The sequence below is a fragment of the Furipterus horrens genome, unplaced genomic scaffold (assembly GCF_987537825.1).
Source record: "Furipterus horrens unplaced genomic scaffold, mFurHor1.1.pri manual_scaffold_2, whole genome shotgun sequence".
NCBI lineage: Eukaryota > Metazoa > Chordata > Mammalia > Chiroptera > Furipteridae > Furipterus > Furipterus horrens.
Window position 1 is genome coordinate 133,893,652 of NW_028327172.1, and position 288,358 is coordinate 134,182,009.

The 288,358-nt window shown below is 39.3% G+C and overlaps 1 long non-coding RNA gene and 1 pseudogene across 1 annotated transcript; both read left to right on the top strand.

Moving 5' to 3' along the window:
* The first annotated feature begins 62,917 nt into the window (after positions 1–62,917).
* LOC150019539 (uncharacterized) lies at positions 62,918–70,775 on the top strand. The gene is made up of 3 exons (XR_016509260.1): positions 62,918–63,139; positions 63,575–63,707; positions 70,691–70,775. It is a non-coding gene; the product is annotated as an uncharacterized LOC150019539 (long non-coding RNA).
* A 126,628-nt stretch (positions 70,776–197,403) lies between these two features.
* Positions 197,404–198,152, top strand: LOC150019540 (small ribosomal subunit protein eS6 pseudogene; annotated as a pseudogene).
* Positions 198,153–288,358: the final 90,206 nt, after the last annotated feature.

Consider the following 288,358-nt stretch of genomic DNA (forward strand, 5'->3'; position numbering starts at 1 on the left):
TCACCTTAGGTAACCAAAATATGTGTTCCTTCTTAGTCTCAAAACAAAGTTAGGATTAAAGCTGGTGTGTTTATTCTCCTAACAGGTGAAATCTCTCCAGATCTCAGACTTTAGGACTCAAGAGTAGTCTGTTAAAGGATGCTATGTTAATTTGGTGAGGTACATTCAAACTTTCAAAATAATGCATGTCCTTTAGCTCCACTCCACAAATCTAGTTCAAGCTATTTAACCAATGGGAATAATTTTGGGTGTGTACAAAGACTTGGCCAGTGGTGTTCTACAGAAGGATTTATTAGTTGTAGAGAATAGAAGTCCATAGACACTAATTCAGATTTAAAAAGTGGTTAGCATAAAGCAGAGTTTCTCACTTGAGCACTGTTGATATTATGAACTGGCTAATATTTTCTTGTGGGGATTATCCTGTACATTGTAGGATGCATAGTAGCATACCTGCCCTCTATTTGCTAGAATATAATAGCATCCCCTCACTAGTTATGACAGCCAAAAATGTCTTCAGACATTGCTAAGTGTCCTCTGGGGCACAAAAATCACCCCAGAATTACTAGTGTTGGGTATAAGGATAGCTCATGGAAATCAAGGAAAACCTGAGTAACCAAGAGCTTGGGCATCTTTAGGGCAACCAATTCTCTTTAGTCCCATCTCTCCCTCCCCTGACCTCCTATTTGTACTGTAGATCTGCCCCATCCTCTCTCAGAGTCTCTTCTCCTTCATAACAACAACATGTATGTAGGGCAATAACAGACATCTCACACCCAACTTTGTGTGACTTTTCAGCTCAATTATCCACCATTGACTGGTAACCTATTTCTGTTTCTTAGTTTAAGTTAAGAAAAGAAGTAGTTGATTGTTCAAATTATTGTGAAATGTCAGGCCAAAGATGCCTTGGGTCACTGGCTCTTGAAGTATGGTCAGGTGTCCACCTCTGACCCACTCATTTGTGACTGGAAGAATATAGGGATCTTCAAAATTGCAATGATAATGTCATTCATTGAAGCATGTTTTTCCTGCTTCTTCATATGTCTGGCAATTTTTGATAATATGCTAGACATTGTGATTTACATGGATTACAGATATCTTTATAGTCCTATTACTACCTTAAGCTTTTTTCTGGGTTGCAGTCAAGTTAATTGAAAACAAGTTGATGCTTTAGCTCTAGACTAGAAACTACTCTAGTCCAATCTAGCAATTAGCCCTAGTCTGGAGATAATTGTTCTCCACTGCTGAGACAAGACCCAGTTCCCAATGAATTATAATTTTTCCATTCTGACTAGAAGGAACAGATACTATTTTTCACCTTGTGTGAGCTCCAGAGACTGTTTCTTCTAATTCTTTCATGTGGCTCTTTCTCTGGCCTTGGGTGGTTTCCTCCTATGTATGCTCTGATTAACACTCTGCTGAGTACTTGAGGAGGGCTCTGCATATCTCTAGAGTCATCTGTCTGTGCAGCTCTCTCCTTTCCAGTTCTCTGCCCTGAGTACTGCAGCCACTTTGGTCTCTCTGAACCTCAACTCTTGTCAACTCTGGGAGTCTGCTGGGATCTGTCCAGCTTCTTTAAATCCTTCTACTTCGGACATGAAATCCTCTTAAACTTTCCTTCTCTGCCTGATGTCCAATGTCTTAAAAATAATCATTTCACATATTTTGTCTGGTTTTTAATTGTTTTAGGAAGAGGGTAACCCAGGTCCCTGTTATTTTACCTTGTCTAGAAGCAAAATCCCACAATGTGTTTTTTATAATGAAAAACTGGAAACAATCATATTATTCTATCAAAATGGATTATGTATATATATATAGGATATTGTTAAAAATGAAATTTCATTCAGTCATTATCAAAGATCCTATAAGTGAATATTTATTGATATATAAATATGTCATAATCTTCTGTTAGGTGGAAAAATAAGAAACAAGTGTATGCCTCATTTAATTATACACACACACACACACAGCCATAGAGATATTATACATTATAGATACCTACATATATCCATATGAAATAATAGATTGGCATTTACCTTTATATATAGGTTTCTATATATGTATATTATAGACCATAATGCTCTCTAGAGTTAATATAGGTTTCTATATATGTATATTATAGACCATAATGCTCTCTAGAGTTAATATTATTTTGCTAATCTTTATTTTCCAGTTTTCTACAATAAATGGTGTTATTTTATAATAAAATAAATACACATTATTTTACACTTGCTGTTAGTGGATATTTAGTTAAACTATATTAGTATATATGTTTAATAAGAATCAAGAATAAAATTCTAATTTTTAGCTTTATGCTTACTTGATGTTTTGAATATACTTACTGTCTTTCTAAAATAAAACATTCAAAAGTTAAATTAAATACTCTAATAATTATAAAGCTTTGATAAACTACTATTATGTTTCTAATATTTTGAAAACAATATTTCCTTTCTGCATGATTATGTATTTTAGCTATTCATCACCATTTACTTGTTTAACATTTGCTATCAAATTGCTTGTTGACTTTCTTCTACATGCTTTCATTGAAACCAAATACGTGAATGAAAAACAAATGTAAAGGAAAATACGATGTTAATATTTAGGTTCAGGCTGTCTAAGTCAGCAATTACGAAAGGGAAGACTGAGATACAAAGTAGGCTGGAAGAATAGGGGAGCATGGCCATTCTGAGCACTTTACAGAAACTATTAGAACTCTTAGTGGATAAGCCCTCTGATCCTCAGTCTTCAACATCCAGAGCTGATATATTACCATTGAAGCACTAAACAAATCACTCATTTATTGCTATTATTAGTTACAGCAATTCTGTCTCTTTGTCACTCCTTTTGGAACTGCAGAAAGATGTGCACAAACACACACCACATGTACACACACCTCATAACATCCCATGACTAGAAGCCCCTATCTGGTTTGTGACAATGAACATATCAGGGCTTCATATATCACATGAAGAGAATATCATCAGAATGGTTATTTTTACACATGCATCCAGAATAACACACTCCAGTTGGGCAAAGGGGAATAACACTTAGAATACATACATGAAGCAGATTTCAGCAGGTCTGGTCTCTGAACTGCGAAGGAAATGATATGCAACAAAAATTCTGAGTGAACATGTTATACAGTAGACTCTGGGTATGTGGCTCCAGAAGCAACAGACTGGAAATTGTGATCTGAGCTTTGATTTGGAACAGTTTATCTAATCCTTTTGTGTCTTTGTTTCCTCTTTCTACAAAATTAACTATTTCCAAAGTCAGTGGCCAAGACTGCCTAAAGCCATGATCACAAAATACATACTTATTCAGTATATCTAGATTTCCAAAATTATACTTTTTCCTAGGGAAAATGATAGAAATATAAGAAATTGTGTCACTTAATAAGGAGATAAACCTGGTTCACTAGAAACAAATGGGAATATTAAAATAGGCAAGCCGATTGATGGCACTGTGCGAAACACTTACGTTTGCACATGGGCACGTGTACAAACAGTTCAAAAAAGAGTGAAAGGAGATAGAGTTCTCAAGAAACAGGGAAGACTTGAGTAGATCATAACGTACATTTTTAAGTCTCATTTTTTTGAAAATATAATCACATAACAGAAAACTAGTTCAGTAAAAAATATCACTTTACTCGAACAGTCATTTCCTATACTAATTGCAGTAATGCAGTTGTATTTATAATAGGGAAAAGGAAAGCAGTCCAAATGTCCATCCACAGGAAAAGGAATAAGCAAATTAATGGTATATTCACACAATGGCACACTAACTCCTTAGCACTAAAAAAGGAGGAGCTGCTGATACTTGCAACCACAGGCATTAGCCTCAAATGCAGGATGCTGAATGAAAGAAACCAAGCACAAAAGTATGCATATGTGTAAAGTCCAAGAGCAGGAAAAACTAATACGGGAGGAATCAAATTAATAGTTGCTGCTGATCAAGGAGGGCCATTGACTAGAAAGGGACATGGAAGAACTTTCTAGAGTTGCTGTTTTATATCTTGATTAGGACATATGGGTACATAAGTACATATATTTGTCAAAACTCATACAACTATGAGCTGAGCATTTATAAGCTGGGCACTTTATAGTATGTAATTAGACCATAAACATTTTTTTCAGCCTACTTCTCTAAACCTGTATTATCCAGTCTTTCTAGTGCTTCCTTCAATATATATAATTATATGTATAATTAATTTTTTCTGACTATATTTGAATATTGACAATTTCAACCTATAGTGTGGACCTATGAGAGCCAAAGGCAGGTGCAAGCTTGGACCTTGTTGTCATGTTTCCTGAACCAATTTGAGGCCTCTTATGATTCACCCCATTCTTTTGTACAAGGGTGGTAGAAGAGTTATAGCTGGAGAGAAATATTCAAGTTTGCATAACTGTACAGAGCTCCTGAAGAAACAGTATGAGATGAGGCAAGAGGAATGGGGTCAATAATCCAATAGGTTTATTAATTTTTTCAGTAAGTATAGAGACTGCTCTTGCTAAGAATGACTCCAACTCTTATTTCTTTTTTATCCAGGAATAAAGTGCACCAACTATACTTATGACTAAACAAAGTCAGTCTATTGGCTAACATTTACTTACTTGGCACTCTGAGCCAAGTGCTTACTTACCATGTATTAATCACTGAATCCTCACCACAACTCTATGAAGCAGGCAACAGTGCTATTTCTTTTCAGAGCACAGAAAGGTTAAGTAACTTGCCTAAGGTCACACAGATAGAGAAGCCAGATCAAGACATTAATTAGAATGAGGACGAGGAAATGAGAAGGGAGTGTGGAGGGGAGTGGACAGATAGATAAGAAAAGAATTAAAGACTTTATGGGGGTGGAGAGGTAAGTCAAAGAGACATTGGGCATTATCCAGTGAACCCTCATTAACAGGTAATGAAACTGAGGTCCAGGAAAGTTATGTGACTTCCTAAAGTCACTCATCTCATTAGGGGAGGGCTGGGACAAGAAGCCATATTTTAAAAATCCCAGCTCAGGGCTTTTCTAGTACATCAAAAAAAAAAAAATTAATTGAATTTTTTTACATCATGTCCAAGTTTTAAATTTATCCCTGAGGGGATTGTTGGTTAGATTTTCATAGCATTATAAAATTCAAATATTGAAAACAGCCTGGAGAGGTCCTACAGCCTTAGGCCCCAAATTTAAGCAGCATCACACTTCAACCATCCATCCAGATGAGAATCTTTCCAGTTTTTAAAGCCTTCCAGATGTATCTCAACTGGATTTCTTCATTTATTTATCAGAGCAAAAGAGCAGAATTTGGAAAATAGCCTGATATGCATAAGCCATTAATGACATCCCAGGAGACAGCCGAGCCCAAACCCTGAACGTCTAAAGCATTTTAATTCAGGACGCAGTGCACCGAAGCCCTGGGGATTGTCTTCATCAGAGTCGACTCTATGAATATGAATTATTTGTCATGCTGGCCTTTTTTTTACTGAGAAGGAAATCTTACACAAGATTGAACATGGAAACAAGTAGCAGGATTTAGGAAAATATAAAAGGGCACTGCAATAAAGGTGAAAAACAAATATTTCCAAAAACAACAACAACAAAAATACCCCAAAACAAAAAGGCCAGTAAGTCTTTCATATCTCCCCCCTTTCTTTTCTTTGCCATCCTCACCAAAAATTGCCCAGTCCACAATCTGATGTCCTTTGCGAACCCCTCCAAATTAAGTCTCAGATGAGTGATCACTGCTGGGCCTCCAATGGGTTTTTTTATTCAGTTGTGTTTGCAGTGATGAGAAGATGCCTGTTGTAGCTGGGACATCTGAGGGACTTGTGAGTGAAGAAGCAATTGCTGTGCATTGTCCAGCAATCACACCTTGGATCCTTCTCCACTCTTGTAGAAGGCACTGAACATTCATAGCAGAGTTAACACATCCTAAGAAAAACCACATTACCAGTTACGCAGGGACTCAACTGATGATTAAAAAGACTTGCCAAATATAAGCAGAGAGTTATGATACTAGATGGAGTGAAATATTGCTACTGGAGTGTAGCCCCAACAGGCAAGAGCAGTTTAAAGCCAGATAACCTGTCTGCTTTGAAGAGAAATGTGCCAGCCATTTGTATATGCTTCAACAAAGAATTGTCGTCTTCTACTTGGAAAGGATGTTCAAGACTAGAAATCATGTATGTAGAATTTTTAGAGAGGAATCATGCCTGCCTATCAGATCGGGAAAATTACTTCTAGCAATAATGCAGGGACAGATTACCCTCATATCCACTTTGAATCAATCTCCGAATGCCAGTTCCCAAGCTCAGATGGCTTGTCTATGGTACAGAACAGGCAGGGAACTTTTTCATGAAGCCAGCACAGTAGGTAATTTCCAGGGCAATGAGCTGGCTTCATCAGCCAATTATCCCTGTGTGACTTGAACAGACTGAGGAAATGGTGAAGAGAGCATTTCAGGGCAGGTAATGCTTGGTTCTCACAAGGACTCTGATAAACGCCAGTTTCCTAGTCTGCTCTCTCCCTTCAGATGTACTCAAATGTTAACATGTTCGTTCAACTGGTCCTTTATTTCTGCAGTTCTGGGAATAATCTTTGAGTTGCTTTTTAGACAGAGACTACAGAAGACCTCCAGTATTTGCTTTATGTCTGATATTCTGTCTCCTAAGGCTGAGTTGCAAGAGAAATTTGAGAGTATTTATTAAAAACTTATCATGGGACTTTTGCTTCTGAGTCAGATGGAGACATTTGGGGAAGACCACCTTCCCCTATGAACAACTAGGCAAGCCAGATGCAATCCAAAAGTCACCTGTTTTAAAGGCACTGAAGAGTTGCTTAAACAATGCCAAGCACAGTGGTTAAGATTTGGGAGAGAAAGACTACAGAAGTGTTGTTTCCTGGGGCCTTGTGGGTTCTGGGTGAGGGCAAGGTTACTCATTCTGAGCTGTTTCTGGAAGAGGTGCAGAACTACCAGAGCCTGCAACACAGGACTGTTTCTCTGGAAGATATTTGCTGAATTCCGAAACCACACACAGGAGGAAATGGAGAAGCTAAGCTGAAAACATCTAAAAAGCTGAGAGGAGTTTTCTGCGGTCTGGAGATGTTATGGAGACAAAGGTTGGAGTTCAGCCTCACCAGAGGCAGGATCTTGGGCACACCAGGTTCTCAGTGGGGGCCTGGAGGTCTATATCCTAAGAAGAGGGGCAGACCAGAGGAGACTTACACAAGTGAAAATTAAAGAAGAAATAAACAGCTTTCCCCTTAGAGGGGTGGAAAAAAGTAAGGGTGCCTGCTCTCACCTCTATCCCACATTGTCCTAGAAGTCCAAGCCAATTGCGGTAATGCAAGAATACACATGGAAGGCAAAATAATAGGAAAGGAAGGGATAAAAACAGTCATTATACATAGATGAATTGATAATGTATGGAAAAATCCGAAGAAATCTACAAAGAACAAATTTAATAAACCTACTTAATATAGTCTCTGGATTTAAGGTCAGTATAGAAAATCAACTCTATTTCTATAGACCTGCAGCAAAAAGACAATAAAATCTTAGTCACGTCATTCGTAATAGCATCTAGAAACATTACTTAGAAATAAATTTTTAAATATTATTTTTATTGTATTTTTTCATTACCATTTATCCCCCTTATACCTTCTCATACCTCCACCCCCACTCCTCCCCCCACGCCCTGCAATCACCACACTGTTTTCCATGAGTCCTTTTTCTGTTTTGCTCCATACTTCTATCCCCAACCCCTGCCCCCAGACCTGTCATCCTGCTCTCTATCTATGAGTCTTTCTGTATTTTGCTTGTTAGTTCAGTTTGTTCATTAGGTTCCACATATGAGTGAAATCACATGGTATTTGTTTTTCTCTGACTGGCTTAATTCACTTAGCATAATGCTCTCCAGGTCCATCCATGCTGTTGCAAAGGGTAAAATTTTCTTTTCTTTTATAGCCAAGTAGTATTTCATTGTGTAAATGTCCTATGGTTGTGTTATCCACTCATCTACCAATGGGCACTTGGGCTGCTTCCAATCTTTGCTATTGTAAATAACACTGCAATGGACATAAGGGTGCTCATTTTCTTTCAAATTAGTGTTTTGGGTTTCTTCAGATAAATTCCCAGAACTGGAATCACTGGTTCTGATATACCTCCCCAGGCAAGGAAAACAAAAGTAAAAATAAACAAATGGGACTGCATCAAATTAAAATGTTTTGCACAGCAGAGGAAACCATCAACAAAATAAAAAGACAACCCACTGAGTAGGAGAACATATTTGCCAATACATCTGATAAGGGGTTAAAATTTATAAAGAACTTGTAAAACTCAACACCAAAAACAAAAAGCAAAAAACAAATAACCCAATTAAAAAAATGAGCAAAGGATCTGAATAGGCACTTCTCCAAAGATAACATACAAATGGCCAATAGACATATGAAAAGATGCTCAACATCACTAATCATCAGGGAGGTGCAAACTAAAACCACAATGAGATATCACCTCACACCTGTCAGATTGCCATTATTAATAAATCAACAAACAAGAGGTGGCAAGGATGTGGAGGGCTTTTACACTGTTGGTGGGAATGCAGATTGGTTCAGGCAATACAGAAAGCAGTATGGAGTTACCTCAAAACATTAAAAAGAATAATTTTTAAAAAATATGTGAGATTTGTATACTGAAACTACAAAGCATTTTTGAGAGAAATAAAAAGACCTAAATAAGTGGAAGAACATACGACATTCATAAATTGGAAGTCTCACATTGTAAAAAGGGAAACTCTCCCTAAATTCATCTATATAATAATTCATGCAATGCCAGATTACGTATGTGTGTATTTATAAATTGATTAACTGATTATAAAATATATGTGAAAATGCCAAAGGCCAAGGAAATCTTGGGAAGAAGTATGGAGTTCAGGGGATGCTTTATGGAGAGATTTTTGAGCTAAATCTTTTGGGGAGGAGGTGATAAGTGGAATTAACCACATGTACTTTGTTGGGATAATCTTAATGCCTATCATAATGTCTGCCTGATACATAGCAAATACTCAATAAATATTTGTTAAATATACATATGAATGAATGGATGGATGCTTGAGATAAGAGCTTTGCAGGCAAGGCCTGACTGGTGTTGGACATCAACCTGCAGATCAAAAGTTTGCTGGTTTGGTTCCCAGTCGGGGCACATGCCTGGGTTATGGGCCAGATTCCCAGTTGAGGGTGTGTGAGAGGCAACCTATGTTTCTCTTCCATATCCATGTTTCTCCCCCTCCTTTTTCCTCTCTCTAAAAGTAAATAAATAAAATCTTTAAGAAGAAAAAAGCCGTGCAGTTTAAAAAGACAGTAGAAGCAAAGGCACAGAAACATGAACATACATTACAGCGAGTAGTCAAGCATGTCTTAAGCCTGTGTGTGAGATATCAAGAATGGAGGCTTGAAATTAAAAATTGAACAATATTGTGTCTGAATGCTAGGCTTATAGGGTTTAGGCTTTATTCTTTAGACATCTGACACTTTTGAAGAAGGTAATATTGTTGACAGGTTGGAAGATGAACTGGGCCGGTGATAAGCTATCAGGATACAATAATTTAGACTCCAAAAATTTTAGAGAAAGTAGAGAGCATATAGTCTGAGGGTTTGCAAATATATATACTTAAAAGAAAAAAACCCTAAAGGGAAACATAAATAATGTAAATGAAGCCATCCTGGGTAGAGCTGAGTCATCTCTCCCCAAGTCATTTCCTGAAGGTCCTCCTTAGAGCACACTTGAAAGGCATACATCTAGTTGAAGCACATCTATCTATAAAAGAATTGATACCCATATACCCAAATGGGTCACATGCCTTTTCGAAGATCACAAGAGCATAACTCAGTCTCCTTCTACCAAAAAATTTTACCCCCTCACATTAAACTACATGTAAATTGTGCATTTAGAAGCAACAGTTTTCGTTACAAGTAACTTCCACACTCAATTTCAAAAGTCCTGAAATTTTGCATTGTAATATATTGTTTACAGCTTTATGATTTGTATCTTTCTTAGGTTTTGATCATTTACAAAATAAGGAATTTTAATTTCAGTATAAAAATTAACTTTTTCCACTTCAATCTGATGCAACATCCCTCTTATAGAAGTAAATGATTGAGAGAAGCCTCTTTTTTTAAGAGACTTTATCTATTTATTTTTAGAGAGCGAGGAAGGGAGGGAGAAAGAGAGGGAGAAAAACATCAGTTGAGTGCCTCTAGCATGTCCCCAACCAGGAACCTGGCCCACAACACAGGCATGTGTTCTGATCAGAAACTGAACTGGAGCCCTTTTGCAGGCTGGCATCAATCCACTGAGGCACACCAGCCAGTGTGAGAGAAGTCTTCATGATTCAACTTCTGTAATTTTTAAAAATATATTCAACTTTTAAAAGATTGACCAATTCAAAGATACATTACTGGAATGTAGTTGATAAAAAACGACAGGGAAAAAAAATAAAGAAAGAAAGTGAGGGATAATCTACAAAATAGCTGGCCTGTAATTTTTAAAAATCTTGAAAATTAAGCAAAGACTGACGAACTGTTCCAGAATGAAGGAGATTAATGAGACATAATATCTAAATGAAATGCGTGACTCCAAACTGGATCCATTTCTCATAAAGGATATTGTTAAGTCAATTAGTACATGTTGAATTGGGTTGGAGAATTAGATAGTGGTAATGTGTCAAAGTTAACATCTTAGTTTTGATAATTGTATTTTGCTTATATAAGAGAATATCTTTATTTGTACCAAATATACACCTAAGTATTTGGTGGTGATGGGATCAGATCAGCTACTCACTTTGAAATGATTCAGGGAACAAAATGTTCTTCATTCTGTACTTGCAACTCTTACACATGTTTGAAATTCTCTCAAAATAAAATTATATTTTACATTGCTAAAATAAAAATAAATAAAAGTAAAATATTGACCAATAATTCTGAAGACAGAATCAGAGATGTGCAAATAGTCTTTCCAGAATAGAGTTCTGATAATGTAGACTCACTTTACATGCTATTAGAGTCTTAAATCAGGCTAAATTCTTTGGGAAATTCCTTTTAAGGCTTATAATTTACTGTATCCCACCCAAAGTGGAGGAGTTGCATATTTAATCAATAGAGTTATACAAATTGAGTAATTTAGGAACAAAGTGGATGAGAATAGAAGTGTGGCAAAGGAGGCTTGATTATTTGCTTTAGCAGGCTAGGTTGATAAATCAACAAAATCATTGTCTGTTCTCCCTTTACTTCTGAATGCAAAGAAACAGGCCTAGGTTCTTTCCACTTTGAAAAATCTATCATCTCCCAATGGGACCATCAGAACCAGGATGGGCTGACGAGTATTGCTTCTTCATAGACCATCATGAGGACTGTTTCATTGATTCAAGAAATTAATCATCCTTCTGGCTTCAACTACAATTTTCATGCTATATCTTCTGAGTTTTTGCACCCAGCTCAGCTTCCTCCTTTGAGCTCTGAAATTTCCAACTTCCTGTTGCATTTCTCTTCCTAGATGTCCATCTACCACCACCTCAAACTTAACCTATTCCAAAATGAACACCACTCCCAATTTCCTGATTTCTCTTAATGGGACTAATATTTTTCCAGTCGCCCAAACTAAAAATCCTGGCGTCTTCTTTGATTACTTCACCCCTCTAGTTTCTACATTCAGTGAACTACTGTGTTCTATTAGAAGACAACACATTAATCTTTTCTTTTCCATAGCCACTGTCATCATATCAACTTGGGTTGTAACCTTTTAGCTGGACAAGAAGTAAAGGAGGGGTAAATGAGCTGTATGAATGTAGACAGTTATATTTTTTATTTCTCAGTGAAAAATTAAAACTGCATGGATAAATTTACCCAAACCATGCCCCAGTTGTATTTTCCTTGCTACCTACCTATACATTTTAGTTAAGTTATGCTAAATTATGCCTACCATCTGAACTACTTCAGTCATATCCCAATTCTTCTCTCTGACTTTAGTTTCTTCATAATGCACTTACCCACTGCTGCAAGATTCATCTGCTTCAATACGGAGCTCTAATACCTCAAATATCCACTCTAAAATAGACTCATCCTAGCCAACAGGCTTTTCAGATGACCCCTATCTATTTTTTTAAATTATAAGAGGTTGTACAGATATGTGTCAGTGTTGCCATTATCATTATCATAGTCCTCCTTCACCTTTGATCAGGTAGTCCAGGCAAAACTCAGGACTGTTTTCCAAATGTTTCTTTTTCTGTAATGCCCACTGCTGCTTCTGCCTCAGTAGCTCAAGAACCTGTTGTTCCCCCTATAGACTAACAGTTCCTGATACATTTTCTGTCTTTTATATCACCACCCTTCAACTCACTTTACATTACTTCCAGGTTCCTTTTTTTTTTTTTCCCCAAGAGCAGCTCTGATTATGTCACTGCCTTGCTCAAAAACAATGGTTCCGCCTTATCTAATTAAGGACAAATTTTCTTTCCCTTCATTCTTCTCTTTAATTTTATGTATTCTGCACTCCAACCAAAGTTCCAGAATGTACTCCTCAGTTTATGTTTCCACTCCTCTGGAATTTTTCCACTCATCCTATGTTATTAGAGTCCATCTCCCCAACTATAGCACCCCATTAAAAACTCATGTAGCACTTTTTTGATGTTCACTTGTTTAGTCATTTATTCACTGAGCACCTCAATTCCTGTCTATGGGTTTGTTTTCAGAGAGGAAGTTTAAAAAGTACTTTCACCTACATGGTCCAATGGGCTAAGTGGCCTTATTATCCCCTTACATCATTGAAGAAACAAAGAGAATTACGTAGAATTCAAATCCAGTTCTCTAATAGTCAATTACTTTTTTCTATTATCTTATTGTAAGTTGTTTTTGTATTTATTTCTGACTTTTCCAAGTTATTCCTTATAATATTAAATATTAGAGCCACCCCTACACAGTGTATTTACTAAGCAAATGTTTGTTGCATTGAATTGAGTTGTAATGATTTGATTTCAATTCTGGAGACTACCCATTTTTGATAATATGTTTCTAAGCTAGTCATGATGTCCTTCTTTGATCTTCTGTTGTTTGTATACTTGCCAGAAATATTTCCACTAAATAACCTTACCCCCTGCTGTGGATTGTCCAAATGTCTTTATTTGGTAGTTTGCTTGGCATCTCTGACTAGACTTACTCTTTGAGACTTGTTTTCTCTCTAAATAGAATGTTTTTTGTGCTTAATTACTTTGTCACCCATCAATGTTGTATCCTTATGGAAACACTCACTAAGCAAATTCTAATATTGTATATGATGTAAATAACAGCAAGAAAACTACTGTCACACTTCTAGGATTAGAGATAAGATTGTTTGTAAAACCAGAAGACTGTTTCTTTTGGAGCAAATTTATAATATAAGAGATTCTAGTTTGGGCTCAAGAAAAGAACATATTTGAGATACACATCTATTAATATAAATAGTTGTTAATTTATCCCATGATTCCTAATTGATCCAGCTTCAGATAGACTCAGATTTATGGTCTCCAAAGAATATATACTAACTCAAATCTACTTAATTTCATTAATATTATCAGCGATCATAACATCTAAAATCCTCCTGAACTGACCTTACTTCAAGGGCAGCAACTGAGGGTGTGAGTGAGAGGTCACTTGGCTAGATAGTTCCGGAGTCTGGATATACAGGGCCTTATGGAGAATATGTCTGACTTCCAGCCTTGTGTCTTACTCTACACCAGCTTTTTGAAGTTCACTTAAAATATGTGATTTGTGTTAACAAGTCAGCAGCCAACACAATTTCAGACAAACTAAACATACTTCCTATGGAAGATGAAAATTGTGATATTGTGAGTATATGTTGTATAGTGAACAGATGTGGTGAGAAAACTTTGATGGTTTGTGTGCTTGGGTGGGAGGGGGAAATCTAATGTCAACAGTAGTAGCTTCTGACAGAAAAGGCTAAAGAGAGAAGCAACTTGAAAGGGAGAATTGTTTGTTCTATGCGTCTATATTATAATCCCAAACAGAAAATATTCCTACTGAAATGAATGGGAAATGTGACCAATTAGAGAGTGTGGAATTTAGCCTTTGATTTATTTTTCCCTTTGATATATAATCATCATTGCCCATAGCAGGTATGAATTTTATTAACTTAATTTGCTATTAGTTCAAGAAGTCATACATTTCCTCAAAATAAACTCATTAAAAAAACTGTAAGAGCATTTCAAGCCTTAAAAATGCAAATATGTCATAGTTTGGCTGCATTCAGCAAATTCCTAGAATCAATCAGCCAAGAACAAAGTAATTCTGTTACTGAAGAGGGAATGGAAAGCGTACAAATGAAACCAGGATAGAAAGTAAAATGTAAAAGAAGGCTTACAATATCTACAGAAGCATCTTACTTGTCGTCGGCAGCCGTCTGTCTCGAGAGACGATGGTGTAGCTTCTTAAGAGTCTATCTGCACCGCCGAGAATGGCTGTGCAGTCCGACTCGGGAGTGACACGGTATCTGTCTCCTCCCGTCTTGAATCGACATCTTGCGATGACGCTGGAGTGTTCTGTCCAGTGAAGCTGAAGCTACAGAGCCTGGGCAGGGTGATATGGAGGGTCTGCTGTTGCCCATGCAGCAGACCCCCCCTCTCTTCACAGCTGAAGGGTCCAAGGGAAAGACGGAGTCAATACAGCTTGGCTTCAGGTGCGCCGCAGGAGTTGCCGGTGTTGACTACAACGTCAAACCGCCTTAGGGACTCCGGCTCCGGATTTTCTGTCGGGGTTTACTCCCTTAGCCTTTCCCCTGAAGAGGTATGCCGCAAGGCAGCGGAGGTTTTTTGGAGTCAGAGTTTTCCTTCTCTGATGTACCCTGACTGGAAGATCGAACCAGCGACACTTAGCTCGCAGGCCGACGCTCAATCCACTGAGCCAAACCAGCCAGGACACATCTTACTTGTATAATTATGATATTTTGATAAGTTCATTTAAATAAAAGACAAGTAATATTCATATGTAATATAATACAATTTTTCCTTGATATGCCATAAGACATTTAAACTACTGTAGAGATGAACTCAATTTATTAAGCAAATCATATCATGGGTCTGGTTAAGTCATTATAATAATAATTTTCATGCCATAACATGTTGTCTCATTTTACAAAATGCCTTTACAGATCTTGTCTCATTTTTTACACATGCATGCACATGCCCCTAAGATGTAAGTGGCACAGATTCATTATTCTCCTTTTATAGGTAAGGAAATGAAGATCCCAAATTGAATAGCCAATGAGAGGCACCTAGAGAACTCAGGCTGCTCTTGGCACCACACTTGCCCCAGCAACCTGCAGAAGACAAAACATGATATTCTGTGTAGGATTCAGATGCTTGTCTGGATTTAAGGCCTTGGCTTCAGTTATTGATTATAGTGGTTAAGAATTTGGGCCCTAAAGTTGGAACAGCATGGTTTCCACTCTTTGCTCTGCCATTTCTTAGCTTGCACTTGGGCAAATGACTTAACTTCTTTGAGCCTCATCTTTTCATCTGGGAAACAGGGATCATTGGACATCAAGTGAAATGATGCAGCTAAAGCATGGAGCACAGAGTTCAACAGCCAACAATTGTTAGTTATTAGGACTACTTCATGCTTTGGAAATTATGGGACAGGTCAGTGTCATATTATCTTTGTGGGAAATTGGGTGTTCTTGGATATACAGTGGAACATTTCATAATATGCATTTGTCCATGTACAGAGCTCTGTGGGCTGACAGCACTTGCAGGTTCCCATGAGAGCTGCATTAGTGTGGGAAGCTCCAAGGCAGCCTGGTGCCTGCAGTCTGCATCATCTGTGCTTTGAGAAAACTGCAGGTGACTTTGAGGAACTAGAGAAGATAAATAGGTTGCAGAATGAAATACAAAACCAAGCACTAAAACCAAAAGCAGAGAGTGTCAAGGGCCCATGCAGAAGTTGCTGAATCATGGAAGACCCTATGAAGGAGACAACATAAGAAACTGAAGCAGGGCTTCCAAGATGCACCTTTATGGTGTGACTATGTTTCCAGCAGGTGCCACAGGAGATTCAGACTTCAGTGAATATGATTCCCCATATTGACAAAATGCTTGGTAAGCCCCTCCCACTTCCCCACCCCTACCACCACAGGTAGCTATAATCAGTAATGTTGTTTATGCCAAATTTCCCTGATTTTATAAGTAGCATAATCTTCCAATAGTGTATATATGGTCTTACGATTACCATTTTAAAAGCCCTTTCATGCAAACAAACAGGATTGCATTTAAAGGGTGATTAAAATGGAATGGGGTATGTGGTACTTGTCTAAATGTAATCTAACTATGCTATTCATTTACTGAGGAGTCTAATTACTAGCTCTATAATTACACTACTTAAGAAAATTGTTTTAGTGATGGTTTTATTAAACTAACTTGAGACAATTTTTGTGCCAACATGAGCAGAACAAATGGAATTTAATTTCAAAACAGGGGCAAAGAAAGATTACCCTGCAGAAGAAAACCTCATGAGCTGGACTGTGTGGGTTTTAAAATTGGTGCAGAGCAGAGTACAGTTGGAAAAAGGACAGGCTTCCATTGCAACAGGAGAGATTTAGGTAGCCATTAAGCAAACTTCCTGACTCAGATTTTCAAGAAAGACTGCAAGGGACACTTCTTAGGCTCCAACGCTCAGCTTTAAGTGGATTTGCGATGATTATTTCTTGCTCATTCTACATGAAACCTAAGTCAAAGTATGGTCTCCAGACCAGCAGCATCATCAGCATAACCTGGGAACTTCTTAGAAATTTAGAATCTCAGGCTTAATCAGGATCTGCATTTTAAACAAGCTCTCCAGGTGAACATATGCACATGACAATTTGAGAAGCACTGGTACAAATGACCAGCTTGTGGTTGCGAACTGCAATTTTAATTTTTGTCTGTTTTTAAATGCAACATATGCTCAGTATTGAAAAAAACACATGCGCATAATACTATTAGGTAAGAATGTAATCTTACCACTCCAAGAGGACACCTGTTAAAATTCTGGTGATTTCTCTTCCAGGCTGTTATTATGCCTTTTATTTTACATTGTAAGCTCAGCCCATAAATACAGTTTTACTTTGTTTTTTCATTTAATGTTATAAATATTTTCTGTGTTTTAACAAAGTGTTGACATTTGTCTGCATCTTACCATATGAGTGCACCAATTCATTGTTAAAAATTTATAGACCTTTTTAATGAAAATGTTTGTATTTAAACTTTTTTATTATTTCATGAGCATAAACTCCTAGGATATAAATATATATAAAACTTTGGTAGTATTATCTCTTCTAATAATATTCCTTGAAATAAAGTTAATTGTTTTTTTTGAAAAAAAAAGCCAAAACACTTTAATTTTTAAAACAACTGTAAGCACCTCAAACAATGGATTGTTATTACAACACTTGTTATCTTTTCACAATCTAGTTATTGCAAAGGTATATGGGTAAATTGTTAGTAGACAAAAGTCAAGAAAAAGGAGACACCTTAATAAATGTAAAATTTAAAAAGGACAACTGGCAGTCAATCTACTGACTTCTAAAAGAGGGTAAATATCCCTCCATCTGTTACATTCTAAAATTGAATTTCCTACTATGGTTTATTTTAAGGAAACAAATAAACAAAACTGTGTGCAACCTGAAAAGGGAAATCATTTTTTCAACTTCAGTGCATGGGAGGACAATCAAAAAGCTAATATAATTGGCTGTCGTAACACACAAAAATGCCTACGGAATGAATACGATCTCTGTTACCTTTGAGGTGCTAGTATTCTGCCCATTGTGCACTGCAAATTGCATAAACCAAACCTTGGTTCTGGACAAACACAAACAAGATTTTCATTGGATTTTAAACAAAGTGACTCTGGTTTATGTCATTCCCTATATGGCATGTTAAAGAATGAAAAAACTACTTCCCATTCTTTTATTTAATATGCAAATATTACTTCATTGTATAATTTTACATTCTTTGATTTTATCAATGGGGTCGAACTATGTGATTTTCTTTTTTTCTTTTTTTTTAAAGTATATTTTATTGATAATGTTGTTACAATAGTTCTAATTTTTCCCCTTTGCTCACCTCTGCCTAGGACACCCCTTCCCCCAGAAACCCCACCCCCTTAGTTCATGTCCATGGATTGTGCATATAAGTTCCTTGGTTTCACCCTTTCCTATATTAATTTTTTAAGATTAATTAATTAATTTTTATTACAATAAAAAATAACAATTCCCCCCTCTCAGACTTAAGACCCTTTATAATCTTATAAAGGACAATGGGAGAAGGTCTTGAGCTCCTCTAGTTGCTTCAAGCTGGACATGATCATCGTCCTACCTACCTTTGGGTCCAGAAATCCCTAATAAGAGTGGGGGTGTAGCAGGGAGGGTGGCCTTCCCACATGGGGAAGGATCTTGCAGACTCCAGGTCACTTGGCTGTCCCCGGACAATGGCTTGCTTGGTTTAACATACTGGCATTCTTGTAGTATTAGACAATCACTCAGGTAATGAGACCATAGGCTTATGCCCTCTGGTTCAATTTTGCTCATTTGTTTGTGTTGTTCATTAGTCTCCAGTAATAGGTGATATCATATGGTATTTTTCTTTCATTGCCTGGCTTATTTCACTGAGCATAATTCTCTATTTCCATCCATGTTGTTGCAAATGGTAGAAGTTCCTTCTTTCTTTCTGCTACATAGTACTCCATGGTGTAAATGTACCACAGTTTTTTGATCCACTCATCTACAGATGGGCACTAGGTTGTTTCCAGCCTTTGGCTATTGTAAATAGTGCTGCTTGGAACATAGGGGCGCAGAGGTTCTTTTGAATTGGTGTTTCAGGATTCTTCAGATATAATCTTAGCAATGGAATTGCTGGTTCAAACAGCAGTTCTATTTTTATTTTTTTTGAGGAAATTCCATAGCATGTTCCATAGTGGCTGCACCATTCTGCATTTCCACCAAGACTGCATCAGGGTTCCCTTTTTTCCGCATCCTTGCCAGCTCTTGTTGGCTGTTGATTTGTTGACGATAGCCATTCTGACTGGTGTGAGGTGATATCTCATTGTGGTTTTTATTTGCATCTCTCTGATGGCTAGTGATGTTGAGCATTTTTTCATATGCCTTTAGACCCTTTGTATGTCCTCTTTGGAGAAGCATTTGTTCAGGTCCTTTGTTCATTTTTTAATTGGGCTGTCTGTCTTCTTGGTGTTGAGTCGTGTAAGTTCTTTGTATATTTTGGAGATCAATTCCTTGTCTGAGGTACCATTGGCAAATATATTTTCCCATATGGTTGGTTCCCTTTTCATCTTGCTGATGTTTTCTTTTCCTGAGCAAAAACTCTTTAGGTTGATGTAGTCCCATTTGTTTATTCTTTCCTTTATTTCCCTTGCCTTAGGAGACATATCAGTGAAAATATTGCTACGTTGGATATCTGAAATTTTACTGCCTTTATTTTCCTCTAGGACTTTTATGGTGTCACGGCTTACATTTAAGTCTTTGATATATCCTGAGTTTATTCTGGTGTATGGTGTAAGTTGGTGGTCTAGTTTCATTTTTTTCCCCACATATCCTTGCACAGTTCTCCCAACACCATTTGTTGAAGAGGCTCTTTTCACTCCGTCTTATGTTCCTTCCCCCTTTGTCAAATATTAGTTAACCATATAGACCAGGGTTTATTTCTGGGCTCTCTAATCTGTTCCATTGATCTATATGTCTGTTCTTATGCCAGTACCAGAATGTTTTGATTACCCTGGCCTTGTAGTATATAGTTTTGTATCAGGAATTGTGATTCCTCCTACTGTGTTCTTCTTCCTCAAGATTGCTGTGGCTATTCGGGCTCTTTTTTGGTTCCATATAAATTTTTGAAGTATTTGTTCTAGGTCTGTGAAATATATCGTTGGTATTTTAATAGGAATTGCATTAAATCTATAAACTGGTTTGGGTAGTATGGACATTTCAATGATGTTGATTCTTCCCATCCATGAACATGGTATATGCTTCCATTTATTTGTATCTCCCTTAATTTCTTTCTTCAGTGTTACGTAGTTTTCTGAGTACAGTTCTTTTACCAACTTGCTTAAGTTTATTCCTAGGTACTTTATTTTTCTTGTTGCTATAGTAAATGGGATTTTTTTCTAGTTTCTCTCTCTGATATTTTATTGTTGATGTCATAAATGCCTTCGATTTCTGAATGTTGACTTTGTACCCGGCTATTTTGCCAAATTCACTAATTAGGTTGAGTAGTTTTTTCGTGGATTTATAGGATTTTCTATGTACACTATCATGCCGTCTTCAGATAATTACAGTTTTACTTCCTCTTTTCTAATTTGGATGCCTTTTATTTCTCTTTCTTGTCTGATTGCTGTGGCAAGAACTTCCAAGACTATGTTGAATAGGAGTGAGGAGAGTGGACATCCTTGTCTTGTTCCTGACCTCAGGGGGAAAGCTTTCAGTTTTGGCCCATTGAGTATGATGTTGGCTTCACGTTTTTCATATATGGCCTTTATTATGTTGAGGAATGTTCCCTCTATTCCTATTTTGTTGAGCATTTTCATAATAAATGGGTGTTGTACTTTATCAAATGCTTTTTCAGCATCTATTGATATGATCATGTGGTTTTTGTCTTTCATTTTGTTGATGTGATGTATTACGTTTACTGATTTGCAAATATTAAACCATCCTTGCATCCTCGAGATGAATCACACTTGATCGTGGTGTATGATCTTTCTAATGTGCTGCTGGATCCGGTTTGCCAATATTTTGTTGAGGGTTTTAGCATGTATGTTCATCAGCGATATTGGCCCATAGTTTTCTTTCTTTATTGTGTCTTGACCTGGTTTTGGAATTAGGGTAATAGTAGCTTCATAGAAAAAGTTTAGGAGTTTTCCCTCTTCTTGGGTTTTTGGAATAGTCTGAGGATAGAAGTTAGTTCTTTCCTAAATGTTTTGTAAAATTCACCTGTGAAGTCATTCGGTCTAGGGCTTTTGTATGCCAGGAGTTTTTTGATTACTGCTTCAATTTCACTAGCTGTTATTGGTCTGTTCAGGCTTTCTGCTGTTTCTTGATTCAGTTTAGGAAGTTTATGTTTCCAGAAATTTGTCCATTTTATCTAGTTTGTCAAATTCCTTGTGATACAGATGTTCATAATAATTTCTTACAATCCTTTGTATTTCTGTGGTATCGGTTGTGATTTCTTTTTTTTCATTTCTGATTTTATTTATTTGGGTCCACTCTCTTTCTTTCTTAATGAGCCTGGCTAAAGGCTTGTCAACTTTGTTTATCTTTCCAAAGAACCAGCTCTTGGTTTTATTGATCTTTTGAATTGTTTGTTTAGTCTCTGTGTCATTTAATTCTGCTCTGATCTTGATGATTTCCTTCCTTCTACTCACACTGGGCTTTGTTTGTTGTTGTTCCTCCAGTTCTTGTAGTTGTAGAGTTAGATTTTTTATTAGAGATTCTTCTATCCTTTTTATGTAGGACTGTATTGTTATGAACTTTCCTCTCAGGACTGCTTTCACTGTATCTCACAGGTTTTGGGTTGTTCTGTGTTCATTATCATTTATTTCCAGGAACTTTTTGATTTCTTCCTTGATGTCATTGTTAACCCATTCATTATTTAATAGCATGTTATTTATTCTCCATGAGTTTGAATATTTTTGATTTTTTTACTTGAGGTTGATTTCTAGTTTGAAGCCATTGTGATCTGAGAAGATGCTTGATATATTTTCAATGTTATTGAATTTGTTGAGGCTTGTTTTTTGTCCTACCATGTGGTCTATTTTTGAAAATGTTTTATGTGCACTTGAAAGAATGTATATACGTTTTGCTTCTTTGGGTGAAAAGTTTTATATGTATCAACTAAGTCTATTTGGTCTAGAGTGTTGTTCAATGCCTCAATATCCTTGGTGTTTCTTTGCCTCAAAGATGTGTCCATTGTTGACAGTGGGGTGTTAAGGTCCCCTACTATGAGTGTGTTGCTGTCTATATCCTTCCTGAAGTCTTTCAAAATTTTCCTTACATATTTGGGTGCTCCTATATTGGGTCCATATATGTTTACAAGGGTTATATCTTCTTGATGGATTTTTCCCTTAAGTATTATGAAATGTCCTTCTTTGTCTCTTTTTATGGCCTTTGCTGTGAAATCTGTTTGGTCTGATATAAATATTGCTACCCCAGCTTTTTTTTCATGTCCATTTGCTTGAAATACTTTTTTCCATCCCTTTACCCTCAGACTGTGTAGATCTTTTGTTCTAAGGTGTGTCTCTGTAGACAGTATATATGTGGGTCATGCTTTCTAATTTGTTCAGCTACCTTATGTCTTTTGATTGGTGCATTTAATCCACTTACATTTAATGTTATTATTGATAAGTACTTATTCATTGTCATTATTCCCCTTTGTACTTGTGTTCCTCTCTGTCTCTCTCTGTTTCTTCATCTTGTTGAAGCAGATCCTTTAGCATCACTTGCAATGCTGTTTTGGCAGAGATGTATTCTTTTAGTCTCTTTTTGTCTGGGAAACTCCTTATTTCACCTTCCATTTTGAATGAGAGCCTTGCTGGATAGAGTATTCTTGGTTGTAGGCCTTTGTTTTTCATTGCTTGGAATATTTTTTTGCCATTCCCTTCTTGTTTGTAGTGTTTCTGTTGAGAAATCTGATGCTAGCCTTATTGGAGCTCCCTTGTATGTTATTAGCTGTTTCTCTCTTGCTGCTTTTAGGATTCTCTCTTTGTCTTTCAGTGTTGCCATTTTAATTATGATGTGTCTTGAAGTGGGCCTGTTTGAGTTCATCTTCATTGGGATCCTCTGTGCTTCCTGGACTTGCACGACTTTTTTTCTCATCATGTGAGGGAAGTTTTCTGTTATTAGTTTTTCTAACAGGTTTTCTATCCCTGGCTCCTCTTTTTCTCTTTCTGGTATTCCTATGATATGGATATTATTATGTATTATGTTGTCCTGCAGCTCTCCTAAAACCTCTTCATTTTTTTTCAGCCTTTTTTTGTTTTGTTGCACAGTCAGGGAATTTTTTCCTACCTTGTCCTCCAGCTCGCTGATCCGATTTTCTGCTTCTTCTAGCCTGCTCTTAATTCCTTCTACTGTGTTCTTCAATTCAGAAATTGTATTCTTCATTTACTCCTGGCTCTTATTGATAGCTTCTATTTCCTTTTTCATGCTGGTGTGATTCTCAGTAAGTTCCTTGTAGTTTCCCTGTAGTTTCTTGTAGTTTCCCAGGAGTTCTTTGTAGTTTTCTTTGAGCTCGTTGATCTTATTGAGCTTCTCTATAATCTATGTTTTGAATTCCAGGTCTGATAGTTTGTTTTCCTCTATTTTATTTAGCACTCTTTCCAGGGATTCCTTTTTTCCTTTCGATGGGTGGGTTGTTTCCCCATCTCCCTATTTTTGTGACTCTTCTTGTTTGTTGCTTCCTCTTAGATTGATCTGCACTTCCTGGATCTGCCCCTGGTGGGGCAGTAGATCGTGTACCAGTCCTGGATTAGGCAGCCTGTTGGAGACTGCCAGAGATCTACTGCCTTTGTCTGTCTCCTTTAGTTGTTAATCTATCCAATGTGTGATCAATCGTCAGGCTTAAGCACTGGGGGTGGGCAGGTTACTTCCTGCGGGTGGGGCTTTTGCTTCCCCTCAGGCTGATGCCACTTGTAGGGGAATGGTCAGCACTGGGACCTGGTCAGCTGATCCCTCAGTTCTCTCCTTAAAGCCACCACCCCAAATTCTACCTAAGCGTCTTTAGTCCTCTCTGTTCTCCCTCTGCTTGAGGCCAGGGTAAGTGGGTGCCAAAATATTTTTGTATGTGATTTGCTTAAGAGCTCTCTTTTTCCAGCTGTTTCTTTCAGGTAAGCAAAAACACTGTGGCTTTTCACTTTTCACAGCTGAATGCTATTTTACTTTCAGCTCTGTTGCTGTAGGCTGGGAATTCCAGCTGGGGGTTTAGACCCTGCCTTTCTCAGTGGGAACCCCTGGCTACTGAGCTCTTTCTCAGTCCCTTCAGCTGCTACTGCTGGGAGCCCAATATGCCCTTTTGTGTCTTCATACTTTCTACTGGTCATGTTGTGATGAAGCAGCCTTTTCTCTCTCTCCGTGGTTATAAGACTTCTCTCCAGCTAGTGTTCAGTTGGTTATTCCAAATAATTTCTCCACAATTAAGTTGTAATTCCAGATTGGTCCTGGGAGGAGGTTAGTGTAGTTTTCACTTACTCCTCTGCCATCTTGGATCCATACTTCTCATTCTAAAGTACATATTATAGTTTAGAATTTCCTTTCCTGTTTTTGAGTATTTTAGAAATACTTTTAAGGAAAAACAGTAATTGCCCTTTAAAAATGCCATGGCCCAGTATCACGTGGTGTTGCCTCTTCCAAACACTATAAGTTAAAGTCTACATAGATTAAACTCAACAAGACAGATATATGTTCAATGTGTGTAATGAAAAAAATATATGTATTTTTTTGAACTAAAGAAAAATTTTGAAGAAGCATTTTAACTTTTAATTTCCTGGATTTGGGGAGGAGGCTGGAAGGGGATGCTAATTTGTTTAATTATTGAGGTTCCTGACAGAATACATTTTCATCAAAGATGATCAGTGGTCTAAACCTCAGACCACTGTTTTTTCTAACATTTCCAGGCTAGTGGAACAGAAGATACCTATGTGTTAAATTACTGCTGCTGAATTTGTAAATAACCACTCAATCCTTACAGTGTGAGTCTGTTAAATCAATAAGATGATCAGGTTAGGTATATGGAAAGACAATTAACCTTGGGTCCAGGTTTAAGTTCTGCCTCTATCCTGAGGTTGTGTGACATTTCATAAGTTATTACCCTTTTTGGGCAATAATCATCTCATTTATAAAATTGCAGTAATAATGTCTCTTTTACTGAATTAATGATTACCTCATATAAGAGCTATTAAAGCCACAAGAACAGAGCGTAGGATCTGCCACAGAAAACAGTTTGATAAATGGTAGCTGTTATTTGTTTTCTTTTTCACTTATGAGTGAGTTGACCCATATCAGACATTTGATGTTAGGAGACTGATTTTTACAGAAACTGGAATTAGCTCTCAAAACCATGTCTTTAAAAACATGGTGAACTTCACTTAGAGAAATTCACCTTAGGCTCATTTTCTTCAATTAATACAAGACACTTCCATCAGTAAGAGTGTAGATAACTCAACCTTGAATTTTGCCCCTCAGTTGATGGGATAAGCCTCTTTCAGTCAGACTAGAATGGTCAAATTGGTATAGGCAGAAGGAACAGGGACTTTTTTACATGGACTGGTGGCCTCAGCAAGCAGGAATGATTGGCACTCTCAGTCATGGGGTTCTTATTGGCCTCCTGCAGAAAATGAGAATCACTTGGTGATGTGAGTTAAGTTTTCTCTAACTTCTTCTAGTCGTGTGTTCCTGACTTATTGACATGATTATATTTCAAAAATTTATATCTCCTATTTGAAATGAATTAAAAATTAAAGTCTGGGTGATTTTCATATATAAATATTTGTAACTAATAGAAAAAGTTACTGGGTGCGCGGCTCTTGTCCCAAGAGAAGCGGGCAACGGAAACGCACTTCGGGTTTGAGACTGTGTCGGAGGAAGAGAAGGAGGGCAAAGTCTATCAGAGTCTAACGGGCGGTGGCTAACGGTCCAGGGAGGCGGCAGAAGCGGCAGGAACCGCTAGGCGGAGAGAGACCAGGACCTACTGCTGTGCATGAAGGTGGTGTGAGAAAAGGTATAATCTTGGACGGAAAATGAAAACTCGGGCAGAGGAAATGGCGGCAGGCGCCCTGCCTGAAAAATCCGGACAAAAGGCGCGGACCTCCGTCCCCGCAGGTCGGCCACCGGGGTCCTGGCACTGCCGCCCTAATCTGTGCCCTGCCCTGGCATCCCTACTACGCTTATCCCTTTCCCATGCCTTCTTGCAGTTACGCAGATTATGAAGAAAGGAAGGCAGAAGCCACAGATAAATAGGAATATGATTTGGATAAGGCAGGCAAGGAAAGTGGGAAGGGAACTCTGTGCACTTTGGAATCACCTATGCCCTCTGGGGCCAGGAGACCTCATACAACCACCACCTTGACTCCTGAGAGATGATCAAGCCCAAGCCTTCCACCCATCCCCCTCTGATCAGAATCAGGGAATCAGGTCCTGGAAGGGGCAGGTGGCTCAGACACGAAGTGGGCCATCTCTACTCCTGTAAAGGAGGAAAGAGGAAGGACATCTCTAAAATCAGAGAAGGAAAACTCTGACTCCAAAAAACCTCCGCTGCCTTGCAGCATACCTCTTCAGGGGAAAGGCTAAGGGAGTAAACCCCGACAGAAAATCCGGAGCCGGAGTCCCTAAGGCGGTTTGACATTGTAGTCAACACCGGCAACTCCTGCGGCGCACCTGAAGCCAAGCTGTATTGACTTTGTCTTTCCCTTGGACCCTTCAGCTGCGAAGAGAGGTGGGGTCTGCTGCATGGGCAACAGCATACCCTCCATATCACCCTGCCCAGGCTCTGTAGCTTCAGTTTCACTGGAGAGGACACTCCAGCGTCATCGCAAGATGTCGACTCAACACGGGAGGAGACAGATACCGGTTATAAGCTCATCCGATTGGCGAAGGAAACGAGCGCCAGGGGTCTCCTCTGACGGTGGGAGAGGTCATCGCACCTCACTGGACAGCTACCGCCCGCCTCAAGCTGGGCAGCCCCAGCCAATTAGGTGCCGTCTCGCCATGGCTCGCCTGCCCCACTGGGTGCGTGGGGATCAGAGAGGCGCCTCTCGAAAAGTGGGCCACAAAACACCCGCACCAGTTAATTCCAAGCAAACAACAAGAAAGAAGCCTCCGGCTCTTCGCCTCGCTAGCTGGAACATCAGGACCATGTGCCCCGGACTTACTGCAGACCTTCCGTGGATCAAGGGTGCCAGGAAAACCACTGTCATCGATAGAGAACTGGCACGACTAAACATTGACATTGCGGCTCTACAGGAGACCCGGTTGGCCGACAACGGAACTATCAGAGAAACCAACTACACCTTCTACTGGCAAGGGAAGTCTCCGGACCAACCAAGACAGCACGGTGTTGGGTTCGCTGTGAAGAACACGCTTGTTAACTCCATAGAGCCACCCACAGGAGGCACAGAGAGATTACTTACCCTCCGATTATCAACAACTTTCGGCCCAGTCAGCATTCTTAGCGCGTACGCCCCAACCCTCTGCGCCACCACCGAAGAGAAAGAACAGTTCTACCATGCACTGGACGAAGCGTTATCCAAGATCCCCAGAAGTAACGCTCTCTATCTCCTTGGAGACTTCAACGCAAGAGTAGGAGCCGACCACATGGCCTGGCCCACCTGCCTTGGAAACTTTGGGAGAGGAAAGATCAATGAGAATGGTCAGCGACTGCTTGAGCTTTCGTGTCACCACGGCCTGTGCGTGACAAACACATTCTTCAAGTGCAAAGAGATCCACCAGGTGTCATGGAGGCACCCCCGCTCCCGCCATTGGCACCAGCTTGACCTCGTCATCACCAGAAGAACGGATATTGGCAGCACCCTCCTCACCCGCAGCTACCACAGTGCAGACTGCGACACGGACCATGCCCTCGTGGTAAGCAAGGTGCGCATAATGCCGAAGAGGTTGCACCACTCCAAGATGAAGGGTCGCCCATGCATCAACACCAGTTGTGCCAGCAACCCAGTTAAGACCCAGCAATTCATCAACAAGATGGAAGATGCACTCGGCGAGGGAGTGGCGGCAGATGACATTATCGAATCCAATTGGCCACGTCTCCGCGACGCCATATACAACTCCGCCATTATTGCTTACGGGAAGAAAGAGCGGAAGAACGCTGACTGGTACGAGGCTCACTGGGAAGAAATGGAACCCGTGATCGAGGCTAAGAGGAAGGCCCTACTGGCTTACAAGGTCACGCCCACTCCCAGTACACTTCAAGCTCTACGGGCTGCCAGGAACAAAGTCCAGAAGACCGCCCACCACTGTGCCAACACCTATTGGCTAAACCTGTGCAGAAGCATTCAGGAAGCCGCCGATATAGGCAACACACGAGGAATGTATGAGGGTATCAAGAAGGCAACAGGCCCAATCCCCTCCAAGATCGCCCCCCTTAAGTCCAAGACAGGTGAGGTCATCACTGACCAGGAACAGCAAATGCGGCGGTGGACCGAGCACTACCTCAAGCTGTATGCAATGAGGAACACCGTAACAGACACTGCTCTTAACGCCATCCCAGACCTACCAGTCATGGAGGAGCTAGACACCCCACCTTCTGCGGCAGAGCTCGGCAAAGCCATCGACCGCCTCGCTTGCAGGAAAGCACCAGGAAGCGACGGAATCCCTCCAGAAATCCTAAAGAGCGGGAAACCAGTCCTGCTACAGCCGTTCCACCATCTACTCTGTCTCTGCTGGAAGGAGGGTTACATCCCCCAGGATATGAGAGATGCCAACATTATCACCATGTACAAGAACAAAGGAGACCACAGTGACTGCAACAACTACCGGGGCATCTCTCTCCTCAGCGTCGTCGGCAAAGTATTCGCCCGGGTCGCTCTTGCCCGCCTGCAGACCCTTGCTTCCCGCGTCTACCCAGAGTCCCAGTGTGGCTTCAGAGCTGGCCGATCAACAGTGGACATGATCTTCTCCCTACGCCAGCTGCAGGAGAAGTGTCACGAGCAGCATAAACCACTCTACCTAGCCTTTATCGACCTTACGAAGGCGTTTGATCTGGTCAGTCGAAGCGGTCTCTTCAGCTTGCTACGGAAGATTGGCTGTCCACCACATCTGCTTGCTGTGGTCATGTCCTTTCACGACAACATGCACAGCACGGTGTCCTACAACGGCGCAACCTCTGAGGCCTTCCCAGTCAGCAGCGGAGTAAAGCAGGGCTGCGTCCTTGCGCCTACGCTGTTCGGAATCTTCTTCTCCATGCTCCTCCAATACGCCTTTAAGGACTGCAGCGAGGGTGTCTTCATTCACACCAGATCCGATGGCAAGCTCTACAACCAGGCCCGTCTACGAGCCAAGAACAAAGTCAAAGAGGTGCTCATCCGTGAGATGCTCTTCGCCGACGACGCAGCTTTGACATCACACTCCGAAGAGGGACTCCAGCAGCTAGTCACTTGCCTTTCCCACGCATGCAAGGAGTTCGGACTAGCCATCAGCCTGACGAAGACGAATGTTATGGCTCAAGGCACGGGGACTCCCCCATGCATCACCATCGACGGGTACACCCTGGAGGTTGTCAACGACTTCACTTACCTCGGGTCCACCATCTCGAGCTCTCTGTCAGTCGACTTGGAGGTCAACCGGAGAATCGCCAGGGCAGCCACAGTTATGGCCAGACTGAACCGGCGAGCGTGGAACAATTCCAGCCTCACTGAGAAAACCAGACTGCGCATCTACCAAGCCTGCGTACTCAGCACTCTCCTCTATGGCAGCGAGACGTGGACCACCTACGCAAGGCACGAAAGGAAACTCAACAGCTTCCACATGAGGTGCCTGCGACGCGTCCTGCATGTCGCCTGGCAGGATAAGGTCCCCAACACCGACGTGCTGAAGCGAGCCAATATGAGCAGTTTGCATGCAGTTCTTAGCGAGAGACGCCTCAGGTGGCTCGGCCATGTCAAAAGAATGGATGCAGGCCGTATCCCCAAAGACCTCCTCTACGGCGAGCTAGCAGAAAGCAAGAGGATGACAGGGCGCCCAAAACTGCGGTTCAAAGACATCTGCAAAAAGGACATGACACAATGCTCCATCAATCTCAACACATGGGAAGTTCAAGCAGACGACCGCCTAGCCTGGAGGCTCGCGGTCAGGCAAGGTAGGTTATGCGCAGAGGCTGCGCGCAATGAGGAGGCGGTCCAGAAAAGATCGAGGCGGAAGCAGTGTCAACAGCAGCAACAACGGCCATCTGCCTTCACCTGTACCAAGTGTGGCAGGGATTGTCACTCCCGAGTTGGACTGCACAGCCATTCTCGGCGGTGCAGATAGACTCTCAAGGAGCTACGCCATCGTCTCTCGAGACGGACGGCTGCCGACGACGACGACGACGACGACGACGACGACGAATAGAAAAAGTTCATGATATGTGTGTTAATTAAAAAAATCATAGATATACATATATATGTATATATACATATAGTGAATTCATCAGGACATTTGGAAGATAGGTAATTTAGTAGTAGTAGTGTTTTTCATTTTTCTAAAATTAGTATGTATTACATGTATAGTTGAAACATTATAAAGAAGACGTGAAAGTTAACTTTTGTGGCTAAGGGAAACCCAGGTAGCTTAGTGAAACATTATTTCTGAGTATGTCCTTGAGGGTGTTTTCAGAAGAGATTAGCGTTTGACTGGTGAACAGAGTGAGGCAGATGGCCTTCCCCAAGGTATTATGTAATCCACAGAGAGCTCAACTCAAACAAAAAGGCAGAGAAAGGACGTGTTTCGTCTCTGCATGAATTGGGACATCCATCTCCTGCCCTTGAACATTAGCACTCCTGGTTCTGGAGCTTTCAGACTCAGATTGGAACTTACACCCAATTCTCTGGCCTTTAACTATACTACCACCCTTTCTGGGTCTCCAGCTTGTAGGAAGCAGATGTGGGACTTCTCAGTCTCCATAACCACATGAGCCAATTCCTGTAATAAATCTCCTTTTAAGTATCTCTCTATGTATTCTATTGGTTCTTTTTCTCGAAAGAACCCTGACTAATACACAAGGCAAGGGATTTAACTTAAATTTAAAAAAATAATCCTTTATAACAGAATTGTGAGGAGAAGTTCTATTAATTTGTTAATGAGTCTTCCACTGATATTTTTTATCTGTAGCCAACAGGCATACTACTGAATCATCAGAAAAGATGTTTCAGCTCCTAAAATCTCTGTCATGTTTGCTTATGCTAAGCCCCGGATTCAAAGGCTGGGGCAGCAGCAGGTCCCCCGTTATACTGAAAGACAGGCAGATGGAAATCATCTAAATCACAAAGATAACATTTTTATTGAATTACATCTCATATATGCATAGAAGCTGAAGGAAACCAGCATCACCTGCCAATAGGTATTTCTCTAACAAATGAGTTTTGAGGTACACAGCACCTGTGCACTGACAATCCTTCTGTCCTGGGAATTCCTGCACTTACTCTCTAGAAACTTTTATGCCACCATAGAACAAACACCAGTGTTGCAGCCCAGGTGTGACGCTTCTTCAGAAAAGACTGAGAAGCTCCCAGAATTCTTCCTCTGGCATTTGAAGCACACTTATTTCATCTAGAGCGACAGTTATTAGAGGTGGAGAACAAGGGACCAAAATGAAACAGACCTCTGTCAGGAGTCTGGCTGAACTAGAGAGATCTGAGCTGCCAGGTATTGGAACAGTCCATTAGAAACAAGCCCAGATGAAAGAGTTCAGGTTTTAATCATTTACTGTAATAATATAAGCAAGAGCTGGAAACAGGAAGAGGTGCTGACTCCTCCGGCTCCTTCTTGTTCCATTTCCACATCCCCTCCCCGACAGAATAGGCTGCCTATGAAGAGCCAGGGCAGCAGACATGGGGATCTTCTCACTGTAGTGGAACCCTGAACGAAAGGCTCAGTAGTTTTATGGGCCCTGATGCCAGGGAAAGAAAAGAATGAGGGCTTGGAGTGGCACAGAAGTGCTTATGAAAGACCTTGGGCAAAGGACCTAGAAAAAAAGACCTGGGAATGAAGTCATCTGGGCTAGGAATGCAAGTAAGCATGAGAGCACGGCTGGCCTTGCTGCAGCTCCCCTTAGAGCCTGTAATGCACTGTTGTGCAGTCTGGTGTGGCAAGGGCAGCTTTCCCAGGTAAAGCCTTTGAAATTGCCTGTGGTTGGGCTTAAAAACTCACATAGGATTTTGGCCTAGATTTGGACTCCTCAACCTCATTTGGAAGCTGTGTGATTTGGGCAAGTCCTCATTCTTTAAACTATGGATAATATGTGTTACTTTATATGTTGTTGTGAATATTAAATAAGTTAATTCATGGAAAGTGCTTTTACAAATGTTCTTAGGGATCGTACAATATAGTTTGACCATTAGCAGTGGTCGTCTTAGTGATGTTATAATATTAACATGGGCATTTTCTTTCCTCTGAGTTTTCTTCATTTCTTTTTAGATTTAATGAGAAAACAGAGTTTGGGGCCTGTTCACTTATTTTTTTTTGTTTTTCCTTCTGTTGTGTCTATTCTCTAGTCTTACTCCTGCCTACTTCCCAACTTCTGGATCTTGCTAATCTGATGGCAAGAGTTCCTCTACTCATGTTTCAAATACACACTGAAAGTCTATTACATGCTATAATCTCAAATAGCTGGTTCTTTTGAGCAAACACAAACATTTATTGACCTGCTGAAGGAGCGTATGATAATTCCTCTGTGCTTCTATATGTTTATCTGAGACCAAACACAATAGCCACATGATGTTTCCTGGATAAACACTTAAATTTTTCTTTTACTTTTCAAAGGAATACAAATAAATTTTAAAAATATATCTGGGAGATTCTGAGTCTGTTATAAGATCTCTCTCAAACTGTCTCCATGGGTATCTTGAGAGAGTAAATACTTTCAAATAGAATTTATTTTTGAATGTTATGGATTTCCTCCCTCAAGCCAGTTTGGTTTTTCTTTTAACATGAGGCCTATTTTATCTCAGGTGAACCCTGCCTTGAGATTAACAGTGGGTTCACAGTAATAATAACAGAAAGTATTTTGCTTTTATTTACCATCCTCCTGCCAATGTGCAGGAGGCCTGGTCTCAGTTCTGTCCCTCTGCTTTCCCGGGGTAGTGCCCTCTGCGCTCTTGGACGTTGACTCTGTGGCTGCTCTGCCACATGTTTCTCCCCTACACTCCCAGCGGTGCTTCCATCATTGCTGCCCAGAAGACCCTGGAGCTTCTATGTGGTCATTTGGTTCTGCACATGTATCTGTAGTCAGTACCCACTGCATAATTTTCAGGGCCAAATGCAGAATTAAAATGTAGACATCTTGTTTAAAAGAAAAAAAAAAAAAACTAATAAGACTTTCAAGATGCAACTGCAGAGCATTAACTAAGGGCAATGCCTTTCAAAGTTTTTGGTGCTTGGTGTCTGCCCCTGATGCCACTCAGTCTGAGTTTCTCTCTCATTCTGGAGTACAGGCCACATTGATCTCCAGGCCATGGGTAGGATGTTCTCTGCCCCTTCCACCGACTTAGATGGTCACTGCATTGAAGTGTGAGAATTGTGCTCTACCGCTACTTGTACTGCTTACAAGCATGAGGCCACAAAGTAATGTTACTTTGTGCCTTTAGTTTCTTATAATTTAACTGTCTTGGAACCAACGCGTATTCATTGGCTGCTGTGGAAGTTGAGTGAGCAGCTCATACTGTGCTACCTGAAAGTCTCCGTACCCTTCTTCTTTTTAAAAAAATTATTTATTTATTTGTTTGTTTATTTATTTTTAGAGAGAGGGGAGAAGAGAAAGAGAGGGAGAGAAACATCACTGTGTGGTTGTCTCTCACTTGTGCCTCCAACTGGGGACCTGACGTGCAACCTAGTCATGTGCCCTGACTGGGAATTGAACCAGTGACAATTAGCTAGCAGGCCAATGCTCAATCAACTGAGCCACAGCAGCCAGGTCTGTACCCTTCTTAATGGCTCCCTCTAAAGCAGGCTCTGAAGCATTCTGATTCTTGTCAAGAGTTGCCAACACCTGAGGCTCTTTCCTCCCAATTTAGTTGTTTCTGTGAGGAAAGCAAGAGAAATTATGAAAGAAATGGGAAATATGAACATTAGTATAAAATAAATAAAAGATATATTTGGAAAATCTAGTATTTCCACACAATGCTAGGTACTGTGATATATACAAAAAAAATTTAAGACAGAATCTGTGTCTACATGGATCTCATGAGACTTTTTAATGAAAATAGACATCAAATAAAGGAAAGGGAATGTAATTAACTTTTTGGTTTTGTAGTATAGAGCATTAGGTTAAGGGAATTACTAGAAGGTGAAGTTCATTATTGGGGCAGTGATGAATGGGAAGAGTCATGAAATGATTCACAAAAAGTTAGGGTTTGAAGTGAGTCATGAAGAATGCAGGAAAATTAGGTTGCAAAATGTAAATTCAATTTCAGCTCCAAAATATGATGGCACTGAGAGCAGTGTTATAAGGAAGAGTGCTACCAAATGAGCAGAGTTCAGCACACAATAAGTTGAGAACAGAAAGAAAAAGAGGCCTGACTGTTTTTAGGGGACTGGTGCTGAAGATTAATAGAAGGTTATGAATTCTAGGGTGAAGAGCTTAACACTCAATCCCATATTTTGTAGGGAACACTTGCAGGTTGTTGAGTAAGGTAGTAACACCAATGTGGTGCTGGGAGGATAATGACTAGGAGGAAAGAGAAACCTGAACCAGGGAAGCCAATATAATGACATTGCAAGTAATCCAGGAGAATATTATCAGGGTAGCTTGGACCAAGTTAATAAAAAGGCCCAAATACAGAAAGAAAGAAGGAACTCCTGCCATTTGCAACAAAATGGATGGAACTAGAGAGAATTATGCTTAGTGAAATAAGCCAGGCAAAGAAAGAAAAATACCATATGATATCACCTAATACAGGAAACTAAAGAACAACACAAACAAAGGAACTAAATAGAACAAAGAGCAGAATAGCAGTCAATAGGGGAGAGGGGAGTGGGAGAGAAGGGGGATAAGTAAGGGAAGGGTTTAGTCAAAGAACCTGTATAAAAGACTCATGGACATGGACAACGGGGAGGAATATGATTGTGGGAGAGGGGGTGGGTTGGGTGGGGGAGAGAAATTAGGGGAAAGGGGGACAACTGTAATTGAAAAACCAAAATTAAAAAAAAAAAAAAAAAAGGAGAGTATAAGAAGACTCTGGAACATCATCAAAAATGCCAACATCCGAATCTTAGGGATGGCAGAAGGAGAAGAGGAAAAGCAAGAAATTGAAAACTTACCTGAAAAAATAATGAAATAAAACTTTCATAATTTGGTGAAGGAAATAGACATACAAGTCCAGGAAGCACAGAGTCCCAAACAAGCTAAACCCAAAGAGGACCACACCAAGACACATCATAATTAAAATGCCAAAGGTTAAAGATAAAGAGAGAATCTTAGAAGCAGCAAGAGAAAAGCAGAGAGTTACTACAAAGGGGTTCTCATAAGACTATCAACTGATTTCTCAAAAGAAACTTTGTGGGCAAGAAGGGACTGGCAAGAATTATCCAAAGTGATGAAATGCAAGGACCTACAACCAAGATTACTCTATCCAGCAAAGCTATCATTTGGAATGGAATGGCAGATAAAGTGCTTCCCAGCCAAGGTAAAGCTAGAGGAGTTCATCATCACCAATCCATTATTACATGAAATGTTAAAGGGACTTAATTGAGCAAAAAAAGAAGATCAAAATTATGAACATTAAAATTATGACAAGCTCACAACTATCAACAATGGAACCTAAAAACAAAAACAAACAAGCAACCAGAACAGGAAGAAATCATAGGTGTGGAGATCATTTGGAGGGTTATCAGCTGGGAAGGGGAAGGGAGAGTAATGGGGAAATGGTGCAGGAATTAAGAAGCATAATTGGTAGGAACAAAATAGACCGGAGGAAGTAAAGAATAGTATAGGAAAGGCTGAAGTCAAAGAACTCACACACATGACCCATGGACATGAGCTAAGGGGGTGGGGAATTGCTGAAAGGATGAGGGGGGACCCGGTGGATGGGACAGAGTAGAAAAAATTGGGACAACTGTAATAGCATAATCAATAAAATATACTTAAAAATAAAACTCACAGATCTTACTGTGAAAAAAAAAAAAAAAGGCCCAAATATTAGATTCCTTCCCAAGCCAGCCTTAAGCCTTCATGACTTTTTGCTTTCAGGGAAAGGTCAAGGGAGACTGGCAAACCCGAGATGTAGACAAAACTTATTTTTGGTATTATAGTCTTGAAAAATCCTTTAAAAAAGTAGGCCTTATAAACTGGTCAAAACTTTCATTTAATGGATGGGAAACTGAGGCCCAGAGAATTAAACCTTATCATTAGTCACTTATTGCTGCCCAGTACCCTTTTAAAATCTTCATGCTATTACTTATTAAAATATGCACCTCGTAATTTGTCATGTTGAAAATAATCTGAGCTACTAAATCATAATCTCATATTAATAATTTAAAACAGGAATATTTTTCATTAAAAAAATAAAGCTCTAATGGTACTTCTTCAGGCATCATCAATAGGCCAAAAAAAGATGGTAGCTGGTGGAATATATGCCAGGGGCCTTGGCAATTCCACAGAATCACAGTGTGCTGACAATGCTTTCCAGCCTTTTTCTCATTATGGTGTCCATTGAAAATGAAAATATTTGTCAAGCACCATGGCATAAATAAGAGAATTCTCACTGAGGAGACAACTGTCTTGGGACTGAGACTACCCCAAGAACCACCTGGCTGCTTCTCAGTGGATACACCCTTCTAGTCACAGCACAACATCTGGAAGCAATAAGTAGACCACTACCCAGCTTACCTGCCCATCAGGCCAGCTTTGTTGGCTTAGCCCACTGTGGTGGACTAAGGAAACCCTACTTGTGGCTGTAACTACTGGTAGTATGAGACCCTTTGCTATTTATCTGGAGCTAAATATTAATAGTTAGGGATTGGGAAATAATCCAATCAAAGCCATAGCCTGCCTGCCTGACCTCCCTGTAGGACTGTTCTCAGAGATCATGGGTATTCATTTCTGAGTCAATTCTCTTCCAAGGGTGGTATGATTATTTGAAACAAGATTTACAAAGCATAGAAATTCTAGGCTAACTAGGTCAGCTCCCTGTGTATAGTGCAGAATTATTTGCTACCACGTTTCTCTCAGCTTTATACCTAGTTCAATTTTTCATTACTCAAGAGATAGTGAAATGAATTTGTCATCACCGAGTTGCATATTTATCCATGCAACCACGTAGCAGAGTTGTTTGACTTGTCTACTTGGAAAGCAAATGAACAAAAGACAGGGTGTAAGTACTAACAGAAGAGATTCCTGGAAAGATGGCAGTGAGTCAGTGCTCATGAGGTAATAAAAGACAACTTAATAGACTTGGACTGCAAAGAAACAGAATTGTGTTCATTAATTTAGCTTGTACTCAAGACTCACTAGGAAGTAATAGTCTCAAAAACTCAATCAGTAAGTACTTATAGAACTTGGGGTTTGTTGTTGTTGTTTGTTTTTTTGTTTTTTACCTGTGTGTTTTGAACTTGCTAGTGTATTTGTTGTTTTTCAGGACAGATTAGGTCCCTGAGTGAAACTATTATGCTTTTTTAAAAAAAAATCTAGTTTTGGTATTTATTTACCCATAGTCTTTAAGGGCAAATAATGTAACCTTCCCCCCTGCTACCCCCGAGAAATAGCCCCATGTCCTTAGCATTGTTCCCTTTCTCTGCTATTAGCTCACCAATGTGCGTGTATCTCCCTGTAGCACCAGGCAATGAACTCCTGTGGACAGCAAGGATGATGCTTTATTCACCTCTGGATCCTCAGAAACTTGCATGTACTTGCCCATAAGAACCCTCAAATATTGGCTGAATAAATTAAGAATAGAATAAATGCTCCAAAGAACTGTCTTTAAAAAATGCATATATTTTTGTAATTGTAAAAGAATCATCAGAGAAATGTTTTATGCCTTATTTAAATCACAGAACTTCAGGAACTGATAGGATCACATCAAATTTCCCTCCATAAGCAAAATCACATTTACAAGAAATGAAATAGCAATGTTTGGCTCTCCCCTTTTAAATGGTTAGTAGCTGTCAAATAAAAGTGTAAAATAAAAATTACATTTGGGAAAGCTGAGGTATATATGTGAGGATATATATATCTATACATATATATATAATTATTTTTATATACAAGTCAAAAATTAAAAGAATATTGTTGTTCTCTTAAAGGTGCTTTTTAAGCATATGTAGAAAAAGGGCTTACATATAGGTATTTTTGAGAGTTTTTTTTGCAGTGTAACTCAGCATAGCATAAATGAAAAAAACTTGAGTTAAAGTCAGGAAATCAGTTCTCACTGTTATTTTACCTTGTTCTGTGTTTTTATTTGTGTGGTGTGATTTGCTAACATTTTACAGATACTTATTAAAAGCAAACTGTGCAAATATTGTGCAGAACATTGTGTTTAGCAGGTCATTTAACCTTTACATACCTTAGTTTTCTTATCTCTGTAAAGGGTATAATATCACATGTTCAGCTCATCTCATAAGAATGTTTTAGATGATATAGAAACATCTAAAAATCAAATTGTTAGCATCTATATGTAAAGCACCATTCTTCTTATTAAATTGTCTTATTTCAAACTGGTATCTTTGAACTTGAACTTAACTGAATCACCTGATTACTTGGGGAGCTGGGGGAACATTTTGGTGCCAGTACAGCTGGTTTTCTCCTGCAGTGATCTTGTTTTCTTCAGGAGTGCCTCTGAAATTTTATATTAACTATAGTGACTCAGATGGGTTGACAGTCTCTCTGATTGGGAAGCTCATTTTTCCTACCCACTGGATTTACTCTGATCCTGTGAATTCACTCTAGTCATGTAGGACCAACCATATGGTAAGAGAATTGGAGAAGAGCTACTCTATCTATCCAAAATTGCAATTAATTAGTGGGTCATGAAATGTATTTAATTTAGAAAACACAGACCTGTTCAGAAAACATTAGACTCTATTCCACATAGTAGGGTTAATAAGCACTGTTTTATTCAGTTACATGTGGGTATCACACTGTGAAATGAGTTTCTGTCAAAAATTTTTGGAAAACACTGATAGTTGGTCTGTTTCTACATCTGATAAGTGAAAATAATAAAGCCCAGGAAAATCAAGGTTTAGTTCATCTATTTATTTATATTTCTACCCCTCCCCATCCTAATGGTGGCCTATCCACATGTGACTTTTGAGCATTTAAAATGTGCTCAAAAGATTTATTGCAAGTAAAGAACTGAATTTTAAATTTAAGTAACACAATTTAAATAAAAATTTGTAACTACTGTATTGAATAGTGCATCTCCGTGGATATAAATATGACACATATAAATGAAACACATGTACTGTGTTTTATTACCATGTGATCTCCTTCAATGGCCCTACCATATTGTCTCACTTCCATCAGTGTTAAAAAATGCAGCTCCTTTCACTCAGCATCTACCCGTTCTTCCTAAACTTCCAAGACAGTTATATCCAATATCCAACCAAGGTAAGATTTTGATTTTAGTAGAAAAAAGAAACAGAGAGAGAGAGAGAGAGAGAGAGAGAGAGAGAGAGAGAGAGAGAGAGAGAGAGAGAGAGAACTACAGACTAATATGTCTCAAAAATATACATAAAAATCCTTAACAAAATTATAGCAAATAGAATTCAGCAATATATAAAATAATTATACACCATGACCAAGTGGAGTTTATTCCAGAGTTGTAAAGGTAATACACCCTTTTGATTATTTCGATGTCTAGAGAATCTCTAGTGACATCCCTTGTTTCATGCCTCATATTGGTAATTTGTGTTAGGTCTTTTTTCTTTTTCTCAGTCTTGCTAGAGGTTTGGATATTTTCTTTCTTTTACTTTAAGTAATTTTTTATTTTCTTAATTACAGTTGACATACAATATTATATTAGTTTCAGGCATACAACCCAGTAATTAGACATCTAATGTACTAAGTGATCACCCCAATAAATCTAGCACACATCTGACACCATACATAGTTATTACAATATTATTTACTATATCCCTATTCTGTACATTACATCCTTGAGACTGTTCTATAACTACCAATTTGTACTTCATCCCTTCATATTTTTTGTCCATTCCCTTAACTCCCTTCCTGTCTGGCAAACATCAAAATGTTTTATCTATTTGTTTCTGCTTTGCTTGTTCATTTGTTTTGGCCTTTAGAATTTACATATTGGGGGTATAAGTGAAATTGTATATCATTTGCCTTCCCCTGACTGACTTATTTTACTCAGCACAATACCCTGTAGATTCATCTATGTTGTTGCAAATGGCAAGATTTTATTCTTTTCTTATGGCTGAGTCATTTTCCATTGCATATGTGCACCACTTTTTCTATAGCCATTCGTCTATTATTGGACAGTTAGATTGCTTCCACACCTTGGCTATTGTAAATGTTGCTGCAATTAACATATGGATGTATATGCCTTTTTGGTTGAGTGCTTTGGGTTTCCTCTGATAAATACCCAGACACGAAATATCTTTTTCCATCCCTTTACTTTCAGTCTGTGTGTATCTTTTGATCTGAACTGAGTCTCTTTGTAGATAGCATATGTAAGGGTCTTGTTTTTTTATCCATATGTCTTTTAATTGGAGCATTTAATAGATTTGCATCTAGAGTAACTGTTGATAGATATATATTTATTGCCATTTTATTATTCATATTTTTTATCTTTTTTATTTCTTCTTTTTAAAGAACACCCTTTAACATTTCTTATAATACTGGTTTAGTGGTGATGAACTCCTTTAGCTTTTTCTTGTTTGGGAAGCTTCTTATCTTTAGGTTTTTGCTTTTCATCACTTTGAATATTTAATACTAATCACTCTAGCCTGCAGAGTTTTTGTTGAGAAATTATCTAACAGTCTTATGGGAGCTCCCTTGTAGGTAACTAACTGTCTTTCTCTTGTTGCTTTTAAGATTCCCTCTTTGTCTATAACCATTCACATTTTAATTATAATGTGTCTTAGTGTGGGCTTCTACATGATCATCTTGTTTGGGACTCTCTGAGCTTTCTGGACTTGTACAATATGTCTATTTCATCAGCCAGGTTAGGATAATTTTCTGCTGTTATTTTTTCACATAGGTTTTCAATTCCTTGTGCTCTCTCTTCTCCTTCTGGCACCTCATGATGTTGTCTCAGAGGCTTCTTACATTACCCTAATTTTTTTTGGATTCTCTTTTTTTTTTTTTATGCTATGATTGGTTGTTTTCTGCTTTCTTGTCTTCCAAATCTCTGATTTGATCTTCTGGTTCATCTACTCCACTATTGATTTTCTTTAATGTATTTTTCATTTCAATTAATGTATTGTTTATTTCTGACTGGGTCTTTTTGTTGGTTTGTTTGTTTTCTATCTCTGATTTCATATTTACTATCTCATTGTTGAAGGTCATACTAAGTTCATCCACTCTTCCCCTAAGTTCATTGAGCATCCTTATAACCAGTGTTTTGAACTCTGAATCTGATAGATTGCATGTCCTCATTTTGTTTTGTTCTTTTTCTGGAGTTCTGTTCTGTTCTTTTATTTGGGATGTTTCTTTATCTTCTCGTTTTGGCGGCCTCCATGTGTTTGTTTCTATGTATTAGGTAGAGCTATTATTTATCCCAGCGTTTTGTTGTAGGTGTTCTGTTGGCTCTAGGGCACAGCCTCCCCTGTCAGTTGAGCTGGGCACTCCCGGTGTGCCCACTCTCCACCTCTTGTGTGGGCTGTGTAACACCCTCTTGTTGTAGTTGAGCTTTAATTTATGTTGATATCTCAATTGGAGGGACTTACCTCTGGGTCATTTGTCTGCAAGCACTGGCTGTAACCATCATAGAGGATCAGTTGTGTAGAGGCTGATTCCAGGGAACAGGACTTACTTCAGCAGGGCCCTGGTACCACTGAGCACACCCCTCAAGTGTGTCACTTCTATTGTGGTTGGGTGGTGTTTCTATGTGGTCTAAAGCTATCCACCAGGTTCGCTGGCTCTGGGTCCTCCCAGGAGGTGTAGGCCAAGGTCAGCTGCCATCAGTGCCCTTCTTGACCTACAAAGTGATCTGCAGGTGGTTGCTACTTGTGCTGGGCTTGGAAGTGTCCAGGGGAGGCCAAGCTACAAACCAAAGCCAGATGCTGCTGGTGCTGAGCCTAGAGTCACTTAGCAAAAGGTATGCTGCTTGTTTGAGAGATTTTAGGAAGGTCCAAAGTAGGAGCCGAGCCAGGCCATTATTCTGGAAAAGCCACTGGAAATAGTTTGGGCGGGCGTGCAAATTGAGTGGGGCAGAGTCTCAGCGAATCACCAGGGCAGGGCAAACAGTGTTGGCCAGGTTGATGGAGACTTAGATATGGTGCCCAGCTGCCAGCTCTGTGTTGGAGAAGGGCTCAGAAAAGGAAAAATGGCCTCTGTCAGCATTTCTATCTGGGATAAAGTTGCCCCTCCAGTTCTTGTCCTGATGCCAGACAATTCAGTTCCTTCCTATATGTCCCTGGTGCCTTTTGAGCTGCTGCCCCAGCACTAGAGCTCCCAATCAAGTGAGTCTGAGTAAGTTCATGCTCAAGCCTTTTAAGAGAAATGCTTGGGACTCCAGAAGTCCCCTGTCTTACTCAGCCACAGTCCCTGCTTGTTTTAAAGCCAGAAGTTATGGGGGCTTCACTTCCTGGCACTGGAACCCTGGACTCGGGGGCCTGGTGTGGAACTGGGACCCTTGTTCTTTAGGGGGTATCTCTGCATTAAGATATTCTTCCTGATTATTATCCAGCACATGTGGATTTTGGGCCAACCTATTCCACATAAACGTCCCTCCTACCACCCTCTCTATGTGGGTTCTCTATGTCTTTAATTGTAGAACTTCTGTTCAACTAGATTTTAGGTGGTTCTGAATGATGGTTGTTCTGTAGTTTAGTTGTAAATTTGATGTAGTTGGGGCAGAATTCAAGTACCACATTTACCTATGGCACCATCCTGATTAGAGGTCATCTATTTGGAGATGTCTAGGACAACAATTATAATGTCCAAAATTCCATTTTAGTTATTTTTCTATTTTCAAGTTCTGGCATGGTACAATGGAAACAACAGTGAAAGACACAAGTTCATTTCTGGTGTTTAAAAATGATGTAACTTTGTGCAAATTGCTTACATGTTGTTCCTGGCCTTAACTACCCACTATGGACTTCAGTGGTGCTCACTTATCCAATTTTGATGTTTCCTTTCTTTGTGTGGCCCATTTAAGAACTCTTTCTCTATCCTATATTGTAAACATTTTTTATCGTATTTTTCTTTTATAATTTTGCCTTTATTCCAACTGGAATTTATTTTTGTGAATGATAGGTACCCGTATGATAGATTTAACTTTTGTTTTTTTGAACAGATGGTTTAATATTATTTAAGAATAAGCCATCCTTTCTCCAAATGTCACCTTTTTCATTGCCTAATTTCTCTTACACAAAGAAGTCTGTTTATGAACTTCCAGTTCTGTTCCATTGATCTAATGTTCTATGGTTACAACACAGCTTTATGGCTTTATCGTAGTTCTGATATCTGGTAAAACAATTTTACCTTCTTTGTGTGGCACATTTATTTCAGTTAGTCAAGTTCCCCCCAAATTGGGATTTTGAATAAGATTGCACTGAATTTATAGACTGACTTAGAGCAAGTTTGACACCTTCATAATATTGAGTTTTTCCTCCTGTGAATGATTCAGATATTTGAAAATAGCTACACCACCCTCAGTCACAGTATTCTCTTTATTTTGTTCATCCACTTCCTATTATTTTACATTATTGTGTTATTAGTTGGTGTACTTGTTTATTGTCTTCATCTCTGTCTAGAAGAAATGCAGAATGTCCTGGCTCTGTAACAGAATACAGAACATATTAGTTTAACTGTTGAATGAAATAACCTTGGATTTCCAAAGACTTGTAGACCTCAGTTTAAGAAATTGAATTTATTTAATGTCTTATTTGTTATTTGGTTCTTTTTTATTGAATTTATTGGTTAATAAAATTATATGTTTCAGGTCTACAATTCTATAATACATCATCTGTATATTGTATTGTGTGTTCAAAACCCCAAGTCAAGTCTCCTTCCATCACCATTTATCCCTGTAATATGCTCTTCCACCTTCCTGACCCCTTTACCCCAATGGCTATCCATCCCAATGCTTTATGATCCTCAGCAAACAAAGAACCTCGGATCCTATTTCATTTGGCTCTTGACATTGGTTTCCCATTCTCCTCCCAGATTTTCCCCAATGCCACCCCTGCTGTTTTACCTACTGCCTTCCACAGCATTCTTTCAGTCCTTTTGAAAGCTGTTCTTCTACCAGCCCTGAAGTGCTGCTTCCTGGGGAGAAGTTCATTCTCTGCTCTTTTCCTTTTCTGTTTCTTGCCCAAAGTAGTTTATCTAGACTCCCAAATCTATTTTCCTGGACTAAATTTCTTTCTTTTTTCTTTCTTTCTTTCTTTCTTTCTTTCTTTCTTTCTTTCTTTCTTTCTTTCTTTCTTTCTTTCTTTCTCTCTCTCTTTCTTTCTTTCTTTCTTCTTCCCTTCCCTCCTTCCTTCCCTTTTCTTTCTTTCTTTCATTCTTTCTTTTTTCTTTCTTCCTTTCTTCCTTTCCTTCTTCTTCTCCTCCTCCTCCTCCTCTCCTCCTTCTTCCTTTTCCCCTTCTTCCTCTTCCTCTTCTTCTTCTCCTCCTCTCCTCCTTCTTTCTCTTCCCTTTCCTCTTCTTCTCCTCCTCCTTCTTCCTCTTCCCATCCCCCTTCTTCTTCTTCTTCTTCTTCTTCTTCTTCTTCTTCTTCTTCTTCTTCTTCTTCTTCTTCTTCTTCTTCTTCTTCTCCTCCTCCTCCTCCTCCTTCTTCTTCTCCTCCTCCTCCTCTCCTCCTTCTTCCTCTCCTTCTTCTTCTTCCTCTTCCTCTTCTTCTCCTCCTCCTCCTCCTTCTTCCTCTTCCCATTACCCTTCCTCTTTTTCTTCCTCTTCCTCTTCCTCTTCTTCTTCTCCTCCTCCTCCTCCTTCTTCCTCTTCCCACTACCCTTCCTCTTTTTCTTCCTCTTCCTCTTCTTCTTCTCCTCCTCCTTCTCCCTCTTCCCATTCCCCTTCCTCCTCTTCTTCTTCTTCTTCTTCTCCTCCTTCTTCTTCTCCTCCTCTCCTCCTTCTTCCTCTTCCCCTTCTTCTTCTTCTTCCTCTTCCTCTTCTTCTTCTCCTCCTCCTCCTTCTTCCTCTTCCCATTACCCTTCCTCTTTTTCTTCCTCTTCCTCTTCTTCTTCTCCTCCTCCTTCTCCCTCTTCCCATTCCCCTTCCTCCTCCTCCTCCTCCTCCTCCTCCTCCTCCTCCTCCTCTTCTTCTTCTTCTTCTTCTTCTTCTTCTTCTTCTTCTTCTTCTTCTTCTTCTTCTTCTTCTTCTTCTTCTTCCTTTATTCCTAGACACCCAGATATGCTGACTTGCTGGACATTTGAATGTAGAAATGTGAAAGAAGTCTTAATAAGTTGTCTGGACAAGTCAGACTAAACCCTACTCCTGAGACCATATCCTCCTCCTCCCACCCTCTTCCTTTCCCATTAGTCTCTCCCCTTATGAAGCTACTTCTCAATATCTGGCCTTCAATGCCAGGAAGCTGGAAATGGTCCAGAATCTGCTTTCATCCTTAGTCCATTTCTCATTAGCCAGCCTCTCCCAAGGAGTCCTTAGTTTTTCTCAAATATATACCCCTTCCCAATCCACACAGCTACTATAATGATTTCTGATTCCTTGTCCAGATTTCCTCCATAATCCTCTGTTTCCTTTCATCTTACATAGCTTCCTCTAACCTTCCAAATATTACCATGTCCTCCTTTCATTGAAATCCTGGCTGCCTGTGACCTTTGGTCACATTTCTCAAGTGTGTTCTGTGCTGGTCCTAACATATTAACATTCATCTTAAGTCTACTTCATATATAGTTTTTTTATTCTTTTAAAGCTGGTACACCTTAGTCATAACTTGGAAACTTACTAGGGACACACAGTGATGACTTGCAGTTGAGCTGCCTGCTGTGTTTCACAGCCATCTGGCTTACTGCCTACTTGTAAATCACTTTATTCATGTTTATCTCATTTGCAGTGCGGGATTAATTCCAATTAGGAGTTTAATAATGAACTAACTAATGATTTAGATAAGTTTATAAGATTAACACTGAACTGATGATTTGAAGTAAGTCTAAATATATACCCCCCCCCCCCAAATTATAAATCTACATTGCTTACTAAGGAGAGTACTAAAAATAACATTGAGGAAGGCAGCTTTGTGAAAGGGGTAGGAACCAGGAGGCCTTGTTTCAAGGAAGTGTCTCAACTCTTCCCTGTCCCTTAGTAGGATGTTAAATCACCTTTGTTCCCCTTGTCTCATTTTGCCTAGGCATCCACTAATGACAGCAAAGCTTACCTGTAACTACACAATAATATATAAAAAGGGACATTAAATCTAAATTTGTTGAGTTCTTTGGAATTAATTAGATTTAATCAACTTTCACCAAAACATTGCTATGTTGGAAAATAAAGGAAGGTCTAATAAAAAAGCCAATTCTGTTTTATTTGGAGGTGTATTATTATGTTATTTCTTTTCCAGAATCTAACTTATCTTCCTACTTATGGTGTCTTTTGGGTTATTGTAAAATTAGTGAACATTTTTTGAATAGACACTCACTGATGAGAAAATTATAAGGCCAGAAGTTATGTTTGATCACAGAAGATGAGAAGTCTTACATGAGAAAAGTCCATAGGTCGATAATTGATTATTGGTGTTACAGAGTAATAATGAATGTTAAAGTATATATACATATATTTATTTTATTGATTTGAAAGAGAAAAGAGAAACATTGATTTGTTGTTCCACTTATTTATACATTCATTTATTGCTTCTTATATGTGCCTTGACTGGAGATTGAACCTGAAACCTTGGTGTATTGGGACAACACACTAACCAGCTGAACTACCTGGCCAGGGTGAATTTTTAAAAAATTTAAATGAGAGCAGAAGTATATTCACATCGTGGAAGGAGTTTAAAACTTCTGGAATGATGAGTTGTTGCCCCAAGTCTTGACAATATCTTGCTTTCTGGAAGAGGAACAGTTTGTCATCAGCCAAGATACACACTCTATATTTCCTACCATTACATCTGCTTTGCATATGATGGAACCCAGAGCAAATCAATCATAAGACTGGAGGTAATCCAATAGACTTCCCTTCAGCTGCTGGAAATCAGGCCTCACATCTGGGAAGATAGTACTAGTTATAAAAAATGAGATCACAAATTTGACCATTTTATTAGAAGTCTTCTTCTAATGTTTAGGTGAAAAGGGAAGTTAAGTTGAAATTAAATGGAATCCTCCCTTCCTCTGTACTGATTGCCATATCTGATAATGCCTCCAACTTTCTTGGTGCAGAGCAATTGCCTGGTACTGAGTCCAACTTCAAGAGATGATAACTGGTATAATTCTAGAGGAGACTGAATGGCAGGAAAATAAATGAGGTTAACAGTATTTGACTTGAGTGCACACACATCAATTTCATTCCAGCCATTGACCAGGTTCTAGGAACCAGGCTTAAATGCCATATTTATTTCTACCAGTGAGAGTGGGCAGTGTCATGACAGCACCACACTCTGAATCTGCAGATTGTCTCAATATAAATCAAGTAGATGTATAACTTAGGAGAAGCTACACCATCGTCTCTCGAGACGGACGGCTGCCGACGACGAATAATAATTATCATTAACTGAAACTGCCCATGCATAAACATTACATTTGTGTCATACTATCCTCTAAAACTACAGACTTTTATTGTCTATGTTTTGCAGATAAGGAAATTGAAGGTCAGTAAGATTAAATCAATTTCTCTAAGTCACCTAGCTAGTCAGTGAAGGAACTTATAATTGACACAAGCCAACTTGATTCCAGTGAGATGCTTTACACCATGTTGTATAGAGAGGTTTTTAAGAAGATAATATATTTATAGTTCCCATTTTTCCTGAGCTATGTCATGACCACCATAATAAATCCAACCCATCTCTCAAAGGAACAACAATTAAAAGCCAAAGATTTTATATCTCTAGATGCAAGAACCAACTCAATTGTTTACCCAGGACTTGTGCATTCCAGGAAACATGGATCTTCTAAACTCATGATTTTCAACTGTAATACCTGACTATTTAGTTAAGGACACTGACTTCTTTTCTCTTATATTGTAAAAAATAAATAAAATAAAATAACAGTCAACACAAGAATAGCCATCGGGTGTGAACAAAATTATACTTTTTTTTTTTTGTCAGATCGGCAACAAAAATACTTTTTTGGTGTGCTACAGAATTTTAGTTATTAGTTTATATGTGTTCCATGAGATGAAAAAGGTTGAAAATTGCTGTTCTAAACAAATATGACCAGGCCAAGACTGACCTTGTCAGGTGGAGGCAGCGGAGTTCAGAGGATTATTATTCAGAGCTGGACAGCTGCAGTTGGGGCAACTTCTAAGCAATAGGCTGGCAAAAATGCGATGGGAATCCAGGCACAGGAAGTTGATTATCAGCTTCAGTCTTCATCTAAAACGAGGTTTGAGACTTGAAACAAAGTCAGTGAAAGGCTATTCAGCCAGGAATGATAAGGAAGAGGATCAGGAAGAACAAGAGGAATTGGAGTACATGTGAATCAAATGGATATTAACTCACAGACAGGTTATCATACCCCAAAGATGGACCAGGCGGGTGATCACTCTGGAGTGGAGTTTGAGTTGCACATCATGCAATTATTTTCATCAATGAGAAGTGTTTTAAGTAGGTAACTTTTTGTATATTCATATTAACTTTAACATATATTTTTTAATCAAGAAAGAACTCATGCAAGGCTCTAGCAAGAAAGTAGCTATAATCTTTCACATGAATTATTATCCAAGGTCATAGGGGTGGCAAACTCATCCAGTCCAATAGCATATTATAAGGCAAATGACTCATTCTAATTAAAGTCCAAATTTCCATTAGCACTTCCAGGGGAGTACTTTCTGTCTGGTGAGGGAAAATACTAAGGAACACTCTGGAAAACCATCGTAACTGTCTCCTGCTCACTTGCCCTCTGTGCTTGGTTCAGTAGAGAGACAGAGAAGAGGAAATGCTTCTAGAAAACAAGAAATCACAGAGGTAGAAAGGATTCCAGATATTACCTAACTCAATCTTTGTGCTTTAAAAATGTGGGAATAGGAGAAAAGATGTTTCTTGCCATTAATTCATCACCATGCCAGGACTAGAACACTAATCTTTTGTCTTCCTGTCAAGGTCATCACTCCTTGTATCAGGAAACATCCAATTGTAGGAAGGACAGCATAGAGGGAGGACAATCAGTGAAGAAGGCTTTCACTAATTTTCTAGGAAACATAACAGGACAAGGATTGAAACTGATTAAGTTTTTAGATGTATCAACTATAGGTAAAATACACACACACAAAAGGAGAATTTTGGAGTTTAAGCCACTTAGATAGGAAAGATCATTTTAGTTTAACAAAAAAATTTGATAACACAAACATGAGACTAAGATAGAGCAATGTAAAATGTATTTTTTATTAAAAAATAACAATCAAAAACCTAATACAAGATACAGAGAACAACTATAAATCAGTCAAGGAAATGTACGACTGAGGAGAAATTCACCAGCCTGAAGCTATAAAAAGTGTTGGGAGCATTTGGTTGAGGATAAGTGGAAAGAGAAGCATAACTGATGTAGTTACTGATACAGTTTTAGAAATGAGGTTATGGATCATGCTTTCTTTCCTAGTGCACAGAACCCAAATCTCAACCTGACAGAGAGAAAAAAAAGATTTAGTAATAGAGAGGAATTCCAACTCTCTGGATGTGGGCTCCAAGTCTCATTCTGCTGAAAACAGAGCATCTAATAAAGTTATTGCTTACCTTTTTTTAATATGTTTTATTGATTATGATGTTATAGTTGTTCCAACTTCTTTTCCTTCATTTCACTTAGTATAGCCTTCATTGCTTCCCTGTCATGCTTAACCTTTTCTGTCAAGTCTGTGAGCATCTTTATCACCAGTGCTTTAAACTGTGCAGCTATTAAGTTGGCTCTCTCCTCTTCTGTTAGGTCGGCTATCTCCTCATCACTCACTTCTTCCACTGGAACCTTGATCTTGCCCCCACCCCTTTTGGGCTGTACTTCTCTGTCTCCTCCTCATGACAGCTTTCTGTGTTCCTCTGTGACGTACATAGAGCTGTTGCACCTATTACATTGTAAGGGGTGGAGCCTTAGGTATTTGTCAGTGCTGGTGACCTGTTTCACCATGTTGTGGGGCTGTATGTGGGGGAGGGGCCTGAGAGGAAACATTACCCTGCATTTGTCCATTTTTCAGACACTTCTCTCCTTCCCATACTAAATAAGCTGCCTCTGTTGAGAGACCAGCAGTGTCTTCTCTGCCTCTGTCCCCCACCAGTTTTCATAGTCAGAAGCAATGTGGCTCCATTTTTCCAAGCACTAGAACCCTGAGCTGTGCGGTCTGGTCTGGGGCTGGGATCAGTCTGGTTTGGGGCTGGGATCACTTCCCAGGTTTAAAATACATGAGTATGCTTTTTGCAGTGGCTAGAGTTCCTGTGCCACTGATGCTGCCACCAGCTTCCACAGCTAAGCACCACTCCTGCAGCCACTGTTAGCTCCGCCCCTCCTACCTTTCTGGCTGAATATGTCTTCTTTATTTATATGAACTTTTCTGGATCTTCTGGATTTATTTTAGTTCTGAAGTGGTTGTAAATTCCTTCTTAATTGTGAGGAAGACACAGCGGGTCTACCTATATCTCCATCGTGGCTGGAAGTCCTGATCATTGTTTGTCTTATTGACTGTTTAATATTTCAGAAGATTGAGGTAGCAATGAGGTAATATTCAAGTCTTGAACTAATACAGGAGTTATACAGAACTTATTTTATGGTAGTGTTTCTTAAAGTGTGATCCATGGGCTACTGGAAATTCACAAAGTCAAAACTGCTTTTCAATAATGCTAAAACATTATTTGGCATTTTTACTGCTCTGACATTTGCATTGATGGTGCAAAAACGATGGTGGGTAAAACTGCTGACCCCTGCATATACCAGGAAGAGGCTCCAAACTACCTGGTCATTGTTTCATTCTTTACACCCCCATACACAAATGAGTGAATACATAGACAAAAGGCTACAATATCATTTTTAAATGTTCTAATGAAGTAGTAACATTTATTTTGTTAAATATTGACCCTTGAGGACATATCTTTTATATATTTTGTATGAAAAAATGGGAAGTGAAGCATTCTACTGCATAGCAACTATGGTGATACCTCAGGGAAAACCAGTTGTACATTGTTTGAGTTGCAAGTTCCACTAGCTACTTTTTGCATGAACAACATTTTTATTTGAAAGAACTACTAACGAATTATGTTTACTCAGACTTGAGCATTTGGCAAACTTTTATTGAAATAACTGAAGTGAGCATGTCATGTCAAGGAAAAATACTATTTGTGATTAATAGTGAAATTCAAATTTTGGAAAACTTAAACTTCACTACCATGCACTTGATGGCTTCCAAATACTTGAGCACTTCTCTGTTGAGATTGGTGGTAATATTAAAGAATGTGATTTTTTGGTACTGTATAATTAAATGTGTGAATTCAGACCAAATGCACAATGTTACAAAATCATATACAGTTAAAAAGTCCATTCAAAGTGCAAAATCGACAATTAGGTTTTAATACAAAAAAAGTATGCAAAATTCATTGATAACTTTTCAGATTCCTATTGCAGCTAACCTTTAAGAAAATACCACTGGTTAAGTTTTGTTTCTGTTAGTATCAAAGAATATCCACAATTAAGTAAAAATTTGGTAAAATACTCTCTATTTCAATTACATATCTGTTTGGGTTTATCTGAGTTTGAGTTCTTCATTTACTTCAACCAAAAAAGTGACATATTAGAACAGATTGAATGCAGAATCAGATATGAGAAGTCAGATATCAAAAAGACTTGAAAAAAGTATAAGACAGTGACAATTTTTTCATCAATTTTTAAAAGGGAGCTTTAAAAATAGACTTCCGGCCAAGATGGAAACATAGATAGACATGTTGTGTCTCCCTCCACAACTAAGAAGGAATACAACTGCCTCAAAACTAGAGACAACCAGAAGTTTCAGAAAATTTAATGGCATGGAAGTCCAGCAAACAAAGATATAAAGAAGAAATACTCATCCAGACACGGAGGAGGGGCAGAACCAGGGCAGAGAGGACATGGTGTGGTGGCGGCAGCAAATGTGGCAGGGGTAGTGGCAGGCTGGCAGAAAACATAGCCACATGTTTTGAAAAGTCAAGAGGAACACCTGAGGAGTGCCCCCAACACCAGACCAGACAGAACAGCTCAGTCCCAGTGCTGGGAAAAATCAAGCCTCATTGCTTCTGACTGTGCAAACAGGAATGGAGGAAGAAACTGCTGGTCTCTCAACAGAGTCTGCTTGTTAAAAGGGCCCCCATGGTCCTAGAATGTCCACAGACCCACCCACTCTGGAAACAACAGCCAGGACAATAGCTAGAGAGGTGCTAGTCCCATACAGAGGTAGGAGAATGCCTAGAAAAGGGGCGAGTGTTGAGCAAGCGGCATTGTTCCTTCTCAGACCCCTCCCCCACACACAGCACCACAACATGGTGAAACGGGTTGTGCTGTACTGATGAATATCTAAGGCTTCGCCCCTTACAACATAACAGGAGTGACAGTTTACCTAAGACACAGAGGCAACAAAACACAAGAGCCTGTCAAGATGAGGAGACAGAGAGTATGGCCCAAAAGAGGGAATGGATCAAGGTTCCAGTGGGAGAACAAAGCGACAAGGAGATAGCCAACTTAACAGACAAGGAGATAGATTACCTAACTGATGCAGAATTCAAAACACCAGTGATAAAGATGCTCATAGGCTTGAGTATGGCAGATGCATAAGGGATAAAGTGAAGGCTATGCTAAATGAAAGAAAGAAAAATCTGCACAAAACCAATGGTGAAGGGAGGGAAACTGGGGTTCAAATCAATGAATTGGAATAAAAGGAAGAAATAAAGAGTCAATCAGTACAGAAGGAAGAAACAAGAATTGAAAAAAATGAGAAAAGGCTTAGAAACCTCTGGGATAGCTTTAAATGTGACAACATCTGAATCATAGGGGTGCCAGAAGGAGAAGAGGAAGAGCAAGAAATTAAAAAACGATGTGAAAAAATAATGAAGGAGAACTTTCCTAAATCAGGTAAGGAAATAGACATACAGGTCCAGGAAGCACAGAGTCCCAAACAAGCTAGACGCAAAGAGGACCACACCAAGATACATCATAATTAAAATGCCAAAGGTGAAAGATAAAGAGAGAACCTTAAAAGCCTCAAGACAAAAGCAGAGAGTTACCTACAAAAGGGTGCTTATAAGACTATCAGCTGATTTCTCAAAAGAAACTTTGCAGGCAAGAAGGGACTGGCAAGAAGTATTCAATGTGATGAAAAGCAACTACCCACAACCAACGTTACTCTATCCAGCAAAACTATCATTTAGAATGGAAGGGAAAATGAAGTGCTTCCCAGACAAGGTAAAGCTAAAGGAGATCATCATCACCAAGCCATTATTATATGAAATGTTAAAGGAACGTCTTTAAGAAAAACAATATCAAAACCATGAACACTAAAATGACAACAAACTCACAACTATCAACAACTGAATCTAAAAAAGAAAAGCAAAATCCAATTAAGCAGACAACTACAGTGGGAACAGAATCATAGGTATGGGGAGCATATGCAAGGGTGTCAGGGGGGAGGGGGAAGGGTATAGAGGGAGGGAAATGGTGCTGGGATTAATAAGCATAGTAGGAGGGTGCAGAATAGACAGGGGGGAGTTAAGAATAATATAGGAAAGGGTGAAGCCAAAGAACTTATATGCATGACCCATGAATATGAATTAAGGGGGATGCGATTGCTGGAGGGAAGGGGGTACTGGATAGAGGGGAGCAAAGGGGAAAAAAGTGGGACTACTGTAACAACATAATAAAATATACTTATAAAATAAAATATGTTGGATAAAATTTAATGGTTTATTATTGTATTTTAAATGAATTAATAAATATTTAAAATATTTTGTGATACATGTCAATAACTCCCATAACCAAGAGCTCTTTGGGAACCCTACCCCCACAATTTATAAGGGTGAAGAGGAGTTCTGAGAGAAAAATGTTGGATAACCGGTTTTATAAAACCACCCTGCCTTACACTTATCTCTCACCTCACAGGGATTTCTGGCCAGCAGGACAGGACCACCAGGGATCACTTTTTTCTCAATCTTTTTAATCATATATGCATACACATTACTGCATAAAGGGAAAACTATTTTTGAAGACTTAATTGTGTTTAAAATATGCCTATGAAACAAAAAATGAAAGATGAGAGAAAAATTGACCTGATAAAAATGAAAATTTTTGATGAAGTTTTAGGTGCTTTTGATGGAAATGCTTTGAGATGAAAAGCAGGGATTTTTTTTTTCAAGTATTTAGAGTAAAAATACAATAACAGCTAAAATCTGCTCTGGAATCAGTAAAGTGTAGAACAAAAGCATAAATTTCTTCTAGGGTTGGAGAGAACAGACTGGCTACTTTCAAACAATACAAAGGAAAGGAGAAGAGATGAACAATGAGAAAATACAATAGCCACATAAGGTAGAGAATAAGGCTACATTTGCACCTAAGCATTGTTTCTGCCTTAGAATAATTGGAGCAGCAATAAAATTATTCATTCAATAAATACGTAGTATGTTCCATAAAAAAATATTCCCCCAAATTAGACACAGCTATAAAACTTAGTTTGAAATTCTGAAGAGCTCTATGGTTTAGAAATATAAAATAAGTTTTTTCTTAGAGAGAGCGTGACAGAATTTTTACATTTTGAAGATTAAGAAAAAAATCCTGCAATCATACAGGCAGAAAAAAGTCTAGTGGAAGCAACTCTGAATCTTTTCACTTGCCAAGCTTCCTTCTAAAAAACTCCAGTTCAGCTCTTTTTCAGCCCTCACTCCTCTAGCTCCTACTTTTAGAATACACTAATACTCTTCTGACTCTTTCTGTCTCTTGTATTTCCTTTTCCCCTCCCCTTTCTTTCTGCCTTTCCTCCCTCCCTTTTCATCTCTCTTTCCTACCTTCCCTTCTCATCACAAAAAATCTGGGAGCAAGCCTGACAAAAATCACTCACCTATTGGAGAAACTGAAGCAACTAAAAATAGAATCGTCTTTAGAGACTGGCGAGAGAGGAGGGATGGAAAAAAGAATAAAATGCTCTGAAGACTAACATATCATTGAATTTTTCCCCGTCACACTTACCAATTCAATTCCACAAACATTTGAATGCTAATTATATAAATACAACTAAATCCATCATTATTTCAACAGGAATTTTTAACGATGTTTTTATATGTCAAGCCCACTGAAGATATATTAGGAAAAAAAGCCAGATAAGACCATTGACCTCAGAGTCATACTAAAGAGACATGATTGTAGTGTAAATGGAAGAGCAGACTTAATTCTTTATTAAGTAAGCGATCACTGATTATCTACCAGAAAGACCCTTTTACCTTGAAACAAGCTGGATCTTTAGAACAGTTGTACTTGGTCCAGAAAAGGAAGCCTATAAGGAAGTCTATTTTATAGGTTTGCATAAAGTAAGTAGGAGTTAGAATGTACCAAAGACAGAAAGATCAGCTAGAAAGGTACTTAGAGGACTTCCTCATTGTAACCTGTGGCTAAAAGGCATCCCTGCCTTTCCTGGTACTCAATCAATACTCAACTCTGAGATGTGGGGAATTAGGGTCTCCCAGAGAGAAGCTGTGTACTTAGAGATTAGCATTTTTAGCACCTGGAAAACATTCTCTATGAAAGACAGTAAAAAAAAAAAATTAACTAAACTTTACTGAGTTTTTCTGGGCTTCTAATGGAGATTTTATTGTTTTTTTAAATATTTTATTTTGAAATGATTATGGATTCACAGTGATTTGCAAAATAGTACAGGGGTCCCAGGCACCCTTCACTCAGTTTTTTCCCAGCACTTATATCTTACATAACTACAGCACAATATCAGAAGCAAGAAATTGACATTGGTATAATCCACAGATCTTTTTCAAATTTTACTAAGATTGAATGTTCTCATGTGTATGTGTAGATCCATGAAATCTGATCATATGAGTAGATTCTTGTAACCACCACCACAATCAAGATACAGAATTGTTCCATCACCACAAACATCCCCACACTCCCTTACCCCCACCATCTCTAACCCTTGGCCACCACTAATGTGTTCTCCATCTCTATAATTTTGTCATTTTGAGGATATCATATAATGCAGTCATAAAATCTGTAACCCTTTGAGACTGGCTTTTAGACTCAGCATAATTCCCTTGAGATCCATCAAGTGTTGTTTATATTGAGTGGTTTTTAAAGTGTATATTAAATGCCAAAGTAATATCATATCAGTACACACTGTTAAAGACTTTTCTATAACTAGGTATGATCATGTGGGCTAGATCATTTGATTCCCATTCGAGCAAGCTAATTGAAATTTACAGGTAACCAATACCATCTGTTTTTTTGAGACAGAAGTATTTTTTTCCAGAACTGTTAACAGGTGGGCAAACATTTGATTTAAAGGGCATGTTGTCCTTTTAAATGTCCAGACCAAAAAAAAGTTATTCCCAAGCTTCTTGGTGCAGAACTTTGGAGACTCAACAGAGTACATTTCCAGGCTTTGGGGCCAAGTTAAAAAAAAAAATGTTGGCTCTGACACAAGCTTCCTTTCAAGCTCACTGCTTGATGGAGATAGAGCAGAACCTTTGGAAGCTCTTAGATTTCACAGCATCATGTTGACACTGCTTTTTGACCATCTAAGATCTAGCATATGTTGATAACCTTTTCTCTAAGATCAAATTTGTTTTTTGACAATAACCTGAGTATTAAAGCTCAGAATGCCACATAACTCACGTCAAAAATTCAGGTGAGATAAATGGTTTTTGCGAGAGAGTCTAAAAAACAAGTTCAATATCCTCATTATATACTATACATGTGCCAAGCAGGTCATTGGAATAAAAACTTTTTGATGGTAGTAATTTAGCCTCCTATAAATGATTTCCCTGAACTTAGATTTGTGACCACACTTCCAGATTTCACCAAGAGTTAGTATAAAAAAGATGCCTTCACAAATATTGTTAAATAAAGTTTATCTTTTCCTTATATAAGTAAATCATAGTCATTGTGGACTATTTGGAAAGTGCAGTAAAGTAAAAAGAAATATATAACACATAGTCTCATTTTCCAAACAGTGTGGTTTATTCCTATTGTCTTCCTTTGTTCTATAATATTATTTTTACAATGTTATGACAAAATAATAAACATAGTTTGCAAAGTATATATTTTCTAGAAAAAGTTCTGAGGACATTGTTTATGTTATTATATGTCCTTAATATGAGTCTACAAAATTTCTTCACAGAATATAAAATCAGGAAAAATAGTCTCTCGACAAGTCAATATGGTTTCTTTTATCAGAGAAGAAACCATGTACAGTATCACCTTATTTCTTTTTTACTTAGTTACAAGAAACAGAAATTTTTCAGCTCATTCTTAGTAATTCTTCCCTAAGTACTTGTTTCTTCTTCTCCCTGTCTGTCCATATAATTGTTGATCTCTCATTTATCTTTATTTTAACTACACAGAGCATGAACTATATAAATCAACTCATTTTTTTGTAAAAATTATCTACTAACTCCTTTTTGAAGAAAGCAAGATGCCATTAAATAGATTGAAAAACAGGTAAAAACGTAAGAACTCTTTTACTTCTACTTTTGTGAAAATACAAAGAATAAAGCCCAATAATAGCTAGAGAAGAGGGGACAAACAAAAAAAGTTAAAAAGAAAAAAAATATATATATATATATTGTGTGTGTGTGTATGTAGTGTCTACAACCTACACAATTAACCCTATAGCATTAAGCTTTGAGTAGGTACAAAAAAAGTATGCAAAAATATAAAGTATTTTTAAAGAGGAAATATAAATAAGCAACATAACAATCACTGAGATAAATTTACTTCCTAAACATGTTATGTTCTGGTAAGCAAGGGATCAAGAACCTATTTAAAGAAATAATGACCAAAAACTCCCCTAAACTGATGAAGGAAAAAGAAACAGAAGTCCAGAAAGTTCAGAGACTCCCAAAAGAGATGAATCCAAAGAGTCTCACTCCAAGACATATCATAATTAAAATGGAAAAGCTTAAAGACAATGAGGAAATCTCAAAAGTTGCGAGAGAAAAGCAGTTTTATACTACCAGGGACCTCTCATTAAATGTCATCTGATTTCTCCACAGAAACATTTCAGGCCAGAGGGATTAGCATGTAATACTCAAGGTGATAAAAATCAAGGACCTACAACCAAGACTACTTTACCCAGCAAGGCTGTCATCTAAAATCAAAGGAGAAATAAAAAGCTTCCCAGTCAAGAAAAAGCTAAAGCAGTTTGTTACTACCAAACCAGTAGTGCAACAAATGGTAAAAGATTAGGAAGAAGAAGAAGAAGAAGGAGAACAAGAAGGAGGAGGAAGAGGAGGAGGAAATAAAATGGCAATAAATATTATTCATATCTATCAATAATCACTTTAAATATAAATGACTTAAATGTTTCAGTCAAGAGACATAGGGTAGCTGAATGGATAAGAAAGTGATACCCATATAAAAAGTGTCTCCAAGGGACCCACCCCAGAATGAAAGACACAGAGACTAAGAGTAAAGACATGGAAAAAGATATTTCATGCAAAAAGAAAGGAAAGAAATGGGGCAGAAATACTTATATCTGATAAAATAGACTTTAAAACCAAGGCTATGGTAAGAGACAAAGAAGGAAACTACATAACAATAAAGGGAAAAACACAACAAGAGGATATAATCCTAGTAAACATTCATGCACCCAACTAAGAACACCTGAATATGTAAAGCAAACCTTGATGAACATAAAGGGAGAGACTGACAGAAAACAGTTATATAGGGGATTTTTAATACCCCATTGACCTCAATGGATAGATCTTCAGACAGAAAATTCACAAGGGAACAGTAGCCTTAAATGACACACTAGATCAAATGGATTTATTGAAAACTTCACAGCATTCCACCCCAAAGCAGCAGAATACACATTCTTTTCAAGTGCACATGGAATGTTTTCTAGGATAGATCACATGTAAAGATGCACAACAAGTCTCAATAAATTTTAGAAGATTGAAATCATATCAAGCATCTTCTTTAAAAATAATGCCATGAAACTAGAAATCAATCACAAGAAGAACACTGACAAATACACAAAGACATGGAAACTAAATAACATGAAATTAAACAATAAATGGGTCAACAATGAGATCAAGGAAGAAATCTAAAGACACCCTGAAACAATAAAAAATGAGAACACAGCAACCCAAAATTTGTGGGACAAGGGAAAGCATTCCTAAGAGAGAAATTCACAGGATTACAGGGTTATCTCAAAACAAGAAAAAGCTCAAATAAACAATTTAACTTTACACTTAAATGAACTTAAAAAAGAACAACAAACAAAGCCCGAAATAAGTAGAAGGAAGAAAATAATAAGATAAGAGCAGAAATAAATGAAATACAGTTTAAGAAAGCAATGCAAAAGATCAATGAATCCAAGAGCTAGTTCTTTGGAAAGATTAAAATATTGACAAACTTTTACCCAGACTCATAGAGAAAAAAAGAGAGAGGACCCAAATAAATAAAATCAGAGATGAAAGAGGAGAAATAACAATTGACACCAAAGAAATACAAAGGATTGTAAGAAAATATTACAAACAACTATATGCCAAGAAATTGGACTACCTGAACAAAATGGATAAATTCATAGAAACACACAGTGATCAAAAACTAAATCAGGAAGAATCAGAGAATCTGAATAGGTAGATTACACCTAGTGAAATTGAAACAGTAATCAAAAAACAGTCAACAAACAAAAGCTCTGGACTAAATGGCTTCACAGGTGAGTTTTATCAAACATTCCAAAAACCAACATCTATCATTCTTGCCACTGCAGTATGGAGATACCTCAAAAAATTAAAAATGAAACTGCCTTATTACCCAGCGATTCCACTTCTGGAAATTTATCTGAAGAAACCCAAAACACTTATTTGAAAGAATATAAGCACTTTTATGTTCATCACAGTGTTATTTACAATCGCCATGATTTGGAAGCACCCCAAGTGTCCATCAATAGATAAGTGAATAAAGCAACTAAGGTACATTTACTTAATTGAATGCTACTTGGCCGTAGAAAAAGAAGAAAATTTTATCCTTTGTAGCAGTACAGATGGACCTGGAGAACATTATGCTAAGTGAAATAAGCCAGTTAGAGAAAGACAAATATACATGTATTTCACGCATATGTGGAATCTAATGAAAAAACTGAACTAACAAGCAAAATATAGACAGACTCACAGATAGAGAGGAGGCTGACAGCTCTGGGTGGAGATTAAGGGGTGGAAGGATTGAGCAAAAACACGAAAAGGCTCATGGACATGGACAATAGTACAATGATTGTGGGGGTGAGGAGGGAGGAGAGTGGATGGAGGTGAAAAAACAAATAAAAATAAATAAATAAATAAGATCTTGTTTCAATGCAAGGAAAACTTTCTTTAAAGTACAGTAGTCCCTCTCTATATCATGGTTCACTTATCACAGCCTCACTGTATCGCGCAATTTTAAAAAATATTATATTTAATTATTTATCGCGGATTTCTTGCTATATCGTGGGATTTTGTGGATATATATGTATTTTATGCATGTATATGTATTTACATGCATAGTATTTATGATTTTAATAATTTTTTCCAAAAAATTTTCAAAAAGTCTATTTAAAAATATAATAAATGATTCTAACATTACAAGAATATTATATCGAAATAAAATGCTGCACACTGTTTACAGTATGTATTTTTTTTGCAGACGAACACAAACATCACACTGAAAACGAGATATACACTTGAGCTCGTTTGCCTATGTGAGCTTGTACATGGCACATGATTAGCTGACTGATGGAAGGCGACCAACCAGAGCATTGTCTTGTGTATCCTGGGTGCTGATTGGCTCAGTAACTGTAGCATCAGTCTGTCTGCTATCCTACACTATGCACATACATTCAGCATCTCACCTTGTCCACTTCAGTCCTACCTCTGATCACTGTGCGGTTTGCTCTGCAGTGTTGTGTTTTGTGAAATTTTCCTTAAAGACTGAATTTATTGCAAGCCCTATGATGCCACCCAAACATTTTGCATCTTCAAAGGATTCTGGCAGGAACCCAAGCACCAGAGGAAGATGCTTACCATAAAAGAGAAAGTGGAACTTCTTGACATGTTGAAGGAAGGGAGAAGCTATCCATCTGTTGGTCGCCATTACGGGATCAATGAGTCTACAGTTTGCTATACAAAGAGGGACAAGAAGAATATCAGGTCTATGGCATCAGTGATCTTCAACACAACAGCAAAGAGGGTAGTTACTTCCCACAATAAGGTCATTGTGAAGACAGAGTCTGCATGAGCTGTGAGGAAAGATTATTGCAGAAAAAAGAATATCTCGCTGCATACAAACACCATCCGAACGAAGACCAAGCAACTGTATGATCATTTAGCAGCAAAAAGGGATGATCACGATGGTGATGAAGATGAAGAAGAGGACGATGACGAAGATGACAACACTGAAGCAGGACCTTCAAGTGCTTCTCCAACTAGACCAACCCCATTCAGTACCAGCAAGGGCTGGTTTGACAAATTTCGGAAATGCTTTGGACTCAAGAGCGTTTCTCTGCATGGAGAGGCTGCCTCTGCGGATAAAGCCAGAGCTGAGGAGTATGTGCACAACACGTTCAAAGACATCACTGAGGAAGGAGGCTATAAGTCTGAACAAGTTTTCAACATGGATGAAACTGGCTTATTCTGGAAACGGACGCCGTCTCGCAATTTCATTATGAAGAAAGAAGCAAAAGGCCCTGGTTTCAAGGCCCAAAAAGATAGGGTGACTTTAATCATGTGTGGGAATGCTGCAGGCTTTATGATAAAGCCAGGGCTTATTTATAAGCCCAAGAACCCAAGGGCCCTAAAAAGTAAAAAATAAGAATATGTTGCCTGTGTACTGGATGCACAACCCTAAGGTTTGGATCATGAAACTTCTCATGACTGATTGGTTTCATCAATGTTTTATCCTGGAGATTAAGGTTTATCTGGCAGAGAAAGGCCTTGATTTCAAAGTGCTTCTGATAATGGGCAATGCTGGAGGCCATGCCGTCGACCTGACGTATGATGGCGTCCAGATAGACTTCTTGCTGCTAAACACCACATCGCTCATTCAGCCAATGGATCAAGGTGTTATTCGCACTTTTTAGGCACTTTACACCCAAAACGCCCTGCAAAACCGTGTTGATGTTATGGACTCAGATGAAGACTTCTCGCTAAAGGCGTACTGACATGAGTACACAATTGCATCGTGTCTCCAAAATATTCAAAAGGCCATAAAGGAAATGAAGAGTGAGATTTTGAATGCCAGCTGGAAAAAATTGTGGCCAGAAGTGGTCCATGATTACAAGGGATTCTCTCCTGTTGAAATCTATCACTCTGCAGTGGATAGGCCATGAAGCTGGCAAAAATACTGGGAGGAGAGGGCTTCAGTGGCATGACTACTGAAGATGTAAATACCCTGATCGATGTGCACTCTCAACCGTTGATGGATGAAGACCTGGAGGAGCTGACGAAGTCAGCAAGTGAAGAAGAGGATGAGAGACAAGACAAACAAAGGGTTGAAGAAGAGGAGGAGGTTGGCCTAACACTTGATCGTCTTGCAGCCATGGTCAGAATGGCCAAAGAACTTCAATGAGTGGCTGAAGAATGGGACCCCCATATGGTTCATTTGTTGCAGTTTGCAAATTCAACCGACAGTGCCATGTCAGTTTACAAAAACATTCTCAACAGAAGAAGCAGCAGCACCAGAAACTCCCCATAACTATGTTCATCACTCCAACGAAGAGGTCAGTTATGCCTATGCCTTTAGTGGAAGTAGAAGTTATGGATGAGGTCGAAGATACTACTGCACCACCTGAAGAAGCGCCTGATGAAGTGGCGCCTTTAGAAGAGCTGTAATGCTCTTCTTTGCTGTGCAGTACATTCATCTCATCTCATCATCTTCATCGTCATCAGTACTGCACAGCTAATTTATCATTTTCATCATTCAAGTTGTAGTATACTTCACCGGTGAGTACCCATATAAAATTTTTTAGTACTGTATACGTAGGTTGTTAAAGTTACATAGGTTTAATAGTATATAATATGTTTAAGAACATAAGTAGTGTTTATGAAAGTGTAGAAAAGGTTAATAAGGGAGTGGGAAAGGTTAATAAGGGACTGGGAACAGTTTATAAGTGTGTGAGAAGGGTTTATAAAGCCTTAAAATATATATAAATACTAAAGTAAATGTATGGTTCCTACTTCATGGATTTTCACCTTTCATGGAGGGGTCTAGAATGTAATACCTGCGATAAGTGAGGGAATACTATATTCCTATTCAAATAAGGGAACAATCCAGGCCTGAGTAACCAAGACTTAATTAAGCAAGACGTGCAGCCTGTTTCTCTTCTCGTTGCTGGTGTGAGCAATGGATGAATTGTGCTTTTTTTTTTTTTTTTACAGGAGAATACCCAGGAAGAAGTAGAATGTTAAAAACAAGCCAACAGCTGACTAGGAAATCTTCTATTAGAGCTTCCCTGGGTCACACTTTGCCACAGAAACTAAAGACAAATGGAATTGCTTAATGGCTGCAATGGTAAAAGTTACTTTCCAACTACCAGAGGGAAGGTGAAGTGATGTAAAAATTGATATCAGTTAAATATGTAGATTGTCTTATATAAAATGAACCAATGAGCATCACATTTATTCTTTTTCTCCAGGGAATCAATTTAAATTTGCTACTTCTCAGATGAGTTTAAATCATGGACTTTACCAACATATATAATTAAAGGTCTTGATTAATAATGTTTACACAATAATTCTCTGTATTCTAATTTCCTATAGCTTAGACTACAAGTTTAGGGTAGACATGAGGTTTCACTAAAAAGGATAAATCTTGAAGATTTTTATTATACACAAAACAAAAGATTAATGAGTAAAATATGAAGACATTTCCTCCAAAAGAATGTCTATTAGTTTGAAGCTTTAATATAGTAAAATATTTCAGATGCCTTGCTTACTCTAAGTAATAAATATTTAAAAAAGGAAAGAGCTGAAAATCTGCATCTAAAAAAAACTTGGTGTTAGAGCAATATTCTAGGCATAAATTACTTGTAAAAAGAAGCTGTAACTGGAAAAGTGGGTAAATAATTTACTAGTTCAGTACAGAAATTTCCTATTACAGAAACTTAGAGGAATTCTTTTATGAAACAAGCAATAAACACTTAACAAGTGGATTAGTATTCCATGATATATCTATATTATAATTTTGCACATCCGTTTTTCTCCAAGTGTATAAAACTAACAATAGTAAGCTATTTTCTTAAGATCTGAAAACTCTTTAACATGCTTTAGCTTATTTATTTTGTGCAGCAGAGAGTTTGGAAAAGTGGATGCTTTGAGTAGGACTGAAGTGTATGCACTTATGAAATCATGAAAGCGTAAACTTGGTTAAGGTCTATGGGTCCCACTTTTCTTATCTTTACAAATGAGGAAGTTGGATTAGATTAGGTATTCAACGCTAACATCTTTGTCTTTTAGTAAGATTTTTAAAATTTTGGAATACCTTTAGATTTATAAAAATGTTGCAGAGATAGTATAGAGAGCTCCCATATACCCTTCACCCAATTTTCTCTATTGTTAACACCTTGCATTACTATGGTATATTTTTCACAACTAAACATTGCTATTACTGACTGCCACACTTTACTTGGATTTCACCAGGTTTTCCCCAGTATCATTCTTCTGGTCCAGGAGTTCATCCAGAATACCATGTTGCATTTAGTGATCATGTCTCCTTAATCTCTTCTGGTCAGTTACAAGTTCTAAGACTTCCCTTATTTCCAAAGATCTTGACAGTTTTAAGCAGCATTGGTCAAGTGTTTTGCCAAATGTTCCTTAGTTTGGATTTGTCTGCTATTTTCATTGATTAGACTGGGGATATACATTGCCATTCTCATTACATCGTATCAAGGGTACATACTATTAAAATAATTTATCCCTGATGGTGTTGACTTTGATCACCTGCCACGGTAGAGTTAGCCAGGTTAATCCACTGTAAATTTCCTTTTTTCTCTTTCCAATACTCCTTTTCCAAGAAGCAAGTCACCTCCTCTAGGGAAGAGCAGCTCCATAAATTATTTGAAATTCTTCTGTAAGGAGCATTTGTCTCTTGTCCCCCTTTATTTATTCAATAATATATTTGTATCACTATGGACTCATAGATTTTTAAAAATATTTTGGGTTAGAATATAATTCTATTTTATTTATCTTGTTGCTCAAATTGACTCCCTTTTGCTTTTTGGGAAGTTATTACTTTCTAACCTAAAAAATACATTATAAAAATTTTTTATTAGACTTTATTTTCTTTGGACAATTTTAGGTCCACAGCAACATTGAGAAAAAGGTACATAAATTTTTAATATACTCTGCCCCTCCCCCATAGCTTTCCTCATTATCAACATCCCCAACCAGAAGTGCATTCATAATGATAATGGGCCTACACTGACAAATCATCATCATCCTAAATCCATAGTTTACGTCAGGGTTCACTTTCATGTTCAGACAAGTATATAATGACATGTATCCACCACTGTAGTATCCTACAGAGTAGTTCTACTTCCCTAAACATCCCCTGTGCTCCACCTATTCATTTCTTCCCCTTAACCCCTGGCAATCACTGACCTTGTTACTGTCTCCATAGTTGTTTTTTTTTTAATTTTTTTTAATTTTATTTTTTGGTTTTTCAATTACAGTTGTCCCATTTTTCCCCCATTGCTCCCCCCTCCCAGCCCATCCCTTCTCCCACAATCATATCCCTCCCCGTTGTCCATGTCCATGAGTAATTCATACACGTTCCTTGACTAGACCCTTCCCTTACTTATCCCCCTTCTCTCCCTCCCCCCTCCCCCCTACTGACTATTATTCTAGTCTTTGCCTATTTAGTTCGTTTGTTTGTGTTGCTCTTTAGTTTCCTGTATTAGGTGATATCATATGGTATTTTGCTTTCTTTGCCTGGCTTATTTCACTAAGCATAATTCTCTCTAATTCCATCCATGCTGTCGCCAATGGCAGGAGTTCCTTCTTTCTTTCTGCTACATAGTATTCCATTGTGTAAATGTACCACAGTTTTTTGATCCACTCTCCATAGTTTTGCCTTTTCCAGAATGTCACAGAGTTGGAATCATACAATATGTAACTATAATAGAAAAACCCAGCTTTTTCTTCCTCATGTAGGAAAAAAAAAGAACCCTAGTTCATCCCTACTGTATGTTTCTTCCCTGTGTGTCTTCTTTAGTAGTTCACACAGATCACTTCATTTCTGACAAAGCTCATCACCAAATGTGTGGAGGTTTCCCCCCACAACAATAAGCAAATCCCTGACAACACCTGGGTGTCTACAACTTAATTCTACTGGAAAATAGCATCATATCTCTTAGGTAAGGGCTCAGTCCCACAAGCATGCCCCCTTTCTCACCTCGGACACTAGTTGCAAGCTCAGGTTACCATCTATGCTTCTGACCAATGGCTATAGAGTGGAGGTTCCAATGAGCTTCTCCTCAGGTTTGATTAATTTGTTATCATGTCTCACAGAACTTTATTTGTGTTTGTTTACTAAAGGATATGATAAAAGATGCAGGTAAACAGTTAAAGAGATACATAGGGTGAGGTCTGGAGGACCCTGAGCCCAGGAGCTTCTGTCCCCATGGAGTTGGGATGCATCACTCTCCCGGAAAAGAGAACCATTTGCCAGCTAGAAGGTCTCTGAATCCCATACTTTTGGGATTTTTGGAGGCTTCCTCATGTGGACATAATCAGTTACAAACTTTATTTCTAGCCCTTCTCCCCTCTCTAGAGGATATAAGCTCTGAGGTGAGGCTGAAAATTCCAAGTTTGTAACCACAGCTTGGCTTTTCTGGTGACTAGCTCCCATCCAGGAGCCCACCCAGAGTTGCCTTATTGAAACGAAAGATGCTCCTAGGGCTCTGATCACTTAGGAAATTATGAAAATTTCAGGAGCTCTTTTCCAGGAACTGAGGGCAAAGACAAGTATACATATTTTCTCTTATCTCACAGAGCCTTTTCAGATTGGCTTCTTTCACTTACTAATATGCATTTGAGGTTCTTCACTGTCTTTTCATAGCTCATTTTTTAAAACACTGAATAATATTTGTTTGATATACCACAGTTTACTTATCCATTGTTTCTGAGTTTTGGTAGTTATGAATAAAGCTTCTCTGCGTGAACATAAGTTTTTAACTCCTCTGGGTAAATAGCAAGGAGTAAGATTTCTGGAACATATGGTAAGAGTGCATTTAGTTTTCAAGACACCACCAAACTGTCTTCCAAAGTGGCTATACCATTTTGCATTCACCAGCAGTGAATGAGATTTCATGTTGTTTCATATCCTCATCAGCACTTGATGTTGTCAGTGTTCCAGATTTTGCCATTTCTATGGGTATGTCAAATCTCATTGTTGCTTTATATCTTTTTAAAAATATTTCTTGCCCAGAATTACATAGCAAGCTTATAAATATTGCTGTATCAGAGTTGACACCCCAAACAATGGCCATTCCCAGGCCTGCTCCTAGTTTCATCTAAGTACCATTAGAGTATAAATACCTTGAAGGAGAGACCTCTTTTTTAAATCTGAAGTCCTTGTGCAAGTTTGAGTATAGTGTACCTCAAAGGCCTTTTTAGCCCTGCAGATTGAGAGGGCTGCTGAAACCATGGTCTAGGGTTTCACGCACCCCTGGAAGTGTTTTTGCTTAATTCCAGACTTCCCCTCTATACTTGCTCAGTGGATCTGAAGGTATGTGCTATTGGTCATTGGTTTAAATGAATAAGAAAACAAAGATAGTTAAACCCAATGCAGATTACCCATCAATGCTCTGGCTGAGAGGGCAAAGACAAGTAGGGAGATGACTTAAAATATATGCCACATGGAAATGATACAGTAGAGCCAGTGGAACCAACTTTATATGTATATTAAAGATACTATACAATAAATTGCTGTCATAATTTCATAAACATATCTAAGTTGGTTCCTAAGATAAGGTCTTAGTTGGTTGTGTTGCCATAACAACAAAGCATAGACTGGGTGGCCAAACAACAGAAATTTCTCACACTCTTGAGGCTGAAAGTCCAAGATCAAAGTGCCGGGCAGTTTGGTTCCTGGTGAAAACCTGTTTCTTTGCTTGCCAAAGGCCCCTTTCTTTCTGTGTCCTCACATGGCAGAGAGAGAGAGAGAGAGAGAGAGAGAGAGAGAGAGAGCTCTGGACCCTTTCTCATCTGATAAGGACACATCCCTTTGTGGGAGTTTCACTTTCATAACTTCACTAAAACCTAATTACTCCACCCAAACCACACTTCTAAATACCATTAGAAGTTATACCTTCAACATATGATTTCTGGGAGGCACAAACATGCAGTTCATGACAGCTGGGTGGGGCAGCAGGAAGCATAACTTTTCTGATGAAACAATGTAAAGAGAGAACTGGTAGCATACTCTAAGCCAGAGGTTATCAAACTCTAGGTTTCTTGTGTTATATTTTGTTACAAATTTATGATTCAGTAAGTCAGGGGTAGGACACGACAGTGTGCATTTCTGTCAAGTTCGTAGGTGATGCTATTCCTGCTGGTCTGTGGACCACACTTTGAGAACCACTGAGATAAATCATTGAATGAGTCAGAAGCATGGTTCACAATTTAACCCTGTCTTCCTGATCTGTGTCACCAGAACACTCTATTTGAAAATTCAGCCACAGAGATTCATTATCAACTTTCCTTCTGACAATCAAACTGCAGTAGATGTAATTTGGAAATGACTTAAATTGAAAGGAGGGAGCACCAAGGGGATTTTTCTAACCTGCCATTCCACAAGTTAGGTTTACTTAAAGATATTTGACATATACATATAATTTTTGAACTTTTATTTATTAAATTTTAGAGAGGGGGGATGGAGGGAGAATGAGAGGGAAGGAAACACCAATGTTTGGTTGCCTTTCACATGCCCCCAACTGGGGACCTGGCCCACAACCAGGCATGTGCCCTGACTGGGAACCGAACTAGCTACCCTTTGGCTTTCAGGCCAGCACTCAATTCACTGAGCCACACAAGCCAGGGCTATGTACATATAATTAAGAAAACAAAGATTTCATGGTTTAGAAGGTCAACAAACTTTGACAAGACCCATTTGAGTTACTATTTATCTGTACAACACGGAAGTCACCTCTCAACATTGCAGTATTCTACATGTAACATCAGAGCTCAGATGAGGTGACTGGACAGGTGTTTCTGGCCAGAACATTCTAGCATTCCATTCAGTCATTTATTCAGCATATGTTTATGGAGTATCTGTGTTGAGCCAGTGTCTGTGCTGGGCACTAGAAATAAAACCAGGAACAAGACCAAACTGAATATTTTAATTAGAGGCAACATAGGGCAGTGTGAGGAAGATGAGGTTTTACTCCTACCATCCCTTCTGAATAACTAGCATCCAGGATTCTTATCTTACCATCACCAATGAATAATGATCATCCAAGATTCCTTTTGGCTTCTCTTTCACCTGCAACAAAATAACATTATAACAGTCACCCAGCCTACCCATTAACACACTTCAATTATAGCAAGCATGAGGGAAGACTATCAGTAGCCATGGAAAGTCTTACAATACACATTTTTCTCTTTACCCAAAATATAAGAACTGAAGCAATGTATTTCCTAACAGAACCCACCATTATATTGCCATTTTCCTATCTAAAATGTTTTGCTTTTCCTGAATCTACTATAATTGGAAAAGTGAACTACAATAGCTTAGAGCAATCTATTAACTCTGGAGCCCTGAATCCAGAAATGTCCTTTATACCAAATAGAAGAGTTATCATAACTCAGCCAACTGATGACATTTGTTTTATAAGCCCAAGGTTTTAATTACCATCATTTATAAAGCCTACAGAACAACTGAAAACATTTGTTTTTAGTAGGTTACTTATACTGAGCATGAATCATGTGCTGTTATTACCTGTGTTATTTATAGAATTTAATACTTATAATGGCTTTGTGTATTGCACAAATGCATTCTTCACACAGAATTTCCACAACAGTCTATCTTCTCCTCAAAAGAAACAGCACTGTATTCTCCATTTAATCAATTCAAATCAAAGTTTAGTTTTTATTGATGGTAGAACTGGAGGATGTTCATAGGCACTTAACTTCTTCGTCTGAGTAATCCTGAGGTTCATGCTCTGAGGATTAAATTGAATGGTGCATGTGAAAGCTCTTTGTCAATAGCAAAAATGATATAAATATCAAATATTATATGTACACTTCACTTAAACTAGATATTCAATGAATAGAAACTAATTGCCTCTAAAGGAAATATTATTTTCTGATGTTCCAATTCAGTAGCATGTTTGGTGGTTGTTTTATTTTAATGTGTGCCTGTGAAGGTACACATAATTATAAAAGTTATATCCTTTCTCATACTTAGGAAGTGGAGCACTGTGGAGTGAAGGAAACTCAGATGAAAGTTGTTGTTTTTTTGCCTTCACTCAAGGATATTTTTCATTGTTTTTTTAGAGAGAGAAGAGGGAGAGAGGAAGGGAGAGAAGGAAACATTGATGGGAGAGAGAAGCATTGATCGGTTGCCTCCCATATACATCTGGTCCGGTACATATGTGCCCAGACTGGGTATTGAACCCACAACCCCGGTATGTGCCCTGACTGTGATTCAGACCCTCAACCTTTCGGTTATGGGACAATGCTCCAACCAACTTAGCTACATTGCTCAGGGCTCAGATGAAAGTTTTTATTGTTGTTATTGTTTGCTTTTGACTTTGTGGGGATTTTTTTACTTCTTTAAAATTCTTAAATATTAAAAAAATAATAAAAAGTTCCTGTAGTGAGTAAAACAAAACAGAGGTTTATAAAGAAATGGTTGGTTAATGCTTCTTCTTTCTCAAATTCTACCTCCAGAACAGTGTTAACAGTTTACTCAGTGTGCTTCCATGTATTTCTCTGAGTTCATGTGCACATTTAGATTATCCTCTCTCTCCTCCTTCTTTTTCTCCCTCCCTTCTTCATCTTTCTTCCCTTTCTTTTTTTTTTTTAATTTATTTTATTTTTCTTTATTTTTGGTTTTTCAATTACAGTTGTCCCCTTTTCTCCCAATTTCTCTCCCCCACCCAACCCACCCCTTCTCCCACAATCATATCCCTCCCCGTTGTCCATGTCCATGAGTCATTTATACGGGTTCTTTGACTAAACCCTTCCCTTACTTATCCCCCTTCTCTCCCTCCCCCCTCCCCCCTACTGACTACTATTCTAGTCTTTGCCTATTTAGTTCATTTGTTTGTGTTGCTCTTTAGTTTCCTGTATTAGGTGATATCATATGGTATTTTGCTTTCTTTGCCTGGCTTATTTCGCTAAGCATGATTCTTTCTAGTTCCATCCATGTTGTCGCAAATGGCAGGAATTCCTTCTTTCTTTCTGCTACATAGTATTCCATTGTGTAAATGTACCACAGTTTTTTGATCCACTCATCTACAGATGGGCACTTAGGCTGTTTCCAGCACTTAGCTATTGTAAACAGGGCTGCAATAAACATAGGGGTGCATAAGTTCTTTTGAACTGGTGTTTTAAGATTCTTCAGGTATAATCCTAGTAGTGGAGTCGCTGGTTCAAAAGGCAGTTCCATTTTTAATCTTTTGAGGTAATTCCATACTGTTTTCCATAGTGGCTGCACCAGTCTGCATTCCCACCAACAGTGCAGTAGGGTTCCCGTTTCTCCACATCCTTGCCAGCACTTGTTGTTTGTTGATTTGTTGATGATGGTCATTCTGACTGGTGTAAAATGGTATCTCATTGTGGTTTTTATTTGCATCTCCCTGATGGCTAATGATGTTGAGCATTTTTTCATGTGTCTATGGACCTTCTGTATGTCCTCTTCAGAGAAGTGTTTGTTCAGGTCCTTTGCCCATTTTTCAATTGGGTTGTTTGTTTTCTTGATGTTGAGTCGTATCAGCTCTTTATATATTTTGGAAATCAGTCCCCTGTCTGTGATGTCATTGGCAAATATGTTTTCCCATATGGTTGGTTTCCTTTTCATCTTGCTGATGTTTTCTTTTGCTGAGCAGAAACTCTTTAGTTTGATGTAATCCCATTTATTTATTTTTCCCTTTATTTCTCTTGCTTTAGGAGATGTATCCGTGAAGAAATTGTTACGTGAGCTATCTGATATTTTCCTGCCTATGTTTTCCTCTAGGACTTTTATGGTGTCACGGCTTACATTTAAGTCTTTGATCCATCTTGAGTTTATTCTCATGTGTGGTGTAAGTTGGTGGTCTAGTTTCATTTTTTTGCAGGTCCCTATCCAGTTCTCCCAGCACCATTTGTTAAAGAGGCTCTTCTCACTCCATTTTATGTTCCTACCTCCTTTAGCAAATATTAGTTGACCATAGAGGCCTGGGTTTATTTCTGGACTCTCTATTCTGTTCCACTGATCTATATGTCTGTTCTTATGCCAGTACCAGACTGTTTTGATTACAGTGTCTTTGTAGTATTGTTTGATATCTGGTGTTGTGATTCCTCCTGCTGTGTTCTTCTGTCTCAAGATTGCTTTTGCTATTCGGGGTCTTTTTTGGTTCCATATGAATTTATGGAGTATTTGTTCTAGGTCTGTGAAATATGTCATTGGTATTTTAATAGGGATTGCATTGAATCTATAAATTGCTTTGGGTAGTACGGCCATTTTGATGATGTTGATTCTTCCCATCCAAGAACATGGTATTTGCTTCCATTTATTTGTATCTTCCTTAATTTCTTTCTTCAATGTTATGTAATTTTCAGAGTACAGGTCTTTTATCTCTTTGGTTAAGTTTACTCCTAGGTACTTTATTTTTCTTGTTGCTATAGTAAATGGTATTTTCTTTTTTGTTTCTGTCTCTGAGATTTTATTGTTGGTGTACAGAGATGCCTTAGATTTCTGTATATTTACTTTGTGCCCTGTGATTTTGCCAAATTCACTTATTATATTGAGTAGTCTTTTAGTGGAGTTTATAGGATTTTCTAGGTATACTATCATGTCATCTGCATATAATGAAAGTTTTACTTCCTCTTTCCCAATTTGGATGCCTTTTATTTCTTTTTCTTGTCTGATTGCTGTGGCCAGGACCTCCAACACTATGTTGAATAGGAGTGGAGAGAGTGGACAACCTTGTCTAGTTCCTGAATTCAGGGGGAATGCTTTTAGTTTTTGTCCATTGAGTATGATGTCGGCCTCAGGCTTCTCATATATAGCCCCAATCATGTTAAGGTATGCTCCCTCCACTCCCATCCTGCTGATCGTTTTCATCATAAATGGGTGCTGTACTTCATCAAATGCTCCTTCTGCATCTATTGATATGATCATGTGATTTTTGTCTTTCATTTTGTTTAGGTGATGTATTATATTTATTGATTTGCGAATATTAAACCATCTTTGCATCCCTGGAATGAAGCCTACTTGATCATGATGTATGATCTTTTTGATGAACTGCTGGATCCTGTTTGCCAATATTTTATTGAGGATTTTAGCATCTATGTTCATCAGTGATACTGGCCCGTAGTTTTCCCTCTTTGCTGTGCCTCGACCTGGTTTGGGGATTAGGGTAATACTGGCTTCATAGAAAGAGTTTGGGATTTTCCCCTCTTCTTGGATTTTTCGGAACAGTTTGAGGAGGATAGGAGTTAGTTCTTCCCTGAATGTTCTGCAGAATTCGGCTGTGAAGCCATCCGGTCCAGGGCTTCCGTGTGCAGGGAGATCCCTGATTACTGTTTCAACTTCCCTCTCTGCCATTGGTCTGCTGAGACTCTCCACATCTTCTTGATTCAGTTTTGGAAGGTTGTATGTTTCTAGAAATTTGTCCATTTGTTCTAGATTGTCCAATTTCTTGCCATACAGTTGTCTGTAGTAATTTCTAATTATCATTTGTATTTCTGTGGTATCAGTCGTGATTTCTCCTCTTTCATTTCTGATCTTGTTCATTTGGGTCTTCTCTTTTTTTTTCTTGATTAGACTGGCTAGAGGTTTGTCGATTTTGTTTATTTTTTCGAAGAACCAGCTCCTAGTTTTGTTGATCTTTTGGATTGTTTGTTTAGTCTCTATGTCATTTAGTTCTGCCCTGATCTTAATGATTTCATTCCCTCTTCTTGCCCTAGGTTTTGTTTGTTGTTGTTGTCCTAGTTCTTGTAGCTTCAGGGTTAGGTTTTTTATTTGAGATTCTTCTATGCTTTTCAGATATGCCTGTATTGCTATGAACTTCCCTCTCAGGACTGCTTTTGCTGTGTCCCACAGGTTTTGGGCTGTTGTGTGCTCATTATCATTAGTTTCTAGAAATGTCTTGATTTCTTTTTTGATGTCATTGTTAATCCATTCATTATTTACTAGCATGTTATTCAATCTCCATGAGTTTGGGTGTCTTCGATTTTTTTCTCTGAGGTTGATTTCTAGTTTCAAGGCATTGTGATCTGAAAAGATGCTTGATATGATTTCAATTTTCTTGAATTTGTTGAGGCTTGTTTTGTGTCCTATCATGTGGTCTATCTTTGAAAATGTCCCATGTGCATTTGAAAAGAATGTATATTTTGCTTCTTTGGGGTGGAAAGTTCTATATATATATCAGTTAGGTCCATATGGTTTAGTGTGTTGTTCAATGCCTGTATATCCTTGGTGTTTCTTTGCTTTGATGATCTGTCTATTGTTGATAATGGAGTGTTGAAGTCCCCTACTATGAGTGTGTTGTTGTTGATATCCTTTTTGTGGTCTTCTAGTATTTGCTTTATGTATTTGGGTGCTCCTATGTTGGGTGCATATATGTTTATCAATGTCATATCTTCTTGATGGATTGTTCCTTTAAGTATTATGAAATGTCCTTCTTTGTCTCTTTTTATTGCCCTTGCTTTGAAATCCGTTTTGTCTGATATGAGGATTGTTACCCCGGCTTTTTTTTCCGGTCCGTTTGCTTGGAATATTTTTTTATATCCCTTTACTTTCAGTCTGTGTAAATCTTTTGTTTTGAGGTGTGTTTCTTGTAGACAGCAAATATGTGGGTCCTGTTTTCTTATCCATTCCATTACACTATGTCTTTTAATTGGAGCATTTAATCCATTTACATTTAAGGTTAGTATTGATGTGTATTTATTCATTGCCCTTTGTACCTCTGTTCCTCTCCTCTCTTGTTCTTTTCTTCTTTTTTCTTAGAACACACCCTTTAGCATCTCTTGCAATGCTGGTTTGGTGGAGGTGTATTCTTTCAGTCTTCCTTTGTCTGAGAAACTCCTTATTTCACCTTCTATTTTGAATGAGAGCCTTGCTGGGTAGAGTATTCTTGGTTGTAGGCGTTTGTTTTTCATTGCTTGAAATATTTTTGACCATTCCCTTCTGGCTTATAATGTTTCTGTTGAGAAATCAGTTGATAGTCTTATCAGAGCTCCCTTGTATGTTATGTGCTGTTTTTCTCTTGCTGCTTTTAGGATTCTCTCTTTGTCTTGAAGTGCTGCCATTTTAATTATGATATACCTTGGAGTGGATTTTTTGGGGTTCCTCTTCATTGGAACTCTCTGTGCTTCCTGAACTTGTATAACTTTTTCTCTCATCAGGTTTGGAAAATTTTCTGTCACTATTTCTCCTATCAGTTTTTCAATTTCATGCTCCTTTTCTTCTCCCTCTCTAATTCCGATGATCCTGATATTATTTCTTATCATGCTATCCTGTAATTCCCTTACATCTTGTTCATATTTTTTCAATCTTTTTTCATTTTGCTGTATTGTCTGGGAGTTTTTCTCTACATTATCTTCTAACTCACTAATCCGATCCTCTGCTTCGTTTAGTCTGCTTTTGACTGATTCTACTGTGCTTTTCAGTTCAGAAATTGAATCCTTCAATTCTTCCTGGTTCTTGTTAACAGTTTCTATGTCTTTTTTTATGCTGGTGTAGTTCTCTGCAAGGTCCCTGTAATTTTCTTGGAGCTGCTGGTAACTTCCTTGGAGGTTGTCATAGTTGTTTTTAAGGATGTGGAGTATATTAAGCTTCTTTACCACAATTGATTTGAATTCCATGTCTGACATTTGGGCTATGTCTATTTCATCTATGTCTCTTTCTGAGGATTCCTCTTTTCTTTTCATTGAGGGGTTATTTTTGCGTCTTACCATGTTGGATTCTTTTTGTTTGTTTTTATTTATTTATTTGTTTTTTGGGGGGGATGGTCTGCTTTGACTTCCATCCTTTGTGGTATGCGATTCTTTATGGGAGATCTGGGGGTTTCAGTTGTGCAGTCTCTTTGATATCCTGAGCCTGATATTCTTGAGTTACCCTTTATGTCATTTGTTTATGCTGTCTGCTTATATTTCAGATGTTCTTTGGTAGGATCTTCCTTCTGGCTAGTTGGTTGGGAGTCACTCTATCCACTTTGTCTTGAGTTCTTTTGTGGAGTTGCTGTTAAAAACATAAACACACAGCCCAGGCAGGAGACCCACACCCTCAAAAAATATCCCCCACCCTCTATCCCACTATCATCTGCCTACGAGCCCGCATTAATATAAATGTAAAGAGATTAGAGCTTTTATACTATAAGAAGAATAGATAAGAGTTGTTTTTAGGGAGGAAAAATATAATTTTTGATAGAGGGGGTGATAGATTAATAATAGTTGAGACTATGCAAGCCAGTAGGTAATATTTACATTGTATGTTAATAAAAATACAAGAAAAGGATGGAATAATGCATAATATAGTAAGAAAGTGGGATTATATTGTATTGGGTTTATATAGTAATTATATTCTATTATTTAAAGTGATAGGGGGGCTAAACTAGACACACAAACAAATAGACGACGATTGAAGAGAAAGGATGAGAAGGAGAGATTATATGCAACACGTTTGAGATAAAGTTTTGAGATAAAGTTTGTTTTTCTTTGGGAAGGGAAAAAAAAACCAACAAAAAATGAAGAAAGAAAAGAAGAAAGAAAGAAATAGAGAAAAGAAAGAAGAAAGAAAGAAGAAGAAAAAAATTAATAAAAATAAAATCCCAAGAAAAAAGAAGAAAGAAAGAAAGAAAGGAAAGAAAGAATAAAGAAGAAAGAAAGAAATAAGAAAGAGTGAAAATAAAAGTGAAAAACAAAAAAAGAAAGGGATGTTTATACTCCATTTTAGCCTTGGTGTGTCGCCTTCTTTTTCTGCGTCCGCAACTGGTCTAGTGTGGCGGTTCAGAGGTTCTTGTTTCTTGCAGCACTGGTGTGCGCCCGCGGTTGCGGCAATGGTGTGCGCCCGAGGTTGCCAGCATGACGCGTTCCCTTGCTGCCCGCTGGAGCCAGCTGAGATGTCCTTGTGCGTGCGCCCCTGCCCCGCGATTGGCGCCTATTGTCCCCAGGCTGAGGTGTTTTTGTGCTCGCGTGCCCGTGCCCTTAGTCCCGATGAGCCGAGCTCCGGGAGTTGGTCTTTGCCTCTTAGGGCGGGACCTGGACACTTGTGCTCAGTGGAAGTGAGCGTCTGTGAGTCGCTGCCGCCCGCTGTTCCCGTGCTGCAGCCGCCTGCCTCCCCTCACCCATCTGGGCGGGCATGAACAGAGCCTGCGCTAGTGGTCTGCTTTCCGGCCTGGGGCCCGGCGCCCACGGGAGCTGTCTAGGGGTATCTGTGCACGGTCCTCTGCGTGTTCCGTGGGCCCCTTCCCTGTGCCTGTTGGGGCACTGATCTTATGTCCATTGGGGAGTGTCCGAGGAACATCTGGACTCACTGCCCCACACACCTGGGCCAGTGAATGAGAGCACTTCCCTATGTGCGCCCCCGGGACCCAAGGGTAGGGTTGGGGAGTGGATGAGAGCGCCTCTGTGCCTGTGCTCCTCAAGAATGGCCTACCACCCCCAAACTTCCCACCCCTCTCCGCAGTCCACTCTAGAAAAATATAAGGGAGAGTTATGTTCTCACTTGCCTGGGAGCACGCTGTCTCCTGCCCTTCAGCGCCAATGCCACTTGGTTGAGTTCCGTCTCTGCCAGCAGGCAGAGATCCGCTCTCCTCCCGACTCCTCTCCGGGGTAGCCTGTGGTTGCCAAAAAGCCTTTGTGTACTTCCAGCCACAGCTCGGGCAGCCGCCCCAGTCAGGAATCCCATTTCATCCCCTTTTCCTCCACTATCCTCACTAAACAGGTTGTTCCCAGATGGATTTTCTCTAATCCAGCAGTGCCTTGACTCGACTCCTGCCAGTGTCCAGCTGCTCACTGAGATGTTCTGTCTGCAATTAGCCCAAACTGCAGACGGGTCTCGGGAGCCTGAAAATGCAGCGTTCCCTCACTCCTCCGCCATCTTCTCCCCCCCCTTTCTTCCCTTTCTTATTCTTTCTCCCCTCTTCTCTCCCTCTCTCCATTTCTCTTTATCCTTCTTTGTCTTCATTTAAAAATAATGAGATATATACTATTCACTGTGAAACTTGCTGATATTTTTACTTGAATGTAATATGCATCTTTTTCAGTCAATACATACAACCATAATTTATTCTTTAAAAAAATAATTTTTTAATAAGTACACTATATCCTAAAGTATAAACACTGTCATTTATGCAACCTGTAGCCTATTGGTAAATATTAGTGTTTGCTTTCTTTTTTTTCTTTTCCTTTTTTCTCTTTCTTTATTCTTTTTTTGGGGGGAGGGGAGAAGGGCTTATTACAATTTTGTTGCAGTAAATTCCCTCGTTTGTATATGTAATTATATAATTTAGGTCCTCTAAAATGAGATTTTAATTATTATTTAAAAAACAGGAAATATCTTTAGAATTTTGGTAGGAGAAGGCAGAGCTAGCACCTTCATATTAGTCTATCTCTAGACTGGACAAAATGGTGCACTGTATGTTAATATGCATAAAGTATGGTGGCTATTATTTGAGCAGCAAAATATTGATCCTTCAAGGATTTTACTTTGATGTTATCATTATTACTTGCCTCTTGAAATCTAACGTTATATTTTATTAGGTGTAAATATGAGATGGACAGTGATAAAACAAGTTAGCAGTAACTGTAATTGTTAATAACTATTATTGATAGTTCATTATAATCACTCATTATTTTATTATTCATATAAATCTAATATCATGCAAATTTTAGTGCTGTGCATATTATGTTGGGATTAAAAATGGGTCCCTTAAATTCCAGGCGATGAGGTGCCTTTCTTTCTGAATTGCCACTGTTCTCTGACACTTTCATTATGGGGATAAGCAAGTCTGGAATCAGAAGTGACCCTCTTAATTAAGATGTGGAAAACTCTGCTTTATTTACAAAATGTTTTTCAAGTTGGTATTTATTTCCTTTTCAATTATAGGCATTCTGTGGAATTTTTAAATTTAGATAGTGAATTAGGGTTTGTAAATCAAATTCTATACTGAAAGTACCAGTTACGGGAAAGTACATTCTGAGTATTTTTGTAAAGAAAGATTTTGAGACACAGATGCCCATTTATAAATGACATGTTTTAAGAAGTTGGAGTGTTTTTAAAATCACATTCTTTTAGAAAATTTACAGACACAGTTGGACATTTTAAACCACTTAACCTGGAAGCCAGGTGCCTGTTGTGAGGAGAGTGAGTTGCTTCCCTGCAAACAGACATGCTTCCCTTTTCCTGCTTGCAGGAAGCAGACAGATAACCTCATCACTGGCCTTTCCCATAGTTCATAAACAAGGGTTTCTGGTCCACTGACTCCTTTCAACGTATGCTCAGGGCAGATGAACTATGAACTGGGCTGTCCTAACTCAGTTGCTGGCAAGACAAAGGAGCAGAGGTCTCACACAGGCCAACACACTCAGAGCAAACCGAGGCAGGGACTGTTCCTTTGGTCTGGACACATTTTTGCTCTCATTCTTATCAGAATTGCAAATGGCTCAGTTAGTGCAGTTGAGCTGGTTTAATGATGGGGTAAAATCCTGGAGTTCAAACAGTGCACAGATAAAATTCGTATTTTCATGGGATTATGGTACTTTCAACAGGCCCCACATGATGGGATTTGGTAATTATTAGTATTGTCAAAATTGCATTTCTTTTTCCTTTACCATTACAACTGCATCTATGTAATTTGTCATACTAGCTATCAAACAGAGCATCAGAGAAAGTGGAAAAACCAACAAAAGCATAGTCACACTCTTTGTATCCACATCTCTATCACCCGTTATTAAATCAATTATTAAGCCTCAGTTTAGAGTAGGTTTCTTGGGGTAGAATAGCTCTTTTATCATCTGGTAACTGTAGTCAGGAGCTTCTTTAACTCTTTACTGGTTAAACATTTTTAGCTCTTTTAACAGAGACTAAATAAACCAATGGAACAAAATATAGGAAAAAAGACTAAAACAGGCAAAAGTAAAATAAGAGTGATGTCTGATATTTGCTGCAGAAGAAATGTTTGTCAATTTGTCTTAAAGTAAATAAGATAAATATGCAAGCCTTGGGGAAATATGAATCAATGCTTTAACTAGCACAAATAAAACATGAAGGACATGTTTAAAATAGTGCTGATTTATTCTCTGTATCTGCCAGGCAAAATTTCTCCTCGGCAAATTATTGGTATCTATTGAAAAAGCTGTCCTCCCTTAATTTAATTTAGTCCATTCAATAACACTTATTCAACAAAAATTCCTTTAAAGGAGAACCTAATAGAGAGGCAATATTACATATTATCTTTGAAAATGGGTTGTGGAATCAAATTGAGTTGAAACTACTTTTTAAATAAATTTTGAGTGGGCAAGGTATGCAAACCTCTCTGTTCTTCAGTTTTGTCCTCTGTGAACTGGGGATGATAACTGTGTATCTCTTTAAGGGTTATAAATGTGTTAATACACATAGAGGGACTAGAACAATGTCCAGTACATGAAAAAAAATACAGTGAATGTTAACCAATATTATTACTGACTAGAAACAGGGCAAGGTATTGGCAGGAATGAAAACAGACTAGACTGTGAATTTTCAGTATTTAAGAAAGCTAGTAGTAAAAATAGATAAGCATACAAATAATAATGAGGCAGAATATACCCAATCAGAGAAGAGGAGAACAGTTCTGTGGAGAGGGATATTACCTAAAAGATGTCATGACTGTCTTGCCTCCACGCAATGATTTAAGCTTAAAATGTTTATCAGGTGTTATTTTGAGTAATTGCATTGGAGATATCAGCGCTATTATATGTTGAGTGGGAGACTTTCAGATTTGTGTTTTCTTGAGAAAAAGGAGTTGAAGCAATTAGGAATTAATTGATCATTATGAGTAAATTAAACAAGTAGAAATCATCTCACATTTATAATGATGTATACTTGGGAAAATGGATCAGTGAGGAACTGATCATAAGATCCATTGCTTTTGAAAGCAGAGAAAAGATAAAAAGTCAATAAAATGGTGGAGCTATGGATATCCCCTGAGGTTGCTGCAGTAGGCCTTTCTGTGCCTTCTGTCTGAGTAATGCCCTCAGACCCATTGTAATCATCACACCTCTTCCTCCTCAACAAGACACTTGTCTCAGTCCACTCAAAGCTGGGTGAGCCTCGCCCTCTATCTACCAGCAGCCATATTTATTTTGAACATTGCTTCCATAGAAAGGATGTTCCACCAGGGAACTAAATTTGGAGAACAAGGGGTGGAGACTCCTGCTTCCTCCTCTGGCCAGAGCTCTAAATTCACAGGCTTCTACACTAAGAGTTGGGTATTAGCTTGTTTGATTTGTTTTGTTACTCATATTGGAATTAAGAAGGAGAAGCAAAATAACCTGTTTCCAGAGGGCTCTGAGATGTCAAGGCCATATCAATGTACTGTTCACAGTAGAACCCAGAAATCTCTGTGACATTGGTTAGCACATTCTATTTATTGCGTGGACAATAGATCAAGGAAAGGGTGGCATGCTGCCTGATGTACTGATTTTCTGCTTTGAGATATGTCCATACCTGCTCCACAATGTTGATTTGATGTTGCATCCTTTGATTGAACAACTTGCTTTACCACATCTCTTGTTTTATCATTGATATAACTTTTATAATGCCAAAGGTCCCCCTGAAGTGTGGCAGACTACATTCAGTTGGTGAGAATTAGGAATGACTTCATCAGTTCTTGAAAATGAAAGCAGGATTTCCTCAGGCAGACATAGGGGATGGCCATTGCAAGTAGAGAGAAAAATATGAGAGAGAATGGGAAAGAGCAGAGAAATCCCAGGCCATATCCAGAGGACAAAAATGGACAAGTTTTCTGGGGCATAGACAATGCTGTGACCACATGTATTTGTTAGCTGCTGCTCAGTACATAGTGGCTTCAAATGGTAAACAGTTATTGTATCACACAGTTTCTGTGAGTCAGAAGTGCTGAAGAAGCTTAACTAGGTGATTTTGACTCAATATGTCTGATCGTGGTCTTGACTAGTGCTGGTGAACCCCCTTCTAAGGTGGCTCATTCATATGCCTCATGAGTTAGTGCTGGTTGTTGGCAAAAGATCTCAGTTCTTCACCATGGGGACCTCTCCAAAGTGCAAGTTGAGTGTTCTTATCACATAACAGCTGGCTTCCTCTGGAGTAAGTGACCAACAGAGAGCAAGGGGGAAGCCACTTGTCTTTTAGGACCTACCTTTGGAAGTCACACACAGACATTTCCACAATATCCTATTGGTTGTATAAGACAGCTCTATTTAGTATAGGAAGTGCATTAATATCAGAGGCAGAGATCACGGGATATCTTGGAAGACTATCTACCACACCGTTCATATCCTTATTACCCTCTATCAGTGACTTTGTTTTAAGACTAGTTATAGAGTGAGATATTAATTCTATACTCTTAAATATCTGCATGTTTTCCCCCTTGGGCATTTGTATAAAGTTCAAAGTTCTCTTTATGATCTAGTACCTACCTATATCTCTCCCTCACCTCCTATCATTTCCCCATAGGAATAGCCATAGTGGACCACTTAAAGTTCCTGAAATGTGTTATGAATGATCACATTTCTTTGGAATGCCCTTCTTCATCTTATATTACTTTTGAAATTCTTTTTATTATTTGATTCAATTCCAATGTTTTACTTGAACAAATATATTTACACCCACATTCACTGCAACATTATTCACAATAGCCAAAAAGCGGAGCCAGCCCAAGTGCCTATCAAAGGAAGTAGGGATAAACAAAATGTGGTATACTTATACAGTGGAATATTATTCAGTCTTAAAAAAGAAAGGGTATTCTGACAGATGCTACCATGTAGATGAACCTTGAAGACATAATCAGCAAAATAAGACACAAAAGAACAAGCATTGTATGATTCCATGTATATGAGGTGCTTAAAGTAGTCAAATTTAGAGACAGAATGTAGAATAGTGGTTGTCAGAGGCTAGGGGAAGGGAAGAGTGGGGAGTTAGTGTCTGATGGGTATGGAGTTGCTGTCTGAGAAGATAAAAAGAATTCTGGAGATTGATGGATGCTTACAATGTGAATGCACTTAATCCTTCTGAACTGTACACAAAAAATGGTTACAATGGAAAAACTTATGTTATTTATTGTATATTTTATCACACACAAAATGTGAGCTCTCAGCCCTGTTAAGCCTTCCCTGACCTTTTACTGTGGCTAAGTTGTCTATGGGGAACCCTTGTTGATGCAGGGTATGTTCATGTAACAGAAGTTCCACATCTCTTACAGAAGAAATTTTACCTTTAGCTTTGTATTTCTGGTGTTTAGAACAATGCATATCATTATTCATTAACTGACTGACTACTTGGACAAATGAACCTATATTCCTGTGACTTTCTTTTACCATCTCTGTGCTACACAAGCATTTATTGTTTTATGTTGTAAGAGGCTGTGGTCATTTTCGATTGTAAGATTGTCAGAGTATATAAACTACATCTGCTATTTTATTACCTGACAGAAACTGGTATTTTAATAGATCCACTGTGTATGCTCAATATTGATGAGACAATTGTCCAGTTGTCTTTCTTAGTTGGTATATTAGTCAAGGTTCTCCAGAAAAATGGAACTAATAAGAGGTACATATATAATTTATTATAAATAATTGCCTCATGTAATTATGAGGGCTGACAAGACCCATGGCCTGTAAGGTGAGTTGGCTAGCTGGAGGCCTAGAAGAGCCAATGATGTATAGTTCTAGTCCTATCTGAAGGACTGATAACCAGGAGAACCAATGATCCAGTCAAAGGCCATCAGGCTTAAAACAAAAGGGAATATGAATGTTTCAGTTTGAGTCTGAAAGAAGGAAATGTAGATGTCTCAGTTTAAAGGCCATTAGGCAGGAGGAATTTCCCTTACTTGAGGGGAGGGTCATCCTTTTTGTTTAATTAGACTTTCATATGATTGCGTGAGGCCCAGCAACATTAGGGAGAGCAATCTGCTTTACTCAGTCTACCAATTGAAATATCAGTTTCATTCAAAAACATCCTCACAGACACACCTAGACTAATGTCAGCTCAAATATCTGGGCACCCTGTGGTCAGTTAAGGTGACACATAAAATCGACCATTACAAATGAAGAGATGGAGCAAACTGACTGTTATTCTCAGTTGACAGGAAGAAGTACTTAGTCAGTGTGTAACAGGGATCTTTGCTCTCAGTTTTACTTCTAAGATTTAGGAAACTTAGTCAATGGGCAATTAAAATAGGTGATTGGTAATCCATTTATTAAATCTATCTATCAACCATTAGTCAACAACTATGTACTGAGAGCTTACTCTGTGTCTTCCCAGAGTATAAAATGATGCCTCGAAACAGAATCCTTTCCTTCATAGTTGGTCAATGTCATGTCCTTTATAAGATGCTAATTTAATCACAAATGTACTTTTATTATAATTATTTTAAACAAAGGTAAGTGGATAGGATTTTGAGTTAATTGAGGCTCAGAAAGATTGTCTTGTCTAACATCATAAGGTAGGTTGGCATTGAAGCCATAAGAGTTGACTTGGACTGCATTGTTCTGGATGATACCAGCACATCTGCAGCCAACTGACAAGAAATAGCCCCACAGAGTACTGCCAAACAATTTTAGGATGCTTTTATAATTTCAAAATAGATTTCAATCATTTTATTGGCTCTTTCATGTAATACTCTGTGCAGTCTTTTGGCAGAATACCCATAATTTTAAAGTTTGACAAAAACAAGTCTTAGTGCAAAAATGGGGTAAGGTAGTACTGAAATGAGAGAATGTTTTTAAGAAATTCAAGGTAATATTAAAAGCCCATGATAAAATTGAGATTAGAACTCATAATCAGTGGGGAGCTTTCTGAATTCTTGCATTGCCCAGGTTTAACATAACTTTAGAGCATAAAAGATTTTTCCTCCCCCAGCCTCGAACTGATTGCAGCTCAGTAACACTTACATAAAGGTACCCTAGATTTTATCCTTAGTAGGAAGGGCACTATCTTGCAGCATACTGAGGATCCTGTGCACAAGTAGGTAAGTCATTTATTTATTTAAGAGCTCTTTCATTATATTATTATAGGGCATTCTCACATGGAGATAGGTTGCATTCAGGAACATTCTATAAGGAGTGCTACTTTACCAGATGGCTCTAATCTGGGCTCTTGACAACATCTCATTATAGGCACCTAACTTTAGTAACGCCAAAAGGAGCCTGGAACTTGACAAAGGAAACAAAAAATAGAATTTGTTCACCTTATGAAATGAATTATATGCATAGAACATATAATCATATTAAATAATAGTTTGTTAGGGCTCTTATGTTTGAGATTATAAGAAAAAGATGTCAAGTATCTTAAGCTCAAAAAGAGAATGTGTGTGTTTTTATAATTAATAGTACAGAAGCAGCATTGTCTTTAAGCAAGACTGGATTTTAGAGATTAAATTATCACTTGTTTTTTGCAAAGGTTGCATAGCTTTGTTCTAACTCTGACTAGTCCAGCTTGGATCTTGTTTGCCATGCCTTGACCAATCACTGGGCCCAGGGGAATAATATACTCTGACTGGACAGTCTAGATTTACAATGACAAAACAAGGCCACCAGTCCAGGAAGAGGCAGTTCCTGATTGGAAAAAGTTTTGGACAAGAAAAGAAAAAAGATGTCTTCTACAAATACTATGTACATAAACACAACCACACAAGTCCTAATAATACAGTCTTAACTTTTTCATTAAGAATTACCAAAACCTTTAATCAGAAGTGACCAAGTGAATGTGCCAGATTGTCTTTATCATCACGCTGTTCCTCTGCTCCTCATTGTCATCCTCCTCTACTAGAGCTTCCCATGAGTTCTACTCTCTCATTTATTCAGTTATCTGTACTTGTTTTTAAATTAATTTTTTAATTTATTAATTTTAGAGAGAAGAGAAGAGAAAAGAGAGAGAGAGAGAAACATTGATTTGTTGTTCCACTCATTTATGTGTGTATTGGTTGATCCTTGTATGTACCCTGATCAGGGCTCAAACCTGCAACCTTGGTTTATTGGGATGATGATCTAACCAACTGAGCTACCTGGCAAGGGCAGTTAATTTTATGTTTCTGTGCTAAACTATGTGCAGAAAGCTGGTAGAACATAATTTCCATGTGTATCTGTGAGGGAGTTTCTGGAAGAGATTAGCATTTTAATTAGACTGAGTAGAGGAGTCCACTCTTACCAACATGAGCAGGCACTATCCAATCCACTGGGGCCCAAATGGAACAGAAAGGCAAAGGAAGAAACTGCCTCTACTTTTGATCTCGGACATCCATTTTTTTCCTTGCCCTTGGACATTGGCAACCTTGGTTTTCAAGCTTTCAGACTCAGACCAAATTACACCATGGTTCTCCAGTTTGCAGAAGGCAGATTGTGGCACTCTTGTCCTCCATAATTATGTAAGCTAATTATACTACTCAAATGTCACTTTCTTTACTGAAATAAAAGGAAAATAAGCCCTCATCCCACCCATAATTCCATGCTTTAGTTTCCTCATAGCAGTTACAATAACTTGAACTTGTTTAATTGTTTATTTCTCTCTGTCCCATAGAATATATCCTAAGACAAAGAATTGTTAATTGGCTTTATATTTTTCTTTTAAAAAATTATTTATTTATTTGTTTGTTTATTTATTTATTTATTTATTTTTAGAGAGAGGGGAAAGGAGAAAGAGAGGGAGCGAAAAATCACTGTGTGGTTGCTTCTCACTCACGCCCCCAACTGGGGACCTGACATGGAACCTAGTCATGTGCCCTGACTGGGAATTGAACGAGCGACACTTGGTTCACAGGCTGACGCTCAATCCACTGAGCCACAGCAGCCAGGGCTGGCATCATATTTTTCAATCTGAGCACATGCTCTGGGCCACTCAGTTTAGCTAGACTTATATTTTACAGCCCTGTGAATTAGTACTTTCTATGGAGTGACTTTCAGAGCACTGGCTTCATGATCTAAATGTATTTGGGAAATGCCCCATTGAATATATACTTCCTAAGGATAGGCTCTTTTTTTTTTTTTTTTTTTTTGGCTACAAATACCATCTAAAAGTATGCCTTGGTATTTAGTAAGTACTTACTAAATATTTGTTGAATAATGAATCTAGGAAAACTTTTCCCCTTTGTATATTTTGCTATTTAGTATCTTTTAAAAAACCAATGAAAGAAACTTGCCTCAATTTGTTTAATTCAGTCTTTATGCTGTCATTTCTGTGAAACCTACTTTGGGAAGCCCTTTTTTTATATCTTCTTGTCTGACCAAACAAGGAGGAAACTTTTATCATTAAAAGAATATGCTGGAGGAGGAGGTGTATGTAGTTGTACTGACAGTGGGTTTTGTTTCCTGTTTTAAATATGTTGAAAAGCAATGAATGGTGTATGAAGAGGCACTTGGGGATTCTTCCTGGACAGCAAACAGCTCTTATAAAACAACAATTTGATGAGCTCAGTGCAAATGAATCAGAAACATATGGATTCAATTTCCCTTGAAACACACATGGTTTTAACAATTAAACACCACAGCGATTAGTAGGGAAAAGAATACACAACAGGGATTTGATAGAGTCCAAACATTTGAAAACATGTCTGATGTCTTCTCTGAGCCCAAATTGGGTCATTTCCATAGAATACATGGAGTTCCAGCAGCTCTGGCTACAGGAAACAAAATGTCCTTTTCTAATTGCAACCTGTCAGGGACATTAGCAGTAACTCACCCAGCAGAAATAGTGGAGAGAAATAGCTTTTCTCTTAAAGATAATAAGCGGGATAGAATTATGATTTTTTTGGAGGGGAATTATAGTTTCTTGCTTGTTAAACTGATAATGTACATGGAAAGACAAAGTGCATGAGTGTGTATGAGTGTGTGTGTGTGTGTGTGTGTGTGTGTGTGTGTGTTTTATAGTAATACTCTTCAAGGAACTCAAATCCCTCCAAAGACATTATCTCATTCGTTTTTATTATTTGTACCCAGGAGGCATATGTGATTATTCAAGCTCCATACTCAGGGAAGGAGCCTAAAAAACAGAGAGGTGAAGGGTGGGGCCAAGATCACACAGCTGGCCTGTGGACCAGCCAGACAAGAGTGAATCTCTCCAGCCTGCAGCCTGCTAATTTCTACTTCCAGATCCACCTGCCTCCAGATTAATAAAGCCATGTTCAGCATTACTATATATTAACTTGAAATTGGGTCTCCTAAGGGGAATTCTGGCTTTTTCCAATGAAGCTGTAGCACTGAGCAACTGGTGAGGAAGATGCAATTAATTTTTCCCTCATGAGTGAAATCATTATATAAACTATCTCAGCAGCCTCCAGGGCCAGAAACAAGACAGTGAATTATATACTACTGAAGCTGAATTTTCCATCAAACAGCTCAAGGCCAAAATGAAAACCCAAAAGGCCATATTATCATGTGTCACCATCCTAACATAATGGGCTTGGCAGTTTCCTAATCAGCTCAGACATGGAAAAAAATCCTGCCCCTCCCACCTCATTTCAAAAGTAAGGTAAATGTATTCTTTTTTGAACGGAGGGGCACTTGTCTATAGGGTCTAATATTTTTGGAGCGTTCTATATCTAATTCATCTTTCTCAAATATTTCTTTTCCTGCATGATCCCCCAGAGTTTATTTAGTATAACATTTTAAAGTATGAGAAAAATATACAGGTGGACCACACCAGTAGTTCTCAGTCAAGGCTGAGCATTAAACTCATGGGAGAGGCTTCACTGAAAAAAAGACCACGCTGAGGTGCTGATGTGCCTGCTCTGAGGAGGGGCCCAGGCACCCGCCTCTTCTCAGAGCTCGCCGGTGATTCCAATGGGCAGCAGAGAGCAAGCACTGACCTAATCCTGTGCCAACCCTGTAGCCCAGAGAGGTGAAGTGGCTGCACCAAATCCACAGCTATTGATTACCCTTTCTGTTCCATGGATCCATTCATTCCAAAAATGAATTTGTCTTAAAATGTACCTGGGATTTGTTTTAATCAGATATGCTAAGACATAGATGCAGACATGGAAATGACTGTCATGAAGCCAGACACTTGTATGTACAGGTTCCTGGGAACAGGAAAGCATGGCACCACACACGACATGCCTGGGTTAGCACCAGGGCCAGTCAGGAGGCAGAGGGAGTGAGGGGCAAGTGGACAAAAGGAGTTATCCCACTGGAGGAGCAAGGGCAGCAACACTGAGCAGGCTTAGGGTTGGATCATTTGGTAAATTCCGGCAGGCTCTGGGCTGTAGGGATGGCCCCTACTTATCCAGTACCTGGTCCTAGGGTGATTAGGGCAGGGAAATAGTGTCTCCAACTGCAGAAGCCTGATAAAAGGGGCCAGGCAGAAGTAGGGGCTTGAGATTGGTTTGGTTGGTCTGCATTTCACAGACACATGCACAGGCCAGGTTCTTAGTCTCTCCAAGAATTAGCTAAAAGAGGGAAGGGTAGTTTATTTCCAAATCTGCAGACCCCAAGATGCCAAAGCATCATACAACACAGAAAAATTTAAAGACATGATTAATATAGTATCGCCATCAAAGAGCTAAATAAGGATCAGGAGGACAAAATAGTAATAAAATGGTTTTGACTAGATGTTTTCTGTTTATACATGGTTTTCAGGTTGTCGTTTAAAGAAATCTTCCTAGAAAGGCTGGTAGGTCCATAATAATATCATCATCCCTAGTGAAAGAGACCAAGGTTGAAGGAGGGAAAGTGACATTGTTTCCTTGTAGCAAAGTAAGGATCTGAAATTAGATCCTTTGGCTCCAGGCGCCTTCTCTGCCTGTGACCATTCAGTGGATATGAGCCTTGCTTCTTCCTCTAACAAATGTTGGAGCTTGGTGGGTGTAGATTGTTTACAAAACCGGACCATTTTTGTCTCCCACATGGTAGCAGGTGATGTTGGCTTGTGCTATGATCTGCTGGGAAATAGGAGTGAGCTCTCTGCTCTTCAGAGCAGGAGAAGAATATTCCCTCAGTGTTATGGGTCAGATGTGTGAGTTTTTTCTTGAAGTGCACAATTAGAAAGGGGGTCTTTATCTTACACATCAAATACCAATAGGGCAGCCACAGAGAAAGTTGTAGGTTTTGACAGACAAGACAGGATACTCCACTAGCAAATGGGCATTGTGTCAATTCATCTTTATGAAGTATGTGCACTTCGATGAGAAGAAAATGTATCTGTAGCTCTGGGTCTTTTCTTACGGTCCTTCTGTGGCCATGAGGACATCAAACAAACATTTAAACTGAGGGCTCTTTAACCAGCTTCTCAGCAGTAGTGAATCAAGCCAGAAAAGTAATTCAACCCTCATTCCCAAGATACAAGGAAAAGGAAGAAAAACTGTTTCTTTAGATTCCATCCTCCCCATGGAACCATTTGTCAATTTCCTCAGCATTTGCCTCAATCCCATCTGGACCACTTGCTAGAACGAACGTGGGGTGGAAATAAATGGAGGCTGGTGCGTGTCTCTGTTCTCTGTGCATCTTCCATCCTCAGGGTAGCTGGGAGGTGACTGTCGAGGCACAGTGTGCTACATACAGGCAGCCAAGCTCCTGCAGGCCTTTCTGTGGCCGCCCGTGGGGCCCTGAACACTCCCTCTCATGGACTCTTTCCCAGCAGCTGATTCTGCTTAAATTACTGGTTTACAGAGTTGGATTCTCTAGGATTCGTTTGGGGTTCTTACTAAATGAATAACAAATTCCTATGGAAACTTTGCTCAGCACATAAATGAAATAAATATGAAACATGCAGATTGCCAGCGCCTCCAGATGCACAAAGCTCAGTGATCTAGATCGGCTGGGTGCTTAATTCTGTACCAATGGGAGGACCTCAGGAGCAGGAAATGCAACTCAAATATTTTCACTCAATAGTTTCAAAAATTGAGGCTGAGAGAGGTGAAGTAACTCACCCTGGTCATACCACTGGGGAGAAAAATCAATGGACCTGAAGTCAGGGCTCTGTCAGGATGAGGACTTGGGTTTCCTTCCTCTCAGGTCTCTCTTATTACAACAAGGATGCGTGTGACTTGCGTGTGTGTGTGTTTCACCAACGGGAGAGTTTTGAGATTGTGTGTTTTGTGGGGCTTAGTAATATTAGGCCAGGAAAAAACTCCTTTCATGTTGTGAAGCTAGTTGTGGAAGTGATAAGCACACAATGTTTTATTATGAACTGGTATTCCCTGCAGAAAAGGCTCATTTTCATTCATCCTAAGCACTTACATCTCCCTTTCTGTCAATAAAAGTTTACTACACACAGTTTCCTGCTGTAGAGACCAGAGTTATACATGTTGAATGAGTGCAGAGCAATTTTAAGGATGGTCATCAGGACTTTCCCATTTCTGTTCATGTCCATTGATAAGGGGAATAGTATGTTTAAAAACACCTTCGGGGAATCCTACATCCCTTAAGATGGAACAAAAGACCTTCCTTTTAAAATTGCCTCCAATAGAGATAAGGAAAAATGCCAAGCTCCCTTTCTTGTAAGTAAATTGCTAATTAGAAAGAAACAAGATGTTGACAAACCCAGTCCTGAAAGGTCCCTACAGCTTGAACTTATTGACTAGTAGGTACTAAGGAACTGCTGCCTGTATTTCCCTATGTGGCTGGAGGCTGTTTTCTTTATCACTGGGTGTCACTCACTCTGCCCCCAGGGCTCTACCCAACCTCTGGGTTCATGATGATTCTAGGCTATGTATTTCTCAGGACATATCCTTACTCTTTATTTTCTTCCTCCACACTGCTCTCCCCTCATAGACACACACACACCAAAAAAAAAAAAAAAAAAAAAAAAAAAACCCAAAAAACATATATATACACACACACACACACACACACACATATATATATATATATGGTTTGTTGTTGATTTAGTGCGCAATCTTTGATTGTAAGTTGTACCCTTTTCATGCGTGAACAGGGAAGAGCATTACTTCCTCTACCACTGGTCACTTTTAGCCTACTTGGGAAAAATCATCCCTGCCTGTCATGGAGTGGGATTCCAAGGTTGGGAGCAGCACTTTCTGGGAAATGTTCACAAGCCATAGTCCAAGGGAGGCAATCTGTGTTAGATTTTCCTAGAGCCATGATAGCTAATAAAGAAGAAAATTAAAGGGAGTCCTTTCATACTATCGGTGGAAATGTGAAATGGTGCTGCTCCTGTGGAGAACAGTGTGGAGGTTCCTCAAAAATTAAAATAAAATAGCACTACCCCATTACCCATCAATTCCACTTTTAGATATTCATATTCATCCCCCAAAATAAAATCAGGATCTCAAAAAGCTATTAGCACATCCATGTTCATTGCAGCACTATGCACACTAGCCATGATGTAAAAACAACCTAAGTGTTCATCAATTTATAAATAGGTAAAGAAATGTTGTATATGTACTCAATAGATCACTACTCTGTCTAAACACTGAAGGAAATTCTGCATTATGTTACAACATGGCTGGGCATTGAGGATATTATGCTTAGTGAAATAAGCCAGTCATAAAAGAACAAATGCTGCATGATCCCTCTTATATGAGGTATCTGAAATAGTCAGATTCACAAAGTTATGGAGTGAAGTGCTGGTTGTAAGGGAGGAAGAACCAGGAAGTTGCTGTTCAATAGGTATAGTTTCAGTCATGCAAGATGAATGTTCTAGTGATCTGCTTACAACACTGTCTGTAGTCAACAATTATGCGTCGGCCACTTAAAAATCTGTCAAGAGGATAAAGAGCATGCTAACCATTCCTTCCATTCTGGTGGCTGTATGGTCATTAGCAAATAATCAAACACACATTCCTATTTCTTGAAACATTTTGGAATGTGCTATTGTATTTTAACACCATGTTTGTAGAACACAATATTTATCTATTAGCATTTGACTGTCAGTAGTGAAATGACAGACTAATGTTAATTTCATATTGAAATTTCAGGAGCCTTTTGAAATTGATATTAAGTCATTTAAAGCAGCTATTCTCTTCATTAAAAGCCTTTCATTTAGAGCATCTGCTATTACATTAGTGGACCTAGATTTCATTGAATATAAAACCTTGAATTCGGTTACATTTATATGCTAGTGATGATTACTAAAATATAGTTTTATTAAAGTCTATTTGCAATTTTAACGTATATTGGAGGAATTAAAAGAAAACTGTTGTGATGCAACCCTTCTATGTATAAGAGAGGAGTCCTACCCATGTCCATGGTCGTCTTCTAAGGTGGGAGTTGGTACATACACAGAGGTCTCTTGCCATTGACCTTCCTTCAATTCTTTCTCTGCACTTATCCCTTTCTTAAAGTAAGCAGTAGTTTCATCGTCCAAAGTTCATGCAATATGAGAACAATATTGATACTGAGGCTGATTTCTGAATATTTTTCTCTTTTTTCTTTATCATAAGCTATGATGTTATGCTTTGTCCCTTCTCTTTTCCTCTTATTTTTTATTCATCCAACAAATGATCACTGAGCACCTTCTATGTTGCAAGCACTAAACTGGCTCCAGACATACCATATTGAACAATCTAGCTCTCATCTGTGAATTGCCCTCAAGAACACTGTGCTTTGAAAATAAATTTATTACAATACTAGTAGAATTCATCATAACATACGCTATCATAGCAGAGCTTAATCATTATTAATTTAATATTAGCATTTGCATATTTATTCATTTTATTAGCTCATTATAAGCACAATTAGTGATATCATCTTTCTTAGATAAAATACTTTTAAAAGTTTAATTACCGATTTGTTGAAAGGACATATAGAGAAGTCTGGAAGTAAATAGAGGCTTTCAAAGATGCCAGAAGGTTGTGTCAATGTCCATCCCTGAACTTTGTTGGTTATTATTCAAAAGACTTACATTTCCTTTTAGTAAACTGTTTTTTTTTTTTTTTTTTTTTTTTTTAGAACAGGTGCAAAAAACACATTTGTATAGGATATAATAATAGGTATGCACAATATGGAAAGTAATACCCAACTTCAGTAATACCCAATTATAGCTTTGACTTATATTTCTTATGGGTTGCTACTCCATTTTGATTACAGGTTGTTACCTGGAACATTTATATGATTTGTTCTCATGCCAAGTCATTCTTCTCTTTATTCTACAGTCCCTGTCTTCTTAATCACCATAGTGTCTTATTTTGGTCTAGTAATCTGTGTGATTTTTGCTCTAATATTTTATTAGCATTTCTTCTAGAATTTCTCAAAATTTTACATAAGCTGTTTTTCACTTGGTTAAGTAAATAAATGCACAGAGACTTATAAGCTTCTTGTAAACAGTTACTACCAACCAGTCATCTGTTTGTGTCAGCAATTTGCAAGTATCATTGGGTGATTTCCATATCCTGCCTGTGTTGTAGTGCTCACTGAGCACATGGAATTATATAATTATGTGAAAACTGTACTTAGCTCAACCTGAGGAAAACATATATCACTGTTTTTTAGGGGAGAGATATTAGTGAACCCATAATCATGTCCAAGGAAAACAGTGTATAAACTATATTAACGTTTTCTGTTCAACACACCATTTTTTGACTTGCAGAATATATTAGTCAAATGAAGTATTCTTAGCACAAAATAGAAAGAGAAGAAGGGAAGGCACAGAACAGAGGTTGAGGGAGGTGGGCTCTGTGAACAGATAGCTATGGATTTAAATTCATTTCACCTCTTCCTAGTATTAAGACTTGACTCACTCAACTTCAACTACTTTACCTGTAAAATGAAGATAATAATAAAACAAATATAAGATACTACATGAATGTTAATTTCTATTCTTTTCCTTCCTTCAAGGTAAAAACAAACAAACATGTGTTTAAAATATGCACTGCTCAGCTCCATAAGGAATAAAGTACCAAGTTTGAGGTTGATGTTTTGCAGGATGGAGATTATTCAATTTTCTTGTTCAGAGGAAACATAATTAATATGATCAGTTTGAATTTTATTTTTCATGCTAAATTCACTTTCTAGTCTTAATATAATCTCCTGAAAATAATGGGCAAGTTGTTTTATGTTTATGCTTAATAAAAAAGAAATTTTTTTTTTTTTGTACTTAAATGCCTATTTAGTTCTGTTTGGGCCATTTCCTTAGGACCAAATGCAAATGAATGAGGGTTGCAGCTATTTTATAGTCTTCCTTTAATCAAGACCACTATGAAGCATCAGTCCACTGGGTGAGGGGTGACATAAATCATATTATCTTAATTCTGTGTTTCATGAAAGGATTTAGTATTTTATGAACCAGAATATCTGGTTCAATGCCATAGAAACTTCAATCAGATTGCAGGTCTTATGGATTCAATGATCTGGAGATCACTGGATCAGAGGAACATGAAATGCCTGCTTCCCCCTCATTCTGGCTTTATTAATACAGTTAACTTTCAACTGTTCAAGAATTTCGAAGAGGCAGTGGGTTCCTGGCCCCAGAATGTAAAGGAGAAATCCAGATTTCATACAATGTGCTGGATGTAAAAGTGCAATAATCTCTGCATTCTTTTTTCCTACACAGTTAAAATACTTCTGTGATTTCACTATTTCCCTGCTTTCTTAATCCCAAAGGACAAAATTGGCAGTAAAAAACTGACTGAACAATACTGCCTAATATCATTTTTCACTGAATATCATCTACCATTGGAGAATTTTTTTTATTTTTTATTCCTGTAAGATAAATAAACAATGACAACCTAAGCCTGAAAATTTTTCTATACTGCCACACTTCAGGCACTTTGGTATAATATCTAAATATTCATATTTCCTTTTCAAATGTCATATTGAAGAATGTCTCTGTAATATTCATAAGAACATAGAAATTCTTAGGAGAAGAATCTGCCTCCTGAAGGAGGAAAATGAGAAAAGCTGTGAAGAAGGGTTGAGCCCAAAGTTTACAAAGATGTCAGACAGAGAAGTTATTATCACTGTAGAAAACTTTTAACTGAGTTGTTTGTATCTTACAATTCACTGGACCTGACAGGAGTGCATGGTGGTGTTCAGTCTTTCTTACTACCAGTGATTTGGAAGTAGTGGTTCCTTCTTTGTCAATCTTTACATTCTCCTTTTCCTTTCTTTTTTTTAAATCCTCGCCAATGACATTTTTTCATTGCTTTTAGAGAGAGAGGATGGGGGACAGAGGGAGTGAGGAGAGAGAGAGAGAGAGAGAGAGAGAGAGAGAGAGAGAGAGAGAGAGAGAATGAGGAAGAGAGAGAGAGAGAGATGAGAAAGAAGCAAAGAGAGAGGGAGAGAGAGAGAGAGAGAGAGAGAGGAACATTGATTGGCTGCCTCCCCTATACACCTCGACTGCAACCTGGATATGTGCCCTGACTGGGGAACAAACCCATGACCTTTTGGTCTATAAGACAATGCTCCAACCAGCTGAGCCACACCGGTCAGGGCTACTTTCTCCTTTTTCATCAAATTTATTTTCAATTATAAAACCATAGAGCCAGGACAGGAAGTTCTAGGGAACTTGAAGGCCAAAATGGTGAAAACACTTGCCCAGGGTCACACTGCTGAGCTGGAGCTGAAACACGGAAATGGCTTCATGCACATTTTCTCTCAAGAGAGAGTTTTCGTGTTCAAGTCAGCAGACACCTTGCAGTCCTTTCTGATCTTTCTTGTGTTTCTGGCATTGCTACTAATGCAAATTTATTTAAATGTTAAGCTAAAAATAAATGTAGGACCCATTTTTTACTTTATATTGTGTTGGCTCCACTTAATTTCTCCGGATCGCTAACACTTAATTTTTTATGTTTTCTTTTTAATTCTTGATAGATATTTTCAAAATTGAAATTCATATATATGTATAAAACTGTGTACTGTTTTTATTTTGTTCCCCTTGTTTTATAATATGTCAAAGCTAAAATATCATTTGGGGCTATGCCAGATGTTTTCCCACCTGGTCATAAAAATAAATGTATTTTGCTCTTCTGAATTAATTGTTAGAAGTCATATGTATAATTTAGGCTTAAAATGTATATCCAACAATGATAACGATTGAATGCAAAAATAATAACGGTTTGTAGATTGAGTCATACTTAATAGCCATATCATTTATAACCCAACATTTACACTTAATGAATCAGTTCAATTCTTAATGAATGCTCAAACCTGTGATTGGCATTTTTGAGTCCAAATACCCAACTTTAATTTTTAACTCCACTCCTTAATGGTTTCTTAGCTTAGGGTAAACCATTTAGGAATTGAGTCTCTGTTTACTTGGCTATAAAAGAACAAAAGCAATAATAACAATAATAATCTTCTTACCTATCTCACAGGGTTTCCATATCACTAGTCTAGCTTTTCAGATCCCTATGGAATGGTTATCCCTGAGATACCCCATTCACCTCTGTTGCCTGCACCACCAAAATATGCACCAGTTGATTAAAAACAACAAACACCCTTCCTCCCTAGAATCTATGCAAGTTATATGCAGGTTTGAATGAAATATTTTGACACTTTTTTCAATCTGGAGTTTATATTTGTTCTGAAGCAAAGTATGAATTTTTGAAAAGAAAGGTGGCAATATATCAACAGTGCTTTTTATTTTGTATTTTGAGACATACTGGGGTCATAACTGTTAGGGTAGCAGAACCTCTTACGAAGGAAACAGTTATTTGGTTCTAACCCAGCCATGACAGAAAACCATAACATTGGCTGGACCACAAATGATACAGAATGAGATTGGAGAAGAAAAATCTGACCTGAAAAGATAATCAACCTAGAAAAATCCAGGAACTAAAGGGCCCATGGGAGGGATTCCAGGCTGCAGCCAAATCTCTTCTTAATTTTGTTAATCAGACATTTATCAGCACATGGCACTTTTTGCAAATGTTGAAAAAAAATCAGAGCTCATGAATAGGGCCTGGGACACATCTTATTACTTCTATTACCACTGGGGAGCATTTCTCAAGTTGACTTTCTTAAAGGCATTTGGGCTTCTCTCTCCTGTATGAAGATAATTATATCTGTCGTGATGAATAATTTAACCACCATTCCCAATGCCCACCCTCAGACCACTCCTAGCTTTTAATAAAAGGAGACTCTGACACACAGCTCCTTTACTTTATGGACCTGGCAGAAAATGTAATGAAAGTGAAAATATTCCCAAACCTTCCATTCCAAAATTATTGTTTGTTGTCACTTGTGTTTTCCAACACAGAATCATAGAATATTAGCACTGTATGTTTCCTTAGACAACCATCGTCGTCGGCAGCCGTCCGTCTCGAGAGACGATGGTGTAGCTTCTTAAGAGTCTATCTGCACCGCCGAGAATGGCTGTGCAGTCCGACTCGGGAGTGACACGGTATCTGTCTCCTCCCGTGTTGAATCAACATCTTGCGATGACGCTGGAGTGTCCTCTCCAGTGAAGCTGAAGCTACAGAGCCTGGGCAGGGTGATATGGAGGGTCTGCTGTTGCCCATGCAGCAGACCCCCCCTCTCTTCGCAGCTGAAGGGTCCAAGGGAAAGACGGAGTCAATACAGCTTGGCTTCAGGTGCGCCGCAGGAGTTGCCGGTGTTGACTACAACGTCAAACCGCCTTAGGGACTCCGGCTCCGGATTTTCTGTCGGGGTTTACTCCCTTAGCCTTTCCCCTGAAGAGGTATGCCACAAGGCAGCGGAGGTTTTTTGGAGTCAGAGTTTTCCTTCTCTGATGTGCCCTGACTGGAAGATCGAACCAGCGACACTTAGCTCGCAGGCCGATGCTCAATCCACTGAGCCAAACCAGCCAGGGCTCTTAGACAACCACAAAAGAGAAAATTGAAGCTTAAATTAATTCACCACTATGGTCAGAGCATCGTCGTCGTCGTCGTCGGCAGCCGTCCGTCTCGAGAGACGATGGCGTAGCTTCTTGAGAGTCTATCTGCACCGCCGAGAATGGCTGTGCAGTCCGATTCGGGAGTGACAATCCCTGCCGCACTTGGTACAGGTGAAGGCAGATGGCCGTTGTTGCTGCTGTTGACGCTGCTTCCGCCTCGATCTTTTCTGGACTGCCTCCTCGTTGCGCGCAGCCTCTGCGCGTGACGTACCTTGCCTGACCGCGAGCCTCCAGGCTAGGCGGTCGTCTGCTTGAACTTCCCATGTGTTGAGATTGATGGAGCATTGTGTCATGTCCTTTTTGCAGATGTCTTTGAACCGCAGTTTTGGGCGCCCTGTCATCCTCTTGCCTTCTGCTAGCTCGCCGTAGAGGAGGTCTTTGGGGATACGGCCTGCATCCATTCTTTTGACATGGCCGAGCCACCTGAGGCGTCTCTCGCTAAGAACTGCATGCAAACTGCTCATATTGGCTCGCTTCAGCACCTCGGTGTTGGGGACCTTATCCTGCCAGGCGACATGCAGGACGCGTCGCAGGCACCTCATGTGGAAGCTGTTGAGTTTCCTTTCGTGCCTTGCGTAGGTGGTCCACGTCTCGCTGCCATAGAGGAGAGTGCTGAGTACACAGGCTTGGTAGATGCGCAGTCTGGTTTTCTCAGTGAGGCTGGAATTATTCCACGCTCGCCGATTCAGTCTGGCCATAACTGTGGCTGCCCTGGCGATTCTCCGGTTGACCTCCAAGTCGACTGACAGAGAGCTCGAGATGGTGGACCCGAGGTAAGTGAAGTCGTTGACAACCTCCAGGGTGTACCCGTCGATGGTGATGCATGGGGGAGTCCCCGTGCCTTGAGCCATAACATTCGTCTTCGTCAGGCTGATGGCTAGTCCGAACTCCTTGCATGCGTGGGAAAGGCAAGTGACTAGCTGCTGGAGTCCTTCTTCGGAGTGTGATGTCAAAGCTGTGTCGTCGGCGAAGAGCATCTCACGGATGAGCACCTCTTTGACTTTGGTCTTGGCTCGTAGACAGGCCAGGTTGTAGAGCTTGCCATCGGATCTGGTGTGAATGAAGACACCCTCGCTGCAGTCCTTAAAGGCGTATTGGAGGAGCATGGAGAAGAAGATTCCGAACAGCGTAGGCGCGAGGACGCAGCCCTGCTTTACTCCGCTGCTGACTGGGAAGGCCTCAGAGGTTGCGCCGTTGTAGGACACCGTGCTGTGCATGTTGTCGTGAAAGGACATGACCACAGCAAGCAGATGTGGTGGACAGCCAATCTTCCGTAGCAAGCTGAAGAGTCCGCTTCGACTGACCAGATCAAACGCCTTCGTGAGGTCAATAAAGGCGAGGTAGAGTGGTTTATGCTGCTCGTGACACTTCTCCTGCAGCTGGCGTAGGGAGAAGATCATGTCCACTGTTGATCGGCCAGCTCTGAAGCCACACTGGGACTCTGGGTAGACGCGGGAAGCAAGGGTCTGCAGGCGGGCAAGAGCGACCCGGGCGAATACTTTGCCGACGACGCTGAGGAGAGAGATGCCCCGGTAGTTGTTGCAGTCGCTGCGGTCTCCTTTGTTCTTGTACATGGTGATAATGTTGGCGTCTCTCATATCCTGGGGGATGTAACCCTCCTTCCAGCAGCGACAGAGTAGATGGTGGAGCGGCTGTAGCAGGACTGGTTTCCCGCTCTTTAGGATTTCTGGAGGGATTCCGTCGCTTCCTGGTGCTTTCCCGCAAGCGAGGCGGTCGATGGCTTTGCTGAGCTCTGCCGCAGTAGGTGGGGTATCTAGCTCCTCCATGACTGGTAGGTCTGGGATGGCGTTAAGAGCAGTGTCTGTTACGGTGTTCTTCGTTGCGTACAGCTCGAGGTAGTGCTCGGTCCACCGCCGCATTTGCTGTTCCTGGTCAGTGATGACCTCACCTGTCTTGGACTTAAGGGGGGCGATCTTGGAGGGGATTGGGCCTGTTGCCTTCTTGATACCCTCATACATTCCTCGTGCGTTGCCTATATCGGTGGCTTCCTGAATGCTTCTGCACAGGTTTAGCCAATAGGTGTTGGCACAGTGGCGGGCGGTCAGAGCATATAGCTTTGAAATAAAGTTTTAGACCTTGATCTCTTTTCTGATGAAATTATCACCTCTATCATTCCAATGAAAATGTGGCATAATAAAAGTCTGTGTTGCAAGGACCTTGACCTGGAGCTATCAGCTCTGGCTTGGTAACCTCAACCATCTCAGAGCTCTGTTTTTTTGTTTTTGGTTTTTGTCTGTAAAATGGGTCAGATAACTTTTAAAACCTTTTATTTTGAAACAATCTCAAACTTGGAGAAAAGTTATAACTATAAGACAAAGGACTTTTTTCTTCCTGAACCATTTGAGAGAAAATTGACTACACGGTATTCCATCAACCAATTTTTTTACCTTAGGCTCATTTATTTTATTTATTTTAAGTGTATTTTATTGATTATGCTGTTACAGTTGTCCCATTTTTTCCCTTTGCCACCCTCAACCTGGTACCCTTCTTCCCTCCAACAATCCCTCCACCCTTATTTCACAACCATGGGTCGTGCATGTAAGTTCTTTGGCTTCACCCTTTTCTAAACTTCTGTTAACATCCCCTGTCTATTTTGTTCCCACCAATTACACTTCTTGATCCCTGCACCATTTCCCCCTGTCTCCCTCTTCCCCCTCCCAGCTGATAAGCCTCCAAATTATCTCAATATCTATGATTCTGTTCTTGTTTTCGTTGGTTGTTTAGTGTTTTCTTTTGTTGCTGTTTTTTTTTTTTTTTAGATTTAATTGTTAATAGTTGAGAGTTTGTTGTCATTTTAATGTTCATGGTTTGATCTTCTTCTTTTTCTTAAACAGGTCCCTTTAACATTTCATATAATAATGGCTTGGTGATGATGAACTCTTTTAGCTTTACTGTGTCTGGGAAGCACTTTATCTGCCCTTCCATTCTAAATGATAGCTTTGCTGGATAGGGCAACCTAGGTTGTGGGTCCTTGCTTTTCATCACTTTGAATACTCCTTGCCAGCTCCTTCTTGCCTGCAAAATATCTTTTGAGAAATCAGCTGAGAGTCTTATGGGAATTCCTTTGTAGGTAACTCTCTCCTTTTCTCTTGCTGCTTTTAAGATTCTCTCTTTATCTTTCACCTTTGGCATTTTAATTATGATGTGTCTTGGTGTGGTCCTCTTCAGGTCAAACTTGTTTGGGACTCTCTGTGCTTCCTGGACTTGCATGTCTATTTACATCACAAAAATTAAAGCAGTTTTCTTTCATTATTTTTCAAATAAGTTTTCAATTTCTTGCTCTTCCTCTTCTCCTTCTGGCACCTCTATGATTCAGATGTTGGTACATTTAAAGTTGTCTCAGGGGTTCCTAAACCTCTCCTCATTTTTTTCAATTCTTGTTTCTTCCTTCTGTTCTGGGTGAATGTTTATTTCTTCCTTTCGTTCCAAATCATTGATTTGAATGCTAGCTTGCTTCCTTCCCATACTGTTGGTTCCCGGTATGTTTTTCTTTATTTCACTTTGTATAACCTTTACTTATTCCTTTATTCTTTGGTCATACTCAGTCATTTCTCTGAGCATCCTGATCACCAGTATTTTGAACTTTGCAACTGATAGGTTGGCTATCTCTGTTTCATTTAGTTCTTTTTCTGTGGTTTTGTTCTGTTCTTTCATTTGGGCCATATTTCTTTGCGTCCTCAACTTGACAGCCTCCCTGTGTTTGTTTCTGTGTATTAGGTAGAGCTGCTTTGACTCCATCTTGGTAATGTGGCCTAATGTAGTAAGTGTCCAGTAGGGTCCAGTGGCACAGTCTCCCCTATCACCCAAACTGGATACTCAAGGTGCACCCTTCATGTGGGTTGAGTACACCCTCCTTCTTGTAGTTGAGCCTTGGTTGCTCTTGGCAGATCAGTGGGAAGGAATTATCCAGGCCAGTCAGCTGCGAGGACTGGCTGTGACCACTGACCACCAACCTCCACCCTCCATGGAGGATCTGTACAGGGGCAAGGTGATGATGCTCTGATGTGGTCTGTAGCTGTCCGCTGGGTTTCCCAGGTGGTGCAGACCAAGTTCAGCCCCTACTTGTGTTTTGGTCATGTTACCCTGCCTCAGCTATAAAGCAATCTGAGATGGCTGCTACTTGTGCTGGGCTTGGAGATTCCCAGGCGAAGTCATGCTGTGAATTTAAGCTGTCTACTGATGATGCTGAGCCTGGAACTCACTGAGGACAGATGTTGGTTGTTTGATAAGACTTAGGAAGTTGTGAAGCATGAGCCAAGTCTATTCATTCATATGGAAAAGCAGCTTGAGTGGGCCTATAAGTTGAGTGAGGCAGAGTCTCTTGGGAGCTCCAGGAAAGGTTAAACTGTGTTAGCCAGGTTCATGGAGTCTCAGATATTGCACCAGCTTGTCAGCTCTGTGGGAGAAGTGTTTAGAAAAGAGACAATGACCTCTACTGGTCTTAATGCCAGACACTTCAGTTTCTCCTGGTATGTCACTGGTGTCTTTCAAGCTGCTACCCCAATGCTGGAGCTCAGAGAGAATGAGTCTGAGCAGGTGAGTCAATGTGTGGGTTCTTTAAGATGAATGGCTTGGGGCTCCAGAAGTTTCTTCCACTGACTCAATCCCTGCTGGTTTTTGCAGCCAGAAGTTGTGGGGATTTATCTTCCTTTCACTGGAACCCTGGACTGGGAAGCCTGATGTGGGGCTGGGACTCCTTGCTCCTGAGATATCCCTCCTGAATTTTTATCTACCACACATGGGTGACAGACCAGCCTGTTCCATGTCTGTGCCCTCCTACCCTGTTCGATGGATGTGGTTTCTTTAATTCTGTAGTTGTCAGACTTCCATTCAACTCGATTTCTGACTGTTCTGGCTGATGGTAGTTCTATATTTCAGTTGTAATTTTGATGTGGTTGTGGGAAGAGGCAAGTCATGTCTGCCTACACTGCCATCTTGATCTCAGTGTGTATTTCATACAAAGTCAAAATCTATAATACAACACCCAAATTAGGATACATTCATGTTTCTTTCAATAATTTTTTTTTTAAGTACAAGGAACCAGTTCTAAATCTCAGGTTGCTTATCATGTCATTTGAATAGTCATGTCATTCATTTTCTTCAGAGTGGAACAATTTCCAGGTCTTCCCTTGATCTCCCTGACCCAGACTTATTGAATATTGTAGGCCACTTATTTTATAGTAGAGCACTGTCTGGGTTTTTCTGATGTTTCCTCATGACTAGATTTAGGTCTTTGACAGCAACATCATAGAAGTGATGTTGTGCCCTTTTGACTACATCTTATCAGATGGTGTGGGATTTTGATTGTCCCACTATAAATGTCATTAATATGTTGACATGATTAAGGTGGTTTCTCCCTGAATTCTCTACTCTAATGACATTTTTCCTTCATAATTAATGAGTATCTTGTGGGCAGATACTTTGAGACTATGTAAATATCTTGTTTCTTACCCAACTTCCAATGTATTCATATGTTTATTGTTTTCTATTAAAGGGATCAAATTCTTTACAATCGTTATTTATTTTGATGTTTCTATTGTTTCTGTTATGTCCACGTGAGAACCCCTTCAAACTACCCACTGTGTTCTTTTGATATGTGCCCATCATTCTGTGAATACTTCATTACTTTTTGTCAAAACAAGATATTCCAAACCCATCTGGTACTTTCCTAGTCTCAAATCTGGAATTAGCCATTTTTTCAAGGAGCTTTGGATGATATTAGTCATTAATGGTATTTAGAAATGATATCTAGGGACTAAGTGGGCTCATTATACAAACATATCCACATTTACATCTATATTTATTTCTATAGCTATCTCTAGATAATATAACAAAAACCAAATGTTCACATCAATACCTCCAAATCTACTCTACCTCACTGGGATACTCTTAGTTCTTTCAGTTTTTTAAAAATCCATATTTACAACTCCCTTTTCTGGTAAGGAAAAAGCTGGTTTCCATTATTTTTAATATGCTTTTTTTGTGTAATCAGCAGTCCCATATATAACAGGTCTCCTGGCCCCTCCCCTGAAGAGATTCCTTCCTAACCCTACACAAAACTTCACACTCTCCCTGGACTTCTCTCCTACATGAATCCCTCCTCACTCCACTCTAACAGTGATGCTTGCAGGCACCCTCCTTATTCTGTTTAGGTTCCAAGACCCCATGTGGACTCTAGTCCTTATCACTCCACTTGGACCCCAACACTCTGCTATGGGCCACTGCACTTCTCCCCACACTTGCACAGACTCCATGCTTTATGAAATAAAGGTTTTTGGACTGAATTTGTTTAATAATTTTTTTGGTCTTACCTCCTTCCCAAGATAGCTATAAATGTTTGATGAAACAGGGGTTTCATCAGTGCACTCTTTGCAAACTATGTAGGGTTTAATGTCCTGGCTAGAGAACTCCTTTAAACAATCAAGATTGTCAAGCACCATGCTGGATCTCTTTGTTTTTAAATAACATTTTTTATTTTTCATTTATTGTTGACATACAATATTATATTAGTTTCAGGTGTATAACTCAGTGATTGGGCATTATATAACTTAGTAAGTGATCACCGCAATAAATCTAGTACCCATTTGACACCATATATATAGTTATTACAAGATTATTGACTATATTCCCTGTGTTGCACTTTATATCAATCTAAAGAACAAAATAAATTAACAAACCAAACTGAAGCAGACTCATAGACACAGAGAGAGAGAACTAACTGGTCGTTGCTAGAGGGGATAGGTGTTGGGGGACTGGGTGAAAGATGGAAGGATGTTTGTGGATGGGCAAAAAAAGAGAAGGGATTAAAAAATACAGATTGGTAGTTACAGAATAGCCATGGGGATGGCTCTCTGTAAATGGGCATGTCAGTGCACACCCTTCACTGTTGGCTTCAGTGCTCAGCTCTGAACTCCTTCACATCCAGCTTTGGGATTAGCCATCAAGTCTGTTCTCACAGCTGCTCTCCTAACCACAGTCTTGGAAAGAGTTCTCACACCCCAAACTACGTACCTCTATCACACTCTTCCTTTCTTCATTGTCCTTCAGGACCATCTCCACAGGACTTACATTGGCTCCTTGGGGAAGATCCATACATAAGTGAATGTAAGATGCTGATAGTAATGTTCAGTGTACTCTTCCACTCTATTTGTTAAGATAAAACTAGTTTCTGTTGCAAACAAACCCAAAATGTATAATAGATCACACAAAATTGAATATTTATTTCTAACTTCTGTGAATTTCAAATGGGTGTTCATGTTAGGTGGATGGCTATATGAGTTGGCTGGATGTGCTGTAACAAAGTACCACACATTGGGTGGGATACACAACAGAAATTTATTGTCTCACAGTTCTGGAGATTAGAAGACCAAAACTGAGGTGTCAGCGGAGTCAGTTCCTTCTGACAGCTATGAGGGAAGGATCTGCTCCAGAACTCTCTCGTTGGCTTACAGATGGTTGTCTTCTCTCTATATCTGTGTTCAGTTTCCCCCTTTGGTAAGGACACCAGCCAAACTTGGCTAGGACCAATTCTAATGACCTCAATTTTAACTTTATTGTCTCTATAAAGACAATACCACCAAATAAAGTCACATTCTGAGGTACTGGGGGTTAAGACTTCAACAAATAAATTTTGAGGGAACACAATTCATCTCATAACAATGACTCTCCTCCAAGTATTGATTCAGAGATCCAGATCCCTTCAATCTTGTGGCTGTATCATCAGCAAGAACTTCTAAGTTTTCTGTGGTTGGGTCAAGCTGGTGAAAGGAAAAAGAACAGAGAATATCAAGCACTGTCAGGTTTTGTGGGTCTAGCCTAGAAACAAGCATAGCACTTGCTTGCCATTGGCCAGAATTCAGTTGCATAGCAGAAAGACAGAGAATGTGGCTAAATGTGTGTCCAGAAAGAAGAGGAATTGTTACTGATAATCAGCTAGGTAGTGTCTTCCACACCCTTCTCTACTCCACATTACCCAAAAAAGACAATGCAGTCAGACAATTAAAATCAGAATGTTGACTGCAGGTTCTTCAAAGAGAAGAAAACATAAAAGATACCATTTGTCTGTAATTCTTAGGTTACTCTCAGTATGTTAATAACCAATGTGTGCTCTGCCAAAAATTAATATTGAAGAAAAGAGGTCAATATTGCCCTATATAGCACCTGTGCGTTTTAACACTTCAGAGATTCTGCTCTGAGGTGAAAACCCGTGTTGGACCCTGACAGTTTTGCTTCCTTTTGTTTGTCTGACTGGATTGTTCAGACCTGAATTAGAACTCGAGCATTCTCTTGGGAGGTCATTTTTCTTTCCCTGGGGCTCCTGTTATCTTTATTTTATAATATCAATGATAACTGTAACCACCAGCTTGGCAGTGGTAAAAAAGAGCATTATTTTACAAAACTAAAATTCACTGCTGGGAATTTTTTAACACTATTATGCATAACAATATTTTTAATGGGGTAATTCCTACCAACTAGTTCACAAAACTCTTGTCATTTTTTAAAGCAGAATTAAATAATACCAGACAGCAGAATCTGTAAGGCATAAATTACAGATGGCAGGAGGGCAAAGACATTGTGCAGTGAATAAATTAAAGTCTTCAATTATGAGGCCAGTAAGAGTGAGATGAGGGAGGAGGGATGAGGCCACTAGAGAGAAATGTTTCAGGTAACATTGAAATCAGGGTGTGGGTCCATGAGGCACTAAGACCCACAGACCAAGAGTGCACCTGAAAGAGATCTTTACTAAAGAAAAGAAGCATTTTCCTGAACAGAAAATATTGATATAAAAATGTAAGCATTTTAAAAAGTCTTCCACCAGATTGTAAAGTTCAAAAAAGGCAAATTTGGGTCTGGTCAGGTTTGTAAGATGAATGGAGGTTATAGGTTGTGATGAAACATACAGGCTGTTGGACATGAGTCCCAAGAAAATGTGAGCTTGCCTAACTGCAACCTCAAATTAAAATGCAATCTTTTTGATGCCTATAGCTTGGATGGATGATTAGGGAAAGCATTTTGTGTCTTTGAAGTCCCTGCCTTTGTAGGGAAAATTTAAGTGCTGCTTATTCAGCTCCAGAAATCTCTCTCAAAGTTTGGTGTTTCTCACCATTTATATAGATCTTCAGACTCTCTTGCCATGGCTCCTCAGAACCTCTAAATCGTTTCACTGTCTCTGATTTCCATCTCTTCCCCCATCCTCATCCTGACTCTCCATGTTGCTGCCAGATGCAGTTGTAATTTTCTTACATGAGAAATCGATCCTATAGGATAAACTCTAAAATCTATGATATGCTCTAAAATTAGATTCTGAAAACCATCTCCCCAAGCATGGTTCTCTCTGCAGTCCATGCTTAAGCTTCCGTAGGCAGCTCAGCCTTCCTCAAGTATGTCATACTCATTTGCAAAATCTTAAATTTACACAGGTCCTTCTAGGACTATTAATTGCACAGGTAGATCACTTGTGCAAATCAGAAAAAGGCCTCTTCCATCAACAGGATGCACCCATGTGCCAAGGCACTAGCTTGTTAAGAAGAGTTGGATTGGATTTCAGCCTCCCCTTCCCCATCGTCTGCACGCTCATTCTCTAGATCCTGAACTGTTTCTGTAACAGCTGTGATCTTTCCTCTTCCTCTTTTATAAATCAGGTCAAATGCCACTTACAACTGCTCCCAGGCAGGGTCATTTCTTCATTTTTGATTGTGCTGCATTTGATCATGCAACTAGTATTTGTTCCTCTACTTTCTAAAAGACCAAAGCTCAAAGAAAACATATTTGGTTTTTACACCTTTTAAAAAAATCCCCAGTGTTAAATATACTGCCTCATGTTTAATACCTACCTGCTGAGTAAGTGTTTAATAGAGAAGGAAGAAAGAAAAAAGGAAAGTCATTATCTAAACTTGCAAAGAAAACTGGGAAAAGATATAGTTACAACAATACTAGAGAAATTAATGAGTAGGAAAAAGTAAAGTTAGATTATTTTGAAGGAAAAAATTCAAACAAGTGAAATATTTAACAGCAAAAAAATTGCATGGAATTAAAAAGTATTTAAATTTATAAAAGCTTAAATATTTAAGAGGAAAAATTAGATGTAATCAAGGCATTTCTGAAAGAAAACAACACTCTGATGGTAATTTCATATATAAGAAAAATACAATATGTTCTAAGCATGATACCAAAACCAAGAATCATAAAGGAAAAGACTAATAATGACTACATAACTCACAAATTAAAATGACATGTAACAAACTGGAAATATTTATTATATATAATAAAGGCTTTTTAACTTATAAAAATTACAAGTAAAAAGCACTTATAAATCAAAAAAGGTGAAAATATAAAGAGAAAATCAATTGACTCTTTTATCATAATAAAATATACCTTTTAGTCCTAGCAACGTTCCTCGTCTTTAAATCTATGTCAACTGATATTCATACAACAATTCCATCTTTCTTAAGATTACTTTGGTATGGTATATCTTTTTTATACTTTTACTTGTAATGTGTAGATATCTTTATATATAAAGGACATTGCTCATAGACAGCACATTTTGGGTCTTGTTATCTTATCTATTTTGAAAAATCTCTGCATCTTAATTGGAGTGTTTAGACCAGGTATTCTTAGCATAATCGTAAGTACAGTATTTAAGTTTACCATATGGCTATCTGTTTTCTAGTTGCCTCATATGTTTTTTTTTTACCCCCTCTTTTTATGCCTTCCTTTGGATTGATTGTGGCTATTTTAATGGTTTTTTTAATATCCACAATTGAAATTTTTAGCTATGTCACTTGTTTTGCTTTGCTTTAGTAGTTGTTCTAGGGATTTGGCTATGCATTCTTAACTTATAGTCTACCTCCAAATAATATTACATAACTTCCTGTAAAATGTAAGAGCCTTAAGACATTATACTCACATTTCTCACTGTTTATCCCTGTTCATATTCACTATGCTCACAGAATGGAGGGGGAAATTATATGATCATCCCAAAAGATACAGGAAAAGTATGTGATAAAATATTAACACCTATGTATAATAAAAACTTGTACAAAACTAGGGAAAAAGGACGTACTTCTCTAATCTAATAAAGGGCATGTATGAAAAACCTACAACTAATATCATTTGAAGACTAAATGCTTCTGTCTTGAGGTCAGGAATAAAGAATGTCTTCTCTTTCCAGTTCTAGTCAACATTGTGCTGGAGGGTGGAAGAGGGAGTTTTGCCCAATAAGGTAAGAAAAAAAAACAAAAGAAATACAGATTGGAAAGTAGTCATACTGTTTTTATTTGCAGATGGTGTGATTGTGTATGTAGTTAATTCTAAGGAATCTACAAAAAAGCTACTAAATATGCACACAAATGCAATGTCAATATACAAAATTTAATTGTATCTCTACACACCGATGGGAAGAAGTATTTTTTTAAATAGTGCTATTTGCAATAGCATCAAAAATAAAATAAAATAATTTCATAAAATATGTATAAGACCTGAATGCTGTAAACCACAAAACAGTGCTGAGAGAAATTAAAAAAGAAACAAATCATCTTTATGGGTTGGAAGACTCAATATTATTAAAATATCAATTACCTCTGAATTTATCAATATATTGGAGGCCATTCTCATGTAATTCATCTGTGTTTCCCTATAGACATTGACAAACTAATTCTAACATTCACATTAAGATACAAAGGATGTAGAATGCTCAAAACTATTATGAAAAAGAACTCATATTGTTTAATTTTAACTAATATCTATAGTAATCAAGAAAATGTGGCATTAGCATAAAATAGGCATATAGATCTATGGAATTATATATAAACACAGAGTCCAGAAGTAGAACCACAAATATATGATTTTTTTTACAAAGAAGCCAATAAGGGAAAGGATAACTTTTCAGTAAGTGGTGCTGAAACAAATAAAATGAACCTCAATTCTTACCTTACACCATTCACAAAACCATTTCAAAATGGATCACACCCATGGATGTATTTGCTAATATTAGAAAATTTCAAACAAAATCCTGATAAGCTTTACAACTTTATGATAGACAAAGTTCTTTAGTAAAACACACAAAAAATGAACTATAATAGAAAAAGTTGCTACTTTGAACTTCATCAAAATTAAAACTTTCTGCTCTTTGGAATACACCATTAAAAGAATGAAAAGGCAAACCACAGACTAGAAGAAAGTTATATATGACAAGGATTTGTATCCACTGCATATAAGGATGCTACCAACTCAATAATAACCCAATTAAAAAGTTGGCGACATTTAAACTGAGATTTCATAAAAGAAGATATATGATGGGCGATAAGTACATGAAATGATGCAAATATCATTAGCTGTCAGCAATTGCAAATTTAAACCATACTGAGGTACTGCACATCCATTGGAATAGCTAAAATGAATAGATGAAACCCTTCTGTAGGGTAATGCTGCAATACTTAGCCAAAGCCTTAAAATGCATATATTCTGTTATTTTCTTATTTATTTGTAGTTTATTCTAAATAAATAATTTGAATGCACAAAGGCTTAGCTACAAGGATGCCCATCTAAGTATTGTTTGTTATAGGAAACATTGAAAACAAACTGTCCAACAATAGGAAAAAGGTTAAGTAAATTATAATCATACAATGAAATGCCCTTCATTTACTAAAAAGGATGGGAAATTATATTTATTGATATCAAAATACATTCAAAATATCCTATTAAATTTAAAAAATGCTTATAAGACTATCATATGATCCTACTTAGTATACAAAAACTCAAAATAAAAAGATAGAAAACACAATTCATTATTATCAGAATTTTTACCTGGATGATAAGACTGTGATAATTTTTTTCTTCTTTTAGACTATCTGTATTTCCTCATTAATTAAAAATGCACATATAATGTTTGTGTAGTGACAAAAATAAGAGTTTATGATGATATTACAAGAGCTGTGTTTGTCTTAAAAAGTAAAATAAAGAATAGCATGGAGAGCCAGGTGCTCTGTGGGATATTATTAAGGTAAACTCTGCTGATGTGACGGAGGCCTAACTATTTTGTCTGTGTCTGGGAAAGACACTAAACCCAGGTGGGAAGCCCTTCCTAGGTTCTCTCATTGCCATCTGACCTCTTTCTACTTCTGGTCTTCCTGACATGAACTATTTTGTCAGTTCCCTCAACCAATGAGCTCTTCTTGATAAACCAATTTTGAAAGAAATCTGCTTTAGGAAGAGCAACGTATATTAATGATGACAGTATAGTGAATTTAAGCTAAAATGACTTTATTACTTGAGAATGTAAACTCCTCCACAATATTTAAACACCATGAAGAGTTGTCTATCATAAAATCTAAGCACTTAACAGCTTCACATGGTATAAAGGATACCTGGTAGATCTTACCACCTGGTGGATAATATGGACTTGTAAAGTCATCACAATAGAGTACCTTTAATTGGAATTCGTTGAGAGCCTTCCAAATGCCTCATGCTCAAACACCTAGTAAGTATCCTTGAAATATTTTGAGCACTAGAACTGAGAATTGCTCCCTAAACAAGGCATGGCAGCTATGTAAAGTCTTTCAAGGAAAGGTTAAAAGCATTGGGTTAATTAGCTTGGTGAGAAGAAAGTTGAAGAAAAATGTAAAATAACGATCCCAAAGAATATAAATGATTATTATACATAGGCTGTTTCCCAACTGTTCTCAATACACCGAAAGCAAACTTTTGATTGAGCAGGAAGTAGTTGAATAAGACATGGTTAAGCACTTCCTGATTCAGCAATGAAACAGGCTACCAGAGGATGGAATATTTGTTCCTGGAAACCTTTCAGACCTTTCAGAATAGAATAGACAACCCACTGTTTGATTACCTGGATCTAGTCCTGGTTCAAAGAATTAAACAAATGGCTGTTTTGTTTCCTTCCAGTCAGTCTATCAGAAGAGTGCAGAAGAAAGTAACTGAAATTGCCCCAAAGTGCTTAGTGTTAATTTTTCTAAATAGTACATGTGAGAATGATACTGAATAAATTTAGAGCTCTATATATTGCAGCAGTTGAGTAATTTTCGGCTTAAAACTGCAACCAATCACAAACACTTTCTAATGCAAAGAAATTTAAAAATAACATACACACTTTGCACCCTGGCATAAAGTTCTGTAGCATGCTGTCGTTCAGCCCCAACCACACAAACGTCTAAACTTTTGTCAAGTGTCAAGCAATAAATCAAGGGAGTTTGTGTGCCCTTCTGTAGAAATCATTCTTCTCCAGTCCTTGCCACAAACAATAAAAAAGCTAAGGAAAGTCATTGATTTTCCTGAACCATTTGAAAATGACACTTTTGGTTGGAACTGTTCCAACACCCAAGGTGCAGTTAGTCCCAGTAGTCAAAATATTCAGAAACAACAACAAAATCAGCCGAATGGGGTATTAAACACACCCTGGTGAAATTCCTCATTGAAACAGGCTGGTAGTGCATTCAATTAAAATGACTTCAGTTTATTTAAGACTTAGCCCATGAAAACGTTTCCCAAAGCTTCAGCTATGAATAGTTTTCTTGTGCAGTTTTCCTGCCGCTTTCCAAACCTTAGCCTCAGGGCCCCAAACGTTCTGCATAAAGCACAAGAGCTTGGCAGTGAGACTCAAGGGTCTGGACGTTTGTATTTTCTTCTACAAAGCCTTTAGGAAAACAAGCTGCTAGCAAACTTTTGTGCCCCAGTCAAATTCCAGGGTCCCAGAGCAGTAATTAACAATTAGCTTTAGCCTCAAAATAAAGCACCAGTATCTTTTGGCAAAGAGGCAAATACAACACAAGAGGCGTTTAGCATTAGCTAATGAACAATTATTAATTAGTTAACTCTGAAATAAATAGTCATCTTTGTTTTGGCAGTAGATTATTTACTTCCAAATTACTCCCTCATTACCAGTCACAACCAATTTAGGGCTGTATTATGGCATCAACTTTATTAATGTCACACTAGTAAGGCTAGCATAACAATAAAATGCCATACAGCAGTTAAAAGAATTTTTCTTATGTAGTAATAATATATTTGCGGTATATTTTAATATTCTATGTCTTAAACTGCAATGCTTTATATGTAGAACTGACTGAAAGATTAGCCAGTAATGAATCCATCACTCTTTTCTCATAACAAAGACTTAAATAACATCTTTTTGCATTTTGCAAAGATGTTTGTACATGTAAACCTTGGTTACCAAAGTCTCATTGTTAGGCAATATTATTAATTATAATTTGCAAAACTGCTCAGTAAGAGGCTTAGTAATATATTTCTGCATGATTTATGGATCTCATTGAAAAGCAGATAGAATAATATCTTCCTGTTTTTCCGGTTGGTTCTTGTAGAAGGTGAGCAGTAAGCAATTTCCACAGTGACTATTTCAGTTAATTAAGGATGATATTGGGCAGACTCTCCTAATATTTTTGTTTTATTGGTGAAAAGAGAAAACTTTAGGAAGTAAGCATTCAGCTATAAAAAATATCAGACAGAACAGCTACAACTAGATCGGTTGCACATTTGTAAAATCAATATGTAAAAATCTAGATATGTGTAAAAGGCAAATTTAAAATAAAAGTGCTTTTACAAAAAAAGAGCTGCTCTGGAAATCCTTAAAATACCAAACTGCCCGTGGTGTCATCAACTGTAGTGTTGATCTGCAATTAACTTGGCAGGAATACTCATCTTACCTAAGGAAATGGCAGAGAGGATGGTGTAAAGAGGGCAGTTTTGGTCATCTAAACAGACCTATATTCAAATTCTCTGAGTGTGGGAAATTTACTTCTGAGAATCTCACTTCTCATCTATAAAAAGGGTTAATAAGCACGGCTATCTCGAGGACAAAATTAAATAAAGTATGTAAAATACAAGGTTTACAGGAAGCACCCATTTAGCATTACACATGTATTTCTAAATAGACTCTAAGGAGTGACAGTGTTGGGGAACATAAGAGGAAAATCCCTTGTTCAAGCTACCCGCTGTACAAAGTCCAGGTCACCAAGCATCATGCACAGGCCACAGGTTGTAAGTTTCTCTAAATCCCTCTTTTTCTCACAGAGACATCTACTAGGTGGGGATTTGGTGGTCTTTTTCTTATGAATTAAAATGAGGGGGAAAAAGGAGTTTTCAAAGATAAAACGATGGCATTATTTCAAGCTGAGAAGGAAGCATGATGGGGCAACATCCACAAGGCCCAGGAGTCTTCCACTGCAAGCACACCTGGGGGCGGGGTGTGTGTGCCATCCCTGAGGAAAGGAAGATTTATAAATATACTGAAGTCCAGGTTCGAGAAGGTGACTTTTATATTTCCAAAGAAATACCAGAAAATCTCTAAAGAATCTTCTTAATAAAGGGATGAATGAGACCATGGTAAGGGTGTGATCTGAGCAAAGGAAAATAGGCCGATGTCAGTGTCCCCTCCCTGCTCTTGACTCCAAATGTCGCGATCTCGCCTTACCTAACTTCTATTTGCAGCTCACTGGTGTGTTCTGTAGATGATTGCTCATCCCCTCTGTGACAGTATCCTTCCTCTCTCCTCTTCCAAGGCTAACACTGTTTCTGCTTCTGTCGTATCTCTAGTGTTTCCTTTCCTTGGTTTCTCCTTCCCTTTCAAGCATCTTTGGATATCTTAGGCATGTAAATTTCTTCCCCTGACCCTGCTTTTCCTATTTCTCTCTCCCCATAGGGTTCTGTTCTATCTTGCTTTTGTCCTTGCTCATTGCAGGTCTGGTGGATCTTCTCTCTGTCATTCCCCACCCCATTTCAATCTGGGTCCCTAAAACATTCTGTTGGAACTTCTGGAATAAGGATTGTTTTTGCAAAAGAAATTATGTAGACAGATAAAATCTGATGTTTTCTTTTGTCACATAATCAAAAAGTTATCATTATTATTTATGGTGATATGATGATGAAAATGATGATAATAATGATATCTTGGCTATTATGCAGCTCTGAAAAAATTTGCTGCTCAAATGCAGGTACCAATGATAGTTGCTTCTGTTTGCTGGTTTTCTGCCTAACATCCAGTTCCTCCATTTTGTTTCCTAAGAGAATCTCAACTTTCTTTAAGTGTGCCACCACCTTGCATGGCTTTGTCCTTCAGAGGAAGGTGACTTTACCCCCAATGACAAGAGAGTATCTCAACCTCTCTCCTCCCCACACCACCCAATTACTCTCCCCATATGTGTTTGCCATTTGCTTTGTCAACCCAGTTGAGCATGCCGCCTGTGAGTCCAATCAGACTACAGGGAACAATTAGATTCTATGGTTGGTGATGAGGTTTTACTGTCTTTCTTGCATTATATAAAACATGCTCCCCCAGCCATCTTGCAATTGTGACCAGATCCAGGGTCAGCACAATATACAAACAGTAAGAATAGTAGGTCCAGGAGATGGGAAGAAACATTGTTGATTCCTGGACACAACAATCCTGTGCGTCCTCCCTCCAGACTTTCTGTTCAGTGAGATGATCCAGTCCTCCAGCAGGAATGGACATACTTTTCTATGAAAGGGCAGATAGTAAATATTTTAGGTTTTACAAGCCATAGTATCTCAGTTCAATTCTGCCATTGTGGTGGGAAAGCAGCCATTGACAATATGTAGTGACTGGGTATGTTTGTGTCCCAATAAAATTTCAGTTACAAAAATCGGGTGCTAGGCAGGATTTGGTCCCTTTTTTGTTACTTTTAGTCATCCTGACAGATCAACTAATCCCAAATACTTAACTGTATTACTATCTTATTGAAGTGATTTCAAGTATTTAAAAAATTAATTGCTGCTTTATGGTTTTTTTTGTTTTGAAATATGATGTTATTTTGAATCTTTTTTTAAATATAAATGTTATAAATTCTTTAAAAACAGACAAATTGACAGAATTTATTACACAATTAAATTATTCTTTCTTCGTCCAAATTTTCACAAGTTTTATCTCTTTCCATCAATGTTTGTACATGCTTAGGAATCTTTGACCTTAATATACTCTTAACTCCTCATCTACTTCAGCTACTGCTATTATTCTCTCCATTGTAGCAAAACATTTTATTATAATCTAATGGCTTCCAAATTCAACCCCAACCTTTCCTTTGGGTTCCAAATTTACATATCTAATATTCTAGTTAACACTTATGTTTTTGATATCTTAAAAGGACCTCAAAATGAAGCCCTCCCAACAGTTCAATCACACTAGTCAAAACTGGTGGTTATTGTTGATAAAACCCTCTTCTTCATCCCCTTCCTCCACTAATTCATAAACATCCTCTCTTGATTTGACTTCAATTACTTCTTTCCCTTTCCTCCATCCTAACCCTAACCTCAGCTAGTACATTTCTTGCCCAGGCTGCTGCAGTAGTCTACCAAATAATCTTCTTTTACTCAGGTTCCACTCAACTTGTTCTCAAGTGTAGCATGAGTAGTCTTTTCATAATACAAATTTAACCATGAAAGCTCTTTGCTTAATACCCTTTTCTGGTTTTATTGCTCTTAGGATAAAGTCCAAAGTCCTTTTCATGACCTAAATGTTCTTTACGGCCTTGCCCTGCTTGTCTCCCCAACCTACTGTCCATCCTTATTCTGCATGCACCAGCCTCTTAGTTCCCATCTATCCTCTGCATGTCCCATGCTTTCTCCCATCACAGGCCTTTGACTATGCCTCAGCAATGCTAGCAGTTAGGCCCTCTGAAAGTGGCAGGGAGTGACAAAGTTTGGCACGTTCTTTTATATTCAAATGCTTGCTTTACCAGCCATTTAAGGTATATTTATTGAGTGTTTCCTGTCCTTTCTCTCTCTTTCCTTCCCACCCTTCCTTCCTTTTTCAGGGTGTTTATTAACTATTTTGTGGAAGGCCATCATGGTTAGGAATTTTCAATACAGGATGGCATTGGTAACCATAGAGCATGTACTACTAATAGTAGTAGTTAGAAAAAATAAGATTGGGTTGAGCAAAAAGTTCATTTGTTTTTTTCCATAAGATGGCTCTAGTAGCGCTTAGTTGTCTTTACTTCATTCGAAACAATTTTGTTAGCTTGTATTGTGATAGCTGTCATATCAGTGTGCATTTAAAAAAAAACTCACCAAAATTGGTGACTTTTTGGGTAGCCATTTTAATATTTAAGATGGAAGAAAATAAGCGACATTTTTGACATATTATGCTTTATTATTTCAAGAAAGGTAAAAATGCAACTGAAACACACACACAAAAATTTTGTGCAGTGTGTGGAGAAGGTACTGTGATTGATTGAACCTGTCAAAAGTGGTTTGTGAAGTTTCTTGCTGGAGATTTCTCTCTGGATGATGCTCCATGGTGGGGAAGATCAGTTGCAGCTGATAGTGATCAAATAAAGATATCAACTGAGAACAATCAATGTTATACCACATAGGAGATAGCTGACATACTCAAAATATCCAAATCAATAAAGTTACTGGCGAAAATGAAAGATGTGTCTTTTATTTTATGGAAAAAACTAAATGGACTTTTTGGGCTAAAACAATAATTGTCATAATGCTAATATTTATCAAATAGTTATTATGCACCAGGCACTGTGCTGAGTCCATGGGCTAATCTAGCCCTCAGAACAACACTACTATGTTAACATTATTATCACCATTTTACAGATAAGGAAACTGAAGCTTAATTTTTCTCAAGATCCCAGTACTAGCAAGTGTCAGAAATATGACACAAATCCCTTCAATCTGACAGCAGTGCCCACACTCAGCCCCTGAACTGTATTGCCTTTTAAGCCTCAAATTATACTTCTTGGGGGAAAATTAAAGTGAAGCAAAAACCCAGGGAGAAAGGCCAGAAAAATAGAGAATCTCTTTAGAGATTTCAGGTCAGGACTACCTCAACATGTGTTGTGACTTCCCAGGTCTGGGAGAAGACACAGACATCTCCTGGGTTAAGAGACTCCAAGGAAGTCAGAAGGCCAACAGAAGTTGCCGCTACCTCCCTTTTCTCTTGTTGCTCTCAAAACTGGGACAGCTGGGAGAACAAAAAAGCCCTTTTCTCCCCTCAAACATCATAAAACAAAGGGATACTCTGCAGTGATGACATATTCTACAGCGAAGATGGTCCTTAATATTTTCAGAGCACATTCACTCTTTAATGTAATATGATGATTATGCTTTTATTCAAGCCCTGTGAGAGCTGGGTGGCTGGGGTTTTGGACTTGTCCTTGAGGTGGTGAAGTGGGAGCCACAGGCTTCCCTCATCCCAGCAGTGACCAATCCAACCCTTTGCTCTGTTCCCCATTCACCTATTAGTCCACAGCCAAGGGAAGACCCTGTGTGATTTACTGCTGAAAGGATGGATGGCCAGTAGTAAGTGACCTTGTCTTGTCAAAGGGGTACTTAAAATCACCAGTCAGGAAGGTCACCGTGTGTGCTAGAAACAGCAGTAATTCTTTGCAGAAAAGAGGTGAAATGATTAAAAAGACAGGTCAAGGGATAAAATGGAGTAAGTAGATGAGTGGAGATTTGTGGGTGAACCATCAACGCCAATGTTTCCATTTTCCCACCACTGCTGTCAGGAAGCAATTGCTCCTTTGTTCGTTTAAATGACAGGCTTTTAAGAGGTGGACCTCATCCATTAATTTTAAACAAAAGCCTTTCTTCAGTTGTCCCTGGTGGATCAAGCTGCTTCCATGAAATAGCAATAAATTGTTCTGGTTTCCCTTGGAGTAGAGGGTTGTCCCTCCCCTCTCACTAGGTATAGGAGGTAATGGTTTTGCTGTTATTGTTGCAAGAGAAAGAGAAAATGATATATCTCATTCCTGCTTTCTTCAAAAAGTTTATTAAGGAATGATATGTAATTTTAAGTATTTATTTTCAGTTCTTTCTTTTGATCTTTTCTTCAGATTCCACCTGACCTCCCCAGCTCCTCCCTCTCCTCCCATACACACGCTCACAGCCTTTTTCAACCCTTATCACAATTTCATTTATGCCCAGGGACCCCATCAAGGTCACTTGCAAGGACCATCTAAGATCCAGGAATCAGTTTCTGGGGTCATTCTCTGTCTCTCAAAGTCATAATGTGACTATTTTTAGTTGTCCCTGTAAGGACGATTAATGGTATTTTTCATCAGGAGTCCCTCCCTTCTGGCTGTTGTTACCCATATCTAAGCTTTATCTCTTCCCTTGAGGACACCCAGGCCTGGAATTGTGATTCTGAATGGGGGACTATTTAAACTAAGAGAGCTTAACTTAGTTTTATACCAAAGGTGAGCCTGGGCCTTGTTTTCCACATACGTAAAAAGGAAGAGCACACATGTGCTGTGTACTGGGAGAGGTACCTCAAGACCAATTGCTGCACAGAGCAAACCAGTATGAAGTAGCTAACCTGGTTTCAATCCTGAAGAGAGAATGATTCCCAAAAGCAACTCTGAAACCCTCAAATGGCCTACAAAAGAAACCACCCCTTCCAAAAAAGAAAAAAAAATCTTTTTTTAAAATTACAGATGATTAGATAAAACATACCTAGAAAGTCGGCATTCTGGACCAGAGGCTCACATGTGTAGTCTTCAGAAAACCTAAGTAAGGATTGTGTGGTGCTCTTAAATATTTATATGAGTAGGTGAGAACCTGCCAGTTTCCTCAGCCAGAGGCAGCATATTTTATACCAAATATGAATCATCCTGTAGTTTTCTTTCTCAAAGGGACCATACTAGGGGTCATAAATCAGGGCACTGGAGTGGTCCAGACACTTTTATCTGTTTATAATCTCTTTTCCCTCCAGTTGCAAAATCATTTTCATTTTACTTGCAAGAAGTTCTGCTTGGCACAGCATATCTATGCCTCTCCCTTCAGCCACCCATGCTTTCTTAAGTAAAAAAAAAAAAAAAAAAGATTAGGCTTATCAGACCAATACCATGGAAAAATATATAACAAAGCAGCTAGTAGAGTATTTTAAAGACCAATATAGCATGATGGTTAGGGATCTAGACTCAGTTTTTGAATTGGTCTACATTATAGGTCCAGCTCTTATTTACTAATGTGTCAGTTGAGTAAATTAGACTCTAAGCCTCAGTTTCCTCCACTGTAAAATGGGGATAATAATAAAGGAGTGAATAGAAATAGTACTCTCTAAAAGTTATCTATTATTATTACATCTAGAAACCCATTCATTTATAAAATCAGGTCCACATGTTCTATGTCCCTAGGAAGAATGTTTACGTCAACCAATAAGACAAATATCAAGCTACTTTTGGCTTAAATGAAGCAGCATAAAAACAAAACAAAACTAAAGTCATCCTGCTTTGGAGCTATTTGGCTTTCAGGATTTTGAAAGATAGAGAAAGACCAAGGGGAATCATTATATTTTCAAGGGTATACTTAGTTTATTTGCTCAAGTTACTTAGCACCAGAGCACTACACGGGTAGATCAGGGTTTCTCAATGTTGGCACTATTGACATTTTGAGCTAGATAATTCTTTGTTGTGGTGACTTTCCAATGCATTATAAGATCTTGAGAAGCATCCCTGTCCTCTACCCACTAAAGGCCAGTAGCACACTCCCCCCTCCCTCCACCAGAAAAGGGTAATCACCAAAAATGTCTCCAAATAGCTATTCCCAAATATCTCTGGGGGGTAAAATTGCCCCCAGTTGAAAACTACTGGGATTAATTTTTAAATAGATAGATTTAGATATGCACATATAAGTACAGTAGATATCTCTATCTGTGGATAAAAAAATGGGCCACATAGTAAACCTGATAAGCTCAGGGGCGGCCTGCATGATGAGCCTCACAAACTCACAGACAGAAAGGAACCACATAGGACGGTCTGAAATTAAAACTTTCTAACTAAAAGTGAGTCATAGCAAGTAGCCACATCCTAGACCACTATCTTCCTGGACAAAGGTCAATCTTTGCTTTAATTGAGCCTTTCTATTACTGTCTCTTTGCATCTGTGATAACACACCTTTGAAGTGTCAGAGGAATCCCCCTTTTTCCTAACCCCTCAGGGCATGATCTCCCGCCAGAGCGTAGGACCATGGCATTCTTTATTGCTATCTTGTTGCCCAAATACCATCTCTATGTACTGTAAATGTTAATAAACTATTCTGTACCTGCCAATATAAAAGAAGTATGTGCCTTTCCCTTTTACGCTTTATCTAGTCTCAGAGGTTTCGCTGCTTTGCTTTCTCCTGCCTCCCTGATCTGTCACCAGCGAATTTCATGTAACTTTCTGTATGCCATTCTCCAAAGCATTTTCTCAACTCATTGAGATTTTGCTTCCTGGCAATTGTCATCAGTTGGCTCAAATAAACTCATAAAAATTATTTATAGGGTTGGACATCTATCTGTCTATCTCTGCATATCTTAGTCGGGGTTGTAAACATTAAACAAAATAGCACATGTAAAACTCTTCACATAGTACCTGCCATGATAAGTACTCAATAAATAATAGATGTCATATTATGGTGATTTATGGTTTTCTTTCTCCCATGTGACTTAAGCTTACACACGGCTTTGACTTGCCATGGTACCAGTCTTTCAGCTCAAAACCCTGTTCTGTGCTGACTGTAGTTTCTGTGTCTTTTGTTCAGTTTTGAGAGAGAGAGAGGGAAAGAGCGAGGGAGAGAGAGAATCTGAGAATGAGAGTCTGATTGGTCCCAGGCTGTCCATGGGCCATGTGCTCTCTGACAGGCTGTGGCCAGGGGAAAGGGGTCTTCTGGTAAGGAGGCCTTTAGTGAATTGAGCATCAGGTGATTTCATCAGTTAAAACTGTATCTGGCAGGAAATGCCACAAGCCTTCAGTGCTGTCTTAGAAAGTTGTCATCTTGAGAATAGGGACCACATCACACAGCTGTCCACCCAAGCTGAAAGAACACAGGTTCGTAAGTCCAGAAGTCTACGATCAAACTTGCACTCTCACTTACACAGTTTGAGAATCTAAGCAGGTTGCTTACTTTCTCCCACCTTCCACTTCTCTCCTTGTAAATGGGTGTGGTAATCTTTGAACTGCCTTCCATCAGAGGCGTTTGAGAGGTAATATCAAATAAGAGTGCTTTTTAAGCCATATTGGATTGTAAGAGTCAAACCATTATTACTGTGTATGGCATATTGTGGATTCTAAATAAATATTCAATATTCAACAGTAAATATAAAGTTATTCAGCATTTCAATTCTGTGGGCTTTCATAAAATGAAGTTCCTCTCCTATAAATAAAATGTAGATCAATTTAAGAGGAGAGACACTGTTACTACATTTTAATATCTGAAGCCTATTTATAGGAACAAAGCTTTGCACATCTTTAGAACTGGGAAGGTCTGAAAGAGGATTTCGTCCAAGTTCCTTGTTTTCAAGGTCAAGACACTATGTCTCAGTGAGGTTTCAAGACTAGCACCATGTACACAGTTTTCTGGCCCAGAGACCTCTCAATGATACCATAATGTCATTTTTAGAAAATATCCTAATATAGGTAAAACATAGGAGCAATAAGCCATTTTCATTTGGTTTTTACAGATTCCAAAATGCGTTTTCATATATTATTTTATTTTGTCCTTTACAATGTGGAAGAGCAATGTCATGACCCATATGCTGTAACCAGCAAGAGAGATCAAGTTCAAGTATGCAAGATAACATGTTCAGGAAATGACAAATGATGTGTAAATTTCTTTTTCCACTGCTCATACTATATCACAAAGATCTACAATTTTCACAAAGGGAGTAGAAGACAATAGCAACTTCAGAGCACATGTTAATGACCAGACATCAAAACAATACAATTAAGCAAGGTTTCTGGGTCAGGAAAAAAAAAGTGAGACTCTGTTGGTTTTTAGAGGAAAAAAATCTGAAGGAATTGAAGTCACAAGTGGGTGCCAACTTAGCTTAGAGGCACTGATGTTTTATAAGTTTTTAAAGAATAAACATGACTTGTGTCGCTAACAAACCACTGTAGGCATATGATTAGATTTGGTATTTATTGTCCCTTGGAGTGAAATATTATTAAATAGACTGTGCTCTGTAATTTCACCCTAATTTAACTGGAAGGGCTAATCTGTACTTAAAGACAAATTTATTTCTTTCATCATGGGACATATAGTAAACCAAATGAAGGAGCAATGTTGTAGCACAGAGCAGGAAGCTCCTAGAAAGTAAAGGACATCAAAAGAGCTCAATGAGAGGCAGAGTTCAGCGAGGTCACAGTACCAGATTCTCCTTCCTTGGCCATATGTTTCTGGGGACATTGAAAAGCAGTGTGTCAATGTTTTTCAATACCTTTTGAGTTGGAGTCATTTGTTATTCATTTAGTGAATATTTATTGAGCATCTATTTTGTTTTATGAAATAATTGAGAACAACATGGGCTTATATTTTAGAAGGGAGGGCAGGGCTGCTAATAACTAAGTAAAAAACAAAAACTGTTTCAGAAAGTGAAAAGCGAAGGAAGTAAAAAGGACAATTTGATTGACCATTACAAGTAGATCAGAAGGGTATTCCTGTGGAGTAATAATGGATGCAAGTCCTGAAGAATGAGAAGCCAGCCATAGGAAGACCTGGGACAAGAGCATTCTAAGTAAAGAAAATAGAGGGGCAAAGACTCAAGGTAGGAACACGTAGCATGTTTGTAGAATATCAGATGGAATGCGGGGAGAGAGCAGCACAAGGTCCCAAACACGCTTGGAAAAATGAGCAGGGTATTTTCTGGGTATAGATTTTGTCTTTAATTCAATGGGAAGTGGCTGGAACCGGGCAGGAAGACTAGTTAAGCAAGGGAGAAACAAGATCTGATTTACATTTTAAATAAACCCTGGTGGCTGTGTGGAGATTGAATTACAGAGCAGCGAGAACACAAGCTTATTGATCACCTAAGCTGCCCCCATTATAGTTCACGTGGGAGGTGAGGGCCTTGGTACAATGGAGTTGGTACAGGATTGCAGAGGAAAAGTCTATATTTGAGGATTCATTCTGAAGATGAGGGAAAGGCAGAAATGAAGGATGGCACCTAATACTATGGCTTACTCCACAAAGAGGATGGTGGTGCCATGCTGAAACGGAGCATGCAAAGAAGGAACCGATTGAGGGAGAGGGAGAGAATTAGGAGCTCCCTTTTGAACATGTTAAATTTAAGTCACTTGGTCAATATCCGGGCAGTAGAGAGTTGACTTATACAGATATGGAGTGCAGAGGTGAGTTTCAGGTCCTAAAAATAAGTCTGAAATTCAACATATGGAGACAAGAGACTGGATGAGCACACTTAGGGTGAGGGTGCAGTAGAAAAATGAAAATGGTAAACCAGAGCCTTGCACTCCATGAATGTCTGTGTCATCCAACAAGGGAAACAGAGGAGAGCAGCTGCAGTTCCAAGAAGGCAGAAGCAACTGCATTGTGTGCTGCTGAACTTTTGAGTATGATTGGATTTTCAAAATACTTCTTTTAGGTAAAGTGTAAAAGTACCTCAAAACAATTGTTAGCTGTGCTCAATAAATGTTTGTTGATTGAATGATTGAATAGAAAGGTGGATGGATGAATACAGTAAAGGCAAAAATTATGGGTCCATTTCTTGGTTCTGTCAGTGACTAACTGCTTGGCCTTGGGTTCATTTAAGATATAAACTCTTTATTGCTGGAGGTTCTGTAACACAGCATATTGGTCTGGGTTCCTTGGAGAAACAGAACCTATATATAAGTATACGCATATAGGGATTTGTTATAAGGAATTGGCTCATGGGGTTATGGAGTCCTGCAAGTCCCAAGATCTGCAGGGTAAGTAAAAATCTGGAAACTCAGGAAAGTTGATGTCATAGTTCCTATCCAAAAACTGGTAGACCTGAGACTCTGGAAAAGCCAATGTTTTAATTTGACTCCAAAGGCAGGAAAAAAGCCAATATCCCAGTTTGAAGGCCGTTAGGTAGGAAGAATACTCTCTGATTTGGGGTTAAATTCAGATCTTCAACTGATTGACTGAAGCCCTTCTACATTAGGGAGAGCAATCTGCTGCACTCAGTATATTGATTCAGTATTAATTTCATCCCAAAACACCCTCACAGAAATATCCAGGATAATGTTAATCCAAATATTTGGGCACCCTGTGACTCAGTGAAGTTGACATATAAAATTAATCATGACATACAGGCTTGATAGCACCCTGTTCAAGATTTCGCAGGATAGATTCTTGGGGTTAAAGGTGGGTTGGAGTGCTTTAAAAAGTCTCTTCCACCTAGTAGAATTCACAATACTAGGATTTATAGGATATAAGCAACTGAAATGGACACGGACTAATTGAAAGTAACGAGTTCTTCACTGCCATATTATCATGGACAATAAATACAGCTCAGTGAGAGAAGGTAAGAGGTCAAGCAAACCCAGGGTGTATGGAAGCATTCTCTTTTGTAAAGTCAGAATTGTTAAAGCCCTAGGGTTCTAACTGGTTATGAGATTGCTTTTGTTTTTTTCTTTGGGTTTTCTCTTCTCTCCAATACAGGTCTGTTGAAGTAGATTTTACTTTATTTAACCTGAAGGTCCTTCGTCGCCCTTGGTATTCGAAATGACAGAGGTGAGTGAAAGTGATGGCAAAGGTTGGAAACAGCTTTGATACAGACAGAGAGAAGGCTCCCTCTACTTTCTGTTTGACCCCTAAATTCCCTATACTCGTCTTCCATTCCTCTTTCTTTTCTCTGTTGTGGCTTCCTGCACTCTTAGATATCACATATGTGCAGATGCTAACAGGTGCCTATAGGTGGCAGCAACCTTCTGGAACAGTGGCAGATGTAGGATGGATTTCCCCCTGGCGCACACTTTCTTAGGGGCCCTGAGGTGTGGTGTGCACAAAGAGGTCGGTAAATATTCAGACAAACTGCATTTTCTGTCCCAAAACAAGGAAGCGGCACTGTCCTGGTATGTGTTAAAATATTTGTATTATTATAAATAAAACTAATACTCAGAATGGAGGGAAGGGCAGGAGCAACTCCAATCCTAAAGAAGTTTAAAAACTTCTGGTTCAAATCTAATAAAAAGCAAGTTGTACCCCTTGTCTGTGATTTCTGCTTCTAACATATGTTAAACTCTTATCATGTCCCAGCAGCTGTAAGAACAAGGACAGGACTAGGCAATTCTCTACGGACTGTAATCATGTAAGTTCAGTTGTGCAAATAGATGTATCTCCCCCTATACCTTAAATAAAGATAATTTATCCTGAGTAAACAGATTAGTGAGCACATTTTCCCAAATACAGACGGCTTTGACTGATAGAAGTGTGTTAGAGGTCATCAAATGTGAAGATTCAATAATGTCGCATCAAAATTCAGTCCTTTACAAGAAAAATAGCTGATACCAGTGCTATTGAGTTTGTCTCTCTACATTGAATGTTGCTGTCTCTGAATAGCTCTACAGGCTGCAGGAGTGAATAGAACATTGAGGAAAACTTGGTTCAACCTGCAGGTTTCAGAAAAATAAGTTTATATAGGATCTTGGTTGCAATTCCAAGTTCCTTCACCTGGCAACCTTCACCGTCAAGCTCTAAATTCTGAGTTAAGGCACCGTGATAGAAAAACTAGCTTAGGCTGACATGCACCACTCTCTGAACTCTTTGTGTATTGCTTTACTTTAGGGTATCACTCCTAAATACATTGTGTTTATTTTTGAATAAGTAATTCACACACACAGTTTAAGAAATTTAAAATATATTAAAAGGAATACAGTGAAAAGACAGCTTCAAATGCCTGCTACCCATCTATAGGTTATCACTATCATGAATTTTTTATGTATTCTTCCAGAGTAGGAATGCATATAAATAAAGGCAAATATATATCCTCATTTCCTTCCTTTTTTAATACAAAAAGGAAAACTCTACACATTGTTCTGTATCTTTCTACTTCAAATAACACTATAGCTTGGAGATCATTCCATACCAATACATACAAGGCTTCCTTATTCTGGTTTACAACTGCATAAAGTCTCTTGCATAAATCAAAGTATATACCATATTTTTATTAACCATTTATCCATTAATAGATATTTCAGTTATTGCCAATCTTCTGCAATTACAGGTAGTGTTATTGTTTACATCCTTGGCTAAATTTATTCCTAAGTATTGTTTTTTTTTTGAGGCAGTTGAAATTGGGATTGTTTTCTTAGTTTCTCTTTCTGGTAGTTTATTATTTTTGTATAGAAATGTAACTGATTTCTGGGTATTTATTTTGTATCTTGCTACTTTACAGAATTCATCTGCAGCTCTAATAATTTTTTGATGAAAATTTTAGGGTTTTCTCTATACTGTATCATGTCATCTGCAAACAATGACAGTTTTACTTCTTCCTTTCCAATTTAAATGCCTTTTATTTCTTCTTTTGTCTGACTGCTGTGGCTAGAGCTGTGTTGAATAAGAGTGATGAAAGCAAACATCCTTGTTTTGTTCCCAGTCTTAAGTACAATGCTTTTAGTTTTTGCCCATTGACACAGATGTTGGTTGTGGGCTTATTATATATGTCTTTTATTACATTGAGATATGTTCCTTCTATTCTCAGTTTGTTGAGAGTTTTTTCATAAATGGTGCTAGATTTTATCAAATGCTTTTGCTGCATCTGTTGTTATGATTATGTGATTTTTATCCTTCATTGTTTATGTGGTATATCACATTTATTGATTTGTGGATATTATACCAACCTTGCATGCATGCAATAACTCCTGCTTAATCACGGTGTATGACTTTCTTAATGTATTTCTGGATCTTGTTTGCTAATATTTTGTTAAGGATTTTAGCATCTGTGTTCATTGGGAATGTTGGCCTATAACCTCCTTTCTTTTTTTCTTCCTTTCTTTCTTTCTTTCTCTCTCTCTCTCTCTCTCTCTCTTTTTGTAGTGTCTTTATCTCATTTTGGAATTATTATAGTGCTGGTCTCATAAAATGAGCTTTGGAATCTTCTCTGCTCTTTAATTTTTTGGAATAATTTGAGAAGGATAGGTGTTAGTTCTTTCAATGTTTGGTAAAATTTGCTTGTGAAGCCATCTGGTCCAGAACTTTTGTTTGTTGGGAGTTTTTGATTGCTGCTTCGATTGCATTAGTTGTAATCTGTCTATTCAGAATCTTTAATTTTTCTTGATTCAGTTTTGGGAGATTGTATGTTTATAGGAATTTATTCCTTTTATCCACACTGTCTGATTTACTTGCACATAGTTGTTCATAATATTTTCTTAAATCTCTTGTATTTTTGTGGATTCAGTTGTTACTTCTCTTTCATTTCTGATTTTATTTATTTGGGTCTCTTCTATTTTTTTCTTGATGAGTCTGGTTAAAAGTTTGTCAATCTTCTTTATCGTTTCAAAGAACCAGCTCTTGGTTTCACTGATTTTTTTTTGGCTATTTTGTTTATTTCTGCTCACATCTTTATTATTTCCTTTCTTCTGCTCACTTTGGGCTTTGTTTATTATTCTTTTTCTAGTTCCTTTAACAGTAAATTTAGATCATTTATTTGAGCTTTTTCTTATTTCTTGAGATAGGCCTGTAATGCTATGAATTTCCCTCTTAGGACTGTTTTCATTGTGTCCCATAGATTTTTGGTTGTTGTGTTCTTATTTTCATTTGTTTCAAAGTACCTTTCGATTTCTTGCTTAACCTCACTGTTAACCCATTCATTGTTTTGTAACATGTTATTTAGCCTCCATATGCTTGTTCACTTTTCAGTCTTCTTCTTGTGATTGATTTCTCGTTTCATACCATTATGGTTAGAGAAGATGCTTGATATGATTTCAATCTTCTGAAATTTACTGAGACCTGCTCTGTGTTCTATGCTAGGAAGATTTTATTGTGCACTGCTTTTCTTAACTCTATACGCTCTCTTATATAGTATTTTCATTATAATTATATTTTGGATGAATACTATGCAATAAAACTTTTTGTTTGAATGAAGATCTCAGTATTTAATTTACTTTAACTTCAAATAGTTACATATAGCTAAGTCAACCATATTTGACAGAGTATATCTAGACATTTTATACTTTTCATTTATATTTCCTTTTTTTAATCAAAGAATCATTTAAGAGATAGGGCTTTAAAATTATTTTCAGGTTTAAAAACCTTCTAGGTATTCAATTTTATTCACTTCTAGTTTTACTGCACTGTGATTAGAAAATGTTGCTTGTATTTTTGGTAGTTTAGGGGATTTATTTAGGATTTTAAAATGACCCGATGTAGCCTATTTCCATGAGAGGACCAGAACCATTTTAAAAAGTTATCCATTTCAGGTTGGAATGTTATACATGAGATCTGTCCAGAATGTATCCATTCATGTCATATGAAAAGTAAAAGAAATTTATTGAAGAAGATAAAAGATACAAGAAATGTTGTACATAGGACAATGATAACTCAGTCCCCTTCAAAGTAGCCACTTTGGGACCTCACACAGTTCTCCCAAACACTATCAGGTGCCCCATTGTATTTTCCTGAATCTCATCAAAGATCTGAAATCTCTTCCCTTTCAAAGATGATTTTAAGTTTTGGGGAAAGCCAGAAGTCACAGGGTGCCAAATCTGGACTGTATGGGGCTAAGTCACCTGGGTGATTTGATGTTTCACCAAAAAACTCTGCATGAGACATGATGCATGAGCAGGTACGCGTTGTTGAGATGAAGCTGCCAGTCACCAGTTGCCCATAACTATGGCCTGCTGCATCACTCAAAGATTCTGCAGACAAATGTTTAACCTTAATGCAAAATTTGATGCAGATTTGTTGCTCTACTGACTCAGTCATTTTGAATGCAACGGCCACACAGTACATAATCTCACTCAATGGCATCTACCGCCCCCACTGACTGGTACAGTGAAGTTGTCATTGTTTATACATGTGCATTCCAGTCCATTCTCCTTGGCTGTCAGGTTACATCGATGTTGTGAAAACTATTCCTGTTATATTAACAATGGCTGGACTTTTTCCGGAGAGACCTCATAGATAGATAGATAAATAGATATAGGTACAAAATAACATTATTTAAAACTTCTGTATTCATAATTTTGAACTTATTTGCCATGACTAAAAGAGATGAATTATGACTTCTTGCTACTAGTTTTGTTCTTTTTATTTCTCTTTCTGTCTCTAATTTGTTTCATGAATGTAGCTGCTATTAAAAATTTAGTTCAGGATTGATACATTTTCATCATGATTTTACAAGTCCACATTATAACTGTCCTTTTTTGTCTTATTCTTGCCTGAACTCCACTGGTGTAATATTAAAGTTTATGATGCTTCTCCTTTTCCAATTGCATTTAATTAGTCTATCACCACCTGTACCTTTATTTTCATGCTTTCTGAAGCACCTTTTTTAGGAGTGTCACTTTATCTAGCATAGTGTTGAGTCTATTTTATGATCTAATCTGAGTCACTTATGTTAATAGACTAGTTTAACTCATTTATTTTTATTAATATGATAGAGACATTTGGCCTTAGTTCTGTTATTTTATGTTATTGTGTTTATAACTTTTTAAAGCTCTTTTGCTATGTAGTGAGTAGCATGTCTATCATGTATAGAAATTAAAAGTTTTTGTTTAAAGTGCTGGTTGCCTTAATAAATTATCAGGAAAACTCTATTTAGTTTAGTCCATGACTATTATCTCCTCTTCACTCTTCATGACTCAATTTCAGTTAATCATATTACCTTTCTTAGCACTTAATTATGTACTAGTAAATATGCAAATGATTCTATTTCCTAGTTTGTGAGCTTTAAATTATATCTTTGATTCCCAGCTAATATAGATGAGGCAATCAGCAAATCTTCTCTACTTCTCACATTCTTTTCCTCTTCCTCTGCCATTTTTGATAGTCATAACATGTGTACCTTGTCTAGGCATATAATATTTACATTTGATCTTGTCCTTTTGATTTACCATTTTAATCTTATTTATGCAGTTAAATATATTCATGCTTTACGATGAGTTCTTTTCCTGTAGTTTTCTCTGAAATCTCTCAGTTGAATGAAGTTCATCCTTCAGTTATCTCAACATAGGCTTATGCAAACAGCATTATCTGAGGTTTTGCACATCCAAAAATTGTTTTCTATATTTATTATAGAAGAAGGAGAGCTTTGTCTGACATAAATGCTTGGCTCACAATTTTTCTTACATATCTCCATAGTTTTCTGGTATTGAATATTGCTCTTTTAAAATGATAATATTTTTGCCTGGCTGGCCAAAGTTTTCTTTTATTATTATTTTTAAAGTTTAATAATTCTACAAGATTATATTTTAACGTCGACTGTTTTGAATCAATATTTTCTGGCTCATGATATGCTTGTTCAGTATGAAGACTTATATCTTTTATTTTACTTAAATTAAACCTTTGCATGTTTGTTCAATTCCTCTTTAGGGATTCTAAATATACATATGTAAAATCTACTCTGCTTATTTTTTTATATCTGTTATTTCTCCCAAATGCTTTTAAAATATCTGTTACTTTTAAAATTATATCTTTCTCATTTCTTTAGGAATTTCTTTAGGTCCTTTAGGGTCCTTCCTGTCTTGTACACAGTGTTGATTTTCCTTTGTGATCTCTGGATTTCCTTTTCATTTTTGACAAGGTTTTGTTTTTCTTCTATTTATTTTCTGAGCTCTGCCTGCTTATGTTTTATATTCTCTATTGTTTCACTATATTCTCCTTAAGGTCTTAAATTTGTAATTCATAGCCTTTTTTTCTTACAAGTAGTTGCTTCATTAACCTCTTTAAAAATCACTACAAAATGTTTGATCACACTTTACTTTTGCTCAGTGGCAACATTTTGATGATAAATATTCTACATCAATTGGAAAACTTTGCAGATCTTTTCCACAGTTTAATTATTATATATTTTTTACTAATGATCATTGAAAAGTTGGCATTTCATGACCCAGCTATTAGCAGAATATTTATATAAGTGGATGTAGAACAGGATAATTTTCCAGGCTTCACAACAAAGGGCTTGCTTCTTCACTGCTGCAGAAACTGACCGCAACCTATTGTTTTTCTGTGTGAGTTTGTATGTCTGGTATTCCTCTGCATATCTGAACCAGATTGAGTCCATCATGTCTTCTGCTATCAACTCTCCTCATTCTGGTACAACACACCCACTGTTGAAAACAAGAGATCTATCTCTTGCACTGTCTCCCTAAAATTTGCTTCTTATGGTTCCACTCACCACTCTCTGAGCTTCTTATCTTCATTTCCTCCCAGCTGCTGCCTAATCTTTAGCTTTGCAAGTCCTTACAGGTTTTTGAAGCTTGCAGATTTTCTGACTTCTAAATTTCATGGACAGCTAAATTTGCTAGATTTTAAAAATTCTCCTAGTGGCTTTTTCATTCTTTTTCAGAAGAGGAGGAAAGCATTAATATACACAGTCATGTTCACCAGAAAATCTGTTCCCAGTTTTTGATGGAATCTCTGATTTCGTCATCCTATTTTCCATTCCCTTTATGCTATGTCTACTCATCTACATGCAACTTTTTTACTACCATTAGACTATCATGGATAAACTCTCTGTGTACTTTTTCCCTCTGGAAATCACATATGCTGCTGCCATTTTTGCATAGTAATTTATTTTCAAACTTGGAAATGTATTTTTCTCATTCCCTTTCTTAGTTTATTAAAAAGTCTAGAAATACATAGTATATGGAATAAACATTATGGTTTACTCACATAACAATGCTAAGTGTATAAACAGTGGTTCATTGATTTCAAGGAAGTTTACAATCTACTGAAATCCCCTACTTTTTTCTATTACCAATTAATTTAAATCAAACAGTGAAATTAAATATAAATGATGATAGGCAGCCTTGAAGTTAGCTTGAAGACAGTGTATCAGTCATAGCCCTTTTTATCAAAAGAGCCAAGACAGCAGCTACTTAAACTGTGGTTACAGCTCACTCATTTCCTGTGTGTGCTCACATGAACCGTCTGCCTTCTCTGACTCCCTGCCTCCACTTCTATAAAAGGAAGGGTTGGGTAGTCTCCAAGTCCCTTGCTGTACTGAAAATGCACCTCCACCCTTGGGCTAACACTTAGGCCTTGTACTAAAATTTCCAGGCTTACATTCCAGAACTTCAGGGAACCCATGCAACGCCATTCTTTACCCACTCTTTGTAACGTCTTCTCTGGGCTCCTGTCTCTACTAGCTGGTCCCTTGACTTACACATGCTTTTATCCCCTTTTCTCCATCTTTGTAATTGGTGCTCTCTCTTTCTGGTGTAACTTCACTTCAGGCCCTATTTTTTGGATCTTGCTTGGCTACTTGCTGCAGTCACACTAAACCCACTCTCCTATTAAGGCCCAATTCCTGGAACAAGAGTCCAGGGAGGTGCTCAGCTCTCTGTTTTCCTGCTTACACAGCAGCTCTCTACAAGTCTGTGAATGTATGCAATTTCACCAGCTGTGACTCAACTTTCAACCAGTGCTTCACAAGAGGCGCAGGTGTTATTGCCAGGGATGAGAATCATATTTTTGTTCTGATTCATATTAATTTAGTCTGAAGACTATTTTCTATTAGAGACAAACTCAATTTTTTCTCTTCAGTTTACTTCTATCCTCTCTCTTATTCTCTCTCTCTCTCTCTTTCTCTGTCTCTGTCTCTGTCTCTCTCTCTCTCTCACACACACACACACACATGCACACACACACACACACACATACAATGTACATACCTCACAGGAGATGGAAGCTTACCTCCATCTGGGGTCCTGAAACAAAGCTCTGAGATATAAGTCAGGGGAGATGCATTTGCCACGCAGATTTTCTATAGCAGCATGAGTGTAAATATCTATCCCTCCCATTTTTTTTTTCAGAAACAGATTGCAAACAAGTGAAAGTCAAAACCTTCCTTGAATACAATTCTTGGAAGTTAAAAATTTCAATTACCTTGTACCCCTATGAAAGGCTGTGCTGTGCTAAATAGTTTATCTCCATGACAACCAGAGGAGCTGAATTTTTTTCTTCCTATTTTTCTTTTCTTTTAAAAAAATTCACATGTGAATCAAAGTTAAAGGTATGTATCCCAGCACCTCACAACTAGTCATTTACCAATATGAGGATGGGCTCCCCTAGTTTGGAGGCTGAGTTGCCTCCGCCATATTGACAATCAGTTTCAAGAAGTTGGTTATTTTGTTTAAAACTTAGCTTCTCATTTATTGACTATGTGACTTGATAGTTTAATTTCTTAACTTCTTCATATTTGAGTTTACTCACATGTACCTTAAGAACTGAGAGGGTGCATTTGATAAGGTGCGAGCAATTGCCTAGCAGTGCTAACCATGTAGAAAGTGTTCAAAGTCTTTGTCTTTTTTCTTGTTCTTTTCCTCATCAGAGTATCTGGATGTGGCTGGCTGTTGACATTCCTACTTCACTGGTTCCCAGATGGGAGAGCGGCATTCAGTAGTCTCTCAGTTAGGGCTCTCTTGCACTGTTGGGGTCAAAGCCCTGCTACAGTGCCAGAGATGGTTGACTGATTTAGCTAGTTACTTGTGAAATAGCTTGTTCTCTCAGAGATGCAACTGCTGCTGTGCTACCTTCAAAAAAAGGAAATCCATTTTTCAGCAAGTAGTCAAGCATAATGAAAAAAAATCTGGTAGAATAACTGGAGTTGGTTGCTGCATCTCAATTAATATTGTGGGAAAGAAAATATATAGAACAACAGTCTTTAAAGGGGAGCGTTCACCTCTGTGTGTGGGATGCTCAGGTACAGCCAGTTAAACATGTAGAGTCAATGAGATGGAATGGACGTCACTCAAAGCTACAGGTAGACCCAGAATTCTAGGCAAAATACCATGTGAGTTGAAAAATGAAATATATGCCTGAAGATCTACCCCTCTGCCACAATAACTCAGCAATCTTAGTCTGAAACCTCAACAAATCATCAGAAGTTGAGGATCAAGAGAGGATGGTTCCCTCACAGAACTGGCTTTTAGCAGGGCTACTGCGTGGAGTACAGAAGAGTTGTTGATGGATGTGAGGCAAGATAGAAGTGCAGGGACAATATCATAACCAAGTTTGTCATCCTAAAGGTTTAAATTTTTTTCTCATCTGGTTGATGACACATAATGCACCAGACTTAGAATGTTCTAGAACTTTTTAGAATTTAGAATGGTTCCAAGTTATCAACCCAATTCTACATCGACATTCAAGACACAAAGACATACATAAATCTATATCTATTCTCACAATTACTGTCATGGGTTAAAGTTTCTAAGAAGCTCCAGTTCTTTCACTGAGTCATTGTTTTTATAGACCTGTCCATTAATATTCTGAGGAAAATATTATCAACATAGCAGAACAGTTTTGCTGTATTGAAAAGACACAGCGTGTACAGTGGTAAGTGTTGGACGCTAGAGTCATATGGTCCAGATTTATATCCATTAAACTAGTGTGACCTTGATGAAATGACATAGTCTCTTTATGTATCATTCTTTCCAATTATAAAATAGAGGACAGAGCAGCTCTCTTCTCATATCAGAAGGTGGTAGGAAGTTAAATTAATATATGGCACTAAGAACCATCTCTGGCACATGATGAATACCATATAAATGTTAACTTGTATTAGTTATTTCCCCCACTGTTTTTGCATCAGAGCCAAAAGAATTCTTACCTACTAGCTGAATTGTCAAATAAATTTTGTATGGAGAGATGCAAGTATTGGGTAAATATTCACCAGTCTGAAATAATTTAGGGCTAGAAATAATTTTGCCTATAAAGTGGGAAAGTGGTCAAATAGCTTCAGGAGCCCCTAACCCTAGAATGATACCATCGTGTGGATTTTCTCAGCTGGGATTCTACATATGCAACACTCTGGTCTCAATGTTCCTCTTTACTCTGGTCCAGCAGCAACAGCTGTCTGGCATCTGTCAGCCACCCAAATGGCTTCCCCTTCTGCTAAACGTTTTTGCAGAAGACAGCGCCATTACTCCAGGGCCCCTTTCCTAGACTCTGACTTCCTTCTGTTTCATTCATGAGGTACTTGCTGCTCTCTTCCTTTGTGTTTCTCCATTCCCTCACTACAATAATAGTATGTAAAGTGGAAATTGTCAAAATTAAATCTCATTTGCCATGGCTCACTCTACTTCAGTTAAATAGCTGATCTGGATCTTTGTTCATCTGTGGCTCTCCGAGATGATACAAACTGAACCTCTGGCAACCTGAAGATTTTCTTTTTTCTTTCTTTTATTTATTTTCCTTTCCTTTGTTTTATTTCTTCTCTCTCTCTCTCTCTCCTTTCTTTTTCAAGCAAAATACATGGACTACATTAAAATAGATGTGCAATAGCCAGAGTTGCACAATGACCAGTTCAGAGAAAGTACATTTAATGCTCTCAGCCTTTTTACTCTGAAGTGTCTTTTCTCCTGCTTTTTAAGCTAGGTCTTCACAGTATTCAACCTGGCCCCAATGTCTGTAACTTCCACATCAAATATTGCTTTCTCATCTGAAATGCTACTGAATCACGGAACTTCAGAGCCTTGTTGTGCCCTTTGCCACACTTACCTTGGTCTGGGGTTATCAAGGGAGAGTTGTCTTGTACTTTGTCCCATCTTATGCTTTTCTTAAGAGCTGTATTTTTTAAATGGAGTCACTCTACATGCTCAGTTTATATCAACAAAGAAATGGGCTCTAAAGTATTAAAGTTAATAAAGACAGATAAGAATTTTGAAAAAAGTATTCCTAATAACATTTACATTTTAATAACACTTTCAGGTAAAACTCTGGACACCTCTTTTATTTGGGGTTAGATAAGTCTCAGTATATGAGTAGGTATGTTTAGTGGATAAAGATTATTCTGTTCAATTCTTCCCTTCTGGCTTAGCAGGACAACAAACATGAGAAAATACATGTCATTTGTCCCTTATGCAGCAGAAATACTTGAATTCTGTACTATCACGAACAATCCCATCAGCTAGAAAATCAAGCTTAATATTGTCTTAAAGGTTGAAATTAATGCCAACTTCCATTCAGCTTTGAAATTTCAGCTTACAATGTCACTTTTACAAGAAAACTTCCCCAAGCCCCACGTTAAGAGGATGTGCCTTTAATTGCCACCTTACAAAGCCCCATCATTCTGCTTTGGTTGTTAATTAAATTTTTAATTAAATAATTCAAGTATTCGCTTGTCTAATGCTCTGCTCTCTTCCAGATGGTAAGCTCCATGTATGCATGGGCTGGCTCACCAGTGCCTGGCAGAGGGCAAACCACTCGCAGGTCCCCATTTAGTTTTGTTTGAATACACACAGGCACCCATGAACAAATGGTAAAGACAGATCAGTGGTAGAATTTTCAGTATCACCTCTGGATAGTTCTTTGGAGAGAGATGTAAGGATAATTTATCTATAAACCCTTCTTGTTTTTGTAGTTCTTACTTAGGATGGAGAATTTCGAATTTCCATTGCTATCAGTTGAAAATTCCACACATCTGGCTCTCTTCCCAGAGGACAGTTATAGGGGACACAAATGGGGCCTGAGGAATTCTTCCCTTCAACACCGTTTTCTAAACATCATATCCTGCCTTCTAAGCCAGTTAAACTCTGGTAGAACCTAATATACACTTTGCAAGTGCTTTAAGCTCCTTAGAAAGAACATCACAGGCTCAATTGGCTTGGCTTTCTTGACCCTGAAGTCTTATCTCAATCAGATCCTAGCTTTCTAACCAGGGATTCTAGGTTCTGATTACACAGAAAGCAAATGATAATAATGACAGCAACAATACCATGCTCTGGGGCTTCTTGTTAGCACTGCTGTTCACAATCAGTAAGGTTACATTTCAGGCATTTTTCTATGTATGCTTCAGTGAATGAAATAAAACTCCTATTCTTACCCCCACTTACCCCCTGGCACAGAGAGGCAAACAACAAACAAGGAAGTGTGTGCGTGTGCGTGTACGTGTGTGTGTGTGTGTGTGTGTGAAGTATTTTACAAGGTAATCAATGTGATGAGAGAAATGAGGGTGGTTAGGGGAGGCCTTACTGATAAGGTGACTTACAAGCAAAGATTCAAAGAAGCTAGAAGAAGGAATTATGTACCCCTGGAAGAAAGTGCCTAACTTAGAAACCTTGCAAAAGTAAGGTCCCTATGAAGGCTTTGTGACAGGTCCCCATTTCTGTCTTAGGGCCACAAAACAATACCAGGTTTCAAAGATCATAGGTCTGTATCCTAGAAGGAGTGATAGAGGGAATAAGATGACTGGCCAGAAATGGTGCTGAAGGCATCCCTTGCAACTCTGCCTTATTTTACAGAAGACCGGAAAAAGGTCAATTCTACTTCCTTACCCTTTGGATTTATATCTTGTAGACTATGGAGAGAAGCCTGTCTCATCATCTCTAAGAGATAAGAAAGCCAATCTATAGGAATCAGACTTTGCTGCACATTAGAATATTCTGGGGAGCTTTTAAAATTCTGATGCCTAGGTTGCTCCCCATACTAATTAAGGCAGAACCCCCAGGGAGTGAGACCCAGATATCAGTATTTTTTAAACCTCCCCGGGAGAATCCAGAGGCAAGTAACAGTGGTGAGGTGGAGCCTACTCACACAAGAGCAGATCGTTTGCATATATTCCTGTGGTAAAAGAACTATATCTGGTCTTTGCCCCAGGTTCCTGGCTCAGAGCTTGAAAAAAAATGCTTGAACTTTCTTGAGTGATGGGAGTATTTTTTTGTTATCTGAACAAACCCCTTCACACCATACCTGCATTTTATACTAATGAGACGACTCAGTGGGGGCTTTTAGATAGCTTCAAGAAAACAGCTAACCACACCATAAAGGACAAGCATGTGATTAGAATGTTGGAACTTTCAGCCACACCTCTGACCTCTGGGGAGGAACAGGGACTGGAGATTGAATTTAGTCATGTTTCCAAGGATTTAATCATGTTTCTATAATAAAACTTATAAAAAAAAAACCTCTAGACATAAAGACTCAAGGGAGCTTCCTGGGTGGTGACCATATTGATGTACAGGAAGGGGACATACCCTGACTCCATGGGGACAGATGCTCCTGCATTTAGGACCCTACTAGACCTTGTCCTATGTACCTGTTCATCTGGTTTTTAATTGGTATCCTTTATAATAAAGTAGTATTAATGAATATAGCATTTTCCTGAGTTCTGTGCATCATTATAACAAAACTGAACCTGAGGGGATTGTGGGAAGCCCCAAATTTATAGTCAGCTTGGCAGAAGTGCATGTGGCATGGGGGTGGCATCTGAAATGGGGACAGTCTTGTGAAAAAAATTGCCCTCAATTTATAGGGTCTCCACTAAGTCTGGATAGCTGGTGTAAAAACTGAGTTGAATTTCAGGACCTCCCAGTTGTTATCCAAGACTTGGTGTCAGAACATACTTTCCAACTCTGTTCAGTGATTTCATGTTGGTAGCCTGAAATCAGCCACAATAAGAATATTTAAAGTGTGGATATTGGCAAATGCTACAAATCAGGGCTCATCTTTCATCTGCCTCTGAGAGCTGGTTGTTAAACCTTTATCAGCACACCACTGTTTAGAACCAATAGCCTAGATAATTAGATGCTTGTTAAGAAATGCTGGATAAAAGCTTAGGAAGGCAGAGTCTGAACACACTGAAAAAATCTCCATTTCACCCTCATGCATATGGGGCCAAGCCTGCTCTGTGAGCGATGGTCAGCGCTTCCTTCCACAAATCCCTCCATAGAGTCTCACTTCCATGGGAGATGTACCCAGTCTGTTTATTACACTAACCTTCAATCAGCAGGCAAAGTTCTGCTTAAGAAAACAATCCTGCTGTGTAATAAATCAGAGAGAAGCCATAAGTACTTTATGTTAACTTCTTCTGCCTCTTTCTTTTTCCTTTTGAATTGTTTAATTGGTTGTAAATCTTTTAGAAGTGGATGAGTCCTGTTCACATCTTAGCCTCAGTTTGACTCAAATCCCTTCCTGGGAACTCAGAAAAGACATAAGGAAATTCACTTAAATGTTACGAGTTTTCTGAGATAATTAATCCACCAGTACAATTCCCTCCTGGAACTCTCTCCTTCCCCACGGCCCAATCCTCTTTAACTTTTGTTCTAATTTGCTTAATATTTCTTCCTTTCTGACCCATAATTCACTTAAGAGCAGGAACACACATACATTGTTCAGGAAACCACTGTTAGGGAAATCTCTGACTCTTTCATATCCATTTTTTCACTGTTCATTTAAAACAGAGGTTTAGTTGTTCCCCTGACATTTGAATTTAGGATTCAGTTGCATTCTTAAGGGATGTTAAAATATTTGCAATATATTGTAGGAATTGACTCACTTCAAGGAATGAATCACACTAAGAATTTAATTAGGGCCTTGTGGGTAGAGAAGCAGAAACAACACCTGGAAGACATGGAGACTTAGGAATTCAGTTCAAGGTAAAATGTGATTTCATAAAGAGATGTCCCTCTTACACACACACACACACACACACACAAAACCCCACTATGTTTTCTTGTAGTTTCTCATGGTGGGGCAAATTAAACTAAACCTAGTACATAATCCTCCAAGTCTAAGTTTTAAAAACTTACTGAATATTCAGTTTGGTCCTAGATTCTGTATCTTCTCCCTCTTTTGGTATACTATGAAATTAAATTAGGTCTTGTTTAAAGCAGAACTTTCTGTGGTGACAGAGTATTCTAAATCCATGTTGTCCAATGCAGTTGTCATTAGTAAATACATGAAATATGACTAGTACACTGTGTTTTACTATTACTTAATATTAATTTATATAGATATATGCAACTAATGGCTACCGCACTGGACAGATCAGCTGTTGATAACTCAAAAAGGAATTAAAGGGACAGTTTCTGAGTTGACACCTTCATTAGCCTGCTGAGGTTGCCATAACTATGTACCACAAATTAGGTAGCTTAAACAATAGAAATTTACTTTCACAAAGTTTTAAAGGCTAAAAGTCTGACATTAAGGTATTGCCAGGTCTGGTCCCTCCTGAAGGATATGAGAGAAGGGTAAGTTTCAAGCCTTTTTTCTTGACTCATAGATGTCCATCTTCTCCCTGTGCCTTCACATCATCTTATGTCTGCACATGTCTGTGTCCAAATTTCCTCTTCTGATAAGAAAACCAGTCATATTTGACTAGGGCCCAACTGAATGACCTCATTTTACCTTAATTACCTCTGTAAGAGCCTATCTCCGAATATGGTCACATCTGGGGCACTGGGAATTAGGACTTCAATATAAAATGGGTGTGAGGCCTGGCCCGGTGGGTTAGTTGACTGAGCATTGTCCCATGCAACAGAAATTTATAGGCTCAATCACTGGTCAGGGCACATATGAGATGTAATTGATTGATGTTTCTCTTTCACATTGATATTTCTCTCTTTCTCCCTCCCTTCCTCCCTCCCTCCCTCGCTCCCTCCCAACCCCACTCCCTCTTTCTCAAAAATCAATAACCATGTCCTCAAGTAAAGATGAAAAAAATTAGGGTGTGAGTGAGTGGAGACACTGTTCAACCCACAATAGCACCTTTATTGATTTGCAGTGTTACTTCTCTCCAGACCCTGCTCTACAACTCTCTTAGGTTAAAAAAGATTATTGACAAATGAAACAATTTTCCATCTTTTTAACTTCTTGGTAAAGTCTAGCTAAACCCTGGCTGGTTTGGCTCAGTGGATTGAGCGTCGGCCTGTGAGCTAAGTGTCGCTGGTTCGATCTTCCAGTCAGGGCACATCAGAGAAGGAAAACTCTGATTCCAAAAAACCTCCGCTGCCTTGCGGCATACCTCTTCAGGGGAAAGGCTAAGGGAGTAAACCCCGACAGAAAATCCGGAGCCGGAGTCCCTAAGGCGGTTTGACGTTGTAGTCGACACCGGCAACTCCTGCGGCGCACCTGAAGCCAAGCTGTATTGACTCCGTCTTTCCCTTGGATCCTTCAGCTGCGAAGAGAGGGGGGGTCTGCTGCATGGGCAACAGCAGATCCTCCATATTACCCTGCCCAGGCTCTGTAGCTTCAGCTTCACTGGAGAGAACACTCCAGCGTCATCGCAAGATGTCGATTCAACACGGGAGGAGACATATACCGTGTCACTCCCGAGTTGGACTGCACAGCCATTCTCGGCGGTGCAGATAGACTCTTAAGAAGCTACACCATCGTCTCTCGAGACGGACGGCTGCCGACGACGACGACTGGAAAGTCTAGCTAGTAATGTTATTATTATTCTGTTAAGTCTATTCCTAATTCTTCTCTCTAAATGTTCCTGTAAAACAAAAATCCATCTAAAATATGTGGAGAGTAAACAACGCACTCCTGAACAACCGATGGTCAAAGGAGAAATCAAAAAGGAAGTAAAAAATATCTTGAGACAAATGAAAATAAAAACAACACAACAAAACTTAGGAGATGTGGTAAAATCACTTCTAAGAGGAAAGTTTATAGTCTGTAAATGTACAAATGCCTACATTAAAAAAAGAAAAATCTCAAATATACAACATGACACCTAAAGATACTAGAAAAAGAACAAGCCAAGGCCAAAGTTAAGATAAGGAAGGAAATAAAGATCAAAGGGGAAATTAATGAAATAGTGACTAGAAAAGACAATGAAACTATGAGCTGTTTTTTTGGAAAAGATGAAACTGACAAACTCCCACTAGACTAAGAAAAATAGTCTTAAATAAAATCAGAAATCCAAGAGATGTTACATCTGATAGCACAGAAATACTAAGAATCATAAAAAACAACTATGAACAATCATATGCCAATAAATTAGATAACATAGAAGAAATGAATAAATTTCTAGAAATAGACTGAATTATGAAGAAACAGAATCTCAACAGACCACTATAAGTAAGAAGATTGAAGTAATGAAAAGCATCTCAACAAAGCAAAATCTAATACCCGCTGGTTTCACTGGTGAATTCTGTGAATCAGTTAAAGAAGAATTAATACCAATTCTCAAATTCTTCCAAAAAATAAAAGAGGAAGGAACATTCCCAAACTTATTTACAAGTCCAGCATTACCCTCACACCAAAGCCAGATAGGACACTACAAAAAAAGAAAAAAACAAGCCAAATTGCTGGTGAACCACTGTTTTAAAAATATGAAGTTTTCCTGAGAAATTAAAAATAATAGAACTACCATATAATCTGGCAATCCTACTTCTGGGTGTAAATCCAAAAGAAACCAAATCATTATCTCAGAGATAGCCATACTCGCATTATCCATGGCAGCATTATCTGCAATAGCCAAGGTATGGAAACAACTCAACTGAACATTGACAGATTAATGGATAAAGAAAATGTAATATACATATACAAGTATACACTGAAATATAATTCAGTTTTTAAAAAGAAGGAAATCCTGCCATAAATGAAGCTGAAAGCCATTAAGCTAAGTGAAACATGGCAGACAAAGACAAGTACTGTATGGCGCCACTTATATGTGGAATCTAAAGGAAAAGCAGAAGAGTGGTTGCAGGGTCCCGGGGTTGGGGGAAAGAGGAGAAGTAGGTAAAAGGGTACAAACTTTCAGTTATAAAATGAATAAAATCTGAGTAATGTATGACGTGGAGACTATAGTTGATAACACTGCATCGTATAATTGTAATTTGCTAAGAATAGAGCTTAAGTCTTCTCACAAAAATTTTTTTTAAAATTAAATTTTAAAAAGTGAACACGTCATGTGTTGGATATGTTAATTAACCTGATGGTGAGAATCCTTTTACGTTATTTATATGTATCGAATCATCACTTTGTATACTTTATAATTTTATTTGTCTATTATATTTCAATAAAGCTGAAGAAAAAGCATCCATTTAGATGTTCTTTCACACAATTATCAAGCTTCTGCTAAGTCTCTATTACCCTGATTCCCTATTTATTTCCTCTTCCAACCCCCTTTGCTTTTCCTTTCTCAACCTTACATCAATCAGGAAAAAAATGACACACAGTTAAGCTTAAGCTAGATTTAAAGACTCTTTTTGGGGGAGACATGCACAAGGGTGCTGGAAAGGCTGCCACATTTCATCTATCTTTTTTATTGGTGGGACCTAACACCAACTTTTTAAGTTCATTTGTGCTTTGAAGCCTCTTGTATTTGATTCCTATGTTTTCCCCGTCTTTGCTAAATTTCTGTCAAGTGTGTTGAAATTGTTTAATAGAAACATTCAAATTAAATTAATTACATATGAGGGGGCATATCATGAAATAGCGCAAGTACAGGTTCTGGAATCAGACATTACTTCCCTGCAAATTAGGAAATCTTTGAATCTAATACTTTATCCATACAACGGAGATAAGAAAAAAGGTTGTTGTACATAAGATAAGGCATGCATAGCATGGTATCTGGCACATAGGATATTATTTCTATATTAGCGATAATTATAATTTGTTTCAGGAATCTTACTGTCAAACAGATATCAGAAGGCAGCACAGCAGAGTCAGATACTCCAAGACCAACTGTGAGATTTTTTTTTCTAATTGTAAAGATCAGTAATGTATGATTTAAAGAAAGTGAAAAGACAAAATCACCTCACCACTGGCTGAATTTAGATAGAATAACAGCATTGGAAAATGTTGCCCACTTAAAGAACTGCTAGTCCTGAAGCACTTTTAATTCCCAAGTACGCACGCTTTTTAGCGAGAACTCTCAAAGCACCTGTGGTATTAAGCGTTCCTCTTTCGAGAGAGCAGCATGGTTTTTTTAAGGCATGTTCTTTTACATCACGCATTGCCACAGTGACTTTTTTTTTCTGATCCCAACCTGTGTTCTTACATCGTATTTAATTTAGGAAGATTATAACCAATGATCAGACCTAGCTCCCACCTGGATTCCTCATCATCTGGATTTTTATATAAAGGTTTCTGATGTTTTTGTAGTTTAGATTTTAAAAGTATTCTGATTGCCATTCATGGCTCACAAAAACCAAGGATCACTCATGTCTTCAAGTTTCCTCTTCTCCTAAATTATCCTTAATGTCCCATGCAATCACTTTTTTCAGTGTTTGTTTTCTTGATAGATGTAAGCTCTATGAAGGCAGGTTCTAAGTTTATACTGTTTATGATGGTCTCCCCAGCAGCTAATACAATACCTAGATCATAACAGGCACTTGCTAAATATTGGTTAAATTGTTTTGCACTGTTTTGTTTCCTGCTCTATTGAGTATAATCAGTGCTGTAAGGCGCAGGGATAAGAAGCAACGGATAAAGACTATGGCCCTTCTAGCCTACCATATCTATAATATTTTGCATCCTGGAAGATACCATTTGTAAACACTACTTATTTTGTTCACACACCCCAATGATTCTAAGGAAAGTGTTGAGCATCTTTAAATAAAGCAGCTATTGATGTCTTTGTTCTTAGGCTGATATGGAGGAGTTCAAGGAATTATGATGATTCTCTTCTTCATTAAGCCTCCGCCCTTAGTCATCTTCTCCACTCTCCAGTAGGTGGGAGAATCAAGAGAGGAAAGGAGGAAGCAAGCTCCACAGAGTCACACAGGACTGAAAGTCTTTTACCCACTTTAAAAAAGAAATAAAAGCTCACAGAGAAAGAGAGTCCTTCAACCTAAGGCTTTGCTATAAGCTCTAACCTATGGAAAAAGTAGCAAGTTGATAGGTGTGGCCATTAACTAAGAACCTATTTATCACTTATATTGCTGACTTGGAGGCAAGCCTTGTGTGTTATAGTAGAGAGCTCATTGCTCCCTACCTAAGCTTCCCTACACACAAAAAACTGCCCTAACCCTTATCTTACATATCAGGACAATATTTTTTATTATTTAAATGAAGAGGATACTTTGGTTTCTCCTAAAAAGAAAGTCACAGAGACCTCTTATTTTAATATACTTTAAACTACTGGTACTTGTGGGTTTCAGAAAAATTTAATTACAAGCAACTTTCAGAATTCTGTTGGGGTCATGATTGTAACTTGAGGAGTGACTATGAACTAACAAATCAAAGCAGACAAATTAACAGAAAGACAAGCTCTTTCCAAAAAGATTAGCTAACCCCCAATTCCCAGGACCTCTTAGAGAAGGACCCCGAGGTGGAAGAATTGTGTGGAGGCATCACATCTTCACATGTCAGAAGAAGACATTGTTGCATGTTGATAAATTCAGACATGGTGTTGTCTTGCTGATTCCACACTGGAGCTCAAGAGAACTCATGTTTGCTCACTTCGAGATGCACTTACAGGGTTATGGGGAGGTATTTCCTATAATTTCTCTGCTGTTTTCTCTGTCTCTCTCTTAAGCTTACATACAAAATCAGTATTAACTCCAAAACAACACTTCTTTTTAAACTCTAAGGATATGTAATACCACCTCTGTTTATTATAGAGATTTGCAACAGGGTGAAACCAGATTCTCTGAGGAATTGTTTTTACCCTATGAATATCAATTAATAGCTTAGTGAGTAACATTTTCCTTATTTTAAAATTAATTAATTAATCAGTTTTTTTGGGGGGGTAACCCCAGCTCTGTAACAATTCCCTTCTCTCAGGCTTAAGACCCTTTATAATCTTATAAAGGACAATGGGCGAAGGTCTCATGCTCCTCTAGCTGCTTCAGGCTGGACATGGTCATTGTCCTACCTACATTTGGGTCCAGAAATCCCTAGTAAGAGTTGGGGTGTGGAGGGGAGGGTGGTCTTCCCACAGAAGGAAGGATCGTGCAGACTCCAGGTCGGTTGGCTGTCCCCAGACAATGGCGTGCTTGGTTTAACAGGCTGGCATCCTTGTTGTATTCTGGGGGCAACAGGTTTGGCAACAGGGTTAAAAGGCATCATTCAACCCATAACCACTAGATGACAAAAGACAGGGATTAATTTTTCAATGTTCCACATTAGGGGGAAAAAAAAGGCTTCTTTGGAGGAAGGTGTGCCAGGCACATCTCACCTGTCCAAAACCCCTTTGCCCACTGTACTTCGTTTTGGTTGAGGGGAATATTTTAGGTTTCCCTCCTCTCAGACCTCTGGGCGCTTTCTCTCCAAGCCATTAGGATAGAAAAGAGAAACCAATTTTAAACTAAAGCCCACAGAACACCCCATACTTCTCCAACCCAGCCACTTAGTTCAGCCAAACTATTGAATCTCAGGAGGCAGCAATGCAGACAGGATTAAGTGAGGCCTATATGTATAGACAATCACTCAGGTAATGAGATCATAAGCTTATGCCCTATGAAAACAGAATACACATGTTAATTTATACAACACAACCCACAAACCAACCTCTAAATCTGCAAGACTGCCTTATTGGGAAGATATCCAGTTGCAAGACATTTGACATTCTTCTTGTCTGTTAGTTAAGCATCTTTGATGATGTCACAGATCTAGTTTAACTTTCAAATGAAAACAAACTTTAAATGAAAATAAATATTAAAGACAGTTAGCTGCACTACTTTATAGTCTACCCCTGAGCATGTGATTTTCCTTAAATCACAATTTTCTCCCTAAGATTTCTCTCCTTGTCATTAAAGGGACTGCATTAAGTCCATTTTTAATTTATCCTGTTCATGTGCACAAACACAACAAGAGCAGCGAATGATCACATATGATCTTTGGTTCTGCTTTGCTGGAACTTACACAAGGAAACTTTAGGGTGACTTTCAGTCTGCCCTTCAGGGCACAGAAGCTGAGCCACATACCAGCCATTTAGCCTTGCCTTTAAACACCTGTCTTTTCCAAGTCCTTCAAGTTTTCCATTGTGCCTTAAGGTTCCTTCTAGCCATCTTTCAGGAAAGCAAACTTTGTTCCTTCCCTGGAAAGATTGTCATGGACCACACAACCAACCATGGTACCAGGCCTTTTTTATTGTGGGCTTTTATTACCTTCAATGGTCAATCCCAGTTCCTCAGGGCTTTTTGGTAACAACCAGGCCCAAGCATGTCTCCTTTAGGCATGACATTCCAGTCAAAGTCTTAGTTAACAAAACCTCTCTTAAGAACTGGTCTTATTAGTTTTATGCAAAGAACCTTATGTCATTACTTACTTCTTCAGAATGCCAAATTGTGGAGGGATCAGGTAGGGAGAAAAATATACATTGTGAAAAATCCTTGGCCTTCTAATATATACTAAAATTGCATTTCCATGGTTTGCATTTTCTTTTGTTCACTTTCCTACATGTGAGGGTTTTTTTGGGGGTGGGGAGGAGGGATTTGCTGGCTCATTTATTAATTTATTTTACTTTCATTTTTCCTCCTACTAAAAACTTTTGTTTCTTTGCTTTTCTATTACTTGTCCCACATTTTTCCCATTGCTTCCCTGCAACATGCCCACCCCTTCTTTCACAGTCAATCCCCACCCCATTGTCCATGTCCATGGGTCATTTATACATGTTCTTTGACTAGACCCTTCCCTTCTTACCCCTCTTCTCTCCCTCCCCCTTCCCCGCTTGTTACTGTTAGTCTGCTCCTTGTTTACATGCCTCTGGTTCAATTTTGCTCATTTGTTTGTGTTGTTCATTAGTCTCCTGTATTAGGTGATATCATATGGTATTTTTCTTTTATTGCCTGGCTTATTTCGCTAAGCATAATTCTCTCTAGTTCCATCCATGTTGTTGTAAATGGTAGAAGTATCTTCTTTCTTTCCGCCACGTAGTACTTCATTGTGTAAATGTACCACAGTTTTTTGATCCACTCATCTACAGATGGGCACTTAGGTTGTTTCCAGCACTGGCTATTGTAAATAGTGCTGCTATGAACATAGGGGTGCATAAGTTCTTTTGAATTGGTGTTTCAGGATTCATTGGATATTACCCTAGCAATGGAATTGCTGGTTCAAAAGGCAGTTCCATTTTTAGTTTTTTTGAGGAAATTCCATACTGTTTTCCATAGTGGCTGCACCAGTCTGAATTGCCACCAGAAGTGCACTAGGGCTCCCTTTTCTCCTCATTCTCACCTCACCAGTACATGCTGTTTGTTGATTTGTTGATGATTGCCATTCTGATTGGTGTTAGGTGGTATCTCATTGTGTTTTTTATTTGCATCTTTCTGATGGCTAATGATGCTGAGTATTCTTTCATGTGTCTATGGACTCGTTGTATGTCCTCTTTGTTTGTTTGTTCAGGTCCTTTGCCCATTTTTTAATTGGGCTGTCTGTCTTCTTGAGTCATATAAGTTCTTTATATATTTTGGAGATCAATCTCTTGTCTGAAGTATCATTGGCAAAAATATTTTCCCATATGGTTGGTTCCCTTTTCATCTTGCTGATGTTTTTATTTGCTGAGCAAGCAGAAACTCTTTAGTTTGATGTGGTCCCATTTGTTTACTCTTCCTTTTATTTCCCTTGCCTTAGGAGATATATCAGTGAAAATATTGCTATATGAGATATCTGAAATTTTCCTGCCTATGTTTTCCTCTAAGACTTTTATGGTGTCACGGCTTATATTTAAGTCTTTGATTCATCTCGAGTTTATTCTGATCTATGGTGTAAGTTGGTGGTCTAGTTTCTTTCTTTTTTTTTTTTTTTTTGCATGTCCTTGCACAGTTCTCCCAACACCATTTGTTGAAGAGGCACTTTTCACTCCATTTTATGTTCCTTCCCCCTTTGTCAAATATTAGTTGACCCTATTGACCCGGATTTATTTCTGGGCTCTCTATTCTTTCCATTGATCTATACATCTGTTCTTATGCGAGTACCAGACTGTTTTGATTATTGTGGCCTTGTACTATAGTTTGGTATTAGGTATTGTGATTTCTCCTACTGTGTTCTTCTTTCTCAAGATTTCTGTGGCTATTTGTGGTCTTTTTTAGTTCCATATAAATTTTTGAAGTATTTGTTCTAGGTCTGTAAAATATGTTGTTGGTATTTTAATAGGGATTGCATTGAATCTATAAATTGCTTTGGGTAGTATGGACATTTTAATGATGTTGATTCTTCCCATTCATGAACATGGTGTATGCTTCCATGTATTTGTATCTTCTTTAATTTCTTTCTTCAGTGTTATGTAGTTTTCTGAGTACAGTTCTTTTACCTCCTTGGTTAAATTTATTCGTAGGTACTTTATTTTTCTTGTTGCTATAGAAAATGGGATTTTTTTCTAGTTTCTGTCTCTGATATTTTATTGCTGATGTACAGAAATGCCTTTGATTTCTGAATATTGACTTTGTATACTGCTAGTTTGCCAAATTCACTTATTAGGTCAAGTAGTTTTTTTGTGGATTTATAGGGTTTTCTATGTACACTATCATGCCGTCTTCAGATAATTACAGTTTTACTTCCTCTTTTCTAATTTGGATGCCTTTTATTTCTCTTTCTTGTCTGATTGCTGTGGCAAGAACTTCCAAGACTATGTTGAGTAGGAGTGAGGAGAGTGGACATCCTTGTCTTGTTCCTGACCTCAGGGGGAAAGCTTTCAGTTTTGGCCTATTGAGTATGATGTTGGCTCCAGGTTTCTCATATATGGTCTTTATTATGTTGATGTATGCTCCCTCTATTCCCAGTTTGCTGAGCGTTTTCATCATAAATGGGTGTTATACTTTATCAAATGCTTTTTCAGCATCTATTGATATGATCGTGTGATTTTTGTCTTTCATTTTGTTTATGTGGTATATTACGTTTATTGATTTGCGAATATTAAACCATCCTTGCATCCCTGGGATGAATCCCCCTTGATCGTGGTGTCGTCGTCGTCGTCGGCAGCCGTCCGTCTCGAGAGACGATGGCGTAGCTTCTTGAGAGTCTATCTGCACCGCCGAGAATGACTGTGCAGTCCGATTCGGGAGTGACAATCCCTGCCGCACTTGGTACAGGTGAAGGCAGATGGCCGTTGTTGCTGCTGTTGACGCTGCTTCCGCCTCGATCTTTTCTGGACCGCCTCCTCGTTGCGCGCAGCCTCTGCACGTGACGTACCTTGCCTGACCGCGAGCCTCCAGGCTAGGCGGTCGTCTGCTTGAACTTCCCATGTGTTGAGATTGATGGAGCATTGTGTCATGTCCTTTTTGCAGTTGTCTTTGAACCGCAGTTTTGGGCGCCCTGTCATCCTCTTGCCTTCTGCTAGCTCGCCGTAGAGGAGGTCTTTGGGGATATGGCCTGCATCCATTCTTTTGACATGGCCGAGCCACCTGAGGCGTCTCTCGCTAAGAACTGCATGCAAACTGCTCATATTGGCTCGCTTCAGCACCTCGGTGTTGGGGACCTTATCCTGCCAGGCGACATGCAGGATGCGTCGCAGGCACCTCATGTGGAAGCTGTTGAGTTTCCTTTCGTGCCTTGCGTAGGTGGTCCACGTCTCGCTGCCATAGAGGAGAGTGCTGAGTACGCAGGCTTGGTAGATGCGCAGTCTGGTTTTCTCAGTGAGGCTGGAATTGTTCCACGCTCGCCGGTTCAGTCTGGCCATAACTGTGGCTGCCCTGGCGATTCTCCGGTTGACCTCCAAGTCGACTGACAGAGAGCTCGAGATGGTGGACCCGAGGTAAGTGAAGTCGTTGACAACCTCCAGGGTGTACCCGTCGATGGTGATGCATGGGGGAGTCCCCGTGCCTTGAGCCATAACATTCGTCTTCGTCAGGCTGATGGCTAGTCTGAACTCCTTGCATGCGTGGGAAAGGCAAGTGACTAGCTGCTGGAGTCCCCCTTCGGAGTGTGATGTCAAAGCTGCGTCGTCAGCGAAGAGCATCTCACGGATGAGCACCTCTTTGACTTTGGTCTTGGCTCGTAGACGGGCCAGGTTGTAGAGCTTGCCATCGGATCTGGTGTGAATGAAGACATACTCGCTGCAGTCCTTAAAGGCGTATTGGAGGAGCATGGAGAAGAAGATTCCGAACAGCGTAGGCGCGAGGACGCAGCCCTGCTTTACTCCGCTGCTGACTGGGAAGGCCTCAGAGGTTGCGCCGTTGTAGGACACCGTGCTGTGCATGTTGTCGTGAAAGGACATGACCACAGCAAGCAGATGTGGTGGACAGCCAATCTTCCGTAGCAAGCTGAAGAGTCCGCTTCGACTGACCAGATCAAACGCCTTCGTGAGGTCAATAAAGGCGAGGTAGAGTGGTTTATGCTGCTCGTGACACTTCTCCTGCAGCTGGCGTAGGGAGAAGATCATGTCCACTGTTGAACGGCCAGCTCTGAAGCCACACTGGGACTCTGGGTAGACGCGGGAAGCAAGGGTCTGCAGGCGGGCAAGAGCGACCCGGGCGAATACTTTGCCGACAACGCTGAGGAGAGAGATGCCCCGGTAGTTGTTGCAGTCGCTGCGGTCTCCTTTGTTCTTGTACATGGTGATAATGTTGGCGTCTCTCATATCCTGGGGGATGTAACCCTCCTTCCAGCAGCGACAGAGTAGATGGTGGAGCGGCTGTAGCAGGACTGGTTTCCCGCTCTTTAGGATTTCTGGAGGGATTCCGTCGCTTCCTGGTGCTTTCCCGCAAGCGAGGCGGTCGATGGCTTTGCCGAGCTCTGCCGCAGTAGGTGGGGTGTCTAGCTCCTCCATGACTGGTAGGTCTGGGATGGCTTTAAGAGCAGTGTCTGTTACGGTGTTCTTCGTTGTGTACAGCTCGAGGTAGTGCTCGGTCCACCGCCGCATTTGCTGTTCCTGGTCAGTGATGACCTCACCTGTCTTGGATTTAAGGGGGGCGATCTTGGAGGGGATTGGGCCTGTTGCCTTCTTGATACCCTCATACATTCCTCGTGCGTTGCCTATATCGGCGGCTTCCTGAATGCTTCTGCACAGGTTTAGCCAATAGGTGTTGGCACAGTGGCGGGCGGTCTTCTGGACTTTGTTCCTGGCAGCCCGTAGAGCTTGAAGTGTACTGGGAGTGGGCGTGACCTTGTAAGCCAGTAGGGCCTTCCTCTTAGCCTCGATCACGGGTTCCATTTCTTCCCAGTGAGCCTCGTACCAGTCAGCGTTCTTCCGCTCTTTCTTCCCGTAAGCAATAATGGCGGAGTTGTATATGGCGTCGCGGAGACGTGGCCAATTGGATTCGATAATGTCATCTGCCGCCACTCCCTCGCCGAGTGCATCTTCCATCTTGTTGATGAATTGCTGGGTCTTAACTGCGTTGCTGGCACAACTGGTGTTGATGCGTGGGCGACCCTTCATCTTGGAGTGGTGCAACCTCTTCGGCATTATGCGCACCTTGCTTACCACGAGGGCATGGTCCGTGTCGCAGTCTGCACTGTGGTAGCTGCGGGTGAGGAGGGTGCTGCCAATATCCGTTCTTCTGGTGATGACGAGGTCAAGCTGGTGCCAATGGCGGGAGCGGGGGTGCCTCCATGACACCTGGTGGATCTCTTTGCACTTGAAGAATGTGTTTGTCACGCACAGGCCGTGGTGACACAAAAGCTCAAGCAGTCGCTGACCATTCTCATTGATCTTTCCTCTCCCAAAGTTTCCAAGGCAGGTGGGCCAGGCCATGTGGTCGGCTCCTACTCTTGCGTTGAAGTCTCCAAGGAGATAGAGAGCGTTACTTCTGGGAATCTTGGATAACGCTTCGTCCAGTGCATGGTAGAACTGTTCTTTCTCTTCGGTGGTGGCGCAGAGGGTTGGGGCATACGCGCTAAGAATGCTGACTGGGCCGAAAGTTGTTGACAATCGGAGGGTAAGTAATCTCTCTGTGCCTCCTGTGGGTGGCTCTATGGAGTTAACAAGCGTGTTCTTCACAGCAAACCCAACACCGTGCTGTCTTGGTTGGTCCGGAGACTTCCCTTGCCAGTAGAAGGTGTAGTTGGTTTCTCTGATAGTTCCGTTGTCGGACAACCGGGTCTCCTGTAGAGCCGCAATGTCGATGTTTAGTCGTGCCAGTTCCCTATCGATGACAGCGGTTTTCCTGGCACCCTTGATCCACGGAAGGTCTGCAGTAAGTCCGGGGCACATGGTCCTGATGTTCCAGCTAGCGAGGCGAAGAGCCGGAGGCTTCTTTCTTGTTGTTTGCTTGGAATTAACTGGTGCGGGTGTTTTGTGGCCCGCTTTTCGAGAGGCGCCTCTCTGATCCCCACGCACCCAGTGGGGCAGGCGAGCCATGGTGAGACGGTAGCTGTCCAGTGAGGTGCGATGACCTCTCCCACCGTCAGAGGAGACCCCTGGCGCTCGTTTCCTTCACCAATCGGATGAGCTTATAACCGGTATCTGTCTCCTCCCGTGTTGAGTCGACATCTTGCGATGACGCTGGAGTGTCCTCTCAAGTGAAACTGAAGCTACAGAGCCTGGGCAGGGTGATATGGAGGGTCTGCTGTTGCCCATGCAGCAGACCCCCCCTCTCTTCGCAGCTGAAGGGTCCAAGGGAAAGACAAAGTCAATACAGCTTGGCTTCAGGTGCGCCGCAGGAGTTGCCGGTGTTGACTACAATGTCAAACCGCCTTAGGGACTCCGGCTCTGGATTTTCTGTCGGGGTTTACTCCCTTAGCCTTTCCCCTGAAGAGGTATGCCGCAAGGCAGCGGAGGTTTTTTGGAGTCAGAGTTTTCCTTCTCTGATTTTAGAGATGTCCTTCCTCTTTCCTCCTTTACAGTCTTGAGGGCAGCATTTACAGGCTAAAATAGAAAACTGGCAGTGTAACCTTCTAAGCAGATACTACCAATACCCTGCTTAGGTATACTCACCCAACAATAAACATCTCTTAAATGTCCTCCAAGTGCCATGCCTCGAATTAGTAAATGGCAGTGCAATGGCAGCCAAACATTTGGATCAGTTTCACTAAGTAAACCACCAACACAAGTAGGTTTTTAAAACAATAGAATAGTGTCTCATTTTATTAAAAATAATAACTATTTTTAAGCAACTTACCAGCAACACTGAATAAAAACCTGGCTGTGTTTCCCACTGTTTCAACTGCTCCTCAGCTGGCTTTAACACAGCAGTATCCTGACTGGTGGCCTGAGTTAAGACTTGAAGAACAACAGTGCTGGCACTATTGAGATCCATGGAAACCAATTGGCTCAGTCCGAATAGCCCGGCTCTCCAGCTTCCACTGTCCAACACGAAGTGGCGTCGGTTGGTCCCGCGCCCCACGCTTGCAAGTCCACGCGCCGCCGCCCACTGATGCCGAAAGCGGCTTCTAGGAACGCGCCATGTTCTGAGTCGCAGCTCTAAACGATGCGGACGCTAGAATATCGCGTCACAGACATCCACAGCAATAAAAAGATCAAAATACTGATACACAAAACAACACAAATGAATCTCAAAAAGCATTACGCTAAGTGAAAGAAGCAAAGCATAAAAGTCTACATGAAGTTCTAGAAAATGCAAAATTATAGAGACAGAAAGTAGATCACTGGTTGCCTTGGGCTATGGGGCTAGAGGAAAGGATGATACAACAAGACACAGGATAATTTTTAGGGAGATGGAAATGCTTTAATCTTGATTCAATAGTAGTTATGCTACCGAAAAGCAATTTGGGGTCCTGCTGCCTGCCGCCACCCTCTAGGCAAAAATCGTGGTGTATGATCTTTCTAATGCGTTGCTGCATTTGGTTTGCCAATATTTTGTTGAGGATCTTAGCATCTCTGTTCATTAGCGATATTATCCTGTAGTTTTCTCTCTTTGTTGTGTATTAACCTGGTTTGGGAATTAGATTAAAATTGGATTCATAGAAAGAGTTTGGGAGTCTTCCGTCTTCTTGAATTTTTTGGCATAGTTTGAGAATGATAGGGGTTAGTTCTTTCCTAGATGTTTTGTAAAAATCACTTGTGAAGCCATCCAGTCCAGTGCTTTTGTGTGCCAGGAGATTTTTTATTACTGCTTCAATTTCACTAGCTGTTATTGGTCTGTTCAGACTTTCTGCTTCTTCTTGATTCAGTTTAGGAAGATTATATGTTTCCAGAAATTAGTCCATTTCATCTAGTTTGTCAAATTTCTTGTGATACAGTTGTTTGTAGTAATTTCTTACAATCCTTTGTATTTCTATGGTATCGGTTGTGATTTCTCCTTTTTCATTTCTGATTTTATTTATTTTGATCCTCTCTCTTTTTTTCTTGATGAGCCTGGTTAAAGGCTTGTCAATTTTGTTTATCTTTTTCAAAGAATCAGTTCCTGGTTTTATTGACCTTTTGAATTGTTTGTTTAGTCCCTGTGTCATTTAAATCTCTCCGATCTTGATGATTTCCTTTCTTCTGCTTACTCTGGGCTTTATTTGTTGTTGTTCCTCTAGTTATTATAGCTGTAGGGTTAGATTCTTTTTTATTAGAGATTCTTCTATTCTTTTTAGGTAGGCCTGTATTGCTATGAACTTTCCTCTCAGGACTGCCTTTGCTGTGTTCCATAGATTTTGGGCTGTTGTGTGTTCATTATCATTTGTTTCCAGAAACTTTTTGATTTCTTCCTTAATGTCATTGTTAACCCATTCATTATTCAATAGCATGTTATTCATTCTCCATGAGTTTGAATGTTTTTGAGTTTTTTCCTTGAGGTTGATTTCCAGGTTCAAGCCATTGTGATCTGAGAAGATCCTTGATATAATTTCCATGTTCCTGAATTTGTTGAGGCTTGTTTTGTGTCCTACAATGTGGTCTTTCTTTGAGAATGTTTTATGTGCATTTGAAGAGAACGTGTATTTTGCTTTTGGGGGGTGAAAAGTTTTATATGTATCAACTAAGTCCATTTGACCTAGAGTGTTGTTCATGCCTCAACATCCTTGGTGTTTCTTTGCTTCGAAGATCTGTCCATTGTTGACAATGGGGTGTTAAAGTGTTCTACTATGAATGTGTTGCTGTTTGTGTCCTTCCTGAAGTCCTTCAAAATTATCCTTACATATTTGGGTGCTCCTATGTTGGGTGCATATATGTTTACAAGGATTATATCATCTTGATGGATTTTTCCCTTAAGTATTATGAAATGTCCTTCTTTGTCTCTTTTTATGGCCTTTGCTGTGAAATCTGTTTGGTCTGGTATAAGTATTGCTACCCCAGCTTTTTTTTAATGTCCATTTGCTTGAAATATTTTTTTCCATCCCTTCACCCTCAGTCTGTGTAGATCTTTTGTTTTAAGATGAGTATCTTATAGACAGCATATATGTGGGTCATGCTTTCTAATCTGTTCAGTTACCATATGTCTTTTGATTGGTGCATTAATCCATTTACATTTAAGGTTATTGTCAAAAAGTACTTATTCATTGTCATTTTCCCCCTTTGTACTTGTGTTCTTCTCTGTCTCTCTCTGTTTCTTTATCTTCTTAAAGCAGATCCTTTAGCATTTCTTGCAATGCTGGTTTGGTAGAGAAGTATTCTTTTAGCCTTCTTTTGTCTGGGAAACTTCTTATTTCACCTTCTATTTTGAATGAGAACCTTGCTGGATAGAGTAGTCTTGGTTGCAGACCTTTGTTTTTCATTGCTTGGAATATTTTTTGCCATTCCCTTCTGGTTTGTAGTGTTTCTGTTGAGAAATCTGATGCTAGCCTTATTGGAGCTCTCTTGTATGTTATTAGCGGTTTCTCTCTTGCTGCTTTTAGAATTCTCTCTTTGTCTTTCAGTGTTGCCATTTTAATTATGATGTGTCTTGGAGTGGACCTGTTTGGGTTCATCTTCATTGGGATCCTCTGTGCTTCCTGGACTTGCATGACTTTTTCTCTCATCAAGTTAGGGAAGTTTTCTGTTATTAATTTTTCAGACAGGTTTTCTATCCCTTGCTCCTCTTTTTCTCTTTCTGGTATTCCTATGATATGGATATTATTACATTTCATGTTGTCTTGAAGCTCTCTTAAAACCTCTTCATTCTTTTTCAGCCTTTTTTCATTTTGTTGTACTGTCTGGGAATTTTTTCTTACGTTGTCCTCCAGCTCGTTGATTCGATTTTCTGCTTCCTCTAACCTGCTTTTAATTCCTTCTACTGTGTTCTTCAATTCAGAAATTGTATTCATCATTTCCTCTTGGCTCTTATTGATAGCTTCTATGTCTTTTTTCATGCTGATATAATTCTCAGTAAGTTCCTTGTTGTCTCCCTGGAATTCGTTGTACAGTCGTCCCTCTCTATATCATGGTTCACTTATTGCAGCCTCACTGTATCGTGGGATTTTAAAGAATATTACATTTAGTTATTTATCATGGGTTTTTTGCTATATCGCGGGATTTTGCGGTACTGTATACGTGTGTTTCTAAAGTTACATAGGTTTAAGAGTTTAGAATAAATGTAAGGTTCCTACTTTGCGGAGGCATCTAGAACATAATACCCATGATAAGTGAGGGAATACTATAGTTTTCTTTGAGCTCCATGAGCTCGTTGAGCTTCCCTATAATCCATGTTTTGAATTCCATGTCTGATAGTTTGCCTTCCTCTATTTCATTTAGCACTCTTTCTGGTGATTCCTCCTTTCTGGGGGGTTGTTTCTCTGTCTCCCCATTTTTGTGACTCTTCTTGTTTACTGCTTCTTCTTAGATTGATCTGCACTTCCTGGGTCTGCCCCTGGTGGCATCAGATCGTGTACCATTCTGGGCCTAGACAGCCTGTTGGAGACTACCAGAAACTTACTGCCTTTGTTTGTCTCCTTCAGTTGTTGATTTATTCAATCTGTGATCAGCCATCAGGCTTAAGCACTGAAGAGGGGGCAGATTAATTCCTGTGGGCGGGGTTTTTGCTTCCCCTCAGGCTGACACCACTTGTAGGGGAATGGTCTGCCTGTAGTGTGGGGGATGATGAGTCATCACTAGAACCCAGTCAGCTGCTCCCTCAGTTCTCTCTTCAAAGCCACCACCCCAAATTCTCACTAAGCATCTCTCGTCCTCTCTGCCCTCCCTCTACTTGAGCCCAGGGTAAGTGGGTGCCAATATATTTTCGTACTAGATATGTTTAAGAGCTCTTTGTCTCCAACTGTTTCTTTCAGGCCAACAAAAAACCCTGTGGCTTTGCGCTTTTCACAGCTGGATACTATTTTACTTTCTGCTCTGTTGCTATAGGCTGGGAAGCCCAGCTGGGGATTTAGACCCCGCACTTCTCAGGGGGAACCCTCAGCTGCTGAGCTGTTTCTCAGTCCTTTTAGCTGCCACCCGTGGGAGCCCAGCCAGCCCTCCCACATCTCTGCACTTCCTATCAGTCACGTTGTGATGAAATGGCCTTGTCTGTCTCTCCATGGTTATAAGACTTCTCTCCAGCTAGTGTTCAGTTGATTATTCCAGATGATTTCTCCACAATTAAGTTGTAATTCCAGACTGGTCCTGGGAGGAGGTTAGTGTAGCTTCCACTTACTCCTCTGCCATCTTGGGTCTCTTACATTTTCCTTTTTCAAAGATTCAGATAAAAGCAAGGATGACTACAGCTTAGGGAGCATTGTTTAGTGGTGAAAGGATTGGTTAAGTTATTAGGTAGGGAAGAATCTCTGGAAATGTGTGTTCTAGCTCAAGCTTGCCCATGCTATTTTAAGTCTTAGAAAAAGATTTCCAACCCCTACCCTCTTGCCCACCACACACCTCATCTCCTTTATTGCAAAATGAAGATACTGAGCTGTGGGTTTCAAACTGCTCCCTAGATTTGCAGAGATCTCTTCAGGAGCCATTTAGGATAAGGGAAAAGGAAGAGTCAAGATGCCCTGCTTCATCCTAATCAATAGGGTGATGATGCCAGGCTCTGAGATGGCGAGGCAATGTTTCTTTGATTGCTCATGAAGACACTGCAGAAATAGAATTTCATTTATTAGAAGCAGACAGTTTCTAAAATGGTGTGAAGCAACAGGTGCCAGCAGAGAAGCTGGAGGCTCTAATGAGGTGGCACCTGGACACTTGGCTCTGGAGAAGGCAGAGAGGTAACCGATGCCCTTTGCATTTCTATTTCGATGCAAAGTGATCAGAGCCTTTAAACCAGATCACCTCAGCACACTACTGCAGTTTCATCTCTTTATTAACGCCTTTGCTTATAGCCAAGAAAAAGAATGAAATAGAGGAAAATTGTGTGCAGTACAAAGACTTCGAACAAGTAGGAGTATAAGAAGCAGCTGAAAGAAAAATAAATAATCAGAATATACACAGTGACACTTCATTTAGCATCTTGGGAAATGAAGTGTTACACATATATAGTAATATTTTCCAGATAAAAGTTGTTCATCCTTTCCAGCACACAAGCTTTAAAACATCACAACCATTTTTGATTCAAGGGTAAACATAATAAACATATAATTCTCTTCCTACCCTCAAAAGTGAAGCATCTTGAAAACTTTAAAATTTTTTTCTTAATTACATACATATGCATTACATAATATGTAATTACACATTAATTTAAATATTTCTCTGTGCTCCCCAAAGTTTGTGTCTAGTAAACAGAATGGTTTATTTTTTGTGTGGGTAGGTGAGCTGGTTTGTTAAGAATGTGTTGTGAAGTTCTAATTGATAGCTCTGTGTGAGCAATTTGGGCACCAAGTAGGATGTTGTTAGTGTATAGCCTTTTTTTCCTGAAGTTAGGTTTGGAGCCACATTCCAGAGAGTTAAAATTTGGGGAAATCTGACTTGTAGATATATAGTAAAGTATTATATGTATTTTTTAAATAGGAAATACCTGCATGCTGCTGAAGTGTGCCTATGGGACCAGGAACGTTTTTCCTCTGGCTGGTATCAGGCTCACTACAGAGAAGATCTGTGCATATGCTAAGATCAGTGGGGAGGGGAAAATGAGAGATCTGCATCTTGTAAACACAGCCTAGAAAGCCAGCGTCTGGGATTCTCCTGGCATGATTTGCTGAACCTTGGCCAGTATACCCAAACCTTAGATCCAGTAAGATTGTGCCAGGAATCGTCAGGATCAACCATTGCTGTGGTCTGAGTAAGTACTATGGTTCAGGAGGCTTCTGGGCCCGAGGAGTGATGTCATTACCATGACCTGTCTAGGTGGTCTTTATACAAGGATGCATGGATGGCGGACATATTGCTCTTGAGTCATTTTACCTAAACAAAGATGTAATTGTTATGTCTCTTAATGCTCCTAGAAACCCTCAGGCCTTTTTGGCCTGTGCCTGAGTAGCTCTAACAGTCATAACTGCCAACACCAAGCACAGAATAGCCCAGCTGGACTGCAGTCCAAAGGAATGATTTACTTTAAGAGTATATCTGGAACCTTCCAATGACAGTGATAGAAACAGGGATAATTACTTCTTTAAATCCTCAACCTTGGCTGCTTCTGCCACTTCTGCCTCTGCTGTCCCCGAGGCTCTGGAATGGAATAAGGCAGTGTTTTACTTCCACTTCCCCTCCCACACACTCCTTCATCCCAAATGCAGTCTTGGTCCTGTTCAGGATCCTCAGGCAAATCTAACTCATCAGGAAACTTTTCTGTAGCCTCAACACCACCCTCCTCTAGAAGTCAAAATCCTTTTCTCTACTCAGATCAGGACCAAGCTCCTGAAACCTCTACCCTGGCCCCCAGGTGCCCTAAGATGACCGTGGGCTGGCCACTTCATAAGCCTAAAAGGTAAGAGGCACTCTGCCCCACTGGGTATGGGATAGTGACCCTACCCAGGACTCAAGTTTGACCAGGTATGTAGCTGCCTAATATGTTTTTTTTTTTCTCGCAACATCTTTCTTGTACCTACAGCTACTGAAATTCTGTCAGATGATCTGCCCAGTGCTTTCCCTCCTCTTCTTTTCTTCTCAGCATCTGCCCCCTACCCTCCCCACCCCCACCTCCCCAGTGCTGGCTGTTTCTGCCAATCTCTCCAGCCAAGCCAAGTCTTGACTCACTCTTCCTCTAACTTTTCCAGAGCAGACCACTGTGTCTCAGGTCTGAGTTCCAGTGGATGACATGAGTCGCTCTTAGAAATGCCACTCACTGAAGTAGAATTCCATTTCACACTTTGATATCCAAGGGCACGTTCATTTGTCACCCCTTTTGAACTTATGGGACTCCCCTAATTGATATACCATGCTACCCCTCCTGACTCACTGAGTCAGAGATAGTAGATCATTCATGTGCTGCTTTCATTGGCCTTTTTATGCCTGCCCATAACCATTTTACCTGTGACTTCGTGTATCTGTAGTGGCCTGATTCAATTCTTTTTTTTTTTTTTTTTTTTTTTTGAGGGTTGGGGTAGTTGAAGGAGACAAAAATTCCAAATCCAGCCTTTATTGCCATGTTTCAGGGGCTGAGCGGGAGGGAGGAGGCTCAATCCTGCTTAGCAGTTTCCAGACCCAGAGGCAGAGGGAGGGCAGCCCTGGAAGTCCGAGGGGCTGAGGGAAGAGGAGAGGTGCCTGCTGCTGCCGCCGCCGCCAGGAGCAAGGAGACCTGGAGCAGTAAGCTGACCTCCAGAAGTCAGGAGAGATCCAGAATCAGGCAGGAACATCAGATGTTGGAAGGGTGAATGGACTGAGGAAACTGTTGGGGTCTGAAACAGCACTGAGCTCTCACAGAGGTGCACTGAGGACCTGCTAGCTGTAGGGACTGAGACCCTCAGGGAGGCATCCCAAGATTGAGATGCTCACAAAGAGGCCCTGATAACACCCTTCCCCCTGTTCAACAAGGATCAGGAGGTCTGAAGGGAGAAGTGAGGCTGGGGCCTGGGTGGGCAGGAGACAGAGAGGGGAGCCTGGGGATAGCTTGAAGGGCTGGGCATCAAGGCAGCAGGTAAGGTTGGCGATGAGGATGGTGATGCTGCCTATCAAGGTCCGGTACTTAAAAAAGCTGGTGTGTCCATCATGGTTAGCCTCCAGTTCTGGGTGAGCTGGTCAGCAGCCGTTTAGTTGGCTCCCATGTCTGTCAGCATGTGGTTAAGCTCTTTCTGGAGCATCTTTCAGAAACTGCTCTTGCTGATCTTGTTCTTATCCAGGCTGTGCTTAGACTTGTGTTTGTAGATGTTTAATACCAGGACCACGAGTGCCTTCTCCAGCTCTGTGTAGCAGTCTGCCATCTTACTATCTCACTCATTGGGGTACCTGTCTCCTCAGTCCACCTCCTCTCTAGGAGGGCTCTGGAACCTGAGTTCTGGCACCGCCAAGTAGCAGCCCTCGCTCAGCCCAGCCAAGACTCCTCCCCATCCACTGCCCAAATGGGTCCCACTCCCTCCTTTCCTGCCTAGCTGAGCTGGCTCAGTGGGAAGTAATGATTGAGCTCCCTCTTGACTTGGCCCTGGGGTTGACCTGATTCAATTCTAATATTGTCCAAAAGACCTTCAGAATCTTTGTGTAATGTCACATGTTTAATCTGTTGCCCTAAAAGACAAAAATTTCTAGAAAGCTTTATTTTTTTTCTTTTAAAAAATATTGATTAAAATCTAGAGAATCCACACGAGGCTTGCTTTGCTACTTAATTGAAAGGAAATCACAGCAACTTGTCACCTTTCTAGTATCTAAAGAAAATGTGCTTATACTCTTAAAGTAAGGGCAATATTCTGTTAAATGATTGCTCAGCCATTCCATTTGTCACCTAAGGAAAAAACAAATTTAAAAAATATACAAACATGGGAAAAGGAGAGCAAACATACATTGCTGCTGTCCTGTCATTACTAAAAATTGATTTTTACTTCGAATAACAGAAAATATAAAGTTCATGTTTTGGAGCATGTTACACAAGAGTAATTTCTGTTTGGGTAAGGTATTTATGAATGTGATAGTTAGTGACCGAATGGGCTTCAAAGGTAATTTTATACACCAAATTCTATAAGACAGGATCCACAGGTAGAGAAAGAAGACATGATAAGAAGAAAGGAGAGTTAGAAAAAAGTTAGGAAATGAAAGAGGAGAGGAAGTTTTAAGCCAATATTTAAAGAATAAGGATTGATGAGCAGAAGGCATGGTTCCTAAGAGAGCTGAGCTGAGCTACAGTTACAGAAAAACTATAAACTTGGAAGTCTTATTTATGAAGGCAGAGTGAAAGTAAACCAGGCATTGGATCTATCAGGCCAAGAAAAGAGTAAGGATCCCAATTTATTTCAAAGGCAAAAACAGTCTGAAAGGATGTCTCGTCCACTTATGATAAGGTAATTCCCAATGAGAAAGAGTAAGTTCAATGTCCAACAGAAAATTTACACTATTGTGTTATTTCAGTAATGATGCGTCAGTTAGACTTTCATATAATCTCTTCCTTTTTCACTTCACTGTGAGACAAACGCGAGTTTTGTATCACTCTGTACCTTAATCTATACCAGTGATTTTCAACCTTTTTCATCTCATGACACATATAAACTAATTACTAATATTCTGTGGCACACCAAAATATATATTATACTTTTTGCTGATCTGACAAAAATAAGTATAATTTTGATTCATTCACATTTGACAGCTTTTGTTGTGTTGGTTATTGTCATTTTTTAATTTGGCAATCTAAGGGAAAAGAGGTTGGTGCCCCTAACTTAATAGTCATGTATTGCATGTTTCTAAAATTCTTGAGCACAGTGGTTGAAAATTGCTGATTTAGACTTAAAAAGAGCCAGAAGGACAAACGCTTAATAATCAATTCCATACTAAACTGATTCCTGGAACCAGTGTGTATGAGCAAGTACGTTTAGTTAATAATATAAAAAATCTGGGGCCTTATGTTTCCATTCTTTAATGTAATTTTATTTTTTTGTCAAAGTTTTACATATATTTGATCAAATGGATCTGTAAGTTTCCTAGTAAAATAGGCCCTCTGCCTTATCTTATCCTTTTCCCTAATTCTTGTTTTTCATAAGCTAACACCTTTAAGTGTTTAGCAATTTATCTTGTTATTTCCCTACATATTTCTACATACTGATATTTTTCAGAATTTGATGTTGACTTTCTACTATGGGCAATAAGGCTCAGCTCTCCTAAGCACCACCACCTGTCTTTCTTCCTCTCTCTCTCTCTCTCTCTCTCTCTCTCTCTCTCTCTCTCTCTCTCTGTCATCATTATCACAATACAGTGATACATGCTTTGGGGTAGATAAATATTATTAATGTATTACTAATATTCAGTGTTGAACATATAAAGATAACCTAATCCTTCAAAACCTTTTTAGTTTCTCTAAACTTAATAGTTGTTTCACATTTAAAATTTATTTGGTTTCTTATGTAATTCCACTAACTCATTTATAGAAGTCTATAGGTCAGAAGTGTAAATCTCATTTTCTACATCAAATACACCAAATAACCCCCCACCCCCCCTTCGGCTGCTGTGGCTCAGTGGATTGAGTGTTGGCCTGCGAACCAAGTGTCACTGGTTCGATTCCCAGTGAAGGCACATGACTATGATGTCCATCAGGTCCCCAGTAGGGGGCACGAGTGAGAAGCAATCACACAGTGATGTTTCTCTCTCTCTCTTTCTCCTTTCCCCTCTCTCTAAAAATAAATAAACAAATAAACAAATAAATAATTTTAAAAAATACACCAATAAGTTATCTTTTTCTTCATTCTTTTTCTTTTTTTCAGTGACATTTTCCCCTGGACTTCTCTGCCTCCTTGTTCAATCTGGAATGGCTATTCCTGAGGCCTGTCACAGAGCTAGCATCCTCTCTTAGATGTGCTCACCTGGTCCCCATGATCTTTCTTTCTTTCTTTTTTTTTTTTTTGTTTACTCCCCAGTTTGGGTGGAACACATCCTCCAGTAGTCTCTTGAAAAAAGATATGTGTGAGATAATTATTTGAAGTCTTGAATATCTATAATTTTTTTTTATTATTGATTATATTGTTACAACAGTTCCAATTTTCTCCCCCTTGCTCCCCTCCACCCAGCACCCCCCTCCCCCAGCAATCCCCCCCCAAGTCCATACCCCTGGTTCGTAAAAATTAACTATCCCCACCTCTCAGATATTAAGACCCTTTGTAATCTTGTAAAGGACAATGGGCGAAGGTCTCAAGCTCCTCTAGCTGCTTCAAGCTGGACATGGTTGTCGTCCTACCTACCCTTGGGTCCAGAAAACCCTAATAAGAGTGGGAATGTGGAGGGGAGGGTGGCCTTGAATATCTATAATTTTGTTTACCTTCATACTTGACAAACATTTTAGCTGTGTAAAATATGAAGTAGGAAATCATTTTCCCTCAGTATTTTGAAGGCTTTTCTGAATTGTTGTCTTTAAAGTCATTTTGTTTGCTAGTTCTTTATACAACATATTCTCTCTCTTCCTCCCCCTCCTCCTCCTCCACCTCCTCCTCCTCACATACTGTACTGAAATTTCACATTGACGTGACTTAGTGTGACTCTTTACATTCATTACCTTGGACAACTGGCAGTTCCTTCCAATCTAGAAACTCATGTCTTTTAGTTCCAAAATTTTTTCTTTTATTATTCTTGAATTTTTCTACACTCTTATATTTCTGATAATGATATCCTTTTTTAAAAATTTTAAATAGTTTATTTATTTTTTAGAGAGAGGGGAAGGGAGGGAAAAGGAGAGGGAAGAAACAATAATGTGTGGTTTCCTCCCATGCGCCCCCAGCCAAGGACCTGGCCTGCACCCAGCATGAACCCTGGCTGGGAATCAAACCAGCGACCCATTGGTTCATAGGCCAGCACTCAATCTACTGAGCCACACCAGCCAGGGCTGATAGTGATATCCTTTTGACTTTAGAGATTTCAATTTTATCTTTCCAATTTTTTGTTTAAATTTTAATACTGCTTTCTTATTTCTAATTTCCAAGATCTAGTTTCAGCTCTCTAAATGTTCCACTGGTCTAAATAGACCACAGTTTTCTTTTTTATGGATATATTTTTATATCATATATATATATATATATATATATATATAATATTTTTTAGAATATCTCTGTTTTATGTTTTTCATTTGTTTGTACCCTTATATATACTTTCATATAATGGTGACTCATGGATGCATGTTAAATTTAAGAGGGAAGCACTAAAAAGTTCATTGGAAGCTATGTGTGTGTGTGTGGTGCCTGTCATTGATAGATGCCATTGCAGGGTAATTTCACCAGAAATTCCACTGAGACATCACCACTATGTCATTTCTCTTAGACTGAGTTTTTCCAGATGGGATCCCCTCAGTCTCTTGCCTAAGAGGTATAATTCTGACCAATAAATTTTCAGAAAATGAGTGGGAAAAGAAGGCTTGGAGATGCTGGGTTAAACATTCAGTATTTAGATTTTTTCTTAAATCTTCTGTTTTCAGTAAGGTGTCCCTGGTATCTCCAAGTCCAAAGTCCCTTTGGTCAAAGCCACCCAATGAATTGCTACTATTTTATTAGGATGGGGGAAGGGCAGTCACTCAACTGTGAACAATAGGACAGAGGGTCAGACATGTTTAACTTCTTAGAGTTTCATTCAGTTCTTCTATTCTCAGTTTCATTATTTTCAGGTGTACCCAGGGCTCTCGGTTCCTGAGTTTTTCTGTGGTTATGTGGTATGAATAAGCTTCTTTAGAAGCTTCCCCCACTGCCTACTTAAGTTGAAGTCTTTATTTTTTTAATTTTGCTAAGTCAGTGACTCTGCTTCAACTGCTTTCCAAAAGTGTATTGCTGTCTTCTCCTCTCCTGTTTCATATGTCCATGTGTGTGCATGTATGTGCACAATTATATCCTTATAAGAAGTTTGAGAGGAAACAGAGATAATTTGTGTTACCTCTACTGTCTTTTATTTAGTTTAAAATCATCTACATATGAAATAGATATTTCACACATCTTCATTATTAAGCTGTGGAAGTTTCTAGACTGGTTTCATATTTAAGTTTTGTAAGGAGGAAGGGTGATTTCATACCAATAACACTTGAAGCAGTGTCATCATCATCATAACTCTGAATTGATTAAATTACACGAAGTTCAGTGTTTAACTTGTCTTGCTGACACCCATATCAGATGCGATCAGCTTCTAAGTCAAAACATTATGTTCCTAATCACACTGCAAATGGCCTGAGAGCTGAGAACCAACATGTTTCCTTTTAGCTCTTAGCTCTGTACCTCGTGCTCCTACAACAAAGTGTTCTCAGCCAGAATTCAGCTGGCATATTGGAGGATGATTCATAAGATAGAATGGGATTCAACTTGGCTTTTTCTCTGGATGCACAGAGCCAAAAAGGAGCCAAAATGTGTTTGTTTCCACAAAACAAGCAGCTTTCACAAAGTGACACATGGAGGAGCAGCCACCAGGAGTAAGATAGTCTGATATTTTCTCTGCAACACGACCTGTTTCCTCAATAGATATATGCTCTATACTGAGAAGTGCGCCACAGGAGACCAAGAACATTTCTCACTGAGGCCTCAGAAACCCGACTGGGTCTCCATGTCCTCATGCTCACCGGCCCTAAATGCAGACAGGGCCTTTCAAAACCTCTTTGAGATAATCATATGATTTAACTCCTCTCTAATCACAGAATCTGTTTTTGGGAAAGAAGTGTTCAACTCGCCAGTGGTTCTGAAAAGAATCCCTCAAAGATCAGACTTGACATTGTACAAAACAAGAGTAAGCAGAAGTGCACAGGCCTGTTGCCCTCACGCCCTCCCCGTTGCCTTGAGGCAGGCTTGCCAGTGCCACCTTGTGTGCCCGGGCACTTGCCTCATTGTAGAGGCCTCCACTCAAGCTAGCTCAGTAGCCCTTGCCAGGCACTAATTATGGTCACAGACAGAAAATGTTTTCCTCATGATTAATAGCAATTTCTCTCAAGGCAAATTATTTCTGTGATCATTATAAATAGTAGCTGGTCCTTTCACATCACATCTTGCAACTAAAAAATTCTTCAAACTTTCCCTTTCTCTGGTGAAGTAGTCTCAACAAAATAAATCCCTCCTCATCAATACAGCTTTTTCTCCTTCTCTAGACCACAAGCTTCAGGCGGGCGGGGACAGTCATTGCCATAAAACTTTGCCTAGCACAGTGTCTAGCACACAGTAGCTGCTCAATATATGTTTGCAAAATTAAATATTTTCAATTATCTAATAATTGGCATTGTTCTTTTCTGAACTCATTATCACTTTTTACCCTTTGCATAATCTAGGTTACTTACCAGCACAACCATGATGGCTATTAAAATAGTAGAACTCTTCCCAGTCTCCACACTGCACTCCCCCCAGTTGTCTTTATCATTCTGCCTTGTCATCCAGGACTCTCTGGACCTTCCAGAACATCACACAATTCAGTAACTAAAGAGTGAACACCAGCTGCAGTGTGCAGATTCTAGGACCCTGCTGATTCCATCAATGCTTGGCACCTTTCATGGAACTGGTTTTCATGGTATTTTAAATAGATGCCTGGTTCCAAAGATTTTAAAATCATTATGTGATTAAGAATAACACTTCTCTCAGATAAATTTAAATAATAAACCATAGGTGTTATCAAAAGCTTCTACATTTTATTCATTATACCAGAATCAATAGTTGACTTTAAGACAAGTGCTTAAAACATCAGGGAACCCAAAGAGAAAACAGACACAACTTTGGGGATGAGGCAAAAGAAGGAACCTTAAATGCTAGTTCAATCTATTCTGCTAATGACACCTTGAGAATATTGTCAAAATTTTAAAATCTCCCCAAAGTACTGCATTGATAGAAATAATATTTGACAACCTCTTCAAAACTTTAAGAAAATACCTGCTTGCTGAAAATACCTCCTTGCTGAGTTTATTTGGGTGTTTTATTGTTGTGTCCTGTTTCATTTTATTTTTTATTTTAAATTTATGTGATGGGTTAGTATGAAAGACATTGGAAAAGGAGCTACAGTTGGAACAAGAAAGTATATTCCTACCAGTTGCTTCCTTGTTTTCTCTCTATAGAAGCAAATAGAAAAACAAGTACTTTCTGTATTAAATGTATCTAGAGAGATCTTTGTTTTGTTTTGCAGTTGGCAAAGAAACTTTTCTGAATTATTGCTTAAGAGACAAATTTCTAGCAACAACCCTGTATATGGCCTCAACTACAAGTGGTAAGCAAGTATTTTTTGGCAAGATAGTGGTAGAAGAAATATGTGTATTTTCCATTAACTGACTTTGGAATTTTAAATAAAGAATAAGAAACAATAAAAGACCTCTTCCAATTTCAGCACATATATAATTCTTTTAATGCTGTGTGGTAATCCATTTTATGTAATTTAATTAATTTAACTAATTGATGAACGTTTGGGTTGTTTCTAGTCTTTTGTTCTTAATAGTCAATGAATGACAATGAATTTTTTGCATATGTATCTGCATATATTTTTGTTGTTGATGAATCAAAAGTTATGTGCATGTTTTTAAAGCAAAAAGCAAGTTATAAAAAATGATACCCTAAGTCCATTGGTGTTTTATTTTCAGAGACATGTATATATTTATTTATGTATGTTTGTAAAGGAGTAATATATTTCTGGAGCTTGTCCAAGAAATTTCTAATGGTAGTCACATCTTGGAAATGAGGTTGGGGAAGCTCTTTTATTTTTATGCCTGTTAGGCATTTTAATCAAGAGTTTTATTACTTTTATTATAATTATTAATACAATTATGTCCAAGTCAAGCCAAGACAAAACCTCAAATCAGTTGCATTATGGACCAATAAGTATTTTTGGTATGTTATTAGTTGATTTCAAAGCAATCTGTATTTTTCTTTTTTAAATACAGAAATTGACAAAAAGTCAGTTACCATGAATTAGGATTTTAAATCGTGTATGTAGATCTCCTTTTTCCAATTCCATTTGACAGTTTAGGTTTGTAAGAAAGTGGAGCACAAAGATTAAACTTTTAGTAAACAGGGTCTGATATGCTAGGTTCGAAACCTCACACACCAATTCACAGGCTTTGAGAGGTCAAGTGAGTGCTTGCATCTTTCTTGGCCTCAGTTTCTTCACTGAAAAATGAAGGAAGGGAATACAGTACCTTTTACCTCCTGGAGTCACCGTGAGAGCATAGGGGCTGAGGGAAACACTCAGTGAATGTTAATTATGTTTCTATTACTCTCCTTACTATTTTATAGAAAAAGCAGTAAATCTTCAAAAATAGCAATTTATAGTATTATTTTGATTGTACTAAGATACATACATATACAAATAAAACTTTTTCAATGATGGAAGAGGAAATAATAATAGTTGTACAAATATTCAGGCTTCCCTCTCAACTAGCTGGTGTACATTGCTTTCAATTATTCATCACGGCAAGTTACCAATTGCAATGGGTTAAGGAGCTATATTTCAGCAACACCTGCCAAAGTTTCTCAAATTCAGCACTATTCATTTGCATTCAAAGAGGTAAAGATATCCATCTGTTTTGGCAACTCTAAAGAAGACATGAGAATCTGCTCCAAATGAGAGGCCTTTGTTGGCTCCCTCCACCTTACTTCATGCTATCTCTGATTTGGTTTATCCTGGTGCTGGAGCGTTTGACACTATAGCTCCATTCTCTGGGCCATCCATGGGAGAGACAGCAACCCAAATCTTCCCCAGGGACCACCCATAACCCTGGCTGGACTCAGCCACACTTCCTTCCGGCTCTGTCCCTCTTGTCTCCATTGGTTGCCTGGATTCACCATTTCCTGCCATTTTGCTTTGGTTTCTGCTACCAGGGACATCCCTTTCCCAGGAATGTCATCTTGAATTGATTTGGGGTTGATGTCTTAAAATAAAAATATTGAAAGTGTACAACAACAACACACACACACACACACACACACACACACACACACACACAAAAAGAACAAAAAAGAAAAAGAAAGAAAAGAAGAAAGACAAGTTCCAGCCTTGTCATTGAGGCTTGTCTTCATACTTTCCAACAGACTCTCCAATCTTCCCAAGGAAGATGGATGGCAAATCCAGGATAGGTGACACTAGCAGGTCTGGATGTGCACGGATGCTTCCCGGATGCCTTCCGCATGCCCTTCTTCCATATAATATTATCCCACCTAATATGTAAAGATGCTTTTCCTTTGAATTACAAAAGCAACATGTTCTTGTTGCAAAAGTATATCAAATAGAAACCAAAGATTCTCCATCCTCAAAGTTAACCATTATTAACATTAAATGTGCCTCCTTCCCATTGTTTTTGTTTATCCAATTCTTTTAGTGTAGGCAGCTAGTTAGATATTAATGAAAGAGAAGGGAACCAGACAACTAATTAAGTCACATTAACTAGGAGGCTAGAGCTCCAGACACCCAAAGGGACAAACACTAATCCCCAGTATGAAGGAAGGACAGGCTTTTTAATCTCTCCAAGTAACAACCTGTCCCATTTCCCCAGATTCCTAGGGGTAGGGAGAACTCCTAAAAGTGAAATTCCTCTTGAGACAGGCTCAATAAAAGCCAAGATGGCACAGGGGGAGGTCCTTCTACTATGGGGACATGTGCAGTAGGAACCAAACTGGCAACTATAAAAGGGAAGAATCTAGCCTGAGGAAATGTAGGAAAAGCATAGGACTAGATGAGAGCATGAAACCCTGGACGATCCAGGAGAGGGATTGAGTAGGGGGAGGGCCCGGCACAAACCCGTGAAGAGCCAGGAAAGGGATTGGTTAGTTTGAAAGAAAGCTTACCCCTTCCCAAAACCAATATAATATAATCAAAGTTTAACAAAGACCCAAGGCCCATTCATTCACCCATGTTCTCTCTCCAAAGCAGCTGCCTGGGTTCAAGTGTGGCTCTCAGCACAGAAGCACAGAACCGGCCAGAGCACAACCAGGAACAGAGACCAAGCTAGCTGGAGTGACAGATACTTAGCTGGACTATATAAGCTTTGGTGTGGACTGAAGTGAACTATGGAAGTTTCTGATGATCTGCTATGCCAAACTAACAGCACGGCGTCTCTGGGCCCTGGCCTTTCTTCTGAGCCTGGTAAAGACAAGTTTGGATCTGAGGCCCCTGGAGCTGGGCTTTTTTCAGCTGAGAGATAGAGCTGAGCAACCACCTGGTCCTGGATGCGACACTGGGCACTTGAGGAGAGGTCATTATTTTCACTTCAATAAATCTTGCCACAATACCCCTCCTCCTATATGTGTTCCCCGATGTTTTTCCTGTGCTACCACTAAAGAATCATGTTTCCACCTATGGCACATGGACTTCACACATATTTTCTGAGTACCTGCTATGAACTGCTGGGCCCTGGGCTAGAAGCTAGGGATGCAGGAGTGGGACAAGCAGATAAAACCATTGTCCCGCTGGAATGTTCATTGTAGTGGGGAGGGCAGGGGAGACAGACAATAAAGGAGAGAGCAAATACATGGAGGAAGCAATTCTTAATAGGTGGGCAGAGTTGGGGAAGGCCTCCCAAAGGTGGTGTTATACAATATAAGTTAGTATGTGGCTAAGGGTCTTGGCCAGCAAAGGGCTCAGGAGGAACATTTCTGGAGAGGGAAGAAGGATCATAAAAGGCCAGAAGTGGGGAAAGTATATGGTGTTAGAGTGTCAGAAAAGCTATCAGCGTGCCTGAGAGCTCAGTGAGCAAAGGACAGGGTGATAGGAAATGAGACTAGAGAGGGAAGCAGCACCAGACCATTCAGAGTTTGGGAAACTCATAAGTGAGTATAGATACTATTCCAGGAACAATGGAAAATTGCCAAAGTAAGGAGCATGGTTAGACATCTATTTTTAAGAGATCATACTGGCTGCCTCTACTGAGATGGATTTTAGGGAAACAAAAGTGAAACTAAGAAGCTTAGTTAAGCCCTCTCCAGGTGGGTCAGTTGGCTGGAGCATTGTCCCATATGCCGAAAGGCTGTGGGCTTGATTCCCCATCAGGAGGCAACTGACTGATGTTTCTCTCTCTCCGGTCCTCTCTTTCTAAATCAATAAACATATCCTTGAATGAGGGTTTGAAAAAAACTTTTTTTAAGAAGGTTACTTAATAAATTGCCATCCTCTAGGCAGTAAAGGATGGTGTCCCTAGAGAAAAGGACAGGCCCTGCCCAGAGACTCTGTGACACTGAGAATGGGGGCCATGAATGGTTTGGGGTTGCAAACAAACTATTAAAAGAAAACATTTGAATTGTGGACTGGAAAATCTTTTTCAATATTCACAGTGGGTGTTTCTGTTTGGATAACATAACTTTTGGTTTAAAGCATTTACCTTGTCTTGGCTACAAAAGTGTACACTTTTATAAACAATTCCTTGCTTTCTGCAGCTCCAGGGCACACATCTGTCACTAAGCGATAAGGCTCCAGTTAACACTCAGAGACCTCTAGGATGCCCACTTTCCAGAAGCTAATCCATGGCAGTCCCAGGTGCAGATCTGTAAGAGAGGACCCCAACATTCTCCCACTGCAGACAGGTGACGTTGGCTCAGTATCCTCATGACTTCACTGGTACAACGAGCACCTCCCCCTTCTACCAGAAGCACTCCCCACCCTGCTTTCCTTCTACCCTGCTCGGGCTGCTAGAATTACCTGGCATATTCTTTAAGCACCTGGCTGTAGCTCACGGCAAATTTCTAGCTGAAAGCCACCTGGCCTCTCGGGGGAGGCTATAACATTTCAGCTTCAGATTTAGGTGAGAATATACCCCAATATTTGGAGATAGAGAGCAGCAGATGGATGAAGTCAAGGTTCATTGATTTTAGAGTTAACATCCCTTCCCTCCCTCCTTCCCATGTATATAAAATTGTATTAATATACAGTCAGTTGTGCAATAACTTTTCTTTTGCAAATACAAATTTATTCCAATTGACTTGAGATATTAGTGAACCATCTTAAATCAACACAAATTTCCTGTTGTATACAATTTCTTCTGCAAAAACACTAGTCAAGTGCAGCTGAGTTCAGCCTTTGTAGAGATCTACAAAACACACCCATTCCAACCACAGTCAGCTGCCTCCTTGCCCAAAGTCAGAGCCACACCCATTATGCCCAGTGCTGCAACCTTCCTTCCCATTGTCCTATCTCCGCATAGGAATGAACCTTCAGGGCTTCCCCAAGAGCGCAGGCCACACTTAGCGTAGTCTATGCATTTCTTACCCATTGAAGCTATGTAAAGCTGTGCTACCTGTTTTTGTTATGTTCTATCCTTGTTTTTAATGTATCATTGATGAATACTTGAATGTTAGTCCCCACCTCATTATCCCTGTGGTTTAGGTGCTATCATATCACACAGCCCTGAGACCTCTAGGAAGGCATATGGCACCAAATCGCTGGGCAGAGGTATATTGCTATGTATGGAGCTTTGGCCATTCCAAATGAAATTATACTATGTGAAAATACACCATATGTTTGGCAATTTGCTTTTGACAGGATTCAGAATACACTGTCCCAAGATCTGATACCGTGGTATGTTGAATATTTTAAGCTGAAGGAATTTGCAACAATGGCAGAAGCAGGAAGGTCACACTGACTAGACCCTCTCTCATGATTCAGATCATGAGACCCTCATGAGAGGGATGACATTCTCTTCAAGATAGAAGGGTGCTGGAATATGGAAGAACAGGCCTTGTGAAGTATCCCCCAGTCACTACACTTAGCTCACACTCATGTGTTTTTATGGCTTTCCACTCTTTAACAAACCTGATGTGAAAACAATGATGCTAAAGAAAACCTAACTGAGTAATGTCAGAGTGGATAGCTCCAATAATCTTTACTGTATATAAACACTGTATACTTATATCAGAAGTATTGGGTGCACCTCAAAATGGTAGGTGATGTATGCTGGCCCTTGATAAAGGTAAGAAGAGGGGAAAGAGGAAGGACTGGGCATCTGGGAAATGTTTTTTCCAGAGAACTCCCTAATAGCAACATTTTCTCTTTGCTCTTGGGCTTCCTTGGAGTGTAATTCTGGAAAAATGCTATCTGAAGATTGCCTTTCATACAGGAAGCTACAATTGTTAACAATAATGTTGATCTTTGTTATTATTGTGCCATTTATTTTATTGTGATTATTTTATTTTACCATCCAACACTATGCTGCGCATTTTTAAGAGCTTATTCAGGTAATTATCTTAGTAGCTTTTTGAGGTTGATATTATTTTTCCTAGTTTATAAGTGAGGGAATTAAGATTCTGAGAGTTTCAGGGAATTCTCCAAGGAGTGACAGAGTCAACAGGAGTCAAAGCCATGTCTGCCCGACTTGTGTGCCTTGTCCCCTTCTGCCCTAATGTTCTAGGTGTATCCCAGTTCTAAGGTAGGTGTAGAAGACTGAAGGCATAAGTCTGCAGCAGAGGTCAGCAAACATTTTCTGTAATGACCACAGATTAAATATTTTAGAATTTGTGTTCCAGACAGTTGTAGCTGTTCAAATCTGCATTGTAGCATGAAAACAACCTGGAACAATACAGAAACAAATGAGCGTGGCTGTTCCAATACAGCTTTATTTATAAAAACAAAAGGAGGACCAGGTTTGACCCTTGGGCCATGGTGAGTCCACCCTGGTCTGCAGGAACAATGGATGGGAGAAAAGTTTGCAGGTGTTGGAAGAACATTGCAATAACAAGTTACAGGCCTCTTCCCTAACCTCAGATACTTAAAACTCTAGCAAGGAATGTCAGGCAAACCCACTAAAAGAGAGAGGGAGAGAGAGAGAGAGAACATAGAGAAATATAAAATAAATATAATGCAAATTATGAAAGTAATTTCTGGGAGCAAAAAGGAGTGGGAAGTTGAATTTGCCAAAGTATCTTAGGTGAAGGAGGTACAAAGTTGGTTTGAGAGTAAAGGTAGGGAGTGAATAGGAACAGAGGAGAGAATATATCCTGCTCAACTTAGATGTCTGAAATTTGCACGACATAGAGTAAGGAGACTCAAGAAGCACCATCCAACTATAAATAAATCAGCAAAGGCACCATATGCTTAAGGAAAAAAAGCACATTATAAGTAAAACTTCACACTCCCCACAGGCACCTATTAAAATAAATGTCATCTGCTCAGACTAACAAACTGATAAGACTGAATTATTGATTACCTTATGAAAGTTTTTATTTGAAATGTTCTGTGGGTTAATGCAATACTCCAATTCATTCCCCCAGTCTGTCCCCTGCTTTTCCATCTCAGCTCCAATTTCTGCTGTGAATTGTAAAACAGGACATGGTTTTATCCCGCGCCTCTGTCACTCTACATAACCCAGTGTTTTCTGGTGTCATTGTAAGCCAGGGCCTGAAAGCCTATCGAATCAGCTGGCAAAAAGGAGAGCAGGCTCAGTGCCATTTTCCTGCAAAGTAATTTTCAAATGAAAATTGGATGCAGTTGTATGACGGTGCTTAACTTCCCTCTGCTTGAAGCACCAGACTTAGCAGTCTCCAATTCCCCAGCTCCGTGCTGAGGCTCAGTTGACCTGTAGTGATGAATTTCTGCTGTGGGAATATTAGGAGTTGGAATCAGGAAAGAGGTGGGCAGCTATGGGGACAACAAGTAATCCCCATCCTCAGCTCCAAGATGACTGGGTTGGGAGATCCAAACTAATTATCTCAGTGAAGTTAGGCCAAGCAGGTAATAAAAATAATTGTATAGGAAAGAGTACAGACTTCCCCAAAAGCAAATATGATTAATTCAGCTATCAAGTCAATGAGGCAGAAATGGTGTGCCTCCCTGGGTTTACTCTATCTGCTCCTACGTTCAAACCCATCCTGGGTTCCCTCACCTTGGCTCTGAGCTATAAATGAGGTATTTGCCTTCTGTTAGCATCTTGCTCTCAAATCACATTGTCCTTCTCAATCAAATTTTACCCTAGAACCTTAACTTAGTGTCTCCTTAGGACCCCATATATAATTGTACTAAAATTGAGCTTCCAGGCTTATGTCCCAGAATCTCAGCAACAATTTCTCCCTGTCTAGGAGCCACAGTGATGGCTCTCACTTTGCTCAACTCTTTAGCTATGACACTGAACCCAGAGCAGCTCTGCCCATTATGGCAGCTGCTGGCCCTGTGGGGTTTCTGAGCACTTGAAATATGCCAGTCTGAACTGAGATGTGCTAACAGTGTGAAAACACACACCAGATTTCAAAGACATTACACAAATATAAAATGCAAAAAAAGGTTCCTATTGCATTCATGATTTTATACTGATCAAATGCTGAAAAGATAATATTTAGGATACACAGGCTTAAATAAAATATATGTTAGTTACTTGTTTCCTTAAAGTTTTTAAATATGACTCCTAGAAAATTTTAAGTCACATATGTGACTCTTATTACACTTCTGGGTGACTTAGAATTATAGAATAAACACGCAGCTGGCTAAGGGAGCAAGCTCTGATGTATAGAATAATACAACACGAGAACATGTACTGAGGCAGATAGTCAGATATTCTTCACTTAAAGCAAGGGGAATTCATAAGCTATTGTCTAAATTGTCTTCTTTTCTGTCTTTGGTAAAAATAAAATTATTTTTGAATGACATTTGCTGCCACTTACTTATGGAGTGGTTTTGGCATTCCTATCTGTAAGAGACATTTGTTCCTTCTTAAATCCAACCCCCTTCCCCCCACTCCCCCAGAGGTGAGAACCATGAGGGAAGGGCCTTTGGGAGCTTCATCCCTGAGCTTGCAGCTCTTGAAACAGTTCCTGTCCCTTTGAACCTTCGAATAAATACTTGTTAAATGTTATATATTAAGTGTTGAGTCAATTGTAGTTTGCTGTTATGGGATGTCAGTGTACATATTGTTATAGCATCAAAACTAGACCACACTCATAATTTCTCCACTTAAAAATAGTAGACAATATAACAAGCATTTTTAATTGAAGTGTAATTGACATACAATATATTAGTTTCATGAGTAAAACAGAGTGATTTAACATTTGTATACATTGAAAAATGATCCCCACAATAAGTCTAATTACCATCTGCCATCACCTAAAGCTAATACAATATTGTTGACTATATTCTCATGCTGTATATTACATCCCCATTATGTGATGACATAGGAGGAGAAGGGGTCTTTCCAAACAAGACAGGATGCCCTATGGATCACTGTTCCTTCTTAAGGAATTGCTTTATAGTCCTTAGTTATAAAAAGCTCAATAAAAGATTAAGAATAGGTATTTGAATTCAATCCATTAAGTACTATTTAGGATCTTTCTCACTCTCTTAACTCATTGCCAAACAGAGTCAACATTGTGGGCACACAGCTTGGGCCTTTGCATGGGGCACCACTCTCAGCAGCGCCCAGTGCTTCAGTTAATGATCTGCTATCACTGTCTTGAAATTCTTCATAATGTTATCTTTGAACTTGCATTTGGTAAATGAGGTCTAATGGACAGTGGAACAAGCACATAAACAGAAAAGATTTGCTCCATAGGCCATTCATAGTCACCCATTGACATACAGCTTTCATGATGCCCCAAGGGCATAGAATTCCAGTTGATCCATAATTTGTGGGAGTTCAGTGAGACTCTAAATGAGTGCAAGGTAAATGTGTTATGCCTATGACTGAGTAAACAAGGATGCTAATGCCTCAAGAAGCCATTCTTTCTGTTTGAAAAAGAACTTACTTCTTAAGCAGAATGAAAGCTGTGTCATTATAAGAAATAGGGACAACCAAGGAACCCTTTCTTACTCATGTTAGTTCCTTGTATTAGTAACCACTTACACTAAAAGTGATGAGCTAGAAGGAGGGGAAAGATAGGGCACTCCAGAGTCCCCTTCCCTTTCATCTTTCCTTATCTCTAAACTAAAGGTACATAGAATGTTGGTAGAGTGTGCACGGATCAAGAGGTGAAATAAAAACAGTTCAGTTATTAAGACTCTCCCCCAGAATCACACCTGTAGTTTAACAAACTAGGTTCATTCCTCATTGCAGTGTGGAGTTCCCATTACCCACAGAAATCATGGGCAGTCTTAGTAAGAGGCCCTTGGAACCTATTGTAGGATTTGGGCTTTGGCTGGGTGATGTTGGGGAGGGTCTAAGGGGCAGGTGTTTTAGATTGGGTGTGGTCAGAAAATGGGCATCTCAATAAATCTTAATAAATCTTATCTGTAGGAAGGGCCAAGTAGAGTGAGGCTACAGCTGTGACTGGTAAAGACATGGTCGTCAGTCATTTAACAAGAGGGGGTGATCTTGGGTATTTTGAGGGTTGCACAGCATCCTGGTGTAAGTGGATGTTCTGGGAGATTAAGTACACCAGGAGAACACATGGCTGAACTGGACATGTTTGATCCATGTGCAATAACATTTAGACCAGGCTGTGAATGTCAAATTCTGTTCCCAGACATCAAAGACTGCTTTTTCCTTTTCTCACACTGTTCTGTTAAAAAGAAAAAGAAAAGAAAAGAAAAAGGACCCATTCATAGAATGTATTAGCTCTGAAATTCAAATTGTGTAGTCTTACTAATTCTTAAGGCACATGAAATGAACTGGTATTTCCATTCAAAACTGTCACCGAATAACATAAAATGATCACTGAAACTCAAGCTAATAATTTAAATTTTTAATTTTTTGTTACTGAGATTAACATTAAATGGCAAATTTTTAAAAAGCATGAGAAATCAAGAGAGAGACTATGGAGGAAAAGAAAAGGCTTTACATTTTATTGCTTTTAATGACACTTTTTGAACAAGAGGCCGTACGTTTTCAGTCTGCGCTGGGTCCCACACATCACATAGCTGGCTCTGTTCCCAGTTTTTTAAAATATCTTTTAACCCTTGACAGTGTCCTAAAGAAATTCTTAAATCTGATTTTCTTTTGTCCTTTAGAGATCACTAGTAGCCACATGTTCCCCAAACCAGGAAATGTCACAGGAGTTCAATCCCTGTGGGTTCCTCAGTAGGTGTGTGCCTTGGCTGGTTGAGAAAGAGTCCATAGGCTGCCTGTTCTATTTCCGGATCCTAGTACTGATTCCTTTTCATGGGGTGGGAGCAGAAGCAGGAAGGCTCTGAGTGGTGTGTCCCCTCTGAGTATTTCATCTTTGTGCCTGACTCCAGTGCTGAGAAGAAAGCCCTGTCAATACTGTGCTTTTCTGTGTGGAGTTTCTCTCGTTCTCCCCCCCCCCCCCCCCCCCCCGTGCCAAAGATATTCAAGTTTTTGCTCACTCTTCTGATCAATATCTTATTTATAAACAATTTTCCAGTTCTTATCTCCAGTTGCCCCAAAGACCCCCAGCTGCAATCTCTGATTACATTTGTCTTTGATATAAATTCAGAGTGAATCTGTTTCTTAGAAAGGCTTTTTCATATCCCATACACAGATTATAGCTTTACAAAATAATTTACAGAAAGATATTTGAACAGAGATTTAAAGTGACTTCATGCCACATCAGATAAGCACAGACAGATAAATGGTATTTGAAAATTCCAGAGCTTTCAGCATACCCTTTCTTTATCTTAACAGAAAGATTTACAGCTCTTACATCAAGGTATTTGAACTCCTTTGCCCCAGATGCAAAGTGTCCACAGAAGGCTGGATAAGATCTTGCCCAAAGTTGTGTTCTGTATCTGCAAAAAGCTCTGACCCATCCTCATGGGTCAGCATAATTAGTGTGTGGTACACCATGATCTTAGTAAAAAGCCAGAAACTTATTTATTCAGATGAAGTGGACAAAGGGAGACATAGTGGTATCCATCACCCACCTCTAACCTCAATCCCATTCCTAGGACAAGATTCTCTCCCTTCTGGACACCTTCTCCAGGTGGAGGTCCTCTAAGAGGCTTTTCTTCATCACTGCTAAACAAAACCAGGAGCCATGATTTTGTTGGATCGCAATTGTCATGCAAGTACCTCCCCCCGCTATAGTCCCCTCCATTACCACAAATACACTCTCAAGTACAATATTCCATCCCTCCCCCCATTCCTCAGCCCCTTCCTAGTTATCAATCATTAGAAGACTCTCTTAACAGCATTAAGGGCCTTTGCTTTTATTACCTGAGTGAGGTAGAATTCTTGAGAAAGGTACAGAAAGAAGGGGAAATCTAAGCTGGAAATATGTAAGTTCTAGCAGAGTGTGGCAGTCAGGGACAGCTAGGTTGATCATATCATGTATGGGATTTTATTTGCCTCCACGTGTCCTTTTCCACTGTTTAAGAAGGAGAAATAAGTCACCTCCCATCTAATTCCTTCAGCTAGGACACCTTCTGCACTAATAAAATGTGTAGGAGGAGAAAAAAATAATCCTCCTTGTAAGAGGTGGTCCTTTTAATGGAATGTGTAACAAAAATTAAAGACTTGGATTTCAGTACTAGGTCTGTAGCAAGCAAGTTGTACAATCTGGGGCAAGTGCTTCCTAGCCTCACTGAGCTTCAGTTCACCCCTGCCTAAGTTGAGAAAGTCTGAGAATTCCCTAAGGCAATTATTCCAAAAGTGATTTTCAAATAAGTGATTATTTTAGCTCCTGTACCCACCTCCCCACATTTTTTTGTCAATGAATTCTTCTCGGATTTATGGGCAAACACTGTACATTTCAAAATCTCAGTGTTCATATCAGGCACTATGCTAAAATAAATTCTGGAGGGACAGATTGTGAAGAATACATAGTCACTGCCTTCAAGGAGTTTGCTGTAAAGTCAAAAGGTTTCTGAGGCACTATCTTGAGGCTTACCTCAGCTCTAACATGTTATGAGTCTAGGCTTGGAAGCATTTCAGGGTTTAGCATCTTCCACAATTAAGAATGGTAATAAAGAAAATCATTGCACTCAAAGATACTCTTCAAAATGCCTCCCATTGCAGTAACAATCCCCTCTGCTTTCCCGAAAGACGATCTTGAAGCGCATGGTTGATAACCTCAGTCATAGGAGGGAAACATAGAAACTAAGCTCAGGTGCAAGCTTCGCATGGCCTCTACTTTAAAGAGTTGTTTCAATTTAGGTTCCTTTTTGAAAATAGAATGCAGAATGGAAGAGTTGTATCATGATCCTTAGTTGTTCATCAGAATGATAGTATTTGGTCTTGGTGTATGGAAATGAAGCCCCTGGCCAGTCCCACAGAGGATGGGGCATGGGCAGCGACTTTGCAGCTGTGGTGATGGATTGTTCTGGAGAATTGTATTCTTTCATGCTCTTGCTTCTTTTTGTCAACACAATGTGCACGTGATACACAGTGCTGTGAAGAAAAGTCAGGGCTGACATAACTAACTCCAACAAGCTGAGACTTGACCTTGTGGCTGTATCAGTGCTAGGGTCTAACTCAGAGTAGCATTAATTCATATGCAAAACAAGGAGCAGTAGACAGGCCACCTTACCTTCTCAACTTTGCAATCCAGGGTAGACAATAAAGAGATGTCTCCTCCTCCCACATTACCCCAAATACTCTCTCTCTCTCTCACACACACACACACACACACACACACACACACATTCACATGTGCATACCCACACACACAGAGACACACTCATAAATCATATTCACATGCACATAGACACACACAAGCATGCAGACAAACACACACACACCCTGCCTGTCAGTTACAAAGCAAAACTGAGTCCTTACAGAATCCCCTGGGACAGCATGCTCACTGAGCTCCTTTCCTTGCGGAACTATTGCTGGATGGCGAAGCAGTCCTGCCTAGTGGGTAAGGCCTCAGGCTCTGCAGAAGGGCAGGGCCTGGTGCATCCCATTGCCAACAGCCACTCTTAAGGCAATTCATGTCTCACCTCTGAAGCTTGATGTCCCCAGTGAGTGCCCTGGCTTGGAGGCTGGCTGCAAGATGAGTAAGATGGGGTGCTTACAGAGTAAGCACAGAATGGGGCTCACTAGCAGCTGTTGGCACATCCCACTGCTCTACTCAGGTGGCCCTACATGGGACCAAGGCTTCTGGGAGGCACTGTCCCTGGTGGTTATCTCTTTCACAATCAACAAGGACATGCTTTCTCTGAAATTGGCCTGGGCCCTACAATATCTTTTTTGTATTAATTTTTAATTATTAAAAGATGTTTTATAGTAGAAACTTCAAACATGTGGTAGTGTGAAGAAATAGCAAATAATTATCTCCCAGTATCCCGTTTCTTCTTTGGCAAATATTCTTTGAGACTTTCCAATATGCACGTGCACACAGACACACATACACATGCACATACACATGGACACACACAAATAACACATCACTTGAAACAAAGCTTATACATGTATTGTAATGGCTCCTGCAATTTCTTTTTGTCCCAGACAGGCGAGTCTAATAAAGGATTTAAGGATGATGGTCACATGACAAAATACAGGTGGTATTGTCCCGGCTGGTGTCCTCTCTTAAGGTCCTAGAAGATGTTCTTAGAAACAAATATTAGTATAACATCCCTCCAAAATTATTCTTGTTTCCACTGGTAAGAATAATGTTTTAAAGCCCTGGCTGCTGTGGCTCAGTAGACTGAATGTCGGCCTGCGAGCCAAGTGTCGCTGGTTCGATTCCCCGTCAGGGCACATGACTAGGTTGCACATCAGGTTCCCAGTTGGGTGCGCAAGTGAGAGGCAATCACACAGTGATGTTTCTCTCCCTCTCTTTCTCCTTTCCCCTTCCTCTAAAAATAAATAAATAAACAAACAAATAAATAAATTATTATTTTTTTAAAGAATAATGTTTTATAATAAGCTACCCAGGAATATCAAAATATTTGTTGCTGATTCAAAGGCAAATAGTTTTTAGGCAAGCATATATGAGATGATGAAGAAAGGGCTTGTATTGCAGCTAATGAAATCTGTCATCATTCAGGAAAAGAAGGGCCTAGATGCTTTGTTTTGATTCATTTCTTGAGTCAAAGTGACACTTGCCACACATTCAGCCAAAAACATTTTTCTGGGCCCTGATCTTCAAGGAGAAATCCAGAGGCATGAAAGGTGCCAGCCTGAGTCCTGCTGGATGTCAGCCGTGCCCGTGAGCTCAGGTCGGCCAGCCTCTCTCAGAGCAGGGCCTTGCCCGAGCCCTCCCCAGCGACTGGGAGGCCAGCTTAAAAAAAAAAAAAAAAAAAAAAAAAAATGCTTCTTCTATGCCTTTGAACATGAGGCTTTGGCATCATCAAAATGAATGAATACTAAACTGGAGGAGGAAAATATCCCTATTAAAGGTCATTAAATATGAATGGTTCTACTTGTTGCTAGTGAAAGGTTTCAATTAACACTTACATTTGCCATTAGTTTAGCTGGAGCCTCTCCCTGAATAAAGATTTCTCATTGTTTGACTCTTTGTTCAAACACAAGGCAAATCAGGAGCAATTTATTAGCGTAATCTCATCTAATATGGTGACTACACATTCTTGCTAGTGGGAATGAATTGGCTTTGTCAGAGCTGGTCTAATGCAGGCATGAAGCACTGAGACCTGACCTTAGCATCCAAAAGCGTTCCTGACTTCACATCTACTCACAGGCTCCCACAGCAGATCTTATTTACTAAGAAAAACAAGAGGACACACTATTTCTTGTGGACTAGACAAGATTAAACATCACAGTGTCCCCAGGATTTCTCTGATCTATCAGACACCCTTTGTGATCCCTGGGGTGAGCAGGGGGGACATCGGTGTGGAGCACAGAATTTTTTGCTTGTTTGCTTTTTTTTTTTAATTGCCAATATTATCATCAACAATATGTTTATTGGAAATACTTTTAAGACATTTTTTAAATTTTATTTATTTATTTGTTTGTTTATTTATTTTTAGAGGGGGGGAAAGGAGAAAGAGAGGGAGAGAAACATCACTGTGTGGTTGCCTCTCACTTGCGCCCCCAACTGGGGTCCTGACGTGCAACCTCGTCATGTGCCCTGACTGGGAATTGAACCAGCGACACTTGGCTCGCAAGCCGATGCTCAATCCACTGAGCCACAGCAGCCAGGGCTGCTTGTTTGCTTTTATATGGAGAGAACTAAATTCTATTCAAGGCAAGGTTCTGATTCTGAAGGAGCTATCAGCTGCATGTCCCCACAAAAATAATCTTAATAAAATTCACTGCTGTCCCTGTTACCGAGCGAAAGGGGGTTCTTTCACATGGCACCTTGGTGTAAGGCCCAATAATTAGTGTTTAGGAAAACAGGTCTTTATTTACAATATTCCAACCTGGGGAGGGCAGTGGGCACTTCAGCTCAGAGCTCTGTTCTCCCACAAGACTCAACACTTCCCCAAAAGGTTATAAGGCAAAAACATGCCCATGCCCGGAAGTTCCCCCTCCCTTATCTCTCTCCTTCAGGATCTGAGATACGATGCCATCAGGCTCCACATAACAGTCCAGCAAAACATGTGCCGTGTTACACTGGAACATGCATGGTTCTCTACTCTTCCCTTTCAAAGTCACATGGTTCTCTCCTTTCCCTTTCAAAGCCACATGGTTCTCTCTTTCCTTCTAAAACCACATAATGCTCTCCTTACAAATGGCTGCCTCCTTATTTTTAAATCCCTGACCGAGGCCTGTGATGCAATGGGTGTGGTAACAGGTTCTGACCATTAGCAAACCCTTGTGCAGGCCCTGTATGCTCTTTTCTCACCATTCTATGGTCAAAACCCCTCCCATCTCCTTGGGGCCTTGGAAGAACCAAAGCCATTTGTATAACTAAGACACTAGCTACCAGCCATAGATGTGCAAAGGCAGCTTGAAAGCTGTCCCCTTCCCCCATTTCCAGTCAGCAAGCTCTGGGGATTTGGGGGTCTCTGCTCTATAACACCCCCTTAGTTCAAAGAAGGGAGAGACTACATCATCCTTCTCACCTCTCTTCTCTTATCCCCAGTGCCCAGCACATGCATGGCACATGTTGCATGAATAAATGGAGGAACAAATTATAGTTTCCTGGGTGTGATGGTGGACCATGGAAGTAGATGATGGAAGGAGGGCTGGAACATGACTGGTTCTTCCAAACAAAACATTTTTAAATTGTCTGTCCATCCTTGATTTTGGCCTCATTGCTCCCAGTTCATTCTTTTCTTGCCTCAAGTTGTGGCTAAGACAAGTACTTAGAAACCATTTTTTTTCCACCATATTATTTTATGTATTTGAAATCTGATACCTAAAGAGATAAAATTACTTGTTCAGGAAAACACATAGTCTGTTTTCTTGGTAGTTTACAACATTAGAAATCTTTATCAATTGTTTTTTGTGAAAGCATTAAGTCCTGCCATGTATTCTAGCTTGTCTTTAATATCCAGAACATCTGAGTTATCAGAAAACAATATTCCCTGTGTTGGCTAATCAAGAATTTATATACTGTGGTTTCATCAAATCTGAGATACCAATTGATTGTAAGACACAGAATTATTTTATGCATTACTAAGTAAAAAACATACTACAAACACAAATTTTCTTACTACTTAGAAGTTTCATATTACATTTATTGAAAGAACTTTTTTAGATTTATTATGCATTAAAAATGTATTGATTTGCTCATAACTTAAAAGGAAAATATAAGAAAAGAAAATTAGTTATGGTATTTCTAAAACTTCTCTACAGTCATGGAATGATGTTTTTACGTTACTTTTTAACTCTATCGCAGCTAGGCAGCATTTTCCATGGTGCTGTCATTTGTGCCACGAAGAGCACTAATGATAAAGCTTTTATTTAAACCGAAGAACTTCTCCACTATTGTCTCAGATTTTTGTTCAAAATGCTGTTAACTTTTCTGTGAGGTTTGATGTTAGTTCTATCTTGTTTGGCTGGTGGGAAAGAAAATCCTTTTGCACTGTCTCAGGAGGGAACTCTGCTCTCTGCTTGTAGGTAGCTGTCTCGCGTTAGAGCCCAGAGAGCACTTGGTTGTGGCTCTGCATGATCATAAGGAATTGCAGTCATTCCTTTAAGATCAAATCATTGTTTTTCTAATGTTGGATGTGTAGCCCACCTCTCTGCTTCCCTGTCTTTCTTTGTACTCAATAAGTTTGTGTTTTAATGCTAAATCACAGAAGAATCTTCTTAGAGGCTGTTTAAGCACCCAGTAAAGCCTTAAACACCCATGCAGCAATTCATATAACACTAGCTGGACTGCTGGGAATGGGCTGATGATGGGAAATAGGAGGGGCCACCCAGAGAGATAGAGCTAAGCCAGGAGAATGGACACTTGTGCACACTCCTCAGGGACATAGGTCAGAGGTTCAAGTAATCCTTGGAGAAGCCCCTGGGCTAGGGCAAGGGCATTGAGCTTGGCAGCACAACACCAGGCCCTGGAGGCAAGAAGTGTTTTCCAGGTAAATAAGCACATGCCTGCAATCGCTCTGCCCCTGGTGAGGAGGTCCTGCTCCTGGCTGCAGATGCCCCACCCCCTGCAGAGGCAGCCCTCAGCGATACCTGAGAGGCCATAAGTGGTTTCCAGGGTCCCTTTACTTAGGGCTTTAGTAACTCTGTTGGTGGGCCCCAAGTGCTGCAACTGGCTGCATGCAGGGACTACGGTACGGGGTGGGGTGGGACATGGAGTTGACCTGTGCCAGGGGAGTTCCACCTGCCCCTAGCCAAGATGACAGCAGGGGAATGTTCTTAAACTGAACATACACAAGGCTAGCCAGATAATTGGATAGAGGGAAAAGCTCTCCAACCCCCTTTTGGTCCCAGATTGGGGGTGGGATCAGGGGATGGCAGGCAAATAGGCCCTGAAGGGCCAAATGGTGCAATGAGAGGTTCCAGACCAGAGAGGTCTGTCAGTCTAGCCTGGGGAGAGAAGGGATTGGGTAGAAGGTGGACCCACCTGAAGCATGAGAAAGTATCTGGACCACCCCACACCCAAAGCTAATACAGTCCCAAGGGAACAAAGAAACTTGTTCTTGCTCATAGCTCGCTGCTTTAGATCTGCACTTGGATAGTGCACTGGCCTGTCTCTCTCCATGGGCCACGTGGCTTAGCAGTCACATAGCACATGGCCTCCAGCAGGGACTCGCTCTCTCCCCGACCAGGTGAATGCACTGGCTGGTACATTCTCAGGAACTTGCAGCCCTAGAAGCTGGCTTTATGGCTAATGTCAGTGCAGGCCCCACACGTGGGTTCCAGGAGGGAGCCTGATGCCAGATAGCAACTGGAAACAAGCTAAGCTATCTGGATGACCACTTAGCAGCCCTCTCAGGCTCCAAAGGACAGTGTTTTAAAATGGAGCAGGAACTCTGGGCACTGCCTTTTGTTCTGGTCCTGCTGAGGACGGATAGCTTTGTCTGGATTTTGTGGAAAAGATGAGCTTTGAGATGGGGAGTCCCTCATTCTCCCAGATCATCCATCATCCACACAATACCTCTTTCCTTTCTCCCCAGCCTGTGCCTTAGAGTTTGCCTTTTGTGGCAGCGGGCAGCTGATACATCCATTTTTGTTTGATAACATGACTGAGTCTGCATGTGTCAAAGCAAAAAGCTTCACTGGGACTGCTGCTTGCTCCAAAAAGGGAGTTGAAGAATCTTGCTGATTGTAAGATGTGTTCTGATTTCTCCTATGTTCAAATGTGTGTGTGGGGGGGGGGGGGTGCACCTTAGAAACTAAGAAACACCGAACTAGTTTTAGCCTGTGTCAGGGTATTTCCTGGGGAAGCCTGTTGTTCCAGCTCATTAAAATGGGATTTGAAATTAGAAAAGTGCCTAAAATACCTGCCAAAGAACAAGTAATCAAGGCAGTTTTTAAAGAGATGTTTGCAAGTCAGTAATAGCAGCACTTCTCAATGTTTGCTGCACATTAGACTAAAGAGATAAATTGAGAAAGAACAGAACAACCAATGGTACTCCAAACAAATTAAGTCAGAATCTCTAGAGGTGGGGCCCAGGCACCAGGTTTTGAAAGGACCTTTAGGAGGTGCTAGTGTGAAGTCTGCTTAAGTAACTGCTGAGAGGAAGATATGAAATATCCTGATTTCCAGAAAGCCACTTTGCTGGTGCATCCTGTGCACGTGTTAGAGCAATATAGCTTGTTGGAAACATCTGGAAACAGCAACAGGCTGGTGTAAGGTTTATTTCAGTTGGGCATCCGTGGTATGGGCATCTTATCTCCCCCTTTCTCCCCCCCCCCTACTTTTAATATCAGCTTGACAATCTTGCTGCAAGGATCTGTTTTAGCACAACTACACAGAGAGCTTTTAAACCTTTCAAACTGTGTTTGCCAAAACCATGAATGCCCTATCACACATAGGCAACAGACTTTCCAGGGTTCTTTGAGCTCAAATGTTAACTGCAGTACTTTTGGCAACCTCCCTGACCACTCCTTGCCCCTCCCTTGGTGGGGCTAGTCAGTTTTGCCTCTGACTTCTCCCTGCCCGACTGCATGGAGTGCTAGGAACACCAACAGCAGCACCTGGGGTTTTGCAGGGTTCCAGCATCTCATTCAGTGAAGCTCTTGTTAGCTGCAGAAGACATATTGCAGAGATCAAAAGAAAGGGTACCTGTATTCATCCTCGAGGACAGTTTAGAAAAGTCCCTTTCACAGTTCTTTTCAGTCACTTTCTTAGGTGTGTTAGCTCACGTTGTGTAAATATTAGCATTTGCCTGTCAAAGGTCCACAGCCTCCTCTTCCTCACCCTTTCTTCACACTATGCTTTTGTCTGTTTGTTGTTGTTTTTGAGTTTACAAACTCTGCATAATTGTGAGAGAGAAGCAATTTGATTAGAAAACTTTTAGCTTGAGATGAGAGCTCAAATCTAGTTATTGGAGGAATTGTTTAAATTTATTCTCCAACGATCATCAGTATATTTTCAAAAAGAGTAAACCACAGACTGCTCTGTTTTTAAAACTTCCATTGAGATTTTTATGGAGAAGCTGCTCTTGGTGTCTCTGCATATATTTTATCCATATTTTGATGGAGTAATGTAAATAATGATATATGTAAGAGAAATAATCACATCACTTGCAGGTAATCCATTTCTGCATCTCTTCACGAGAACTTGATCAGTGGTGAGTTTTCTTTTAATGGACGTAAGACATGTTTTCCTTCATGTAACTTTCTTTTCATAAGACAAATAAACTAGACATTGCAGTACCCACACAAACAGAAAAAAGAAAAATCTATTACCTGAAATCTCTTTTTCTTTACCCTTCTTCACACCTGAAGAATTTTCTTACTAACCCTTGGTTTCCAGTAGAAACTATAGTTCATGTGAGTGAAATTGTTAAAAGCAAACAGCACCAGATGTAAGACCTCAGTCCTTGAGACTGGCTAAGAAAGAATTCAAAGCCAAGACTCAAATACAAGCAAAAGTTTATTTAGAAAGTCACAGTGGTAGAAGTGAGCTGTAGAAGAAGAGAGCTGGCTGGGCTGCATGGACTCAGGAAGCAGGTTACAGAGGCAAAAGAAGTGCCCTTGGAGCTTACAATCATTAAAATATACTTTGAAAAAAAGAAAGAAAGGCAAAGAAAATGCACTTTGGGGAAAAAGAAGGAGAAAGGCCCAGGTGTGCTCCAAAGGGGGGGGGGGCACTGTGGATCTTTTGTCTTGAGGGTTTTAATCTGCTTTCCAAAGGCAGGGATTTTAGGGGAGGTGTCAGGCAGGGGAGGATATCAATAGGCTCTTCATTAATTTTTTCAAGTGCATCCTTTCAGGTTCATGGTCTCTGATTGGTCGGCACTAGGATAGGGGGTCATTTAGTCATTGCAGCTGGCCTGATGACAGGCATGGCGAGGCTCCATCTGGTTTTGCTGCTTTTGGGGGCTAGGATCTGAAATACAATCCAGGCCTAGATGTTATCTTTAGTTTGATGGGAATTCTGTCTCGTGGTCAATAGACCCCAGGCTTTGTTCCTAAGATTATTTGATGTGGATTAGAACTTCATTGTCCTGAGGGCTTCCTGCTTAGTGGAGTGGTTGTACAAGTGCTTGTGTGGGAGTCACGAGGCTATTCTCTGGCCTACTTGTTCCTTCTATAAGAAGGTCCACATGACTAACAACATGCGAGGGGAGGAAAGATCAGGGGAGGATCCAAATCACATTACCAGTAACATGAAAGGTCAGGGCAGCTAAAGCACATGACCAGCAATATGTTAGCAGAGGAAATGTCACCCTGGGGGCGAGGTCCCACCTTACAATACTTTTTTTCTCAGTTTTGCCTGTTCCTAGGCACCCAGGGCTTTGCATCCTGGTGACCTTCTGCACCTGGCCTATCATTCCTACTCTGCTCATGTCTGTCTAACTGCCTATTATATTAAAACAGTTATATACAGTTTGCAATGAAGTCTTAGCCATCTATACAGTTATACATGATGTTCTCTAATTTAGAAATGTCATGTTAGAGTATGTATGTTGCTACCACTTACTGTACGAGATCAAGCCCATTGCTTATGTCTTTAGACCTCAGTTTCCTCATTTAAAATAGAATGTATTTATAGTAGGGTTTTGTAAAGATTAAAATGAATGTAAACTATGGAGCTGATATTCAGTTAAGCACACAAAAATGTAGATGTTATTATTGTTATTTTTGTTATTATAAACCAATTGTAAATTATCACCAGCCATTTTTCTCTTGACGGTCTATATGTAAGAAGAAAATACAAACAGTAGATTTTCCCATAACCTAAAATTTATCTTTTCAACCTTTGTCAGGGATTCTGTACAGAACTCGTAGAGTACAATTAAGCTGTTTTGAATCAGGATATTTTCCTGCCTACAAACTTTCTGATTTAACACAATTCACCAAAGGATTCTGAAGGCTTTTGTGGTTTCCCTTCTGGGAGCTCACTAGAGGCCTCCCCCAAATCTTAATCTTCAGAATTCCCTAATAGTAATTCCACTTTGCATTCACATAGGAATTTGTGGTTTGCAAACATTATTATTACTTTACCTGTCAACTTCATAACATTCTAACAATATTTCATTAATACTATTTGTCATAGAAGAAAGTTAAGAAACCAAGAATTTAGGTGACCTGACCATTGTCTCTCAGTAAGTAAGAACTTTAGGAATGGAACTAACGATATCTCTAACACATACTGTAAATTCCATCAATGAATTCGAAACTGCTTTGTGAGGCAGACCCGCAGCTAAGAATCCCTAGATTGTTTTTCAAATATTGAAGTTATTGAAAGTTGCTATGGGCATACAGTCACCTAGTAATATCCTTTTGCTGCCTGCCATAGCCCCCAAAATAAATCCACGGAGCATTCGATGCCTGCCTGGGCACTTTGTTGAAACTTGTTCCCAGTTATAACTGTACTTATTAATCTGCTAGTGAATGCCAAATGGATTTGCCTTTTTGTTTTGCCTCTTCCTTTCCAATCTTGTAATAAAAAAGCAAGAGAGGAAAGTATGGAATGTGTGAATTGGGAAGTGGAGTTAATAAGAAACCTGGTTAATTCACTCAGACGATAATAAGTCCCTCATAACCAACATCTTGTATTTGATGTTGAGCCAGCTCTGTGGTCTCCTGAGCAGTTAACAGTGTGTTGGTTTCGGGGTGGAGCACCCCATCTCTGGAGAAAATAAATGTGGTTTCCAGTGGCCTAATGAGTCCACAGCATGATGACATCTGGGCTCCCACTTAAAACTCAAGGGTATGCCACCTTTTTCCATCTGAGCTGTTAGCTTTTAAAAATACTTAAAAACCAATCAGCAACTAAATTGCATCTGAAGAGCTATTTCAATTATAGAATGGAGGCAGTTTCTCAGCAACCGAAGTATTTAAGAGCTGCAAAAATTAATGTGCATTTTAATGCTGATTTTTCAGAGTATAATACACTTTGCAATTCATTTAAATGTATTCTGTGTGTTTTATTCTAGCTTAAGGCACAGCAGCAGTCTTTGACGCATCATAAAACTACATTTTTAAAGTTTTTCTTTTTAATAGAAAAGTATTTAAAACCTAAGGAGATAAACTGAGTGAAAACATAATTGGTCAGAATCCAAATATAAATGAGTTCTTTTCCTTGAATAACATCACTTAAAAGCACTCCCGTGGAATGATTCTCACTCCTTAAAGAGACAACCTGTAGTTTGGATCCTATCAAATAAAAATCTCATCTAAATTGGCCTTCTCCCTTGTGGGACAGCCTTTGTATTCTCTATCTATGAGTGACATTATTCATCAGAAGCTACTGACTTGGCAGATGAATCCAGTATCATTAGTGCCTCCAAGGATGGTGTGTTTTAAAACTGAGTTAATCAAACAAACGTTTTGCCCCAGAGCACTGGCAAGCAGTCCATATGTCGACAGCCCAAAGGGAAGTAACGTAAGCAAAGCAAACAGCTGCTTTTTCTCAGCAGTTGCCCACACCAAGATTAAATGGATGTGTGAGGGAAAGAATGTGGCCACAGGCAGGACAAGGGGGTCCAAGGTGAACACATAAGACCCTGGGTCTCCTTTCTGCAGTCTCAATCAAGAACTTAGGGAAAGGCAAAATGACAACCACGGAACATTAATTCGGGAAGAAACCTGTGCCCTCGCCTCTTTCAATCCCACCATCCTTTCACACAAAGGATGAGGGGCCTGAAAAGGAAATACTGCAGACCCACAAAAGAATTGCTCACTGAGAAAGCCCGGTTCCTTAAGCCAGCCCCCAGAAGTGCACGTGAAGTTATACAACTCTGCTTTGTTCTGCAGGAGTCTTAAATCAAAAGAACACTTACATTCCTATGACGTCCAGTGTGGTTGGGATGATTTCTGACTTTCATCGGTCCCAGATTCAGTATTATTTGTGTCTGATTTCCTGGACTTGCATTTTAATCAAGGAATTGCACAAAATGATGACATTATGCCTCTTCCAATGCCTCTTTTCTGAAGCTGATTCTCCTTCCCTGAACTCACTGTGGCTGTAAACTGAGCCAACCATTGCAATTAAGACAGAAGTTACTTCCAAAGCTAGACCAGTAGAATGCTCTCTTCCTGAACATTGCTGATGTCTGGGTCCCAGGCAGAGAAGTGAAAAGACCAGTGATGCTAAGGGTTATTGGGAAAGGAACAATGGGTGAGCCGTAGTCTCATTCATCAAAGAAAACCAAGTTCAATGGGCTGCAAACTTTGGAGGACTCCGTATTGCTTACCTAAATATTTTCTAAAGCTTAGAGGAGTGGTTATGAGATTTAAGTGAACTCAAAAGTCATGGTTAGAAGTGTAGTTTGGCACCCACTGGGAGTCTACAGCTGAGATTGCCTACCCCAAATCTCCCAAATGAGGAGACAGATAGCTCAGGGAACTAAGGAAATCTCAGGCTGGCTCATAGGCTGGTCTGAGAGTCTGGTTTTACTGAGCTCCGGGCTACCTTTAATTACCTCTGCTGGGTAACTGGAGCCTGTACAATGTGCATGCTGAGCTGTTACCTCTCCTGAGTCCTCCGCTCTGGCCCCTCGGGCCCCCTTTGCCCAGGCAACCCTGACAGAGTCACAACTGGTCCTGCCATAAGACCTTCATTTCTAGACCTTCTGTAAGAAAACCATTGAGTCTGCCCCTGAGCTGTACACAGTGGTGGCTTTCATTTAAATACCCACCGCTATTCCTAACAGAACAGAGAAACAGAGAGAACTATTTATAAGCATTCTGGTGGCAATTTCCCCAGTGAGGAGGTGAGGCTGGTTTCTGATTTACGCCTTTCTAGCCAGCTGTCCCTCGCCGTTTTACACACGCTGGCATGACATTTCCCTCCAGCCAATTTAATCCAGAGAAGTTTTGTTTCTTTCACACGTGAATGAAAAGTAAGACTTTGACTTGAATCATCCCTCGCCCCTCATAAAACTGTAATTTCACGGGTTCCATCTAATTTGTACTCATACATTTTACTAAGCCATGGGGAGACAATGTAAACTCTCTTTATAATGGCTTTTATGGCTTACCATGTGGAGTTCCTTTTGCAGGGTAGGTGGGAGAATTTAATTAAGAATTTGGAGAATAACTGAAATCTGAATGATTAAAAATAGTTTCTTTTATTTTCTTCTCTACGTATTTTAAAAAGGTATAGGTATATCAAAGGTGTATATTAGCAGCTAGTTGAAAGCTAAGCAGACTGAAAAATAGGTAGGGGAGAAATAACATCCATAAGTTTGAATGTCTTTAGCCAGTAGAATGATACAAAGCACCCAGCAATGTGGAACAGAGAGTCATTGTTAAGTGAAACCTGGTTAATGGCATGGGCATATGACAGATGTGTGGACAAGGGAAAGACATAATCGGGTCTTCAAGAAATTTGACCTGTTATAAATCATAAAAAATCTCTAAGAATCTCTGGAGATTTGATACAGCAAGAGCTTTGGCTTTAGAGGAGAAATTATAAGCACCAGCCAGACCCCCACACCCACCCCGTAAGTCTGCCCTGCCTCTTTCTGTTTCAGTAACTCCGTTAGTGACATGTGGGAAACTTTGAGGAACTTAAATCACATGTATGAAATGGATGAGAATTTTTTTTAAAAAGATCTAACCATGAAATTCCTTGAGTAATTTAAAATAAACTTGCCATAAACACAACAAAAGTTATGCTTTAATTTTAGACCTAAAAGCAAAAGGAGAGGCTGAGGAACAGGATAAGAAAATTGTGTCCTAGAATAAAATTCTACTTATGTTCCCTCTCTTTAAATGTGTTCAATAGCTACTCATTGAATAAATTAGCAAATGAAGTAATGGATGAATCTTGAGCATAAGTATAAAAGCAATATTTAAAATTTTTCTGAGAATGGAAGAATTTAAATAGGGTTCAGCAGCATTCAAGATGGCAGTAGCCAAATTTCTTATAAAGTGCTCTCAAGTTTTCTTTGTAGTCTTTGTTATTGAAGCAGTTAGAAGCGAGTTAAGCTCTTTCTCATGGCGCCTCGGAGGTGGTCATCTGCTTCAGGATGAAGCTGAACATCTCTTTCCCAGCCACTGGCTGCCAGAAACTCATTGAAGTGGATGATGAATGCAAACTTCATACCTTTTATGAGAAGCTTATGGCCACAGAAGTTGCCACTGACGCTCTGGGTGAAGAATGGAAGGGTTATGTGGTTCAAATCAGTGGTGGGAACGACAAACAAGGTTTCCCCATGAAGCAGGATGTCTTGACACACAGCCGTGTCCACCTGCTGCTGAGCAAGGGCCACTCCTGTTACAGACCAAGGCGGACTGGAGAGCAAAAGCGCAAATCTGCTCGGGGTTGCATTGTGAACGCCGACCTCAGCGTTCTCAGCTTGCTCATTGTTAAAAAGGGGAGAAAGATATTCCTGGTCTCGCTGATGCTACTGTGCTTCATCTCCTGGGGCCCAAAAGAGCTAGCAGGATCCACACACTTTTCAGCCTCTCTGAAGATGATGATGTCTGCTAGTATGTTGTGAGAAAGACCCTAAACAAAGAAAGTAAGAAGCCTAGGACTACAGCACCTAATATTCAGCATCTCGTTATTCCACGTGTCCTGCCACACAAACATGGGTGCACTGCTCTGAAGAAACAACAGACTGAGAAAAATAAGGAAGAGGCTGCAGAATATGCTAAACTTTTGGCTAAGAGAATGAAGGAGGCCAAAGAAAAATGTCAGGAACAGATTGCCAAGAGACATAGGCTGTCCTCTCTGAGAACTTCCACCTTTAAGTCTGAGTTCAGTCAAAACTGAGGTTTTCTAATAGTAACAAATAAATAAGAAAAAACATTTTATAAAAGTGAGTTAAGACAACAGTTGCTACAAAACATGAAAAGTCCAGAAGATTGACAAAAATTATCATGAAGTTCTATTGATAGTATCTCCAAAAACATTGTAAAATTATCATCTTTTCATTATAAAAAATTTCAAGAACACAGAAAAGTGTAGAGAATGAACTCTGTTAAGACAAAGCATTAAAAATAAGAAGTGAATCACCTCTTGCTTTTCCCTCCCTGACCCTTGACCTTCTCCCTTTTGAGAAATAACCACTTTCATGAAATTAATGTAAATCTTCCTAGGAGTTCTTTAAAAATTTTTAACTTACTTTGAGATGTATCTATTTATCAAGTATTTATTGTTTTTCATCTTTAGTACTATTAGAAATACTACTGTATCTTTCTTTCTCTAACTTCTTTTCATACTTGTGTTTGGGGAATTTATCCATGTTGATTTATGTTGCTCAAGGTAAGTTATTTTAACTGATATATAGTATTTATTGTTCTTTATGAATATGCCATAATTTACATCTCCATTTGCCTGGTGCTATATATTTCAGTCATGTTTTAGTTATGTATTTATTTTTTTCTATTGCAAACAAGGCCTCCCTGAACATTTCTGCTCATGTTTTCTTGTCCATACCGTAGAGCAAGAGCAGCTCCAGGGCAGTGGTTCTCAGCCCGGCCTGCACATTTAACAGCTTTAAGCAAAATACTGCTATCCGGACCCTACCTCAAAGCTTCTGATTCCCTTGGTTAGGGTCTGTAGCCTCGTGCCAGAAGACAGGAAATAACCAAAGTTATAGATTATGAACTACCTGATATAAGATATAAAGAAAATAAAACCAGGTAATCCTACAGAGCCTGGATCTAGGGAAGAGTGTCCCATGGAGGTGACATTGAAGTGAGATGAATGACCAAGGGGTCACCGTGTGAAAACTTCAGAGAAAGAGGCTTCCTGCCTGAAGAAAGAGCAGGAGGTAGCTTATCATTTTGAAAAACAGAAAGTATGTGGGCTAGCTGCTCCTAGCAATAGTGGGGCAGCAGCAGGAGTACCAATTCAGATGCATATACCATACATCTAAATACTTAAAAGTCGTAAGTCAAGCAAACTATTAAAGGATATATGTTCTCTATGGCTACTTTACCAATATATTATCACAATGACAAAATTAAAAATATGGATAAATCTATGATCTCTATCTGATAAAAAGTCATCAAAATACCAGTGACAACTGAGTTTAATTATTATTGCACATATATGCGTGTGCTGTGGATGGACCAATGATATTGAATGTATAATAAAATAAGTAATTCATAAATTATTTTATATTCATTCCATTAAACTTGTTTTATTGGCTCTATCTTAATAAAATCATTATGCTGTTATAATCAATATTCACATAAAATTTTTACAGCAATGATCTAAAGGATTAAAATATAAAATATGTTTTTACTGAAGATATACACAATTAAATAATTTTTATTAACAATATAAAGTCAATGTAAAAAATGTTACAATTAGTTAACATTTTTTTCATATATTTTCCAAAAGGTAAATTTTCTGTTGCAGTATGTTATAATTAATCAACATTAAAATATGTATTTAAAATTATTTAAATTAAAATAAAAAATTTAAATTTGAACTTTAGGAAATTTAAATAAATCTTATAAAATGTTTTTATAAAAATAAAACTTCGCAGTTCAAGACTTGGATGTACGCTTAGTTGCTAATGTGCGAATTGATATCACTTTCATGTTACATCTAGTCCCGCATTGTTTTAAAATATAGGTTTTATTATTATTGAGCTGTGGAGAGGCAAACGGATCAGGAGACAACTGCCATTTAAAAAAAGCTTGTTATACTCACAGATCCCAAGAGGCCGGGGCACACCACACCATGCAGGGCCACAGTGGGAAGCACCAGAGTCAGCAGGTGGAGAGGGAGTGAGGGGAAAATGTGAGCTGCGACATTTATTGTGGTTTCCACAAAGCAGGGTAAGTTTTACCTGAGTGAATCTGATTTTTAAAATAGAAGTAAAATATGATTTAAAATATATGATTTAACAAAAAAACTAATAAAATAATTTTTCACTTGTTTATTTATAATATGAGTAAAATAGGTAGTGCTGCTGTAAGACACAGTTATATGTTAAGTGAAAAAAATCTGACCAGGCATCGCAACCTTTTCAGATGGTAGGTTTATAACAGCATCTAAAGAGCAGAAGTGTATAGGACAAGAACAAGTGTATGCAAAAGGAAGTCTAATGAGAAACAGTTGTTTCCAGAATGCTGATGATAAGACTGAGAACTCACAGAACAAATTGCTTGAAAATAGATAAATTGTATATGATTTTTGTCTATGATAGCTGATGAGAATACAGATAATAAATACCTCCTGGTTAGCTGTATTTCTTATGTTTCTGTTGGAATCTTGACATGACCAAAGTTTGGTAAAAACTTTTGAACATAGTCCTTATGATAGCTGCACATGTCAGGATATGGCATATTGTGTTGTACTGAGAAGAGTTTTGAAAATTTTAAAGTGGACTCATCCAAATTAGTAAACTAAAGTACAGATAGGGTTTCTGGAATGGTCACAGTCAATGGTGGATTTGCTATATACTTAAATCCAAGATGGTAACAGTTTGCAAGGACATTGTTTTTAGTCATTTATTAACTTGTTCACCCAGGAAGAATTTTGTACTAAAACTTTAGAAAACATAACAACAAGAATACTGTCTTCCCTTAGGCCTAAAGCCATAGAGATAGCTCATGTTTGTTAGGGTGCCACAACACAGAGGTCAGGGGGAGCTGGCTATGCCCTAGGACAAAGAAATTTTTATTAATTTTTGGAATTGATGAATCCAAAGAAAAATACCACCACATTTCACCAGCAAAAAGTGAGTACAGATTTAGCCTTTTAGATTGACATTAAGCCATCCCAAGAATTTCGAAGTTGGCAAAATTGTTCACATGCAAATTCACGAGAAGCCATATCCCCCTTTCCTGAAATCCATTTCCTGAAATGAAAGTGAAACATTTTCAACTATAGATTTGAAGACTGAATGGCAAAAAAATTCTCACATTTCAAGCTTTATGAAATAAACTAGCATTGTTCAACTCATGCTGATTTAATATTCATAATTTGAATAAAAGCTACAAATGGAAGTTGTACTACACTATCATGAAGAGTAAATACAATTTTAGAAAAGCAGAATATTACAAACATCTCGAGAGTGGTTACTTAAAAAAAAAATTATGGTGAAAGAATTTCTCCACATTTAGAATCCCTACATCTGTGAACAGATGTTTTTCATTATGAAACTGAATGAAACTAAATGTCATGGCCTGTTGAAGGATTTAACGTTGAACACAGAACACAAGACTCGACATTGTCATCTTATTACCAAAAACATACACACAAAAATCCCAAAACCCAGAACTGTCAGGTTTCTATGTCTTAATCCAAACTGTAATGAATTTCTAAATAAAAATACATAAAATATAAATTGAAGAGTATAATTAATTACATATTAAAATGTTTATTTTAATTTTAATTTCAAATTGATAATGTAAACTCTACTATTACACATATTTCTGTTATGACCTTACAGCGACACATCTGGAAAAACAGAAAGATTAAATATATTTCTGGCAGTTGATTTTTCTTGTACTCAATCTGTTTCACTCATTTATTTCTACCTTCCAGGGCCTGAAGACACCAAAGTGCATGATCCCTGCTCTACACTGTGAGTTCCTCACGGACAGAAGTGTGGCAGCATATTAGTCAACCAGCTTCCCCCCATTTGTTCATTTATGATTCACCAATGATCTAACAAATATTTCCTGATCACTTTCTATCTGCCTGGCACAGTTACAAAACAGGGTAAGACAATTCCTGCCTCTGGGGCCTGAGACTCCAGCTGGAGACAGAATAAGTACTCACTAAACATTTGAATTGAATTGATTGGCTGTCCTTGTCCTCCCATGGCAAGAGAAAGTCCTCAGTTACCCAATCTACAGAACCCAAGACCAACGTGGAAGGGTAATATAAACAGTTTAAAAAATTCATCCCCAAGAGAAAAATTATTCCTGTCTGCAGGGTTTGATGTGCGAAAGCATCTGGCACAATGGGAAGCATCAAGTTTTGCAGCTGAGGCCATTAAAATTTAAGTCCCTGAAGCTAATTAGTAAATTAACATATAGGCTCACTCACCTGAGCCCACATTCAAGCCCTCCCCTACTTTGCTGCAGAAAGTAAGATTTTCCCAGGAGACACATTTGAAACGTATGTCTGAACAAACATGGCTTTGTCCTCACTGACATCTGAATCCATTTCTGTCTTTGTTATCACATTTGAAATCCAAAAGATTCTATCAATACTTCTAATCCCAGGGCACTCAGTTCCACACACTTAATCCACTGGATGGGCATACATTTCCCCTACATAAACTTTTCTTTACATTTATTGTCTTTTAAGACACAGCTGGGCTGCTGTCACAGGAAACAGAATGGCAGATCTTTGCTGAGCTATGCGGTTGCACTGGATTTAAAGACACAGATGAGAATTAGAGATGACATAGGGGGTTTTGAGGTTGAAATGGCAACTACAGAAAATAAATTTATGCATTCGTACATCTCATTTTTAAAAATATTCTATTTCTTATTTTTAATTAACCCAGAAGAATACAGTTATTCATTGGTCATCCAGGTCTTCCATAACTTTTAGTTATTTGCTAAAATTATCTTTATTCCAATATGTTTATTAGTATAACTTGGCTGAATCCTAATATAATACAATGTTATTTTAATAACATTTTATCGAGTGTCCTTCTATGCAAAGTCCTGTAGGTAGGCAGCTCTGGAGACAGGAGAGCAACTAGATAGGTTTTCCATCAAAAACAGAATGAAGAGTGAATAGACTTTATTAAGTGAAAAAGATGAGGGACAAAATACAGGCATGTTCAAAGGTTCACAGGAAGGAAATACCAAACACCACGGTGGGCAAAAAAGAAATATAAGTTGTTTGGATGGCTGGGAAGCAGGAAAGGAACAGATCTGGGGCTTCCCAGGAGCTGGGACTTAACCCAGTGTATGTGGGGTCCAATCACTGTTTAAGCGAGGGTTTGCTTCAGAGTCATCAAGGGGTGGGGGGTGCGGTATGTGGAAAAAACAAAATAAAAATCTTGTTCTTTTCTGGGCAGCACATCTGGTGATTCAGATTCAATTGGTGTGATATTAGGGCCCAGAAGTACTCATTTTTTGAGATCCTTTCCAGGTTCCAGTTCAAGATGGCAGACTGAGCACAGGCCTTTGCCTCGCCTTCCCTTTTCCTCTCAACCCAGGTGAAATCACAGTCGAGGAGGTCCAAGATGAATCACCCACAACAGCGAGGAGATCAGAGAAAGTGCAATGGAGGTGGAGCTGGTATCTATTGCTTAAAGTTAGAAAGAGAACAGATGCAAATGGAAAGCTAAACCCAGGGGAGGGAGCTATGGCCCTCCCTGACAGAGCTACAGAGAGACTACAAAATCACTGTAAGCAGGAGTGGGTAGTGAATAATGTCACACAAAAAATATGATATGAGACGAGTGTTCAAGGAACAGCTGAAGCCTCCACTTCCAACTCGTGAAGAATAATTAGCAGCCTAGCTTTTAACCATGTGGAAAAGATGCTCAAGAAATCCATGAGTTAGTATGTGTAGCCTGATTAACTTCTTCACATCTGGGAGAATGGGACGGCATGGGAAGAGAAGCCCTCCCTCCATTTTCCTTGGCAGCTGGGAGTGAGAATACCCCACTTTTCTACAAGTGTAACAGGGGTCTTTAATAGTCACCACATCCCATAGTTTGGGGGATGATGGAAGTGGACAATACAGCCTTTAAGGTAATTTGCATGTCAATGACAAGCAGGAAGCCATGTGGTCTTAAAGAAGGAAAGGAGCCAGGCAGAAGGAAAGGCTGCAGCCATTTGGTGTGCTGGGCCATGCAGTTAGAAACACTGCAGAGGGAACACACCAGCCTTCCACAAGGTCTGGTGTGTAGGAAGAGAGCCACGATGTAGCAGCTAGGCAGCTTTCTAGGAGAGCTGGTCCACGATGGGACAGGGCCGTGCAGCCTGGGCTAGTGGGAAAGCGGGCACGCTGCTGCTTTGACTGTGCCAGCTCCAGCTGGATTGAAAGGCACCAAGGATTCCACCTTGCAGACCTTGACTCTCTCTGGACTCTTGGAACTCAGGACATGTGGCGGGAACTTGGGCCTTTCCTGGACTTCACCATGATCCAGTGTAACACCGCACATGCTTTTCTGGACTATTGTGCAGAGGCTGAAGACAACATACCCCAGATCCCGAAGGAGAGAGCTGATGGATAAGAGATGGGGAACTTCTGGGCATATTTTTGGCTTCTAGACTTTTGGGGAGCAAGGGAAGTGCTGAGTCTTGGGGGAGAACAGGGCTCTGAGCTGAAATGCTCCCAGCCCCTACAAGGTTGAAATATTGTAAATAAAGACCTGTTTTCCTCAACACTAGTTGTTGGGTCTTACACCAAGTTGCCACGTGAACGAGCCCCACTTTGCTCGGTAACACAAGCATCCCTGACTCATAGGCCTCACCAAGGACAGAGAAAAAGGCATGGAAGAAAATGCGAAATAAGCCAGTGTTCCCACACAGCTGTTGCATCACACCCACTTTGTGGTCCTCTCTATTAACTTATTAGGGTGGCATGAGAACTTTCATATAGAATGCAGAACAACCTAGCCAGGTCTGAGGAAGCCTGCCTTTCAAACTGTGGCAGCAGGAATTGGACTTCCCCTTTAAATTCTCTCTCAGGAAAGGAGGCATTCCCTGATAGAGTGACAAAAAATTCCCATGTGCCACTTTCTTTTTATATCCTTGTTTTTTCACTGGAGAAGGAAGGAACAAGTGTTTGTGGGCAGAGTTGGTGCTAGAAGAATCCAGCACCTGATCTGGCTCCAAAGGGCAGGGTTGGCCAGAAGTCTAGAGTTCAGTGTGCTAAGCCAGCAGTCCCCAACATTTTTGGCACCAGGGACCAGTTTCGTGGAAGACAGTTTTTCCATGGACTGGGGTCGGGGGTTAGGGAGATGGTTTCAGGATGATTCAAGAGCATTACATTCAAGCTCACCTCCTGCTTTGCGGCCCGGTTCCTAACAGGCCTGGCCCAATACTGGTCCACAGCCTGGAGGTTGGAGACCCATTAAGTGATCCAATCCATGGTGTGGAGCTCAGTGTCAAGGGAAAAGAGACCAATGCAAGTGTCAGAAACTGGTGTAAGACAGTTCTCAGTCACCACTAGAAAGGGCGTTGTTCCTCAGGTGAGCATGCTGCTGATGAGGACTTAGAGCACTGTCTGAGCTCCATCCAAATGGGCTGAGATACACCCGTCCCACAGTGGGCACGGGAATGCTGCATGTGGATGAGGCAGAAGCCCAGTCATCTGAACTTGAAGACATAACATGTACCATGCAAATGTCCAGGGAGCCAGCCACAGAGCTATCCACAGACTGCTTGGGTTTTCTCCCAGGTGTTAGGACCACCGTTCCATACTGGACCCCATGAGATGGTGGGTGCCAAGCTAGAAAACTGTCTCTACTTTGAACAGAAAGGGATAGAAAAATCTCCCTGAACCTGCAGCTTGAAAGTCCTCTGCGATTTCAGATAGGAGCTGAAGAAAGGAAAGAATTCTCCTTCTCCAGTATTGAGAAATTAACTCACTTTTTGTGGGAGAAGAGGTCCCTAATTTTTTCTTGAAAGTAAAAAATAGTGTTTAATGTAATTGTATTTAATGTCCCTAGCACTCCAGTGAGGTTTGGTGGCTGATTTTTGCACGTGGCTCCCCGTGGTCTCTAGCTTCTTTCTTCCCCAAACCCACTCTCAGCAGCCCTTCCCTAAGCTGCATGGATGCTCATACATTTAGCATTTGGCAGGCATGAGGAGAGCTTATGTGTAAGGGGGCTGGGGGAGAGCTTTGCATGTGTCTCTAGAGAGTTTAAATTTGGTAGGTTCTGACCTCTTCTCTAGCTTTTTGAATAGAATCATGTCCTGTTCACAAATTTGGCTTTGTTTAGCGATGAATAAGGCACTTATCTGCCCAAAACCCATGTAGGAAACCAGAACAGCCCTGGACCCAGGACAGACTGGTACAGTCCAACATTTGCACCGTCTCGACCCACCCCCATCTCCCCCAAACAGACCATAGAAAATGCCTCTCGGATTGCCAGTCTCCATCTTGGGCCATCCAAAAGAAACTGGTTGTTTTATAGATCGCTTTCTCCATTTTTATCTGTCTTTATGCACCCTCTGCTTTTGAATCACTGGACACACAGGTATTCCTTTTAATGTCTCTTTCTAAATTTGGAGCAATTGCAATTGTAAAGTGGCCTTTTATGAATACCAGGGAAATAACAGAATCTTTGCTTCCTTTCTAAGATTCTTAGTTATAATAATGTGGGTTCTTTAGAAGCTGTTTATGTTTTCTTTAAATTAAATTTATTTATTTTTTATTCATTTTGCATTTTTTTATTGTTGTTCTATTACAGGTGTCCCATTTTTCCTCCATTGCTCTCCCTGCCTCACCCACCCCAACCCACTTCCACAGTCAATCCCCACCCTGTTGTCCATGTCCATGGGTCCTTTATACTTATTCCTTGACTAGACCCTCCCCCCTTCCCCTTTTCCCCCCTTCATCCCCTCCCCCTCCCCCCCTCCTTTCTGGTCACTGTCAGTCCATGACTTCGGGCTGTTTATATCTGTTTACAGGAGGCAAGCCTAGGTATCATGTCCACCAACCATAGGAGACTTGGACTCAATAAAGTACCCCTTTTGTAATAAATGTGCTTTCCGTGGATAGTTCTCAGTTCATTCTTAGCAACGATGCAAGTTATAAGAGCTTGTGTTGTTGTGAAATGAATTGGACCCCGAATATCTCCATCAGCTAAAGCAGGGATTGATCAGTTGGTTCTGTGGATCACTGCCCACCTTCTGGAAGACGAGGGCCTGCGCATGCCCTTGGAGGGCAGAGGGCGCTAGCAGATTACAACCCATCTACTACTCCGGCTCAGAGGCTCCAGGCCCAGGGCCCAGGTCTGTGGGGTCGGGATAACTTCAGGACCTTATGGGGCTTGCTGCTGACATTCTCTCCTTCTCACCTGTTGAGAATTTAGAAAGGACAAAATGTCCCCTCACCTGCTCAGAGATACTTCAGTCTCAAATTGCCCTTCCTGACAGGAGGCACAGGTGCTCAAGCCAAATAAATAAAACAGTGATGCGTAGGCAGGCTGAACAGTATCAAACCGGAGAGGAAGAAAAGCCAAGAACTATGGTCAGCCAGTAGGTTGGAAGCTAGAAGACAGTGTCAATGGTGACATTGTTGCTCAGGAAGGGGAGTAAATAAAGAGCAGATGATACAAGAGGAGGGATGGTTTGGGAATTATCTACACGTCCTTTGACCCTTCTCCTACGGGAGTTGGGGGTCTCATTTCCATCTCCTTGAATACAAACCAGCCTCAATGACTTGCTTGTGAGGGAAAAAAAAAGTGCAGCCGAGGTGACATGACTGGGACACTTATCTTTGGAGCCCTGAGCAGCCACGTAAGAGACTGACCACTTTGAAACCAAGATCCTGGAGAGATGACACAGGGGTAGCTATGCCTGGGTAACCCCAGAAAGACCAGCCCGCTTCTCTTGAGTCTCCCCAGCCCAAGTGCCAGTCACCTTCAGAAGATTCAGAAGCTTGAAGCCTGAAGCAGGATGAGGCAGAAACTGACTATCCCCTTTTCCAGCCCTGCACAGAGGGCAGTTTCCTGAGGAACATACATTTTGTTGTCCTTTAAAAGCACTGAGTAGATATTTCTGCCATCCTAGACTGGGACTGGGAAGATTAGGATTAAAAAGCAATGGTGCAGGGAAGTGTTGGAAGTTAATCCTGACTGTGGATGATGTGGTTCCCCTGGACATTCTGACACACTCAGATGGCTGACAGCGAAGGACTTTGAAAAATATTATTACATTGCCTGTCTTTTTATTTCATAATTTAAACATTACAACTTCAGAGAACAACATTCAGAAATACTAAAGCTCCCAGCACCTGGAACTGACAGGTGCTTTAATTTAGGTGATGTTTCATGTCCTTTTCCTAAATTGCTGCTATTCTACCTCTTTCACTCGACCTCTTTGACTCTTTGGTTACTGGATTTCTACCCAGTCTTCAGCTTCTGTCACTTTTGGGCCTCTCACATCCTGCATTCAGTCAGTCCCGGATTATGCACCATGACCGTGACCCAGAAATCTTGCTTCAGGCTTGGCCCAGCAGAACCGTTTGCGAGAGTTACACTAATCTCTCTACCCCTGACCCTAGACCCTCTCTGATTCCCTTAATAGACCACGGCTTTTCAATCTCTAATATGTATCAGAACCACCCGGAAAGTTTGTTGAAAATGATTTCTTGGCCTCACCCCCAAAATGTAGAATCAGTGATAGGTGTAGGGTGGGACCTGAGAATTTGCATTCTACCACAGTCCTAGGTGATGCTGGTGCTGCCAGCCGGGGGATTACTTGAAGAATAAAACATTGTTACTCCTTCTCAGCCCAGGCTTCTCACCCAATACTGGGTTGTCCAAGATCCAGAAGTCATTTGTCTTAGATAATTCAAATGGATCTATTTACCCGGCAATCTGCTGGCAGCATTGCTCTGGTACTGCTGAAGCTCTCTGAACACCATCAAAGGCGCAGCAAAATTCCAGCTGGCCTTCTGAGCCTCTGTTCCCACTACTGTACTTCCTTTCTGCACCCTAAGCCCACCCAGGCCTTACTATTCACCATCTCTAGCATCATCCGCTCTCCTATCTCTATGACTTTACTCATGCATTCCTTTCTTGCCCTCTCTACCAAAGAAACCCTGTACTACCAGTTGTCCGGGGAGCATCGCAAATGTTAAAAGCTAAGAGAAGCCCTTCCTAATTCCCTATATCCCAGTGGCTATGACAGCTCCCTCCTTTAGACTCTTGGACACTTTTGTGAATGCCTCCAACATCACTTATCCAGACTGTCAAGAATTTTGGCTATAAAAGACTCTTCTTTCATACCTGAAGAATTTCTGAAAGCATATTTGAAAGTAACATTAGACAAGAGCTTGACTTCCCAAAAGCTAAATAATATTAAAATTCTTAATTATACTTTACCACTTAGATACACACCCCTCATTAGTGTTCTTCCAGAATTTCATCTTTTTTTACTTTTACTTCCATGACATTAATTCATTGAGTTAATTTCAATAAATATCTATTTGTATCTTAAGATTTACCACTTTTAATGAACTTCATGATTTATAATTGTGCCTTGGTTGAAAATATGAGAGCAGATATTCTTACCAGAAGTTAGTAGTTTCAGTTTTGGGCTTTTCAATGATTCATTTTTATAAAATAGTTTTTCAAAAACTTATAAAATAGTTTAACTGGATACACTTAAAAATGGCAGTATGGCAAAGCATCTGAGGCTACTAAAACTAAATTTCTCATCCTCAATTGTAGGAGTTGGTCAATGTATGTTATACAGAGTGGGAGCCGTTCAAATGTTGAATACAGAGTAGTCAGAAGTTATCTACTGTTCATATCCTGTCCTGGAGAGGACTATTCCAGGAAAGCATAAGCAGAATCAACAGGAATCAGATTCATTAAAGTTATTCTCAATTTCCAAAGCAAACCACAGTTGGGCAGGACAAGTCTTGCCAGACTGAAGGTAGTTCATTTCACAATGGGGTTGCTAAACTGGTTAGAACTAAGGACATCTGTACCTGGATTTCCACAGACCATTGACAAAGTCTGTCATGAGAGCCCTGAGGAGAGACCATGTGATCACACAGGAGAAGGTGGCAGTGTACAAGCCAAGAAGAGAGCCCTCATCAAGAACCAAATAGGTCAGCACCTTGACCTTGGACTTCCCAGCATCCAGAACTGTGAGAAATATATATCTGATGTCTAAGACACCCAGTCTAAGGGATTTTATTATGATAGCATATTAAGATAGTTTCCTTATTTGCAAACTGGGGGTGATGATGATGTCTACCTTTAGTAGGATTTTGATGATTAAATAATATATATACTTTGTAAACCCACACAACTGTAAATTCAATTTGTCTTCAATCCATTCAATCCACAGACAAATACATGTTTTTGTTGTGCAAGAAGGCCACCCAGATCCTGCTCAAGGAGGGAGTTGCTGTGGAGTGTTGTCAGTACCTTCAGGGTTGGCCTCAGCTGCAGAGAGCACATCAGCCTGAGGGCAGCCTCCAGCCTGTGGCTGACTGAGGGAAGCTGGGTAGAAAGAAATGGCCACTTCTGCCCAACACAGCCTCCTCTTACTGAGACCACTCCTCCCAGAGCTCCTGAGCCTTTGCTGGGCTGCACTGCAGTTGGCTTCCTCAGGCCCTTCCACCCTCCCTTCACAGGTGCTGAGTCCTAACAAGCAACTTGCACTCCAAACTCAGTCTTAACATCAGTTTCCAGAAGCTGGCGCCAGTTAATTCAGCATTTATCAGGACTGCAGTGAGAGCAATTGGAATTTCCTCAGTATCCACTGACTCAGTTGGACAGGGTGGAGACAGAAAAGTGGTAGCAGTTCACTTTCTCTCTGCAACAGTGGTTCTCAGCCTCCTTGTGTTCCTAACACCCTTTTGAATACCAGTCTTCCGGCAGCACTTTGAAGGGATTAAATTGTATCTGTGGGCAACACTGTATTGTTTGCTGAGTAGAATTCTCTATTGCCTTAACATTCTGTAATGGTGGCTTTAAAAATTATTTGACAATGACTCACGGTCGGAAATATATTTTACATCATGTCTCAATACATTCATGTATATAGGTTTATATGTGTGTGTGACAGACACAAAAATCTTATAACAATTACATAAAAGCACTCTGATCTTTTATGTTTGTTTTCAGTAGTGTTTTCATGATCCACTAACCTGGTTTCATGACATACTAGGGTCATTTTTTTGTGTGTATGCATAAAAAACCTTTATTTTATACTTATGAGGCAAAATTTATTGCATATGATGTGAACACATGATAGATTCTCTGTCCAGTGTTTCCCACTGCTTATAGTAAAGAAAACACATTTTATACCGTGGCCCACTGTGTACAGATAAAAGTTTCAGGGGAACCTACATACCTCTCTTCAATATGGGATATACTCTGATATTTGCTATTTTAGTATATTTTATTTTTAAGTCATTGGAACCCAATAAACTTATGTCATAATCCACAAGTTGAAAAATATTATGCTAACATTAATGAAAGAGTCCATCCATTCAATTTTTTACCTGAGAGACACTTTAATAATTGCAGGTACTCTTAGTTGTAATGAAAACTTCTTTCACAGATTGATCATAATGTGGCATCGTGACCTTGAAGGACAAAGCAGGGCTATAGGAAAAGGATGAAGCACCCACATGCGAACACTGATATGACCGATTCAGCAGCATGTACATGAATGCACACACAAAGCTTGATGTCTGTACAGCAGGTAGGTGTGGGCTATGGATGTGGTCACTTGAGAATATTTGTGTTTCCTAATCTCTGTTTCCTAGAGCCCCTCAGTCCCTCGTACTATAAATGTGATAATGTTTAACGGAAGTCATTTTGTCTGTTTTATTTTTTAAAATGCATATGCCTGAGTAACTTCATACCAAAATCTTGATCGTTTTCATAAATACTGATTCTTACACCCATGCTTTTCCACCAGATCTGTCTTGCCCAGTAGTCTTAAAAGTGAAATGCTCTGGCTTTTTCTTCCTCTGTCTGTTGCAAGAAATCTTGATCCTCCATGTGTTTGACTGCTTTTCTCAAAAACATGATTTTTACCTGAACACAGTGGCCATATTCCTCTAACTTCCCTATTGCTTCTCTGTGCTTTAATGGTGCCTGGGAATCTGATATAAGTTCAATGACAAAGACTTGTCACCACAGTATGAGCCTTCCAGAAGGAGTCTGAGAGTCAGTATCTCATGCAGGCAGAGCCCATTGATATTTATGGTACTCTATGCTTACTAGAGAGAACCTCAGCAAAGGAATAGTCATTGCTGGCTGAGAGAGGTAATAAGTATAAGGTTGCAAAAAGGAGAAGCAGAGAGAGCTAAGTCATTCTCAGAAAAAACAGTATTGAAAAGTCCGACCTAGGAGGGAGTTAAAGCTAAAACTACCCCTAAAAAACTACTCAAAATAGGGAAAAAGAAATAACTCCAAGAGAAGAAAAGGCAGGGAATTTCTCTGGGTAATTTTATGAAACTTTCCTGTGCAATATAACCTTTTGTTTTAATTTCTCTTGAAAGAATCTGTAAAATCAAGATTGCTTGCCTCCATTTGTAGGATCAAATGTGAAGTCTGGGTGGGATATGGGAAACCTCTGTGTCTAACCTTGAGGTGGCACAGGGTGCAAAGGGGGCTCCCTCACATTTAGGTTTAGGGATGGTTTTGGGTGGTAAATGGCAAATCAAACTCAAGGGAATAAAATAAGACAGGATTCCAGTCCATGTGGAACATGGACAGGAGAAGGTAGAATAAGACAATGAATGGATATATATGTCTTTGTCTCTCTATTTCTCTTTTTCATGAGCTCACCATAAAATATTTTTTAACAAATATTCATGTGTCACAGCCCCTTCTGGGAAGAAGCACTGAAGCCCATTTTCCCCCATTCCAGCATGCAAATAATATAAGAAAAAGGGAAAAGAAGCTGGCTGAAGAGAGGAAGGGAAAGGGGGGTAGAGAATCTGTCAGCAAAATTTATTATCTTTGCTTGCATTTTGGTGAGAATATGCACATTAATGCCCCATCTGCTGAGAAAATCCACTAGAGATTTTCAGCGATTGGAAGTGATGATAGGACTCATGTTTCCATTTCCTCCCAGCTGCAGGGAAGGGCCCCACTTCTAAGAGAAAAATCAATGACCTCCCTTGGCTGCCTGGTGATCTAGCTCTAATTTTCTAAGAGCTGAGGATAAAAATCATACCTCCAGGCACTAAGTCTTGGAGCACACACCTGTGCACTAAATGGCCCCCTAAATGGGGTACTAGAATTCTCAGCTCAATTCCCTCTGCTACCATTGAGTGACTAAATGTCCCTGACAAAAATCACTGCCTTTCTTGCTGTCACACTTTCTCCAACCTTAACACCAAGAAGACAATCTCCTTTCTTGAGGAAAATCCATTAACCCTCTTCTTTAAAGTTAACCCTTTCACATCTTTCATAGGTCCCTCACTTGATCTTCACAAAAGTCTTGACCCATTTGGTTTCTTGGTTCTCATTCTCTGGGACTCAGCATCGATGCTCTGAGGCTCTTTACTCAATTTCTACCTCTCTGTCCTGACTTCTCTCCACCTATTTGACTGTCCAGTTCTCTGGGGTTTCTTCTAACCACAGACGTTGGGTATCCTCAAAAACTTTGTCCTTGACCTCAAATTTCCTTGCTATAAACTCATATTCTTTCTCCTACTATTGCTCTCTCACCCCTAACTGGAGAGCTCTCATCATATGTACAATCAGACATAAAGGTTTCCTAACTGGATTGTTCCATGATCATCCCAAACTCAATGTCTCATACATAACCTATAAATACCCCCAGACTGCAAATAGATTGTTCCTCCCTTTGCTCCCCCTCACAATTACAGCACCTTTCCTCTTCTAATCGCATGCAGCCAGCAATCACCAAAACCTACACATTCTTTTTTAAAGTATTAAGTTTTCTGATTTTTTTGTTTTATTAAATTTATTGAGGTGACATTGGTCAATAAAATTATGTAGGTTTCAAGTATATAATTCTCTAATACATCATCTGTATACTGCATTGTGTTTATCAAATCTCCTTCTGTTACCATGTATTTGATCTCCTTAACCCTTTACTGACCCCCCTCCCATTCCCCTTCCCTCCTGGCAGCCACCATACTATTGCTTGTGTCTTGGTTTTGTTTGTCTTATTTCTTCATATGGTTCTTGACTTTTTGAATTTGATTTATTTCACTTAGCATGATATTCTCAAGATTCATCCATGTTACAAATGGCAGTATTTCATCTTTTCTTATAGCCGAGCAGTATTCCATTGTATATATGTACCACATCTTTATCCAAACATCTATCAAAGCACACATTTTTTATTTAATTTGCCCACTGCTCTGGGCATCCGTTCTTTTCCATCACAATGCTAAATCATCCTTCTTCTTTGTCTTTTTGTCAGATAATACATCCTAAAACAATTTCACTTTAAATAGCAGGTCCAATGGAGGAAGACCCTCTGGACTAAGTGGGCGGGCTGGTAATGGTAATGCTAGTGGTGAACAGCACCGTTAAAAAATGGAAGGGTGAATAAATTCTAACGGTTTGCAGCAAAAAAGATAAAGATGGAAGGGATAATTACGCAGACCATGAACAGTCCAAGTGGAACAGGGAGCTCTGCCTCCACGCCCCATTCTGCCCCCTCTTCTTGAATGTGCTCTTTTAGTCTATTGAGACTATCTGTACTTTCAAACCCAGCTCAGTTCTCATTCTCCCTTGTGGGTTATCTCTCTATTAATTTAGACTCTTCTCTGAACTCCTGTAACATTTCCATGAAGTCACCAAGTATTACCTGCCATTGACATTCAATTATTTCAGTTGAGAATATCTTTGACCACCTTCAGTGCAGTCATAGAGGAAGAATTTCTTCTGCTGTGTACTAGAAAAGTTTTAAGGTGTCACAAGCAAATCGTATATGATTGAAAGATAGAACTCATGTCTTATAATGCCCTTGTCGTCTCAATTCCCTAGTAAAGAACCAGGGACACAGTAGGCAATTGAAGACATATATTCAGCAATTATTTACTGAATAAATATTTTTTCCAGGCATTATTCTATGTAATGGATACAATGAACAAAATAGACCAAATCTCTGCACTCATGGGTTAATTTTCCAATGACGTGGGTAGAAATGAAATAGATCACAGTACACTGTGAAGTAATATAGTATTATTTTATGTATTTTAGTGTATATTTATAATTCGCATAAGATAATGCAAAATACATAAGTAAGAGTTGAGCACTGGAGTTAATTATATAGTATGTTAGAAGTTGATAAATGCTATAGAGAAACATAAAGCAAGGAAGGGAGATGAAAAATACAAGTAGCAGAGGCAGGGAGCAATTTTAAATCAGGCCGTCAGGGAGGCCTCTTTGAAAATGTAACATCCGAATAACTTCTTGAAGGAGATGAGGGCATGTGGCTCAGCCACACTGGTATTTTAGATGAGTATTAAATATAAGTGGAAATGTTGAATAGTAAGTTGGTTAAAGAAGCATTGAGAACAAGAGAGAATCAGGCTTAAGATACAAATGTATGAATCATCAATAATGATTTTTAAAGTCAGACCTGAACGAGATCATCAGAGGAATGAGTGATAGAGAAGAGGTCCAAGAACTTAGTCTGGAGTATTTCAATATTTAGAAGATTGAAAGTTGAGAAGTAACCAGCAAAGCAAATCAAGAAGGGGTAACCAGTGAGGTAAAAGGAATAAATACATTTGATAATTACATACATGATATAGTGGGTGAATATGCACTCATCAAATACATACTGAGTGAATATGTATTCATATAGTAAATGAAACAGCAACAAATTAGAACTCAATTATATATTTAATAAGTAGCATCACATTTAATCATGAGACAATGAAAGGGAAATTCATTGTTAAAGTAACAGTCATGGTTTTAATCTGAAAGGCAGTGACTCAAAAGCAATGGTACACATTTAATTACTCATGGAGCAAAACATCACCTACCCTTTAGAAAGGAAAGAAAATAAAATCTTAAAAGATTCAGCCACCTACCTGGAAATGCAAGTAGAATTCATTCATTTACATGAATTTTATTTTCTTAGCAGAATTGATTTGTTTCTTAAAGGACCTCTAAATTCTCATCTTCCCCATGACAAATGTATCTTTAAATCCACATTTTTGCTGCTGAGGCCTTTCTGTGATAAAGCATATAGAGTGATACAGTCAGTTCTAAATCTAACACCTCCTTTGTTAAACTTCCTTCTTTTCTTTGACACCAATAAAGGGTAATAAGACTCTGGGAATATGTTATTAAGAACAAACCACTGCTTTGCTCCCTACTTTATGAGTCATAAGGAAATATCCTCTGTGTCAGTGATTTTGATAGCACAAACTGGATCTCAGCCAACATTTTCTGGAAAAGATCAGATTGTAAATATTTTGGGCTTTGTGGGCCATATGGCCTATTGCAACTACCCAGCTCTGCTGTTACGGGTAAAAGCATCCAGAGACAACATGTAAGAGAATGAGTGTGGCTGAGTTCCCATAAAACTATTTACAAAAGCCACTGCAGATCGGACTGGCTCCGAGTCCTTAGTGTGCTGAATCTGCCTCAGGCCATAGAGCAGTTCCTCTGAGTGTTAGTCACCTGTTCATCTTTGAGGACCAACTCCAACACCATAGTGACCTTTTGATGTAATGAACACCACACAATAAAGAAAAAGCAAAATGAACACGTTGTTGCTGCTGTTTTTATTGTACATATTTCTTAATTAAGAATAGCGACATGTAAATGCTAAACAAAGTAGCATTGTTGGGATAGGTTTGTGAAATCAGTTCATCTCTCCATTTCCCAGGTTTTCTCTGAGCATATTACAGAAGAGGCCTATCAAATGATAGAATGGGAAATTACATTACTTGGTATGTAATATTAGAACCACTTGTTCAGATACATGGGTATCTCTTTTGAGTACAATATATTTTCTTGGCATTAATCTGAAAAGGCTGGAGGAAGAAGAAATTTGAATTTTAATGTGATATCCTCTTTGCTTTTGTCATTAAGTTTCTAAGTAAAGAGCTGACTCTTCAAAAGTGCATTCTATTTAATTCAGTCACAATTTAACGTAACCTTCTCTTTAGTAGTACCTATGGAGGATTGTGCATGTTTCTTTCGACGTCTCTTTCAAGATAAAGATTCAAAGAAAGATGTCCTGTCTGTGGTAGTTTTGATATTCAAAAACCCATTAGCAAACTTGAAATGTGTAAATTACACAGAAGGCTCTAAGACATAGCTTAAATTGTCAGGGCAGTGAACTTTCTCCCAAAAATTTTCACATAGAGAGACAGTACTTGTTTCAACAAAAGGCTGGAAATAATACCCAGGAAATCACCTTCATGATCAAAAGATAGATTGCTTTTTATTGCAGATGTGCATTATGATATGAATGGCTGAAAAAACAGTTTTATTCTTCCTTTACAGCATTTTCCTTGGCAAACATAGTATTAAAATGCATTTCTGAATATATCCCACAGAATATGGCTCAATGCTCACTAATTCATCTGCTTCATCTCAGGACAGATGTGGTAACAATTGTTTTTATTATCCCTGTGGGGTGTTTTATTAATAATTCATAATAAAATCACCATCATCTTATACAACCTACACTCTATAATGTGTAAAAAATGGGGCCACTGATTTGCAAATAAAATGGAAGCGATGGGTAAATTGAAAGCATCGTTTGGGACTCTAAATTTTCTTTCTTTTTCTACATTAAAAAATTGTCAGCCACAGCTTTCCAGTATGGTAGACACAATTATCTTGAAATTTTTCACTACTCTGATTCTTAATACTTATCAGTAGTCAATAAAAAAACTTAGCTAAATATGTTTTTCTAGGGGTGCAAGGCACACCTCTTGGTATCCTGTGACTTTTGGCAGTGCACGTCCACTAAGAAACTTAACATAATAATGTTTTGCCTGTTGTTAAATAGTTAACACATGGTCTCTCCATTCTAAGGCAAATAAAGTGTTTGATTCAAACACTGTTTATTTTATGTTATTTTATTATTGTTATTCTATTACAGTTGTCCTAGATTTCCCCCTGCCCAACCCACCCCCTGCCCCTGCTCTCACAGTCAATCCCCACACCCACCATCGTCCAAGTCCACAGGTCATTTATCCATGTTCCCTGACAGTTCCCCTTCCCTTCTTTCTACCATTAACCCCCTCCCAATTCCCCTCTGACCTCTGGTTCTATTTTGCTCACTAGTTTATTTTGTTCAATAGAGTCCTCTTATAAGTGAGATCATATGGCATTTGTCTTTCACCGACTGGCTTATTTCACTTAGCATAATAGTCTCCAGTTCCAACTATGCTGTTGCAAAGGGTAAGAGTTCCTTCTTTTATTCTACTACATAGTATTCCATTGTGTAAATGTACCACAGTTTTTAAATCCACTCATCTACTGATGGGCATTTAGGCTGTTTCCAGCATTTAGCTATTGTAAATGGTGCTGCTCTGAACATATGGGTGTATAAGTTCTTTTGAACTGGTGTTTTGGTAGGCAAGGATGGTACAATATTTGCACATAGACAAAATGAAGGATAAAAATTACATGATTATATCCATAAATACTGAAAAAGCTTTTGATAAAATCCGGCACCCATTTATGATAAAAACACTCAGCAAAGTGGGAATAGAGGGAGGATCCCTGAACATAATGAAGGCCATATACAAGAAACCTACTTCTGACATCATACTAAATGGGCAAAAACTAAACGCTTTTCTCTTAAGATTAGGATCAAGAAAAAAATGTCCACTTTCACCACTCTTATTCAACGTAGTACTGGAAGTTCTAGTCATAGCAATCAGACAAGAAAAGGAAATAAAACGCATCCAATTTGGAATGGAGGAAGTAAAAGCCATTATTTGCAGACAACATGATAGTGTGCATAGAAAATGCTATAGTCTCCACCAAAAAATTACTCAACCTAAGAAGCAAATTTGCAAAGTAGCGAGATACAAAGTCAGTACTCAGAAATCGGCAGCATTTTTGTACACAAATGCACTTAAAAAATTTTTTTCCTATCCTCACCCGAAGACATTTTTTTTCATTGTTTTCAAAGTGAGAGGGGGGAGAGGAAGGGAAAGAGAGAAACATCAATGTGAGAAAGAAGCATTGATTGGTTGCCTCCCATATACACCCGGACCAGGCATTGTAGTGCCCGGATCCAGATTGGGGATTGGGGATTGAACCTGCAACCCAGGCATGTGCTCTGACTGGGAATTGAACTTGCAACCTTTCAGTTACCAGAAATGCTCCAACCAACTGATCCATGGGGCTCAGACACTCTAAGAAGTCTTCAACTAGAGCTGGCTCTGGAACAACATGGATTTGAACTCCTGGGCCCAGTTATATGTGGATTTTTTTCAATAAATAGCATAAATGTATTTTGTTTTCCTTATGCTTTTCTTAAAAACATTTTTCTTAAACTAGCTTACTTTACTGTAAGAATACAGCATATAATATATAAAACACAGAAAATATGTTAATCATCAAGGTTTCCAGTCAACAGTGGGATATTGGTAGTTGAGTTTTTGGGGGTCCAAAAGTTACATGTGGATTTTGTACTGCATGGGATTGGCACCCCTAACCCCGTGTTGTTCAAGCTTCAACTGTGCATCTAAGGGGGAACTGTATGTGAAAAGGGAAAAGGGAGGGATGGGTAATACTTATTAATTAGTGTCACATGCTTTCATATTCCCCTGGCTGGTTTGGGTCAGTGGATTGAGCGTCAGCCTGCGAGCTAAGTGTCGCTGGTTCGATCTTCCAGCCAGAGCACATCAGAGAAGGAAAACTCTGACTCCAAAAAACCTCCGCTGCCTTGCGGCATACCTCTTCAGGGGAAAGGCTAAGGGAGTAAACCCCGACAGAAAATCCGGAGCCGGAGTCCCTAAGGCGGTTTGACGTTGTAGTCAACACCGGCAACTCCTGCGGCGCACCTGAAGCCAAGCTGTATTGATTCCGTCTTTCCCTTGGATCCTTCAGCTGCGAAGAGAGGGGGTTCTGCTGCATGGGCAACAGCAGACCCTCCATATCACCCTGCCCAGGCTCTGTAGCTTCAGCTTCACTGGAGAGGACACTCCAGCGTCATCGCAAGATGTCGATTCAACACGGGAGGAGACAGATACCGTGTCACTCCCGAGTCGGACTGCACAGCCATTCTCGGCGGTGCAGATAGACTTTTAAGAAGCTACACCATTGTCTCTCGAGACGGACGGCTGCCGAAATAGCTTTCATATATGCCATGTCATTTAATCCTCAACCCTGTGCGGTAGATGCTATTAACCCATTTTATAGAGAGGAACAATCAAGTCTTGGAAAGGGTAATGACTACAGCCACACATTTTTATGTTTATTAACTTTAGAGAGAGATGAAGGAAGAGAGAGAGAAAGAGAGAAACATTGATCAATTGCCTCTCCTATGTACCCCAACCAGAGATTGAACCTGCAACTTAGGTATGTACCCTGACCTGGAATCAAACCCCCAAACTTTTGGTGTACAACACTCCAACCAACTGAGCCACACCGACCAGGACCAGTCATAGATTTATTTATTTATTTATTTATGTATTTCTTGCTTTGTTTATTTATTTATTTTTAGAGAGAAGGAAAAGGAGAAAGGGAGAGAAACATCACTGTGTGGTTACCTCTCACTTGCGCCCCCAACTGGGGACCTGACATGCAACCGAGTTATGTGCCCTGACTGGGAATCGAACCAGTGACACTTGGCTCGCAGGCTGACACTCGATCCACTGAATCACAGCAGCCAGGGCTTATATTTTTAAAGTGGATATTTTAGCCCATGTTTCTCTAATTTCAAATGATGTGGGATAAGTTAGGTACATAATGTTGATTTTTAGAATATATTTGTTTGATACCATTAAGCTACAAGGAATAAAGTATCAAGAGTTTAAACATGCAAACACATACACATGTGCATGTGCACAGGTACCCATGAACTCTTTAGATAAGCACAATCCTTTAGCATCAACATAGCATCCTTCTTAAGCATTGACCTGTAAGCCTCAACATGAATCAGGTACAAAAGTCCATTTCTCCTTCCGCTTGTTAGGCTGGTGTTCAGTTACCTACTCACCAGGCTGAATTAGGTGGAAAGTTAAAGGATGAATTTCTTAGCCAGTGCTTGAAACTCTAGAACAATCAAACTTGCTGAATGTCCATCTCCTTCTGAAATCTGGAGTGAAGGACACATTGACCTTGGAGATAATGTGATATTCTCCAACTCTAAATCTGTGGGCCCCACAGAAAAAGATATTGGTTGTTACTCTTTACAAGTCAACATGGAATTTGTTAATCTTGATTCCACCTTGAGGTATAGTTTACATTCTTTCCTTTAGAAATTGGTCAGGCCTTCACTGAACAAGCAGGCTGAGGGCTGTGCTACCCGGATCTCATCCAAAGGCAGTATGCACTGTGCAATGCACAATCATTCCCTTAATAGCTAATGTGTACTACATCATTGACTCTCACAGCAGCTTTTTTGAACAATCCAGTTTACAGCTGGGGAAGCTGAGGCCTAGAGAGATTGTGTTACCCATCTGTGGTCAGTAACAAAGAAGGAATGGATCAGGATTTGAACCTGGGTTTCTCTCCCTCTGGAACCTGAGCTCATAATGCCCATAATGTATTTCTGCTCAGTGGACAAAGAGGATGGAGGGGACACTTATTGCTCGCTCACTCCTTATGGTTATTTTTACATAACGGGATCTCCCATTAGAGTAACACCTCTAACTGTCCCTTCCTTCTAAAAAAAGCTTAGCAGTGGATAGATTTGAACAGAATCAGGGAGAAGCCACTAGGCCTGATGGCTCAGTTCTTTCCTCTTTGAAGGACACAGTGGTCTGCAGAAAGCAGCAGTTGTTTTCTGCTCCCCTGTGCCTAGTGGGAGGCCTCAGCTGCCCCAGCACACGGGAACCTGAGCATGTGAGCTCAGACAGTTAGCAGAGCCAGGCTCACCTTTGTGGCAGTCATGGAGACATTTTAATCTCCATCTGAATGACCCTGTGACCCTGTCTAGTATATTCCATGTGAGAGATGGGCATGATGTATTATTTATTTGGCTTCTTTTAAACTCCAACAGTTGGGAATCTGCAGTTCAACTGATGACACTTTGGTCTCTCCCAGCTCCTGACTCGTCAGCCTTCAGGAGTCAAAGGAGCAGAAATCCAAAAAACTTACCCTGCTATAGCCCTTTCCATTTCTATTGTTACATCTGAGCCTTTTATACTTTACTGGCCATCGTTTTTCCCAAATATGATTTTCTTTTGTTGTTTTGTTTTAGATAAGATAAATAAACTGTAGAGAATGCAATTTTGAAAAGATATTTCAAGATTCATTTCAGGGAGCACACTTTTTAAAAAGCCATCTCTAAGACACAACACATGAATACTGCTAGGCTATCTATTAAAACAGAGTGGTGCTCTCCCTCTCCCTCTCTCTCTTCCTTTCTGCTCTGTGACAAGAATGTTTTCAGCAAAGAGAGTAAAAAAGGTAAGTCTCAGTCATGTGAGTGGGGAAAGCCCCTGACTTGTAGCATTGGCCAGTTTCCATGGTGTAAGTTCTCCCAGCACTATTGATTTCAAGTGACAAACACAATGTCACTGGACACAGATTTGAGAAAAGATGGGTACCGGCTCTCGCAAGTGAGTGCCAAGAGACTGCAGCATGCCACTGGTCCAGTCCCCTTCCGATGACAATAAAGAGCCATATAATGTCCAAGTATCAGCAGACCCATGCACCAAGAAAATTCTATTCTTTCTGTGAAGCTCTGTCTGATGGCAGTGTCACGAACCATATTGTACAGGCTGGGGCATAACCGCTATTTTGACATAAAGAAATGAACCATGTTTCTCCTCCTCCACCCTTCAGAGACTGTTTGAACAGTGAATTTATAAGCCTTGGCTGTATGGAATTCAACTTATATTTCTCTCTGGAGGCTCCATTTTCTTATCAATAAGAGATGTTTTATTTCTTTTTATAGCCAAGATTCCCCTGAGAGGACCATTACACTATAATATTATTTAATATCTCTGGGACTCCTTTAACCCAGTTTCCTAATTCATGAGGTTGAAAGCCTTTGAGGCAGGTTCTTCAGGATGTATTCAAGCTTGTGGGAAAAAAATTCCTACTCAGGATTTCCCCAAAAACTCTGTAGTACTCTTTAGAATCAAGAGTGATCATTATTATTTGGGAATGTTAATTAACTACATCCTAGTTTTAAGCTGATTTTTTTCTGATTAGAGGCAATAATAAATCTCCTATTTATATGCAGGAAATATGGATTATGCTGGTTTTACCACTAACTGATTGTGTGATCTTGGCAGGTTGCCAAAGTCCTCTGGTTATAATATCTGAAGAATCAAGGAGTTGGAATAGATATTAATAACGATGGATATCATTTTTTAGAGGACTTAGTATATTCCAGATGCCAAGTGATATGATTTATCTCTACTAACTCGTATCATTATCACCATAACTCCATAAAGTAGATTCTATTTTTAGCTTCTTTTTTCATATGGGGAAATTTAGGCTTAGAGTCTATCTAACATGTTCTAGGCCACAGTGGTAGCAATCAGCAGAGATGGGACTTGAAACTACAACCATCTAACTTCAAAATCGATTCCTTCAACCATTAGGCTCTCTTGCCTCCCCATATAGATAGACACAGAAGATCTGTCTGTGACTCAAATTCTATTTCACTGGGCTGTTTACAGAAACGGACAACATGTAAGAACATTGGTACTTGCAGACGTACAAAGACCCAGAACTTGAAATGTCTGGGCTTTAGTTGTTTTTTGGTAACATTTGAGGTCAGGGCCATTACTTAACATCCCTGTACATCCCAGCTGGGAATTAAAAAGATCACTAAGTGCTGTATCTATTCAGAGAAACATTTTGGAGAGAAATGTTCTTACTTGTCTCATACCCTCTATAAATTCCAGCTTTAAAAAATTAGGTGTCCCAGACACCATGTTAGGCATATATAAAATCATTTAGAACTCATAGCATTCATTTTACAGATAAATTAAGGGTGGAGATTTTACATTGCTCTAAGTCAACAGAGATAAGAAAGAGTGGGGTCAAAATTAAAACTCGGCTCCTCCAACTATAGGGCCTCACCTCTAACCACTGTACAATGTACAATGTAACATCCAGTGAAGTTACTTACATATATAAAAGTTTATAAAAAATTTTTAAAGTTTATAAAATGAATAGCTGTGCTGATCAAAGAGGCAACATAGACAAGTAGACTGTAAGTCAGAGATCTCAATTCTGCCTTCTGATTTTTTCACTAACTTACTGAATGACCTTGGGAAGGTCTCTGACTTCATGGGTCTCAGCCTTCCATCCGCGATGTAACTGACCTCTGAAATTTATTCCAACTTTAAATTAGTCACTGTTCTGAGGTTTAGTTTTTCACTAGGATATCCTGTGTTTCCTACAAGATAGGCTATCAAAGTGTAACAATTATATAATCCATAACACCATTTTGCCAAGACTTTTGGCAAAACTCATTCATCAGCAGAGTTATATTACCTCCAGGAGAGTTGGCACATTCTTCGCAAATTTGGGATGCCCACCTGTCATTCTTGCTCCACCCCACAGCAGGAAACAGCAAGGGATAGAGGAGGGCCTTTCTGCAATAAACCCCCATGCAAGGATAACACTCCACTTGGATTTCTGCTAAATGTTCCTTGGATCAAACAGCCAAGCTATGGGAAAGCCAGGCACAGAAGCCATGATTCTTGGCTGTTTGCTAACCTAACATACTCTTAAACTATAATTTCTCTTTTTGATCTTATAAAGCATATTACATAATATACCTAAATAGTGTACATCTTAAGAACTTAACGCACTACTGTGTTTAGATATCAACATCTTTCTGTCACCCTCCAGAGCTAGTCTTAAATAGCTTGTGGCAGATATAAGTGGCACAGATGACAAATAGTCAGGGGAAACTTTTGATGAATGAGCAAATTAAGGAAGGAACAGTTTAAGGGCAATAGAGCTCTGAATTGAAATGCTGCACAAACACAGATGATGTCTCTATTAAAAACAACATGACAGTATTAGTATCATTGTTATTTTAAGGCAACTAGGAATAATCACATTATGGGAGTTAATGACTTGTGACGAAAAGGAAATTGCTCAGAAGCTGCGTGAATTGATCCCAAACAGAGGTTAGCAAGATGTGTCACTTAGAATGTGAAATATGGATGATGGCCTATCAGGTTCAATGTAACACAGACTCTTTTCCGTTGACATTGGGGTTCTGCTGTGGAAGACTTGGGGGAAATGTCACTAGGGGAAGAGGACCCATGGTCTTATCATTCAGGGGAAATCTCCAGGTAATGGTGCAGGATGAAGAAGCTAATAAAGGGGTTTGGATATGGAAAACATCAAAATACCCCTGACTCACTGATCTCTGTTCTGTGGCTCTTTATACAAAATCACACACATTCCAGTCTTTGCTGCAATATCCCACACTAAGAACCTATATCCAAGTGTGTGAGGTGTTCTGTTAAACAGGCCCCTAGGAGTGTGAATTTTCTTACTTGCTAGGGATAGTTTCTTCATTTTATACATGAAAAATAATAAGGAACAGACTGACAGTGACCAGAGGGGAGGGAGAGGGGAATACGGGGGAAAGAAGGGGGAAGGGTCTAGTCAAGGAACATGTATGAATGACCCATGGACATGGGAATTGACTGTGGGAGCATGGGCATGGTGTGGGCAGGGCAGGGAAGAGCAACGGGGGAAAAATTGGAAGAACTATATAAAAAAAAAAACAGTTTAAAAAAGGCAAGAAAATGAAATTAAGTGAACTCAAAAGTGTTTTTTCATACTTCTCAACTTACTATGCCTTTATTGCCTATGTAACCAGCAGGGACAGAGTCAAGAGTAGCCCCAGGATTCCTGAGGTGCAAGGTACCCACTTAACTGCTTATTTAACAAATTGCAAGTACAGTTTTCTTGTGTTACTCTTGTTCTTGAGAAGAATTTCAACTACCTATGCCTGGGAAGTTCATCCGAACACACTTTTCCTTGAGTGAATTGCAGGACTTATGAAATTCAAAAAGTCTGTGACTTGACAACTGCCTTTCTTTACTGGAAATCATGAATGCACTGGAGGAAAGTTAGAAAAACAAGTAACCTTAGAATTAAAAGTCAAAAGAAGAACCACATGTTATTAATGGAAGTCTTTGCCCATCCCTCAGCACGAACATGTCTTGAGCCTTAAAGCCCTCCTTGAATGTATATATTTTAGTAGATTGTTACGTTTCAGGTAATGGCAAGAAACAAACAATATATTTCACTGACACCACCAAGTATGGCAAAATAACTTTCCCTGCCTTCCTTCTCACAGAGTCTTTTCAACTCTGTTTCAGAACTAATGATGCTCTCAGGATGAACACAGACTGCACTTATGACGTTGGGGACTGATCTAAGCACTCGGTGCATATTGACTGATTTAGTCCTCACACCTCCACAGGGCAGGTAGTTCTATGTCATCTTTACAGATAAGGAAACTGAGGCACAGAAAAGTTTTGGTCCTTCCTCGTGGTCACTGAACTAGCAAGTGGCAGAGCTGGGATATGAACACAGGCAGTCTGGCTTCAGCGTCCACACCGGGCAGGTGTTACCTGGGGTGTGTTGCCAGTGATTTTCTTTCTGGTTTTTCCAGTGGCATACTAGTGTGTACATGTAGGTCCTTTTACCCCTGTCTAGTTTTTAAAGAAACCCTAATTTAAAAGAAGACTCTTTCACTTGTTTTCTGCTTTAAAATTTCAGAGAAAATATTCATTTTGAGGAGCAAATGTGTTCTGGCTGACAAAGGCACTGAGAAGACCATTGGAAATGTTAAGTCCATATAAAAATCTTTCTGAGGCAAAATGGCCTTCATTCCCCATCAGCAGGCCTTTGATCACTCACCACCAGGCACAATTGAAATATAAGAAAGTCATATAGTATGTACATGATAACCAGGACTATACAACCAAGACCCTAACATGTGGCCAAATTAATCTTGAGTTCTCCGTAACTGTTTTGCAATTTAGAGCCTGCGATCACACAAAATCGCTCTGTGCCCCAAGCGCATTACTGAAACCTCCACCATTTCATAGATTACATTCCATCTAGGTTATTCTTTCTGTAAAACAACTTACCTCTTCTTGATTTTATCTAATCTAACTGTCAACATCAGTGCTTAGAGCTAGGGCTTGAGGTACAACGGAAAACAACACCTGAGAATTAGCAATTATAGCTTGATGGCTGAAAACAGACAAATTAGTCATTGCAGAGGCAAGTCAGTCTTCCTGATTTTACCAATGGGAGCTTTTAATCTGTGTAACTTGTATAGATCTCTGAGGACCCCTGAAGAATGGGGGTATTTATTTGTGCAATGCCTATCACTGTCACGAATAACTGACCAGTGCACTGTTTCTCATTAGGCATCTGACACTCTAAGGATATTGGAACGAAGACTGTAGCTGTGTAGGATGCACTAGTGAGTGTTTAGATGGAGGAAAAGAAATGAAATAGACTTCAAAGCAAACTATGCTTGGGGCTAGGGATTAAATGTAAATGGTTTACACCCGCCCCTAGAAGCCCCAATTTTTACGTCTTAATAATCATTGAATAAAGAGATCTAGATGTTTGGATGTGGGTTAAAAACATGTTAAAATATTTGGAGGACAGTTTTGCTAGTAGAAAGTCACTGACCATCACTTTGTATACAAAAGCAGCACAACTTAGCAGTTTGTCAACTTTTATTTTCTAATGTAACGAACCCCTCTAGGTGCCTCTCTCAGAGGTCCCAGGAAAAGTCCCTAATGGAGTTTGTACCTCAGTTGCATTTATAATGATAACACCTTGATGCAAATAAAAACAGAGTAAAATAAAAGATACGACTTGGCTAATAATTAAAGTTTGTTTGACTTCAAATTTCAGGCTCTTTCCACTATGCCATGGCCAAGATTAGCCATCCCATCTTTCTATATTGATTGATTATTATAGACTTTATTGACTGTTCACTAAATAACTAAAATAATTTTAGTACAAACTACCCAAAATATGTACTTTAAAATTTACATATAGGGTTTATGTATACTTGTGTACTTGTGTGTATATATGAAATAATACATACATTGTAGAACATATGCAAAAATAGACATTTTAAAGTATGAGATAATAAATGTAAGAGTTTTAGTAAGTTCTTCCTGCAACCTTATGCATAGTCTCGTGAGCTTCTTGGATGTGCACACTCCATTTTGGAGGTCATTAGTCTCCATGAACAAATAGACATGGTCTTTGAAAATGTTGAAAATGCAGGTGAGCTCTGGCTGGTGTGGCTCAGTGGACTGAGCACCAGACTGCAGACTGAAAGTCACTGGTTCAATTCCAGGTCAGGGTACATACTTGGTTTGCAGGCCAGAGCCCCAGTGGGGTTGTGCATGAGGCAGCTGATCGGTGTTTCTCTGACACATTGGTGTTTTTCTCCCTTTTTCTCTCTCTAAAAATAAACAAAAATAAAATCTTTAAAAAAAAGAAAGAAAGAAAATGCAAGTGAAAGATTCTCACATCATGCAGAAAGTGGGCTTTCAAAACTGAAACACAAAATATTAAATTGAGTCTGCATCTCCTGCCAAATGCTGTGGAGATAGCTAAGTTTGACAATGTGGGTTTCTCCTCCTGCTAGTCCTCTCCAAAGAAAAGCACGTAAGTCAGAAAAGAAAAGAAAAGCACAAATTACAACAACTATATCCAGTAGCATTTTATGAGATAAAACTTGCATTCATGAAAGGTGATGTGAACCAAGAAAAGGCACACAAAATAAAACAAAAAGAAGCTGTAGAACATATCTCCTGTACTAGAAAGGAAGATGATGTTGGTACCAAGCATGGGCGTGATAACATTGACACAATGCAGCCATGGACCATCAGAGGAATAAGAGCAGAAATAAGGAAGTAGGGCAGGAAACTGTAATTTCTGATCCTGACTCTGTCATTGATTAGTTATGTGGTGTGGCGTTTTACCTCACATGGGTTGTTTTTTTTTTTTAGGTGGGGGGGTGGGGGCAGTGTCTCTAAAGTGTAACATCTACTAAAATACTTTGATTATTCAATACAATGGAGAAAGGTTCAAATGTCAGGCTTGACTACTTTAGCACAGGGATCTCATCTATTCATTGTTTGATTCTCCTGCAGTACCTTCCACATGGCAAGCACTTGGTAACTTTTTATTGAACTGACTTCATTTAATGGAACACCAATTTTTATCAGCATTGACAGGGCAACATGGAAAACCAACCAACATAAGTATCATGTGCCTATTGTGTGTGTAAAACATGGAGGACTAAATTCAGCTTATATAAGTCCATTTGGAGATGGGTTTCGTGTGTAGGAAGGGGTCTGAGGTACATGAAAAGTAGAAATTAGATTGTAGGGAGAGGAAAAATAAGGACACAGCTAAGAAGACTCAGACAAATCCAATACCAACCCTAGTAAGGGCTGGACTTTTGGGGTGGTGAATTGGTCCCTCCACTATGCTGTAGCTGCCCCCTGATCCAGGTTGTGTGCACAGTGACCCAGGTGGGCAGGTAGATGGACAGAGCTCACACAGGTAGTCAGTCCTCTATCAAGGCAAATGGGAACACTTTCCCACACTCATTTCATACCCCTCATCCCCACTTCTTGGAACTATTTTTTTTTTTTCAGATTTAATGTGTTTTATTGATTAAAATATTACATTTGTGCCAATTTCCCTTCCCTCTGCTCCCCTCCACCCGGTGGCCCCCCTCCCTCCAGTTGTCCCCCCCTTTTAGATTATGTCCATTAGTTGTGCATACAGTTCCTCCCAACCTCTCTCTGTCTATTCCATTCCCTCCTACCTTGATCCCCAATTCCTATATCATCTCCCTCCCTTTCCCCATTCCCCCTCCCTGTTGACCTCCCCCCAATATGCTTCCCATACCCACAGTTCCTTTTCCACTCTCGTTGCCTATTTAGTTTGCCTTTGTTTCATCTCCCTAGCTTCTGTTTTTTTAAACCAGTCCCTTTAACATCTCATATAACAGTGGTTTGGATCTAATGAACTCTTTCAGTTTTATTTTGTCCTGGAAACACTTTCTCTGTCCTTCTATTCTGAATGACAATTTCGCTGGATAGAGTATTCGTGGTTGTAGGTTTTGGATTTTCATTACTTTGAATATTTCTTGCCAGTCTCTTCTTGCCTGTAGGGTTTCCCTTGAGAAGTCAGCTGATAGTCTAATTGGGACCCCTTTGTACATAATTCTTTTCTTCTCTCTTGCTGCTTTTAAGATTCTCTCTTTATCTTTAATTTTTGACATTTTGATTATAATGTGTCTTGGAGTGGTTCTCCCTGGGTCCAGTCTCTTGGGAACTCTCCTTGCTTCCTGGACCTGCAAGTCTATTCCCTTCCCCAAGTCTGGGAAGTTCTCCTTTATTATATTTTCACTCAATTTTTCAAGTTCTAGTTCATCTTCCTCATTCTCTGGCAAACCAATGATTCTTATGTTGGGCCTTTTATAGCTGTCCCAGAGGTTTCTGATCCTCTCATTGTTGCTTCCCATTTCCTCTCGCTGCATTGGTTGACTGCTTGTTCCTTCTCCATATTCCAGTTTGTTGAAATGGACTCTGGATTTTTTTTTCTCACTATCTATCTCGTATGCGGTTTTGTTCCTTTCGTTATGAAATTTTTTCGCTTCTTTCTTATCTTTTTCCTGCTCTTTTGTGAATTCTGTAAGCCACCTGATAACAATGGCCCAGAACTGAGCGTCTGACAGGTTTCTTATCTGTTCATCTGTCAGGTTCTCTATCTGCTGCCTGGTGAGTTGTGTCACCGGGATTTCTATAGTTGTCTGCCTCATTTTGACAGATGCGTTTTGTTTTCTTGGGCCGGCTGTCGGGGGCAGTGCCTGTGTACGCGTCACAAATCAGCGACCGGCGCCTGCCTGTCCGCGACCTATTTCGCAGCCCTGTGGTGCTTTCTTTGGGGGCGGGGGTCCAAGATGGATTCACACAGTTATTCAGCTAGGAGACCGGGATCTGTCCTCCCGCCCCCCTGGGCCTCACTGTTCAAGGCGATGCGGCGGCCGCTCTCCCCAGCGCCGGGGTCGCGCACCGCCAGGGGCTTGACCGCAGCTGGGATTCCTCGCCACCCGCCGCTCCCGGTGCAACCGCAAACAGCACTGCCCTCTTTAACTCTTACCTGCCCAAATGGCACCGCTGGTTTATAACTTCATATGTTGGACTTCCGTGTAGTTTTATTTTCTGGAATTTCTAGTTATCCTTTGTTTTGAAGTAGTTGTATTCCTCTCTAGTTGTAGAGGGAGACCTAGCGTGTCCGTCTAAGCCTCCATCTTGGCCGGAAGTCCTCTTGGAACTATTTTCATTTTGCCTTCTGGGTAACCTTTCATGTCCATTTAAATTTTATGTCATCTATGCAAAATGTTGATCATTTTTGAGACGCATAGACCCCATTCGATATGTCTCTGGACCCTGCTTTCCTCTGAGCCTATATTGTTGCATCCTTTACTGCAGCAAATGATGCTTGTCTTCATTTCTACTCATTGGCATTTGCTTGCATATGCTGATTCTTCTTTAGTGAAAAGCTGGTCACCTGTATCATTCAAAATTTGGTGAAGAGACTTCCCCATGTTTTCTCTAGTGGTGAATTTGGAAGGAATGAGGGAAGGAGCTTAATTGTTCTTTATTATATCATACAAAAAGCTTTGAGGATAAAGAAAAGATTAATATATTGGACTGCATTAAAATTAAGAACATCTATTCATCAAAAGAAATTAAGTCTGTTAACAAGCATGCCATATTGTGGGAAAATATATCCAACCAAAGACTTGTATCTAGAATATAGAGTAATTTCTACAAATAAATCCATGAGACTGTCATTCCAATAAAAAATGGGCAAAAGAGTTGAATAGACATTTTACAAAGAAGCTAGCTAAACAGCCCACAAGTGCATCAAAAGGATCCTCAACAAAATGAGTCACCAAGGAAATGTGAACAAAAAACCCAGTGAGATATACATTCACCAGAATTGCAAAAATGAATATGACCAAAAAATAAAAATGTTTTGGTGAAAACGTGGAGCAACTAGAACCCTCATGAATTTCTATGGGAGTGTAACTTGGCACAGCAACATGGAAATCGGTTGGACATTATCTAATAAAGCTCGATATACCTTAAGATCCAACAGCCCCACTTCTAGGTATGGAAATGTGAATTTGCGCCCCAAAAGATGTGTACAGGACTGTTCTTAGAAATACTATTCACAATAACCTCAAGCTGGAAACCACCTAAATGTTCATCAAGAGTAGAATGAGTCAATAAATTATAGGATAGTCATAAAGAGGATTGGCAAGATTTAAGAAAGACACCAACTCAATCAATGCAGCAATTTGGAAATAATCTCAATTATTTAAAGTTGAAAGAAAGAAGCCAGAGAAGAATACCCACTTTGTGATTCCATCTCTATAACTTTTAAAATTAGGCAAAACTATTTGATGGTGATGAAAGTCAGGAGACTTAAAAAAAAAAAAAGGGAAGTGGGAGGCGGTTGTGATGGGGAGAGGACAGAAGGGACCCCCACGTGCTCTTACTGTTCTACCCCCCTATCTGGGCAGTGGTTACATGGGTGCAGCTGATTTGGAAAATCCATCAAGCTGGCCATAGACAATGTATGCATTTTTCTGAATGTGTGTAACAAAGTTTATTTTGTTGTAAAAATCCATGGAAAGCTAGCTTGATGAAGCACTTTGATAAGTGCTTCCTAGTGGCTGTGTTGCTACATGTAGAAACTAAGATATTCACTGTCCTCCCAACAAGCGATCAAAGATCATTAGGAATTCTCAGAAGCTAGAGTCAGTGATGCTGAAATGTTCCTGAGAAGGGAATCTTACTCTTAAAATGATCTGCAACCTTAAAGATGAAAGGATAGAATGTCTCCCTGGCATTGAGGGCAAACTCAGAGAGAGAAGCCTGAATAGATCAGTGTGCAGGAAACTAATTAATTGGTCTGGTCCTAGAAAAGTCTTCTTTATTGCAAGTTCACACAGAACTCAGCCCAGTTATGGATGGACCTTTGGAGAGAATCATTCAAGACACCAGCCCTTGTCTTTTTGGATCCTAAAAGAATTTTCTGAATATAATGAGTTCCAGAGGACTAGTAACCTTATGTCTCAAGTGTCACACAGAGTGTCAGATATCATATAACCATTGCCAGTTTTCTACCAGCATTTGAAGCTCAAAATACATGGGCACATATACAAAGAAAACACATTTATTAAATCAAAGCCTTTATTGTAGTCATTTTCCAGGGCCCATTTCCTCCGTGAAACTGCAAACCAATTTCCTTGGGATACCTTTTAAGATGATTCATCCCCATTTTCAATCCATTTTCCCCATTTCTTACTGGAAACCTTTAGCTTTCTGGTACAGAAGGCCCAGTTTCCCTGTGCATGCTCTCCCTCTCATTTTCCTCTTCTGTTTGTTATATTTTCTTTTCAAGATTTCTGATGGGGACCAAACTGTCTGAAATCTGTTAGTAAATCATTTGTTCTCTTTGTATCCTCCCCCAAAAGCCACACCACACAGTACATTTCTAAGTGATGTGCTTCCTTCATCACAGTTCACGTGGCTACACTGATTTTAAGACACTCCCTTGATGCTGAAGCTCCAGCAGACAATTGCATAAGAGGATTTCTGGGTTGGTGGCAATGCCAAGAAGTGGCTAAAGGGGACTCGGCTATCTCTGTCATGTTCCCCATGTTTTGATCTGAAGAGATGACACTCAGGCATATGTGAAGTGCAATGCATGGGTGCTTTCAAGTTCCCCACTGCAGCCACATCCCTTTTAGAAATCTTTTAGATAGAAATTCTGGGTTCTTCACTACATCCATGTTCACCAGAAAGTCCTCCCAGTCTGGCACATTCATAAAATAAACTCACATAATAGGAGTGTTAAAGAACTTACCCAGGACACGATTCTGGAACAGAGGGCATTTCCAACAATCCCCACCCCATTTCTATGTCCTTTCTCTGTTCATACTATCTCTTCTCTTCCAAGTCCTTGATCATTGACAGTCCTAATAATTCCCCTCAACATGTTTATTATGCCATGACCTTACATGTAGAAAAGGCTTAATTTATCACTTCATTGGTTGATTTATTTATTTCACAAATATTTGCTACATAATAACTGTGTGCCAGGTCCTGCCCTACATGCTAGGAATGTAATTGTAGGAAATATGAACACTGTCCTTGTCCATAAATTTGGAGGAGAGCTGGCATTATCAAACCCTCATAAAGAAATGTGCAATTACAGTCCTTTCAAGTAATATAAAATAGAGGATATATGACAACACCAAAGCATATTTTATTTTATTCAACAAATGCCTTTAAGGTAGTTGTAACCTGCCAGATGTTATCTTAAGCTCTTTTCAGATATGAGCTAACGTAATACTCCTAGCAACACTAGTAGGGAAGTATTATATTGATCGCATTTTCCAGATGAGAAAACTGAAGCACAAAGAAATTAAGTTACTTATGCTGACAGCTCTAGGCAGGTGTGGAGCCCCAGCTGCCTAGCTCTGGACTCTTGTGTTCTGAACATCCAAGCTTGCTGCAAAATTATGGGGATATTTACTTAATCATGAAGGCCAGGGAGGGCTTCCCTAAGGAGCTGGGATTAGAAATGAGAGTGGATGCTATAAGTGTCCTTCCCTGTTCCATGTGGCAGGAGCATCATTTATGCAATGCTTCTGGCCCTGCTCTAACACCTCATTCCTTCTGGGAGGTGAGTCAGGAAAGAGAAACTGGACTGGCTTTTCATTAGGAAACCCACTTACCCACAGATAGAAGCCACATTCTTCAGTATGATTAGCTTCTCAGTTATTAGATAATAGTCAGCACTCGCATCTGCATTACACTTGTCATACTCAGTTTAGAATTCAAGTGGAGAAGGGCTGTATTACCTCCTAAGGCCCCTCAAACCCAATCCTGTCCTAAGGAACTTGCTGTTGAATGTTTAATTCAACCTGCCTATTGGGAAATGATTCAAAGGAACCCTTGGTAAAGGCATATCCCCTTGAACATGTCCCACACTGTGTGATTGCAGGAACCAGAGAGCCCCCACTGCAAACTGGAGCTAAGCCATTTATCCAGCTGGATCTTGGGTATAGTTTTTACTGGACAGCTCTCTAATTCAGGAACATAGGTCTTGTGGAAGACTGTAATTTCACTCTTTTCCTAGTCCCCATAATATCAGTCCAGCTATCCCCACATTCTCCTATGTTTCCATCTTCTTAAAGTACACACACCCCTTTTAGGCTGTTTGCTAAGGTAAATCTATGCCACTTACTCATTGCTTTCCAAGACTTTTCAACCTGAGATTTTGATTGAAATTTGCTCTAATGATATTTTGGACTTTCAGTGGGAAGAGTTTTTACAACTTGATTTATCTCCAGACTCTCACCTTCCTCTTTCTTGGCATAGTTTCCAACTCGTGGTTAGCTCTTCCTGCCTCCCCCACTGTTTTGTGGTTTCCTGAAACCCTCACCTCACCTCAGCTAAGCAATCATACTAAATTCTCTCTCCCTTACACTTCTATACTTAAAGAGAAAAATATAAAAATATAATATGAAATATTTTACATGAACTTCATAACAAAAGGAGAGCATAAATTAATGCATTGTCCTGTCTCCATTTCTTAATATTGCCACAATCTTTGAGAATCATGTTGATCTACATGACACCAGTCTCCATGTTTGATTTCATAGAGTTTCCAGTAGATTCAGTCAACAAGCTTCTGACCTGCTGTTCATCCTTCACTTAAATGTTAGGTTATTGTATTTTGCTTTCAAATGATGCTACTGATAGTGATCATCATCTGTGATGAGGAATAGTGGCAGAAAACAGAAGAGTTTGGGTGAGACTTCCAGTCAAGATGACAGTATAGGAATACATGGCTCACCTCTTCACAAAACCATATCAAAATTGCAACTAAAATATAGAACAACCATCACTCAGAACCATCAGAAATCGAATTAAATGGAAGTCTAACAACAATAGATAGAATTAAAGAAACCACACCTATCCAGACTGGTAGGAGGGATGTAGACGTGGAATAGGCTGGTCGCACACCCATGTGTGGTAGATAAAAATTCAGGAGGGATATGTTGGGAGCCAGGAGTCCCAGCCCCACATCAGGCTCCCCAACCCAGGGTTCCAGTGCCAGGAAGATAAGTCCCCACAACTTCTGACCTCAAAAACAAGTAGGGATGGAGTCAGTGAAAGAAACGTCTGGAACAGTTCATCTCACAGAATTCACACACTGTCTTACTCAGACTCACTCGCTCTGAGCTCCAGCACCAAGGTAGCTGCTTGACAGGCATCTGTGGCACAGCAGGAAACACTGAAGTGTTTGGCATCAAGGCAGACAGACGACATTGTCCCTTTTCTAAAACCTCCCCTCACAGAGCCACAGATCCAGTAAGTCAATGCCATATCTCAGACTCCACCAATCTGGCTAACACTATTTGACCTGCCCTGGAGCTCCTCAGAGACTCTCTTCCACCCAAGCTGCTTTTCCATATGAATGGCTGGTCTGGCTCATGCTTCAAAACTTCCTAAATCCTCTCAATCAAGCAACAGCTGGCCTCAATGACCCCCAGGCTCACACTAGCGGCAGCCAGCTTAGATTGATAGCATGGCTTCACCTGGGAATCTCCAAGTCCAGCAGGGTGGTCCCAGGCAAAACACAGGTGGGGGCTGACCTTGTCCTGCACCACCCAGGAAACCCCAGAGCCTGCACACCCAGTGGGCAGCTACAGACCATGTCAGAGCACCGGGACCCTGCCCCTACACAGCTGATTCTCCACGGAAGGCGGAGGGTGGTGGTCAGTGGTCATAGCCAGTCCTTGCAGCTGACTGGCTGGGGTAAATCTCTCCCATTGACTCAACTATAAGAGGAGAGTGTATTTAGCTCACAGGAAGGGCACATCTCAAGTACTCAGCTTGGGTGATAGGGGAGGCTGTGCCATTGGACTTCGCAGGATACCTGCTACATTAGGCCATACTACCAATATATGAAGTCAAAGTTATTATTTAAAATGAAGGTCAGATAAAGAGCTTTCCAGACAAGAAAAAACTAAAGAAGTTCATCATCACCAAACCATTATTATATGAAATGTTAAAAAAGAAGGTGGTCAGAACTATGAACAATAAATTGGCAAAAATACATATCTATCAACAATTAAATCTAGAAAACAAAGTAAGCAAACAAGAAAAACAGGTAGAATCATGCATATGGAGAACATTTTGATGGTTGCCAGATGGGAGGGAGTGTGGGGGAAATGGGTGAAGGGGTGAGGAGATTAATAAGTAGAAATAGGTAGTTAGAGAATAGCCATGGGGATATAAAGTACAGTATAGGAAATGGAGTAGCCAAAGACCTTATACGCATGACACATGAACATGAAAAACTGTGTGGAGATTGCCTGAGGGAGTGGGGGATGCTGGATGGAGGGGGGCATATTCAATAAAAAATAATCTAAAAATAATAAAAATGAAGGGGAGACACACACAAATGAAGAGTTTGGGTTGATCGATAGATGGGTTGGTTAGTTGGTTGGTTGGCTTTTACTATTGAGTCATGAGAAATATCTTGATTCTGCTACAAATCAGTATTGTTCATTTTGAAGCACCTGGCTGGGATGCAAGGCCCTCCACAGAGTTGCTCAGACCTGTGGGATTTTCACTTCCCTTGCACACAATTCCTGGAGTCCTCCAGAGAAGCACTGGTCCCTGTTTTCCGTGCTCTTTTCATTGGAGTCAAAGAAGTTTAAGTCCTTCTCTCTTTGCTTAAGTAAAACTGTGGTTATATCCAAAACCCCATATAAACACAGGCATGGCACTGTCTTCAGTGTTTAATGAAAGGAGCCAGCAAGAACTAATATCTCTGATACCTGTGGCCACAAATTGAATTTCTATAGCAACCAGCAACACCAATTAAAATGGCAAAATTGACAAGAAGGTCATTTTCCATGCTAACAGCCTGAATTCTAAGTCTAGTATTTGCTTCGGTTCTTGATATCCTGTTTTTAAGGTAAAACATTTTCTCCAAACTTAGCTGCAAAGGCTGAGGAGAGTCATATCCTTGGGCTTGCTTTAGGAGCTCAATTATATCATAAGACATGTATATTTTCCACTTGCTCCTTAGATGAAAGTGATCGCTGTTCTTTGTGCCACATTTAGCTATTACACAGCCTTGAACAAGTCATTTTTTCATCTGGTCTTCCTTAATTAGTACATTTGAATACTGGGTCAGATGACAATTTTCTTATGTTCAGGGGTTTGGTGATGTCTAATGGAAAGAAAGTACTAAGATATATTATTACTCGCTAGTGAGTGTCTGTTCCCCTCTGTCCCAAGATGATCAAATCTGCACTGCCATCTTGAGAAAGAATAACATGCACAATGGCTCTTTATTTCACCACTGAGAGATGAAAAGAACAAAGTTAAGTACAACATTAAAATTAGGACCTTCTGTTTGGAGACATTTCATGTGTTTCCAAGAGCAGAGCTGTTAAGCAGATAGCACCTAGCTGCTTCCTGCTGGTGACAATGGGATAAAGCCATCAAAGAACGCACTAGAAGTGGACGGTACTTAATGTGCCAGAGCAGTCTGCAGTAACTGCAGGCAGAACGTATTGTAAGGGAAGACCTTTTGTGTTTTATTCTTCATGATCAGGAACAACATTTTATGGCAGTGATAATATCAGTAGAAGCTGAAGTCATTACAGTCTAAACATAGGATGAACATAAATGGCAAATAAAGAAAATGGTAAAAGTCTTGTAAGCACAACAGACTGTTTGAAAAGCTAACATAAAGATACATCTGTGTTTCCCAGGTTTTATGAAGCACTATAGCCAATTTACAGAACCATTGAATTTTTGTGGTTGAATCCAAATCTAGGCTTTTTCAGATCCATTGTATGTTACTTTGTGCAGGCAGGCTTTCTTTTGTTCCTTAATAACATTGGATTTTATGGTATTGGAATACTTAGAATATATTTGAAGAATCCTCTTAATCCACATGTAGGGAGACACTCTACAGCCAGGAGAACATGACCAGATGAGCTGGCACTCTAAGAGCAAAAGTGCTCTGTGGTCTCTTCCAGCACTCACCTGATGTCTCAGCTTTAGCTTCTGCATGTTGAAACAAGTATATCATCTGAACTTTCCTTTCATTGATCTAAATTAAGCCAAGTGAAGCCATTTAAAATAATACTGACTGTCAGGGGCCCTGCATAAGATAAAAAGATTATTGTCTATATGTTTAACTTTTACTCTAGATTTTCTGGCATCAAAGTGGATTAAATTCAACTTACTAAGGACCCAATAAAAATCTAGAAATGTCCTGGGCGGTAATGACACTCCTAACACACACACACACACACACACACACACACACACACACAGACACCCCCTCCCTCACACTCTTCTCTCACACAGACTCACATGCAGTGTCGCTCCCATTGAGCAGATTGACATTTGTCTAGATGATAAGATTGGCTATAAATTCTATATTTCCAAGAACATTTTGCCAGTGAATATGTGGAACTAATTTTCAAATGGCTTGAGGATTTTTTTTCTCCACATACTTCAGGATTTTTAACACATTCAAAAGCAGAGAAAGTTGTTATCCCAAAATAGGTTCCTGTTGCTTCGTAAATACCACTGTGAGTATTAACAACTTGTCAAAAATATTAATGAAAATGTGAGAATTATTTTAAGAATATAGTTCAGTTTGACAACCCTTTCATAGTGAAAGCAAGTCTGAAGAAAAATGAATGATTCTTTAACCATGATTTTTATTTATTTTTTATTTATTTATAATTTTGGGGTGTTATAACTGGCTTCAAAGTCTCCTGTCCCATGTTTTACGCAGATGGAGAGATGGATGAAAGAGATTGGATCTTCTACTTCATGAAAGTTTTAAGAGTTTAGAAACACAGACAGAAAGAGGAAGTAGAACATGTGGCACAATAAATCTATTTCCTTACCTGTCACCCTTAGAGCAAAAACTCTCCTTAGACAATGAGGCGTCAGGACCCAGTACCATGCCCGGTCCCCATTAGATCCCAGTAAATGTTCCTGCACAATTAGGACTGGTTAAAACAAAATAATACAGGGCTACAAGATTTCTCATAGATATAAAACATTTATCCTTAAATGACCAGAAGTTCATTAAGTAACACATTGGATAATGTTGAGATGCTCAAAGTGTTTCATGTGCTTGAGTCAATTTGCTGACATTTACCACCTCTCTACAGTATTTCTGTAAGAGTACCTGAGTGTTGGTCTCCAGCAATTCCCTCTCCCTACACATGCACACAAAAAGCTATTTTTAAAATCACACACATACATACACTCACACACACACACACCAGGAGTAGTCTTCACACTTACAGACAGGGACACTAGTTCTTGACCAGGAAGTACTAGCAGTGAGCAGTCAGGCCAGGTTTCATGCCACCTCTGGAAATTCCACAAGCCAGCTGTGATCGACAGATGCCAACCATGTTGTTGTCATTTCTAGTTGTCACCTCCACCTTCCTCTCTTGAGTATTCAATGGATTGGCCCAATTTTTATCTACAATACAAAGAGTTTAAATATATATATATTATTAAACTGTCCTTTCTCTTTCTAGGAGTCATAAACTTAAATATTTGTTCTCCTTGTAGTTTACTTGAGACCATCAATGCAGTAACTCTCTGAAAGAAAAGGGCTGCAGCTCATGGAAGGTGGGTGGGGAATGTGGGGGAGGCCCTAACAGGATGGGGGAGATTTGGCTGGTTACTGGTGGTGCATAACAACAGCAATAACTTTTAAAAACTGAGCCCCCTTTAGATCGATGCTCTCTGTTTTTCCTTCTGGGAGCCATTCGGAGCATTTATCTTGTAGGTCTCATGACATTTCTGGTAAGCTGAAGTCTCAGCAAGAAGAAATATGGAGCTGACAGAAGGAATATAGATGTGCAGAGAGTGCCAATGAATTTTCTCAAAGGCAACACACATAGGAGACTCTGGCTTAGAGGTGCTGTGTCCTGATCCTCATCTCATCTACCCACTGCTCCTACCACTGATGAACCACTGATGAACAGCTCCCCACTTGGTACTTCCATTACCTTAAATCCCAAATAGAATTAAGAGAACATTCTCATTAATATACATGCCATCTTGTGCTTAAGCATTAACAATGACTTAGACAGGAAGCGCTGGCCCTCATTTATTGGATTAGTTGTTCATCATTTTTACATGGCCTCTTCACTGTTGAGTCTGTGATCTCAGCTTCTTCAGGATGTGTCATGATATAATCTACAAGGGCAACAGTGCCCAGAGACAATTGCTAGAACCAGAGATTAAAACCTTAATGTTAAACAGCCCTGACCAGTGTGGCTCAGTTGATTAAGCATTGTCCAGCAAAGTGAAAGGTTGCCAGTTCAGTTCCAGGTCAGGGCACATGCCTTGGTTACAGGTTTGGTCCCAGGTCGAGGTGCATGCAAGAGGCAACCTATCAATGTTTCTCTCTCATGTCATTGTTTCTCTCCTCCTTCTCCTTCCTGTCCCCTCTCTCTCTAAAAACAAATAAAGAAAATATTTTTTCCTTAAGGCCAAACAAAACAACAACAAAAATCTTTAAGTCCTCCTGGGATGATTCAGGCTAACCCAACTCATACTACATAAAAATACAAATCAGAAAGTGTGTTTATACATTGAAAATTATATCCAAATGTTGAACTATTTTGTCCATTTGTGTCCATGGTACTCTAACCCTGCCTTTGTAGTGTTTTTCCACCATTATTTTATGGTGGTTACATTGTACAACCAAAGTTTATATCCTTTAGGTAATGTAGTGTTCAAAAAAATGTACAAGGAGTGACCTCAGTGAGGAGCATACACACGCAAAGGAAACCCTCTTTCACCACCTCCCAAACCACAGTTTGCCACTTTCAGCTGCTTTGTCTCCCCCAAAGACATGTTATTTTCCTTTGTATCAGTCAATCAGCTTTAGTATGATCTTAGTTTTCTGAGGAATAAATATAGCTTTTTAATGTGTGTGCAGTAAAGATATTAAATATGCATATACTCATTCTGGGACTTGCACCATTTTTTATTTCTCTCAAAAAATAGCATAAAATAACAAATGATTCATTCCACTGAGGAGTAAGCTATACACATATCACTAAATGTTCTGATTTTTCAATGCAACAACATTGGGATGGTTGGTGATATTGAATTATTAAAGGTACTCTGGTCAGGAAAATGTCAGTGTCTCTTTCCTGAGGTGACATTATTTCTGCTCAGAATAGGATTGTCAGAAGATAGTTGAGAAAACAGTGAGAGTTAAGGAAAATGTTGTTTAATTGTATTAATGTCAAAAGTTTCCTGAAGTTCAAATTGTTGGTTTCTAAACAGTGTTTGTGAGGAAGTGCCCTAATATTTGTAAGGACACAAAAATATTAGTGAGTGTAAAGGGAATTTAGAGATGTATAGAAGAAGAAAACAATAGTTTGTTTCTATAACAACTTGCTACTAAAATTAAGAACCAATGAAATATATTGAACACAACTGCCATAGGCTAGAGAGCAGCAACATAGCATCAAGGTTGGTTGCAAATTTATTGTCTCTACAGATCTTGAAGGATAAGCACCCTAGACAGGATTCAATCCATCCAAGATTATTATGTAATGACAGCATTGTCCCATTAGTGAATACATTCCTCAGATGATGAGCACGTGGTATGATGCTTACCCTAGTGGAGCTTGGGGTCCTCCTGGAAAAGTCATCTATATACATAAAACAACTGGAGCAAAATCAGATGTTGCTATGGAGGTCTGGAAAGTAAGTGTAGTAAAAGTGCAGAGAAGAGAAAGAACACTGCATACGGAAGTGATCTAGGAACGTAGCTGGCCCTGGAGCTGAAATTGGAAGAATAGATTAAGTTATATTTGAGAAGAAAAAAAGCAAACACCTAATTTTTTAATTGTGGTTAAAAAGATACACATAACACAAAATTTCTCATCTTGTCCATTTTTAAGCATACAGTATAGTAGAGTTAACTATGTGCATTTTGGTGTGTGATAGACCTCCAGAACTTCTCATCTTGCAAAACTAAAACTCTACACCCACTGAACAACTCCCCTTCCCCACTTCGTCCCAGCTCCTGGCAACCACCGTTCTACTGAGCTTTCTGTCTATAAATATGACTGTTTTTGACATCTCCTATAAATGGACTCAGACAATATTTGTGCTTTTGTGACTGGCTTATTTCATTTAGCATAATACCCTCAAGCTTCATCCTTGTTGGAACATGTGGCAAGATTTTCTTCTTTCTTAAGGTTTGGTAATATTCCATTATATGTATACAACACATTTTATTTATCTATCCAAGTTCCAACAGACATTTAGGCTATTTATATCTCTTGGCTGTTGTGAATGCTGCTGCTATGAACATAGGTGTGCAAATAGATCTTTGAGATCCTGCCTTCAGTTCTTGATTTGTACCCACAGTAAAACTGTTGGATTGTATAGCAGTTCTAGTTTTAGTTTTTTGAGGAACTTTAAAAAGGAGCAAAACTTTTGGTAAGGTGCCTTCATTATTCAGGATGGTTAGTGTCAGTCAAGGTATGCAGATGGCCAGTGAGGAGTCTACCCTGGGTGACTGATTCAGAGGGTTCTGAAGACGCAAACTCACAAAGACCTGGCAAGCTGCAGAAACATAAAAATCCTGTGCAGCAAGCATTTGATGAGCCACAGCAGTTCTTTGGTAGGATACAGCATGGTAAAAGTAATATACTAAAAAAGATCAGTTCACTATTTTGTTTATCAAACACACATTGCATGCTTGGCACGTGTGCAGTACTGTTCTGGAGGCTGGGGGCATGGAAGTGAACAGTACAGATAAACTGCTTTTTTGCATAAGCCTAAATTTTAGTAGAAAGAAAGAGATGATAAGTGTGTGTGTGTGTGTGTGTGTGTGTATGTGTGTGTAAAATAAATCAGGATGATGAGTGCTATGAAGAAAAATCAACCAGGATAAGCAAGAGAGAGGGGAAGACATTTTTATATGGGAGGAGTGTAGAGTTAGCTTCTCTGAGCAGAGACATGAATGAAGCAAAAGAGAAAGCCCAATGTTCACCTAAAATTAAAATGAAATATTCCATGGCAAATGCAAAAGCCATGAGGCAAGACTATGCCCAGGTGCCAGAGGAATGGTGAAATGGATGTGGCCAGAGTCAAGGGGGAGTGTGCTGGGCCAGAGCAGGTTTTTCTAAGGCAAAATTACAATATCTGTTGACAGATCAAAAATAACAAAGCAATAAAATGTCAGAGATTCCATATTAGATATGGGAAGAAGTGTAGAATGGTATTTTTTATGTCCTGTTAAAATTCAGAATAGCATGGAGGATAGTACTCTCTATAATCCCGTCAATATGTGAACCTACAAATTCTGTTTCTAAAATGCAAACCTATGTAACTGCTCTGATGAGGCTTCCAGGCATTAGTAAAAGCCATTGACAAGATTTTGTTTTAAGTGATTAGAAGGAACAGCTACATTTTTTTGAAGCTTGCATTTTCCCAGAGTCAGATCAGTCTCAGGAAATCAGCCCTATACAAGGCTTCAATAGCAAACTAGAGCAGAAGAATGGGGAGCTTGGAAGATACCCATGTGGGGAGGAGAGGATCAGGTGGAAAGGGTGGACGGCAGAATGGAACTGATGGATTGTTTGGAACTGTGTTTGAGTAATTGGCAAGATTATTAGTAGGCATGTACCAGATGTGTTAGAACATCTGGAAAGAGTTAGTGATAAGTACATTTAAAAAAACTCAGCAAATGGAAAAATGAGACAATAATTTCAACAATAACAAAAAAGTAGTGTAAGATAGGAAGTGTAATCAAATTTTGCTGCTTGACTCATTAGCGAAACCCTTACATTTAATTTAATTTGACTTAATGTGTTATTTAATTGTTATTTAATTGATTGACATAGCTAAAAATTGACATAAACCACTAATGAGAAGATAGACAAAGAGGAAGAAAAGTGGGGCTGGTACTGGTGTAAGAGCTAAATCCTCAAATATTAAAAAAGTCAATAGATGCTATCTAAAATTATAACTTAATCAATGGTGGTATAACTCTGTAATTTGGAAATATAGAGGCATATAGCAGAAACACCAAAACATTGAAAGTGGCTTCCTCTAGAAGGAAAATGAGGTGAGGAAGATGAGGGAAGGATAGAGCTGTGTCTCCAATGATTTCAATGCCCACCCATTACCTCCTTGACCTTCAACATTGCTGCACACACTAATGCCTTGCTTCTGCAAGTCTTTGCAACTCTTCCCCTGAGGGCTCTCTCCAGTCAGAACACAGGGGTTGCCGCACTCTCAGTGAACCTCAGGAAAACAATGGATGGGAATTGGAAGGCAAATATTTCAACTCCTTTATCCTCTGGGTGGGTCAACTCTGAGGTATGTCCTATGCCATCTCCCAGAGCTCCCTGGTGGGGTTAAGCCCCATACAGTTGCACAATGTTATCGTGCTCATTAATGGTTCCTCAGCTGGATCCCTTCATTTCCCTTCCTTCTCCTAGAATCACTCCCATTGAGACCACTTGCACTCTGGTCTGTATTTTAGGCTCAGCTGCTTGTGCTTCCTAACACAAGCAATTTTTCAATATGAGCCTTTCAGAGCCATGAGTATATGATTCCTGCAACAATGTACATGTATTACCTGGATAGAAGTGAAATTTAGTGTAAGCACAGATTATCTTCTGCTACCTTGGCAAGTTGCATTTCCTATAATATTAGTTATTAATTTGTTTATAACCCAAATAAATTTGGAATAGATCTATTATATCATTTATAGGTTCAGTTAATAAGTTAATAAGTCGAGTATGAGACTTTACTACTGGAATTAAAAATAATCCCTAATACATATGACTTGGTAGTGCTGCCTTCTGAATAAGTATCTGGAAGGCGCAGGCTCATTCCCATACAGCAGACTAGTGTTTCTGTGCAGGCTCCAGCTGTGTCGAAAAATATGTTTTCACATGATTTCTGTGTCTCCACATTTCTTCTTCTCCTAGCACAAATATTTGTTGAATTGCTTATTTGTTTTTCCTCCTTAGATTTTAGTAAGTGTCAACTAAATTTGACAGCATATTGATTTCACAGCTTATAGAAGTGTTACTGTTTTGGGAGTTTTACCAGGGGCCAAATGACTATCAGTTGATAAGGATCTATTACTCACTATGAATTCCATCTTTCTACATAATGGTACTGTAGTCACTTTCTAAAAATCTCTAAAATTTATAGTCTGATGTTTTTAAAATTTTCACCAATTCACTATCAGAACATCATCATGTATTTAGTTGCCTAATTTTAGAGTTTAACAGCTCTCAACCTACCTTGCTAGTAGTTTAATCACTCAGAATATAATGGAAGTAGTATTAGCTCACACACAACCACTACACAAAGAATACACTAGATACATCAATATCTAAGAGTAGTGTCCAAGAGGCTGTGGGCCAAGAGAAACTCAGGTTCATGAAAAGTGCCAAGAATAAAGAATAAAAAGCACACTTAAAAAATTAAATGTTGAGGAATAAAATTGACCAGAAATAAATAGACCCAGTGCTTAGGAAAATTAATGTGATGTCAAAAACCCGCAAAGAGAAGGAAGAATTAATTTCTTGGTTTTCACATCAAAAAATAAGCAAACATTGTTATAAAGGAAAGGAGGGCCAACATAGGATATGGACATGCTACATTCTTTCACTGAATTCAAATCACCCAGCTCCTACAATGAAGAGCTAAAGTTGGTAAAAAAAACTTATGATTTGCTCTCAGAAGTCTTGCCACAGTTAGAAGGGAATAGGGGAGGACAGAAGACAGATGGCAGACAAATGTTGTCCCAGCATTTCCAAAAGAAGCAAAGGTGAATTTTAGAAAAGGTAAATGGGTAAGTTTGGTGTGCTCTCGAGAACTTACAGAACAGAGCTTCCGACAGATGATTTGGAATATCACTAATTAATGCAAGTTTGTTAAGGAATCAGTCCTATCAGGGAAAATGTCAGAAGCCTGGTGTATCTTTACTTCCTTGAAGCATTCAGGAAGTCTCTCATTATATCTTTGTTAATGAATGTTGGCTGATAGCAGGATAGATGACCCTGAAGCTGTTGAACAAATGGGTGTGCACAGGGGCATGATTAATCAAAGTTAACCTTTCAAGAGACAGTTAATGGTGCAGTAAATAATCATGATGAAGAATTTAGGTTCTGGATGTGGGCCTGCAGTCACGAGCTGGAGTCAAGTTACTTACCCTTCCTCTCTGAGCCTCAGTTTCTTCATCTGCATATAACCACTCACAATCATACTAGGGCTGGGGACAAAATGAGGACATTTCTGTCTGAGGGCTTTACACAGGCCAAGAGCACTCGACTAAGTGCCCACAAAAGGTCACCTCTATTTGTGGATTTTCATCCTTTTGGGTTTAAAGAAAATGGGCTCATTTATGTCATAATTTTATCTCCTTCTCTGGGAAGGTTCTAGAGTCAAGAACCTTGTCCTCAAACAGGTCAACTCCAATGTGACCTCTGTAATACAGAAATCATTCAATAACTGTCTCCTTTGCTTGCTCCCTTTGCTCAGTATTTTGTTAGCATTTTCTTTTGCTAATGAAGAGTGAATCTGAAACTTCTAAAAATTTGGTAAAAAAGAAAAAACATAAAATTTATCATTTTAACCATTGATAAAGGAACAGCGCAGTATTGTTAAAGATAATGCACATTGTTGAACATCTTAAGTCATTAAACAGTGTCTTATGCACAATAATTACTCAAAATGTGTTTGCAAGTTCTTAATAAAACTCATCTTGGCAGTTTGAGTGAGGCCATCCCTGTCCCTTTGCTTCTACCAGGCCTTTCCCGCCATTTCCCTGCAGGTGCCAAAACCTGTGTCCTGCTTACCTGTCCTTCATCAACATCTGTTCTCAGAAGAGAAGTGAGTGATCAGTCATTTCTATTGAATATGAATTTGTCCACAGTGATGTTTGTCTTTGAAATTGTTCTCAGTAACTGTGGACTATGAGGCTTCACCCACTGCCAAAAGGCACCAATGAGCACAAAGGAAATCATTTAGGGAACAAAAGATCTTGTCCCACCTAGTCTGAAAACACTCTCTGTGGGCAATGTGGAAAACTGTTATCTGTTACAGCCATTGTCTGTCTGTAACTGTGTCCCTGGTCCTTAAACAGCCTTAGGCAGAGCTGGGCCACAAATCAGCACCTGCCAGATCCTTAGAGCTAAAGTCTACTCTTTCTAAAGGAGTAACGATATGATATTCAACTTACATGAAACAGTGGACTAGCAGGGAAGGTTTCTTTTAACAAACTCTCTCTGATATTGCTTTTTATTCAATGGCTTAAAAATTAGTCAGAGGACGGAAAGCTACATTTAAAGGAAGTGGATGGAAAATCGATGGTAAGTGTACATCACTGCTTGCGAGAATAATATGGACTTCGGCAGCACAGCTACAAAAAGCTGTGTTGCAGAAATGAATCCATTCAGAGCTATTCCCTCCTGCTTCTCCCACGTGTTCTCTGAAATAAAAACTGAAAGACTAATGTGTTTCTGATAGGCAATAATATATTTATCTTTTCAAAAAAAAAGTATCAATTCTCTTTCCCCAACCTCTGTATTCCTCCTCTGTTTAAACCATTAAAGTAAATGGAAAGCAGTGAAGCTAAACACACCTGTATCATCAGAGAAATATGAATTAAAACCATAATGAGATACAATCTCACACCAGTAAGAACGGCTATCATTAATAAATCAACAAACAACAAGTGCTGGTGAGGAAGTGGAGAAAGGGGAACCCTTGTGCACTGTTGGTGGGAATGCAGACTGGTGCAGCCACTATGGAAAGCAGTATGGGATTTCCTCAAAAAACTAAAAATGGAACTGCCTTTTGACCCAGCAATCCCACTTCTGGGAATATATATGAAGGAACCCAAAACACTAATTTGAAAGAACATAAGCACCCCTATGTTCATTGCAGTGATATTTACAATGACCTAATATGGAAGCAGCCCAAGTTTCCATCAGTAGATGAGTGCATAAAACAACTATGGGGCATTTACAATGCAATACTTCTTAACTGTAAAAATGAAGAAAGTTTTACCCTTTGTGACAGTATAGATGGACCTAGAAAACATTATGCTAAATGAAAAAATTCAGTCAGAGAAAGACAAATACCATATGATTTCACTCATATGGAATCTACTGAACTAACAAGCAAAATAGAGACAGACTCATAGAAAGCAGGATGATAACCAAGGCAGGAGGGAGGGTAGAGGGTGGAAGGTTTGAGCCAAAAGGAAAAAGGACTCATGGACATGGACAACAATGTGGTGGTTGTGGAGGGGAAGGGGTTAGGAGGGGACTAAATGGTAATCAGATAAAATTTTAAAAAGAAATCTACCTGTTATAAGAATATTTCCAACCTCTTCTGGGGAGCGCAATTAGGATGTGTCTGGTACTACATGCAACATAGCAACTTCAGGCTTCAGTGAATGTAAAGATTTATCATCCCTTAAGATAAATATTGACCTCCTTCCTCATCACCATAGTCAATTTTTACTGTGCTTCTGACTTCAATAAATCTTGCTATCCACCCAAATGAGAATTAAGTACCTACTATGACCAAACAAGCTATAAGGAAAGAAAAGTTGGGAAGGAAAGAACACAGGAACTGAATAACCTCACCTCGCCTTTTTTTAGAAAGGAGGAGGTAGCTAGCTCACAGATCCCCGACAAATTTGTTCAGTGAGTGTGGTTGGCATTGGCCATTGTCCCATCTGCTTTTTCATGTCCTTGCTTATTCTAGGGATTGTCCATTTAACTGAATTCCCTGCTTGATCAAGGAGAACCATCTTTGCTCTGGACCTCCCCAGACCCCTCATCACCAATGACTTAGAATCTACCTGCTTGGTATACTGGAAAGGACTCAGGCTGTGTAATTACAGCTGATGGCTTACTGTGGCTTAATGGAACTCCTCTTGACATAATTTACTGCCAAACACATGCATTTGTAACTGTGCAATTTTGTATAAATGGGCACAGTCACCAGAAGCTCTTTTGAGAAGAATGTATATGCTATATTCCATCTTAGGTGCTGAGCTCCAAAGAGCACCTGACAGTTCTTAAACTCTAGCTTATCCTCTAAGTTCTGCTTAAGAGAAAGGAAATTTCTGATTCTTGAATAAATCTTAGGATGGTAAGGACACTTCTTCATAGATGGGCTTCATCTTCCTTGTTCAGAATTAAAAAATGGGGACAGAAGAGGTGGACAAAGTGAGGCGGAAGGGTAATTAGAACCAGAGAACAATGTCTGGGATATGGAACATACAACAGACTTTTTAAATGTTTGTGAAATGAATAAAATACACAAACAATTGTGGGCTTAGGCACTATTGGTATAATGTTGAGATAGTGGTCTTCTAAATGTCCCCCTGGGAGGTAGATAGAATTTTTCCAGTCATAGTTGATAGTGCTTCAGTCCTGGCTATGAGAATTAATTTATGACCCAGAAGTTTTGCTTGAGAGGTTTTCTAAAATTAGGTCCATTTGAAGTTAGATTTTCAGTCCACATATTTACACTTGTCTGTCAGAGAAGTCCTTAGACCTAATTTTTTCTCTTAATTATTGCTTTTTCTTATATTGATTTCTCTTCCCTAAAAGTACATATACATTATGAAAATTTTTCAGAGTTCAGTGATCTGCTAAATTATAGACTGCTGGAGAAAAATCACTGTCATGATCCATTCATTTTGGTTGTTGTATAGATAAAAGTGGAGCCTCTAAAGCTGACAAGGATGAATACATTTATGTTCTACTACCTGCACCTTCAACTGGATAGGAAGGAGTCCAACAAGTCATAAAATGCTGGAATGTCAGCAGATAATCTCTTAGCACAACATTCTGAAGTGGCTAACGCTGGTGAGAACAGGCAAAAGATGAATGAAGTTTTAAGTTTGATGTTTAATATGACATTGTCAACTACCCTAAGTGCACACTACATTTTTCTCTCTCTCTTTGCACATTTTCCTTCATCCTTAATAAAAAAAAAAAATTCAGTTTTTGGATTAAAGAGTCAATTAAATGATTTGGAAGGCCAATGGTATTGATCTATGATGCATTCATTTTATGGTGCCTTAAAAGGACCGTATAGTTTATTATGAATCTGTCTTGGTGAGTCCTGGGAAGGAAAGAAATGCATCTGTCTCCACCTAGTTTCCCAGCAGCATGGCTTGGTGTTGGAAGCTTACATTATTTAAAGTGTATTTAAAAATACAATTCATTAGCTTCAGATACAGTGGGTACAGGAAATCTGTAACTGACTTTTGAATCCTATTGCCAATATCTCAAAATACCTCAAAATGACCCATCACCTGCAGAGAATAAGAGCTACGTGTTTATGTTTAACATCATAAAAGATGAGACATCGCAAATGTGTGCTGTTTCTCCAATCACTTACCACAATTTAAAGAAGGAGTTAGGAAACAGAGGTTTTTCTTTTTTGTTTTTCTAACCTACAAAGTTACTAAGAAATGCAAAGACATTGGCGAAATAGAATAGCTCATTGGCTTTCTTTGAAAACCTGAAAAAATGCATTTATCTGACTCATCTTGATGTCTTCAATGGACTCAGGTTGATAAACCAACAGGGAGAACATCAATTCATCCTTTTATTTTCAACTGTGCTTTCTCAGTAAATGGTTGTCCATTATGTAAAGCTGAGAAAGTGGCTCTTTGATGTGTTCAAATTTGATTAAGAAACTCTGCCTGGCAGACCCAAATACCCCAAACTGTTAATTGCTTTTTAAAGGAGAATTATGACACTTTTAACAAGCCATGTATCTCACTAAGCATTGTTAGGGTAGATGCTCTCATTCTGCTGAACCGTCTTATCTTGAGATTTGGGTCCCTAATTGCTTATAAAGTATGCTGTTTATTGAGTATTAACTCTGGCATGGTTGTTTATTATGGGGGCTTATTGTTTATGCCTATAAAACACAGCATAAATGAGCTACTCTGTGCCTGTGGTGTCTCCCCTCCCCAAAACACACAGGCATGCACACACACACCCCTGCACACAAGCTCACAGCCACACTTAAGTTCATCAGCTGAAAGAAGCAGTATTGGCAGAATTATGCAGAGGTAAAGCTTAAGTAGCACGTTGCTTAGTAACCAGAGAGCCCTCTGTTGATTCACTAGGGTGTCGACCATACATTTTCCTCTGCACATTACCTACAATGAAAAGGTCGGTGACCCAATGAAATATCAGATTAAGTCAAACTATTAACTGGACAAATGCATTTAAAGTGCTCTTGTACCCTGGTTCCATGTGATTAGTATACATTATGTTCTGCCAAGGCAAGCATGAATCATTAATATATTCAGAGTCGGCTGCTCTCTGCAAAGAAACGTAATAACTCAGTGCTGAGTAATGCAGTGCCTGTGTTTATAAGATGCAGAGCCTTCAGTTGATGTGATCTACAATGTTGTTATTTTGCGGTGAGGACACAAGCTCCTTTTTTTTCTTTAGTAAATAGCATTTGTCATTCCCTTAAAAAGACAGAAAAAAATCTTTCCCCAGAAAAACTGGTTACTGCACTCACATGGGGGAGGGGAGAGTCATTCAACCCATGAAGAGATGCATTGTTTTGCACTCACTCTGAAGTTTTTTCACCTCCTACAGTTTCACCTCTTAATAGACCAAGCTGGGAGAATCAGAATATTTAAAATTTAACAAAGGCAAACAACCTCAAGGCAAAATTCCAGTGATTTAGTTTGATCTCTGACCTCCCCTTGTTGCCCTGTTCTGGGGCTGTGCTGCATGAGAATGTACCAACTGGGAATTTGCCCACCTCTGTTTTCTCCCCAGTACCTAGACCCAGAAATCCAGGATCCATGAGCACAGCCATTTATAATTTGACTTCCATTTCTCTAAGGTCAAATTTGGAAGACTTGAGCTCATGAGGCAAATGTGATTTTGTGGTGGAACTTGGGTTTGATTACTGCTTCTGTCCCTAATTAGCCTATTTAATCTACCTAAAAGCCCTGTGTGGTGGGAGGAGAAGGCAATGGAGGAGAGAGGATACCGTGATCCCCAGCAGCTCCTCCACTCCAACCACTACCTGGGAGCAACCACTCAGCACTGTTTTGTAAACTGAGGCAGATTCAGTGTCAGTTCACCAGATATGCGGTGAATACCTGCTGTGTGCTGGGCACTGTGCGGAGATAACCATGACTGCAGCCTTCTCCACGTGCACGTCAAACCTCACAGCAGACATGGCAACTTGAGGATTCTTGACTTCATTGAGTAGCAGCAATCTGGCTAAGATGATGCTAATATCAATTTCTGAAGAGTGAATTCTACCCATAGTTCTTCAAATACTATTTATTTTAGAAGTATTTAGGAAAGTGAAACCCCACCCCCACCCCCCATCAGATGGAACTGAGTCATTTGTACAGAAAGATGCTGGTTAATCCGATGAAATGTTGGGCAGCGTTCTATAACCCAGAGGTCTGCAGCTACTGTTCTTTGTTTTACTTTTTCTTTTTGTCTCTATTTGGCTTGCTCACCTCTACTCTCTTTCATAGAGTCCACAGTACTGGGAACCTCAGAGACTGCCTGCCTCTCACAGCAATCACTAGGAAGCTTCCAGAACCCAGCTTTCTTTCTTCTCCTTTTCTCTAGGTGGACAGTACTGAAAAGCTACCAGTTGGAGGTGCCATTGAAGAAAGTATATACACGAGATCCCCCAAATCTCCTAAATTCTAAAATTTATGCCATGTAAATCTAATACATTTTCTGTGTTAGCTGGCTAGGAAGTTTAAAAACATATGTGGAATTTATCTCTATGAAAGCTACCTTTATTCTAAGACCATGGCAGTTGTAGGCATTTACTTCATAACTCTAGTGAAGTTCCTAATCATCTGACTCTGCTACATAGCTTCTGTCACTTTCCTCTCCTTTTGGAATTTCCCCAAACTTTGTAAGTGCCAATTCCATTGTTAGAGGCTGAATTGTGCCCCTCTCAAAATGCGTATGTTGAAGTCCTAACTAACCCGTTGGACCTCAGAATGTGACTGTTTGGAGGAAGGCTTTAAACAGGTAATTAAGTTAAAATGAAGAAAATGGGTGGACTCTAATCTACTAGGACTGGTGTCCTTATAAAAAGAAGAGATTAAGACACAGTCATGAAGATGGCCATCTGCAGGCCAAGGAGAAGGGCTTCAGAAAATCTAGCCCTGCTGACACACCTTAATCCAACCTCCAGAAGTAGGAGATGACAAATGGCTATTGTTTAGGGCACTCAGTCTGGAGTATTTTGTTTTGGCAGCCAAGCCAGTACATGCAAGTAATAAAACAACTTCAGATTACAGAGAAAGAAAAATCTAAACATTAAATCAGGTGTTAGCCTAAACCACGTTGTGCTTCACGGTACATCTCTCCCATGGACAAATACCTGCGCTTATATGATTATTGTCCATGCTAAGCTAATGGTCTTTAGTTTTCATCTTTACTACAAATGGTATAAATAAGGGACCTTGCCCTGCCATTTTGTCTCATTCCCATATGTCGACATCAAGTGCACCTATGTGGAAGAGATGCTGACTTGCCAGTTTGGGGCATAAACATATGAACATGGGATTGATTTTGAGCATAAAAGGAAATTGAGAGTGCCAAAGAAAGGGATATGGGCTGAGAATGAGAGAAAGAACTGACTTTAATCCATCTAGAAGACCTATGCAATGAAAAGAAAGTGTAGTCTTCAGCAAGTCCTTCATTCCATCATGCCTCTGTGTAATTGGGACCATAATAACTCTCCTTATATTAACATTCAGAAGAGAGGTCATAAAACAATGCAGCTTATTTATTAGGGAAAAAGATGGAAGGGAGGTGGATGAATGTACTGGGGAAGAACCGTTAGAGAAGTGATGAATTGAAGTTCTGTTTGCATTTCCATGGTGATGGATCATCACTTGTTAGTTTAAGTAATCCCCATGCTTTGATTATAGCTATCAGCATATAAAAATATCATCTGAGCCTCAAAGGTATAACATCCAAATGTGTTTATAGAGACTCAAACACATTATCATTCACTGAGGTACTGAGGGCTCCAAAAGAATGAAGAAGACTTAGCTTAAATGAATAGTTCTCAAGAAAGGTAAAAATTTATGAATAGGTCCCTTTCAGTTCTCTACTCATATATATCTGCTTGTCTCTTTCAAGCTCACAAAATAAAATAGTATTTTTAAATGGCAAGCTTCCCTCTAGTAGTTTTTGAAGTCCAGAAAGAAGTACAGAGAGTTAAGCATAAATGATGACAATGATGATGACAACCACCACAGGTCTACGTGATGGTTAATCCTAGTGTCACCTTGACAAGCTATAGGATGCTCAGATATAACACTATACCATTATTCTGTGTATGTCTGCGAGGGTGTTTATGATGAGATTAGCATTTGAATTGGCGGACTCAGTAGATCACTCTCACCAATGTGGGTGGGCCTCATCTAATCGGTTGAGGGCCTGAATAGAACAGAAAGCAGAGGAGAAAGGAATTTGTTCTTTTTTCCTACTTCATTGTTTGAGCTGGGACATCTCATCATATCTTCTCTGGCCCTTGGACCAAGACTTATGCCATCAAATCTTTTGAATTCAGACTTAAACGACACCAACAGCTTTCCTACATCTCCATCTACAGATGCTGAGACTTCTAAGCCTCCATAGCTATGTGAGCCAATTCCTCACAATAACTCTCCTGTTAGCAGCCCAGAAAGGTGGGGGAGCCTGGGTCCCTAGGACATGAGCAAGCTGCTGAACCAAACTGAGAATTGCCTGCCTGGAATTCATGTCATGTTAGAAAATAAGTATCCTAATTGTTTAGGCTATTTTAGGAGGTTTTTCTTTACTTATATTTAAAAACATCCTAACATACATATATAACATGTATGTGGCTCTTACAAGACTCAGGATTATAGATTGGAGTAAATTGTGTGGCAGTTTTTCTAACTGGAGTGGATATTACAGAATCATTAGAGCATGAAAGTTTAGAGCTGAATGGACCTTAGGCCTCATTTTATACATGAGAAAGCTAAGGATGTGAGGAAAAATGACTTACCAATTCTCGTTTTTGCATTTTGCCTCGCTGCCCCAGGCAGTGGAAGTTCACACTTGAGGCTGTCAGGGCTACCGCAGGCAGATTGCAAATGCTAAAATAAAAGAGGATGGACAAATTCCGCAATTTGCTAAATGTCAATGAGCAAAGTTCCATAGTAACCATTCAGTGATGTTCTCTCCTTCCTCTCCTTCTCTCCTGAGCATGTGTGTACACACACATACACACACACTTTCTAGAAATGTTCATATCTGTAATTCAGGTCATTCTTCAAGCTTCTGGGGGAACTGGGGAAATAAGAAAAACACCATTGTCCCTTTTACTGGCCTAAGAATGTACATATGAAAAGTTATTTGGCCTAATTCTCTCCTGCATGAGCTAAATGGAGTCATGGTCTGGGAACAACAGGAATATTATAGTAATCACATATTGATGTGATGTTTATAAATTACAAATTATATATACATTAAAAACTTTTTCCACTTAGAATTACCTTACAATGCAAGCGAAAAATATTATTTTGCCAATTTTGAGATTTAAAAACATTGAGGCTCAAATTGCCAAGGACTCAGGTGACCTGACATTAAGCCCGATTTTTCAGTTTGCATAGTGGCTGCCTCTTCACTCCCCAACAAGAGTATAACTACTTTTATTTTAGAAAAAGCCTAAAAACACTCTTTAGCTGGAACCAAAATGTGCTAGAAGCAATTTCAGCTTTCTCCTTGGAAGCCAATCAAGAGAAACTAAGTCTCTTTCAACGCCTGGAAGGTAATGTTGTTTAGGCTCTGTCCACAGCTACTGTCAAGGGTGGACAATAAGGCAGGCCAGGCAGGAGTCAATGTAATTTGTCTCCCTTTAACCTAAGTGTTCCTATAAGCAATACAAATTAATGTCCTGATCCATAAACTAGATGCCAGTGAAGGGGCTTGTTATCATGGAAATGCCTCATGGGTCACAATCAGCAACATCAAAACACGAGTCTCCTGAGAAGGGATTTTGGATTCAGGAAGAAGATGGAATAAATTCCTTAGGAAAGGAAGGTTGTTATTAGTTTGAGCTTAATTTTGTTTATTAGGCAAGTACACTTAAGGCACAAGACAAATGTCTACTGCCAGTATCAATAATAAAGGTCACACGCTGTGTTATTACATTAGAATTGTCTAAAATAGACAAATCCATAGAGATAGAAAGTGAGACTTCTAGCCAAGATGGAGGCCTAGACAGACATGCTGCATCTCCCTCCCCAACTAAGAAGGAAATATAACTACCTAAAAACTAGAGACAACCAGAAGTTCCAGAAAATCAAGCTGCATGGAAGTCCAATAAACAAAGATATAAAGAATACATACTCATCCAGACATGTAGGCAGGGCAGAGCTGGGGCAGAGAGGATGCAGTGTGGTGGCAGCAGTGGCAGCAATAGCAGGTTGGTGCAAAGCACAGTTACCTATTTTGAAAAGTAGGGAGGAACACATGAGGAGTGCTCCTAGCACCAGACCAGACCAGACCAGACCGCATAGTGCACAGCTCAGCACTGGGGAAAATAAAGCTTCATTGCTTCCGACTGTGAAAACCAGTGAGGGTTGGGGCAGAGAAAGAAACTGCCAATCTCTCAGCAGAGTACACTTGTTTAAAGGTCCCTCATGGTCCTAGAACATCTGCAGTCCCACCCATTCTGGGAACAACAGCCAGGGCAACAGCTAGAGAGGTGCCAGTCCCATATGGAAGTGGGAGAACTGCCTGGAAAAGGAGCGAGTGCTGAGCAAGCAGCATTGTTCCCTCTCAGACCCATTCCCTACAAACAGTGCCACAACAAGGTGAAACCAGTCACCAATACTGATGAATACCTAAGGCTTTGCCCCTTACAATGTAACAGGTGTGACAACTCTACTTAAGACACAGAGGCAAACAAACACAGGAGCCTGTCAAGATGAGGAGAAGTATAGTCCAAAAGGGAAATGGGTCAAGGTTCCAGTGGGAGAATTAAGTAATGAGGAGATAGCCAACCTAACAGACGAAGAGTTCAAAACACTGGTGATAAAGATATTCACAGGCTTGACAGATATGCTTGAGTATGGCAAACACATAAGGGGAGAAGTGAAGGCTATGCTAAATGAAACAAACAAACAAACAAAAAAAAATCCACACAAAACCAATGGTGAAGAGAAGGAAATCAGGGTTCAAATCAATGATTTGGATCACAAGGAAGAAAAAAATAGTCAACTAGTACAGAATGAGGGAACAGGAATTGAAAAAAATGAGGACAGGCTTAGGAACTTCTTGGACAACTTTGAACATACCAACATCTGAATCATAAGGGTGCCAGAAGGAGAAGAGAAAGAGCAAGAAATTGAAAGCTTATGTGAAAAAATAATGAAGGAAAAATTCCTAATTTGGTGAAGAAAATAGACATACAAGTCCCAGAGGCACAGAAAATTCAAAACAAGCTAGACCCAAAAAGGACACACCAAGACACATCATAATTAAAATGCCAAATGTGAAAGATAAAGAGAGAATCTTAAAAGCAGCAAGAGAAAAGCAGAGAGTTACCTACAAAGGGGTGCCTATAAGACTATCAGCTGATTTCTCAAAAGAACCTTTGCAGGCAAGAAGGGACTGGCAAGAAGTATTCAAGGTGATGGAAAGCAAGGAATTACAATCAAGATTACTCTATCCAGCAAAGCTATCATTTAGAATGGAAGGGCAGAGAAAGTGCTTCCCAGACAAGGTAAAACTAAAGAAGTTCATCATCACCAAACCATTATTATATGAAAAGTTAAAGGGACTTATTTAAGAAAAAGAAGATCAAAACTATGAGCATTAAAATGACAACAAACTCACAACTATCAACAACTGAATCTAAAAAAATAAAAACAAAATCCAACTAAGCAAACCAGAGTAAGAATAGAATCATAGGAATAGAGATCATCTGGAGGGTTATCAGTTGAAAGTGGGAATGGGGAGAAATGGGGAAATGGTGCAGGGATTAAGAAGCATAATTGGTTGGTACAAAATAGACAAGGGGAAGTTAAGAATAATAGAGGAAAGCCTGAAGCCAAAGAACTTATGTGCATGATCCATGGACATGAACTAAGGGGGGTAGGATTGTTGGAGGGAAGGGGGTACTACTGGATGGAGGGGAGCAAAGAAAAAAATTGAGACTACTGTAACAACAAAATCAATGAAATATACTTTAAAAAAAAAACAAATAAATAAATAAAAAGAAAGTAGATTAGTGGTTGCCAGGGCATGGGAGAAGGCAATAATTGGAAGTGACTGCTAATGGATATGGGGTTGCTTTCTGGAATTAGATAGTGGTGATGATTGTACAACACAGTAAACACACTAAAACACACTTCAGTGTACACTTAGAAGTGTGGAAACTTTAAGAACTGTACACTTTAAAATGGTGAATTTTATACTATATAATTTTATATCAATAAAGAGGATGGCATAAAAAGAAGAACCTGCTCTCATTATCCCCAACTACTCTTCAGATCCATCTAAGTTAAACCACGAAGGGACTGGGCTTATGGAGAGAGCTATTGAGGTATTTCTGCCTTTAGCCTCTCATCTTTCTGGAATAATTACCCAAGAGGAGTCCAGATCCTTCTCATTTATTTACTTTATCATTTCCGTAATGCTGCCCCATGGATTGTTGTGTGTGTGGGGGGGGTGATACTATCTTCTTTTTCCCAGTTTTTCCTGAAGACAATTTTTATATTAATAGCATTGAGAACAGCACATGGTGGGTACTCAATAAATGTCACCAATCAGGAATAAATGTCACCAGTCAAGAATAGCTGTGAAGGAAAAACAAGAGATCAGAATCCTTGATTTGGCTCTGGACAAGATATGAGAGAAGAGATGTTTGCTTCTTTTCATTGTGCATTAATATCTTTTAAAGATGCAAACCTTCTTTGCAAGGCTGCAAACAAACTATCACCTGTTGGCTAAGAGTCTTATATTCATGTTCAAAACTGCCCTCAAGCTTTATTGTTTCACGGGTATGGACTGTTGGTTTTACAAGATGAACGGGTTATAGAGATGGATGGTGGTGATGATTCCACAACTTTACAAAGGTTTTTTATACCACTAAAATCTACACTTAAAAATGGTTAAGTGGGCCCTGGCTGCTGTGGCTCAGTGGATTGAGCATCAGCCTGTGAACCAAGTGTTGCTGGTCCGATTCCCAGTCAGGGCACATGACTAGGTTGCACGTCAGGTCCCCAGTTGGGCACGCGTGAGAGGCAACCGCACATTGATGTTTCTCTCCCTCTCTTTCTCCTTTCCCTTCTCTCCAAAAACAGATAAATAAAATAATAAAAATAACAAAATAAAAATACATAAATAAATAAAACTAAACCTATTAAAAATGGTTAAGTGGGTAAATTTCATATTATGTGTATTTTGTCACAAAAAATTGAGAAGAAAAACCTGCCATGCAAAGTTTCTGTTATGCAAAATAAATAAGCTCCAGAGATATAATATCTAATATTATGACTGTACAATGTACTGTGTACTTGAAATCTGCCAAGAGAGTAGACCTTAACACACACACACACACACACAGTCACACACAGATGGTAACTATGTGAGGTGATGGATATGTTAACTAGCTTGACAGTGGTAAATATTTTATCATGTGTGCATATATCAACACATCAGTTTGTACAGCTTAAATATACACAATTTTTAATTGTCAACTATACAATTAGGTTGGAAAAATACTAGTAATTTTAAAAAATTACCTAGGCCCAAAGCTGATGCTGGGACAGTGTCGGTGCCTCCTCATTCTGCATTCCTGATGGCAGACCTTCTCTCTGGTCAGTGCCATTCTCCTGGGGGTAGACCTGAAGAGTCTGAGGGGTGGATCTGCCAGAAAAGGAGCCTGGCATCTGCGATCTTAAAGAGAGCTATGACATAAGGTGCTTGACCTGCTTCCAGGGAGTTTAGAGCTCAGAAGACAGAATTATATAGCCCACTATTTGCTAAGGCTGGCTCTCCCCATTGTCTCTGAAGAGGGGGTGGTAATCAGGTCTGGAAGGCATATTTCAGCCACTCCCTGCTTCCAACACTCCACTCCAGTTACAGAAAACTCTCTCTGTCTCTATTTCCCACTCATGCAACATGACTTTTCTTGTACTTCCATACTTGAATGACCTGAAAGAAATCATTTTAAATTTCTTAACCTCAGGTTCTTCTTCTTCCAAATGGGCATAACCATATTATCTCAGAAAGCCATGTATCAGATAAATTATATATCCTCTCCTATGCACTGCCTGCAAAAGGCAGTATCTTTCTGAAAAATAAACATAGCTCCTAGTCCAAAGTTGATTTGGAGATGTGAGTCAAACATGAAATGGGGCTTGTGGAATATTGAGGTTAGCTCCCATGTTATATGCCCCTTAAGAATGTGCTGTCTCTCCTTAGCACTCAATAAGTTGGTGAATATTTACTTAATGTTTACATTTCCCAGTGGACTGTAAAATTTATTTGGTGTCATAGTCTTCCTTGTCACTGCACCATTCCTAGGACCAAGCATAGGTGTAAGGTGCTCAATAAATATTTCCGAGTGGATTGACGGGCAATTTATATGGAAACCTAGTACATTTTCATAGTTCTCAACAGGCTCCTGTATAGACTCAATCAGCACTTGGTGTAGACATCTCTAGACAGGGAGTCGGGTCATCCAAGTCCTGCTTCTCTGGGAAGCTGCATTGTCTTTCTTGCCTCAGTTTCCTAATTTGTAAAATAAAGGAGTTAAACTGAGACACCTCTTTCAGTTCTGCCCCTGAAAGCCATAGGCTTTTGATCATTTGCTGACTTCTGCAATCCTTTCAAAATTGCTCTTTCCTCTTTAATTAACCTGAAGCAATTTCATATGTTCTAAGTGCCCAACCACAGGTAAGCCTTGGGAAAACGGGGCAGAGTTATAGTAAAAAAATGATGATTTAGATGTTCCCATGAAAAAACAAAGTTAGCAAATTTACTGGAGTTCTCTGTTGGCAGAAAGGTCAGAAAGGACAGAAAGGGCAGAAATGAAGGTCATTTCCCATATTCCCAAAAAAGAGATGCAGGAATGTAGAAATTTGCTGAAGGTGTCTTGATGAATCTCCTTGAAGAGTTATCTCTCATACTATCCTTTCAGACATTAATAGAGATGATACAATTAGGCCTGCTGACTCAGATATCCTTCTTGTTTGGTTCTTAGAAATTCCCCACCAAGCTCTAGAGACAGGAATCTACACTCTTCATCATCTTTTCTCAATTAAGACACACATGCACACACTCATGCACACTCAAACTGACCTTGTATGTAGACTTGCCAAATGTACTTTTGGCGTTTCAAGGGAAAATAAGTTATAAACTTATTGCATTCAATACCTAGTACCATCACAGGGCTTCTTCCCAGAAGCCAGCAGGGTCCTATCTGAAATGGACTGAGGACAGGTGCTAGGCCCCATTAAGAAGAAACTATTTTCTTCACTTCAGCCTCGTCAACCCCCAAGGAAACTAAAGAGGTTTATACTCAGTAAGTTGCCAATAGAACCATCTTAGCTCACATCATGCTTTGCTAAACCTCTGTGCATATGTGAAATGGTAGCCATCATAAAATCTATTTCACAAGAATGTACGGAACGCTTTCGAAATTGTTAAGGATGGAGCTGAACAATTGTAAATTCCAAGCTAAACACAAAAGGCAAAGGTTTTAAGATAAAAACAAACAAAAAAAGAAGTTAGAACAAAATGGCATCCAGGTGAGAGACTTAGCATGAGCAAAAGTGTGAAATGGTCACATTTTTATTTTAGTCTTTCACTGTCATTCTTAAGTTCTGTCTCTCCCTGACCTACCACTTGGTCCTCCCTGGTATTCCAGGGCTACCCACAGTGCTTTTCCACATCTTGAGGTGTGCCTGGTGCTTTCTGCCTTCTAATATCTTCCTCCAACTTCTTGCTAGGTCACTTGGGCCCTGGCTCAAGAGATAAACAACTATCAGTGTCTTCCACCTAGTCAATGAGCTGGCCATAAATCTGTCACAGCAGTGCATGAAAGGCACGGACCATGCTGGTCTCTGTCGCCACTAAATCCTTACTCAGCACTCAATATATATTTGTACTGAAAATTATTTGAAAGTTGTCTCAATTTTATGGGCTTTTTGATATATATTTTTGCATGCTTGTCTAATTTCTTCTAGGGTTAAATAACTCCTCCAACATTTCTAAATTCTTGGATCAAGGGTTTGCATGTTTTACATTTTGAGGCATATTGTTCATATATGTCCAAACCAATTTATACTCCCACCCACACTACATCAGCCTATTTACTTTTTGCTTAGCAGCTCTAGGTGAAATATAGCTAAGAAGAAAATGTAGAACAAAATAGAATTTTGACCTTTGTCCAACTCACACTTTTGTAATCTCCTTGACAAAGACAAAACTAAACAAAAACTTTTTACAGAGTTTTAAACTCTACCGAAATTTTTAGAAATTACAAATCATAGTAATAATTAAGGCTGTTGTTCTTGTATAGAAGTCTCTTTGCTCCTAAGAGGAGATGCAGAAACAGTCAACAAAATAAGATTTTTCTTTTGTTTCTTGAAGCATTCTAAAGCATCTTCACATTTAATTAGCAGTAGCAGCTCGTCGAGCCATCCATTTCTTCTGTTACTTGCTGGGTAATCAGATGTCCTCATACCTATCCGTAGCTGCCATGGAAGTATTCAGGGAAATAGCACACTAATATTATTATTTATTTCCATAATTCTCTAAAGTGAACAGTAAATCCTCATCATTTAAAATGCAAGAGACTGAGAACAAGATGAACTTCAAAGTAACCGAGTTCATATTAACCAGAGATTGTATTATAAACCATAGGGCACTCAGTTGACTGGAGAAAGACAGCTGCTTTGAACAACAAGTACAATAATATTTGATGGTATTTGTATTTTTGAGGCCTTTTTGGTCACTTATGCTGATTATGATGACGATGATTAAAATAAAATCCTGTAACTCATAAGGAAAAGTATTCAGGAAAAAATCATTATTGTGAAGAAGTATGCAGAAAAACTTGGCTAAAGGATGCTCTTCAACAGGAGCTAGATAAAATGATTAACACTGTCCAGCGCTGGCCACACTGCCTGATCTTAGGTGGATACTCTACAAGGATACAGAGCCACTGTAAAATAAGAAAAGGCAAATTGTTTGTACATGGGCTTTGCTATCAACCGCTACCATCTGGACCTCACAAAATGTCGGAATGGCAAATTGAACCAGGCCAGCATTTCACAGATAGTTTAGTCTCTCAATTTGGAGACAGTGATAGTTTCAGCCTAAAAGTAACCATCTCCCTTAAATCATGTATCATCTTAGAAGTGACCTTTTCACTACCATGTCAGATTCCCCATGTCCAGCTTTACCATTATCTCTAGTAAAGAACCTAGGAACTATGTTAATGATTGTTGAATGAATCAGTGATGGCTTCTGTTAGTGTATCTGTGAAATGTTCGACACCTTCAAGTCCTTTTGTTTCCCTTTAAAAGTGCTTGGGTGGGTTTTTTCTTTTTTTTCTAGAATATAATCAAGTGAGTAGATCTTGGCTGTCACTCTTTGGACAAAGAAGGCCTGGTTCATGGAGCATATGGTCCCAGTCAAAGGTCACAACAGTTCTTGGCATAACCTTAAAATGACTGCTCATTTTCTGGAAGAGTCTTTTTACTGCTCCAGAAGTATAGAAATGAGAAATGTCATCTATTGCTGATATGATATCTGCTGTTAAATATGGAAAGGTATCTCAAAGAAGAGGGAAAATTTGTCACAGTTGAAAAGTCAAAACAGTAACTCATGAATTGGAGTAATGGAAGGCAGCTTTCAGCTCAATATGAGTATTATGGACTCTCAGGTTTGTCCAGAGGAAAGTCCTACCATCTGCCATCTACATGCAGGAGAACTGGGAAAGTCAGTGGTGTAATCCAGTCCAAGTCCGAAGGCCTCAGAACCAGGCACTGATGGTGTAAGTCCCAGAGTCTGAAAGCTTAAGAACCAGGCACTCCGATGTTCAAGTGCAGAAACTGATGGATGTCTCAGCTCTAAATGAGAGAGAGAGAATTCACCCTCATGGAATTGGCTGAACTCCACCCACATTGGTGAGGGTGGATTTCTTTACTCAGTCCATTGATTCAAATGCCACTGTCTTCCGGAAATGTCCTCAAAGTCACACCCAGAAATAATGTTTTACCTGTTATATGGGAAGTCAAGTTGACACATAAAATTATCACAGATTGCATGTTTATGTCCCCCATGGGGCCTTTGGGCGGTAATCAGGTCATGAGGGTGAAGCCTTCATGATGAGATTAGTGCCCTTATAAGAAGAGACTCAAGAGAGTGGGCTTCTTGTTCTGCTTTCCACCATATGAGGAAATGAAGATAGCCATTTGCAAGTGAGGAAGAGCACCTTCACCAAGAACCTGAGACCACTGGCACTTTAGTCTCAGACTTCCCAGTCTCTAGAACTATAAGAAATAAATGTTTATTGTTGAATTCACCCAGTCTCTGGTACTTATTATAGCACCTGACCTAAGACACTGAGTAATGTTTTCATAACAATTAGAGTCAGAACAATAAATTCTCCATCAAAGGAAGTAATTAATTAAGTTAAGATAATGCTATTGTTTCAACAAATAACCCCCTACATTTCAATGGCTTAGCACAAAGGAAGTTTCTTTCTTGCTGACATAACAGCCTGATCTAGTGTGCCTGGTCAGCTAGTCCTTTCTTCCATGTGCTGACTTGGGATGCCAGGCTTCTGCAACTTGTTGCACTGGCCTCCAGAACTCTGGGGTCCTCTGCTTCCATCCAATGGAGAGAAAATGCAAGTGCTTTTAAAAGATCCTGGCTTATAGTTATGAGCACATCCAGTCACAAGAACTAATGACATGCTACATATGTCTGGATGGAAGAGAGGCCAGAAAATATGTGAAACATAGTCTTGGCTAAGAGGCTTCTTGCCAATGGCAATGCCGTAAGGACAAGGACATCCATAAGGACATCCTCAGAGATGTTGTAGACATCACTTCTACTTTAAGTAGGAAGCTGAGCTACACGGACTCTAGGTGCCCTTCCAACTCTGAGATTGACTTCCACGAATTCACAGATAGATACTGAGTATCAAATGAAAACATTGATTTTCTGCACCCACAGAACACTTCTCACACCAAATGTCACACCAACCAGTTCTTCAGCTCTCCAAACACTAACTGGGTGTCCTACCATTTCATTAGGACATAACTACCCAGGGTTAGTACAGACTTTCCAGGTTAAGGGCTCAGTCCCACAAGAATACTCCCCATGTCAGATGCCAGTTGTAAGTCTTGGCCTCCTGTACTTATGATCACAAAAAAGGGGGGTTCCCATGACTTCATCCTTGTGCTGATAATTTGATATAAGGGCTCACAGAGCTCAGGGAAACACTTATGTCTTCTGGTTTATTATAAAACATACAGCTCAGGACCAGCCAATTGGAAGAGAAGTTTAAGGTAAAGTATGGGGGAGGGGAGTGGAGCTTTTATTCCTTCTCTGGTGTGCCAGCACCCCCATGTTCACCAACCTGGAAGCTCCATGAGCCCATCATTCATGGATTTTCATGGAGGCTTTACCCCATAGGCATGATCAATTATTAACTCAGTCTCCAATCCCTCTTCCCTCCCTGGAGGAAAGGGGTGGATTTGAGCTTTCTGAACTTCTAGTCTTTCTGGTGACCCATCCCTATTTTTATACTATCCAGGAGCCCATCTAGAATCTTCTTATTAAAATAAAAGACACTCCTATTACCTAGGAAATTCCAAGAGAGATATACATATAGAAACTCTCTGCCAGGAACCAGAGAGAGAGACGAAATACATATTTCTTATTATGTCACAAATACTTTATCTATGACTCCTTGTGTCAAGAAACTACACACACATACACACCATACATGCACATGCACATGCACACACACACTATTTCCTGGAAGCTTACATTCTAGGAAAGCAAGACAAATACAAACAATGATATCATACAGCACAATGTGACCTGAGAGGTATAAAATGCAATGGGAATTCTGGGAAGAATGGGGTCATTTAAAAATTTTTCACTGGAGCAAATGGCTTTGGAAGAAGGGTGATATTTCAACAGGTAGAAATGAGGGGCAGGTTTTCATGGCAAAATAACCAGCAAATGTATAAGACACCAAAGATTATTGGAATCCCACTTGCTATTACTTTTTTTTTTTTATGAGCCAGTAATAATATATTTTCTTAGTTTAAAAGAATAAATGTCTTAATCAATATTATCATAGAAAACAATAAATGGTAGCTGCTGGTAGTTGTAGGTATAGAAGTACTTAAAATAAAGAGTATTATGGATCCACTTGTTTATTTTACAGTGTAATTATAGTTGGGCATCCTTAAGCTCCCTTAAATTCTCTTGACATTCAGGGAGACCACATTCATAGATCTGCCACTAACACATGGTTTTGATTTGTTAATAAGAAAAGGAAAAAGTACATTTTCTTCAAAATATTATAAACAGAGCCACTATCTAACCTGAATTACTGAGAGGATCACCTCAGTTCTAGGGGTAGTTTTGTTACTGAAGACTGGACACCATGTCCCCAGACAGGTCACTTGGCATTCATATACTTTGCTCATCTCCTTGATAAATGGAAATAATATCCAACCCTGTCCAAGGCAGAATGAGATAATGTCTGGAATGTATACTGTACTCCTTGCCAGAGCCATCCCAGTCCCAGCCCCATACAATTACAAATATTTCAAACCTGTCTGAGTTCATTGGTGTAGAGTATAACTGAAAGGAAGCTTCTCAGAGATTTTGTCATTGAATTTGCTTGGTGTAAGCCCAAAGTTTCCACCTGAGTTTTATAAATAGATTCATTCCACAAATTGGTGGAATTCATGAGTCCCTGGTCCATACTTAGCTCATCTGGGGTTTCCACAATAGCCCAGGGGCTTTAAGTCATTAGCTGATCTTGATAATTAAGGATGAGTGACAAATTTCAAAGCATCAGAAAATCTATTCTAAAACATTCCACTAAAAGTTAGAATTAATGTACATTTTCAAGTGAAACCAGGATAGTCAGTGTCACCCAAAGAATTGACAAGAAATCAATCAGAAAGAGTTGAAACACATCATTTGCAAAAGAATTTTAATTCGATAAGGCTGGATGGGTATTTTTGAATTGAATTGGACTTCAAAACTAAATTGGAAGCTAAAGCATCAGTGTTCCTCCAATTTTTAGGAAAAAAAATACGGAACATAGGGTCTTACTTTCTTTTTTAATCCACGATTATTTGAAATGTGGAATGAATTCAAAAGACACGAGGTCTACAGAGTGAAGGAGGAAAGGAAATGGAAACAGATTCTATTTCATAATTAAGTAAAAGAGAAAATAAGTAAGGTGTTGGACCCAAGGTCAAAATTAAGAGATCGAGATACTCTCTGAAGAATGAGTAATGGAGAATGTACAATCATAATACCTACTCCATAGCTCTGTTTGTGAAGACAAAAGAAGAGCATGTGTGTAAAGCTCTAAGCACAGTACTCAGTGAGCCCTCAGTAAATGCCAGGCCTTATTAAACTGCCAACATCCACGGAGAAGTGCTGACTTACTTTTCTCTCTGCCCATAAAACTTCACATATGTGTGATGTAAGAAAGGTGGGGGAGTGGGGAGGGACCTATTGGAAAAATAAGTTAATTATGTGTATACACATGTACACATATGTCTGCACATGCATACATACATGTGTGTGTCTTTAAAAGGAAAATTACTGAATCACAAGAGGTATGTGAAGCTTAATTCCGTGGTCCATTTACATAAATATTGTATGACCAACATCAGATGCATTCTATCCAGGCCAGTACTGAGTTGCAGAATTGTAGCTCATTCCACCCACCTGAATTTCCTTTGAATTTCCAGCTGTATGGAATGACCTTTCATTCCCAATCCCCAAAGCTGCCTGTTGATGCTACCCAGCTATTTACTTCTAAATCAAGTCTGGTCACATTACATGGTACAGAGTGTCATTGGTACATGAGACTAGAGGCTGGTCCATAAATGGGTCTTTTTTAGTGATTTCAGTCGAGGCCAGGAGGATGCTGGAGAGGGTTCTTCAAGCTCTAAACAAGGGACAGAGAAGAGAGTTCATTCACCTGGGTACTGATTTGTCATACATATGGGCCTCTGTGGTTAGAATAAGACAGTAAATGCAGATTGTTAATGGAAATCCCAGGAAGCAGCACAGAAAGTCCACACAACTTGTCCTTAGTAGACCCAAGGTCCTCCCTACTCATGTCTCTTTTAGAAAGAGTAGCTTGGCTTCTTCCAGAGCACCAGTACGCTAGCTCACATTCCCAGCAGTTGGAAACCCTGTCTCTAAAGAGAGACAGAAAAGGCTCAGCCTCCAGCGGGCTGGCCTCTTTCACTGCACTGTGATCTCCTCACCAGCCGCCTTTCCCGGTTACCATGGGCAGCCTCCGAGATCCAGCAAACCTCCTCCATGCAGCCAGACCAAGCCAACTGCTCACAGCCCACATGTAGGTAGGATAAGGCTTACTGTGTGCATCAGAAAGAAACAGACTGACCAAAATAAATAAAGCAAGTGAATAAAAACACATTTTCAACCCTCTGCCTTCTTGGGATGGTTAAATTTATGTGTCAATGTGGCTGGGCCACGGTGCCCAGATATCTAAACAAACATTATTTTGGGTATTTCTCTGAGTGTGTCTTAAATTCTTAGCAAATTTCAATTATACCATATAATGTTATCTGCTATGGAAGACTTTGTTTTCAATTTTAGGGGATTAAAATATTAAAGTATTAATAATTGTTTCCAATAAGACTTAAATATAAAAACTTGGTTGGGATTCTGTTTGTGGGAGTAAAGAGCTCTGGTTTTGACATCAGCATCTGTCTTAGAGAGCAGTACATGCTTCCTAAGAAATTGGGGAAGATGCTCCTTTCCTTAGTGGATGCCTTAAGATACCTTTAGCTGACAAACAACCCCTGCTCCCTTTTCCAGTTTCTTTCTTGGCTCTTCGGTCCACACCCCACACTTTTCCCAATGGTATTACCTGCTATCTTCTCTCCAACTTTCTGGCCATATTTCAGGCTGTGTCTCTCTTCTGGGACACTCTTTACACCCTTCCCTGCCCTCATCTTCTTAAGAAATGCTTGTCATTCACATCTCAGTTAGCTTTCCCCTCCTCCAATCTTTGACCACCCAAGACTCGGTCAGATCTTCCATTTATGTGCACCCATGACACCCTCTGTTTGGTTCCAAAGAGCTTCTTAACCCTCTGTAAGAGGTGAATCCTGCTCACTATGGGTCCTCAGTGCTTGGCACTTGCCTGGCACAGAGAAGCCTCCCAATCCATTTTTTTGCACAATTAAAGAATATCGTTTTTAGAGTAGGTTATTGCTAGTCTATTTAGAAGGTAATTATGGTCTGAAATATGATAATAACAGAGATGATAGTCAGGGATCAATTCGAGAGATGTTTAGGATATAGAATTGTCAACATTTAGTTGCAGAAAGTATGGACTGATGGACTTGGATTAGCCTGTGGGTAACAAAATTGAATGAGCGTGTCCTTGTAGTAAGGCTTAGTGGGGGTAAGCATGGCAGAAAGGTTGCTATTGGCCTAGAGTTAGGATATCTAGATTCTAGACCTCTGTCTGATATAGACAATGCATTTTTTAGCCATGTGCAAGTCATTTATGAAACCTGTGCTCAGTTTGTTTATATGGAAAAGATAGGGGTTAGATGAGTTGATATTCCTCCATGCAGAGTGATTTTGTTTCTCATTTAACATAAGCATGAAAGGAATAGATCTTCTTTATAGGTACTTAGGAGTTTCTCAGGCTACAAGCATTCTCAAACATAGTTTGGGTGTTCCATACAGGCAGAAGATGACCTCCATTCTTGCAACAAGATACTTAGAGGAAACTGCCTCTGAAGGCAAAGGTGAATTAAAACTCCTTAACCAGCAACACAAACCTCAACTTTAAAAGGAAAAGAGCCACAACTAAGAACGCTGTGTATAGATTTGGGTACACATCTGCTCTTCCTGATGGACTTGAGATGTATCCTCAGAGGATGACATCCCCCGCCTAGCCAGCATGACTCTTCCTCAGCAGCAGCATAGTAGGAGAGAAATGTTGACAAAGGATGAGCTGTGAGAGTCTTTTTCTGAGTGTTTTCCCAGAGAAGCCTCCTAAGACCTACCAGTGGAGCATGTGGGTCCAATGTTCATCACCTGTTATCTCTTCTATGAAACAATGTTGAGTTAAAATCTGCACTTGGTCAGGGCCACACTACTCTTTTCAACGCAAATAGCCTATTTAAGTGTCTTACTCTCTGCATGGTCAAACCCAGAGTGGAAAGATGTCCTGTCGATGGAGGAAAATGGGGCAAGACATAGAGACATAAATTAACAGCCAAAAGATTCTAATGTACATTGATGGGGCTGCCAGGTAAGCAAGATTGTAGTTTCTAGAAGGAGAAAGATATCACTTGCAAGGGAGGGGAAGAAAAGAATCTCTTAAATTCAGGAACTGAAAACAATTGAAGTGATGTTAACCCAAGTTCTTGTAGAAATGCAGTTTGGTGAAGTGGTTAAAATCCAGGGCTCTGAAGTTCATTTCAAGGTTCAGCCACGGCTTAGATATGTGACCTTGGGCAAGGAACTTAACATCTCCAGGTTGCATTCTCTTATCTGTAAAGTAAGGGAAATAATGGTACCAATCTCAACCTCACAGGAATGTCCTAAAAATCAAATGAGATAAAGATAGTCAAAGCACTTAGCACAATTACTGACACTCATAAATTCTCAATGTAAGGGATTGTTCTTTATATATATCAGTCAAGAAATATAGTACAGAACCATCTTTATCTTGAAATCCTCTTTTTGTGTGTGTGTGTGTGGGGGGGAACTGTATATACTTTCTTGGTTATTGACTGTGATTATAGTAGTTTCAGAACCCAGTATCAGGACAGCTGGCTTCTGAAGTTCAGAGTACTTTGGGGACAATGGAACAGAGTATTTTAAATTAACACTACTCAAAAAATTCAGAACATATGACACCATAATGTTTATTCTTGTTGGACTCTCCCTGTAATGAACATTGAACACTAAGGATTTAGCAGCAAATGAATTATTCACAATCACATGAAAACATATAGACTGAGAACTGTCTTGCATTGAGCACCATAAATGCCTTAAATTTAACCAGCAGGGCCAACCTCTACTGAACAGCTTTGGATGCTATTTGTGTTACCTGTTCCATACAGGGCAAAGATCCTGGGGTGTAACTTGAGCCAGGAGTTTATTGTGATGAAAACAACAATGATAATTGCTACTGTGATTGCTTCAGAATGGGTGGCCCATTGCAAGGCTATTCCTAGAATTCCAAGCCATGGCTAATGTTAGAAGGTGGCAGCCCCGACTGCACCTTGCCCACTCCCTCTGATGATGATGGCTCTGATCCTCACGCACTCTAAGTACATGGGAAATAGTCTGTCAAGGGAAAAATAACCGTCCACACCATACAAGTGTATAACCTAAGTTTTCATTGGGGTTTAATATTATTCTAGAAATATTTTAAGTTTTTAAAAATGGATGTTTCAGAGGATTTCTTTGCAATGACATGTGGGGAGGCTGAGCTCCTTGTCCATGTACAGGAAAAGTGTACTTTGCAGATTTCTGAACACAATCATTGAGTGTCAAGTTCTACATAAACATTGAAACTAATTTCCACACAGGGAAATCTACTCGAAATGAGTAACCAGGATGGAAAAGGGAGTGAAAAGGTCCCATTTCTCAACATCAGTGCTATGTGTGCAAATCCGCAGGCCAGATGAATCTGTGTGGACCACAGGGCTTGCTTGTTAGCATTGCAATGACAAAGAGCCATTTCTAAAGAACATGCACAGCTTCTGTAGCCTAAATCAAGTGGAATGAAATCTGAATAAAAAGCAAATGATAGCAAGGACTAGCCATTGAAGTCTTCTTAAAGCAGAACCAAGTGGTGGATAAGAAGTACAGAACATTTATCATGCTTAACCCTGTCAGTTGACTTCCAGTCATCAGCTGTAGAATGTGATTCAAAGCTAAAGTAGGTCAGAAAATGGTTACTAGAATGCAGGAATTTTGGAGTTCTAGAGCACCATGCTTCAGTTTCCTCCTCTGAGAGATGAGAATGCTTATTAGCACCCACCTCAGAGGATTTTTGTTGCAATTAAATGAGCTGATCTCTGTGCAGGACTCAGAACAGTGCCAGACACACAGTAAGCACTCCTGACACTGTTAGCTGTTGTTAGTTTATCACACTGTGGATTCTATCCTTGCTGTTATTCTCTACCCCTCCAGACCTGTGCCTGTAGAAAGCTTGTGAGAACACAGCCAGAGGGGATTCCAAACTTTAGGATTTCACTGAGGAGTAAAAGCTTAAATTTGGAATATTGTTACAGGATTGACTACTTTATATTTTGGTCAAATGAAGGCATTGAAAACAGAACCCCATTATCTAACAGCACAGAAGAACTTAATCTGGGTATGAAGAGCAATGCTTTAGATTGAATTAATTTAGCTTTATGGAATACTCATATTTACTTTTCTCATTTTGCTACAGACCAGTGAAAATTTTTTTGTGAACTGCCAGACACTCACAGTCCAATACTTAAGAACTGCTGTCCTATAGACTAGAATCCCACACAAAAAGGTTCTGAGATGGCACAGATTAGGCAGATTCGAAAAGAAGCATAGGTTAAACCTAATTTTGCCTATTCGTGTTTCTTCCTGAAAAACGTTTCCTATTATAAAGGAACGTTATATTATAGAATCATTAACCTCAGAATTTTTTCTACTTGATAAGACTGAGAAAGTAGGCTCAAGGTAATTCAGAAGAATAAGAAGAGATAAGAACAAAGAGTGAACTGGCAGCATATAATCTAAGCAATCTGCACTTTTCATCTTTCCTGTAACTGTATATTTTTGGATCCTTCTGTTGTTTTTCTTAAGTGAGTAAAGGTGTACAGGGCTTTAGGGAATATTCCTGGGCTGCCTCATCTGTGCAGCTGCTAATCCCTCTGTCCTAGGTAAGGCATGTGCAGCCCATGAGGGGCCTGCGCCCCAAGCTAAGCCACCACAATTACTACTACAAAGGAAAAATACCCGGCAAAAACAAAGAGGTGGGGATGGGACACAACAAAATGTTACTGATACATGTTGGGATGAGGAGTGATCTTTCTTCTCCTTAAAAAACAAACAAAACAAAAACAAACATACTTCAAAATTGTCTCTAAATGCACATGGCAGTCAGTGCACGTTCATAGAAGTAAGCATATGGGTTTTGCAACAAGGCAGACTGGGGTTGTCACGTCTGGCTCTCCAGCCCTGAAAAGGTAATTTAGTCTTTCTGAGTCTCAGATTTCTTATGTGAAAAATTGAGAAGAAGAAGAATAGCTATGTTTTCGGGTATATATGCAAAGTGTTTAGACCAGCCTCTAGCACCTAGTGTCTATTTAATAAATTATACCTCTCAAAGAACACACAATTTCATTTTGTATAATAGCCAAGGCTCTTTTATTTCTTCAAGGCCAACTTGATGTAGACTATACTAGCGCATTTAAGTAAATTAAAAACCACATTGATGAATTAGGGGTAGTGTGGCCATAAATTACAGGGTGGCACAGGAAAGCCTCTTAGGAACTCTTTTATTGACAGGATGCATCCAGAACACACAGCTGATAAAGAAACTCTGCTATTATCGGGCAGTCACAAAGTTTTAGTTAAGATTTCCCATTGATTTAGCTGGACTCTGATCTCAGTAGCCTCTCCAAAACGGCTTTGAAATTCCCCTTGTTTTACCCCTGGGATCTCTACTTTGAAAATTATTGCTTTCTAGCACTGTCTGTAATACCTGGATTGTCAGATACTATCATTTCTGAAATGAGCTTACATTTATCTCTGCTGAGTATGAAAAATTTCTGGGTTGGAACCTTATCATAGATGTCACCAATATCCCTTATTGCCTTGAAGAAAATTGTAGGCTGAAAGGGCGGAGTGTATTACCAAGGATTCTTAAAATGGAGTGTTGGAGGAGGCTGACCAAGAGTCTTGCTAAAGTCTCATCACACACTTTGTTTGTTGCAAGGAAGCAGCCCTACTGAAATGTTATCACACGTGGCTCACCTCAATAGCTTCATCCAGACTTAGAGGTACATTTTCACAAAGTCCTGGAAAGAATTCTGAGTTCTTCTCTGGCTCCACCTATTTCTTGTTCATGTATGCTGTGAGTATTTTCCAACTGTGGGTTTGTATTTGTAATTGAGCAAAAGTTCCTATGTTCATCAAGTTCCCACATACAAATAGAGCCCTGCCACAGGGACCTAGGAAAAGGCAGCAGAAATAGTACCATTGGAAATAACTCTCTAGAACAACCTGACACTGTTCAGCTTCCTCTCCATAAGAATACCATTGAGGCCATGCACCAAACAGGAGTTCTTTTTCTCTGGTCACTACAACTGCCAAGGTAGAAGTCCCTGACATTTGTATACCCACTTGAAAACACCAGAATTTGTGCAATTAAAAAGTCCACTTTTTAAATTGGTATGGTGTCCCCAGCTAACCCACTTCCTCTGACAATATTTTTGTGGTTTCACATAACTTTCCCCTGTTACAGAGGAGCGGCTGGAATTTCAGTACAGGCATCAGTGGGTACAAAGCACAGAAAAAGGATTACCAATATCCTTTTCCACTCCAGGCTTTGACACCTTGAGAAAAGAGCTCATTAGCAAGAAGAGAGGAAAAGGCAATTTCTAGCTTGCAGTCTTTCTTCCACAAATGTTGATAGCAATTTTAGTCACTAGCTGCTTCCATAAATGCTAAAATCATTATGGTAACAAAATGGCCAAGAGGCACCCTGACCCTGTGCTCATTCTGAGTTCCTGAAGCCACTACATGAGCATTGGCCTTTCAGAACAATTACAGCAGCAGCCACATTGGCCATGAGAGGAAATGGTGTCTAATAAATACAGTCTTTGCCCCGTATCTGGGAAGAGTCTAGTTTTTGTTATTTTTTCTGTTAGGAAGAAGGGATATGGCTTTACCTTGTCTTATAACATAAAATCCCCATTGGGTTTTAGGGGAATTATTTGTTCACAGAGAAAAAGAACAGACTGGGAGCAAACTTTTTTTTTTCATTGCTGGTCGGCAGTATCTTTCTAGGGGGTTTGCAAGCATAAGGAGCATGCATGTAACAGGTGATACAGTGTTGTGGTTAAGACAGGGGTTTTATGGAACCAGTCAGTCCTGGGTTTGAGTGACAGCTCCATCTCAATAGTTACATCTCACAGAGCAAGTGATTGGACTGTTCTGTACCTCCTGTCAGAACTGTAAAATTAGTATGCAGTGGAACCTGATTCACTAAGTTGTTGTGAAGAGTCAGTGAGTTATGTTCAGCACCTGATGCATGGCAAACACTCAATAAATAGTAGCTTTTATTATTGTTATATTTGTAATAGCTCCCATTTTCATAGTGTAACAATGGCTTCTTGCAGAATCTATGGCTTCTCTGATCTCTGGTGGGTTTTCTCACCCAACAACTCTAAGAGAGAAGTGACCTGCAGTGTCCTGTGGAGTGTCCTAACAGGAGCTGCAAGTCTAGGGTGTTCTGCAGGAAGCACTTCTCTGAAAATTTTTCTGGGACTTGGAATTTTTTTTATTTGAGATACACAGAGAAACAAATCTTTGTGGCACAATTAATGCCAAATAGTTGGGAAAATAGGTGGCATTTCAACAAACAGTGTAGCATTAACAATAATGATAACTGTTAGTAGTTGAAGCCCTTCTCTACAACACATTCTTCCCTCCAGCAGGTATTACACCGATACTACCACTAATGCCCACAGTAATCTTGCAAAATCAATATACTAATCCTCATTTTACAGAGGTGGAAACAAATTCACAGAGGTTAAGGATTTTTTTTATATGGACATTATGGATGCAAATAAGATTTGAATGCAGTGTGTCTAATTTGAAAGTCATGTTCTTTCTCTTCCTCCACATTGGTGGGAGTTGCTCAGCCATCTCATGTTAAATTGCACAGCAATAACAAACAACCCTGCCATCTCAATGGCTTGCAATCACAAAGGCTTGTTTCTCATTCATGTTCTGTGTCATCTGTGGGTTGGCTCTGTTTCTTCTCTGTGTCCTTGTTATTCCAGGATCCAGTTGGAAGAGTTGTTACTACCTGAGACATGCCACTCAATGGCAGAGAGAAAATACCAATGGGGAAATCCCATATTGGCTCTTAAAACTTCTGTTCTATCCTGCTCATATGTTATTAGCCAAAGAAATTCACATGGAAAACACGATGCCAATGGATGAGAGACATAACAAGGAAAGACTTATAGGGTTGGGCCTAGTAGAAAAGGTAGCGAGTATTTTTAACAAATAATTTAGTCTACCACAAAAGGTTTTCCAGGAGGAAAGACCTATGTACACAACTTCAGGATTATGTAAAGAATTTGCAAGAACAATGAGTAGCCCAACCTAATGTTTAAAATGTACATACTAGAGTTAGATAAAGTTTGAAACTCTATGCTGAATTCATGTTGCAAAGAGCTCTCAATGCTAAATGAAGGAGGGTATACTTTATTCAATGGACAGTGAGAAACAGCTAAGTAGCAATTCAAAATAAAAGGTAATTTCAGGTACCAATGGCACAGCAAGGACACACTTTGACATATTTCAAGGAACTATGTTTCATTAGAGGAAATACAAATGTAGGTGTTATGCACAATAGCAATAAAACATATGTTTGTTTGAACCCATTCTCAAGCTTCTTATTTCATCCTCCCACACATGTGTGGAGTTCTGTGGTATACCAGGTTGTTTTCAGTTCCTTACTTCCTCCCTGTTAAATGTATGTGGCCTTTTCCCTGTGACTCTGTAGCAACTCCCATTGTGGGAGGTGCGAACTTCCCTCCTCTTTGATGCTGACCTTGGCTCTGGGCCTTGGCTTTGACAGATAGAATGTGGACAGAAATGGTTGTGTGCCATTTCCAAGCTGAGGCCATAGAAGCAGTACACATTTCCTCTGCTCTCTTACAGTCCTGTTATCCATCAAGAGGAAAGCACGCTAAACAGCTCCTGCCACTTGACCATGGTCCTTATATGAGACACATATGTGAAAGATCTGGACTCAACATGCAGCCCAGGGCCCAGCCCAGCTGAGATTCGCCTAACCCCAGCCTGCCCACAGACCACGAGGGAAGAAAATATTTGTTTGTGGGTTGTTAGTGAGGTAACTTTATTGCACCAATTGGTACCTAAAAAAGGTCCATTTTACAGGTGAATATGAGCAATACAGAGAACTCCAGAACTGTGTGCCCATGTAACAAAGCTCAGCAACCAAACCTAGCTTTTCTTTTCTCAAGGCTATGTATTTCTTAATAGACCATTGTATTCTCATTTAGGTATGCGGGAAGAGATTTGAAGATATGAGGTGATTTATTCATGTAAAATGAGGGGCCCAAAGACTAAAGTAAAGAAGAAATGAAACTGGCCTTGCGGAGAAGTGGGGTTAACCCAGATCAGATTAACAAAAGCCACAGATACGATGATGGAGGAAGTGTAATTATTAAGAAGCCATAATTATTAAGAACAGGCATTTGAAGGTCAGGAGGTAAACTGTTTCCAATAAGGAAAGCTGTTTCCAACATCTTTGTGCCCTAAAGTATCTGTTCATTGAATCTAAATCATATATTTTCTTTAATCCTTGTTGTTTAGTTTCCTTAGAAAAAGTTGTACTTATCAAGTCACATTTATTCTTTCTTCGTTCATTCACTTATTCTTTCATTCTTTCAACAAATATTTATTGAGCAATTGTACATACTTATTAACCTTTCTCGCTCCCTTATTAACCTTTTCCGCACTTTTATAAATACTACTTATGTTCTTAAACATATTCTACACTCTTAAATCTATGTAACTTTAACAACATATGTATACAGTACCACAAAATCCCGCGATATAGTGAAAAGCCTGCTATGAATAATTAAATATAATATTTTTAAAAATCCCACAATACAGTTAGGCCGTGATAAGTGAACTGAGATATAGAGAGGGACTACTATACTAATCAAACTCCTTCTCTTATATAACTTAGAATCTAGTGCAAGTAAGCAATCAAGGTATAATTACAAATTAAGTGTTTTAAAAGAATGTAACACTGAACGATGAGAAAATACCACAGAGGAAGCTGATCTAGACTTCATGGGCTGGGAAGTGGCACCACTTGATGGTAGCACACATTAATTTTATTTTCTGGGTCAGATTTTATTCCATTTGATATTATGCAGCAGGCTTTACATAAGACTGCCATGTGTCTGAAATACATGGGTGCCATCAAAAATTCCCATTAAGAGCATCTGTGTCATCATTACCAATACCATCTCTATCAACACATTATCCTCAGCATGTAGAGAAGACAAGAATTTACATTAACTTAGTCTGTTCTCCCAAGGCTCAGTCTTGCCATAAGCAGAGAAACAAATGCACATGCACACATGATTTTATAAAATTGACAATGAAATGACTAATAATCACAAGGATAAGTTCGAAATTAATTGTTTCCTGCTCAAACCATCATGTTTTCACTCAGTTTTGTTGGCTGATGACAGAGCAATTTTGAGGGTTTTATGCTATTGGCAGATAGTACCCCAGACAGACCACACAGTCATGTGAAGTTTACAGATAAACTCAGGCACCCTTCTCTAAAAGGATTTCTCACATTTCTTTCTTTTTTTTTTGGATCTGCAACTAGACATGCTTTGAGAGCTGGTTCCTGTTAGACTTCCTCAGGGTTACAGTAGTTCATTCCTGTGAAGTGCATCACACCTAAACTTCACTTGGAGGTTGAGCGACTGAAGGAAAACTTTGTTGACTAATAAGTAAAATTTAGATCTGTGTCAGGGTAACAGGTGCCATTGCCACAGTCAAAATCTCCGCTCTCTGATCACTTATCTGTGTAAATATATGGAAGTTGGTGGCAGACAGTCATGCACAATTTATAGATGGGGAAACTCGAGGAGAACGTTCAGTTATATTCACTCCTTAATTGTTTAAATTCTCTGAGCTTTGATTTTTTTCAGCTCTAATATAAAAGCGCTAACATTGAACCTAATAGCAACTTTACAAGAAATAATGCTCTGATGCAATGAAAAAGACCCAGCACAGTGTCTGGTATTCTGCAAGCAATGAATAAATGTTAAGCCCCTCCCATTAGTGATAGAAAACATTCGATACCACACATCTCTCAGAACAGGTACACTTTGAAGTGATGTTCTTTGTTTCAATTACACCAGCTTTGAAAAAGAAGTCAAATTACCACGTTTAAAGAAAGAAACATTTTTAAATAGTCATGGTCAAGATGCAGGAAGAAGAAATAAAGTGGTAACAATGTTTATGTGAGCACCGCATATTTACTTTTAGAAACCGTTGACCAGGTATTGGTGGGATTATATGATTCAAGTAGAAAAAAAAAACATAAGCATAACTAAAATGCACTTGATTTTGCACTAAATGTTCCAAATCAAATTAAAGGAGAGAGAGGTATAAACGGGCAATGCTGAATTTCATGGAAGGAATTTCTCCTCTGGGTATTTATAAATGTACAAAGTGTTATAGCCAGAACATCAGGAATCAGTGGGTAGGCTCCAAAGATTGCATGATTACCTGGAATCCAATGTAAAATGTCATATGTACATTCATAAATGCATTTTCTAGAGACAGGATCCACATTTATATATTTCATCAAATTCTCAAAGGGACAAAGACATCCAAAAGTTCATAACCACTGATTTAGACCAATCCTATCCTTCAGCCCTGGTTTCTTCCAATTATTAACTCACATATTACTCTATTCCAAGCTTCTGATATGTTCTAGAGCCTGACAAAACTTTTAGGGTTCTACCTTTTGTTCTTCTGGTCTTTCCAGAATGTTCCTGACATAGAGAATCAAAAGCAGGGTGAGGTGGGGAATTAAAATCAAGGACTGTCAATCTGGTGGTATTTTAATATAAAAAGCACTGAGAGACTTCTGGCCAAGATGGAGGCCTAGACAGACACGCTGCATCTCCCTCCACAACTAAGAAGGAATACAACTACCTCAAAACTACAGACAACCAGAAGTTCCAGAAAATAAAGTTGCATAGAAGTCCAACAAAAAAAGATATAAAAAAGAAATATTCATCCAGACAGGTAGCAGGGGTGGAGACAGGGTGGAGAGGACATGGTATGGTAGGGGCAGCAGCAGGCTGGCAGAAAGTACAGTCACATGTTTTAAAAAGTGGGGAAGAACACCTGGGGAGCATTCCCAGCACCAGACCAGACCTCACAGCTCACAATTCCGGCGCCAGGGAAAATCAAGCCTCATTGCTTCTGACTGTGCAAATCAGTGGGGGTTGGGGTGGAGGAAGAAATTGCTGGTCTCTCAGTTGAGTCCACGTGTTTAAAGGGCCCCCACAGTCCTAGAACATCTACAAACCCACCCACTCTGGGAACAATGGTCAGGGCAACAGCTAGAGAGGTGCCAGTTCCATACAGAAGTGGGAGAAGTGCCTTGAGAAGGGGTGAGCACTGAGCAAGTGGCATTGTTTCCTCTAAGACCCCTCCTCCACATACAGTGCTACAACAAGGTGAAACAGGTCGCCCTGTACTGATGAATACCTAAGGCTCTACCCAAGACACAGAGGCAAACAAACACAGGAGACTGTCAAGATGAGGAGACAGAGAGGTATGGCCCAAAAGAGGGAACGGATCAAGGTTCCAGTGGGAGAACTAAGTGATAAGGAGACAGCCTACCTAACAGACACAGAGTTCAAAACACTGGTGATAAAGATGCTCACAGGCTTGACAGATATGCTTAAATACAGAAGACGCATAAGGGAAGAAGTGAAGGCATGCTAAGTGAAATGAAGGAAAATCCACACAAAACCAATGGTGAAGGGAAAGTCACCAGGGTTCAAATCAATGATTTGGAATATAAGGAAGAAAAAAATAGTCAACCAGTACAGAATGAGGAAATAAGAATAAAAAAAAGTGAAGTGAGGCTTAGGAACTTCTGGGACAAATTTAAACATGCTAACATCTGAACCATCAGGGTGCCAGGAGAAGAGGAAGAGCAAGAAATTGAAAGCTTACATGAAAAAATAATGAAGAATAACTTCCCAAATTTGACAAAGGAAATAGACATATAAGCCCAGAAAGCACAAAGACTCCCAAACAAGCTAGACCCAAAGAGGACCACATCAAGACACATCATAATTAAAATACCAAAGGTGAAAGATAAAGAGAGAATCTTAAAAGCAGCAAGAGAAAAGCAGAGAGTTACCTACAAAGGGGTGCCTATAAGACTATCAGCTGATTTCTCAAAAGAACCTTTGCAGGCAAGAAGAGACTGACAAGAAGTATTCAAAGTGATGAAAAGCAAGGACCTAAAACCAAGACTACTCTATCCAACAAAGCTATCATTTAGAATGGAAGGTCAGATAAAGTGCTTCCCAGACAAGATAAAGCTAAAGGAGTTCATCATCACCAAGCCATTATTATATGAAATGTTAAAGAGACTTATTTAAGAAAAAGAAGATCAACACTATGAACATTAAAATGACAACAAACTCACAACTACCAACAACTGAATCTAAAAAAATAAAAACAATCTAAGCAAACAACCAGAACAGGAACAGAATCATAAGTATGGGGATCATTTGGAGGGTTATCAGCTGGAAGGGGGAATGGCTAGAAATGGGGGAATGGCTAGAAATGGGGAAATGGTACAGGACTAAGAAGCATAATTGGTTGGTACAAAACAGACAGGGGAAAGTTAAGAATAATATAGGAAATGGTGAAGTTATAGAACTTATATTCATGACTCATGGACATGAACTAAGGGGGTGGGATTGGTGGATGGAAATGGGGTACTGGGAAGAGGGGAGCAAAGGGAAAAGAAATTGGGACAACTGTAACAACATAATCAATAAAATATACTTTTAAAAAAGAAAAGAAAGAAAAGCACTAAGAATGGAGCAACTTGTATAACTAGTCAGCTTGCATACAGATTTTATAGTCCCACTCTGTACGCTAGAAGGTGACCCTGGAAGAAAATGCTACTATAAGAAGCTGATCATCAGCCCTGACCAGTATGGCTTAGTTGGTTGGAAGGTCATCTTGTAAACAAAAGATCACAGGTTTGATTCCTGGTCAGGGCACATTCCTGGGTTGCTTATTAAGTCCCCAGTTGGGGCGCATGCAAGAGGCATCTCTCACATCAATGTTTCCCTCTCTCTCCCTCCTTTCCCTTCTCTCTAAAATCAATAAGCATGTCCTTGGGTGAGGATTAAAAAAAAGTGTGTGTGTTTTTTTTAAATTAAACTAATCATCAGAAGTTATCAAAACTGATGAGATCTCAAAAGAGCTCACAAGTGGAATTCAGTGATGACTCTTCCACCGCTTATCTGAAGAGATCAACCAACTTTATCCTCTCCTCTTCCCTCCATTTCCTCTCCTAGATAATTAAGTGATGGATCATGTGGTCTCTAGTGACCTACTAATGGTTCCCATGAGTTATTGAGGGTCTATTTGTTATATGCCAGGCAATCAACACACATAATCATATTTCCCCCAATCCTCACAGAAACTTTGCAAGAAGGCATTGCTCTACCTCCCTTCAGTGCTGGAATTCTATTATCTGACTTGTGTAAAATACTGTGTCTTAAACGTAGAACTTGGACTAGGACTTGAATCTGATCCCCCCCATAAATATTTTTTCCTCTATACACACATTTCTTAATCTAAGTTTATTTGAAAAGACAATTCAGTTCTTACTCTCCTGCATCTCTTAAAAAAAAAGATGGAACAACTACTCTGAAAGTATATATATATTTTACTTGTACATCATACATACATGCACATAAAAGTTACATGTAAAATATATGTATATACATGCAGTACTATTCTCATATATATACACATATAGTACCATGGAAATACATGTATTGACATATAAGTATCCCATATATATTCCAAAATATATACAGATAGAAATTTGAAAGAGATTAACTAAAATTTTAATAATGGGTTCTTGATCAAAGGCACAAAATTGTGCTCCTACTAAAAGCAATTATTACTAATATCTTAGGGAGCATAATATTATTGTATACATCATGTTTTGGAAAAATTTGATTGAACACTTTGTGACTTAAGTCTGCATCTAAATCCAGACAGTTTCTCAATGTGGTTTTTCTTATTTTATTTATTTATTTATTTATTTATTTGTTGGTTGTTGGGTTTTTTTTTTCAATGTGGTGTTTTTTTTTCTTTTTTTTAAGTATATTTTATTGATTATATTGTTATAATAGTTCCAATTTTTTCCCCTTTGCTCCCCTCCGCCCAGCACCCCCTTCCCCAACAATCTCCTCCCCAAGTCCATGCCTCACCCTTTCATATATTCTTCTTCTTTTTTTAAAAATAATTAATTAATTAGTTAAATATTTTAACAATAAAAAAATAATCCCTCCCTCTCAGACTTAAGACCCTTTACAATCTTATAAAGGACAATGGACGAAGGTCTCAAGCTCCTCTAGCTGCTTCAAGCTGGACATGGTCGTCGTCCTACCTACCCTTGGGTCAAGAAATCCCTAATAAGAGTGGGGGTGTGGAGTGGAGGGTGGCCTTCCCACAAGGGGAAGGATCGTGCAGACTCCAGGTTGGTTGGCTGTCTCTGGACAACGGCATGCTTGGTTTAACAGGCTGGCATCCTTGTTGTATTCTGGGGGCACAGGGTTAAAGGACATCATTCAATCCGTAACCAAGACAATCACTCAGGTAATGAGATCGTAGGCTTATGCCCTCTGGTTCAATTTTGCTCATTTGTTTGTGTTGTTCATTAGTTTCCTGTAATAGGTGATAGCATAAGATAATTTTCTTTTGTTGCCTGGCTTATTTCACTAAGCATAATTCTCTCTAGTTCCAATCATGTTGTTGCAAATGGTAGAAGTTCCTTCTTTCTTTCAGTACTTATTCATTGTCATTTTCCCCCTTTGTACTCGTGTTCCTCTCTGTCTCTCTCTGTTTCTTCATCTTCTTAAAGCAGACCCTTTAGCATCTCTTGCAATACTGGTTTGGTGGAGATGTATTCTTTTAGCCTTCTTTTGTCTTGGAAACTCCTTATTTCACCTTCCATTTTGAATGAGAGCCTTGCTGGGTAGAGTATTCTTGGTTGTAGGCCTTTGTTTTTCATTACTTGGAATATATTTTGCCATTCCCTTCTGGCTTGTAGTGTTTCTGCTGAGAAATCTGATGATAGCCTTATTGGAGCTCCCTTGTATGTTATTAGTTGTTTCTCTCTTGCTGCTTTTAGGATTCTCTCTTTGTCTTTGAATGTTGGCATTTTAATTATGATGTGTCTTGAAGTGGGCCTGTTGGGGTTCATCTTCATTGGGACCCTCTGTGCTTCCTGGACTTGCATGATTCTTTCTCTCTTCATGTTAGGGAAGTTTTCTGTCATTAGTTTTTCAAAGAGGTTTTCTATTCCTTGCTCTTCTTCTTCTCCTTCTGGAATCCCTATGATACGGATATTATTACGTTTCTTGTTGTCCTGCAGCTGTCTTAGAGCCTCTTCAGTCTTGTTCAGTCTTTTTTCGTTTCGTTGCACTGTCTGTGAGTTTTTGTCTACATTGGCCTCCAGCTCGCTGATCCGATCTTCTGCTTCCTCTAGCCTCTTTTTAATTCCTTCTACTGTGTTCTTCAATTCAGAGATCATATTCTTCATTTCCTCCTGGCTCTTATTGATAGCTTCCATGTCCTTTTTGATGCTGGTATAATTCTCAGTAAGTTCCTTATAGTTCTTCTGGAGTTCACTGTAGTTTTTCTGGAGTTCTTTGTAGTTTCCGCTGAGCTCATTGAGCTTCTCCATAATCCATGCTTTCAATTCCATATCTGATAGTTGGCTCCCCTCTATTTCATTTAGCACTCTTTCTGGGGACTCTACCTTTCCTTTCGATGGGGGGTTGTTTCTCTGTCTCCCCATTTTTGTGACTCCTATTGTTTGTTGGTGCTTCTTAGAATGATTTGCTCAATGTGGTTTTAATGACTGTTGCAACCCAGACGAAGGAAGTCACTGGTTGTGCCTGAAATATTTGATTTTTAGACCTTTCCATCAAATGTACAAATGTTTGTTGAAATTCAGCTAATACAGTTCTTTCATTCCAGATGTTTTTATTTACTAATCAGAAGGTACTGCATTTTTATATTTTTAACAAATGAATTCAAAATGTCCTGAAATTCTTTTGTTTAAAATTTTGAACTGGCTAAAAATTGTTTCTAAGTTTTTTAAGTATGAAATATGAAAGTCTCTAAGTGATTCATTTAAAACATTTTTCTCAAAAAAGTCACATAATGATAGAAACATTTCCCAGGATCCATTTTCAAAATGTTCTCTCCATAGCATGTGATTCTTTCAGAAAGTCATTATTTTTCTACTTTTAAGTTATATCTACCACAAAAGGACAGATTAAGTGCATTTATTACTGCTAGGTAGCATGATCTGACAGCCACTTTTCATCATAGGAAAGGTCAACAATTTAGAGCTCTTATTATTTTGCCAAAGGAAAAAAATGTACAATTCATCTTTCCATTCACAGCTATTTTAACACTTTGCCACAAAATATGCAGCAAACTTCTGCATAGTAGAAAAAATATTCAGGGTCACTCCTTATCTTTCACAAACCATGTAAAATATTCTACTACTTAAAATGATGAAGTGCATTAAAACCACTTACACACAAATAAGCTAATTATTACCCAATGTACGGAAAACAAGCAAAGGATGGACTGGACCCAGTAGAACTCTGAATTCAGAAGCAATACATCAGAAGCCAACACACCACATGACTATCTAACTTGCAGATCAAATGTAAACTTGTGCATAGATATTACTTAAAGATTAATTTCTTTCATATCTAGTTGATATACATTGCATTAGAAACATTTCCTTCCCATACGCTGACCTGCTTACACACGCCTTCAGTCTGGGCTCACTGCTGTGGGAGAGCTCTCCTCTTCACATCTGTCTTTCTGAGCCCTGTGGATGGCTACTGGCTTGTGTATGAAATTTCAGGTGCAGATCTAACTTAAAGAGCCTAACAACATGGCACATGAAGATGCCTGTTAGACAAGGAGCACTTTGGGTGCTATGGGTTCCCAGTTAACCTGGGGTGCCCACAGGAAAGACAATAGTGTCGCTTGCTTCACATCATCCTCTCCACCTCCTATTCCTTCTTTACCTAGTCTTTGATGTCACTATAAGTTCCCCTGCCCCCACCTCAAGAACTCCAGTCAACACCGATGTCACCCTTTGTCTGGGCATCACATCTGTACCCTACATTCAGCATTTGATGATAATATTCTTTCTGTTAAACCCTGAGACCTCTCTAGAATCCAAGGATCATGATCCTGTGCTTAAAAGTATAGCCAAAAACATTCTATGTAGAGGAGGGGTCTCACTCTGGCTTGCCACAAACTCTAATACTGTCTTATGAATAAAGACTCTGGGTCCTTTTGTATGCTTTTGCTTGACATGATGCCATCACAGAGGGTTTCCTTGTCCCTTCCCTTGAAGTATCAAGTGTGCAGTGTTTATTTACAGCTAATCTCCTTTAAAAATGTATCATAGCAGTGTTATTTGCAATAGCTAAGAGTTGGAAACAGCTTAAGTGCCCATCGGTAGATGAATAGATTAAAAAACTGTGGTACATTTACACAATGAAATACTATGCAGTAAAAAGAAAGAAGGGACTTCCACCTTTTGCAATAGCATGGATGGAACTGGAAAGTATTATGTTAAGTGAAATAATCCAGTTGGTGAAAGATAAG